The 288,358-nt window shown below is 38.4% G+C and overlaps 5 protein-coding genes and 1 pseudogene across 7 annotated transcripts; 4 read left to right on the top strand and 2 right to left on the bottom strand.

The window, feature by feature from the left end:
* Positions 1-23,402: 23,402 nt before the first annotated feature.
* Positions 23,403-163,127, bottom strand: LOC127445265 (protein ELFN1-like). Its single transcript, XM_051705191.1, has 3 exons — positions 162,892-163,127; positions 61,330-61,401; positions 23,403-29,252 (listed from the first exon to the last, which is right to left on the bottom strand). Exon 3 carries the CDS (start codon positions 28,891-28,893, stop codon positions 26,458-26,460), a length of 2,436 nt encoding a protein of 811 aa, XP_051561151.1. The 5' UTR covers positions 28,894-29,252; positions 61,330-61,401; positions 162,892-163,127; the 3' UTR covers positions 23,403-26,457.
* LOC127445266 (UDP-glucuronosyltransferase 2C1-like) lies at positions 86,022-99,199 on the top strand. Of its 2 annotated transcripts, none has more exons than XM_051705194.1 (2): positions 86,022-86,168; positions 96,863-99,199. In XM_051705194.1, exon 2 carries the CDS (start codon positions 96,868-96,870, stop codon positions 98,461-98,463), a length of 1,596 nt encoding a protein of 531 aa, XP_051561154.1. In that variant the 5' UTR covers positions 86,022-86,168; positions 96,863-96,867; the 3' UTR covers positions 98,464-99,199. The 2 variants fall into 2 exon arrangements, with proteins under 2 accessions (XP_051561154.1, XP_051561152.1); XM_051705192.1 differs by lacking the exon at positions 86,022-86,168 and adding an exon at positions 96,050-96,136.
* Positions 86,025-94,779, top strand: LOC127445267 (UDP-glucuronosyltransferase 2C1-like). Its single transcript, XM_051705195.1, has 2 exons — positions 86,025-86,168; positions 92,928-94,779. The coding sequence occupies exon 2, from the start codon at positions 92,933-92,935 to the stop codon at positions 94,526-94,528; it is 1,596 nt and encodes a 531-aa protein (XP_051561155.1). The 5' UTR covers positions 86,025-86,168; positions 92,928-92,932; the 3' UTR covers positions 94,529-94,779.
* A 22,110-nt stretch (positions 163,128-185,237) lies between the features above and the next one.
* LOC127445059 (uncharacterized) lies at positions 185,238-188,582 on the bottom strand. The gene is made up of 2 exons (XM_051704797.1): positions 188,470-188,582; positions 185,238-187,322 (listed from the first exon to the last, which is right to left on the bottom strand). Exon 2 carries the CDS (start codon positions 186,886-186,888, stop codon positions 185,962-185,964), a length of 927 nt encoding a protein of 308 aa, XP_051560757.1. The 5' UTR covers positions 186,889-187,322; positions 188,470-188,582; the 3' UTR covers positions 185,238-185,961.
* LOC127445057 (lysosomal alpha-glucosidase-like) lies at positions 187,732-207,250 on the top strand (annotated as a pseudogene).
* Positions 207,251-217,958: 10,708 nt separating this feature from the next.
* LOC127445058 (MICAL-like protein 2) lies at positions 217,959-242,767 on the top strand. Of its 2 annotated transcripts, XM_051704795.1 has the most exons (17): positions 217,959-218,244; positions 219,894-219,942; positions 222,746-222,887; positions 223,130-223,278; positions 223,738-223,868; positions 225,975-226,430; positions 226,549-226,842; positions 229,115-229,281; positions 232,158-232,209; positions 232,737-232,927; positions 234,054-234,121; positions 234,454-234,571; positions 236,882-236,984; positions 237,093-237,166; positions 238,271-238,385; positions 240,680-240,726; positions 242,112-242,767. In XM_051704795.1, exons 1-17 carry the CDS (start codon positions 218,102-218,104, stop codon positions 242,195-242,197), a joined length of 2,385 nt encoding a protein of 794 aa, XP_051560755.1. In that variant the 5' UTR covers positions 217,959-218,101; the 3' UTR covers positions 242,198-242,767. The 2 variants fall into 2 exon arrangements, with proteins under 2 accessions (XP_051560755.1, XP_051560756.1); XM_051704796.1 differs by lacking the exon at positions 219,894-219,942 and having other exon boundaries at positions 218,106-218,244.
* Positions 242,768-288,358: the final 45,591 nt, after the last annotated feature.

A 288,358-nucleotide genomic window follows, 5' to 3' on the forward strand; every position in this document is an offset into this window, starting at 1 on the left:
AACATAAAAGAAATATTAAACTTCCAGTCTATTGTACATAATTTATTTGGGATCTAACAGATTTCAAAGCAATCTCTGTATTCAAATGATTCAGTGATTCATGCACTCAGTTATAAGCGGCTTGCATTGTATTCAAACAACTCAAAACTTTCTGCATGTGAGCTGCCAGGCAGCTATTGTGTCTTTCAGCAGGGGTATTAGTTTAACAATAATCATAAAATGTTATGTCTTTTAAATATTTTGGCACCAGCGCCTATTGAGTATTTTAAAGGAGTATTTCAGTCGCTTGTCATTTTAGCTGGCAGCATTTATTACAAATTTTCCTTTTGGCTATTTTCTTTGTTTGAATGCCACAAAATACTTCAGTTCCTTATCCTACACTGAGTAAGTTTTAATCTAAGATGACTCAGACTACGTTTGGATGCATTTTCTCTCAAATCTGTCGTACCATTACGGCAGTGCAAAGTACCACTGTGCCAAAGCAATTAGCAGAGAATGTTACCCTCAAGTGAATCTTCATTCCGCTGCTGTGTGTATATATACACACTCCCTCATGCTGCATTCGATGTTTCAAGTAGCACACTGAGAACTATGGCATAAGAAGTGAACAGAGATGCTGGCAGAGTACACATTGCAGATGCAATGTTCCTGTTATAATCAAACTCAGTTTTTTGCTGGCAAAAGCAATTCAGGAAAACCCACACACACAAGCTGAGTCCGGTGTCTTCCTGTGCCTTTTGGCCTCTCACACTTTAAGTTCTTCTTTTAATATAATTTGTGTAGCAATCCAGTGTGTTGAGCAACTGTCCCCTTTCCTTCCTTGATACCCATTTTCCCTTTCATCACACATTTTTATATTTTATTCATTTTATCATTTATCTTCTCGAGTCGAATACAGTGGCCACTCATTGGTTATTTATGAACATTTTTATTCTTCATGAATGGTCGTTATATAATTCATAGCTTTGGGTGGTGAATGCTGGTATATATGCAAATAAAAGAGCAGTAACTGGATAAAGAATGAATACTTTATGAATAAGTTTTAAACCAAACAACAACACTTGCGGAAAGAAAACACTTGGACTTAAAGGTACACATATGTAACTTTTGGCTCTCTAGCAGCTGAAGCATAAAACTGCAAGTTACTGCAAGTTGCGGACAAACATTTGTGGGAGGGCGGGTCCGGGTCGTGATTCTACACACCCGACCCCTAATCAGGCTGATTAGCCCGAGAGGGATAAAGGCGTCAGAGAGAGAGTTACGGACAGCTGTCCGACACCTGTGTGTCTTTTTGGTTCAGTTTCTCATTAAATATTATTTATATTGTCAAGCCGGTTCTCGCCTCCTCCTTTCCAATGGTGTGTTACAACATTGTTTTGGTATTATGTGAGTTGGGCTTCAGCTCGGTACTTCTGCGAGGATGAATCTGATGGTTTGAGGAGAACCGGTGTAACCATGGTTAGAGCAAATGTCACAAACGACAACAAAACTCGCCCCCTCCTCCCGAAAAATTTAATAAATAAATATTTAATATAATATAAATATAATGGATATCCAAAAAATATGTTTTATGAGCAGGTATGTAGCATATCCCGCTGTTGTTTTGACTTATTGAAAACAATCGTTTAAAAAAAAAAATAACGTTACAAACGTTAGGCAATGATGACATTAGACATAACGATTACTAGTCATACAGTGCATCCGGAAAGTATTCACAGCGCTTCACTTTTTCCACATTTTTTTATGTTATAGCCTTATTCCAAAATGGATTAAATTCATTATTTTCCTCAAAATTCTACAAACAATACCCCATAATGACAACGTGAAAGAAGTTTGTTTGAAATCTTTGCAAATTTATTAAAAATAAAAACAAAAACAAATCACATGTACATAAGTATTCACAGCCTTTGCCATGACACTCAAAATTGAGCTCAGGTGCATCCTGTTTCCACTGATCATCCTTGAGATGTTTCTACAACTTGATTGGAGTCCACCTGTGGTAAATTCAGTTGATTGGACATGATTTGTAAAGGCACACACCTGTCTATATAAGGTCCCACAGTCAACAGTGCATGTCAGAGCACAAACCAAGCCATGAAGTCCAAGGAATTGTCTGTAGACCTCCGAGACAGGATTGTATCGAGGCACAGATCTGGGGAAGGGTACAGAAAAATTTGAAGTAGATGCAGCATTGAAGGTCTCAATGAGTACAGTGGCCTCCATCATCCGTAAATGGAAGAAGTTTGGAACCACCAGGACTCTTCCTAAAGCTGGCCGCCCGGCCAAACTGAGCGATCGGGGGAGAAGGGCCTTAGTCAGGGAGGTGACCAAGAACCCGATGGTCACTCTGACAGAGCTCCAGTGTTTCTCTGTGGAGAGAGGAGAACCTTCCAGAAGAACAACCATCTCTGCAGCACTCCACCAATCAGGCCTGTATGGTAGTGTGGCCAGATGGAAGCCACTCCTCAGTAACAGCCTGCCTGGAGTTTGCCAAAAGGCACCTGAAGGACTCTCAGACCATGAGAAATAAAATTCTCTGGTCTGATGAAACAAAGACTGAGCTCTTTGGGCTGAATGGCAGACGTCATGTCTGGAGGAAACAGGCACAGCTCATCACCTGGCCAATACCATCCCTACAGTGAAGCATGGTGGTGGCAGCATCATGCTGTGGGGATGTTTTTCAGCGGCAGGAACTTGGAGACTAGTCAGGATCGAGGGAAAGATGAATGCAGCAATGTACAGAGACATCCTTGATGAAAACCTGCTCCAGAGCGCTCTGGACCTCAGACTGGGGCGAAGGTTTATCTTCCAACAGGACAATGAGCACACAGCCAAGATAACAAAGGAGTGGCTATGGGACAACTCTGTGAATGTTCTTGAGTGGCCCAGCCAGAGCCCAGACTTGAACCTGATTGAACATCTCTGGAGAGATCTGAAAATGGCTCTGCACCGACGCTCCCCATCCAGCTTGAGAGGTCCTGCAAAGAAGAATGGGAGAAACTGCCCAAAAATAGGTGTGCCAAGCTTGTAGCATCATACTCAAAAAGACTTGAGGCTGTAATTGGTGCCAAAGGTGCTTCAATAAAGTATTGAGCAAAGGCTGTGAATACTTATGTACATGTGTAGAATTTTGAGGAAAATAATGAATTTAATCCATTTTGGAATAAGGCTGTAACACAACAGAATGTGGAAAAAGTGAAGTGCTGTGAATAATTTCCGGATGCACTGTTTCAGATCAAACGGTGGAAACTATTCTAACTTGGCTAGCAGGAAAATAGACCAAGGTAGTAACTGATTTAAAGATTGCCATTGTTACCAACATAAAGATTTTTTTTTTCTATTGACCTTCCTCGAAAATGAAATTGAAAGCACTGCAGTACCACAATCCATTATAAAATGCCCCATTAGAGTTGCTAACGCTATCTGACGAACAATCGTGCTAAGAGAGCTACTTGGCTAACTATCGGTCCAATAAAATATCTTGCCTGTCGAGCAAAAAAAAAACTCCATCTCTGGGTCGGTTTTACACCCTTTAAAATTTCTGAGTTGTCGCTACCTCCGAAAAGCCAAGCTGATGTTGTTTAGTGTTTTATTATTACGGGCTCTGTTGCTATCCCTTTTTGCTTACAGACTCTTTTCGGTTCGAGGTTTCTTTATTTTGAAAACAGGTGATTCCCTAGAGGGTTACCTTTTTGAATGATCCATGGTCAATGTTGCTCATTTGTTGTGGCTACAAGCTTTCAGCTTCAAACTACTACCACACCTATCACCGAATATTTACATGTGCAGTAGAGCTTGACCTTCTTTTCTTTATTTACGGACATGATGTAAACACGCACGGACAAATGACGGAAGTATGTAATTTCCTGCCAAATCCGTCCCGACAGCTCTAAAATATAAATCATTATTACAGGCTTACCTATGGAGATGGAATTGTTTCATATTAACATACAAATGGAAAGAGATTCACAAATAGAAAGTTGATTTACAAATAAATGTAAGGAGTTTCACAAAAATGAAATTAATTCACAAATAATAAGAATGAGAATTATAAATATATGTTAGGAGTTGTCCAGCATTCATTTGTGAATCGTGCGCATTTATTTGTGGATCGCTTCCTGTGCATTTGTTGATTGCTACACGCATTTGTCGATTTTGAAACAAATCTAGTGTCAAGATGTGCATACAAATCTACAAATAATTGGACTCCACCCATCGTCTACTCAAGCCAATCAGATAACAGCCACATTACTCTGACCAATCGTAGCACGTTCTATCTTCACCAATCACGCTTTGTTTTACTATCAGGGCAGGACCAGAGTCACAGTGCTCATGAGCATAGAATCAAGCACATACAGATAAGCTCCAAGACCACAAACTTTTAAAGAAAAGGACGTCATCAGAGGAATACTGTGATTTAAAGTTTGTATCATTTTCTCTCGGTTATAAACATGTTTAGTGTCTTGTTAAATGTCAACGCTGAAAATTGCCCATTTGTAGAGTGTCCTGATCATTAGCTTTATAGCTAACTTGGCTGACTGTATGAGTCTGCTATATTAATTTTAACCAAGTTTCCAACCCCATCTCATGAAAATTTGTGCATAATTTACGAGTTGGCTATTTCGTTTGGTCTCGCACGATGTTGTTCGCATAAACTCGTACGACTTCATCATGTGCAAATTCCCAGATGTGTAATGCGGAAGTAAGCACGAGTTCCGTGCATGAGGCGTTAAGGACATACTTATTAATATTATGCCCTTACCCAAACCCCTTATCTAAACTTAACCAATCAGTAGAGTGCGTAAACATGATAGGAAGCTGTTGTGTGTGACAGAAGCAAGTAATTGTCGCGTATTAGATGGAAACGATGTCCAGGGACGTCATTGGCTGTGTTGAAAGTCGAAGGGATTCAAACGAGTGCAGTCGCACATTATCACACGAATTAGCCTAATTTAGAAAAATCGTACAAATCCTGACGATTTCACCATGAGAGTGTGTTGAAGTTTCTTGACTGAAATGTGTCATCAAAACCAGTACTCTTAATGTTACATGGCAGATACAAACAGACACACTACTAGACACTACAAAAGATCAGTAGTACAGATAGTGCCTTTATAAAACATGAATCATATTAGTTGATCTTGGGAGCACGAACCATACATTTATACCCTATATTACACAGTGTACAAGATCTGCTATTGCATTAATTTGGTTTCACATTGTTAATGTATTAAACAACAAAAATCATTGAAGTAATATTTCAAAGGATTTATATTTTTAGCACCTAGTGTTATGGCAGACCAGTTCAATGTTATTCATAATAAATTATTATGTTAACCCTGTAAAACAATGCATGTTTAACTTATTTACTCAGGAAGTATATGGGCTGTGAGATACAGGAGGACAATAATAATAATAATAATAAAACATTTGTGAGGATACTGGAGAACTGGTGCTCTCTGCTCCACATCACAAAAAGATGGAAACATTTGTGGGGCTTTTGTGTTACTGGTGGTAAGACATCACAAAGCTCCATGGCCCAATCTTGTTTTTGCAACATGTTCTTTTCTATACAGTAATGGACTTGTTTTTAATGTGTAACTGTTATTTTTTCCAATCATTTATGCAGAATGCTCTTACCCTGACTAGGAGTATCCGTCCCAGACAACTGATACAACATCATGACGTGGCAATGAGGATGTTCATGTACAACAAACTTGAGCAAAATTCCAGCACTCCAGTTGTAATGTTCAATTCCAGTGTTTGTGTGTGTAAATGCATGTACTCAAATGTATTGTCTTTTGTATTTACATGCATGACAACCTGTAATTTGTAACCATATAAGCCTTTTAGCCAACAGACTTGCTTTAAAGTGTAAAAAACAAAAAACAGACACTCTTTAAAACCTGTTTACCTCGAAATGCCTTGATATAACTCAATAAAAGATTTGTCAACTAAATGACAAAAAAATATTTTGTCAAATGAGCTGGGTCATCATTTGTACTCATATTCATGTTGTTCCAAACCCAAATGACTGACTTTCTTCTGTGGGAGGAACTCAAAAGGAGATGTCAGGAACAACGATAGGGACTGACAGCCTCGCTTTCATTTCAGCCTCATTAGCAGCATCTACATTTTACAATGTATTCTCATATTCCACAGAAGAAACTAAATAGTACAGGTTTTAAAAAATACATGAGGGTGAGTAAATGACAGAATTTTCATTTTTAAGTCAACCCAAAGACAATGTTTCAGTTTATTTAAATTCTGTATTGCACTTTCATTTCAAGACAACATAACTTAAAAGAAATCAGACATAAAAGTAAACTAAAGAATTTATTATTACACATTTTAAAAGGTGTCCTGTTTTGGAGCAGGTGAGTGCTCAAAGTTGATGGGCAGTATGCAGGGGAAACATCTGTAAAAGATGGCAATAACTAATGAGTCAATTGTCACTGTCAGAACATGATGCTGTATTTTAGAAAATGGACTCCGTTATAGTACCTCCTAAAACATGCACACAAAAGTGCTAAAATGCTAAATTCTAATAAATATTACCTTACAACTGCTTTATTAAATTATTAACATAATGTGAAACCAAATTGCTATTGGCATAGCAGATCTTGTACACTGTGTAATATAGGGTATTAATTTATGGGTTGTGCTCTTAAAGGAATAGTTCACCCTAAATTGAAAATTTGCTGATAATTTACTCACCCTCAGGCCATCCAAGATGTATCTGAGTTTCTTTCTTCATCAAAACAGAATTTAAGATTTTTAGGATTTCATTTCAGGCCTCCTCCTTTAAACAATGCAAGTGAATGTACTCCATTGAGAGTGCTGTGACTCTGGTCCCACCCTGATAGTAAAACGAAGCGTGATTGGTTGAAGATAGAACATTCTACGATTGGTCAGAGTAATGTGGCTATTATCTGATTGGCTTGAGTAGACGATGGGTGGAGTCCACCTATTTGTAGATTTGTATGCACATCTTGACACTAGATTTGTTTCAAAATCGGCAAATGCATGTAGTGATCCGCAAATGCACAGCAGACGATCCACAAATAAACGCTGGACAGAGTTGTGTTTGTGTGATTTTTTTTATTTGTGAATTCACTTTATTTTTGTGAAACTCCTAACATATATTTATAAATCTCATTATTTTTATTTGTGAATTCATTTCATTTTTGTGAAACTCACATTTATTTGTGGATCTCATTCAATTTATTTGTGAACCAAATTTCTGTTTGTGAATCTCTTTCCGTATGTTAATATGAAACAATTCCATCTCTTTACTTACCATAGTGAATTGGGGTAATTCAAAAACTTGATTTGGAGGACAGATAGTTTGTTTAATGAAATTCTATTAACTTCTATCTAAAAAAAAAAAAAAAAAAAAAAAAAAAAAACTCACATAGTGTAGCTTTAAGGGACTCAAAGGACCGATAATCTTATTGTCTTTGACAAAAAAGCCAGTAGGTTTGTCAAAAGTCTCTTCAGTCCCCAAACAAAACCTTTGATCAAGGCAGACTGTAGCTCTGAAATCAATTTTAATCCACACTGTGTCAGGTTTTTCACTCTGAATGAAGATCAAGTGGGGATTTTTACCATTGTCATGATGTGGTAGATCATTCATTAATTTGTAATATGGATAACAATGCCTTTCTCAGAGATTTTTCTACACGGATTTTCAAGTCAAGTCATTTTTATTTGTTTAGTGCCTTTCACAAAACACATTGTTTCAAAGCAGCTTTACAAAAAATCATGCATTGACAGAAAATGAAACTAATATCTATAATATCTTAGAGTAATCATTATGTAGTTTGATAAAATATGCATGTTTAAAAATAAGTAATTAAATAATAATTGTATTTAGAAAGCCAGTGAGCAAGCCGAAGGCGATTTTGTAAAAAAAAAACAAAATTGCATTTAAACATAAAATTTTAACTCAAAGAAGAGACCCCTTTAGACTGGAAGTGCAATGACCCCAAAAAGTATTTTGACATTTAGGACATGCTATTAAACATTGTTTTTTATATAATTGCATTTGAATGAATGTACCTATAAAGTTTGCTTTATACAAAATAGTCTTTCATCAGAGTAATAAATTACCCATTGATATAATAAATGGGAACTAACTTCATACATGACCTTCAGACCAGTTGGTTAAAAGTAATTGCAAAAGTTGATAGATATTTTAGGTAAAGGTCTGATTATTAATTGGTTTGATATTTTAGATCTAATTCAATGTCATTTTTAAGTGTAGCTTAAGTGCCGGAATACTTTTTTGGGGGCCACTGTGTTTCAAATGGAAAGGTAACCAAAAGAAAATTAATTATGCTATCTTTTATTAACCCGCATGTTGTTCCACAACTGTATGGCTTTCCTCTGTAAAACACAAAAGAGTGCCTTTCATTGCACATAAATGGTGACTGAGGCTGTCAATCCCTAACATTCTGCCTAACATCTCCTTTGTGTTCCATAGAAGAAGCAAAGTCGTACAAGCTTGGAACAGCATGAGGTTGATTAAGTGATGACGGAATTTTCATTTTTGGTGCAATATCCCTTTAAGTAATATTTTTTCTTTGCTGGTAGCCAAGCTTTTTATACAAAAAATAAGGATAATATCCAATGCTGCAAGCAAAAGTAAAATGTATTGCATAAAGTGCTCCAGCCCCTGTTATAGCTGTACCATATACACTCACCAACCACTTTATAAGGTACACCTGTACACCTACATATTCATACGATTATCTAATCAGCCAATCATGTGGCAGCAGTGTAATGTATAAAAGCAAGCAAATATGGGTCAGGAGCATCAGTTAATGTTCACATAAATCATCAGAATGGGGAAAAATGTGATATTAGTGATTTAGACTGTGGGATAATTGTTGGTGCCAGACGGGCTGGTATGTGTATTTCTGTAACTGCTGAACCCCTGTAATTTTCACATGCAGTGGTCTCTAGGGTGTATAGAGAATGGTGTGAAAAACAAAAAACATCCAGTGAGCGGCAGTTCTGTGGGCGAAAATGGCTTGTTAATGACAGAGGTCAGAGGAGAATGGCCAGACTGGTCCAAGCTGACTGGAAGGTGACAGTAACCCAATTAACCACACGTTACAACAGTGCTATGCAGAAAAGCATTTCTAAACATACAACACGTTGAACATTAAGGTAGATGACCTACAGCAGCAGAAGACCCTTTGGGGTACCACTACTGTCAGCCAAGAACAGGAAAGTGAGGCTGTATTGGGCACAGGCTCACCAAAACTGGACGGTAGATGATTGGAAAAACATCGCCTGGTCTGACGAATCTCGATTTCTGCTGCAAGATGCAAATGGTAGGCTCACTGCAGCTTCAGCTTTCTGTTCTTGGCTGACAAAAGTGGAACCCGACGTGGTCTTCTACTTTTGTAGCCCATCCGCCTCAAGGTTCTACGTGTTGTGCATTCTGAGATGCTATTCTGCTCACTACAAAATCCCAGGAGATCAGCAGTTACAGAAATCCTCAAACCAGCCTGCCTGGCACCAATAATCATGCCATGGTAGAAATCACTGAGATCACATTTTTCCCCATTCTGATGGTTGATGTGAACATTAACTGAAGCTCCTGATCTGTATCTGCATGATTTTATGTATTGCACTGCTGCCACACAATTGGCTGATTAGATAATCACATGAATAAGTAGGTAAACAGGTGTTACTAATAAACTGGTAGGTGAGTGTATATTTCATGTTAATAATTATCCTTTTAGACCAAGAAGAAAGTCAGGAACTGTTCCCTAACATGTGCTCTCCCATGCCATCAAATATTGTCTACCTGTCAAAGCATCCTCGTGTTTTCTCATAGAGGTTTGGTGGTTGCACAGACGATGAGACAGGAGATATATCTCTCTATTGAGTGCCTTATCTGTGCCTAGTTCACCATGACATTTGAAACTGGAGAGAGTGTCACACTGGATCGTGGATCACTCTTTCATTGCCACCGAGATAATCACTGAAGGCAATCAAGGCAGGTCTTCCCAATAGACATAACCCCGTCACTCAAACTGAGTGTGATAAGTGGATGATTTCAGCAGGCTGTACACGTTTTGTGTATTTTTTTATCCTGGGAATTGTGCGAATGAGAATAGACCTTTAGTATAATAAAGATTAAAGTGATAGTTCACCCAAAATGAAAAATCTGTCATCATTTACTCACCCACATGTTGTTTTGTGTGAACTCAGTATTTCCCTTTGCATCTCACACATCTTTCTAGATGATTGTGTTTGAGTGCCTGTACAGTATTTGATTCCTCTTAGGCTTTCAGAAAATGTCCTACAACTATATTACTAAACTCATGATTATATTAACACCCATAAATCCTGCAACCTCTATTTTTCTCTCTTGATCTCTCCCAAATTAGTAACGTTAGATATCACTGAGCTGCAATCACATTAGCTCACATAAGCCCAGCTAGCCAATCACTATATTTCACAATATTCCGGAAGAGGTTTGAAGTGGTGTTAAAGGCACTCTAAGGGTACGTTTACACGACAACGATGTACTAAAAACGGAAACATTTTTCATTTGCGTTTTTGAAAAGTTTAGCGTACAGATGACAACGTTGTCAAAACGATCCCCGTTCACACGGATCCGCGAAAACGACTAAAAACATTGTATTATGCATGCCAGGCCAGTAGTTGGCAATGTCATTTTGTAAAGAAACACTACGTGCCTGCGCACATAAGCATTCTTCCTCAGAGCAGTGAATACAATCAATGAAGATGGCGAAAGCATCGAGCAATTTTGTCTGGACAGACGATGATGTTGCTTTATTACTACAAGTCTTGAGCAGCATAAACACAGTCCTGTAGTCCGCCATTGTAGTTTTGAATGTCTCGTGCATTGTTTTGAAGTACTCGCGCGCATGCCTATAGACTGAACACGTAATACGCATGCGCATGACGTCATCGTTTTCACAAATTTGCGTTTTTGTGTGTTTACACGGAGACGATAACGGCATTGTTTTCAAAAACTTGCACTTTGAAACCCGTTTTCAAAAGTTTGCGTTTTCAGGCCCCAAAATGCCATTGTCGCGTAAACGAACAGCCAAAACGCATAAAAAGTTTTCCGTTTTTAGTTGAAAACGTTGTCATGTAAATGGCCCCTAAAAAGATCACACAGCCCCAGAAGGAATAAATTTTCTTTACCCTCTTCCTTCCTGTCATTCTTTTTTGTCTGTTTACCAATTCCTTCAGTTTCACTGCTGCCGGGCTTTATTGCCTGAATGTACCGAATCACATTCTGTCTGTTCCAAAGATTTATAACCTATGATATAAAATAAGTATTTTTTGGAATCTGTGATTTATACAGTATGTTTTGTTATTGTACATACTTTAAAGGGATAAATTATGCTGTCATTGACTAATGTTGTTCTAAACCTTTATGATTTTCTTCAGTGGAACAACAACAACAACAAAATGTTAGGCAGAAAGTTAGCCTCAGTCACAACTAAGTCTCATTGTGAATGGTGACTGAGGCTAGCATTCTGCCTGACATCTTTTTTCATGTTCCACAGTCATAGTGAAGAAAGTCATATGGGTTTGAAACAACATGAGGGTGAGAAAATGGTAGAGGTCTGCACGGGCATGAAGTTGAAGTCTGGACCCATCCCGTACCCAAAACCATATGACTTGATCCGACCAGTACCATCAAGTCTTAAGCCCAAACCCCAAATCACACGCTCTCTTTATAATTTCTTCTGCAAGTACATTTCCTACTATAGGCTGTATTTTATTTAAGCATCGTTGGCAATATCCATAACAGTATACAGTAGTAACAGTAAACATACATTTTTCCAAGGCACAGCGGCCCCTCAGCACACCAGAGTAAAAGGGAAAAACATTGGCTTACCATTTATCAAGCAACAGTCACATGAAATCCTCTTTGTAGTCTGAACTAACTCAGAACTAAAGAGAGAACTAGAGTCCTGCGTGAGACACTGACAAAAGCCTCAAGACATGACAAAACGGTCAAAGATGTCCATCCAGTTCATTTTTACAAAAGAAAACAAACAAACAAACAATTGAAAAACAGTGCAGATGCACACAAAACACTTTTAGTGTGAACAGCCCCTAACTGACCTGAACCTGGGTTTCATTGGGCTTGGGTCAGATAGCAGACCTCTTATGACAGACTTTCATTTTTTTATTAATTATTTCTTTAAGATTATATACAATGTTAATTTTTTTACTTTTGAATATTATTTAAGTGAGTGTATGAATCTACACTGCCACAGTGTATGCTATGGCATACAGGCCCAGGCCGTGCCTGCCCCTACGGGAATACGAGCACACTCCACAAGGAGTCTGGCATCCTCGTGGGCACTGGCCCATGGCACCTCTCTAGCAGACATCTGCAGGGCAGTGGGCTGGGCGACACCCAATACCTTCACGAGATTTTACACTGATCTCCGTATACCCGTGGGCCGCCCCGCCATCGAGGGTAGTGAGAGCGGACGAGCTGGGAGGTCGGTTTTGGGCAGAAAAAGGTGCCCTCCATGACCTCGTCAGCTCGTCGTGCACTTCCGGGAAGAAAGGAACCGGGGGGGCGTGGTTGTGATTGGCGCCCCGAACCCAGGAACCAATCATCTAGCCGTGAGGGCTCAGGGGAGGGTGGAAGGTTCCACTCCAACCCGACACACGCAGCGGCACAGTCAAGCATGGCGGTCATCTCGCCATCAGCCTCAGACTGGGCAGGCCAACCTGAAGCTGGCAGCCTTATGCCCCGACTGCCGGCGGGTCCTCCCCGCCTTCCTCGACCTGGGAGGAGACAGGAGGGGAAAAAACAACAACAACACAAAATGGCGAGGGAAAGGCCATCACGGAGCGACAGAGAGAGAGAGAGAGGAGAGAGAGAAGAAAGAAACTCACCGGTTCTCTGATGCGCCGTCGCGTGGTCCCCGATCACTACTCCACCCTCTCAGGCGGACTGCAGCCGCTCCTCCCCAGGCGGACCGGAGTCAGACCTCCGACCCCCAGCGGACAGAACGCCCCTCTGCGTTCCCGGCGTCCCGTGGGGACTCTCCTCCACCCCTGGCAGCGGCCCTACCACTCCAGGCGGTCAGGGAGTCGCTTCCCTCCTCCCCCCCACGGACGGCGGTCTTCTCTCAACGGCGGAGTCCCGTCCCCACTCGCCCGGGTGGTCGGGTTACTCCGTCCCCCATCGGACGGCAGCGGCGCTCCCCCGGGTGGACGGCAGTGTCGAGGACCCTGCGATGGGAATCCCTCCTCCTTCCCGGGTTCCGGCACCAGTGTAAGGGGGTTTAGTGGAAAGGAGGAGGCGAGAACCGGCTTGACAACTTAAATAATAATTTAATAAACAATTTAAACAAAACACACAACCGAAAACACACAGTACAGCTGCCTGCAATTCTCTCTCTCTCGAACTGTCGTCCCCGGCCGCCTTTATCCCTCGCACGCCCCATCAGGCTGATTGGGGACCGGGTGTGTCTCATTCCAGCCCGGCCCCGCCCTCCTCGGCTCTACAGTCATATTCTCACAATGAGAACATGAACCATCCACGAACACTGCCTCAGTGTGATCGCTGCCCAGACATGTGAGGCAGCGCCAGTGGCCGTCGGAAATGGAGAGATAGTGACCGCATCCAGGGATCACACAAAGACGGAAAGGCATCTTTATAAAGACGCGTCTTTAAAAAGACGTTCAACGTCAATGTGTGTGCTCTAATAGAGAAAATATACTCTTTAGCAGGAATATACACTCTTTTAGCGCTGTCGAAGCGCCCAGGGGCGAAATCTGCACTTGTCGTGCAGAAGGACAGAAAGCCGCTGGAAATGCGCCAGATATCCAAGAGCATACTCAAGAGGTGAATGGAACAGCAGTAGTATTCAGCTCGCTGAAAGTACAACCGCTCAGCTCTGAAGAAAAAATCTGAATGAGTGGTTGCGAGCCAGCTCCTTTTATACCCATATGTCCGGGGGAGTGGCATGCAAATTCCACTCTCGCCAATTCTCATTGGCCTTTTCTCAAAGATCTGAGGTGTTCGGGGCTCTCAAGAGTGACCCCTAGTGTCACTACATCGACACAACGTCGAGTGAGTGACAGAAGGGGAACCAAATGTATTTAAGCATTACGGTATGAGAGCCTTCTAGTCCCAGTTAAAGGGCATTGTTAGGCATGAAACACAGCAGAGTATCTACATCCCCTTCAACCATGACTATATTCACAATACATCACAGCCTTGAGTGGCTTAATGCTTTTATAGCAGTTAGTAAATTATTTGAATTAGGGCTGTCAATTTAACATGTAAATTTAGTGTGATTAATTACACACCGAGCACTTTGTTAGGAACACCTGCACACCTACTGTACTTATTTGTGTGATTATCTAATCAGCAAATCATGTGTAAGCAGTGCAGTGCATAACATCATGCAGATATGGATCAGGAGCTTCAGGTAATATTCACATCAACCATCAGAATGGGGAAAAAATGTGATCTCAGTGATTTCAACCATGGCATGATTGTTGGTGCCATACAGGCTGGTTTTGAGGATTTCTGTAACTGCTGATCTCCTGGGATTTTCACGCACAGCAGTCTCTAGAGTTTATTCAGAATGGTGCCAAAATAAAAAATTAAAATAAAAAAAAAACACATCCAGTGAGCGGCATTTCTTTTTTCTTTGGACGGAAACGCCTTGTTGATGAGAGAGCTCAACGGATGATGGCCAGACTGGTTCAGAAAGGCTACGGTACGGTACTAGATAACCCCTCTGTACAATTGTAGTGATCAGAATAGCATCTCAGAATGCACAACACGTTGAACCTTGAGGCGGATGGGCTGACACAGCAGAAAACCACGCCGGGCACTTCATTAGGACCATAGAGTATACTGTATAAACCATAACATGTAAAAAAACAAAAAAACAAACGCAATTAATAATACTAACTGACCCATATGCAAATTTTGTAATTAAAGTAACTATTTTCCTACTATCTGAGCAATTCAAACTCATTGTACATGTAACTTTGTCTTTGTTCAAGCCGTGTCAGCAAGGGGCAGTTACTGTGACTTGATTTACTACTACCACTGAAGTTACTTCTACTAAAAGTAGTTAAACTACTTTTAACTGACACAACGTCCTATAAACATGCCATACATGATGCTGAAAACCAAAAGCACGCTCCAAAAGCATCTCCATCAAAGCAACTTGATGGATTGCTGTCAACTGTAGGCTTATGTGCAATAATATGGGAATAAAACAAACGATATATTGACTTCCAAAGCCACTTTTGTATTGTAATATTTTTATAATCATTTACATTTTTATTTATTAAGATTTATATATCTTTATTTGAGAGCCTTTCTCAGCAAATATTGATATGTGATTAATTGGCGAATTATTTGGCATGTCATGTAATTAATTCAATTTGAAAAATTATCAGTTGACAGCCCTAAAATCAATATTAAGCACACAAATGAATCTTCAGCTGCAGAAACTGGTGGTAATCAAGGCCAGAGATGTTCTGTTACATTTAAGATGATTAATATATTTTGAGATCAAACATTTTTGTATTTACATAAATTTAAATACAGGTTCCATTTCTAAAGTACAGTAACAGAAATATGTTTTACATTTTTAGCCAGTATTCAGTCGTACGGGGTATTTGAAGGGCTCTTATAATAAAATATGCATATCTATACTTATTTCATATTTATCATGTGTAAAATAAGCATAAAATTCTTATTGTATGATACATTCCCAGATTCATAATACAACAAAAAGTTCTCTGCATGTCTAGGGTTGTGAGTGCTTGTTTTACTTCAATGTTTGATATGACCTGGATGTTCATCCAACTAATATAAAGATTGCATTTCCAGTGTGTTTTCCTTAGAGAGGATTTGATCTTGGACATAAATGTACAAAGAAATACAAATTTGTTTGCAATATATTCCATATTACACTGTGAAGTACATGGTAGTGTTTCTCAAAACTTCTATTTTATTATGATTGTTGTCTCTCAGCTTTCTCTTGTTATCTTTGTGTTTTAAAATGATTGAATGTATGTAGGTCAGAGATGGTGGCTTGTATGTATATATTTATTTATTTGTGGAAATGTTTGATCTCTACATTTATGCTTGTTTTGGGAGGCATATTTAATGGGAGAGGGTTTTTTTTATTTTTTATTTTTTGAGAGGGCGTGCATAAGCTTTGATTGTGAGGGTAGTGTGTGTTTGTTTGCAAGCGAGCGTGTAACAAATGATTGGTGACTGTCCTATCGTGAGCTGTACTGTATGTCCTCTTTTAGGGATGGATCAGGGCTGCTGTTGCCATAGTGATAGTGGGTCATTTACCACTTTGAAGATGCATTGAGTGGCCAGTAGCCCCTTTGAAGCATAACAATTTTCGTCTGAATTATGTACTTTGGGAGTGTGTTGAGTGGCCAGTAGCCTCTTTGATGCATTACAATTTTCATCTGAATTATGGACTTTGGGAGTTTTAAAATGAAAGTTTTATGACTGTTTCATTCATCAGATAAAAATAAATCATTTGCATATAAGTTACCATAGCAACAGATGGATACTCTTAATGTGGAATCTAAGATGCACTTGAAGATCTAGCATCAATGCATTATTAAAGGCACATCTTGCATATCTCAAGTCAACTTTATACTATATATAGTTGAAAATCTCAATTGTATATAGAAGGGATGTATGATTAAAAAGAAATTTTTTGCCAAAGCCAATATCCGATTATTTAGAATTACATCTGCCAATACTAATAGGTGGTTCTACTTTTTTTTTATGCCCCCTTGTTTTAAATTACTATTGATTAATTACATAACTTCAAAAGAAATTTAAATAACTTTATTCTCTATATCTCTACATGTCTTCATGTTGCAGAGTAGCCGGTCTCAGTTATAAACCAAACACTGAAACAAAAAGCATATTATTTGCTCACATTGACATTCTTAAGGTACAAGGGCTATCATTGGGGTGGTACCCTCAAGGGGACCTTTTTTTACCTCTAGTTGAAATTTATAACTTGTTTTGGGTGCATAATTGTACCACAACGACCTGTTGTGTACCTTATAAAGGTACATTAATTTGTTTTATTCTTCGAACAAAAACAAGTACCTTTTTGTGATATGTAACTAAAATATTTATGTATACAAATAATTTATTAGTCATGCTTGCTATAACTGTTGCTTATAGTTGAATCATTGAAGCTGAAGTTGATTTGAATAAGCTCCTAGCCCTAAGTATTAACCTTTTGATGTGTAACTCTCCCTGACCCATACTTATGAACTTAAATGATACCTCAAGTAATGCAGCTTGAGTGTTGATGAGTGGTGTGCTATTACATTTTTAAGATACTGAATCTATGATTTTCACCAGGCAGACAGGAAAACGATAGTCCCTTATCTTCGGACTCAAATATCATGGAGACTGTAGGATCGGGGTAGCCCGGCAGAAGGAATTTAAGAATAAATAAAACAGAATTTCTAAAAGATGGCCTAGAGCACCAGAAATTCCTCAGAGCCATAAAACTAAGAGCTGACAAAATGGCTCCCTAAAGTCTGGCATGGCCCAGCTAAATGAGATGAACCACATCTGGCCAATAAAACAAACAAAAGAGATCTGTAAACCACAAAGACCTCTACTTGTCCATGTTATATATCAGATTGAGTGGATTTGCAATCGGATTACCCAAAGTATTTAAATAATACACCAGCACTTTCAGCAAAAGTCTGGAGATGTACTTGCATGTCGTTGGGTTTCCTTGTGTTGCTTGGTTCTCTGGCTCTTTGTAGAAAGTTTGGGTGGTTCCGTCGATGTTTTTGGACCTCTGTTAAGATCGGTGATAGTTTGTTGTCTGTTGCGTCGATGGATGAGGCGGCGTCATGTGTGTGTGTTGTAGCGCAGAGAAGAGAAGGGCTTCCTCGGAGCTTTACTCCGAGCCTTCCTGGACTTCTGCATTGCACAGAACTTGAGTGACAAGAGGCTACAAGCCACGAGGGCCAGAGTGCAGGGCTGAAGAGGAAGTGGAGCATGGAGAAGCCAAAAAAGAGAAAACAGAACTCAGAGGGGGTTGCTGCTAGCTTGCCTTTTAACCCATTCAGTTTGTTCACACCCCAAAAAGGCTCTAAGCCAATAAGAGGTGGCTTTTCAGAGTCACATGGTCAACTTGTCTGTCCTTTTCAAAGTTGATTTACAATCCTTTGTGTAAAGGATTCTTAAATATTCCCGCTCAAAATAGTACGTTTTAACTGTACATTTTATATCTTGGATACAACTGAATATGTCAAAAATTAATTAACATAAACATTCCTGAAGCCATTTTGGGAGCCATTTTGTCAGCTCTTAGAGGTATTTCCAGTGCTCTAGCCCATCTTGGTAAAATTCTGTTTTAATTCTTCTTAATTTCCTTCTTCCGGGCTACTCCGATCCTACAAGACTAAGGGGGTAGGGTCTTTTGATTTGGACCACTAAGCAACCACGAATGATATGCTAAAAAACTCAGTATACCCTAGAAACAGCATAGCAACACCCTAGCATTGTGGTTCTTTAAAATAAGTAAAAGTCTAGTTTATTTTTCCCTTAATTTTTTTGGACAAACTCAATGGAAACAGGTAAGTTGGTATTGGCACAAGTAGGCCAGATTCGAACCAGTGTTCTCACAAGTACAACTTTTCTATGTGCCACAAGCATATGCACTACCCACTGCTCTACAACTCCAGCAAGAAATCTATCTTTTGTTAATTGTCGTGACCAAACACGAAGGTTTAGTTTACAAACCCTTGTGAGATATTAGAAGCATGAAGTGTTTCACAAAACCTTCCAGCATTCACTTTATATGAATATGATCCTCTTGCTGAGGATTGCATTGTTGAATAATGCACTAGTATAGGCTTTTTGATGGAATAGAAATGGCTACAGCGGATTATTCCCCTCTGTGTGTCTTCTAATATGGCCTGCAATCTTTCATCTGCGTCGTACTGACCTTGAGGACCATTAGAGGCATGACGGACCCTATTTTCTACTCTATTTTCTACTCTAGCTCACCAAAGAGGGATAATAATGAAGTAATCAGACCATCTATTTATGTACAGAATTGGTCACACTTCAATTACATGGGGTGCATGGCCCATTTACTGTAATGTCACATTTGCCTTAGGTTTCCTGGTGTATCCTAGCCCTAGTGTTTTATGGTGATGTAGGAATCACATTAATTAAATTTTTATTTATTACTGTATGTTTTTGGATTAATGGTCAGTGGATTGATAAGGCATGCATGCTAGTGTAATAGTTTGTTCTGGTCCTAGGTAGTCTACCAGCCCTAAGTAGCTTGAAGCTTGACCATATAGTCCAGCTGATCAAACTAGTAAGCTCATGTCCATAAATGACCTGCTTGGACACTATGAAAACCAGCCACTATCAGAAGCTGGTCTTAACTGGATTTTCCAGCTAGGTTTGTTCACCTCAAAAGCTCTCAAAGTCTCAGACCTCCTCTTGTCCTTGAAACTGACCCTTGGAAGCTTTTTCCAGCTTTATATATTGTATCCCTCTCTTCTTTTCACTTCATACATTCACTACATACTTTGGATAAAGATCATGGCACTGATCATCCTCTAGAAAATTAAAACTGTGCTAATTAGCCTAACTGCCACTCTAGTTGCAGTGCGACGACTGTGTTTGTGTGCGCGTGTCTTAGAGAGAAAGATTGACTGTATTTACATCTGTAAATCTGTTATGGTAATTCAGAGAGACATGTTGCCCCCTCCTGCCAAGCTGACAAGAGTCCTTCTGCTAGACTTCAACATGAACTCCTCTCATATTCTGCCCTTTAGATAAACCATCATTAGCTTGAGACGATCAGCACAGAGCTGGAACTGTTGAAATGTTAAATTAAGTGCATTTCCTAGTAATAATTGATGTAAAACTATAGCAAATATTGTTTCATAGACATTTTGAATTAAGGAATGCATATTTTATAACCTCCTCTTGGAACAATTAGCAAAGCATATGTAATTCCAGGCAGATACTTAGAATTATGAGTTAATTCTTAGCCCAGTGGTTCACCTCACCTTACTCATCTCTGCAAGCACCAAAATTTTACTTAAACGATCCCTGAGAAGTTGTAAATGGTGCAGTTGTTAACACATCACTATTTAAAATGCCCACTGAATTCCCAGGCTAGTGTAAATGTTGTGGTTAAACTAGACTTTGTCTGATCCTTTTTTTAATACTTTCCATTATCTTCATATTAAAATTTTTGGCTTGGCTCCCTTCTTCTATGCAAGTCTATGAGACTTTGCTGCTTGTTTTATTGTCCGCTGAGCAAATATTGTTAAAAAAAAAGCACACCTCTCCTCAACACACAGCACGATTTGATATAATTGATGTCCGTAGCACAAACGGTGTGGGATGAGATTCGTGGCAAAATTTGTGTGACTTTTATATGCCTTTAAGTGGAGTCGGAAATATCAAAATTACAAGTTGAGAGCACATGAATGACCAAGCAAAGTCATATTTTCCAGTGTGAAACTCGAAATTCTGGATGATATACCCGAGTTGTGATGTTGAAAGGGCCATGTGTCCTCAAAAACAATGGGAACCAATTTCATATGACAGATCTCAGTCAACTAATGTAAAGCTAATGACTCGCCCTTCGTGGTTTGTTTTACACAAACTAATTAATAATGTGACTGCATTCATGAAAAAATCGTATAGGTCGTGTGAAAGTGATGCAGGTGTATTTACTGGTACAACTGAAATTTTTTTTCCGTCATTCATTGTTCATTTGTTTTACTTTGGCGTCTCTGATTAACACTGAATTTGTGTCTGTCTATAATGTTGGACATACTATATTTGTGACATCCATTTGAGACACATTTTGTCCTGATTTTGTTATATTTTTACCCTGAAAGGTTGAAACAATTTGTTGTCTGGTGAACAAACAAGAGACAAAATCTTTCTGTTGAGTACTGGCTAATGGTGAATGTGGACATTCACAGACTGCAATGAGGCAGTGATTAATGGTTTGATTCTTAGTGAACCCCATGATGTGAACTCCTGCTGGAGCCTGTAACAAGTGACATACAGTATATTTTGCTTTGAAGGAAAATGTAAAATATCTGCTTGCCAGTTGGCAGCAACTTCAAGTGTCTCAAAGTAACATGGTAAACGGATTAAAAACTCATCCTTTTGAAGAGCATGGATTATCTAAATGAGGCACCTGTGTGCATTCAATGCATGTGTAAAATGATCATGAACTCCTAAACACCTGATTTACATGACAGAACGCTATATGGCACTCTGCCCATCAAAGCCAATGCGCAGTAACTACACCAGCACTGAAACTGAGGAAAATGGCTTCAGTTTGAGAGGATCCTGCCAAATGTGCAAAATAAAATAGTCTCACTCTGTTTTCTATGAATCTAAGCATAGTTGAGCCAAACCTGTCTGTCACAGGACAAATCATAATCCAAAAGACATGATTTTGACAAAATGTGTAGCTACTCCATTTTGCCTTTACAGGGCTGCATAACTGACAGGCCTTTTCCAGCATCACATAGCTCTAGTGGTTGACCGACTGCACCTGTCAGTCTGAACTGGTTGTGTCAAGCCTGCACTGCCCTCTTTCATTAAAACCCATTTGCAGGAACCTTTGATGGAGTGACACTGTCATGTGTGAAAAGCTAGTGCACCTGATGCCCACTATTGTACTCCATCATAAGTCCACGAGTATCTGTTCTTTTACTTTCAATTTACAGGTAATGATGAAAGATTATCATGCTTTTCGAATTTCACTAATCGAGTTTCACGAATTTTTACATTTGTGCAACTGAATTTAAGTTTAGTTACTTAAAGTGCACTATATACTAATTTTTATGTATTTTAATTATTATTATAATTAACCTAAAATTGCATTGTCATTTGTATTTTTTTGTTTTTGTTTTTTTGTTGTTGCTAGCTGATATGACAATAGCCTTGGACGTTAATAATTTCATATGCTTTTTGGGATTTATTTATTTATTTAAACCAGAAGCCCTCAACCATGACATCATCTATTCAGTGTGGTTTCAAAATAATTTTGCATGCTCAAAACCTAGTGAGACCACAGCTATAAAGTGGTAGGTCATGTGATCTTAAAATGGCGACCACCATAAGAGGGGGGCACACTTATATCAAATTAAACTTGAATGATTTTTCAGCCTATATAGCTGAAGTCTTCATCTCTTGTGTGTAAATCCTTTTAAATATCTGTCAAAAGTATTTGTAATTTCTTAAGTTGTGAAACTAGAAAAAAAAAATTGCACCTTTGCAAATGAAGCTTCTAATTACCACATATTTAGACAGTATACAGTAAATCAATTCAGATTTTATACATCTGAAAGAACAAATCATGCATATATTCAGACACAAACCTCCATTAAATGCCGATAAAGACCTATTTTTAACAATATGTTGAGAGAGACAGTGACCTTTTGTCACTTGTTACTGGCCACAGCAGGAGTTCACATCATGGGGTTCACTAAGATTCAAACTGGAACTCACTGCCTCATTACAGTCTGTGAATGTCTACGTTCACCATTAGCCAGTACTTCTACTAAACCCAAGAGAACCAGCAGAAAGATTTTGTCTCTTGTTTGTTCGCTGAGACTGTATGGGAAGTGTAACAGTTTATTTCTGAAATATTTGTATTTGTTTCAATTGTTCAGAGTAATAAATAAATAAAAATAAAAACCAGGACAAAATGTTTCAAATGGATAAATATGTCTCAAATAGAGTATGTCCAACATCACAGACAGACACAAGTTCAGTGTTAATCTGAAACAAATTATATATTTAACCTACAGAAATATATTTGTTTAAAAAAAAAAAATCCTGTAATTCCAACTACATCAACTCACTAGCAAATAAACTAATTACTCAGAGATAGTTCACCCAAAAATGAAAATTGTGAGTAAAAATCATTTACTCACCCTCATGTTCTAACCCTTTATGACTGACTTTCTTCGTGGAACACAAAAGGATATTTTCAGCAAAATGGTATTCCATCAGAATTCACTTTCATCTTTTTCCATACAAAAGTGAATAGTGACTAAGGTTGACATTCTGCTTAATGTAACATCTCCTTTTTTGTTCCACAGAAGTTTTTATTGCATTTGTTTGGTTATTTTTCTTTTTCTGCCTTCATCATCTTGCCTGGTATACTGTAGGTCTCAGAAACCAGAATGGTCAATACCAGCCTGAACATCCAACTACATTTCAGCCTACTTCAGCATGTTTTTGATTTTCTCCCAAAGCCATAACCAAATGCTGTTGAACAATGCTTGAGGCACAATATGTTTTTGAGAAAAGAGTATTTATTTTTTAAGAAATAAAACCACTTTTATTGTGCTCTTTGACATTTCCACCAGACAGGAAAGCCCTTTGATATCCATTCTTTCTCTTTTACAAGCAGCCTGTGCACTACACGTAGCCGTTTTTAGGCGTCTTTACATTTACCAAGTCATTTTCAACTTTATTTCGGTGTCCATGGTAAATCAGGAGTGCTACAACTAGCAGTTTTTTTAAAATGACAATCAACTGAACAGACTTGCTGATGAGATACAGTGTATGAAAGTTTAACCTTAAAAACTAAAAATTTGTACATGGACTTGTTTTTCAATATTTTAGAATAATAATACTTTTAATCAGTTATCTTCATGTACAGGTTAATTAGGAAAATAATCTAGTCTAATCTCCTGGTTGTTTAAAGAAGACCTATTCCATTCATTTATAAAAACATTTGGATTAAATAATGATATTGTCTCTATTACCATGCATTAGTCCTTTCCTAGAGACCTTCATTAAGTAAATGCTCCCAGAAATGATCAAATTGTTGCAGTGGCTAAATATTTTAGGCTTAAAGATGACATGTGTAATTTCTACACTGGAAACAAAAGTTTTTTAAAAACACTCCCCTATCTGCAATTGGTCAGACAAACAGATAGCCTTGCCCCAAACTTTTGCCATTGGTTGAGCCAGTGTTGCTGTGTGGGCCTGGTTATGGAAGAAGGTATTTTTACATTGAAAAAATTACACAATTCACCTTTAATTCTAAAACAACAGAAACAAATTTTGTATTAGGGGTGAGATGATGATGAACAAAAATAAGCCCATGATCATGGCCAGGCTGCAGTACAGAAATATTAAAGTACATCAGTTTAACAATCAGCATGACAACAAAAACAGCATTTTCATAAATAAATCATTTGGATAAACAAAATAGCTAAATATAAACATATTACTTCTGTATATATGTTACGTAAATCATAACTTGACAGCATTCCAAACAATCCTTCCATGTTTTGGGCAAGTGAATATGATGATTAAAACCAAAACCAACCCAGTCTCATGTCATATTAGTAAGAGATGGCGAAATCAGATGAGTTGGCTTGTACAAAAATGTGCAACTTTTAGTCCAATAGAGAAAAAATAAACAGACCCCTAACGCAAACCTAAACTTAACTAACCCATTTGGCCAAACCCTAAACATGATTTTAATAGTAAAATTACTGTAAAATCAACATTGGGGTTTTGATCTTACGATTTTTCCTAAGTTTAACCCCTTACCTAAGCCTTACCATAACCTTACCATAAAGTGTAATCCCTTAGCCAAACCCTGACCCTAACCCTGATTTTAGTAAGAAGATACATTTTGTGGAGCAGGGACAAAAATATCAGGGTTTGGAATGAGACGATGGAAGTGTATTACAGGTTACTGACTTACATCAGTTATTTGTATTGCATAAATAAATATGGAATGAGTGACCAAATTTCTTAAAATAAAGTCTTGGATAGGAGGCTAGCTAAAATGTAATGCTTGTATTCTATTGATTTGAAATTCTGTTTGTTGATTTGTTGGTCTAAGGAAAGAAAAGTAATACTTTTCATATGAGCCAAGTTGTACAATATCTTACAATTTTCCCATCTCGTACAAATCATCACGATAAGTCATGAGACGATGTTTACCAAAACTGTACGCTCTTGGTCTTATATCTGTCAGGCATTTGACATGCACTTGGATTCACATACAGTTTAAATGTCATACCTTTTATTTCCCTGCATTTCAATACCACTCCATGAAGCAGGGTGTTGTTATAACTGGTTTCACAGTACAGGTCTGAAATGATACTGTTTCCTCCAAATTTAAAGGCCAAATCTAATGTTCTAATCAGCACAATCTTAATTGTCTATCAGCATTAATGGCGGTGAGGAAAGATTATGCTATTAGCACTGCCTAGATCAGCACTTCAGAGCTGGGTTAACGGCTGAAGAAGACAACTCTGTTAAATTTATGTAGAAAAAAAACTACAGGACTGATTCAGTGTGGTCTGGGGTTCACAGTGGTTTAGTAGTAGGCTTGTAATAGTAATAGCTTTGATAGACTGAGACAGTACATGGAGATATTTTTCAAAGTCTCGCAATCAAGAATGGTACTATGTTTTAGTTTAACTTAGCCCTAAGCTTGGAGGTTACTAAGGATGATGTTGGAGAAAAACAGATTTAACGCACAGTACATTCATTCTCCAGTATGCATGACCAGTACATGATGTTTTGACAGACAGACATTGTGGGCTCAGTTTTTTCAGTAGCACTGCTTGGAGATTGTTAATAAAATAAAATAATAAAAAGCCAAAAAACATTTCCACCTGGCAGTTGTGTGCATTTGTATGAAATCACACATTGCAGGTTTAAGTCACAAGGACTTGAAACATTCATACTGTAGTATTGTTGAACATGTAAACTTTACGAAAACGAGTGAAGAAAGCATTAACACAAGCTCCCACCCCCCCCAAAAAGTCATTGTTTTAAAATCCATTAGAAGTGTGCTTCTGTGGCAAATTGAGCAGTTGTCCTTTGAACAGTCACTAAAGAAGAAAAAAAAAGAATATTTTCAATGTAGCACAGTCCATATAAAAATCTAAGGTTGTGGAGAACAGTGTTCGGCAGACATTTTGATTTGTATGTTCTTTTCTCCAAGTACACAACAGTCAAAATACTGTCACAGGACACGGCCATGCGATAACCAAAGATTAATTGTAATAATTAGAATAATCAATCTTAACAGTAATACCACTAATCAATGATGATCATGAATGAGGATGATAATATAATAGTAGTTTATTGTTATTTCCAAGATTTAAAAATCAAAAGTTGAGTTGAGGTTAATACTGTTAAAAGTCATCTATTCTTACCACTTGGCACATACAATCACTGCGAGATCTACTGTATCTTGTATTTTGTTTTCATTCTCAAACAGAATGATTGAAAAGAGCTAATGAATTCAGCAAAACTTCTAAGCTATTTCTATAAAAGTGAGTGCTTAATCATTAATACTGGCTGGTTTGTTCCAGAGATTTGTGTAGTCTTCTTTAGTTGGATGAACTATACAACGGCAATCATGATTTCTGCTGAGCAGAGACTCCCTTCCAGTAATCCAGAATATCATGTAGGTCCTCATCTTTGGCAAACTGTACTTTCCTCCTTAATGCATGACCTGCCGCAATATACTCTTCCTCATCCCTGTGGCGTTTGCGGTGGAGTTTAAAACGTTCCCACAGGCTAAGAGATGGCCTGCAGGTGTACTCAGGGCTGGAATAGCCACTCAGGTTATGATACTGTGGTGAGAGCTGTGAATAAGACAGCTCACGTGGCCTTGAACGTGTTAGTGGCTCCAAAATGGATGACTTCCGGCTCCCTGACACCTCTATTGACTCCTCTATATGGTGGGGACCAGGGTAGGAGTGCCTGTGCTCGCTATACTGTCGGATCTGTTCCGCCTCTGCCCTAAGGATTGCAGCAGCTGGAGTGACTGTTATGATTCCTGACTCATCTAAAGATGTCTTCTCAATGTACTTAGATTCTGTTCTGTAGGCTCCTTCAGAACGAAAAGAGCGAGGACTGCGCAATGAACCGCTTGACGATGTGCTTGGACGCTTTGGTGGAACATCCATACTGTGGTGCCTCTGCAAGGGATGATGGTACCCTCCTTTGTACACTGGAGACAGGAAACCAGATTTTCCTGGTGGATGCTCTGATATTAGAACTAACTGTGGCTCTGCTGTAGACACGGCGCCAGATTTTGCAGCCTGGAATGATGTTGAATCAGATTTAAGGGCGTCAATGCAGTTGTTAATGATCTGATTAACTTTGTCCACTTCTTTCGCAATAGTGGATATCTCTGCAACAGATCCTTGGCTGGTTTCCAATGGAGAAACACCGCATTCTCTAACACTGTGGTCTGGTTGCTCCGATCTTACTTCCATGTAATTCCCTTTTGTTGTCTTTGGCGTGCCAGAGATCTCCTGCAGTTTATACTGGTCTGTGTCACTGGCAGTTGGCAAGTATGGCATCCTTTGTACTGTATCACCAGTGAACAGAATTTGTTTCTGTGACAACTGTGATATGGTCCCTTGTTCCAGTTCAGTGCCATATTTCATCTCGATCAAATTTCTTTTCATCTTTTCAAGCTTCTTGCTTTTTGGCTCATCCTGCTGTTTGTGCTTTCTCACACAATGAAATACGATGCCCAACACAATGAGCATTCCAAAGAGACTACCAAGGATGGTCATAATGTAGTGAGTAGCAGTTGAGTCATTTGTCACACGTTCTTGCAAAGTCCTTGGACCAGTGGAGATGGTCAGGCAGGTGTGGTTGAACCTCAAGGAGTTACGTATGGATGCCACACAGTATGTGTAGTTAGTGTGTGATTTGAGGTTTTGCAACTCGATCTCTTCTCTCCGGCTCTTCAAGTTTTGGATGTCCGTGAAGAAGCTGTTATTGTAAAGGACAAGGATGTACATCTTGCGAAATGGATTTGGAATCTGGACCATGATTACTGCACTTGTGTGGGTCACTTCTTTTAATTTCATGATTGGACGGGCATCTGGACCCAAAAATGTGGGGCTGATGCTTATGGTCTCCTCTGGAAATGTCCCTGAAGAGCAGTCATCCAATCCACAGGGGCTCAAATCTGGCAACATTGTGGGAGTGCTCCCATCTAAAGATCCATGAAGATACGGAGTCACATTGTCATCAGTGCAGACGGAGGAGAGTGCATGGAAAGCATTCCGAAATCTCGGCATCCTGGGGTTCTGGCTTAAAAGATTGTAGCCTGAAAAGCCAGCTGGTGTGTCGCACACCATCCGCTCACTTGTCCTGTTTGGGAATGTTGCAAGCCAGCGCAGGAATCCCAGTAGTTCACATGAGCAACTGAATGGGTTAGCATAGAGCTCGCACGTTGTCAACTTTGACAGACCACGAAATGTGGCACCATCAAGTTGCTGAATCCTGTTCATAGAGATGTCAATGTTTTCTATAGCAGGACACTCCCAGAATGCGTTGGCTGTTACAGTCTCAATAAGGTTAGCCTGAAGATAAAGGTATTGTAAACGCCCCAAACCTCTTAGCATTCCCTCAGTCAAGTTCCTTAGCTTGTTAAAGCCAATCTGTAACACTTGAAGATTGAACTGGGCAGAGAAAGCCCCGTCTTCTATGTAAGAGATGTCATTCTTAGTCAGATTCAGGTAAGTAAGATTGCCAAAGCGACTCAGGGAAGAAAAGTGGATGCTTCGAATCCTATTCTCATTGAGTCGCAGGTCAACAATTGTGCTGTTAATATGTAGTGGAATATTTTCATATGGTGGCTGGTTCTGGCTACAGATTGCCAACCACACAAATCCTTTTTCACCCTCAATAAGCCAACAATCACTTTGGACAACAGGCACCCTTGTCAATGTAAAAAATGCAAGAGTCATGGCCCAGCAATGTAAGGCACTAGTCACCAAACCATGTCCATTGGACACAGGTGAAATGGACATTTGTGCTTCAGTCATGGCTCCACCAGGTTATTAGATGGAGTAATAAGTAAATTCTACAAGAAAATGGGACAAGCCTTTGAATAATTGGATGTACTGTGGAAATTACATGGACAGTTGTTCAGTTCTTAAACTTATTGACTTGTATTAGAGATGTTGAGAGAACTTATTATTGTTTTCTTTTCAGTGTATGCTTGGTATCTTGTCACACTGGAGAGGAAGCTTCTGTTATGACCAGGTTGTGTGCAATAGATTTTCAGATTGCGTATCTGAGCGATCCCACACAAAGTCTTCCAGAGGGTAGGAAGTGCTTGTGTTTTCCGAGGACCACATTTCTCATCCGATACCAGCTCATGACCAGATTTTCATATTGCATCCTGGAGAAATAAGAAGAAAGAAAATCATTATTGATATTTGCAAGAACTAGGTCAGCGGGGTAAGATATGGAGAATGATCCAACAATTTTCCCACACCAATAGTTTTAGAGTACAAAATTACATAAATATGAATGTTTTGTAGTGCATGTAATGACATAAATCAGTTACCCAAGTTAAATACCAGTGTTTTACAATTATGTTAAAAATTAACACCTACTACTTCTGCTGTACCTCAATTTGCAACTATTAAGAGTGGGACCAAGAGCAGAATACTGTCAAGTTGCATTTTCAGAGCTATTTTTAAAGAGTCCGATTTTGTTTAGCTTACACCATGTAAGCTAAACTATTTTTTTTTTTGTGTAAAAAAAATAAATATGTTTTTTATGTATAGAATCATTATGGTTCCTCACCTACTGAGAGCTAAAGTTAGCATAGATCAATCGCACAGACACGCTCGCACACTCTGAGGCCAATTAACATCTAACAGCTTAGCTCTTCCTGATAACACACACGCACACACTATAGAGAAGAGTGTACTTTTGCATCTATCCACCTTATTAGCTTATGAGGCACTCTCCACAGCTAATGAAGGGAAACCCTTAAATAGGCTACTTTATCTTTTTAATTACAGCATGACCTAAATCGAACAAGTGTTGAAGAAAAAGAGTCACAAAGATTCCTGGTTATTTTAGATCTGGAATAAACATTGCCCTTGCCATTTGAAGGAATAATCCACCCAAAAATACAAAATTCTGTAATTTATTCACCCTGATGTTGTTTCAAACATATGTGACTTCCACACAGAAGGTGAATTTTTAGAGAATATCCTGGCCACTCTTTTCCATATAGTGAAAGTAAATGAGGACCAGGTTTGACAAGATTTAAAATTATAAAGCACCATAAAAGTGGACCATACAAACTCTGTGTTATACTCTGAATTTAAATCAGTACCATTTTAAATATAAGGTACTGTATGGCTTCAAAGGACTTGGAATATAATGTCAAATTCAGATGGACCGATTTTATGGTGCTTTTGTGGATTTTTTTTTTTATTTTTTTTTTATATTGAAGCGCTTTTATGGTGCTTTTGTGGAAATTCTTTTATCATTTTGGAGCTCGACAGCCTCAGTACTCATTCACTTTCATTATATGGAAAAGAGGAGTCAGAAAAATCCTCTAACTTTAATATTTTGTGTTTCATGGAAAAGGGCAAGTAATATGGGTTTGGTTCCCAACTCTGTTCCTGGAGACCCCCAAACACTGCACATTTTGTATATCTCCCATTTCTGACACACCCAATTCAGGTCTTGGAGTCTCCACTAACGAGCTGATGAGTTGAATCAGGTGTGTTTGATTAGGGAGATATCAAAATGTGTAGTGTTGGGGGGCCTCCAGGAACAGGGTTGGGAACCACTAGAGAATTTTGAAGTAGAACTATGAATAGTGAACTATTACTTTAAAAGAAATGGATGCAAAATGTAGTGCCCCTTGTTTTTATCAAAGGATTATATATATATATATATATATATATATATATATATATATATATATATATATATATATATATGCAGTGCTGTGCAAAAGTTCTAGGCACTTGTGAAAAATGTTGTATAGTGATGATTAAAAAATAATGCCATAAAAAGTTTTCATTTATCAATTAATGTCATACAAAGTCCAGTAAACATAAAAAAAAGCTACATCAATATTTGGTGTGACCACCTTTGCCTTCAAAACAGCATCGATTCTCCTAGGTCACCTGGACACAGTTTTCCTTGGTTGTTGGCAGACAGGATGTTCCAAGCTTCTTGGAGAATTCGCAACAGTTCTTCTATCTATTAAGGATGTCTCAACTGCTTCGGTCTCTTCATGTACTCCCAGACTGACTCCATGTTCAGTGGGGGGCTCTGTGGGGGCCAAGCTATCTGTTGCAGAGCTCCCTGTTCTTCTATTCTATTCTATTCTATTTGCAAAAGGAATGTTCAGGAGTTTAAAATGTATATTTCCTATTGACAGACTAAAACTGAAGATATACACGTATAACCATCTTAAGACAAAGGTTTTTGTGAAACATCTTACGTGCCTAAGACTTTTGCACAATACTGTATATATATTTCTATATAAATAGACAAACTGAAAGCCACATTCATTACCACACTGCTACACTTCCTCTGAATTATTCTGATGTCCCATTCATATTTGTTTGGAAACACTTGTCAGTAAGTATAATAATAATTAACACTAGTTAACTGCATGTAGTTGAGCCAACATGAACTAACAATTACCAATACTTTTACAGCATTATTAATCTTGGTTAATGTTCATTTCAATATATACTAATACATTTTTTACATTAAAAGTTGCATAAACCATATGCATATTGACACGTTCATTGTTGGTTCATGATACCTAATGCAATAACTAATGTTACCCATTTTCTTTAGAAGTTGTAAAAATCAGTTTTTATTGTTTTCTTTTTCTTTTCTTTTTTTTATTATTATAGCTCAGTTTTACATGTCTCCATATATAAATATACAATGCTGTTTTGTTTGGCGCATTCATTCACTGTGCTAAAACAAAATAGATTGCAATTCCGTTTGTTGCTGCTAGGGGCACAAAACCTCAACATTTAAAAATTACGATTATATCACTTGACACCTGAAGTAACTTACCATTACAATTTGTAGTTGTATCTGTACCAACAGTGGCATGATGTTTTTGACTAATAATTAATAAAACTGGATGGGCTGATTCACTACTCAAAACAATCTACCGCAACAGACTCTTGCTTCTGGTCGAGCGGTTGGCCATCTCTACCTGCTTACACCTTCCAAACTGGACAACTTGAAGTGAAGCCCCACTCCAGCTACCCTGTCTTTACCTCAACTGCCTGCCATAACTACACCTCAACATGAGCTCATGCAGTTGGGTCGCTCTTGTTTGTCGAGAGGAACGTCAAAGATGCATCCAACACAAACCGTGTCCGTACTGTGGCGAACCCAGCCATTTTCTCTCCTTTCCCTCACATTCCTCCCTACCCACTAATACTTTGAGTACTGACGAGTCTTATTTGAAAACCGAAATGTATTAGTTGAGGTAAAACTCCTTTCTAATCAGAATTCCATTTCTGTCAAAGCTCTTAATGACTCTGGGGCTGGAGTCAATTTTATTGACTCTGATCTCTGCAATCTGTTATCTCTGGATACTGCCCCTTGTGTGCCTTCTCTCTCTGTTACAGCGCTAGATGGTCGCCCTCTTCATGCTGACACAGAGCTTCACATCACTCAACCCGTCACTGTGCAAGTGGTGGCTCTTCATCATGAAACGCAACTACTCGTCACCAACACTCCTAAGAATCCTCAACTCTTAAGAACACATCAAAGATGATCACCTCCGTAAAAGCCGAGAAGTGAGTTTCATGTCTCCCACATCTTTTCTGGGTTACGTGATCAGCCCCGAGGGGGCCCACATGGACAGTCTCCGAGTTGATACGGTCAAGAACTGGCCTTGACCGGGTTCTACCAAGGAACTCCAGTGCTTCCTGGGCTTCGCAACTTCTATAGCGATTTAATTCACAACTTCAGCACCATAGTAGCCCCTCTTTCATCAAAGGAAGACCTAAGACTCTTCAGTGGACTTCTCCGGCCATAAGGGCCTTCCAGGATCTTTAAGATTCACCACCGCACCTGTACTCCATCCTGGTCCTTCCAAGCTTTTCATTGTGGAAGCCTCTATTGTAATCGGAGTGGGGTGTTTTTTTTCCCTCCCCCCCCAATGACACTAACGCAGCCAAGATGTATCCCTGTGCTTCTCTCGCAAACTGAACTCTGCAGAACAGAACTATGACATTGGGAATCATGAGCTTTTAGCCATGAAAGATGCGCTTGAGGAATTGCACCATTGGTTAGAGGGTTCTCAACACCCATTCACCATCACAATCTGGAATTTTTATGCTCCGCCAAACGACTCGACAACAAGCTTGTTGGGCGCTGTTCTTCACCAGATTTAACTTCTCTGTGACGTGTCGTCCTGGGTCTATGAACACGAATGCTGATGCCCCCTCTGATTTATTCTGAGTACCCTCTGACCATCTTGCCCGAATCAGTGATCTCTGCCCCTGTTTAGTGGGAGACCATGAAGGACATTGAGCAGGCCACTCTGACAGAACAACCCCCACCTGGTTGCCCTAGAGACAGTGTCTACATTCCTGCCAAGCTCCATCCTCAAGTCATGCAGTGGGTACATATTTCCTTGAGCTCTTCTCACCTAGGTGAGAACCGCACCGTACAATTGGTTCCGAAAAAATTCTGGTGGCCTTCCCGTCACAAGACGTTGCTCAGCATGTAAAGGGGTGTTCTATCTGTGCCCAAACTAATCTTCCAGCGGGAAGACTCCACCCCTTACCCATCCCACTACGTCCTTGGTCTCACACTGCCATAGACTTCCTTACCGATTTACCAGTATCTCAGGGGGACACCATCGTGGTGGTGAATGGGTTCTCCAAAGCCTGCCGTCTCATCCCTCTCAAACTACTTTCTGCTCTAGAGATGGTTGAGCCCATCTTCCATTTAAGTGTTTCGGCTCTATGGTTTACCAGACGACAGTCTCTGACCGAGGACCTCAATTTACCTTTCAGAAGTTTGCAGAACTCCCTCCAAAATCAGAATGTCAATGTCAGCTTGACTTCTGGTTATCATCCTCCATCGAATGGCCAGACTGAACGCATCAACCAAGAAGTAGGTCGCTATCTCCGCACCTTCTGTCTCTCTAACAGTATGATTGTCGATTTCTCCCTTGGGCAGAGTATGCCAGAAACTCTTCGCAGTCCCTCTACTGGTTTGATCCCTTTTCAGTGTATCCTAGGATACAAACCTCCGCTCTTTCCCTGGTCGGGAGAACCATCGGAGTTACCTGCAGTAGTTAACCACTGGATGCAGTGCAGCAACCAAGTCTGGGAGTCTGCCCATGTTCACTTGCAGAGAGCCGTCCGTCAGCAGACGACACGGGCTGTGCATCGTCGACCCCAACTTTCTGCCCAGGCCAATGTGTGCCTGTCCACCTGAGACCTCCTGCAGCTACCCTGCAAAAAAACACTCCAAGGTATGTGGGCCTGTTCAAAATCAAACAAGTTAACCCTGTATGTTTCAGACTTCAACTGCCTCACTACCGTCTCTCTCCTCAAACCGGTGACTGAGTCTTCCAGTGCCTCCACCTCCCCCGACCTCAATGGGGAGATCGCCTACTGAGTCAACCCTCCTTGATGTCAGGGCAGAGTTCTACAATATCTGGTAGACTGGGAGGGCTATGTTCCTCCAGTCCAATCTTTTGGAGGACATTCTGGACCCTTCTCATCTCGGAATTTCACTTAGCCCATCCTGACCGTCCAGGCCCTGGGGCAGACCCCTGGATGTTCTAAAGTGGGTCCTCAAAGGGCGAGTACTGTCTCATCCTCTGTCCACACAAGATCCCTGAGTATTAACCTCTACCTGGACTACACTTCCCAGACTCCCCTTCCCGCCATTTGACTCAAACCTGAATCTCATTCACTAATCAACTCCCAGTGTATTTAGTCACTGCTCTCTGTACTTCACTGCGAAGTCTTGCCAATTCGCCTGTTGTCTTGCATTTGAGTTTTTTATCTACTGCCTATGATTTATTGCCTGTCCCTTGGATTACCCCTTTGTTTACTGTCTTTGCTTTTGTTTACTTTGGACTGCTTAACTATTGATATTAAACTCTGCACATGGATCTTCATTCTGTGTCTCATGCATCAACAAACCATTAAAACATGGCTGTCTGTACATTTAATTAGTTGTCTGTACATTTAAAAAAAAAAAAAAAAAAAAAAGTTTTTAAATGTCATTTCTTCAGATGACAAAATAAAGTAGCCCCCCCCCCCCCCCCCCCCTCCCAATGCCATTCTTAGTGGATGTAAGAAGTCAGTTTCTCAAATTCAAGTGTCCTAGCAGAGTAACCAGAAGTGTTTCTTTTCTACAATAAGTGCCACTTGGTCTGATATTTTGTAATCAATGTTATTTTATATTGCTGAGAGTGCATGTGCCCAGACATTTTGTGGGGGCCATTGTAGTTGTGGAAAACAAACCACGACACTCAAGTCACAAAGAGACACTACATTTTACCCCGTATTTCGGACTATGACATTTGTGATTAGTTACAGGGTATAGTTTATTAAAACAGCAACGCCATAAATACATCACAATGGATATCTTCAACAGTGCTGCAGTCATGAGAAACAAGCCTTCAGCTACAAACTTTACTCATTCATCTGAACACACAACCTGCATGTCAAGCCATTCTGAAACATCAAAGAAAATGGTTTGCTGTGTTAGCTGCATGAACCCATTTGATACAGTGCTGCAGAGTAAGTGCTGTTCAAGACTGACTAGCTTTCTGTATTGTGTGTAAGCTGCTAGAAGGACTATGAAGTGTTTTGGGTGCTGGTTTCCCCCAAAAGGCTTTTTAACCAAGTTTACCTGCTAGGCTTGGTCAACCAGTTTCATCAGACAAGCCATGCTTGTTGACCAGTCATAACCAGCTAAGTTGTGCTGGTAGTCACCATGGCTTTGGTACACCAGCTTGAACAGCACCAAGTACTAACCATCATAAATCAGCCTGGATCAGGAAATTCATTTTCAGCAGAAGTGTTAGAAAGGAAAGGATCATGTTTTTGAATGTGTCTCAGAAGTTTTCTGCACCACTGTGTAGTTGCTCGTGGCTTAAAATAACACCCTGCTTTTTTATGATCAATAAGCTACTGTGTGACTCTATGACATAAGATTAAGCCACTAGCTCTGGGCAAACATAGATGCAGTTATCCCCATATTCTCTCTTTTGCTTAAGCCCTCTCATTTATTTGCGGAAATCCAAATATCTCAGGTTTCTGGGTGCAATGTGTGATATTAGATACATCAGTCTTCCAAAAGTAAACAGACTGTAAACATGTCAGGATGAATTAAAGTGACGTACAGTGATTAATGTAACTTGACAATTTATTTATGCACTAATACACTGCAGCATCAGTAGAGATATAGAATAGATTCGTAGAGCATATACAACTTCAATAGGCTTAATTTATATGTTGCATAAATAAGTGGGCACTGGGAATGCTTTTTATAATAAGTGGTACTTGCTAAGACAGGCATTCCTATTACTATTGCTCATACTTAATGGATTTGAACTAACAAACATTGGCGTGTAACTTGTCCCACACCTTTTGTGCTATGAACATGAATTACACAAATTGTCCATCTTGATCAGGAGGGGTGTTTTATTACTTTTCGAAGTGAATGATAAGCTGATGATAAGCAGCCACATATCAAAACCTTGGCAATCATTGTGGCAGTGATTATTTTTAGATTTTTACTGATTTTTTTCTTCTTTTTTTTTTTTCCTATGACTTTTAAAGCAGGAAAATAACTTTCACAGATAAAATAAAGTTTTTTTTTTGTTTTTTGTTTTTGCATTGACCAAATTTGACATTTATTACAGTTTAATTTTGTTTTCTAATGACTCTGTCAACACTTCAGTCGACCCAGTTGAGCACAATCCAAATGAAATTTCCATCCAATTGGAAAGGGTGGTGTAGACTTAAAATAATATGTTACATTAGCCATGTAAGAAGAATATTAGCCATGTAAACCTTTGAATCTGATTACTTTCTCAATTGAATTCAAAAATACTTTGCGCACATTTGCAGTGCAGTGAACAGTAGTGTTAGGAACTGCAAATGGATTGGAATTTACAAAATACTCTGCGCAGAAACATAATTTATACATAGCACTGGCAACATGCATTATTAAGGGTATTGGGGCTTGCACTACATTTTCTGCAAGGATTGTATTTTCTTATAACCGACTTTGGTGCCATTCTCATGGGGGCTTCTCTGCCTTTCTCTGCTTCTTTGGAACATAGTGACTTGCGCTCTTTGCATGCGCAGAAGTTTTGTTCGGGAAAATTTGTAATGCAAATTTAAATCAGTATTTGTATTAGATTGCAATTTTGAAAGTACATATAAACAGTACTGCAATCCGATTGAATTTATTCAGATTTATGAAAATGAGTGCATGTAAAAATACTCGCTGTCTACTAATTACAAACTTAATATTTTTCAGATAATATTTTAATAATTTCTTCTGCAATTATTACAAAGACAACATAAAAGCTAATAATTTAATTTTGAAAAAAACATTTATAATATATTTATAATGCTCTGCTTGTTATTTTCTCACACAGTATAAAATGGGTCTTTAACATACAGTATACTGTACATATAGCGTATATACTGTACATATAGCGTATATACTGTATATTTTTCAAGATTATATACGTTTAGAATAGCAAAAAAGATTATGTTGATACATTGCAGAAAGAAAAAAAAGACTCATACGTTTTATTTGTATTTTATTTATTTTTTTTTTATTTTTTTTTGGCAGGAATGCTGGGGGGTTGGTGAAAAATGTATGAAAAAAAGAAGAGGTTTATGTTAACATTTACTAAATTTGACATTATTACGGTTTCATTGTTTTATTACAGGGCCAATCCATCTAACTCTACTCATCTGATTAAATGAATATTCCAGGTTCAATACAAGTAATGTAGATTACCACAAAATATAATTTTGTCTCGTCCCTCATTTTATTGAAAAAAAAAAAAAAAAATAAGGTTAAATTACAGTGAGGCACTTACAATGGATTTAAAAGGGGCACAATTTTTGGAGGGTTTAAAGGCAGAAATGTGAAGCTTATAATTTAATGAAAGCACTTGCATTAACTCTTCTGTTAAAACTTTTTATTATTTGAGCTATAAATCATTGTTTACCAGGATTACAGTGTTTACACATTAAGTATTCAGGGCAACTAAATTTAATATAACTTTACACAGAAAAGGATAGTAAGCGATTTTATCACATTAAAATCATGTTAACATGCATATAGTTTACTTCTTGTAGCTATACTTATAAAACAGTCGTCTTGTTAAAGTATTTTAACAATAAAAAAATGGCCCACATTCACTTCCATTGTAAGTGCCTCACTGCAACCCAGACATTTGCTTGTAAAGAAAAGGAGGAACAGGTCAAAACTGATTTTTGTGGTAATCATCATTATGCCACAAATGCTGTCTACTTAGCGTAACTTGTATTGAACCTAGAATATTACTTTTAAGACATAACCTTGTTAAATGCTAATGTTTCACTGAATCTAGGAAAGCTTTTGAAAAAAAAGAAAGAAAATGGTATAGAGGCCTACTTGTCCACAGGGACTGTCGCCATGGTTACCCTGCTTCTAGTGACAGGCGGTGCTACCCATAGGGTTATCTGATTTACACCGTTATGATTAGACTGAAACTACAGATGGCACGGAACTTCCTACCTAGTCAACGCCACAGTCAGCACTGCAGACAGGAGACAAACACGAGGCAGTGGAGCGTGTAGACAGGATTGGGTGTCTTGCATGTAGCATGTATGAAGCATGTGGCAATAAGCTGTGGGAGTGAGGTGAAGAGGAACTGATTTATGGACTGATGTGACACTCTTAAAACCCTTTCACAACATTACTTGCATCAGGGCTTCAACACACCTATCAGCACAAGCGTCAAGTGCTGCTTTGACCTCCACAAGAAAAGCGTTGCAGATAACGTCACGGAAGGGCGATTTTATGAAGTTGCTAGGTAGCAAGTAAGCAAATCCAATAGTTTATTCTGTAAGGAGTGTAAGTGCCTCACTGCAACACAGATTTGTGCTTGTAAAGAAAAGGAGGAACAGGTCAAAACTGATTTTTGTGGTAATCATCATTATGCCACAAATGCTGTCTACTTAGCTTAACTTTTATTGAACCTAGAATATTACTTTTAAGAAAAAAAAAAGACAACCTAGTTAAACGCTAATGTTTCACTGAATCTAGGAAAGCTTTTTTAAAAAAGAAAAATGGTATAGAGGCCTACTTGTCCACAGGGACTGTCGCCATGGTTACCCTGCTTCTAGTGACCGGCAGTGCTACCCATAGGGTTATCTGATTTACACCGTTATGATTAGACTGAAACTACAGATGGCACGGAACTTCCTACATAGTCAACGCCACAGTCAGCACTGCAGACAGGAGACAAACACGAGGCAGTGGAGCATGTAGACAGGATTGGGTGTCTTGCATGTAGCATGTATGAAGCATGTGGCAATAAGCTGTGGGAGTGAGGTGAAGAGGAACTGATTTATGGACTGATGTGACACTCTTAAAACCCTTTCACAACATTACTCACATCAGGGCTTCAACACACCTATCAGCACAAGCATCAAGTGTTGCTTTGACCTCCACAAGAAAAGCGTTGCAGATAATGTCACGGAAGGGCGATTTTATGAAGTTGCTAGGTAGCAAGTAAGCAAATCCTGTAGTTTATTCTGTAAGGAGTGTACACTGTAAACAGTGGAAATAGCACTTAGAACAGCAAAAAGTCCAAGCGATTACATTGATACATTGCAGTAAAAAAAAAAATAAAGACTTAAAAATTATTATTATTTTTTTTTTAATAATCTGAAAAGTGTTTGGGGGAACACATTAGAAACTTTATCAGCGTTGCTCATGAATTCTACTTGGGTGACAGATTACATTCAACACTTGCATATTTAGTCAGTTAGCAGAAACTTCTGCTTTGTCTTAAAGTTGCAGTCTTACATGCCAGTTTAAAATGATTGTCTTTGCACCACCGCCAGGCAAAACAAAACTCTTAAAGGTGCACTAAGTAATTTTAGCCTCATTAAAAACAGACATTAATTGTAGTTTTGAAAAATATGGTTAAAATCAAACAGTCTCAGAATCACATTACTATACCCACATTTTTTAACTTTTCTCATTGTACTTATGTCACTCTCCTGGTGAAAACACTAAAGGTGCTACAAAAACAATTACTTCTATTTTTTCACCAACATATCATGAGTAAAATAACAGATTATCAGTTTTTAACCCTGTCTGTCACACAACGCTATCTTATGACATCTAAAACCTCGTTCACACTTGCAGCGACTTCTAGCAACAAAGCGACATGATCTCAATCATTTTAAATGAGAGCTGTTGACTTCCGGCGACACAAGTGACAGCGACCTCTGGTGACTAGATGTGGGTGTTTCCAGTGACTTTAGACAGTTGAGAAAAGTTGAACTTTATGTAAATAATGAGCGACTTACAGCAGTGACTACCAATAGGAGAGAAGACGTATCGGTGGAGCTTGCGTCATCCGTCTCCTGTGAGATGCTGGAGTCGAGTGCAGCGATTTCACTGTTCTGTATAATTTGTCTGTAACCATTTACATGAATATAATGAAAATTCTGTGAGTAAAAGAAACTGTCGGCAGTCTGAGGAAGACCAATTTAAGGATTACTCTAAGGTGTAAGGAAGTGACGTCTTTGTTCCTTGAAAATGTCCTCCTGGTTGTCATACTCATTCAAAACAACAGCAGGAGGCGCTTCATTCATAGTGACTTTAACACGATTCACGTTACTAACGTTAACATAAAATGTCATTATTAAAATGTAAGCCATGTTCGGTGGCTGGATGCTCACTGGATGTCTGGAACTCATGGAAATTGAAGTGTATAGATCTCTGAAAAAGCAACAACAAATAGACGCATGAACCGCATCAGTGAAGCAAGACGGCTGGATACGTGCAGTACTAAAAAGTGTAGTAAACATCTTATCTCTGGTAGGTGAACAAAATAACTGCCAATTAATTGTAAGTTTGAGAGGTAGAGCTCTAAATGTGACTAGAGTATAGATCACTACCATTTTAATGAATGAAGCTGCTCTAGTCATACACTATTACATTAAGTACTTAGCAGACGTTTTTATCCAAAACGACTTTCAAATTGAGCACACTAAAAATAAATCCTTATCTTGTCTGCAGGTCATGCAGACAGCTTCATTGAACAGCTTCATTATAATAGGAGCTATCCAATATTCCCAATCTCTCCACTGAGGAAATAATTGTGAGCATCTTAACTATGATACAATTTCATCACCTCTCTCGCATGGATGCTCAGTATCAACAACACGTCTGGATAAGTCATTTCAGGTAAACATTTGATGTTCTCTGAGTAAATATGTTAACTCCTTATTTAATCCTTATTTAAAGGATCCGGTAATGATACCGGAAGAACTCCAAGGTCAGTAGCACTCTAATTCCTTTGTGATGGTTTACATCCTTGAAATGGACTATACATTGATTGGTCATTCATCTTTTTAATGATATGATGCAATGAGCACTGCTGCCGTTTTTTATTAAAATACTCTCCACTGCAGAATGTTCCTTTTTAGGGACAAGAAAACTGATTCTATGTCAAATTAGAATGACGTTTTAGAAATTGTTGGCAGTCTGAGTGAGTTTGATTAGAAGATTTCGTACATTGATAGGACGTTAATCTGGTTATTGATTTAATGCGCTAAGCACTGCTGTAGTTTATATAACAACACCCTCCACAGCGGAAAGTTCATTTTTAGCAACAAGAAAACGAATTCCTTGTCAAATTAGAATGATATCTTATTTTTACCAGCAACATATCTTATCTGTGATCATATTTTCAAAAGATATGCAGACATGAAGTCCACCAATAATGTTAGAGCGACAGCAGTAGGAACGCCCACTAGCGACTTCACAGTATAAAGACTAGCGATTTCTAGCAATAAACTCATGTGAATAGGGCTTAAACACTTAACCGATAGTGCATGACTTCTTAGGCAATTAATTTGAATGTTTACATTACATAATCAACAACATTTACAAGCTTGTTCTGGCAAAAAGAAATTCCGTGGCTGCTCAACTGATAGCACGAGTCCCGCAGAGCACGCAAGTCTACTTTTTCGTGTCATGTGCTTTTTATGACACTATTGTTTAGCTTTAAGATTTAAGATATGTTTTGATGATATAAAACTCCATAGAGCATTAACCTTAAGAACATCATATGTTTAGAAGTGTATTTAACTCTCTTGTAGCAGTACACATTGGACATTTCACTTCATAACTGCAATGATACATTTAAGGAATATTATATAATTTTGCAAACATCTTGCCACAGTCACTTAAAATGAGATAAGGTTAAAAGCTGCGAATAAGATTCGGGCAGCTGTTATGGCTCAATTAGACAGTTATAGGGGGCCCCCTTGTGGCCCGAGAGGGAAGGGAGAATGTAACTGCAAGGAGAGAGTTGTGGCTAAGGCACGCACATCTACAAATCGGGAGCAAAAAAGAAAAAGGAAGAGGAGAAGAAACGCAGCCAGACCACTGCTAAGAAAATGAATGTTAGCCAGCTACCTGGCTAGATGGTATTTGTTCGTGGTCATCCTTTAAATTGCAACAATTAGTTAGCAATTGTTTTGCAGTTGTGTCCCATTGTATATAGTTATTTATTATTATTTATAGTCATTTAGAGTTAATTTGTATAGTTATTTATTGTTAATGCTTTGTTAATTTATTGTATTTTTGTTTTTTTGCACTTTGTGTAGTTAATATATTCAAATTTGTTAAAGGCTATATTGTGGTGTCTTTCTTGGATGGGTCTGGATAGTAGGCTTGCTATCAGGCTAAAATCATGTACACTCACATGAAATAAAGGCTCCAGTTATAAACATGAAGTGGGTCATCACACTACTGGCTTTATCTTGATAACCCTCCCTTTTCACATTTCAATGGCATCAGCAAGGAAAACTTTTGAATTGTTTTCACTTCTAGATGTTACAGCTCTTCATATGTGTGCAGTGGAGCACAGGTGTAACGCTGTAGCTTGGCGCCTCACTCCAAAGAGAGAGACCTTTAGACTTTGACATACCTGCTTAAAATGTCTCTGTATGAATCTAATACATCTTGTGCCATAGATTACAATTATGTAATTACTTGTGAGAATTTCCTTCATTATATGGGTGTGAATGTGTTTCCATATGCTTTCCTCTGCACACTGTGTGTGGGGTGTGTGTATGCACTCATACAAGGAGATTAGACAGCACATTGGCTCAGAGAAAGTGTCACGTCTTTTCACTGCCAACTTTGAGAAAGCTGCATAAATTTGCATGTCTTTCCAAAGTGTGCAGCTATTTTTGAACTTGGCAGCCAATGATATGGAGTTCATCCTGTAACAAGAGGAAGAAAAGAAAATATGTGACACAAAAATGGCAGACTGTGCAAGAGAAAAGTTATTCCCTGATGTGACCAGACCATAAAGTATTCCTTCTGTACAGAGAGCAAAAGCCTGGTACAGGAACATTAAAAATAAAGCAAGCCATAGACCTTAGTGAGGGTTGACGGCACAATTAATTTTATGCAAATCGATGCTGTGATGGATAACATCTGATTTTCACAGCTTGTGTTTTCTGGAATTTTGTTTTTGTCTTCTGAATGTTTACTGGAAAGATGCATGTTAAATATTTGGTCAGCTAAACGTCATTTCATTTTAAGCAACAGTAAAACTATAACCCATTGAAAAGACTGTACTTCTATCCCTCTCAGCCTCATTTCCACTATAATGAACTGCAAGAAACTAAAAGGTGATTGTGGAAAAACTTAAAAGAAATGGAAACCAGTTCCAACATCTAAAAATATTCACACACAGGAACATATATACATTTGGACCTAAACAAAATATACTTGGAAGGAGCCAAACACCATGTTTTCTAAACATTGTGCTTTTGCTTCTGAAATTAATTTTGATAGATCAAAACATGCAATTGTCCTTTTATTATTTTTAATTCTCTTCTCTTTGTCACATCCAAACTCCCTGATCAACCGCTATTTATTTGCAGCTAACATTAAAAATGACAATTAAGTATGCTTTAATGTGAATTAATGCACATGATTTATGATATTTACAGGCAAATACTGCTCCACACGTTATGTCAAATATTGTGTGAATGCTGTCTGCTCTGGTTTTACAGTATGTAGCATGTATAGCTCTGCAGATTATTGATGTCAGCCAGACTGGAACAAAACTTAACTTCAGTGTTGGCCTATCTGCGTGAGAGAGTGTGTGTTTAGTGTGTGTAAATTGGCCCTGGGAAATGTTGATGCTCACTAACATTCCTTCACACTCCAGACATCTGCTCAGTTACTGCAGAAGTATAAACAAACCCAATTTACATATCCTGAATGCAGGAATAAAATAATACTACAAATTATTACATTTCAAAAACATCATAATACAGGATACAACTATAGCACAGTAAGTGTAACGAAGTTGCTTGATGTGATAACTTTTCTCAAATTAATGTTAAAATGAAAGGTTATATTTGCACCTCTATTGGCACCAAACAGAATTGTAATCTGTTTGGTTGAGTGGCCCAACTGGGCCAGACACAACAACCAATGGCGCAAGTTTCGGGCAGGGCTATCTGTTTGATCGACCAGTGGAAGACGGATGGAATGTTTGAAACTTGTTTGAACATTTTTGCAGTTGAGCGCAACAGTGCCCGCCCATTTTTTCAGCCATCTTGGTTCTGGAAGTATTTTTCCCATTCATTTTTTCCATAGAGATTCTTTATAAAAATGTTCTAAGCCATAAACCAAACTTACCAGCTCTGAGGTGAATAGCAACATCATATAAGCAAAAGAGATGGAGGTACAAGACTGTGTACTTTGCCTTTAATCAAGGGACGAACTACAGTCCTATGAAAGGTTTTGAATCTAATCAAGTTAAAAACTAAATAATGTATTTAAAGCTATTAATTTTATGTACATAAACAATACATTTTAATTTTATTGCAAAATGTTCAGTTGAAAGAAGATGAAATAACGTGGACTGATGGGTTCAACAGAAGCTAGGGGGTTCTGGGTGGTTTCTAGGTGATTGCTTACTGGCCCAAGTCAGTTGTGGTAATACCATGAGTTTTGCACGCTTTTGTAATGGCATATCCATGGAATTCTTTGAAGTACCTTGGAATTACCATGGTGTAAAAGTGCCATGTTATAACCCCTTTAATACTTTTTGTAAATGGTATATACCTGCAGGTATAAAGTCTGCTCTGTAAAGTATAGATAAATTGACAAAGAGAGATCATGCGCATTTAAATTTACTTTCATGGTCAAGAAATCAATAAGCCACAAGGCTGTGCATGATGATTTTACCGAGTCTGAACTATCAGTTTTATAATGTGTGTCTATAAGGCTGAGTGGAGTGTTGTTAAAAACATTGTGTAAAGCGTGAAGTAAAGTTTTCTTGGTGCATGTTGATATTGCATGCTGATGCTGTTTAGATTCCCCATCGACTTGCTCTCAGCTGGACCTCACAGTGATGGCAGCTCCTCCCACCAGCCCTTAATTAAAGCAGAATACATTACTCCAAATGAATCAAAGCGCCAGTGTGTTTATATTCTGCAGGACATCCTATAATAGGCTTCTGAGCCAGTGCAAGAGTGTAGATTCAAAGTTTGCATGAGTTTGACTGTCTAAAAGGATGTTGTCACAAAGAACAATCATGACAGTGTAACTATTTCCAAAGATGGAAATGCTGCAGCAGAGGTAGATTTGTGTTTGCGTACAGGAGAGTTTTGAATGTTTTGGCAGCGTGTGTACATTATATTCATTGAAGGATATGAATGCTTTCTGTAATTCGGCTTTTGTGTAAACCTCAAATTTTATTACAAGCTAATGGTTTTTGTTACTGCATTTGCTCTCAGTTTGGTAACTCACTGAAAGCTCAGGATGGAATCTGCAGAAATTTTTTCAAATTTTCTGTGCTGATTTTGGAAATCTGTGGAATTCTATGGAATGGATTTAAACATGGTAAAAATGTGTTAAAATACTCTACACTCTGATTGGTAGTGGAAAGCATTATCTAATTATTTAGAAAGTATTTAATAATGTGTAGAATTGTGTAGAATTCTTGTGTAGAATTCTTGGTAAAAATGTGTTCAATTCTAATAATATACAGACTGATTACACAGGAAACTCAGCGACAGGAGTTTTAATGTTTTGTCTGCAGAAATTTGTTTATGCTTTGCAATTTTATGAACTGCCCACCTTTGCAACTTTTTTCTTTCACTAACTTTAAAACCGCGTGATTACAAAGAGCTGAACCTAGTGTGAACTAACTGATTTACTCAAATGCATCATATATATGTGAGATTAATTAGTTATATCCTTGATGTGAACATACTATTACTACTTACATCTGCACAGACAATGAAGCGAATGCACAGCGGAACTTGAACTAAGTTATGTGCTATACAGTATGTGTAACTTGCACTTTGAATGCGCTGTTTCCACAAAAATGCATTACACGTAATGCAATATCTTTAACTATGTAAAACATGGAAAATTAAACCATGAAGAAGTCTCTAAACTAAAAGTCTCTAAACTAAAACTAAAAGAATTTACAAAACAGTAACTTCTAAAACATAACTAATACATAGGCCACATTATGCTGACTCAATGAGTAGCATTATAATAATACTTACAGTATATGTTATAGTTTCAGGAGTTTTCACGTTGTATTTTCATATCTTTTATATATGTGATATATGCTTAATTTTTGCATCAGCTCCAGCAAGTTTACCTTCACTTGTGGTGCCTCCAGAAGCACGCTGCATCAGCAGCGTGAGAGATCTGTGTTGAGATCCTGTGTTGAAACCAGGAAGTATTCGCATCACATAATCGGAGGTTGCATTTTTTCCCTCAAACATTACATTTTTAATCCACTGATGGCTACGTTTAGGTTTGGGGTTTGGGTTGGGTTGGGTGGGACTGTTTATAAAATTTGCATTCCTCTTCACTGTACTGCCTGTACAGCTAAAAACAACTCGCATCACAACTCGCTTTTGGTGCCCCTCCATGGACATTTCACCCAGAAAATGGAACTCACACACGTCCATACGCCCAACAACACTTAACACTTTGGCCACTGGGGGCAGTGTTTCGAATTTTGGTAAGCACAGACCGAATTTAGCTTAAGAATAGTCAACCTACTGTTTCTGATTTCACTGTGAAATAAAAAAAAAATTTAAAAATCGAAACCAACACAGATTTCCTGTGTGATCATGTTAGAATATATATCACATCTCACATCTATTCTTTAAATCTTTCTCATGTATTTACGTATTTTTACACCACTTTTCTCAAGTTCCTGATTTCATCCTCTCTAAAATTAAATGTATATGGATTACTGTTGCTTATACTTAGGGTTAAGGATTTGAAAAAAACGATTAACCTTAAGTGTTAAAGTTTGATGCGTAACTTGTCCTGCACCGCTTGTGCAACAGAGATAAATACGTCAAAATATTTGGCTTATTGAGGAAAGATGGGCTATTACTTTTCATAAGCAATCAGACTTACGATTTTCACCTGGAGGACGATAAAATGGGTGAAACAGATCTGTAGACTTACATTGAAGGAAGGACCTGATCCATATCTAGGTACCAGAATATATTGAGACTTGGAGGTGGGCTTTTAGGACTTTTTAGGACCAGTAAGCAACCACTAAGAACAACCTAGAATTTGGACCTGAATCGTCTTGACAAGTGTTGTGTGGGAAAGTAAAACACATTTTCTTCAGAAAATGTAATGCTCTACTTCTTATTTTAACTGCAAGAACTATTCTCAGTAAGCATTTCTATAAAGATGGAGGGACATCAAAATTATTTAGCAGGAATGGTCCATTATCCTCAGCTGCCTAGTTAGTCCATTCATAAATATTGTGTGCACTGTATACTTTATGAAACCACTGTGAAATAGTGCTATTAGGAACAAGGACCAAACATGGATAAAAAAGGACACAACTTCAAGGTTTAAGAACTACTCTAACACCCTCTTTTCAAATGAAAACTTCCAACCTCTGTTTTTTTTTTTTTTTACTCAAATGCATTCATCTAAAGCACACGGGAGGACAAAATATTTCTTTATATACAAAAGAATATAAACTTACTTTTCAAATGCAAACTTCCATCCTCTGTTTTTTTTTTTTTTTTTTTACTCAAATGCATTCATCTAAAGCACACGGGAGGACAAAATATTTCTTTATATACATACACAATGCATATGCCCCCCCCCCCCACTCTTGATACCTGGTCATCATGCCATTCTCCATTTAGCATCAGCAGCCAGATGAAAATGTGGATAAGAGATAGAGACGGTAACTGAGAAGATGAAAGGATATGCAGAGGGGAATTAGAGAACAGATGATGTTTTTTTTTTTTATTATTATCAGTAATTCAGGGTGCCCTTACACTCTTAGTGCTCTTCATTTTATTTCTCTCCTGTGCTAAAATTTTACAGGTTAAAAGGTTTTTAAAAGTATGTAGTGTTAATAAAGCAACATCCAGAGAAAGCTGAAGGTGGCATTAAAGCAAATATGCTGTCTATGGCTGAATTTATGTTTATTCCTAATAAATTATGAATATTGCTTTTGATCCAGAATTTCAGTTGAGTTAAATTATTATTTATTTATTTTTTAAATGAAGAGTTCACAAAAAAATTAATTACCATGATTCACAAGGGCCTAAAATATATATTTTTAAATAATAATAATTAATAAATAATATAATTATTTAAATAAATTATTATTTATTTAATTATATTTTTCCAAATGTATTTAAATTCATTAGATAACAAAATATATAAGCAAGAAGCATTTGTTTTGAAGAAAGATAGTACAAGCACACTTCATAAAAATAAGTTGTTAGGTTTTAAATGATAAATACACTTTTATAAATTATGTAAGTATAGTGTTCAAATTATATGTACTTTACATAAATTGTTTTATAAATATAATTATTTATATTTAAATTATAAATATATATTATAATTTACGTAAATTATACTGTTTAAAATGAGTTTAAAGTATTTGGACACTTTCTGGTTGTTGTTGTGGTGTGTGAACTTATTGGAAATAATTTGTTTGCAGATGCCCCTTGGCTTGATATTTTGTTGTCTAATACAATGACATTCATACAAGTGTGACTTACAGTAAGTATCCAAATACTTTTTGGGGCCACTGAACATTACATCAAAATACCATGGTATTACCATCTGATACCATTATTGTACTGCCACAGTACTTTTTATTAGCGATATAATTTTCCCTGTGCACTTTATTTATTATTAACTCTCTTAACTTTATTATTAACATCTTAACACTCGCTTGAACTTGCTGGACAGTCTGAGAAGAGTAAATGCATTTTTAAGCCATTGAGAGGACATAATTACAGCAAATTCAACAGAAAAGACATTAGTTTAATAGATCAGTAGAGAATGCATTCCACTAAGCAGTGCTCAGTACTTCCATACAGCAGCACAGCAAGATCTTTCTCACTATCAATCAACAAGCAAGTCTGAATATTTAAAAAATCTCTGCAACAACAACAACTCATGTCTCAAAGGAATTGCAGATGTTGAGTGTGTGGCAAATACTAACCCTTTCGGCTGAGAATTAAAGTCAAGTACTGAGACTAAACCTCAAGTGCAGAGAATAATGCTACAGCATAAATACATAAACACTGAAATAGTTGCACACACAGAGCCCAATCCATTACAGTTTCAGAAACAAGGATAGATGGATGCCTATTAAGGCTGGAACTATAGTGCTGATGACATGAGAGCTAGTGAAGAAAGAAGGGTGTTAGTTATGTAAGTAGCAATGGTCAGAGGTGTGGCATGGTGGCTAAAATGCAGGTCCAGAAAGAGGAAGGTTGCTGGTTTGGACACCACAAGAAATAAGCCATGAGCTGTCACCATTGTGGTGTGCCTTTGAGGAAGGCACCTAACCCATTGGGTGGCCTGGAATTTGTTGATGGATGACAAGTAGGATCAGGCCAGGGATGGGTCATCACCTGTATTGTGGACCAGACAAAGTGTCTTGAATTTGATTCTAGCAGCCCTAATAGTTAGAGTAGATCATCATAATCAATCATATGATGTAGCATCACATAAATGACAGAGCACAGCCAATGGTCTGGACAAAGTTATTTCCATTACATATAACTATCTATCAGGCATTGAAGGTATTGGTGTCATTGAGCACGTATACATCTGACGATGCTTAAAAGCCAACGTTAAGGTCATGTAAACGTAGGGTGAACAGACGTCCACGTTTTTCGGGGACAGTCCCGGTTTTTGAAGGTCTATCCCCGACTGGAGCTGTCCCCGGAAATGTCCACGTTTTTACTGCGCATTCAAAACAGTCCGCAAAGTGCAAATACATGGCAAGAAAGCTGCTATTGAAGCCTACCGCAAACAAGGTTAATCGTGTGCTGTTTATTTTGACCAACAGAGGGGGCTGCTCGCTATAGCAGATTTAAGTCATTCATCTTCCTTTGATTACTTGTTCGCACCAGTTTTGCCATTAAGAACTGGACCAAGGAGCAAGCGCAATTGAAAAGAATCATCATCATCCTCATCATCATCGTTATCAGCTTCGAGGTGAGGCACATACTAGCTATGTTATAAATAAGTTATATTGGTATGTATTATATAAAATTAATGCATTTAAATTAAGAATACGACATTAATAACAATGAAATGTATAATAAAATATCTGCAAAGAACAACAATAAATGTAAGTCAGCACATTACAGCACAGATTACATTGCTCTTTGCTGGGAAAGAAGTGACTGAAAAGAAGCATCATAATGCATAAGAGTTGATCAAAATAAAAGGTGTAATTAAGAAAAACAGATCCATAGGATATACCATATGAGATAACTGGTAGAAACAGTTAGGTGAAATTGTGTATTAATAATTATTATTATTATTATTATTTTGTATTATACAATATTGAATATCTTTGTGTCATGACTAAAAAGTGAAGAAAAAAAAATCCCCAATATTATAAGGGCATCTAAGGGGGGCAATCAGCCCTTCAGAAATGAATTTCAGGCCCTGATATAATAGTGTAAGTGTTTCATATGATTTCAGTTGTAATACTGAGAGAAATGGTAGTCAAGTGAGCTCATTTCTTTTGAAATTCCGCTGCCAGTTTGCCAGCAAGCAAGTTGTTAGCCTACTGTCTTACTTTTAGGAAAGTGGCAGGTAAAACTGAAGGAAAAGAGGAAGGGAGAAGGAACTTTAGAAGAGAGTAAGAAGAGTGACGCAAAGAGTGTGACCAAGAGCAAGACTCCTGTGCTGTGGAGTCAGCTGCAACAGTTCCTATATTCAATCATTGTTTATATATGTTTGTTTAGTTCACTTTTATGCCAAATTGTCATCTACTGTATACAGTGTAGAAAAGAATGAACTCATATGTAACAAAAGACAATTAAAAATGATCAACTTTATCTCCGTATCAGAATTTCATTGAGACATTTTCAACAGAGTATGATATAATATAGTTCATGACATTACTACATTCACCATTGTCAAAATACACAACATCCGAATTGTCCCCCTTTTTTAATTAAAAGTTAAGTAACGTGAAATTTCAATGACATATTTACCACTGAACTAGAATTGTCCCCGTTTTTCATTTCAGAAATCTGGTCACCTTATGTAAACGCTTTAAACAGATGTCGTTTATCAGGGTATGTCATAACTGGTTTAAGCATAAATTGATTGGCACCCTTTGATTTCTGCCAATTACCCAGATTTTGTGTTACATATAAATACCTTTACCATCACTCTTATGGTACTTATTTCAAGTGATGTGTAAAAATTATTATTATTTTTTTTTTTTTTTTTAATAAGCTGATTTTTGGTAGTTATCACTCAGTGGCTAATTTGTGAATTATGAGGTCCTGGGACAAGGAGTGGTGACAGATTGGTGGGGTAGGGGCACATATGCCACATCAAGACACCTTGGGCATCAATGGAACCAAAAGTCATTGATTCTGGCATGTCTCATAACCAAACGTGACTAACTAAATTTGAATGTGTGATAACGTGAATGAAATGTAAGAGATTTTCAGTGAATTAGGACTTTTGGTCTATAAAAAGAATTTTGGTCTGTTCCTCACAAAAAAGCTATTGTAGGGCTTCAAAGGGACTTTGAATATAAAAAACAAGTTATATGGACTACTTATATGGTGCACTTTTTTTTCTTTTTTGAGCTTGGCAGCTACTGGTTTCTACATGGCTTTCATTATATAGTAAAGAGCACTATGAACATTATAAAAAATATCTTCTTTAGTGTTCCACGGAATTATATGGGTTTTGAATTTTTTTTAATGAATCCCTTTAAACCCTGGCTGGTGTACTGTATATAAATGTATTGGATGAAGTGGATGTATTTTTTTGAAGTGGATGAGTTTGTTGGGACTGAGCTTAAGGAAACCGTAAAACCTCATCTATCACAAACTGTTTTGTATTTCACATTGATGTGTATCTACTATTTATACTGATATGGGCAGCAATTATTTCCTTTGCACGGTTACATAACATCTAGTAACCCCAAGTAACCTGCAACCATTGTACAAGAGCTTTTGTATCCCATGGTGCTAACACTGTTCCCTCATGACCTCAATGTTTAACAAGAGCTTTTGATGGAGCGTGTTTACTTTTGAAGGGAAATAACTGACAGCCACACTGTACACCTCTCGACAGAGGTGAATAAATGCTTGCTAGGTTTCTATTAGCTGTGTTAAGGAGGGATTATGTTGCCTTGGGGGAGTCAAAGCTTTGTAAGCGAATTAATTCCAAACCTCTAAATCCTATCAGCTGCATATGGAGGTGTGGGAACACACAGAGCCATGGCTTAAAGACTGACAGACATAATTGTTTTATTTAATCTATTTGTCCTCTCTCTTTCAGCACAACACAAACACACCCAAACTCTTATAATCCACTTTAATAATATAAATAGTAAGGCTCTGAGGTCTCTAGAAACCTGATATGTATTTGTTATGCTACCTGTGTTTTTCGCTTCCCAGCTACCTTATAAAAAATACTGTGGTATCACCATGTTGCCGTGTTTTTTTTTTTTTTTTTGGACACTACCATGGTGGTAATACAATGGTATTCTCTAAAGAAACTTGGAGTACCATGTCCATTTGCATTAGGTTTACTGGCATGAAATACATTGACATGTCCTGCGGTGTGATATGCTATACTCTATTTAAAACTATTTTAAACAGAATTTTGCTAATTATTTTAAAAGTATTATGCATGGAGCATTTATATTAATTGTTAACACTTTATAATAAGATTCCATTCGTAAACATTATTTATTGTTCATTGTTAGTTCATGTTAGATCAGATTGCATTAACTTAAGTTAACACATAAAACTTTTGATTTTAAAAACGTAATAAGTATATGATAACATTCACATTAACCGGGGGCCTGGGTAGCTCAGCGAGTATTGATGCTGACCACCACCCCTGGAGTCATGAGTTCGAATCCAGGGCATGCTGATTGACTCCAGCAGGTCTCCTAAGCAACCAAATTGGCCAGGTTGAGTCATATGGGTTAACCTCCTCGTGGTCGCTATAATGTGTGGTTCTTGCTCTCGGTGGGGTGCGTGGTGAGTTGTGCGTGGATGCCGTGGAGAATAGCGTGAAGCCTCCACACGCGCTACGTCTCCGCGGTAACGCGCTCAACAAGCCACGTGATAAGATGCGCGGATTGACGGCCTCAGACGCGGAGGCAACTGAGATTTGTCCTCTGCCACCCAGATTGTGGCGAGTCACTACACCACCACGAGGACTTAGAGCACATTGGGAATTGGGCATTCCAAATTGGGAAGAAAAGAAAAAAATCATACATTCACATTAACCAAGCTTAATAAATGTTGTAAAATGATTGTTCATTGTTAGTTCGTGTTCATGTTAACTAATGTTTACATATGGAACCTAATTGTAAAGACTTACCTATTAATTTAAAGAATACTGTACATGGAATATTCATAATTTAAAAAAATGATTTGCCAGTCCAGGACCATTTAAAATGAAAAAGTCAAGGCAAAAAAAGTTATTAAAAATTGTGAAAAAGCTGAATTGGTGACCAGTTGTAGAATAAAGATACATATACCCCAAAAACCTTTACATAATTTTAATCTATAATCTTGATTTAAAAAAATAAAAGATTCCAGGGGAACAACATGTGTCAACTAACCATTAACATCTGATAGCATCACTGTACTGCCATGGTACTTTTTTGTAAGGGTATTATGTAACTCTACATTACCCCAAATATTAATTATATTTCCCTGAATCATTCAATTCCATATTACCAGCAACTTTTTTAACCTTACCATTAATTTATTTTCATAGTTTCCCAGTTTTTACTTTTTTATAAGAATAAACAACCTTCATAATCAATACTGAATATATTCTTGTAAACAACAACCCCCCCCCCCCAAAACAAAAAACATAAATATTTCTCTCTCTGTCCATTTTTCTTACCCAGCCACAAAATAGATCTGCTGCTCTGTCAGAAAAACAATAAATAAATAAATAATGTCAGACATTGCAGAAGGAGAAACAGGCTTGTTGGAGGAGAGAGGAATGGATAAAGATATGCATTAGAGGACAAGAGTGCAGGTGAAAGCCCATGAATCTCAATTTCGCTTTTTTCAGCTAGGACCAGGAAAGAGCAAGCCAGCAAGGTAATTTGAGATGGAGTGAAGCAACAATTACACCAGCTTGCCAGGACGATTGTGATTGGTCATCTCGCTCCTTGATCAAATAACACCAGCTTGGCAGGGTGATTATGTTTGGTCACCTCGCTCCTTGATCAATGTCTAGGGAATTTTTTGAGCCTGTCAGATCTGTTTACAGATATTTGCTTTACTTGAAAGGAGCAAGTGTGACTTCCAATCTAATCTACAATGTACGTGTCAACACTCTTTTTATATTACAGTTGAGAGCTTGATGATAACTTCACAAATTGTCAATAAATAAATAAATAAATAAATAGGATTGGTTAAAGATTTGTTTACCCAAAACTGAAAATTGACATCATTTACTCCCCCCCCCCAAAAGAACATGAGGAGACATTTTGAAGAATGTTAATACTGCTCTTTTGTTCTATACAATAATAACCAAACATTCTGCTTAACATCTCCTTTTGTGTAATACAGAAGATAGTCAGATAGGCTTGGAACATCATGAGGGTGAGTAGATGATGACATAATTTTCATTTTTGGCTGAACTATGCCTATTAAGTGATCTGATTAATTTAGGGGACTTTCCCAGTGTAGTACAGGTGTCTTACAGATTTTCAGCATAAAACATGTGTATGTTTAATTTCTGTTAAAGTAACAAGCAATTCATAATACAATAATTGTTTTCCTCTGTCTACTGACCATTTACAGAAAAAAACCTTTCCATTTCATTATTTGTTTTGTTTGATTTCCCTTGTCAAAAACATCCTGAATAATGTGTACAGGATTAAATGCAAATGGAAGTTATGTCATAATTTAGAATTAATCCAATAGGTAGGGTTGGGAGGGTTACTTCTTAAAAGTATTCCACTACAGATTACAGAATATATGCTGTAAAATGTAATTTGTAACGTTAGATTACTCAAGGTCAGTAACATATTCTAAATACTTTGGATTACTTCTTCAGCACTGGTAGATTTTTTCACTTGTTTTGACTATAAAAACTCTGCCAGTACAGTAAGACAAAATACACATGTTCAAAATACATTCTCTGAAAAACTGAAATATCTTATGCAGTGTTGTTTCTAAAACACGATAAATTAAATTCATCTTGTTTTAAGGATTTTTAGATATTTGTACAAGAAAACAATACAAAATGTTTTGCCCTAATATCAAAGGTTTTACTAGCAAAAAAGAAATTATAATCCAACGTGAATTTTCTTGACAAAAAAAACATGATCGCGCCTGGTAACGTACATGTAAAATGGCTAGAAATAGCATTTTAGCTTAGCGTAAAGCTGACAATTTACACAATGTTTATTTCTATTTCTTGTGCTCCAAACTTACTTCAAACGTACTTCTCTGACTGCTCGTATGAATGTAATACATCATAAGAAAGTGTTTCACCGCTGTTCAAATGCACTTTGGATTGCATCATTTATATGTATAAATGTTTTCCATCTGAAAGGACTAAATATTAAATGAAACAAATGACAATAAAATGCAAAGTAATCTCTTCAGCAATCAAAATACTTTTGGAATGTAACTGTATTCTAAATACTAATGATTGAAATTGTAACTGTAGTTTAATACAGTTACTTATATTTTGTATTTTAAATACGTATTCCCGTTACATGTATTTCATTACTCCCCAACCCTGCCTATAGGGTCCTAATAGGATAAAATAAGAATAAATCAGTAACAATATACAAAAGGTTCCATTTGTTAAGATTAGTTAACTACATTAGTTAAGATAAACTAACAATGAACAATACTTTTACAGCATTTGTTAATGCTGCTTAATTTTAATTTCAACATATACAAATACATTTTTTATTTATTTAAAGTTGTATAGGTTAACATTAGGGCTGACGATTCAACACGTTAATTTAGTGTGATTAATTCTATGAAAAAAAAACGTGTTCAAATTAATACATAAATTCTGTAATTAATGTTCCTACCATCGGAGCAATTCAAGCTTTATGTACCACCTTAATGCAGTAGGGGGCAGTCAGCGCTCCAGCTGTACAGCCAACACTTGTCCTCAAAGGAGCCAGCAGGCAGCAGGCAGCAGGACAGCCTTCCACAGATGACGTGCTCTCTGTGTTCAATAACAACTGGACCAAGCACAACAGAATGCAGGGATTTCAAGATGGGTAGCCACAATATTATGCAATGTATTTGAATTATATGAATTATGTATTAGGCCTAAATAATATATTTATAATTATTTTAATTATTCTACTTTTATTTGGGAGCCTTTCTCAGTAAATATTGGTATGCTATTAATTGTGATTAAGCGCCATATCACGTAATTAATTCAGTTAAAATAATTAATCGATTGACATCCCTAGTTAGCATTAGTTAATGCATTATGAACTAACAATGAACAATATTATTTTTTCAAATTAGCATTAAGGTTAATAAATGCTTTAAACATACTGTATATTGTTCATTGTTAGTTCATGATACCTAATGCATTAACTAATGTTAACAAATGGAACCTTATTGTAAAGGGTTACCAATAAATCCACACTAAGATGTTTTTGGTTGAAAAATTTTCAGTTTTCCTTTTCCTAACGTAATTGTTTTACAAAGTACGCAGCACTAGAGAGTGTTTTTGAAAGTCTCAGTTTTTGGTGAATGCTGTTCCAGTGTGAATAAGAGACATAAATGTCTCCCCACCTTTACAAACAAACAAACAAACAAACGAACAAACAGACAAGATAACAATCAATAACCAAAAGTGTACTAGACAGTAAATAAAAAGTACTAATAAGGAAGGGACCACTGTCCTTTCTTAACTTTGATATCATCACATTTTGTTAAAACACACTGGTGTGACTGTTGCTTAAAATGCAGTTTACGGATCCATATATTATGTTTAGTTGTTCGAGTGAATAAATCTGGGGTGGCAAATTCATTTATGTGAAGGCCTGGACTGGACAAAATCTCACATTATGCAGGATGAATTTTTTATTTGTTAAACCTGGTGTACTGATATCGAGTGTACGTACAACACATACTGTACTCTTTTGGAGCACATGAAGTCCTGAATAACGTTATGCTGATTAATTATCAATATCTGGGTCAAACAAAGGGACAAAATGGAATTTACTAATAAACTACTAATTATTATATAATTAACCAGAGAAAGATAGATTGCATGCCAACATATGTAATTTGTAGGGAATATTAATCAAACAACAATAATGCTTTTAGCTGGATAACTTTAATAGCTCCAATAAGACAAAAAAATAAATAAAAATAAAAATAAAAATCAGTAGGCTATTAATGTATCATTTCTAATAATCATCCAGTGGAGACAATCTTTGCCTGCGTATTTTTCTTATCCATGTTTTCGTTATTGCATAAGCGACTCCACAAACTTCAAAGTGTGAAATGTTATGTTTCGTCCGGTAGCAGTTGTGTCACTCACAGATCCAGGATCAGCTGAAAAGCACAAATTTGTGCATATTCATCTTATTGTAGAGACATGCTATAACGTGCAATACAACAAATTAAAGAGATTATCTGTAATGCAAAAGTTAAAAATAGAATAATATAAATATAATGGCAAAATAATTGATGGAGCAGATCATGCAAATTTATTTTTTTTTTTTTTACATTATTCAATTCATTCAACTCATTATTCATGAAATAATAAATAATATAACAGAACTAACTACATGCCTTTTATAGCACTGGTATGACAAGCTGGTAGTTGGTCTAAGCTGGTCTCCCAGCTTGGACCAGCTAATGACCAGCTTGGACCCGCTCATGACCAGCTATCATGTTCCAAAACACAGCTACCAGCTTGAGCTGGATTTTCCATTAGGGATACGCTACTGTTTACCCCACTCTATCCCCTCCCAAAATTAGAATGAAAAAGTAAATATGGGAAACATTATATTTCATTCAGTTTACACAGAGCCAAGGCTTTTTGACATACAATTTTTCGTAACACAATAAATGTGATGTCTTTTCGCCTCCCTTGTCTTTGATTTCCAAACTATTTTTATGTCTGGCTTGTCAGCAATAGCGAGAGTCTCATGCTGCATTCCATTCAAGTCAAATGTGGGATATTCCTACTTGAATTCTCTGATCTCCAACTGTAAAGGAATTCCATTGCCAGATGCTTGGAAAATGACGCGATGGGAGAAAGGTGACTCAGGTTGTTCCTGGCAGGGTACTCAGTCTTACAGGCTCCATTTGGTTAGGATTAGGGTGGGGGCGGGGTTAGGGTATCTACTGTCTGTCAGGAACAAACAGAGGCACTTTTGTACAGTGGGTGGAAAATTACGTTTAAACAACCAAATATGCAATTCTCGAGTTAGATTAACAGCGGTTTGACTGTCACCAGAGATGTCTCCTAGCAACCCAACTGATAAACAATGCTGCTATGCTAACATTTGTGCTACAGATGTATGATCATCAAAAGAGAGTTTAATTTACGTGTTTTGAACATCTTTCTCTGCAAATGTTTGTTAAACCAGCTTTAATATCTTATAATGTAGGAACATTGACTGAAAGATCTATATAATTTAATAAAACTGAATGTTTATCACTAACTTTGTACTGTATATATCTGGGTGCCGACATGTTTGTGTGACGTCACACACCTGCATCTTAGCAAAAAAACATTGCGGACACATTACAAATCCGTTAAGATGAACAATGGACAAAGCGGTACCCAAAGGAAGATCTTTCCATGGTTCGCGATCATGGACGGTGTCAATGAGTTGTCAACGGTTTCTTATCTTGCGAGCTAGCTAATGTTTACATACAATATAAACTTAATATTCTAAATAACTAGATAACATGCATATTTGGTTTGGCTTGTGAAATGGGCGGGGTGTGTGATGTTTGCACCAGGGCGGCGTATTAGGGTCAGGTTGGGCCGTAGCAGGGATTCCTGGGCCACCTGACTATATATTGCTCTGGGCCCCTTTTCTATTAAAATAATAATGTTTTGAATTTGTTGTAGGCCCCCCTGGACCTTTAGGCCCCTAGAATCATTACCACATTTCACCCCACTAGCTACGGCCCTTGGTTTTAGGGCAACGCTGTGGGACTTTTGGCCCGATAGTGGGAATGCAGAGTGATTTTGGTCTTGAGGCTCAAAGGTCAGAGGCTATTGTCCCCAGCTGACCAGTTTATGGCCCTGGCTCACACTATCCCGATAGTGGAAAAGTGGCTAATGAGGGCTTGTTGCAGTACCATATTTGACCACAGTTATCTATTGGAAAAGAGAGGGGTGCTGTGGAGTTCAGGGAGGCAGCAGATTCTCTGTCCCACAAGCACGCATATCTATATTATTATCTATATACTGTATATTAAAACACAATCTACAATCACATTTTTATCTTATGGCACAATGATGAATAAGACATTACAACTTTGTTTTTTGTTTTAGCATAATTTCCCATACAGCTGCTTTGAAACGACGTCTCTTGTGAAAAGTGCTATACAAATAAAAATGACTTGACTATATCAAACACGGTGTTTATAGAATAAAAAATGCACATTTGAACACATTTATGGGTAAACAAATTACATTATTGGCAAGTTGTAGAATGGATTTTTGTTTCCAGGTGGATGAATATTTAGGTGGGGCTAAACATTATTATTTCAACAGTTTATAATCTGTTTTCATACTATCCCTGACACTTTTTACAACTCTTTGTACTGTTTGCTTGATTTACTACAGCAGAATAGACTAATGCTAGGCAGCTTTTCAAATGGCATCTAAAACAATCTCCAGTGTTGTACAAATTAGTTGTAGAGGACAATCTATTACGGCAAAGTGTTTGAACAATCTTGTGTTGCAGAATGTGCCAGAATGTGTCAGAACATTCTGTACTGAATTAAAGAACAAAACATCATCCAGAGGTACAGAAGGTTATGATGAGTACGGTCGTGTGGCCCTACCCCTGACCTTGGAGTCAGCTGTCATTAAAGCCAAACTAAGAGAAATTACAGTTGACCCTTTTGCCTTGGCCCTTAATTGACCCTTCGCTGAGCTCTGCCTCATTGGTTACTGTTGCTCGCTCAGACAAGCTTTAGAACATCCCATAATGAATTGGAGATTTTCAGGAAAAACTGTTCATTAAATTGTAAAATTTGAACTGATATCATTTTTCTGTGAGCAGGAATAAAGTCAGATTTTGCAAAGCATTTTCCATCTGCCGTTTTTCTTGGTCAGTAACATTTTAAAGACGGCTTAGCAAAGTGTAAATTGCTCAACACTACTAATGTCTTGTGTTTGTATTTAAAAGCATTTGTCTGTATGTTCTTCATTTTGCAGATAACAAAAGCATATTTAACAAAATGTCCATGTGTTTGTGTATATTTGTTTCTGATGGAAGAAGAACAGATAGTAGATTATAAAAATATATTTCACTTTCCTAGAATATTGCTCATCTGCAACAAATGAGATTGCAACAGAATAACAAGCATCTCTTTTGCACCCCTTTTCCTTGTTCATTGTATTTTTCCATTGGCCATCATTTATCCAACATGTCCACCATCATTAGACCATAACTGGTTTGTATGTGTGTGAGTGCCTACCCGTGCAGCTGTAGATATCTGATTGGTGCTCCTGGCTTCTCAAGTGTCCAATTAGAGGTTCTTTCAAAAAATCTGTAAACACACAGATAAGAACTGACATAAGATAAGTTTGAAAGCAATTCATAGTAATGTTCATTCTATGAGACTAAGTTGTAGCCTTACAATAAAGCCTTTATAGTATAGCATATGTATTACAATATTACATTACATTATTAATGGTACTTGCTAAGGGAAAAATAGTGGACCCAACTTTGTCACACTACTGGTCCTGCACTGTTTGTGCTATGAATATGAAAGATACTATAAAATGTGTGGCTTATTGAGGAGTGTGCTATTACTTTTCTAAGCAATTTGACTTGTGATTTTTGCCTGGTGGATGTAGAAATGGACCAAAAAAAAAAAAAAGAAAAAAAAAATATTTACTTAAAGGAATATTCTGTTCAGATTCTCTAGTGGTCCAAGGCACTCAGAGTAGGGTTTACATTTTTAAAAAGCCTTTATTAAGTCATGGCTATTGGATTAAAATATACCACATATATACCACTTTGTAAGTTGCGGCTTACAAAGGCTTTGGACCACTAGAGCATTTGAACAGAATATCCCTTATACAAAGAGCACCAGTGAGAATTATTATACACACAAGTAGCACTCCTTGCATACCGTGTTTGACTGTTAAAGGAATATTATTTTTGTGGTAATCAACTTAATGCAACAAATGCTGTCGATTAAGCTTAATTTGTATTGAACCTGGAATATTCCTTTAAGCCCCATTCACACAGCCAGCGTGGACAATTTCTCATTAATTTTCAATGAGAGAAGAGCGACTTCGGTGTCACGAGCAACAGAGACAGCTGGCAACAAGATGTGGCGAGCAACATGACAAATTTGAGAAAAGTTCAAATTTATGCAAATGATGAGCGACGTTCGGGAGTGACTACCATTGAGCTTTCTGAGTGAATTTGATTCATATATTGATAGATCTTTCATCTCGTTCATGAAATTATGCATTGCTGCAGATAAAATAAAATGCTCTCCCTGCAGAATGTTTATTTTTGGAGGCAATTTCTTATCAAATTTGAACAATATCTTAGTTTTACTGGCAGTATCATCTGTAAGCAGCATTTCAAATGCTACTATGGCCAGACATGCAGTCAACCCAGGTGCAGACTGGCTGTCGGGAGCACCGGGCATTTTCCCAGTGGACCGCTGGGTAATTTGGCCCGGCCCGCTGCTGCGCAAGTACCGGTCTGTCCTACAGGTGTTATATGAGGCCACCCTAGGCTCCAACATGCCTCCGCAGACCCCATTACAGAGCGAATAATAAATAAACTCTGTAAAGTAAAGCCAATACAATGGCTTTTATTTTGAAATTACTTACACATTGGAACACAGATCTGTATGTACGTACTGACTTCTTACCTCATGTGGACCTCATTATTTGACATAGAAATCACAATAATGCTGACAACTAAAAACAACATATTAAATATGAGCTTTGAATAATCACAAAATGACAAATAACTGCAAGTTACAACAAATATAATAACTGCAGCATAAATAAAATAAGCAAACAGTAAATCTATGAGCAGTACATAGTCATTTGCATAATTTATTCATACTGCAAAGCATTACTGGGAGCAGAAGTGCGGCTTGCTGAATAATGCTCACACCTGATAAAAATGCAGAAAATAAGTCATGAACAATATTACTTTGTGGCTATTTGAGACTTTGAGGCTTACTTTGTTTAAAGGATAGCAGAAACAGCGCTTGTCAAAGCATAGGGCTTTTCACTTTCTCTCAAGAATAATCTGGGGAAGGAATTAAAACACTGCAGATATAAAGATGCAACAAACTCACACAGAGTGAAAATATGAGCAATTCATCTGCAAAATATCTGCAAAGATCTACACTTTAAGAGGTTTATTATTATTATTATTATTATTATTATTATTATTATTATTATTATTATTTACATATATCTATATTTGTTTAGATTTATATATATATATATATATATATATATATATATATATATATATATATATATATATATATATTATATATATTCTGGCCGACTTTGTTTTCATTAATAATAATTTTTCATAAATTAATAATTTTTAAATAAAAATGTACACATAGTTAAGTGAGTAATTGACATGAAATTTTAAGCATTGTCATCAGTGTCATCTTTTTTCATCTAACTATTTTAAACAACATTGATCTTGTATAGCTATATACACATATATTCATATATTATTATTATACTTGTTGTTTCTACAAACTCATATTAACTAAGACAATAGTTTATTTGCACTTCTAGAAAAAAATTGAAAAGTGATTAAGAACTTTAAAAATTTTGAAGAAATGCTGACTTGTCACATTACCTAAAATAAACACTTTCCCATTTACTTTGATGTACATTTTAACTTAACATCTGTATGTTGGGAAAAAACGTTTTCAGATATGTTATTTGTCTGAGCTATAAAGTGCTTATTTTCAGTGCTTTCTTTAAAAAAATATCCACTCATCACATTCACAGTGGTTTTATATGTTTTAAAGTTATGACAATGTTTGCAATGTAAGTCAATAGAAATGTTTATTTATTTATTTATTTCAACACAAAAATTTGAAATTGACCTGGAAAATGAAATCAATTCATTGCCGGGGTTTGGTGGGCCACTCTGGGCCAGAAAGTCCAGGGCCACTTTTTAGTCCCAGTCTGCCCCTGAGTCCACCAATAACATTAGAGCAACATCAGTAGGAATGCCCACTAGCGACATTATAATACAGAGACTACCAACACCAAGCGACAATGTCATTGGTGGAGTGAACAGGGCTTTAGATTAAAGGAGGAACCCAAGACATATCTACTGTAGGAACCACCAGAATATCAAATAGACTTGGGGGTGGGCTCTTTTGACTTGGGCCAGTAAGCAACCACCCAAAACACCCTATAGCAACACCTTAGAAACCACCAAGAGCACCTTAGCAACAGCATAGCAACATGCTAAAACACTCAGAACACCTTAGCAACCACCCTAGCATTGTGACGGTGAGTTTTGCATGGGCAAGCACCACTCACATTTTCATGAGAAAATGTAAAAATCTAGTAATCTGACAAATTGATATGCAGGTTTGTGTGAAGGTGCTGTATTACAACAATTAAGGTAATGTATTGCTATTCAGCACCAAACTGTCTCTCAATTTTTAAAGTGGTTGTCATTAAAATGTTTGGCCTTCTAAATGTCCACTCTGAGTTGTGAATTTGACGACTCTTCGTCTCCTGTGAACTTATGGGATAGAAAGGTGTCCAGTGGTTGCACACTTCAGAATCTCAGCCAAAGCAGTCACCCAGGTATTGTTTATCTGCCATTTCATCAGTACATCCTAATTATTTGGCATACTGCTTTTGGCATAGGCCAACTACAGTATACTGTAAAAGGGAAGTAGGCATATTCAAATACGGGACTTGTGTTTTTTTATTGTACTTCCTTGCAATGCACCATCCCCACTGAAATCAATGTCTCCGTAGTGTAAACTATACTGTCTAGGTGCCATAAGGCACATTGTATTGCCATTGTACACTGTAAAAACAAAAAACAAATCTTGTTTCAACTTTTTAAAAAAATAATGCTAAATAGTGTTAATAATGCTGCCTTAAAATTTAGAGTTGTTTTAAATTTAAAACAACAGAATCAGAATGAGCTTTATTGCCAAGTATACTTACACATAAAAGGAATTTGTCTTGGTGACAGAAGCTTCCAGTGTACAAACAATACAACAACAAGACAGAGATAATAATAATAAAAAAAATAATAAAAATGAAAAGTGAATAGAAAATAAAAGTATATATAGAAATACACAATAAGACAATATATATATATATATATATATATATATATATATATATATATATATATATATATTGTCTTATTGTGTATTTCTATATATACTTTTATTTTCTATTCACTTTTCATTTTTATTATTTTTTTATATTTTTATTATGTTTTTTGTTTTTCAAATTGTAATAGTAGATTTTCACATTATTAATGTCATGACTATACATTTTGATATATATATATATATATATATATATATATATATATATATATATATATATATATATATATCAAAATGTATAGTCATGACATTAATAATGTGAAAATCTACTATTACAATTTGAAAAACAAAAAACTACTTCAGAGTTATCATCAAAATAATACTCCACATGCAGCAATGACAGTTTTGCAGATCCTTTGCATTCTAGCTGTCAGTTTGTCCAGATACTCAGATGACATTTCACCCCACGCTTCTTGTAGCACTTGCCATAGGTGTGGCTTGTCGGGCACTTCTCACGCACCTTACAGTCTAGCTGATCCCACAAAAGCTCAATGGGGTAAAAATCCATAACACTCTTTTCCAAATATATGTTGTCCAATGTCTGTGTTTCTTTGCCTACTCTAACCTTTTCTTTTTGCTTTTTCAAAAGTGGCTTTTTTTGTTTTTTTGTTTTTGCAATTCTTCCCATAAGGCCTGCACCCCTGAGTCTTCTCTTTACTGTTGTACATGAAACTGGTGTTGAGCGGGTAGAATTTAATGAAGCTGTCAGCTGAGGATATGTAAGGTGTCTATTTCTCAAACTAGAGACTCTGATGTACTTATCCTCTTGTTTAGTTGTACAGCCTTCCACATCTCTTTCTGTCCTCGCCAGTTGTTCTTTGTCTTTGAAGACTGTAGTGTACACCTTTGTATGAAATGTAAGTTTTTTGGCAATTTCAAGCATTGTATAGCCTTCATTCCTCAAAACAATGATTGACTGACGAGTTTCTAGAGAAAGCTGTTTCTTTTTTGCCATTTTTGACCTAATGTTGACCAGACATGCCAGTCTATTGCATGCTGTAGCAACTCAAAAACAAACACAAAGACAATGTTAAGCTTCATTTAACGAACCAAATAGCTTTCAACTGTGTTTGATATAATGGCAAGTGATTTTCTGGTACCAAATTTGCAATTTAGCATGATTACTCAAGGATAAGGTGTTGGAGTGATGGCTGCTGGAAATGGGGCCTCTCTAGATTTGATCAAAAATTACTTTTTTCAAATAGTAATGGTGCTGTTTTTCACATCAGTAATGTCCTGACTATACTTTGTGATCAGTTGAATGCCACTTTGGTGAATTAAAATACCAATTTCCTTCCGAAACAGCAAAATCTGTATATTATTCCAAACTTTTGGCCGCCAGTGTATATATACATATGTACAAATACAAATCTGTTATATACAGATGCAAGGGAATGTATGGCAGAAGAGGCACTGGAACAATTTTTTCTTCGCTCATCTAAAAATGCTAAAATACACTAGAAGTCAGACAGTGCTCACCCTTTCAGTCATAGCGCTTGTTCAAAGAGGGAGCAGTGCTTTCATGAGGTAATGACAGAAAAACAGCATCTGGAGTTATTCACACTAAGTAATGACAAACCTAAATGTGACATGTATTATAATGGGCTTGTTTGACAATTTTACAGGTTTATTTAAATTCAGAGTTGTTAAAACATTTATAATTATCTTTAATCCTTGTTAATAAATGATACCCTTATGAAAACTTACCATGGATTTTGTACAAAGTTCTCTAAGTTATACAACTGAGCCAACAGGTGGCAGTATGGAACTCCATATAACTGATGCAGTGTATTCTAGCTGTGTTCGCGTTATATTGGACCAGATTGTACACGTTTGGGACAGAGTGGAGACTGTTCTTTGTTATTGTTATAATCTGGGCAGTATTGTGTGTATTAGTGACAAGAAACCACACACAGACACCCATACATTTGTACTTATACTTCTATCAACCGGATTAAAGTTTGTTCTTTGGACATTTGGTCTATTGCACCTCTTTTTAATGGAAGAGCATGGCTGGAAGGCAGAAGCCAGTGTAACGTACACGATATCAGTCACAAACGGTCCTTCGAGCCGGATCAACTGACTACGCCATGGCAACATCCAGAGACTATTATGATGGTCAGCCACCAATCAGTCCTCGGCCAGCCCACACCCGGAGGGCACCAGCCTATCTGGAGGGCTTCGTGTACAGCTATCCAACACATCAAAACATCCCTCCTGTGTTGATGGAATCTAATCAAGCAAGAACAGAGATCTTCCACCCTCTTCAGGTAATGCGTACAACTTCGACCCAGGCCATAACTGTCAGCAGAGACCATGAGTCAGGATGGCAACATCTAGAGACACAGTTTAAGAGACTGGTCGGTGAAATGAGAGACTTACAAGTAGAAATGGACAGTGTGAGACGTGTTTCATATGAAAAGAAACCTTCTCTGCATTATGAAAGTCCCTCTCCCTTACCTTTCAACCCTGATCATCACTTGGAAAGTGAACTGACTCATTCCCCCATTTCAGTCATACATCGCATAAACCCTGATGAGGTTATACAATGCAATGAGCCATCTGAGTTGATTTTGCCTGCTCCACAGTTAGCTCAGCCCTTAGAGGCTCAACTAAATCCAGGGACTTCCAGTTCTCTACCGTCAGTACCACTTGCTCATCCAGCATCTGTGCCAGGGCTTCAACCAGCTGTGCAACCCAAGCAAATTCCCCGGTTATGTTCAATGCCTCAGATGCCTTCACAAGTGAAGCTTCAACCACAGTTACCAACAACGCCGTCCTTCTTGTGGCCGCCGACAGCAACTCAAGCGCACCCCTTTCCAGCGCAGCAACCAACAATGGCGCCATTCTCTCCAAATCCACCAACAACCCAAACAACATACCACTCTCCCCCACAGCGATCATTCGCACAAGGTCATCCGCCTCATTTTTCTTATTTCGTGCCATAGTACGTACCAGCTCCAGCCCTTGGCTATTCACCTCTTATGCAAGCCTCTACATTGACTACCTACCCAAATCAGCCTGCAATGCCAAGTCTTATGGAGATGGCTATCACTGCTTCTTATGGCATACCGAAACCTAAGCTGTTACCTTTCTCTTCAGGAAAGGAGAGCAACTTCCTCCTAATCAAGAAAAGCCTAGACAGCATACTTGGACCTCAACCACATTTAACTGAGGATTATAAGTACCAAGTTCTCTTAGATCATTTGAAATTGTCCACTGCCTACCAGGTAGTGAAGTGGTTCATTAACAGCCCAATGCCATACACCCATTCAATGCAGGTTTTACAACCCAGGCAGCTGGTCCAAAGGAAATCCTTAAAACTTCCACAGTGAAACCAGGTGACACCCAAGCCTCTGAAGACTTCGCTGCTGCCATTAACACTTTAGTGGGTATGCTGAGCACACAGGATGTTCCTGCTAGTGCTGAACTTCAATGTGGTTCACACGTAGACACCTAACTCACTAAGTTACCTGTCACTTACCGAGACTCCTTTATTGAACACTGTCTGGCTGAAGGAATTCTCATGAGTGGAACTACTCAAACCTACACTCTCCCTGATTTCACTCGGTGGCTCGAGAAGAAATTTAAGGCTATACAGATCTCTCGCAGAGTTTCAGAGGCAGCTCACATGGAACTCACACGCCAAGAGTCAAGACAGCCAAGGCAGCAGAAGTTTCGGACTACCACCATTCTTCTTGGCAATAAGCATGAGACCAAGGATGAATTAAACCCCAGTATTGCTTCTCCTTGTGTTACCGTCTCTGCTACCTCCAAGAGAAGAGAATGATTCAAGCCATTCTGCCCTCACTGTAATAATCAAGATCACTATCTTAGTGCTTGTGCTGAGTTTGCCAAATTGAGTCTGACCGACAAGACTAACTGGATAAAAGAGAAAGAGAGGTGCTGGCGGTGCGGTCGTGGGCACAAGCCCGACAAGTGTACTCTAAAGAAACCCTGCTCCAGCTGCGGTGGACAACATCTAGATGTTCTACACAAAATTGCAACTACAAACACTCCCAGTGTTCTCACTCTCAGCATGTCCCCTCACACAGTCTACCTGGATAAAGGTAGCCATTCAGGGAGAGTCATGTTAAAAGTAGTCCCTATTCAGCTTCTCAATGGAAGGATAACCCTTAATACCTTCGCTGTATTAGACGACGGCTCAGAGCGGACAGTCATATTGGACACAGCCGTGAAACATCTCGGACTGAATGGTACTGATGAAACATTAACCCTGAGAACAATCAGACAGGATATTGTTCAACAACAGGGGATTGCTGTATCCCTGGAAGTGTTGACCATTACTAACCCAAGAGTTAAGTTCCAGATACTACATGCCTTCTCAGCTAGTAAATTGAACCTGGCTCGACAGTCATGTCCTGCGGATGTCCTGCAGCAGAAGTACCAGCATTTGAAGGGAATTCCATTAAAGACATTCAGCAACATGCAGCCTATGGTGCTCATCGGATCTGATCATACACATTTGATAACTCCCATCAGTCCTGTCCACCTAGGTCCTCCAGGAACTCCTGTAGCTACTCAAATTCTGCTAGGATGGACAATTCAAGGCCCCACAACCTTTCTGATTTACCCAGTAGTTGAAAGCTCCAGCCTGCATACAGCATTTCTTTCCCCTGCTAATGCCTTACATCAACACTTCAAAAAGCTTTGGCAGCTTGACACATTGCCATTCCAGAATGTCAGGGATATGACTCATTCCAAGCAAGACCAAGCTGCAATGGAAATGCTTGAAGAGAAAACAGCACGTGTTCTAGTGGATAGAGTGAGCCGTTATGCTACACCTCTTATCTGTCGAAAGAATGCTTTACGCCTCCAAGATTCCCTCACTGCTGTAATGGCTCTTCTCAGATCTACCGAATGCAAACTGAGCTGTAATCATGAACAAGCTGCTGTGTATAACACTGAAATAGACAAGCTGGAGAAAGCCGGTTATGCTATGAAGATCACATTAGACGAAGCTAACAAATCCCCTGAGTCCTGGTATATACCCCATCACATAGTATATCACAACGGCAAGGCCAGAGTGGTCTTTAATTGTTCTTACCGCTACTAGCAATCCTGTCTGAATGACAATCTACTACCTGGACCTACCCTAGGTTCATCCCTGCTTGGTGTACTCCTACGGTTTAGAGAGCATGCAGTAGCAATCAGTGGGGACATTAAAGCCATGTTCCATCAGGTGAGGCTTCTCCCTGAGGATCGACCACTACTTTGTTTCATTTTGAGGAACATGGAGAAGAAGTGCAGTCCAGACATATACGAATGGAGGGTATTGCCATTTGGAACTACGTGCAACCCATGCTGTGCAGTTTATGCCCTCCAGTTTATGTCAGAGACCATTTAGCAGGCCATGAGGATGTTATGGAATCTGTTCTACATGCTTTCTATGTAGATAATTGTCTCCAGTCCTTCCAGAACCCAACACAGGCCAAAGACTTCCTCAATAAGCTCAGGACCTTTTTTGCTGCAGGAGGTTTTGAAATACGACAATGGGCAAGTAATATCACAGATGTTATAGCTCACCTTCCAATTGAGGCAAGATCACAAAACTGTGAACTCTGGCTTATGGAAAACAAAGTAGACCCTCAGGAATCTACTCTTGGACTAAAGTGGCACTGCATCTCCGACACTATTAGTTACAAGCAACAAACTATATCAGATGTAATCCCCACCATGAGAAATGTGTATTGAACGCTCGCCAGCCAATACGATCCTCTTGGATTTATTATTCCATACACCACCTGAACTAAAGTCCTCATTCAGGCTCTCTGGAAGAGGGATAGAGGATGGGATAACCCTATTGACGATGAGCTCCTCTCTGTATGGCAAACATGGGAAAACAAACTGCCCAACCTACAGAACATATCCCTGCCGAGATGCTACTTCCCCTTATGTGTTGACTCTCACTCTGTTATAATCGATCTTCACATCTTCTGTGACGCTTCAGAGAAGGCCTATGGGTCAGTTGCCTATCTTAGAGCAGAGGACAAGCAGGGCGATGTCCACATATCCTTTGTTATGGCCAGGTCCCGGGTCGCACCGAAGAAACAGATCTCGATCCCCCGCCTAGAACTCTGTGCGGCACTAACTGGAGCCCAGTTAGCTCGAGTACTGAACACTGAACTCAGCTTCACTCTCAGACAAATGACAATGTGGTCTGACTCTACAATAGTACTGAGCTGGATAAAATCTGAGTCCTGCCATTATAAAGTGTTTGTGGGAACCCGAATAACAGAGATTCAAGATCTGGTCGAATCCGAGAAATGGAGGTATGTTGATTCTAGCAATAATCCTGCAGACGATATCACAAGAGGAAGAAAATTTTTGGAATTGTCTTCTCCCTGCCGCTGGAGGGATGGTCCCTCTTTCCTGTTTCAGCCTGCAGATCAATGGCCTGTATGCCCTCAACTACACTGTGAAGGAAGGGAAGAGTTGCGTAAAACCACCTTCTGTGGCACCATCACAGTCACTGGTAATCCAGCCCTTGATCTAACAAAATATGAGTCTTGGGATGAGCTCATAGATGCTGCACACCAGCACATTCATGAAGAGACTGCACTAACCATGTCTGCTGATGTACGCATACATACTGAAGTTGCACTCCTCCGCTGAGCACAAACAGAGAGCTTTCCAGAAGAACTCAAAGCACTTTAGATGCAGAAACCAGTACCCACCAGTAGCCACATGAAAACCCTCTCTCCAGTTTATGACCAATCCCTGGGTGTGATTCGCATTGGAGGCTGACTTCGCAAAGCTGAAATACTACAGGAGGATGAAATCCACCCAATAGTACTTGAATCCAATCACCCAGTGACAAAGTTACTGATCAAAGACTTTGACCATCGGCTTCTCCACATTGGCCCAGATAGAGTTTTCTCTGAACTGATGAGGACTTATTGGATCCTAAGGGGTAGACAAGCTGTAAAAAAACATCAAAGGAAGTGTACAGAGTGTATCAGATGGCGTCAGAAACCAGCTGTGCCTAAAATGGCTGATCTGCCCTCTGCACAGTTACATCTTTTTAAACCCCCCTTCTGGTCCACTGGAGTTGACTGCTTCGGGCCCTACCAAATAAAAATGGGAAGACGACATGAGAAATGTTGGGGCATTATATTCAAATGCTTAACGACAAGATGTGTGCACTTGGACCTTCTCTGTGGTATGGACACAAATTCCTTTTTGCTGGCACTCAGAAGATTTGTAGCTAGACAAGGCAAGCCTTACGAACTCCTCTGTGATCAAGGCACAAAATTTCGTGGAGGAGAAAGGGAATTACTGGAAGCCTTTGCTTCTCTGAAACCTGAGCTACAAAAACAGCTAGCCAAGCAGAACATTGATTTCAAATTTAACCCACCGCATGCTTCCTACTTCAGAGGAGCATGGGAGAGAGAAATCAAATCCATCAAGTTCTCCCTACAGGTAGTCTTAAAGGACCTGATACTTCCTGAAGAGGTACTGAGGACTGTAATGATTGAAGTTGAGGGCATTATGAACTCAAAACCTTTGGGATATGTGTCATCAGACATCTCTGATCCTGATCTAATCACACCCAACTTGCTGCTAATGGGGCGGCAGGATGCCTCCCTTCCACAAGCCGTGTATGGACCAAGTGATCTACTGGAATGTAAGCACTACCGACACAGCCGGGTAATAGCTGATCACTTCTGGAGCCAGTTCATTCGGAAGTACCTACCCAGTCTGCAACATCATCATAAATGGCAGAACTCTTCTACTAATCTCACAATGGGACAAGTGGTTATGGTTGCTGACCCTCAACTACTGTTAAAAGAATCATTGCAAGTGATGATGGTAATGTACGCACCACAGAGGTGAACATCAAAGACCGAACATATACTCGCCCTGTAGCTAAGCTGGTTGTGGTACCTGAATTGACTGATAATGATGACAGTTCTTAGAGACAAAGTAGAGCACTTTGCTTAATTACAAATATAACAAGTATATTTTTGGGGCGGCTGTACAAAGTTCTCTAAGTTATACAACTGAACCAGCAGGTGGCAGTATGGAACTGCATATAACTGATGCAGTGTATTCTATCTGGTTCATGTTATATTGGACCAGACTGTACGTGTTTGGGACAGAGTGGAGACTGTTCTTTGTTATTGTTATAATTTGGGCAGTATTGTGTGCATTAGTGACAAGAAACCACACACAGACACCCATACATTTGTACTTATACTTCTATCAACCGGATTTAAGTTTGTTCTTTGGACATTTGGACTATTGCACCTCTTTTTAATGGAAGAGCATGGCTGGAAGGCGGAAGCCAGTGTAACATACACAATATCAGTCACAGATTTACTGTAGTAATATTGTATTAACCATGACTAGTAACCACGATTGTAGTAACCATGTTTTTTTCTTCTTCTTTTTGGCAGTAACCAAGGTTTTGATACAATTAACCATGGTTTTACTACAGCATTTCTGTAGTATCCATATAGTAAATTGGTTTTAGTAATAGTAACCATATAATAATATCTATAGTTAATTTTGAGGTTTTATATGTGTAACGAATGAGGCTGGTATCCCTTCAACCGACCACCAGAGGGAGCCCTCTCCTGAATACTGACACTGTACCGTTTCTTCTATGGTGACTTCCTGTTTGCATCATATAAATAGCCATGCTTTTCCATTGTTACTTTGTGAAGTATTGTCAGTTTCACTGCCTTATCAAGTGTTATTCTCATTGCCTGTTTATTGCCTACTTGTTATGACCATTTGTTTTGCTCAGTTTGCTTGGTTGGACTGATTACCTGTGTAACGACTACTTTGCCTGCTTCAACGATTACGGCTCTGCCTTGTGTCTTGGATGTGTCTGCTGATTGTAATAAACTTCTTGCATATGGATTCTACCTTCGCCTCCATGTCGAGTCCATTACAATATGTGGCTTATACTAACTCATTTTTAAAGGGTAAACAAAGCAGCCTAATAATTCTGTTTAGGCCCATAAATATATATATATATATATATATATATATATATATATATATATATATATATATATATATATAAATTAAGTAATAATTAAGTTATTAATTTTATACAAAGAATTAAAAAAATTTCAGTTTAATAGAGGTATTGATACTGGTATCGATATCGGTGATATTGGCCTAAAAGTACTTGGTATCGGATCAAAAAAAAATAAGCGGTATCGCCAATCCCTATCATTTAAGTAAACCTGACTTTCTTAGTTCAATCAACTTAAATCTAATTTAATTCAAACTAAATATATAAGATTAATTAATGAGCATTTAAAATTGTTGATAATTACAGAAGTACTTAGGGCCATCCCCTCATCAGAGGTATAATTATATGACTTTTGGCTGATAATTACAAGGTAATGATCAAAGACCAATATCTGATCCCTTTGTTAAATTCAGACTTATGCTTGTGAAGGAGACACGAATGGGCCCCAACACTTTACACGCAAATCGCAATGATGGTGACAATCATCAAACACATCAATGAGTAAAATGATGGGCTATGAATTATTGCTAACTGACAAATAACTAAAATTGACAACAAACACAACAACCAACAGCATAAATAAAAGCAGCAAATAGTAAAAAAATTAAAGTAAAAGAGTAACACTGCAATTTGCACAAATTATTAATGCTGCATTGCATGCTGGGAATCTGAATACATGAGCATAATGTACATAGTTCTTTTGACATATTTTTGATTTCAACTGAATAGTTTTTCAAGATAACAATTTCAGCCAACAAAAACTTGGATAATTGAGTTATCTCAACAAGATCAATCCAGGGCAGTTATTCTTACTCTATATTTTACAGTGTATAAGAGCTTTTTAGCATACTGTGCAACACTTCCCTCACAATGCCCACATATTACAATATGATAATATTACATACACAAGGTGATACAAATTCAAATGTGGTAAAACAAACACCAATTTGGAGTCAGTTTCACCAAATCTAAACATTACTGAACCTTTGCAGGAGGTTCAGCCAGAAAAAGTGCCAAGAATCTTTTCACTCCATTTATCAAAATCTGGAAGCGTTCCATCCCAAATAATATTCCATTATCCTATTACATGCGGTTAAGAACTTGTATGGCAGCATTCCAAGGACTGAGACAATTCAAATCAAATAGCCCTGTTGCTTTAAAGCTTATGTGTGTAATTTCATTGTTTTTTTCTTTTTTTCTTTTCCTTGTATTAAACACTGGCTCAACTAATGGTGTGAGTTTGGAGCTGGATTATCTGTTTGTACAACCAATGGACGATGAGTTCTCTGGAATCTGTTTGAAAACTGTTATTATTTTTGTGATAATGCCACTGGTGGCGCACAAATTACACATTTAAAGTAATGCAGAAGTTCACCCAAAAATTATAATTCTCTCATTAGTTACTCATCCTTATGCCATCTCCATCTTGTATGACTTCCTTTCTTCTGCGGAACACACATGAAGATATTTCATTGGAGATATCTGACGCGCTCTGCTCATGTACACACTGCCCATATGTACAAGAAAGTGTAATCAAGCTACAAATCATGATCATGCCTAGGAGACTGCAGATGGAAAGATTTTTTTGTGAAAAGGGAGTTACTGTGGATCGCTTTAGAAGACACGGATTAAACCATACAAGTCGTATGAATTACCTTTAAGCTGCCTTTATGTCCTTTTTGGAGCTTAGAAGTGTTGGACCCCGTTGACTTGCTTTGTATGGTTATAATCATGTCATATCTCCATCAAAATATCATCGTTTGTGTTCCACAGAAGAAAGCCATAAGAGTTTGGGACGGCATAAAGGTTAGTAAATATTGAGAGAATTATCGATTTTTACGTGAACTATTTCTTTAAGCTTTAATTACTATTAAATACTGAATAAATGGGTAATGATTAACCCCACAGGTAATGTAACGTCATTCAAAAATAGTGGCACTTAATTTCTTATTTATTTTTGAAAAACTTAATTGCTTCCATTCACCAATATGTCTGCCCCTTATACAAAACACATTGTTCAAGAAATCTGCTTTTTATTAAGTCACACTGACCCAGGATTGAGAGCCCTCCGAGGAATATCCCCTGTGGTAAACTCTCTCTCTCTCTCTCTCTCTCTCTCTCTCTCTCTCTCTCTCTCTCTCTCTCTCTCTCTCTCTCTCTCCAATAGTCTTACACACAGTATCTGCACACACACAATAGGCATCATTATGAGGTATCACACATCTGTAATGGCAACTATATAGAGCATTTCATTAGCACTGTCTGCTTGACAGAGTCAGACAGCAATGTAGGTTGATGAGAATCTAGAGCTTCTTTCTTCCTTTTTTTTTTTTTTTTTTTTACAATATTTCTTCCTTCTTTCCATCAGTCTACATTATAAAATATGAATAGAGATTATTGAGGTGTCAGATTCAAATCAGTCAAAGATTTGGTATTATCATGAGTCTCTATCTCTTTCTCACTGTTCCCCTTTCTGTCTCTCTCTCTCTCTCTCTCTCTCTCTCTCTCTCTCTCTCTCTCTCTCTCTCTCACTCACTCTCTCTCTCTATTTGCCTCCCCATTCAGTGACTCTGTTCTTTTAGCCTTTTAACTAGAGTTAATTCAATGAACAGAGTGCTCATGGAGAGGTGTCTTCCTGTGCAATTAGCTTGACATAGTGTGGTACATTACCATCTTTGCTTTGACCTCATATAGCGTAGATAACCTTTTTTATTTATTTATTTATTTATTTATTGCCAGGTTAATGAGTTCACAGTGCCTTTCAGCAAATGATTTTCTAGAGTGCTAACAGAAAGGAAGTGTATGTAGTACTTTGCTGTAAAGATATGTGGACTGTTTAGAATGAGGACTGTTTCCCGCACGAAGGTCTACATTACCTGGAAAAAGGTATCTGTTAACATTGCCATTCATTTTGAAGGCAGTTGCTCAGCTGGTGTTTGCAGCCTCAGAAGTATGTGACCTGAATGCTGCCAACTTTGCTCACTCAGCCTGTTTTTTTTGTTGTTGTTGTTTGTTTGTTTGTTTGTTTGTTTTCCCTAGCCAATCACCTCAACCATAAATTCCATGTGACTAATCACTTTTGAGCCGCAGGAAAATGTCGTCATAACCAGGGGCGGTTCTAAGGTCAGTGGATATTTGGAGCTTAGCCCAGATTGGGTTGCTCCGATACCAAACTTTTGGCTTCGGTATGATACCAGCCCTGGTACTTCGGTATCGATACTAAATCGATACTACAATCAGATTTTTTATTAAATTACACAGAAAATAACTTGATTAAAAGAACTGCATAAAATCTCATAGATATAAATAATATGTTTTCCATTTTAATTCCATGTTAAATGTTCTAATTAAATGTTATGATCAAATGGTGTTTAATCAAATTGATACATACTGTACAGCTTTAATCAAATAAAAATATAATAATATATACAGTATAAATATATATATATATATATATATATATATATATATATATATATATATATATATATATATATTCTTTTGTTTTTTTAAACAAAAAAATAGCATTTTGTTAAAATAAAATGCTGTACAGCAGAGCTTGCTTCACAGTATTAATGAAAACATTCATGAAAAAAAAAAATCTGATTACCTGTGGTACAAGGCTGCTATGACTGAATCACAACATGCTGATAAAACACTTGCATTTGTGATATTGCTTACAGATAATAATAATAATAATAATAATAATAATAATAATAATAATAAAACAACCATTTAATATTATAGAATTGTTATTATGAGTATTATTGCTACTTATTAAATATACATTTTTTATACAGTAGTTATACTTTTCTGTCTTCAATTTCACGCATCTAGTTGAACAGAGCTTTCATTTAAGCGGAACTTTTATTTTGACAGACCTTTGAGTTCTTCCTGTTTTTGACAGGTTAGTCATATCAAGCGTTCCATTAATGCAGGGATAATTCAAGTTCATTTAAGTGTTAACAGCCATTTACACTCTAAATACACTGCATGAAAATTAAGCACCAGTAGTGTGTGTTGCATTTGTGTGAGTGTGTTCGCATGCGTGTGTGTGTGTGTGCATGTGTGTGAAGCAGATGACAGAGCAGAGCGGCACCTCTTGTTCATTCTGTAGCGTGCAGCACATGTGACTGTATAATATTTAACTAAATTACATCCTTCTGCTGTTTAATCACACATGGCCATATCCAGAGGTTTTTTTATTTTATTTTCAAATTGTCATTGATTTAATCTCAAAACTGTACATATCATTTTGCTAATACAGCATACTGTATTATGGTACCGAAATTAGTAACAAGATGATATCGTACCGGTTTAATTTGTTTGGTGTTGCGATACTTCGTTAGTACTGGTAAACTGCGCAACCCTAGCCCAGACCACTGTGGATGCATATGGGGCCATCCTTTCATGAAATATCGAAATATAATACACTTTCTAATAAATGTTTGAATGTTATATCTGTGAGATGTTTTTTTATTTAGTTAATCTTGAAATATTACTGAAACTAAAAGTAAAAGGTCCCACTGACTTTTGTCACAGCTTCAGATACGCTTGAATATCATAAATTGTGTGCTTTTAACACTAAAATGTGATTTAAAAAATACTACATTGTCCCTTTCAGCTTTCCGTAGTTCGATGCATATTGTGTACAATTGACAGTTTTATATAATTGATTTGTCAGGTGTTTTAAGTTAGTTTAGAAAATAGCAGGCTATAAATAGGCTAAAATAGATAATTATGAGAAAAAAAAATAGTTGCTACATTTGCCAATGTTTGCGAGGTTTTCTGCATTGTGTGTTAAAGAGTTTTGCAAAAAACACAAATATCCTGCTCGTGACAAAGTTTCCTCGAGCACATCTGTATATATTACTTTTTGTTTTCAGAGTTGTATATCTAAATCTAGGCTGTCGATTTAATGTGTTAATGTAGTGCGATTATGTAAAAAAATAACGAATGGAAAAAATGTGCGCAGTTAATCATGCCCCCTGACAAGTTCGTAAATTCCATAATAAAAGTACAGATTTTCCTACCACACAAGCAATTCAAGTTTGAAGTACATCTGTTTTTACAAGCCGTGGCAGTGCTTTTAACAAACCTCACAAGCAGTGCAGCCACAGAATGAGAAATGCTCACTTTAAGGAGGAAGCGCAACAGAATACAGTAATCTTGAGACAGTACTTTGAACTTGCCAACATGTCCTAAATATTTTGTTCCACATCGCCCATTATTTGCAGACAACAAATAGTTAAGTCCCAAACTCAAGCCATTGGTTGAGGTTGTAAGAGAGGTGTGCCCAAGTTTTCTGATTGACTATCTCATCTGGGCTGTGCGGTCAAATTCTTTTTTGCTGTTATCAGAGCCTGGATTTCTCAGGAACTTATTTTAGGGATATCTGTCAGGTAGTAGGGACATTTTATGTGTGGTATTAAAAAAAGGACAGCAGTAATACAATGCATTGGGGTTCACTGTCCACATACAGTACTGTGCAAATGTCACTTGTGAAAACTGTTGCAAAGTGTGGATGTCTTCAAAAATAATGCCATAAATAGTTTTCATATATCAATTAACTTCATACAAGGTGCAGTAAACATAAAACAAGCTAAATCAATATTTGGTGTGACCACCTTTGCCTTCAAAACAGCACCAATAATTATTAAAAACCTGGACACAGTTTTCTTGGTTGTTGGCAGACAGGATGTTCCAAGAATCTTGGAGAATTAGCCACAGTTCTTTTATCTATTTAGGCTTTCTTCATTTCTTCCATCTCTTCATGTAATCCCAGACTAATTTTATGTTCAGTGGGGGGCTATGTTGATGTCATGCCATCTGTTGCAGGGTTCCCTGTTCTTCTTTTTTGTTCTATTATATTTACAAAAGGAATGTTTGGGAGTCTAAAATGTTTATTTCCTATTGACACACTAAAGCTGAAGATATAAATAACCATCTTAAGACAAATGTTTTTGTGAAACATCTTATGTGCCTAACACTCTTGCACAGTACTGTATATGTGGGTCACATGTGAAAGGTACAGAGTCTGTGTATATTCCATACTGTATTCTTGCTCTTACTTTCTTACTCACAACCTCATAAGTATTCTCCCCCTGGCTATTCCATTGTAGTGACCCAGAAAAGCATAAATGGATCTGTACAGTCAGAAAACTTCAAATTCAGTTTCAAACACCTAGTAGAATACCGAGAGAACACAGTTAATTGGAAGAGCAAGTGGTATAATTGTGCCTATAATGTCTGTATGTGTGCTAGTGTTCTACAATTTCTTTCAAGGACCTCCTGGTTGCATCACTTGTTTCAAAAATCAATGGCTGAGTAACCAAATGTTTGTTTTTATGCACATATTTGTATTCTTGTCACAGCAGCATGAAGCAGGTACTCGGCACAGTGAACATAACCCTTTGGGTAGAGGGAGAGGAAATACTGTAGCAACAGACCCTGTCTCCCGGATTGTGATGATGCATTTTTGCCTTATTTAGCAGCATAATTCTAGTAAACCTTCTTTATATTTTAATTATTTTTTACATTATTTTTGTGTTATATTGTTATATAGTGTTTACTCTGCCATTAATTTAATAAAACCTAGTCAACACTGCTGTGATGGGGATTCAAATACAGCTGATGAGTGAGTGACATTAAATTTGGCATCTTTCTCTCATCTTACCATAGTAACCCATCTCTCTCTCTCTCTCTCTCTCTCTCTCTCTCTTATTTTTTATTTTTTTTATTTGTTATTTTTTTTGTTCTTCCCACAGTATTTTGGAAAGTCACATAAACGTAATAGTGAGTTGTTTCTTTGCTGTTGGAGCAAATAGGAACGCAAAAATAATGTTTGCTGTGGCCTTCCATTAACCGCTAAGTACGTTTACCCCATTATAGCTTTGCGCTCCAAACTGGAGCAACATGATCACACGGGAAGTCAGCAAGTTGTTTCCTAGAGTTCCATTACCCTAGGATCGACCACGTTGTGCCAACTCACTGACAAGCGGCATCTTCTATCAGACTTTTTTAAATTGGCTCCAGTGTATTTCACTTCTGTTGTGGCAAGACTGGAAGCATGTTGCGTGAGCAACATAGGAGACCTGGGTTTGGATACCATGTTGAAACCAGAATGTAATTGTGTTTGCATAATCAGTGACGAGTGTGATTCATAGTTTGCTTTTTTTCACTCTAACATTACATTTTTACTCCATTGATGGTTAGGTTTAGGTTTGGAGTTTGGGTTGGGTGGTACAGTTTATAAAGTATGCATTCCTTTTTACTGTATTTCAGCCTGTACTGCTGAAAACAACTCTCTTCACAACTTGCTTTTGGCGCCTCTCCATGGACATTACACCTGGAAAATGGAGCTCACAAGTTCCCATATGACAAACAACATTTACCGCGTTGGCCAGTGGTGGGCAGTGTTTAGAATTTCAATAAACAGACCAATTTTAGCTATAGAAAGTTCAACCTACTGTGTCCGACTTCACCGTGACATCAATCTGATGTTAGAAATTTTAGAGTTAAGTGCTGTGTTGTGCACAGAGATTCACTAATTTCAAGTATCCATACAGAAGCAGATTTAGAGCAGGTCAAAAGAAGGCTATCCAAGCCAATCTGGTTATTGGTAATAAAGTTTTAGAGTAATCTAATTTGAAATGGCATTGCATGTACAGTGGGGTCCAAAAGTCTGAGACTATTTTGAAAGCCTTTTCTATTTTTATTTATTTATTTATTTATGTTTTGTGAAACTGACCATTTTAACTAATTTGTACAACAGGACAGATTTCCTTGCTTCCACTAGACTCTACAGCACAAATGATGCTCTTTAGAACATACTGGGATGACATGGATCATTGGGTTTAGCACATATGTGTGTCCAAATTTTGTGTTATTAAAGCAAAAGGGGGGCATTTGGAATTACATACAAACAACAAAAATACATACTGTACATATAAATGATTTTCAAGTCAAGAAACCCAAGATATCTAACAATTACAAGATATCTTGGTTTTTCATTCTCAGATGTTGTAGGTATGTGCAATTTTTGCTTTCGACTTGCAAAACAGTATATATGAAAATTCATCTATATTAACATTTATGTGAAACCAGCCCCCTAATTCTGACTGGCACAAAAAACAGAACGATTCATGATGACAGTGTTCTGGTAAATAGCACATGCAGAAACATCTGATCTGTGGAATACACAAATGAAGCATCAACCAGCCACCCCCAACCAATTTTCCGCCGCTTGAAACCCTCCACACACCAGCAGAATCGTAATCAACAGAGGTTACTGCAGATCATGCCGTTTTAATTGATAGCTAGGGATGCCAGCTGAATTTCAAGCTTAGTAGGTGATAGTATCACATAACCAGAAATGAGTGATACCTCATTATTTCAAGATATTAGGAAGAGAAAGAACAGAAACGAGATTAACAGGAAATGCAAAAATAATAAAAGTACACAGAGGCTTCTCCCAAAGTGAATTACTTTAATAATTATGTAACATATTTCAGGCTTCAATATATTCACACAATTAGGCGTATTAAGGTGAGATGTGAGATTCCGTTTCTACCTATGCTGTGGGTGACTAACTTTGTGGCAGCTCTTGCTGAAACTATTAAGTATTTAAAAGCAAAGTCATATGTTTGAACTTTTACTTTGTCCTGTGAGGTGGAAATTCAATGTTAACTACTGCAGTTCAGCTAACTGTCACTCAAAGTCAAGATTTATTCAAGTTAAGTCAAGTAATTTTTATTTGTATAGCACTTTTCACAACACACATCGTTTCAAAGCCACTTTACAGAAAATTATGCTGTAACAGAAAATGCAGCTGCAATGTCTGTAATGTCTTAAAGTCTACATTCTATGATCTTGATTACTATGATTTAAAATGAACAATTAATGACCACCATCATCAGACTATAAGATGTTAAAATGGGGCGGTAGCTCAGAGATGGAATCAACAGGAGTCAATCACTGATGAGTTTAACTAATATTAAAAAATACATTTTAATAAGAGTACATTAAAGTTGAAGGGCTCTATTTTTGTAGGTGCGCTAAGCGCAGCACTTACCTTGCACTATGTCTTATCCAATGCTCGTGAGAGTGCTAATTAAGTGCAATTTTTGTGCCAGCACAAAGCGCAAGCGGGCATGGGGTAGTGTTCGTGCTTTCTGTGGGTGTATGCGCACAAACTGTGAGTGTATTGTATGTAAATGAAGTGGCGCAAAGTGCAATTTGTTATTTACCTGAGAAAAAAGCCATTGCACAAAGACGTTTTAAAAGCAGATCTGTTTTCAGCGCGGTCTAAAATCAGTTCCCACTTTTGCAGTTTGGAGATTCCACCAGCAGGTGGTAATAAAGTTCATGTCCAAACTCTGAAAATATAGTGGAACTTCAAATAATTTCCATGACAATCACTGTTGTAGCTATTTTACAAAATAAAAATGTATGAGATATGTGTTGATCTTTCTAGAGGTCATGGTTTATGTTTCAATAATTTTTATATTATTATGTTTATATTTACAATGTATTTATGATATGATTTGTATTAGTAATTTTCCATCTGTTGCCATAGAGTGATTTTTAAGTCACTGCAAAAGAGGCAGGTAAAATAAGTTGGAGAGGGTAAAATGTTTGGATTTGGGGATATCATTACATATGTTTTTTTGATCGCTGTGTTTTTTTAATACTTTCGTTTCGTTTGAAGTGTAATTTCAATTTAGAAATATATATATAAGTTAAAAAATATTAATACAAGTTTTTCGTGTTTCAATAAATTAATTTAGTTTTTAAAGGAAAATTGAAGGTTAAAAAAGGTTACCTCCATCCACACCCTAACCTGGAAGGTTGATACAATCACTGTTAATACTAGCCATGATATGTGTGTCACTTGATCAATATGATTAATAATAATTACACTGTCTTTAATTTAATGGAGCCTACATCCAAATCCTGAACCACATTTTACATGTGTATAAAAGGAGAGTGTCACTGTCATAGAAATATTCCTGACATTCAACAAGGACGCAGTTAATGCACAAAAGAACGTAAGACCATATTTCAGTTCTTCTAATTCATTGCATACAGCCCATTTACACCACCAACTTTTTTATGAATGTGCTGTCTTTGTTTATATCGCTGGTGCTTGATGTAATGGACTATATACTAGGACGCAGACAATGCAATAACTGGAGAAGATCCTCAGAATTAAATTGCACTTGACCCAGCCCATTTGTGCTTTGCATGCAAAATTTTGCCAAACCCACTTGTGCCTAGACTTAGCGCATGCTTACACGAAAATACCAAAAACTTCATGGCCACGCCCACTGACTATGCGCATATGATTTAAAGCATAGCGCTGCACTTAAAATAGGGCCCAAAATGTAAAGTTTGCACCACTAGCGTTGCAAAAGACTGTTTTCGATGAGGTTAAGACATTAAGACAATTAGGGATTGAATCAGAGGCCACTGAAGAATGATATATGAAGGAAGCATTTTAATATTTAGCACAGTCTAAAAAAATAAATACATTTAAAAAAAAAATTCATTTCACAGACTCTTAATGTTTTTCAAGTAATCAATGAGTAATAATAATCAAGGTATTGCTCTTGACAGTTTACCCTTTCAAGACATTAGTAAATCAGTGACATGCAGCGGGTTGACAAAATTTAGAAAACACAATGTGTCAAATGAGTTTAAATTGAAATAACAAAATCAAAATGACAAATACAGCGTAAACGTGAGTCACATTAGGATGATTGCCAATTAATAGTATGTCTGACAGTTAGGACATTGAAATACATGAGTTTTTAAAGTAACATACAGCAACCAATAAAACTACTGTGTTCCAAAGGACTCAAATTTCAATTTCAAAGAACAATTTCAAAAGCATCTGACACCAAAATTGCAAAAAATGCCATGTGTCATGAGGCACTGTCTATAAAAATAATGACAACAGCATAAGGCAAACTTGAATAAACTGGTTCAGCAAAGTGGTGTGGAGGTCACATGTAAAAGCTCACACTCACAGATAGACAGATACTTCATGTGATAGTTGGAGAATGGCTGAGAAAAAAAAACTTAAATATTCAGTAATGTAATACAGCCTCAAACTATTTCATTACTGAAATAGTTCAGTTTCTTTCACTGTGCATTCTCCAATCCTTTGTGTGTTACACTGTGGTGTGCTAAACCCTCTCTTTAATGTGTTTCTAGTTATTCACATGCTGTTCTTCAAACTGTTTCTTTAAAATTGTTCATTATTATTATTATTATTTTAATCATATAACAATAAAACTTGAAATTCTAAATGGTATATTTAAATACATTTGGTCTCTTTTCTAAGAAATGAAATGCTCAATACATTCATATATGAACTTGCAGTAATGTTAACATAACCAGCTGTACTGTATAATGGGGGCAAGCAAATTTGATGTTTGCTCCTCAGATAATGATGTTAGTCAGTTAATGTTTCATTCAGAGGCATGATCACTGATATGCATGAAAATAATACAATAAATAGGCTAGATAATACATACAGTACATACAAGCCTAAGTATAAAATTGCAAATAGTTAATGGTCAGTACTGCTGTTCAAAGTCAGACCCACCCATTTATATAACCATATCCTGTGTAGTTGTCATATTACAAAACAAATAGAAAAAGGGCTCTGCCCCAGGCATTTTCTCTCTCTCTCAAAAAAAAAAAAAAAAAAAAAAAAAAAAAAAAGGAAAAATAATGTATACCACTTTAAGAGATAATGGACACGCCATTGAAATCAGAAGCAACGGCGATACAAACGAATTGTTTTACTTGGTGATTAACGCAGTATAGTAACGCAGTAAGTGCAAATTTAATTTGGCGGGACGCAGCTGTGAAGAAGTCTTGTCAGAAGTTTACTTGTGGGATATTGGACGTCTTGCCTCTGGTGAGTTCTCTATCATTTCATACACACACACACACACACACACACACACACACGAATAGACGCTGTTTCTGTTCATATAGTATATAGATAAAGCGAATTGATGGTGGAGTTTTTATGCTGTTATACAGTGCATTTTTGTATACGAGAGAGGTGAACCAGTGAGATAATGTCGAGCTATAACACCACAGCAGCCTACCTATAGCAAAAACCCATTTCCCTTTTTTTTTTAGTAAATTACGCAACTAAAACTCAGTGATACAGTATACTATATAAACCGAGGAAACTGTGCGCAATATCCTATATAAGATTCTTAAGTCTGGTTGAAAAACCGCGCTGGTTTTTCAATTGTTATCGATGTAAACATGCACTTGACGGACGTATTTTGCGCAGGTTCGCCGAATGTTTTAGACGCGTTTCAAGTTACAAAGAACTTCAACTGTTAATTAAAAACGCGAGACGTCTTTCGGTTCCATTCATTACGCTGCATCTTTGTTTAGCACAAGGGCGAGTTCAGTGTGAACTGCCCCTTACAGTGTTCTTACAGTGTCGTTAATGACTGATATTTCTCAACAGTTCTTCATTATGCACGTTTCTGATGTGGACGTGACTCACCAAGTGCTATCAAGAGACGTCTGTCTTTACTCCGTCTTTAAATGTATTTAAACAGCCACAATAACGGGAGACAATGTATAATTTACCGGTTGTACTGATGCACAGATAAAAGCGCGCTGATTGTTAAGACAACGCTGTGCCATGTGGTTGCCAGATATTCAGTCCTTCAATCATTATACATGAATAAGATGTATTTTCATTCTTTAGTTCCTAACGTCAAACCTTTGTCATTCCCATTAAAAAGATGGCAATGGCGTGAATTAGGAAACGCTGACCTGAGCGTTTAGCCAACGCGTGGTTCCGTTGTACATACATTACGTGTTCCTCTTGCGTTGCTCTGGCGGTTACAAACCTCAGACCACAAGAGGGCAATATATTTTTTTAGACTTGACCACGAAACCGGTGCTGTGTACCAAACCACGAAAATGTTGCCTTCGGAGGCAGGGTGAAAATAAGGTGCATTTCAAATTGTTTGGAGACCAGTTTCCTTAAGCGTTCCATTCACTCAAAACAGCTGTCGAATAATCCATTAGCTGATTATGCAGCAAGTCAGCTGCCTGCCTACTTTTTCAGATGCAGCCCGGATGTGGTAGATGAGTTGATAGTTGAGGAGTGGGAAGAGACACGGAGAAAAAACTAATTTGTTTGAATGGACTGGGGACAAATTGTCGTACGTATTTTTCAGAAAATTTTCACCTCAAATTGCTGCCCGAGGCCGCCATGATAGTTGTTGATTGAAAGAAAAAACCCGCTCTAGCACCCCTTGCGGCAGTGCTAAGAATGCAGCGCGTACTTGCGTTGTGTTATGAATTGAGCGCTGACACATTTTACAATGCAACGACACGTGAAATCGAGCTAGCGTAGCGAGGTGCGTCTGCGTTCAAGAACTTGCGTAGAGTATGTTTGGGCCATTACCTGCCAGTTGGCCGCACTTTTTTATGAATTGTAACAATGCATGGTTGTTGAACGTCAGACAGTTTTTAAAGAGAGATAGTGAGACCTTCACTGTTTCTATTTATCTGATGTAAGCAAATCAAATTATAATAAGTCGTCTACTGAAGAAGATGTCAGTGATTTGGTTAGTTGTTCTGTCGTAAGCGACAGGAGTGAATCAGATACAAGCGGTCAGCGCAGTGATTGGGTAGATATTCTGTATCACGGTTCTAATAACTTTTACCTGAGAAAATTGCTATGCTTCGGAAGAATAAGTTTTGCTTAGAAGTCAAAACTTTTCCCTTCTTTTATTGTTCATAACCCCAGAATGTGGTGACACATACCTGGTGTTAAGAGTTAAGACGGCAAAATGCAAACATGATGCGTGAACATCACAAAATCACGACGGTTCTCTGCGTTTTTGTGAGAGGTGGCATTTCACTGATGATGGATCACAGAGAGACTGGCTTGTATTTGATACTGCAACTGACACAATGGCCTGCTCTGTATGCTGAAAATACGCAAAGAAGAAGAATCTAAAAAATGTGTTTGTTTTAAGGACAAAAAAATTAAACACGAAAGCGTTAATGAACACAAAAAGGGGCCTTATTTATAAAATGTACGTACGATCAGATTTGATCCTAAATTCCATGGATTTTATCCACGTCAAAAGTGTGGAACAAATCGGGATTTATAAAGGCAGAAACTGACGTGGAAATGTTCTTATGCGTATGTCAACTGACAAGGATGCGTGCTGACTTGATATTCTTATTTTTACTGATGCAAATCGGAATCAGTGACTAACTGAATTTATTAATAAATGAGTGAGCACATTTACATGTACAAGAATATTCCAAAATGACTCAGAATGTGGTCTTATAGATTATGCGTAATAGAAATGTTTTATTTTGGGCATCTGCTGTAACAGACTATTTATATAGACCTACGAGATAACAAGCAGGTGTAATATACGGTATGTAATATGTTCAGCACATTTTTGGAGCGAGGAGGAGGAGAGATATTTAAACATAGCTACATCAGTTCACAGATTTAAAAAGCACAGTAACATTTTATGATCATTTTACGAATGTCTTTATAAATGAGGCCCCTGGTGCCACAAATATTGTGTTCCACAGGCCATGTCTTTACCTGTGTTGTCAACCCCGGTTTTCTCTTGAAAGTAAAGCCAGAACAAGTTAAAAACATATAAATATGTTTAGTAGTAGTAGTAGTAATAGCAACTGCCTGTTTTTTTATTAAATAATGCAAATAGAGTTTCATGGCTGGTAAAAAATATTGATGGCCGGTACATTTTCTTAGGTCACTGGCCATTGGCAAGTGTGGCAAAAAGTTAGTTTTGGACCCTGGCTATAACTATAGTGTGGTGTGATTGTGAGGGGGTGGTAACCGCTGAATACAGCGAAAAGTCACGTGAGTGGAGACATTGGCTCCGATTAGCGCTGATTAGTTAAATACGCTGTCTGTCAATCAATGCGATAGTGCCCGCCTCTCATGCTTTCGTCCTCACAGCATGTCTCTGCAGATCGCTATGAATGGTACAGATACGTGCCATCACGAAACCTGTGTTGTTTATGTAAGGAATAATTGACTCCAGCCCGTTGAATTATTGAAAACGAATGCACATCCAAGGTGGTAATCTTTATTTTAATAAATAGTGTTAATATCAACTTACAAAAATAAGTATTTCATGCTTATTTACAGTGTAAGTTAAAAGGTATTTCATCTGCCTTCCTGTACAGAAATCTGATAAATGGCAATTAACATATATAATATTCATTTTGTTGGGCATACACACCAATCAGCCACATCATTAAAACCACCTGCCTAATATTGTGTAGGTCCCCCTCGTTCTGCCAAAACAGCAGCAATCCACGTCTCAGAATAGCATTCTGAGATGATATTCTTCTCACTACAATTGTACAGAGCGGTTATCTGAGTTACCGTAACTTTGTCAGTTCGAACAAGTCTGGCCATTCTCTGTTGGCCCCTCTCAACAACAAGGCGTTTCCAACTGCAGAACTGCCCCTCACCATTCAGAGTAAATTCTAGAGACTGTTGTGTGTGAAAATCCCAGGAGATCAGCAGTTACAGAAGTACTCAAACCAGCCCATCTGGCACCAACAATAATGCCACGGTCCAAATCACTGAGATAAAAAAAAAATTCCCCATTCTGATGGTTGATGAGAACATTAACTGAAGCTCCTGACCCGTATCTGCATGATTTTATGCACTGCTGCCACATGATTGGCTGATTAGATAATCGGATAGATGATTGTTGGCACCAGATGGGCTGGTTTAAGTATTTCTGTAACTGCTGATCTCCTGGGATTTTCATACACAACAGTCTCTAGAATTTACTCAGAATGGCGCTAAAAACAAAACAAAAAATCTCCAATGAGGGGCAGTTCTGTGGACGGAAATACCTTGTTGATGAGAGAGGTTAGCAGAGAATGGCCAGACTGGTTCGAACTGACAAAGTCTACGGTAACTCATAACCGCTCTGTACAATTGTGGTGAGAAGAATAGCATCTCAGAATGCTAAGTAATTTATATTGGACTTGTAAAAATAAATAAATAACAAAAACGAATGCTGAGATGGCACTGTGCCTGCTCATTTCAAAAGTCCACCACACACCACTGTTCTGCATGGAATTGCATGTAGTTTGTTCTAATTGGGGCGTGTTGTAAGGCAGTGTTACAATGTGCCCCGTCAGCGCAACTGGGATTTAAACCTGGCTAGTCACTTATGCTGGCTTGCTAAGAATTAAAAACTATGCAAGATGCTAGCTAACAGATTGGAGTTTAAATGATACCAAGTTTGCCTTGTTTTAAATATACACTAAAAACAGAAGTGAAAATTAACTTTCATGTGAAATTTTAGATTTGCTACTGTAAAATGAACTTTTGCAATATCTTACAAACTTTTGGGAATTTTGCTGCAATTTTTTTCTCTAAAAAGTGTTGATATGGCAACAAGTAATCAAAAAAGTTTCGTCTTACCAGTGTGTGTGGACACTTTTAAACCATGTTTAACAACTAGCCCACGTGAGTTGGTGCCCCGCTCTCCACTATTGGTGCTTTTCAAAAGCGGGAAAGTGCAGATGTTAGTTATCAATGGGAAAAAAGGGTACTTAAATCTAATATATTATGTATTACCTATAGTGGTGCTCCGAAAGCAGTTAAACTATCAAACTACTATTAAACAGTAAACTTATAACAAAAATAAATAACCAACTCTAAAATAAATGTGATAAGATGGGTTCTTGCACATATCGTGACCAGTGGTCTTGACGTCTTGATGCAAGAACCAGTGAGGTCTGATTTTACTGATGTGTCCTCATATTTGATTTGTGCTCTGTTTATGATTTGATTTAGGATGAATAACATCTGTTCAAATAATGGTCTTTATATCATACAAATTGATTGTATACTTTGATATGATGCACAAGTTGCATACACTACATATATGACACTTTTAAGTGCTTTTGTAAGCTTTAAAGTGAGTCACCACTGATATTGTGTTGAAATCTGCCAAAAGAGCATCCTTTCAAATATATTCTTTTATGTTCCATGGCAGAAAGAAATGTATAGGTTTGGAACAGAATAAGGGTGAGTAAACAATAAAATAATTTTCATTTAGGGTTGAACTATCCCTTTTACTGAAATGAACCATATGCACACCTGCTTCCAGCCAGATCAGAAAAGCAACTTACAAATGAGGAATATGAGAAGTGCTACACAAAGTTCCAAAATGGCTTAAATAGGGATGAACTAGGGCAGAGCTGCACTGTAGGTGAACCAAAAATAAAATGAAAGAGTTTAGTAGCACAGTCTTTTAAACTGTTTAAGAATAAGTTTTGAGTAAAGTGCTTGTGAAAAGTTGAGTATTTGTGTTTTTTTTTTTTTTGCAGATAGAAGGTCTCAGCTGCTTGGGTTTAACAAGGTTTAAAATGTTGTTGTTGTTTTTTTCAAATGTTTTATTTTATTGATTGTATTGCAGTGAGACCAGAAACATACTAAACGCAAAGTAAACAAGTGCAGACCTGAGTGCAAGGCCAATGCATTGCCAATACGCAGTTAAACATACTAATGTGCATTCTTGTGTTACTGTGGCAGTAACAAACCTCTGCATCTAAGGGGGCGAGCTTGCGTCTGCCTTTGCAGTCACGTACTTGCATAGAGTATGTTACAGACTTAAGAGTAAAACACTTAACACCAAAGTAAACCTACTTACTTAATTTTGCAAGCTGAGTGACTTGGATCTATGCAGTCCTGCTATATTCACTGTCACCATCAGGATATTTATTTGCTCTCAGAATAGAGAATCTATTGCACAATTCACTGAACTCATGAACAATAAAGTTGATTTATATTATGCTACTGCATCTCAATCATATACTTGCTGCTTGGGAATCACTTTGACATCATTGTGAAAGCACATGACAATTCTGCATTGTTTTAATTATTCTATATATTTAGTAGAAATACTTTTATTGGACAGTGCTGGGGTGAAGACACAACATGTTGATAGAGTTCTAAGATTGTACCATAGCTGTAATAGTGAAATGTAGCATATTAACTAGACCTCTGCAGATAAATGCTCCATGCCCCTTTATATACTGTTAAATGAACCTTGACTCAGATTCTATAGTATAAGTGTCTCTTCATGCACATTGAAGCTGAAGGAGGGAGTGCTGTTCTCGTTCTTCTTAAACTCACCATACACTCAACAAAGGCTGACCTTGTAATGATTTTGCAATCTACATCATTGGTAAAAATATGTTTTTCGGTAAGAACATTGTATAGATAATCAAATATACCAGACACATATGATTGTCAGCTATCTTTTCTTGCTGGTTTAAATGCAGTGAATTAACAGTACTGAAATGTGGGAAATTTTGCTGCTGTTTACTAGAATGAGACATTGGGTCTAGTCACAAATCTTGAACTTTGTCTTTTACCCTATTCATTGATTACTGGCAATGATTTCACTCATCCTAAATTGAGACAATCCTTTCATTTAACGTTATGATAAAAAATAAAAATGGTAGTAGATAAAATAATTTACTGTGGTACTAAATTGTAGCAATTGCCTAAAATGGTCTTGTGGTCAGTGATGTAGATGATTAACATTCGCAAACAATTTTACACAGTTTCTCAGTACATCAATCTTGCTCCCTTGCTTTATCACAGATGCCATGAACGGACAAATTTTTCAAGCATGTGGCCAAATCTTGATAGCTCTTCTGATGACAACTGTTCCAGCTGTTCAGAGTGGGAAGGTTCTTGTCTTTCCTGTGGATGGCAGCCACTGGGTCCACATGAACATCTTGATTGAGGCACTTCATGCCAAAGGTCACAATATTACAGTCATCCGGATGGTGGACAGTTGGTACATTAAAGAATTTTCACCTCACTACACATCAATCACTCTGAAGTCTCCAGGGGGGTTTGATGAAGAATTCTTTGAGACTTTTGCATCCAGACTTATGCAAATTCAGAGGGATGGTTCCACTTGGGCTCGTCTGAAACTCGAGATAGAAATGTGGGAAAGTACTTCTGAGATGACTAAAACAGAAAGTAAAATGATAAGCAGTATGATGGAAGACCAGCAGCTAATGCAGTTCCTCAAAGAGGCCAAATATAATTTGATCCTCACAGATCCACTCTTTTTTGGAGGTATTATTTTGGGGCACTATCTGAAACTGCCCATTGTCTACAATGTCCGTTGGACAATGTATAGTGAAGCTCATTTTGCGATAGCTCCTTCACCACTTTCTTATGTTCCTTTTCCAATGGTAGAGTTGTCAGACCGCATGAGTTTCTTTGAAAGAGTGAAAAATGTTGTGATGTACACTGTAGCTGAAGCAATGGGTGCTTTTCTGTTCGCACCATATTATAATGCACTTTGCGAACGGTTCATTGGCCCAGGAGTATCATTCCTCACCTTAGTTCAGCGTGCTGATCTGTGGCTCCATAGAGTTGACTTTATTTTTGAATTTCCACGTCCCACTATGCCAAACATTGTCTACATGGGAGGTTTCCAGTGCAAGCCATCAAAGCCTCTTTCACAAGATCTTGAGGACTTTGTGCAGAGCTCTGGTGACCATGGTGTCATCGTCATGTCTCTGGGCACTCTCATTGGTCAGCTTCCTGATGATGTGGCTGAGGCAATTGCTGAAGCTTTTGCAGAACTTCCACAGAAGGTCATCTGGAGGTACAAAGGAAAGAGACCATCTGCACTAGGGAACAACACCTTAATGATGGACTGGATACCTCAGAATGATCTTCTGGGTCATCCTAAGACCAGAGCTTTTGTGGCACATGGCGGAACAAATGGAGTTCAAGAAGCCATCTACCATGGGGTACCAATCGTTGGATTTGGGTTGATCTTTGATCAGCCAGATAATCTTGCAAAGATGAGAGTAAAGGGAGTAGCAAAGACTGTAGACTTTGCCACAGTGGATAAGGACTCCTTCCTTAATACTGTTAAAGAGGTCCTTTATGAGCCCTCTTATCGAGAGAACATGCAGAGACTTTCAAGGCTTCACAAGGACATTCCAGTGAAGCCTCTGGACAATGCCATCTTCTGGATTGAGTTTGTTATGAGGCACAAAGGTGCAGCTCACCTTCGAACAGAGTCGTACAAAATGCCCTGGTACTCTTATCACTCTGTTGACGTCATACTGTTCCTGCTTTCTGCTGTATCACTCATAGTCCTGACCACATATGCAGTTATTAGATATTTGTGCTGCAGAATGTGTGTGAGAAAAACAAAAAACAAGCTAGAATGATTTTTTAAATTGAATACATGCAATATTTGTTTTTATTTCAATCCATTTCAATCTGTGGTGCATTGTGGAGCATTTTTGGTTTACAGTAAGCATAGGATTATACTGTCTTTTCTGTTTCATGCTCAGGGAGGGAATTAATTTAATTTACATATGAAATTTTTCATATATGTTTGCCTGTTAACTGAAATGAAATAGACTATATTTATAAACTAGTTTCTAATAAATAGTCAAGTCGGTCACATTATGTGTTCATATGGTAATCAATAAAATGTGATTCTTTTTCTTCAGATTATCATTTTTTTATTCCTTATACTCTTAGAAAAAGTTATTTAAGGGTACAAATAATGTATTGTCAATTAGATATGTGTTGCTACCTTAGAGGGTACAACTTTTATATCACTGCTCCATATCTCTGTGATGAGGAGGAGGGCGGGGCCAGGCCGTGACTATGCACGCCCAGCCCCCAGTCGGGCTAATCAGCCGAGAAGAGGGATAAAGGCAGCCGGGTGCGGCAGTACGGGAGAGACAGAGCCACACGCAGCCCGGCCACGCCCTCCTCCTCATCACAATCTCTTTTACAGCAAGTCAGTTTTTGCAATTTTGTACTGTATGAGGCTGAGCTCATATGAAGTGAACAGACACAATGAGTTATGGTTCTGATCATTCAGCTTATTTAACTCTGACTTAAAGGTGCTGTAAGCAATGACGTTCTGGAACTTCCAGCAGACTTAGACACTGAATTAGACATGCCCCCGCTTTCAAAAACCCTGCCCTTAATAGACTTGTGCACTTGCACACACGCTTTGATGTCAGCAAGACTGAAGTATTACACTGCCCTTGTACAGGTACCAGCACCACAGCATTAGTTGTCAAAAGTAATGGTAGCAAAATAGCGTTCTTAAACTAACAAACTGACACTCTCAGCTTCCTGTTGCCCATATATGGGCTTCCCTGCAAAAGGATTGATAGGCATAAAAAAATCCTGAAGACTTTTGACTGGCTAAACAAAGAATCTGACCACAGCTTGCATAATTCTTTTTTTTTTTTTTTTTTTACTGTTTACAGAGAATAGTGGTGTCTAGACAGATGCAATATTTCATGCCACATATTTCAGTGATATCTGACAGGTGGATATTTCTGCATGTCATATTAAAAAATAATCACTAACAGCACCTTTTACAACATGTTCTATTGAAGAAGACTCAGTGTAACTTTTTTGTTTTTCCTTGACAAATTATGAACTGATGTGATCACTCACACATTATAGACTGCATGCTCTACCAAGCTTCTGGTTGAAATGTTTTCACCAATTTTAGATTATTACATTTTTAGTAAAAATACTTTTATGTAATAATTCTGGGCCCAACATCTAAACAGTTATGAGGATTCTAATTTTGTACCATATCAATAATGTTGAACGGTAACTCATTAACTAGATCTTTGAAAGTAAATGCACCTTGACCTTTAAAGATTGTTGAATGAACCTTCACTCACATTTTATTATATAAATTTGACAAAGGAGTTTAAGCTGTGCTTATCCAGTAGTTCTTTAGGCTATACTCAACAGAAGTTGACTCGGTAACGATTTTGCATGCCACATATTCATGGGTAAGAATATTTTTTAAGGTTAGAACTGAGACTATGTCTGAAATTTCATTAACTCTTAATAAAATATAGTTTGTCTAGTAAAATTATCACTCAGTGAAAGAAAATAATTTTAAGTATCTTTAGACTTGTGATTACTGAATTACTTCAGGGTGCATTATAATACATTTATAGTGCTGTTATATTGGCATATCAAAAGAATTTCACGGCATCTAAAAATGAAATGTAAAGATTTAAAATTAATTATGATTTTCTGGAAAATAATTTGCACATCAAAGCATAACTGAATTAAGCAGAAGCCATTATGTGTCTTGTCATATCTTGGAGGACTGTGCTTTATTTTAAAACTAAGTTAAAAATCCTCCAGATTCTTCATAGCATTTTCTTTATTCTTCCTTTCTGTAACAGGTGAAACTTCAAATATTTGCCCTGATTTCCTATGTCACTGTACTCTACACACCAATTTTGTGGCTGAGTTTTGTGAAGCAGTAACAGAATTTCCATTAGCTCCAACAAATTCTAAACGAGATGTGTCAGATGGTAAAATTTTAGACGCAGTGTAATAAGCAATTGCATATGCAATTTAGAGTTCACCAATATTGACAGTTCTTACATTAAAAGCTCTGAAAAATAAATTGTAGGAAATGAAATATTTCTTAGCTCATCTCTTCTCTGTGTTACATCTTAAATGTGATTTTAAAATGTTCTTGTTCTCTTGCTTTGCAACAGGTACTATGAGCCAACAGAGTTTTCAGGTGTGTGGTCCAGTTTTATTAGCCCTCCTGGTGTTGGTGATCCCAGTTGTCCAGAATGGAAAGGTTCTTGTGTTTCCTATGGATGGCAGCCATTGGGTCCACATGAAAACCTTGATTGAGGTACTTCATGCCAAAGGTCACAATATTACAGTCATGAGGATGACAGACAGCTGGTACATCAAAGAATTCTCACCTCACTACACATCAATCACTCTGAAGTCTGCAGGAGGATTTGGTGAAGAATTCCTCGAGATGTTCACATCCAGACTTATGGAAATTCAGAGGGGCAGTTCCACCTGGGCGCATATTAATCTGGAGATAGAGATGTGGAAAAGTATTTATGAGATGATTAAAACAGAAAGTGAGTTGATAATCAGCATGTTGGAGGATCAGCAGCTAACGCAGTCCTTAAAAGAGGCCAAATATGATTTGGTTCTTACAGACCCTGCCATGTTTGGAGGTATCATATTGGGTCATTATCTGAAACTGCCCATGGTCTTCAATGCGCGTTGGACATTGTATAGTGAAGCTCATTTTATGATAGCTCCTTCACCACTTTCGTATGTTCCTTTTCCATTCCTGGAGTTTCCCGACCGCATGAGCTTCTTTGAAAGAATGAAGAACGTAGTGATGTACATAATAGCTGAAGCACAGAGTGCTCTCCTTTTTGCTCCAACATATAATGCACTTTGCGAACGGTTCATTGGCCCAGGAGTATCATTCCTCACCTTAGTTCAGCGTGCTGATCTGTGGCTCCATAGAGTTGACTTTATTTTTGAATTTCCACGTCCCACTATGCCAAACATTGTCTACATGGGAGGTTTCCAGTGCAAGCCATCAAAGCCTCTTTCACAAGATCTTGAGGACTTTGTGCAGAGCTCTGGTGACCATGGTGTCATCGTCATGTCTCTGGGCACTCTCATTGGTCAGCTTCCTGATGATGTGGCTGAGGCAATTGCTGAAGCTTTTGCAGAACTTCCACAGAAGGTCATCTGGAGGTACAAAGGAAAGAGACCATCTGCACTAGGGAACAACACCTTAATGATGGACTGGATACCTCAGAATGATCTTCTGGGTCATCCTAAGACCAGAGCTTTTGTGGCACATGGTGGAACGAATGGAGTTCAAGAAGCCATCTACCATGGGGTACCAATCGTTGGATTTGGGCTGATTTTTGATCAGCCAGACAATCTTTCGAAAATGAGAGTAAAGGGAGCAGCAAAGACTGTAGACTTTGCCACAATGGATAAGGATTCCTTCCTTAAAACTGTTAAAGAGGTCCTTTATGAGCCCTCTTATCGAGAGAACATGCAGAGACTCTCAAGGCTTCATAAGGATGTTCCAGTAAAGCCTCTGGACAATGCCATCTTCTGGATTGAGTTTGTTATGAGGCACAAAGGTGCCGCTCACCTTCGCACAGAGTCGTACAAAATGCCCTGGTACTCTTATCACACTGTTGACGTGATACTGTTCCTGATTTCTTCTGTATCACTTATAGTCCTGACCACATATGCAGTCATCAGATATTTGTGCTGCAGGAAATGTATGAGAAAAACAAAAAAGAAGCTACAATGATTCTTTTTATTGAATTGATACAGTAGTGCATTTATTTCTTTTTATTGTTATTATTATTATTATTATTATTATTATTATTATTATTATTATTATTTTGCATGTGGGATTAAAATGGACGGTCTTTTTACTTAAGCATTTCAAGTTTTGTATAGGACTATTCTGTCATATTTGTCTGCAGTTCAGGCATAATTAATTAATTATTGCAGATTAACATTATTATTTTATTATTATTTGGCAAATAATGTATTTCTAAATAATATTCTAGACATTTTAAATTATTTTGTCAGTATTAACCATACTGGTCTGTTAGAACAACATGTTTACCCATTTTATGTTAACACATTATATTATATTATTTGGTTACGTATTGATTACCCTCAAATGTATATCTATAGCTGTGTCCCTGCATAACTGCACTATACAATATGCACTTGCAGTATCCACCATGCACTCAGTGTATGCATTTTCAAAGTGTAGTACTGTCTTAAATTAAATACTATTGCTTTTTGTTTGTTTTTTTACAACACGGAAGCATTTGCTGTATTTCAGCTAACAGAAGTGATGTTTCAAACGAAAGCGATGCATTGCTGCAAGCTTTAGCGTGTTAGCCAAACTCTGTTCAACACTTGTATCTCAAATAATGTATACATATTCACACAGCATGGGTTAATAGTAAAGCATTCAGCTCATTTGTAAGGTGTTTTATTCAAATAAAATTCACTAGTTTCCTCATTCACCATGCATAACAATTGTTTTTACAGGCCAGCATCATTGCCCCATAACTACGCTACGTAGGGCAAACCATGACACATCCAACATTCCACACTTCCGTTTTCTCGGTTGAAGAAGTACATCATCTGGGTAATCGTAGTACACTTTTTGTTGCATTTTCAGTGTAAACATACTGTACTACTTGCACTACTTACACGATAAAATGGCGTAGAATAGTGCAGAAGTGTGTGATTTGGGATTTACCTTATACAGTATCTTAATATACTCCAATTATAATATATTGTACCTAACAACAAAAGACTGTTTGGGGAAAATAGAGTGAGCCAAGGTTTGCAGTACTGTCTTTACCAATATTTTGACAACCTGCTCAGAATACTACATTGTGATTTTTGCTGTAGTAATCTGACCCACTAGGTCAACCTGTGATTATGTGTATTGCTCAAGAGCAAAATGGTGATAGATCTTGGTACCTTTCCAGTTTATGATTCACACCTGCCAGGGGAGAAAACCTTGACCTTTGTGTTAACAGCCCAGATGAGAAGCAAAAAAAAAACAAAAAAAAAAGGGATTAATCTTAGATCTCCTTAAGGAAAATGCTGGAAACATTACTTTAAGTCTGTAATTTGTCATATGGGTGAAATGCAGTACATACAATACTTACGAAAAGTTGACAAGTCTTGAGTTGTGACATGCGGTACTCCATCTAAAACTATTTCAAACAGCCATTTTTAAATAATTATTTAATTATTTTATACTTTTATGCATGCAACTTTTATGATCTATATTAAGAGGCTACATTGAAAAAAAAAAATAGTTTGCTAATGCTAGACAAAGGTAGATGGATTGGATACCACTTGCTTTCTGTATTTAATAAACAGGTTTACTGATGCACTAAAGAACACAGTTTTCTAGACTGCCTTACTCATCACACCAACCACTGAGCTGAACCTGCATTTCTGCTGCAAAATATAGCTCTGGAAAAAATTAAGAAACCACTCTAAATGTTCAGTTTCTCTAGACATACTATTTATAGGAACTGTATTTGTTTGAGTAAAATGAAAATTTTAGTTTTATTCTATAAACTACTGACAACATTTCTCTCAAATTCCAAATATAAATATTGTCATTTAGAGCATTTATTTGCTTTTCAGACCTCAATAATGCAAAGAAAACAAGTTCATATTCATTTATAAACAACACAATACTAATGTTTTTTTTACTGGGAAAGAGTTCAGAAATCAATATATGGTGGAATAACACTGATTTTCAGTCACAGCTTTCATGTGTCTTTGCACGCTTTCCACCAGTCTTTCACATTGCTGTTGGGTGACTTTATGCCACTCCTGGCTCAAAAATTCAAGCAGGAATTCAACAGACACTGGAATGGAATGGCTGCCATAAATGTAGAGATGCTTATTAAAGAAACATTTGGAGTGGTCTTTTAATTTTTTCCAGAGCTGTATCTGTGCCTCTCTCTCTCTCTCTCTCTCACACACACACACACACACACACGCACGCTTTTTCTTTTGCACACAAATGCACACATTCTGGAACACACATTATCTGTATGCGTGTTTGAATATGTCCTGGCTTCATGCTTTACAAAACACCCAGCAGAACTTTGTGCTGCTTTTATACTTCTATATGCTGCCTAGCTGCTAAAAATACAGCTGTAATTGAAAGCTTTTATCTGAGCAGAAATCGAAAGCATTTCTTCTGGGGTTTTTAGATGTCATCATACAATTTATATTGTATAAGGTTTTGAATAATATTCATCTATACTGTATATAATCCAGCAGGTGTGTTCACAAGCATATTTGTGTGTCATTTTTAATTTTGTATTATATTATTTAGTTTGGCATCATCCCCATTATCCTTCACCTAGACAACATGCGAAAACATTAGCAGTCTTGGTAGTATATTTTTAGACATTATAACGGTGATGTTCACACATTTTTATTATGCTTTCTGATGTGTGTGTATATATATATATATATATATATATATATATATATATATATATATATATATATATATAGAGAGAGAGAGATAGATAGATAGATAGATAGATATATATATATATATATATATATATATATATATATATATATATATATAGGGCTCTCCTGACATACCCTACAGTCTTTTTTGCATGCTTCATAATAGACTTATACTGTATACAGTATGTGTTAAAGGTCGATCGATAGCGGATTTTGCAGATACCGATAACTAAGGTGTTTTAAAAGGCTGATGACCAGTTAAACGAATGATAGTTTTTAAAATTGATTTATAGAATGTAAAACAAAAAATTTGTTGTCTCTTTTTACTATAATGGGCACAGACATAGAGACTACAAGATTCCCAAATGAATAAAATCCCTGATGCAATTAATTGTTCAACCAAAATCCCAATGATAAGAAAAATTGGTGCATAACGCAGGACTTTTAACTATAAACAAGCCCCAAAACACACCTTGGAAATTAAAAAAATGACAAAGACTTGGTTCTGTTACAATGCTATGTATTTAAGTATTTATTATCACCATAGATTTTTGCTGATAACTGATAGTTCCAAAAAGGGACTAAAATTTAGAGGACAAAGTACGGTACAGTACGAAGTTTTCCTCAAAGTTCGTGCTAGCAGGCCATTTCTGACCACAGCAACAAACTAAAAAACACCTTTGTTTTGGCCAGATTGAGTTCAAAATGACCTCACACCAATTTATTCTTTAATTTAGTTAAATATATGGGTTCCTTAAAGGGATAGTTCACCCAAAAATGAAAATTCTCTCATCAATTACCCTCATGCCATCTCAGATGTGTGAGTTTCTTTCTTCTGTTAAACACAAACAAAGATTTTTAGAAGAATGTCTCAGCTCTGTAGAGCAAGTGAATGGTGACCAAAACTCTGAAGCTCCAAAAAGCACATAAAGGCAGCATAAAAGTAAAGTAATCCAAGACTCCAGTGGTAAATCCATATCTTCAGAAGCAATACAATAGGGTGCGAAACGATCAATACTTAAGTCTTTTCAGAATGATAAAATGTGAAAGTTGAGATTCATAGTAAAAAAATTACTTCAATATTGATCTGTTTCTCACCTTATCATATCGCTTCTGAAGATATGGATAACCACTGGAGTCTTATGGATTACTTTAATGCTGCCTTTATGTGATTTTTTTAGCTTCGAAAGTCTGGTCACCATTCATTTGCATTGTAAGAACCAACAGAGCTGAGATCTTCTAAAAATCTTCATTTATTTTCAGCAGAAGAAAGGAAGTCATACACATCTGGGATGACAAGAGGATAAGTAAATGATGAGAGAATTTTCATTTTTGGGTGAACTACCCCTTTAACATGGCTTCTTGGACATGGTACCATGGTAAATGGTATTCTTTGTAGTACCTTGGGGTTCCATTGTAACGTAATGTTCATAGCAGCGGTTTAAAACAAGAAAAGGACATTTATTGGGAGAAATAATCTGCTGGTTATTTTAAAGCACATTTCATTATGTGCAACATTCAGCATGGAATTTTCATGTTAATTTGCCCCTAAAAACTGAACCACTTCACAGCCCAATAAAGCAAGATAACGAAAACCTTTTCATCATTTATCCAGGTTACGACAGCCGGAGGGTAGCAGCTCCTTTAGTGTGTATATGTGTGTTGTGCGGCTATCTCAATGTCCTTCAAAGGGTGCTTAATAGGACAAACTAACCTCTCTCTTGCCCTCTCTCTTTCCTTGATGGGCACAACTTTCACCCCATTACTCATTCTAAAAAATAGGATGTTAGATATGTGAAAACTGGGCTAAAATATCTGGGCATATTAGTATGTGTGTGTTTGTGTGCACGCACATCTATTTTCATAAACAAGGCTGCTGCACTGTGTGAAATGCTGCCCCTTATAGGACGACATGCATATGTTTGCATTTCAGTCTCAGAGCTGTTTTTGTATATGCTTGCATGCTTTTTAAAGTGCGTTGTTTTTCCTAAATAATAATGTTGGCCAGAATATGGATACACAGAATAATATAGCTCTGTAATAATATAGATTTGAATTATGGGGACACTAGAAATGTCCTCATAAACCACATTTATAGCATAACACCCTTGTAACTACCAGTTTGTAACCTAAAAAAATGTCCTCGTAAACCACTTAAACCTGCCCTCACACACACTCATACATGTGCATTGTTTGTCATGCTTTTCTGACAAACTTAAACACATTCAGAAAGGGACCATTGACCACAGGAGTAAACATTCAAAATGGGACGAAAATACAAGCTTGAATTTAATAAAATTGTATATTTGAAGGTACATTAACAGCACTGTGGCAGCAGGGGTGTGGTCTAGCATCCGTCCAGAGAGAGAGAAAGCGGTAAGGGCGCTTGCACCTGAGCTAGATTATGTGTAACACCTGTCTCTAATTCCAATGAGCATGGGGAGAGAGGCATATAAGCAGCCACGCCACCAGCAGAGAGGGAGAGAGAGTCTGGCACAAGGAAGGCCATGGTGCTCCTGAAGCCGGTACATTTAATCTGTTATGTTTGTGAAGCTGATGTGTTTGTTACTAGTGCCTGTGAAGCTGAAGAATTTGTGAAGTTGTAAAGCATTGAAGTGGCCGATTACAAGTCCTACCTGAGCCTGAAAAAAACTGCTTCCCTGTGTTCTCCTTCCCTTCTGTTTGTGAGCTGTTACAAGCACCCATTCAGATTACTAATGCAATACTCTACAATAGATTTATTATAATTGTTATGACCAATATGTCTAGGGGTTTTAGTTCAAAAGACAAGCAAATATGTTTTTCTGTTTTATAGTGTCTTTTTTTAATTTTCAAAGAGAGCAAGATGCAAAGTAATCAACAAAACTGTCAAATATCTTTTCAATACCAACTAAACTAACCATTAGAAGCAATAATTACAATTCTTAAAGGGGTACTTCACACCAAAATGAATAACACCAATGTCACGAGCCCCTATATTTTAAATGAATGTGAATGTAAATGAGATTTGAATGCTATTAGGGTGATTCTCATTAAACCTTTCAAGAATATGCCCTGGTTCTATTTTACTCCAAAATTAAAAGAAACAGATAAGAAATAATGGTAACACTTTACAATAAGGTTCCATTAGTAAACATTAATTACCAACATTAGTTAACATGAACTAACAATGAAGAATACTTTTACAGCAATTATTATGTTAATTTCACCATAATAATTTTTTTTTAAATGAAAAGTATAGTTAATGCACAATGAACTAACATGAACTCACACTGAACAATTGTGTTTTTATTAACTAACATTAATAAATATTAATAAATGCTGTAAAAAATACACTCACCGAGTACTTTATTAGGAACACCTGTACACCTACTTATTCATGCCATTATCTAATCAACCAATCATGTGTCAGCAGTTCAGTGCATAAAATCATTCAGATACGGGTTAGGAACTACAGTTAATGTTCACATCAACCATCAGAATGGGGAAAAAAGTGATCTCAGTGATTTCGACCATAGCATGATTTTTGATGCCAGAAGGGCTGGTTTGAGTATTTCTGTAACTGTTGATCTCCTGGGATTTTCACGCACGACAGTCTCTACAGTTTACTCAGAATGGCGCCAAAAACAAAAAACATCCAGTGAGGGGCAGTTCTGCGGATGGAAATGCCTTGTTGATGAGAGAGCTCTACAGAGAATGGCCAGATTGTTTCGAGCTTAAAGAAAGGCTATGGTAACTCAGATAACCCCTCTGAACAATAGCAGAATAGCATCTCAGAATGCACAACATGTCAAACTTTAATGTGGATGGGCTACAACAGCAGAAGACCATGTCGGGTTCCACTTCTGTCAGCCAAGGACAGAAATTAAATGAATAAAAATGTAATGCATTACACTACTTTTGTACTAAAAGATAATTATATTAAAGTAACTAAATACATTGTATTCAGATTAAACCCAACACTGGTCATAATGCAAAAAAAATTTTTTTTTAAATAACAAAAACTCTTAATAGCCCTAAATTTAGGGTTCAGTTTCCTTAAACAAAATGTTTATTAAAAAGTTATATATACAGTATATATTAAGTGAGGGCAAGAAACATACATTTCGGTCAATTCCTCAATTATGTTAGGTCTTCAGCTGACTTGGAATATAGTGCACAATATTTCTGGACAAATTGTTTGTTACTGTATGTTTTGTTTGTTTGTTTGTTTGTTTGTTGTTTTTTTGTCTTTTTAGAGCTTGACATTACAAATCACCATCCACTTTAAGTGCAAAGAAAAGAGCAGCTTTGACATTGACTGCAAAACCTCTCCTTTTGTGTTCCATAGAAGAGAGAATACGGCTCATTATTCCTTTATCTCCCTGACTACATCAACCACGAAAAAATATTTATTTTCTGAAAAACATATACAGTAGAAGAACTTTTCCCTTTTCTGGCATGAGAACTATTTACAGTACATAAATGCAAATAATTGTTGGTCAGGAAAACATCATGGTTACTTTCGTAACCTCCATTCCCTGATGGAGGGAACGAGATGTTGTGTCGATGTAGTGACACTAGGGGTCACTCTTGGGAGCTGCAAACACCTCTGATCTTTTGAAAAAAGGCCAATGGGAATTGGTGAGTGGAATTTGCATGCCATTCCCCTGGACATACGGGTATAAAAGGAGCTGGTATGCAATCACTCATTCAGGTTTTGTGCTGAGGAGCCGAGACCAGGTCCCGGCCAGTTCAGCGGGTAGTTCAGCATTGTGGCAAGAGGGACACAATGTCTCGTTCCCTCCATCAGGGAATGGAGGTTACGAAAGTAACCATGACATTCCCTATCTGTCACTCACTCGACGTTGTGTCGATGTAGTGACACTAGGGGTCCCTATACAAAACGCCACTACTACCTGAACTGTGTTATGTGGACTGGTGGTGCGAGACAGGCAGACTGCTGTGTGCCTCATAGCCAATGCACCAGGCCATCACATAACCTCCCCCAACGCTCTTATGAGCGCCGAACGGTCCTTCAGGAACAAGTCGAATGCCCAACAAATAGGGACAGGTTAGCCCAGCCGAGGCCTCTTTTCCTCTTTTTTTCCCCAAAAAGAGTGGAATTTGTTAACCGACAAGGTGCCATAATTGTCCACGTAGGGGGGTGTCCCTCCCAAGGGGAAGACACTGCAGAGACCACACCCTGCCCAAAACAACAACAAAAAAAGGGGGGGGGGGGTATTTTCAGTGGAAATACATCACAGAGTCTTGTCGGAAGTATGTCATGTGGAGAGGTCCCATGGTAGGTCCTACCCAAAGGTGGAGGAGTTTCTACAAAGCATGGCGACCGGGGCTGAGGGGCCTCTTCCCAAGGAAAACGCAGTTTACCGACAGGGAAACGATTTTGCGGAAGATATCACATGGGGTTGCCTTCGGGGAACCAGCACATGTGGAACACCTACCTCAGTACAGGGGCTCATTAGCACACGTACTGGGCTGGCAGCAAGTTACTCTGCAAACTCAACTGTCACAGGGCTAAGGAGGAAAGTCATCCAGGGATCACAGTCTGTGAACATGACTGGGAGTCAAGAGCATATGTCTTCACCTCAAAGGAGGGGAAAGGCAATATGCGTAAGCGGTACACCTGGCCAGCTGTCCCGGAACTTACCTGCTCATGCCTGCCAATACACGGGACGAGACCAGCTCAACCCGGAGATTGTAGAACCTCACAAAGGTGTTGGGTGCTGCCCAGCCCGCTGCTCTGCAGATGTCTGCCAAAGAGGCGCCACTGGCCAGGGCCCAGGAGGCCGCTACACTCCTGGTAGAGTGGACTCATAACCCCACAGGGGGTGGCACATCCTGAGCCTGATATGCCATCGCGATGGTGTCAATGACCCAGTGGGCGATCCTCTGTTTGGAGACAGCGCTTCCTCTCTACTGTCCTCCAGAGTAGACAAAGAGCTGCTCGGAGCTTCTAAAGCTCTGCGTGTGATCCAAATAGATACGTAAAGCTCGCACCGGACACAGCAACGCCAAGGCTGGGTCTGCCTCCTCCTGGGGCAGTGCTTGCAGGTTCACCACCTGATCCCTAAAAGGGATCGTGGGAACCTTGGGCACATAGCCCGGTCAGGGTCTCAGGATCACGTGAGAGTAACCCAGACTGAACTCCACGCACGATTCTCTGACAGAGAACGCCTGCAGGTCCCCTACCCTCTTGATGGAAGTGAGCGCAGTCAGGAGGGCAGTCTTCAAAGAGAGTACCTTAAGATCAGCTGACTCCAAGGGCTCAAAGGGAGTTCTCCATAGACCCCGAAGGACTACAGAGAGGTCCCACGAGGGGACGAGGCATGGTCTGGAGGGATTCAACCTCCTAGCGCCTCTCAGGAACCTGATGATCAAGTCATGCTTCCCCAAGTACTTATCTCCTACTGCATCGTGATGAGCCGAAATAGCAGCTACATACACCTTCGAGGTGGAGGGGGACATCCGCCCCTCCAGGCTCTGACTGCACATCTTCTGGGGTCTTCGCGTCGGGAAGTACACCACTTAGCGAACAGACGCCACTTCAAGGCATACAGGCACCTCATAGAGGGAGCCCTAGCCTGAGTGATCGTGTCTACCACCGCGGGTGGTAGGCCACTTAGGTCTCATGCGTCCCATCCAAGGGCCAGATGTGGAGATTCCAGAGGTCTGGTCGCGGGTACCAGATGGTGCCCCATCTCTGAGAAAGAAGGTCCTTCCTCAGGGGAATTCGCCGGGGCATGTGAGATCCGAGAACCATGTCTGGGTGGGCCAGTATGGTGCTACTAGTGCGACCTGCTCCTCGTCCTCCCTGACCTTGCACAGGGTCTGTGCAAGTAGGCGCACTGGGGGAAATGCATACTTGCATAGTCCAGGGGGCCAGCTGTGTGCCAGCACATCTATACCGAGGGGTGCCTTGGTCAGGGCGTACCAAAGCCGGCAGTGGGAGGATTCCCGGGAAGCAAACAGGTCTACCTGTGCTTGACCGAATCGACTCCAAATCAGCTGGACCACCTGGGGGTGGAGTCTCCACTCTCCTCTGAGCATAACCTGTCGTGACAGTGCGTCCACCACGGTGTTGAGGTCACCTGGGATGTGAGTGCCTTTCAGCGAGGCACTGCTGACTCCAGAGGAAGAGACGGCGGGCGAGTTGTGACGTGCAATGGGAGCATAGACCGCCTTGATGGTTGATGTATGCTACCGTCGCTGTGTTGTCCGTCCGGACCAACACGTGCTTGGCCTGGATCAACAGCTGGAACCTCCGCAGGGCGAGCAGTACTGCCAACAATTCTAGGCAGTTGATGTGCCAACGCAGCTACGGGCCAGCCCAGGAGCCGGCGGCTGTGTGCCCATTGCATACTGCGCCCCAGCCTGTCTTGGAGGCATCTGTTTTAACCACAACGCGCCTGGAGACCTGCTCTAGGGGAACCCCTGCCCGTAGAAATGCAAGATCGGTCCAAGGACTGAAGAGGCGGCGACAGATCAGCATGATGGCCACGTGATGTGTCCCGCAGTGCCATGCCCATCTCGGGACTCGAGTCTGAAGCCAGTGCTGAAGCGGTCTCATATGCATCAACCCGAGCGGTTTGGCCACCACTGAGGATGCCATATGCACCAGGAGCCTATGAAAAAGATTCATTGGAACCACTGTTCTCTGTCTGAATGCCTTCAGACAGTTCAGCACCGACTGTGCACGCTCGTTCGTGAGGCGCGCCATCATCAAGACTGAGTCCAACTCCAAACCGAGAAAATAGATGCTCTGAACTGGGGAGAGCTTGCTCTTTTCCCAGTTGACCCGAAGCCCCAGTCGGCTGAGGTGCCGGAGCACAAGGTCCCTGTGTGCGCACAGCAACTCTTGAGAGTGAGCTAGGATTAGCCAGTTGTCGAGATAGTTGAGGATGCGGACACCCACTTCCCTTAGCGGGGCAAGTGCTGCCTCTGTGAACTTCGTGAAGATGCGAGGGGACAAGGACAGGCCGAAGGGGAGGACCTCGTACTGGTATGCCTGGCCTTCGAAAACAAACCGCAGGAAGGGTCTGTGTCAAGGTAAGACCGAGATATGGAAGTACGTGTCCTTTGGGTCTACCGGCGCGAACCAATCTTGATGCTGGACGCTTGCTAGAATGCCTTTTTTCATCAGCATCTTGAACGGGAGTCTGTGCAAAGCCCGGTTCAGTACTCGCAGGTCCAGGATTGGTCACAACCCACCGCCTTTCTTCGGTACGAAGAAGTGAGGGCTGTAGAACCCTTTCTTCATCTCGGCTGGAGGGACAGGCTCTATTGTGCCCTTGCACAGAAGGGTCGCGATCTCCACACGCAAGGTAGCGGCCTTCTCGCCCTTGACTGAGGTGAAGCGGATGCTGCTGAACCTGGGTGGGCACCTGGCAAACTGAATCACGCAGCCGAGTCAGACAGTCCGGGTCAGCCATCGCGACAGGTTGGAAAGCGCAAGCTACGCACCCAAACTCTGGGTGAGGGGGACCAAGAGAATGATCACGTCGGACGTACCGGCAGATGGGGCCTCACGGCAGGGTGGAGCTCAAGGTGCCACGTTGAGGGGACCCAAGCCGTGCTGAGTCCAGGGACATCGAAGCACTTACCTTGCTCCTGCCGCCCACCATAAGATTGGCCGAGGAGGGGGGAGGAGGAATCTTGTCCCCTTAGTCCACCGGAACCAATCCCGTGTGGGCGTGTTTGTGCCACAGCTGGGTGCACAGGGGCGGGGGGTCTGCCGCTGGAGCGCCATACCTGCAAAAATGGGATGGTGGACGGTGGTCGTGACGACAGCTGTGCACACCGGACATGTGACCCAGGAAATGAGAAAACCACTCTTTTGTCAAACTTTTGGGTACTGCAGCCTCTTGGGCATGCAGCAAAAAATGAAACAAAGGATTCTCCTCCCGGCCCTCCACCTGGGGTTAGAGTGGTCTGTTCACCAGCTCCAGAGAAACTCAGGGGTCAGGGCTGTCTCAGGGGCGCTTCGAAGCCTTTCTCCGGTTCTTAGAAGCCGGCCAGCAGACGGGTGGCGTCTGCTTCCTGCATTGGGCTCCACTCCGGGGCCGGGACACGGGGGTGGGCTGCGGTGGAGCCGGTGTTGTTGCTTCAGGAGGACGCCCTTGGCGAGGAGCAGACAGGGTGCGGGGTCTTGAGCCACACCGGGGCAGGATGAGTTGTATGGCCTCTGTCTGCTTATTCACCATCGAGAACTGCTGGGAAAAGTCCTCGAGGGTGTTGCCGAACAGGCCAACCTGGGAGATGGGGGCGTCAAGGAACCGTGCCTTGTCAGCCTCTCACATCTCAACCAAGTTGAGCCAAAGGTGGCGCTCCTGGACTACCAAGGTGGACAGAACTACCCTCGTGCAGCTCTTTTAGCATCTCGGCTTGGTGTACTTGCAGGAGAGCCATGGTGTGCAGGGTGGAGGAAGCTTGTCCAGCGGCACCGTAGGCCCTAGTCATCAGGGACGATGTAAACCTACAGGCCCTGGACGGGAGCTTCGGGTGCCTTATCCACCTGGGGGATCACCGAATACCCCCTGGCCGCTCCACCATCGAGGGTAGTGAGAACGGGGGAGCTGAAAGACCTGGACTGGGCAGTAAAAGGTGCCTCCCACGATCTTGTCAGCTCCTTATGCACTTCCGGAAAGAAAAGAACCAGAGTGGGGTGTGGTCGTGGGTGGCGCCCTGAGCCCAGGAACCAATCGTTGAGCCACGAGGGTTCAGGGGAGAGTGGAGGGTTCCACTCTAGCCTGATGCTCGCGGTCGCCCAGGAAAGCATGTCCGTCATTTCCGCGTCAGCCTGAGACTGGGCGACCATTCCTGAAGGAGGAAGCCCAGCCGAAGCCTCTGCATCCATTTTCTTATGAAAGCAAGCCGCAATCGCAACATTGCCATGGTCATGTTCTCGCAATGAGGACATGACCCATCCATGAACGATGTCTCCACGTGGGCAGCGCCCAGACACGTAAGACAGCGATTGTGGCCGTCAGAAGCGGAGAGATAACGACCACAATCAGGAATAACACACAAATGGAAAGTCATCTTTAAAAAGATGTTCCGTGTGTGCCTCTCTTTTTGTGAATGAAAATATACTCTTTTAGAATATACTCTCTTTTTTCGCTCTGCCGAAGCGTCCAGGGGCATTGTCTGCACACCAAAGGCACAGAGGGGGAGAAGCCGCTGAAACATGCCATAAATCCAGCAGTTTTACGAGGTGAATTGAAGGAATTGTATTCAGTGCACTGAATGCAACCGCTCGGCTCCGAAGAGAAAATCTGAATGAGTGGTTGCATACCAGCTCCTTTTATACCCGTATGTCCGGGGGAGTGGCATGCACTCGCCAATTCCCATTGGCCTTTTTTCAAAAGATCAGAGGTGTTTGGGGCTCCCAAGAGTGACCCCTAGTGTCACTACATCGACACAACGTCGAGTGAGTAACAGATAGGGAACAGCTGCTCACATTATACTGTATATTTATCTTTATGAGTTGAAACAGAGGATGAATGAGTGTGTGTGTGTGCGTGTGTAAGACAGAGAGAGTGTAAGACAGCTCTCACAGTGTCGAGGAGTTAGACATCAGCTGTCTCTTGATCTTGTCGTTTGTTCATGGATTTGATGGCTTGTTGGCACACACACTCACACACACATAGATATTACTCATTTTCCTGGCCCCGCCATTAAAGGAACAATTCACTCAAAAATGAAAGTTCTCTCATCATTTACTCACCCTCATGCCATCCCAGATATGTATGAATGCACATTGGAGAGTGACCAGAAGTAAACAATTATAGTGAAAAGGACAAAAAATGTATCTGTTTCTCACCCAAGACATTAATTTAACCACTGGAGTCGAATAATTACTTTTACTATGACAGTCTGTGCTTTTTGGAGCTTTAAAGTGCTGATCATCATCCATTTGCATTGTATGGACCTACAGAGCTGAGATATTCTTCTAAAATATCTGCTGAAGAAAAAAGTCATACACATCGGGGATGGCATGAGGGTGAATAAATGATGAGATCATTTTTCTTTTTGGGTGAACTATTCCTTTAAATTCAGCACATTTGCATATAAACTAATTATTTGTAAAAGCTTTATTAATAAGCAAACTAATTTCTTAATCTAATTCATTTGCCACACACACATTGAGGCAGACAGGTATCTTCCTGTATCAAATGAAATAATTAACATACAAGAACACAACCACACATAGATTTGTTCATCAAGCTGAATAGAGGACCACCAAGATCAAGGTGTCTTGACCATCATTCCCATAATCTCTCTCTCTCTCTCTCTCTCTCTCTCTCTCTCTCTCTCTCTCTCTCTCTCTCTCTCTCTCTCTCTCTCTCTCTCTCTGTCTTGTTATCTTTCCTTTATTATACATCCTTCTGTCCTCTTACATATGCATGGAGAGTTTTGGACACTTTCTCTTACTGCCCCCTCTCACTACCACCATCATGTCTACCTTTCTATGACTGTTCATCGTAGTTTACTGCCATACTACAGTACTTACTATTTCTGCAGTATACAATATGAGGCTCAACTACCCATTTATACAATATCAACACCGGTGCACCCTTGAACGTTTCGCCATCCAACCAAGGAGGGGAGAGGGTCACATTTTAATGGCCAACCATGTGGGGTCCCACTTGAATGTTTCGGCATCCAACCGGCTCCCTTGGGGTTGATCTGGAGCCACCTTTGTGTGGTGCCTCTATGCATTGCATATATTGCATATTATTTTGTCATTCAGCACATAAACAAAACCACTGTGAAAAATGTTTAAGAAAGTAACTTAAAAGTAATTAGTAATGATAATTTTTTTGATGAGGTTATCAGTGAGCATGTTTACATGCACAGCAATACACTGATAACTACCAAAAAAAATCTTATACAAAAAATCTGGCAAAGCAAGGAAAACGAAATCATCAAGCTACTCTTTGCTCCTGATGTTAAAATGAAAGCAGACATATGCAAATCACTTGTGCACATTGATAAGTTGGTAAGAATGCTGGAAAAGGTGTTTAAATGCAGAGCTAAACTGTGGTAATGCGCAAAAACCCAACTCGATCAGTTTTTGCTAAAATCTTTTATAACCTTTCCCCGATAAAGGAAAACCTTTTAAGCCATTTACATGACCACACATCAGGGGCGTAACTAGAGGGAGGACAGGGTGGACAGTTGCTCTAGGGCCCGGGGTGACAGGGAGCCAACAACAGTCGACCAAAAGAAAACATAAACTGCGGGCCCGAGGGGTGATGAAAAATGACCACAGACCCCCAAGGAGGGGGCCCAACAGTTTCTTTGCACTGGAGCCCACAAGATCCAAGTTACTCCACTGCCACACATTACTGGTTTATCAAGCATATTCAGGTTTAAAAACATGCATGTAAACGTGCTCACTAAAGTAATATATAATTTCAGAAAAAAAAATCATTTCAGAGAATTAGTAATTTGAAGTGGATTACTTTTTTTGAGTAACCTACCCAAAACTGGTTGCAAATGTACACAAAATTGTAAATGCAAAGTAACCATTTTTATTTCCGATGATAACAGGACACCACTTGCTGAATTAAACATGCATTATAAGAAGGTCATATGAAAATAATGCAGTACAAACTGTTTAAAATGTTTATCCTTGGAATACTGTATCCCACAATGCAATGCTTCTGACTTAACCTTCCATTTCTGTTTTAATGCCTCTTTCATTAATGGATTGCAATTTTGTGTCTCATACTTCAAAATATTAGGCAATGTACAGTGCATCCCGCTCAGTATGCAATAAACAGTATGCTAGAATTCCATTTCACTCTCTCTCTCTCTCTCTCTCTCTCTCTCTCTCTCTCTCTCTCTCTCTCTCTTCACACTCTCATACTATCCGTGACTACACCGTGCTGCATGTGTCTGTGTACAGCGGGATAGAATAATCCTTAAACTAGTTTTTTATATGTCCTGAAGAAAACATAAGTCGTGCTTTCCCAGGCAAAACTCTTCCACCCTTAAGCCGAAAATGACCAAGGGGGACCAACACATGCTTTGCACTGGGGCCCATGAGATCTAATTTACACCACTGGCCAATAGGGTGCTCTTGGGTTGATTGCTTACTGGTCTAAATTCAAAGAGCCCTTCCCCAAGTCTCCATGACATTCTGAGGACATTATGATATGGCTGCAGGACCAGAATACCTTAGAGACTTGGGGGTGGGCTTTTTTGATGTGGCCATAAGCAACCACCTAGCAACGGCCCAAAACAACCTAGCAACCTCACAATAACGAGCTAAGCCTCTCAGAATAATTCAGCAACCACCTATGTAATATCCAAAAAACAGTATGTCAAATAAGAAGGATGTTTGAATATGCAGTATTCATGAGTATGTGAACAATACCCGGATGAGCCAGATAAAGAAAATCAGACAAAAAGACAAAGGTAAAAGACTGTGCACTTAACATCATTCATTAGTGAATTCCATAAGTGCAATTCTATTAAGCATTGCGATTTATGTTTTCGAATTAAAAACTATGGAGATTTTTAAAACTATTAATTTTAAGTTGATTTAATAAGTACAGAAATTTTTTTATTTTCAATATAAACAAATACTGTATATACTTTAAGTAGGTATGGGGATGTGGGCAGTCCCTGCAGAGCTCTTTTGGTGCACTTTGGTGTTTGTCTTGACCAACATTTGGGCAATTTTACCACATAGAAAATACTTTTCATTTGTCTCATTATTCATGTGTAAATTGTTGTCCTACCTGCAGTGCATAAATGGCGTTTTCAGGTGGCACCTGTTACTTTCCTCATTGGTTTTCAAGATGCACCAATCACAGTCTTTTATTGAATATGGCTAATATTTTTATTGAAACTAAATAAGACTATATATTTAATATGATGAGGCAGAGAAATAATAAATGAAACTTGCTATATGAGGAAATAATGTATTTTGCATATATTACCAGACTAACTTGCATTTTCTTAATACCAACATTTTGAATATTATCCTGTTTGCAATATGTCCCCACCAACTTTTAAACCAAACCTATGCCCTTGGTTATTGCACACTAATGTATTAGGGAACGTAAAATTCAAACACATTGACAATTTCTTTACACACACACGCACTGATTTTGGCTTTTAATTAGGTCATAAAGGAATGAGATATGTAATTAAGCAGCATTATTCTATGACCTTTAGCCAGTTCTGTGTCTGCCAGTAAGAGCACTGTCTTCAGCACAGAGACAACAGATGGAAAACAAGTGTGTATGTGTGTGTGTGTGTGTGTGTGTGTGTGTGTTTGTTTGTGTGTGGTTCACCTGAGGAGCCAAAAAACAAATTATGTGTGTGTGAAACAGAGGAATTGAGGAAGCGGTAAATAGACAGGTGTTCAGTTAGAAAGAGGGCATGTCAGACGCTGTGTACAAACCCCAGGTTTTGTAAAAGATGTGTGTGTTTGTGTGTTAATGTGATATTCCAATCCCCAATATTATACAATCGTGACCTGTGTAGTCTAATTCCCACACGAATGACTCTCATGAAATGGTCCTTTTTGAATCTACAGCACAAAAAATACAGCTTGACCCATGTAGTCAGATTCCTGAACGAATGACTCTTTGAGCCTGTTCTTTTGAATCTACAGGGTAAAACATACAGCGCGACCAGTGTAGTACGATTCCCAAATTAATTATTATTTTAATATGTTCCTTGAAGTTCACTTAAAATATTAGTAAAGCTTTTTGCACAAAAAAACAGTCATATATTTGTAAAACTTGATCTTTTTCCACCTGCTTCTCCTTTAATACTTGACAGTAAATGCCCACTGTTATGATTGGTTCTTTGCTCTTGATTGACCTGCTCTCTCCTTGCCATCTGATGCTGCCGAGAGTCGGATTTTCCAATTTCCTACCAGGAAAAGGGCAATGGAATGTCACTTGTGTTGAAATTCCAACTTGGAAACTTGTGCAAAAATGTTCAACTCCAATTTAGCTGAGATGCAGGTGCATGACGTCACATAAACATGTCTGCACCCGGGGAGATATACAAAGTAAGTGATAACATTCACTTTTATTAGCAATATTGATAAATTAATCAAAGTTCCTATATTACATTAAAGCTTGTTTAACAAATGCCTGCAAAAACAGGTGTATAAAACATGATAAATTACTCTCTCTGTTGATAATTGTACACCTGTAGCATAAGGTGTTCAGTTCTGTGGTAAATATGTCATTGAAATTTCACGTTACTTATCTATTAATTAAAAAAAGGGGGACAATTCGGGTGTTGTGTATTTTGACAATGGTGAATGTAGTAATGTCAGGAACTATAGTATATCAAACTCTGTAGAATATGTCTCAATGAAATTCTGATACGGAGATAAAGTTGATCATTTTTAATTGTCTTCTGTTACATATGAGTCATTCTTTTCTACACTGTATACAGTAGATGACATTGTGGCATAAAACTGAACTAAACAAACATATATAAACAATGATTGAATATAGGAACTGTTGCAGCTGACTCCACAGCACAGAAGTCCTGCCCTGGTCACACTCTTTGCATCACTCTTCTTACTCTCTTCTAAAGTTCCTTCTCATCTCCTCTTTTCCTTCACCTTTACCTGCCACTTTCCTAAAAGTAAGATGGTAGGCTACCAACTTGCTTGCTGGCAAACTGGCAGAGGAATTTCAAAAGAAATGAGCTCACTTGACCACCATTTCTCTCAGTATTACAACTGAAATCATATGAAACACTTACACTATTATATCAGGGCCTGAAATTCATTTCTGAAGGGCTGATTGCCCCCCTTAAATGCCCTTATATTGTTGGGGATTTATTTCCACTTTTTAGTCATGACACAAAGATATTCAATATTGTATAATAAAAATAATAATCATTAATATTATTATTATTACACAATTTCACCTAACTGTTTCTATCAGTTATCTCATATGGTATATCCTATGGACCTGTTTTTCTTAAATACAGATCAGCTCCTATGCATTATGATGCTTCTTTTCAGTCACTTCTTTCCCAGCAAAGCGCAATGTAATCTGTGCTGTAATGTGCTGACTTACATTTATTGTTGTTCTTTGCAGATACTTTATTATACATTTCATGTTATTAGTGTCATATTCTTAATTTAAATGCATTAATTTTATATAATACATACCAATATAACTTATTTATAACATAGCTAGTATGTGCCTCACCTCTAAGCTGATAACGATGATGATGAGGATGATGATTCTTTTCAATTGCGCTTGCTCCCTGGTTTTTAATGGCAAAACTGGCTCAAACAAGTAATCAGTAAAGGAAGATGAATGACTTAAAGCTGCTATAGCGAGCAGCCCCCTCTGTTGGTCAAAATAAACAGCATACAATTAACCTTGTTGCCGGTAGGCTTCATTAGCGGCTTTCTTGCCATGTATTTGCACTTTGCAGACTGTTTTGAATGCGCAGTAAAAACAGGGACATTTCCGGGGACAGCTCCAGTCCTTCAAAAACCGGGACTGTCCCCGAAAAACGGGAACGTCTGGTCACCCTACTGTAGCACAAATGCTAGCGTTGCAGCATTGTTTATCAGTTGGATTGCCAGGAGACGTTTCTGATGACAGTCAAACACCTGCTAAGCTTAACAGGAGCCTTGCACTTTTGTTTTCTTACACGTCATCTTCTGAGTATCTGGCAATGGAATGTCTTTATGGTCGGAGATCGGAGATGTCAAGTTTGAATATCCCGCATTCGACTTGAATGGAACACAGCATCATTTCTCACCACTATTGGGCAGGGCTACGGAGGTGATAAAGTAAAGTAGGCATTTTTGAGCTGTTGTGGAGGTGGTAAGATGCAAATGTCTACCACAGTGTGACATCACAATGCGGAGAAAGTAATGAAGGAGTCGTTTTGGCAGCTTGATTTCAACAAATGCTATTTTTGCAGTAAGGAGGAAGTTTTGAGTTCTGAAACTTACAGTATATTTTTATAGTACAATGGCCTCTTATATGTTAAAAGATTATGGAAAATTTGATTCCTCATGTCATGACCCCTTTAAGATAAATTAAACATATACATAATGCATTTTTTGTAATCCTGGTATTTTATACAAACAATTAATTTAAAAAAAAATATGCTAACTAAAAAGTCTATGTAAGCACAATATGCAAAACTCTGTTCTGTTAAAATATGAAATGATCTCAACATTTGGTAACAGGATGCTGAGGGCAGTGTATGGAATTGTAGCGAAAGAATAATGAAAGAAACTGTTAAGGAATTGGAATCGATAGAGGAACCAGAACCAGAATTGTTAATTGTTAAATTCCTTACGATTCCCACCCCTAATTAGAGGTTTGTTCCAATCCCTAACCTTAAGTCTAAAAATTAATAATAGTGGCGCTTGACTTAGCAAACCCCACTAATAATGATCTCTAAACAGGCGGGAACTGGCTGAGCAGTCAACGTAAACTTTTAATGGTATAAAGAAACTGAAACAAAATGCACACGCACAGCAGCCACGTGTCTCTCTCACTCTCTCTCGAACTGGCGCCTCCGTCTCATCTTTATCCCCCTCCCGGCTGATTAGGACAATTCAGTGCCAGTCCCCAATAATCAAAACAAGCAAGTACAACCCCCCCATTATTTAAACCATGATCAACGGAAAGATGCAAATGCTTCACGCAACAAGGCTGAATTTTCACCAAATATTATCTTTTTACTCAGCAGAAGTCAGCAGAAAAACATTCAACTCACTGTTGCTCACAGTGTTCAAAGTGTGATCAGTCTGAAAGATCATGCAGTCTATACCCATATTATTCCCAGACTGGCTGTAATGTTCAAAAACATACAATTTATTTCAAAGTATGTCAATAGCCCTATTCGGACGGGACTCAGAGCCTTTTCTTTTATTTCTTTTAAACTCACACACATACACACACAGGTAGGTGTCACAGAAAATAAGGTCTGAAGTGTAGGTCTGACATCTTGAATATGCCTCCAGCTACAGTTTCATTATATGAGAAATTTTTCTATCTTTCTCTATTTCTCTCTCTGTCTCTCTCTTTTCTTTTCTCCCAATTTCTTTTTGAAATTTAGCAGGAAAAAGATTATTCGCACCCCAACCCAGTAATATGAAATAAATTTGACTTTTTCTAGCTTTTTCTCTACATTTTCCACTCCCTGGTTATAACCTATCCTCTTCACTGAAAGAGGACACTTTGCAGGAATGAGGTTCATCATGGTGAGTTCTCCATCTCTAGAGTATTGGGGCCCAGGGCAGGCAGAAAAAGTGAGAGAGAGCTCATACTGATAGAATTCACATGCTTCTTGTGTTATGAAAAACAGCAAAACTTCCACTCACTCACATTACCATAATGATTTGATTCAAGATTAAAATACTGTAAGAATATGTAAATACGGTGCTAATGGCAGTAATAAGGCCTAAGGCTTGAATTAATATGCTCACATGCTCAAATTTGAGCACAAGCACACACAACACATATGCACGCACGCGCGCACACACACACGCACACACACTGAGTAGGGTGTGAATTAAAGTGCTTGAGTAAGCTTATACAGTATGTAAACTTTTCTAAATTCAAATATAAAGGTGTGTGTGTGTGTGTGTGTGTGTGTGTGTGTGTGTCCAGGTATTCCCTACGTTGTGGGGAACAAATGTCCCCATATGGATAGTAAAACATGACATTTTTGACATTGTAGGGACAATCAGTCGGTCCCCATGAGGAAAACAGCTTATAAATCATACTAAATGATGTTTTTTGAAAATGTAAAAATGCAGAAAGTTTTCTGTGAGGGTTAGGTTTAGGGGTAGGGTTAGGGGATAGAATATAAAGTTTGTACAGTATAAAAACCATTATGTCTATGGAGAGTCCTCATAAAACATGAAAACCCAACATGTGTGTGTGTGTGTGTGTGTGTGTGTGTGTGTGTGTGTGTGTGTGTTGCGCGCATGCATATGTGTTGTGTGTGCTTGTGCTCAAATTTGTGGCAGCCAATCATGTGGCAGCAGTGCAGTGCATAAAATCATGTAGATATGGGTCAGTAGCTTAAGTTAGTGTAATGTTCACGTTAACCATCAGAATGGTTTTGACAATGGCATGATTGTTGGTGCCAGACTGGCTGGTTTGACACAAAGTCGAGTGAGTGACAGAAGGGGAACATCTCGGTTACTGTCGTAACCCCCGTTCCCTGATGGAGGGGACAAGACGTTGTGTCAATGTAGTTACACTAGGGGTCGCTCTTGAGAGCCCCGAAGACCTCAGGTCTTTGAGAAAAGGCCAATGAGAATTGGCGAGTGGAATTTGCATGCCACTCCCCCGGATATAAAAGGAGCTGGCTCGCAACCACTCATTCAGGTTTTGTGCTGAGGAGCTGAGACAGGGTCCCGGCCATTTCAGCGGGTAGTTCAACATTGTGGCAGGGGGGACACAACATCTCGTTCCCTCCATCAGAGAACGGAGGTTACGACAGTAACCGAGACGTTCCCCTTCTGTCACTCACTCGACGTTGTGTCGATGTAGTGACATTAGGGATCTCTATACGAAATGCCACAACTAGCTGAACCGTGTTACATGGACTGCCGGTCCAGGTGCAAGCAAGCTGCTGCATGCGTAGTAGCAGGTGCACCGGTCTGCACGTAGCCTCCCCCAATGCCCCAAAAAACGTTTTATAGTTCCCCACATCCCTGTGGGGGGTAAGAGACGTATCTAGTATGGAAGCAGGCTGCACCAGCCGCGGCCTTTTCTCTCTATATTTTCTCTCCACAGAGTATTCAGTTATTCGGCCGAGGCCATTTTAATGCTCAATATATGCGCTGGGGAAGGTGTTCTTTTCCTATCCTATTCTTTCAGGGGAGAAAGACCCAGCGGAGACCACATCCTGCCCGTAGGGGAGGTAACATGTGGCAAGCACGTCATGTGGGCTCAGAGCCACACATGGAAGAGGTGTGGTGGTAGGTCCTGCCTGAAAAGGGAGGAGCTCTACAAACACAGCGACCGGGACAGAGAGGGCTCTGTTGAAGGGAGATGCAGGTATTGCGTGTCGCCCAGCCCGTTGCCCTGCAGATGTCTGCTAGAGAGGTGCCATGGGTCAGTGCCCACGAGGATGCCAGACTCCTTGTGGAATGTGCTCATATTCCCAAAGGGATAGTGATGGTATCCATGATCCAGTGGGCAAGCCTCTGTTTGGAGACAGCGTTCCCTTTCCGCTGTCTGCCAAAGCAGACAAAGAGCTGCTCAGAGAGTCTAAAGCTCTGCATGTGATCCAAGTAGATGCGCAAAGTACGCACCAGACACAGCAACGACAGGGCTGGGTCTGCCTCCTCCTGAGGCAGCGCTTGCAGGTTCACCACCTGATCTCTGAAGGGGGTTGTGTGAACCTTGGGCATATAGCCCAGCCGGGGTCTCATGATTACGTGAGAGTCACTCGGACCAGACTCCAGGCAGGTATTGCTGACAGAGAATGCTTGCAGGTCCCCAGCCCTCTTGATGGAGGTGAGCACAATCAGGAGGGCCATCTTCAAGGAGAGGGCTTTCAACTCGACTGACTCTAGCTGCTCAAAGGGGGCTCTGCGAAGGCCCAGGAGGACCACGGAGAGATCCCATGAGGGGAACAGGCGTGGCCTAGGAGGATTCAGCCTCCAGGTGCCTCTCAGGAACCTAATGATCAGGTCATGCTTCCCTAAGGACTTACCGTACACTGTATCATGGTGTGCCGCTATGGCAGCCACATACACCTTCAAGGTGGAGGGGGACAGCTGTTCCTCCAGCCTGTCCTGCAGAAAGGAAAGCACTGACCCGACTGCGCATCTCTGAGGGTCTTCAGCTCGGGAAGAACACCAATTCGTGAACCGACGGTTTTCAGGGTATAAAGCTGCCTCGTGGAGGGAGCACTGGCCTGAGTGATCGTGTCTACCACTGCTGGTTGTAGGCCACTTAGTTGTCTTCTGCTTCCTGTCCAAGGGCCAGACGTGCAGGTTCCAGAGGTCTGAGCGCAGGTGCCAGATAGTGCCCCACCTCTGAGAAAGAAGGTCCTTCCTCAGGGGAATTCACCTGGGAGGGGCTGTCACGAGGAGCGTGAGGTCTGAGAACCAAGTCTGGGTGGGCCAATACGGGGCCACGAGGGTGACCTGCTCCTCGTCCTCCCTGACCTTGCACAGGGTCTGTGCAAGTAGGATCAATGGGGGAACAAATACTTGCGCAGCCCCCGGGGCCAGCTGTGTGCCAGCATGTCTGGGCCGAGGGGGGCCCCCATCGGAGAATACCAGAGTGGGCAGTAGGAGGTTTCTCGGGAGGCAAATAGGTCTACTTTTGCTTTGCCGAACTGACTCCAAATTAGCTGGACCACCTGGGGTGGAGTCTCCATGTGTGCTGTGGCGCCATGCCCATCTCGGGACTCAAGTCTGAAGCCAGTGCTGAAACGGTCTCATATGCATCAACCCTAGTGGAGTGACCGGCGCCGAGGATGCCATATGACTCAGGAGCCTCTGAAAGTGTTTCAGTGGAACCACTGTTCTCTGCCTGAATGACTTCATGCCGGCCCGTGAGGCGGGGGGCGTCAGCTTCCTGCGGGGGGCTCTACGCTGGGGCCGAGAACTGGGCTCGGGCTGAGACGGAGCTGCCTGGGCTTTCACCGCCGCAGGGGGAGGCCCTCGATGAGCAGATGGGATACGGGATCTTGAGCCGTGCCTGGGCAAGATGTGTTGTATAGCCTCCGTCTGCTTCCTCACCGCCGAGAACTGCTGGGCGAAGTCCTCAGTGGTGTCGCCGAATAGGCCGATCTGGGAGATGGGGGTGTTGAGAAAGCGAACCTTGTCCGCATCCCTCATCTCAACCAGATTCAGCCACAGGTGGTGTTCCTGGACCACGAGGGTGGACATCGCCTGCCCGAATGCTCGCGCCGTGAGCTTCATTGCCCAGAGGGCGAGGTTGGTCGCCAAGCACATCTCCTGCATCACATCGGGATCAAGACTACCCACATGCAGTTCCTTTAGTGCCTTGGCCTGGTGTACTTGCAGGAGGGCCATGGCATGCAGGGCAGAGGCGGCCTGACAAGCGGCGCTGTAGGCTTTGGCTGTCAGAGACGACGTCGTCCTACAGGCCTTGGAAGGGAGTGCCACCAGGTGGCTGCACTTTGCGGACACAGGTGCACCGCAACCGCCTTATCCACCTGAGAGACCTCCGTATACCCGTGGGCCGCCCCGCCATCGAGGGTAGTGAGAGCGGACGAGCTGGGAGGTTGGTTTCGGGCAGAAAAAGGTGCCCTCCATGACCTCGTCAGCTTGTCGTGCACTTCCGGGAATAAAGGGACCGGGGGGGGGGGGGGGGCATGGCTGTGAGCGCCGCCCCGAACCCAGGAACCAATCATCTAGCCGCGAAGGCTCAGGGGAGGGTGGAAGGTTCCACTCCAACCCGACACACACAGCAGCCCAGGCAAGCATGGAGGTCATCTCGCCGTCAATGCGTGTGCTCTGATAGAGAAAATATACTATTTAGCAGGAATATACACACTTTTAGCGCTGTCAAAGGGCCCAGGGGCGAAATCTGCACTCGTCGTGCAGAAGGAGAGAAAGCCGCTGGAAATGTGCTGTATATCCAACAGCACACGCTTTCTAAGAGGTGAATGGAACAGCAGTAGTATTCAGCTCTCTGATAGTACAACTGCTCGGCTCCGAAGAAAAAATATGAATGAGTGGTTGCAAGCCAGCTCCTTTTATGCCCGTATGTGGTAATGCAAATTCCACTTGCCAATTCTCATTGGCCTTTTCTCAAAGATCTGAAGTGTTCTCTCAAGAGCAACCCCTAGTGTCACTAAATTGACACAACGTCGAGTGAGTGACAGAAGGGGAACTGAGGCTGCAATGGGTACAGGCTCACCAAAACTGGACGGTAGACGATTGGAAAAACATTGCCTGGTCTGACGAATCTTGATTTCTGCTGCAACATGCAGATGGTAGGGTCAGAATTTGGAGTAAACAATATGAATCCATGGATGCATCCTGCCTTGTGTCAATGGTTCAAGCTGGAGGTGGTGGTTTAATGGTGTGGGGAATGTTTTCTTGGCACACATTAGGCACCTTAATACCAGTTGAGCATCGTTTAAATGCCACAGCCTACCTGAGTATTGTTGCTGACCATGTGCATCCTTTATGACCACAGCCTACCCATTTTCTAATGGCTACTTCCAGCAGGATGACACGTCATGCAACAAAGCACACCTCATCTCAAATGGTTCCAGGAACATGACAATAAATTTAGTGTACTCCAATAGCCTCCACAGTCACCAGATCTCAATCCAATAGAGCACCTTTGGGATGTGGTGGAATGGGACATTTGCAGCATGAATGTGCAGCCGACAGATGTCCAACAACTTCGTGATGCGGTCATGTCAGCATGGAGCAGAATCTCTAAGTATTGTTTCAAGCACCTTGTTGAATCTATGCCACACAGAATTCAGGCCGTTCTGGTGGCAAACAGGGGTCCTACCCAGTATTAGAGAGGTGTACCTAATAAAGTGGTCGGTGAGTGTACATACTGTATATGCTATATGTACAATTCAGTAGTGGGGTAAGATGGCCCCATTTCATAATTTTTAATTTTATGCTGTGATAACAAAATTAGCAAATGTTACTATTTACTACTACCCTTGATAATATATTGGATGATGCATCATAATCCTGTACATGCTAGAAGTTTATCTATATATGCTACAATTTAATTTAATTTGTTCTTCAGGGGGCATCTTACCCCATCTTATATATATATAATGTATATAATATCTCAATTTAGCGTGTAATGCACAAAAGTAAAAACGAAAAGTATCAATAATTTTATCATAATATAATTATTATGTTTTTACTCCTAGCTGTTGCTGAGATATAATCATCTAAATGCTGACTAATGTATTAATTTAAATAATTTTCTTTTCACTTTAGTGCATAAAACTAAAAATCTCAAAGCTGCATGGAGCTGCATGGTGACATATCTTTGCAAATGTCAAAAGTGAAATAAAGTATTTAATGAAATACTTAATTTTACCTGTGGCATTTGTGATTGTATATACAGTACATACTGTATATATTAAATTTCAAATGTCAAAAGTGAAATAAAGGATTTAATTTAATTGTACTAAAAAAAATATATATCGTGCTAAATAAAAAAATATATATTTTTGCTGTATGTTTTTTATTTGAATTTTCTTTACCTGTCTGTTTTCTTAATTTTCCTGAGAATTAGATTTTTTTTCCCACCCATTATATGATTTTGCAGGGGAAATGTTCTTAATTGTCATTAAAATAATCTTCCAATTCAAAAATTCTTAATGTCCTAAAAAGTGGCTTCATTTTCTTAAGCAATATACTGCATATATATTTTTCTTTTGATTTTGCGGTGAGACCAGAATCCATAGCTTTATAGTATATCACTCAAACACACACACACACACACACACACACACACACACACACACAAACTTGCCTGTGTGAACCACAGAGGGGGGTAGAGTAGCCAAAAACTGTACTCAAGTAAAAGTACAATTACTTAAAAAAATTATTACTTAAGTAGAAGTAAAAGTACTATCATAAATAATTACTTGAGTAAGTATCCAGTTAAAAGAGTACTTAAGTAGTGGGTAACTCGTTACTTTCACAAATGACATAATAGACATTATCTACCCAATATTCCATTACATAATACACATTTAACATGTATTACAGAATTATTATTATTATTATTAATGGAAATTCTGTCATCATTCACCATCATGTTGTTCCAAACCCATATGACTTTCTTTCTTCCATGCAACACTAAGTAGATATTAGACAGAATGTTTGCCTGAGTCACTATTTACTTTCAGTGAATGTGGTTTTTTCTCCATATTTTGAAAGTGAATGGTGACTGAGACTGTCAGTCCCTAACACTCCATCTAACATATGTTGTGTTCCACAGAATACAGAAGGTCACATGGGTTTGGAACAACATAATGGTAGGGAAATTATGACATAATATTAAATTTTGGCTGAGCTATAACTTTAAAGGGATAGTTCACCTAAAAATGAAAATTATCTCATAATTTACTCACCCTCATGCCATCACAGATGTGTATGACTTCCTTTCTTCTGCAGAACACAAATTAAGATTTTTAGAAGAATATTTCAGCTCTGTAGGTCAGTACAATGCAAGTGAATGGGTGCCAACATTTTGATGCTCCAAAAAGCACATAAAGGCAGCATAAAAATTAATCCAAAAAGACTCCAGTAGTTAAATATATATCTTCAGAAGTGATATGATTAAAAAAAAATATTTTTTTGCTGGACATGTGAATCACCAAAAACACAAGAAGAATGTGAAAGTGATCTGTTTCTCTGTTTCTCATCCACACATTCTCATATTATATCGCTTCTGAATAAATTGCTTTAACCACTGGAGTCTTATGGATTACTTTTATGCTGACATATTTGATTTGTTTTTAGCTTTACAATGTTGGCACCCATTCATTTGCATTTTATGGACCTACAGAGCTGAAATATTCCTCTAAAAAAATCTTCATTTGTGTTCAGCAGATGAAAGAAAGTCATACACATCTGGGATGGCATGAGGGTGAGTAAATGAGATAATTTTCATTTTTGGGTGAACTATCACTTTTAGGACTCTTGTCAGATCTGGATGAATTTGTAAATAAATAGAGAAGTTTGGAAAACTTTCTAGTAATTATTACAGTGAAAACGGGACATTATATATAATGCTGAAATATAAACCAAAGCAAGATCATGTTTTATTAATGCCTACTTTCGCTATTCAATAGCATTTAAAGTACTGCATGGATTATTATTTCAGTGTAGTTACATTTTTCAGTGTCGAAAGAATTTAGATCATTAGTTCTGTACAGCAGTACAGCCACTCTCTAAATACAGAGTACACAGCCTGGGTAGAGCACCAACCCCGGGCGCGGAACACTCGCTGTGTCTGAAACCGCCCCTATCCACTACATAGTGCACTATTTTGGGTGTCTGCCATTTTGTAGGAGTGTCTGAATTCTGAGTGAGCCACTTGTTTCCTACTTTTGTCCACTCATTCTTACCCAAAATGCACTCTAATTTCGAAAGTACATTTGATGTACACTCGACGACGTTTAATTGCCCATAATCCACCACCGGGAAGACGTACAAGCTGGTAGTTTACTGCTTCATTTTATTTCATGCTTAATGTATTAAATTACTTTTTGACAAATCATTACTTGATTAAAATAACAACATATAGAGAGGCAAAACATACAGATACATTTTAAAATGTACTCTTTTTATATTTATACAGAATTTTGCTACTAAGATGAAGAATCCTTTATTTACTAAATAATTCACTGAGGTGATATTATTTTAACGCAGGAGACTGCACACATTGGAAATGATAATTCTGTGGATTATTTAAATATTTGGTTATAACATGTAGGTTATGATAACTTTGGTTGGATGAGAAACACTACCCAGCTTTATACAATAATGTACATTTGATAAAATGTGTTTACTATTTATATTAACATACATTAAACTGACAAACAGAATGAAGATTTAATGTATTAATATATTATTAAATAAGAATAACAAGTAAGGCCCAAGTATTTTAAAGGTCATATGTGATGATGTTTCTGTGACAGCCCCAGAGGTCCTATAGTGAATGAGTGAATGAGTGAATGAGTGAGCGATTTCGGACACAGCCACTTTCTTCGCCATACGATCGCCTCGTGCCCGCACATCTCTCACGCGCGTGCCCCACGCACCTCGCTGTGCACGCACAGAAATGCTGTCTGTTTGTGCTCCAGTTGTCAATCACGCGAACAGCAGAGAAAAAGGCATTTACACTTAACTTGGATGTTTACATAGATTTATACAGTTAATCAAAAATAGCTGCGATAGCTACGCGGAGTAAATGTGTAAATACTGCTCATGACATGCGGGACAAAGCGCACTGATATATTGCTGCAGATTTAAAAATGTACACTTAAAAACTGATGTCATAAGAGCCCAGTTACACAATCACCCTGAATATGACCATCACATTACACAGAAAAATCCACATTAGCATTAGAGCCAAAACTTACATCAGCATGCTGTCATAAGTTGGAGCTTCAATTTTAATCTTGAAATATCAGCTTGTCTTGGTGTTAAATGAAGGCATTACATGACAAAACTATTCTTTTTTCACTGTGCGGAGTGAAGAAAGTGTTTCACTTTGAAGAGTTTGATGCTGCAGCATTGATGACTTGAGTGACACTCTGTGACAGCGCACGCAGCTGTGTGAACTTCCGCTCTCGTAAAAGTCCCATTCAGTAATCTCTCAATAAATTACACATTAATTAAAATAAACCCAGTAACGTAACGGCAGGAACACCGCCCATTGTAAAGAAGTAAATGTAAAAACAATTCTTAGAAATTTACTTGAGTGAGAGTAAAAAGTACCCACATTTAAACCTACTCTAAAAGTGTATTTTCCCCCAAAAAGTTACTCAAGTAAATGTAACGGAGTAAATGTAGCATGTTACTACCCACCTCTGGTGAACCAGACTCTGTATTACTGTATCACTCTCTCAAGATGAAACAAAGGAATTTGAATGTGTCTCAGAAGCCATACAAAAGGAGTGGATGCGAGAAAAGAGGATTGGAGAAACAGAGACAGTGAGACGAAAGATCTCCCATTAAATAAAGGCTTTGGCGCTCTGGTTATCTCCAGTGCTTTGATTGTTCTGGTTTAATGGCTAAAGATCAACACTTAATTTAAAACAGAATGAAATGAGCCCCAACGTTATCTGAAAAACAACTACACCAATAGCTTGTGTTCATCTGATTTATGGCCTTTCATCGCTTTTCACTCACTTTCATAAGCTTTCATATTTCATAAAGCTTCTAGTCGGGTGAATTATTTCAACCATGAGTGCGGTTAGAACTATGAGTTTTCACAGGGTCATAAGAGGAACAGATAAGAAACAGAATAAGTGTGTGTGTGTTTGTAAGACAGAAAAACAGACTCATCTTAACAATATACAACAGCTTCATAAGACACTGTTTGTATCTGCACAGTGCACACATAATAAAATAAACATGAAACATGAAAATTTATCATTATTGCATCAAACGTGTTTACAGTGAGAAATGCATTTTTGCTGTGTTAATTTTGCAGCAGCTAAGAGGTTTACCAATTATTGTTGAGTGTTTAAATGTAAGGGTTCACCTCAAAATTAAAATTCTCATTGTATGGGGAACAGATGAAAGTCAATTGGGACTAAATCTTATTTTCATTTTTTCCAGTTTTTTTATTTTTATTATTAGTTAAAAAGGATCCTCTCCCCAAGAAATGAGATGAAAGTGTTTAAGGCTCACTTATCTTCCCTAAGAATCAGATTAAGACAGTGAAGTCATGGCCTCAAAGACAAATCTCCCTTCGAGATCACAAACTTCACTACTTCAAACAGAGCTGTGAAGCTAGTGGCACTACAGAGACTGTTGCCTATACCTGTGTGTGTGTGTGTGTGTGTGTGTGTGTGTGTGTGTTAGCTATATTTATTTGCATGGTTCTCATATTTAAACTAAAATTTGATTATGCACAATACTTTTTCATCAAAAAAATAATAATCTTCTGTTCTCGTTATGTGAGACATGTTCACGTAAGAACCTGCATTGATTTAAACATTTTAAAAATGCAAGTTCTCATGTGAATACTCAAGCCATGCACTGCATGTGAACAAGGTTCTCTCAGATAGTGCTTAAGAGTGTGTAATGGACATAAATATTTTTTATTAAAATGATTTAAATTTTAGGCTATTTCTTATAAAAACCAACCATTCGCCATCAAAAGAGTTGTAATATGACAAATTGCATTGACTACTTTTATGATACGTTTGGATCCTTTTTAAGCTTTACGGTCTATTAACACCAAGCTTGTTTCATTTTGAACGATATTTGTATAGGAACAATGCATTCCTATCATGCTATTCACACTGGGTCTCACAAATCGTCCACCGACAATCAGGTTTTTATTTGTTTGTTTGTTTTTTATGGAGAGCAGAGATTTTTTTTCTTTGGACTGCGATGAAAATTAGATAAGAGCTTTTTGACATGTTTCCAGAGTCGCTGCTGCTGCACAATGCAGCGTGTTGGTGGTGCTTATCAACTGGCAAACACAGGTGCTAAACTCTTTTACTTGTGTCATGCACAAAAACTCTGAATTCAATGCAAATATGCAGTAAATAAATAATAATAGTAAACACTTTCTTTTTTTAGAATATTAAGTAATGTGTTGATATCTCACATTATATTATATCCCTGGTGTTTTGTCTTACTGTACATTATTTAATATGTACAGTATATCACTGTGCCTGTTATATTATCCTGGCATTAAAATAGCTGTGAGGTTTAGCAATTAGTTTAGACAGAGCTTGTGGTAAAATATCATATAAAATACAGTACATGCAATATTTTACTACAAATGTAGACAAACCAATTGCAGAAACTCACTGGTATATTTGTTGCAAGGATAATGTGACACATAAAGTATTCCTGTAACGGTGCTCTTTTTACAAATATGCAATAATTAAATAAAGAAAAAAATTTTGAGCCCGTGTTTTCCTTTAAAATAATTATTTTATGTTATGTATCATATTTTCTACCTGTTTTTCCTTAATGTACATTATTCCAAGTGTATTTATATCACTGCACCTTGTGTTATATTATCCAGGCATTAAAAAAAAAGAAGTTCGGTTCGGGAGTGTGTTGGAATATTCTCAAAGCAAAATACTTGTGCAAATATGAAGCAAACATTTATTTATGCAGCAGCACTCTTTACTTATTCTTTTGTATAAAAACCACAGATTCTGTATTCCTTAAAATGCTTTAAAAACATGGAAAGAACATAATGAAAAGGTTATGCCAAATTAGTTCAATAAATGACTTAAAATAAAGCCTTTAGCGTTAAAAATATTAATTTTATGCATTGACAGCTGAATGAGGTCAGAAAAGGAAAATAAAATAAACATGTTTGTAGAAAAGCAACACCGCCGACTATTGTACAGGGAAACATTTTTTTTCATTTTATTAGTTTCAGTCTTGGTGTGAGACCTTTCGTCAGTAGATTGTTTAACAAATTCATCATGAATTTGCTGTGAATAAAACTGCCATTGTATTGCACAAACAGCCCACAATATATTTATATTTCCTCCTTTTGTGTTTTGCATAAGAAAGAAAGCCAGATAGGTTTGAAACGACATGAGGGTGAGTAAATTATGGAGTGAACTCTTCTTTTAAAAATGATTATATTGATATCAAATGACCTCAAAAACTGAAGCAATAGGACAACTACGTACATGACAATCCTGAACTGTGAGATTCAAACATGTCACAGAAGAAAAGAGTGTTTGGACACGTACTCATCCAGTGATTAGAGTAAATATAAATGCTGACAAAACATTTTGACAGCAGAGGTCCTCACTATCATTCTCTCCAGTGCAAATATGTAAATCACATTTTCATACGGGGGAGGTATTCATAAAAATGCCCTGTATGCAAAATGTTGATGCATTATAGGATGAACACACACAAACAAACAAACATTTTTCACTCTTCTAAGAGTGTAACACTTTTGCTTGGAAAAAAAATAATTATGGAAAAAATATATATATATTCTTTCAAATTTTAGTATATTCTCATTAGCATGATTGCATTTTACTAAACTCAATTTGTAAATTTTCTGAAGAAAATATGAGTGGTGCTTGTCCGTGCAAAAGTCCCTGCCACAATGCAAGGGTGTTGTGAGTGATTGTCAGGGGGTTGCTAGGCAGTTGCTAGGGTGTTCTCGGTGGTTGCTTACTGGCTATATAATTAACTGGTTCCTACAGTAGATATGGTCCCTCTTTCAATGTCATTTTATGTGTATTTCCTGCCTGTTTTATAAAAAAAAAGGCAAAAATCAGAAGTCTGATCCTTTAGAAAAGTAATAGCACACATCTCCTCAAAAAGCCACATGATTTGAGGCATCACTCATGTCCGTAGCGCATACCTATGTTTGATACTTACCTGGTAAGTAAACTTGGTTTGGCCAAATACATAATCCTTACTTTGAGCAATAGTTATAAACAAGAACCACTATTAACAACATTAATCTGCATCATTAATATATACAATGCATGCCTGCATTGCAATACCAAGCTCATTCACGTTTACATTCCAAGCACATTAAGGACTATGGAACGTCAATATTCTGTGCCCATAGACAATTCTGGATAATATGGAAATGACAGTACAAATTTAACTGTTCCCATTAAAAATTAAAAGAGTTTGGGCTTACACTCAGATTGGCCTGTCTCTCTGTGTAAAAATGACTTTGAGGTTGCACAGTAAGACATCATTAGTATTGCACACACTCCTGCACTTCTGTAATGGCCTGATGCTGCTGACACTATCTGCTTCAAACACACAATCTGATTGGAGAATACCACCTACACTCTATACAGTACTCCACACCTTGGCAGGTGGGAAAATCAATTAATACTGTTATGGCAGTGCAATAAAAGAGTCTGAGTGATGTCAGATGATGGCCTTTGATCATTTACAACTTGCATTTAATCTTTAACTGGAATTCAATCTTAAAGGGGTCATGACATGAGGAATCAAATTTTTCTTGATCTTTTAACATATAAGAGGTCATTGTACTGTAAAAACATACCGTATGTTTCAGAACTCCTCCACATTTGTGATGTCACACAGTAGTAGACATTTGCATCTGATCGCCTCCACAACAACACATCAACACCTATTTTGCATGGACGGCGTTCCACTTCATTTTAAACACCCACTCGCTAACTTCTCTAAGCACTTGTCTTCCCCTCGGCAGAATCCCCGGTGCCATTTTGGATGTCCGTTCCACTTCGTTAAGTGGGAGAAGGAAGTTTCTACTGTCATACCCTCAACCCCTTGATTTTGACAGAGGGATCAAGCCTACACAGATTTACGCTTCAGGCAGCTCCCTTTCCCACAATTCAACTCGATTGTGATGTAACAGCAGATCGTGCTTCACCTACCCCCACCACACACAACTCTAGTGAATGATATAACGGAAAGCTGTTTATAGCTGTAAGTGAAGTTTGTTCAAATAAGCAGTTTAGAAGAGTTATATTGAAATGTAACCACATAATACTTAGTTAACCTAGCTACCTTAAACTGACACAGTCATAGCCTTTGTGTTCCTTTCAATGTTACCATTTTAGTTTGTGTAAAACTTGATTAATCCTTTTTAACAATTCATTTTTATAAAAAGTTAATTTATACATGACAAACTGTATAAATAAGCCCCTGAAGTCACAACTAAACTTTACTTTAATTTGTGATTGCATCAATATCTGAAGACATTGTCTTCTCAGTTGCAAAACTCGCCAACTATTTCCAAAAAATGACATTAGCCCTATTGCAAGAGCGACAATGAGCTCCAATTGATCAAGGGCTTAGACCGTTCCATTTCAACCTATCGCACAGGTTCTGCCAGTAGTCGGCACTCGTGCAATGCAAGCAATGATGTATATCCAAGTCCGTGAAATGGAGGGAAGTTAGCGAAAGGAGAATGTAATATTAGAAGTGGAATGCAGCCCTTATTACTTCCATATCCCAGCTAAGTAGTGGTGAGCAATGAAGCGCCACCCCATCAGACATTATTGCATAAATTAAAACATGTTCCCCTTACACAAATTACACTTTTACCACACTGACAGTTAGATTTACACCCTGTCTACTCCAGGTGTGATCTTTTACAGCTCAGAATACTTGAGTTATATTTTTTTTAAGTATCAACTTTATCTCAGATGTTTCTACTTAAATTAATTTGGAAGAAAACAGTAGAATACAGTACAGTAAGCGTATAAAGCTGTAAAATTAATGTGGATAGCAGAGGTCAAATAATTTGGTCCTGGAATTTTTTTTTACATACATGTAATTGTAAATCTCTGACATTTGACTGCAGACTTAGATATTTTGACATCTGAGAAGAGTCTTTTGAAACTAGAGGAGTGTGACATGTTGTAACGATGCTGGCAATGATGACAACAAGGACATGAAGATAAAGAACCCAAGTGCAGTTTATTTACAAACATAATTAACCAATAACCCTAACTACAAACACAAATCATAAACATGACTATGGCTTGACATAAATGTGGCTTGACTTAAACATCTACAATCACATTCAATATTTGACAAATGACAATGGTGAACACGAGGGCTTAAATACAAGACATGGGAGAACATAAACCAATGAACTAACTGAACTCATAACAAGCTAACAAGACAATTAACCAATAAACCAATGAAAAGACAAGACACATGAACATGGAGGGAAAACATGAAATCACATGACAAGGGAACAGGAACTAAATTTTTCAAAATAAAAGACATGAATCAACAAAATACACATGACACATGTGGCGGGGAGATTGCAAGGGTCTTTTTTCTCAGATGAAATACAGGAGACTTAAGCTACAGACTAACTTTGCTTTATGTAATTGTTAGAAGAAATATATTAAATTAAAGGAGAAATATAACACATATTAAAGAGATCTCATTTATAACTTTCCTTCCCACGGGCAAGTGACACATAGTGAGAGGTTTGCACAGTTTTCCATTTCTGAGACACACATTTGTTATAAACTATTATAAAAAAAAAAAATTTAAAAAAAGAATTGTAGAATTTTAGCAACTGGACCAAAAAAAGTTCCTCAAGGCAAGACCTTCAACCAACATTTCACAGAACTTAAAAGACTGTGCTTCTTACATTCACACATACCAGCACATATACATCTGTACACACAAATGTAATCAGCACAATCTCCCAGGAGTATCTCTCTCTCTCTCTCTCTCTCTCTCTCTCTCTCTCTCTCTCTCTCTCTCTCTCTCTCTATCTATCTTTTTCTCACTCACCATCACAGACACACATGCTTACCCAAATGCTTGCACGCTCTCTGAAGTTTTCTGATGCAGTTTGTTTCCATGGCAACAGGAGCTCATGTTTCCCCAAGGTTGACTAGTTGGAGTTTTTATCGCTTTAATTATGAATGGAGGGGTTTGATAATCAGAGACAGATACTGACAGATGCAGAAAAACAGATTTAATTATCAATGGTACTTTTTATGCAAAATATGTTCATTTAAAAAAGAATTTACCACTAACACAAAGATGTGTATCACTGATTAAGACTTCGCTCCTGTCTTGAAGAGGTTTGTTATTGAGTCAATGTTTTCTTTTTCTCTTCTTTCTTTATTTTTCTTTCTATCATCTATTGTTATAGAAGTTAAAAAAGTACTTGTGCATACAACTAGAGTGATTAAAATCAGCATGAAATAAAAATGAATGCTATTTACTTTCTTACTACACGTTCCTGGTCTTATTAAAAGGGTCATGAAATGCTCTTTTTTATATAGTCTTATTATCTTCCCTGAGGTGCACAGATAATGTTAGTAAAGTTTTTTTTTTTTTTTTTTTTTTTCAAAACAGTCATAAATTAGTAATATATGATCATTTCCCACTCTGTCTCTGGCCCTCTGTCTGAAACGCTCAGTTTTTGCCTCATCTCCTCCTTTAAACTTCAACATTCACTGTTCTGATTGGCTAACATCGTTCAGCTCCTCAAATTCAGCCATATTTGAAACTCAGTCAGAAGAGAATGAACAACCGCAGAATATTATAAATCTAAATTTCAGGGTTCACACATAACGCACATCCAACACATTGCATCCAAATATTATGAATCTCAAGCACAGCTCTTAACACTCACACCCTGTCTACACCAGACACGAGAACCCATTATAATCAATGATGCTGTCTACCATGGAAGTGTCCATTGCAGTGCATCATGCCAACAGTAAACAGGTGTCCCATAACGTTTTGCGCTGGTGCTACTACTGCCAACAACACAAATAAACGGTTTAGAAAGTTTGTGTCGACGTGCCCTGTGTAAACAGCCTCAAACCGTTGCATCGCATCAACGGATGCGCCCGGTGCAGACAGGGGGTCAGCACCTTAAACTATCAAACAGTCATGACATTTGAAATATTAATGAATGGAACTGTTTACTTACGTATTTGATTGGGTTCAGTAGTGTATTTAACTGCCCCATATCCTTCAATGACAATTCCTTGGCAAAGCCTGAATCGTTTTTTGACGACTGGTTCACAAGCAATCCAAGCTGATATCAGTCGACAAAACATGCAGTCCTGGTGAAATACGCAAAAGATACATCCACATGACGCACATACATAGTCCAAAGCACAGTGAAGATGCACACATCCATTTTCCAGTATCATCCTGTACTGTGGTGCACATCCCCAGAAATGCATAAAAACGGTCAAAGACGACCATTTAGTGCGTTTACATACACCAACAATTAAAAATAGTGCAGATGGGCTAAAGAATAGTTTGTTGAGCAGTTTATGCACAAAACAACAAGAGGCAGCAGTTGATGAAACCACGTCTTCTCTTCAGAGTTGAAACTTATGACAACAGTCAAAGACATCTGTGTTGTGCATGCTTATATACAAAAATAAGAAATAATGTTCAGGAATAGTGAGGCCACAGTAGGCCTCTGCTCTGCTCTCTCAATCTCTCTTTACAAACTGAGCTCCACTGGGCGGAGCCAAGGGTGCGATGATTTTAAGTAGGCATTGATGTTGTTGCTGTAGAGGCGGTCATGAATTAATGAGTACCCCTAGTGACATAGGGAAGTCGCAGAAGTAGAGAATGGGGCGTTTTGGCAGCTTGGTTTCAAGAAATGCTTGTATTGCATTGGGGATTAAGTTTTTAATTCTGAAATTTACATTTTTTATGTTTTTACAGTAAAAAGACCTCTTATATGTAGGGAAGGAAAATTTGATTCCTCATGACATGACCCCTTCAAGTATGACTGTTCAGTGCATGTTATTCCAAAGGAAAAAGATCCTTGTCATTGTAATCTTTCATCACAATGTAACAACTTCTCTTCTGAAACAATGTTCCTTTTGTCACCAAGTTGCCTTATTTTTCAACCCATCCCCTCCAACCATCTGGGACCATTTTTTAACAACAAATAAGCCATTCGTAGGCTGATTTGACTAAGTGTAAACACTGTTGTACTTTAGGAACATTTATCTGTCCATATAGTGTCCTGACCAGCCCAACTCTTCAACAACGGGCTCAACCAATGGTGAGAGTTTGGGCCATGACTATCGTTTTACAGACCAATGGCAGACAGAGGGTTTGCCTATAAAATCTGTTTGAAAACAGTCATTCTTACTATTCCATTTGGTGATTCTAGTGGCACAGAAATTACACACTAATTTAGTCGATACGACATGAAGCACATTTTTAGGTTACGTGATCATTTTTTATAGTGTACTACTTAACTACCAATTGAAGTCGTACATAAACAACATACACAAGCAGATTGATTTTCAACAGTGAAGCAGCCCTTACCTTGCTTCTCTCACTCCCTTATTCATTTACAAATCATGTACTTTGAAAGAACTCAAAGAAAGACTTTGTCCCTACTTATTCATTTCTCTGTGTGCACATTATTCTGACTGCCTTTAGACCTTTATGCATTATTAAAATACAGCGGTATTAGTATATAAATGTGTGTACGCAAAAGACAAAGATTTTAATCGGGAACTGGTTAAAAATACATTATTATTTAAATTGTAATCCGTTAAGTAATATTTTAGATTATACTTTTTAGGTAATATAATATGATTACTTTAAGATTACTTTTGAATTAACCATTTCAAACCTTTAAGAAAATCTAATCATTAATTTTAAATGTATTAATTTCTAATTAACACTCCTTTCATTAAACATTATAAAACATAAAACCAAATGGAAACTTGTTTTTTATCAGGTGCTGAGTAAAAGAGGTGCTTATAGGGTCATAAAAATGCATGTTACTCAAGATAAAAGACAATGAAAACATGCTTGTATTCTTAATCCAGTTTTGAAGTCAATAATAAGAGAATATCTCTAGATATGATGAAGAGATGTACAATTTGTACCTCTTTGTAATTATTCATGAGAAAGTGTGTTTGTCTGCAACATGTTTTCAATGCAACTTATTTTCAGTGCACTGTGTAAATAACAAACATTTTGACATTTATCTGTGCATTAATTTAGAAACAAAATGTAAAACTTTTAAAATATTGGGATCTATTTTCATGGACGCGCTAAACGGAGCGCTATGCGCAACCACCATCTTATCTCATTTTCGTGAGAGCGCTAATTCTTAGCGCAATTTCCGTGCCAGCACAAGTGTGTGTGGGTGGGAATGTATGTGCTAACTGTGGGTGTATGCGTGCAAACTGTGGGAGTATTAAATGTTAATCAAGTGGTGCAAAGTGTAATTTGCTATTTTTTCTGAGAAGTACAGTTTCAGCACCACGTCTGTTTTCAGCACAAATTCTAAACTCAGTTCCTGCATTTGCAGTTTGGAGATTCCACCAGCAGGATGTAATAAAGTTCATGTCCAAACTCTGCAGAACATGGTAGACATAGTAGAACATAATGGAACATCAAATAATGTCCCTGGCATCACTGTGTAGCTGTTTTATGAAACAACAACAATGTATGAGATTTGTGTTAAACTTTCTAGAGGTCATGGTTATTATTATTATTGTTATTATTATTATCATCATCATCATCATCATCATCATCATCATTATGATGTTTATATTTACAACTGTGGAGAGGATAAAATGTTAGGGTTTGGGGAGGTTGTTATATATGATTTTTTGACGACTTCATTATTTTCAATATATTTTCGTTTTATTTTAAGTGTAATGTGAATTTAGAAATATTTTTGGTTTCAATATTTTTTATGTTTCAATGAATTAATTTCATTTTTAAAGCAAAATCGACCAGTAGAAGTGAAGTGCGTGCAAAAAATAAAAAAAATAAATAAAACATTCCACAGCCTAACCTGGAAGGCCGATACAATCACTGTTAATACTCGCCATGATTTGTGTGTCACTTGATCAATATGATTAATAATAATTACATTCTCTTAAATTTAGCAGAGCCTACATCCAAATCCTAACAAGAATCCCATTTTCAATGGTTATAAAATTCCTCTAATTCATTGCATGCAGTCCATTTACACTTCCAACTCTTATGAATGTGCTGTCTTTGTTTATATCACTGGTGATTGACAGGGAATGGACTATGTATTAGGATGCAGATAGTGCAACCAGAGAAGAACCTCAGAATTTAATTTAACTTCACCCAGCCCATTAGCGATTTGCGCGCGCAATTTCACCAAACCTCCCGAGACTTAGCACATGCTATACGAAAATACCAAAACTTCATGGTCATGCCCATTGACTTGCCCATATTTCTAGGTGAACAATCAATGAGCAAATTTGTGACATTGGCCACGTATGTTTATCTTTTCAATTGAACTTTCACTCAAATGGTTATGCTGTTTATAAAATTTGAAAAAAAAAAATAAAATAAAATATTGGACCCCACTGTATATTTGTTGAAACATAGACATACGCACAAAAACAAACACCTTCTTGCAAGGTTTGAAAGAGCAAACTATGGCTATGGTAAGCGAACACTCTCTATTACAATAATGATCAGTTATATGCCTATCAGGAAACATTTACATTAAAAGTAAATACAATGTATGTCTGCATTGTAACACTTCATTGTAAGCACTTCAGTATCATGAGGTTTAGAGTTTTACTGTGCAAAATCAGATACAGTAATATATCACAAATTTATGGCCTTGTCTAATCCTTGTCTTCAGAGTTTTCCCAGACACCTCTTTAAAAAGCAAACTCTCTCTTAGTCACAAGCTCACTCCCTTTCTCCGTGGCCATATCTACGGCTACATAAAGCCTGCACTTATCTTAATTACATTTACCTGCTTTAACGGTAAACGAGATACTTGCTTTCACTCTGTCTGATGTTTTATTTTTATACTTAACCTGACTATCTCGCTATAAATGCTTTTTCATAGTAATGTTTTTTTTTCTGTGCTCAGATGTTATCAAAGTGAAGAGGAGGTTCTGTATCCTCTTGTGGAAATGATAGTGTTCATCAAGAGGCACTTGTTGAAAAAATATAACTAAATCGAGTCAATTCAAAATTCATTGGAAAGAATCTTGTCTTTCAAAAATTGGAGAAGTTGAAGGTGTCTTGCCAAAATTGCAAATTTTACATTAACACTCTGTTCTCTGTGATATATTTTATATCAAAGTATTAAAACCTCAAACTCAAAATTTCTTTATGTAAGATAATATTCCTAACTAAAACAAAAAGCTGACATTTGCTCTTTGCATAAATATTAAATCCCAAATGATCAATAGCCCAAAGCGTATTTGGACATTTAAACCACACTTAAAACTCCATGAAATTAATTGCATCAAATAACAAAGCATCTAAGCATGTGGCATTTGCAAACAAATTATTCTGTTCCTTTTCTAGCTTAAATTTTTGCAATTACTTTCAACCAACTGGTCATAAGACCATTTTAGTGATAACTTCTTTTTGTGAAATATTTTGCTCATAAAGTGCATGTGCTTTTTTTACAATAAATGCCACTTGGTTTGATATTTTGTTATGAATGGCATTCATACATTAAGTATGGCTAAAGTGTCCAAATACTTTTGAGGACACGGTTTTCATATTTTGTGGTAGCAGCTTTCACAGCAAAAAGTCTTCTGGAATTGGTATTGTTGTCTGTAATAAGGAACGTTTACCTTTCATGTTTTATGAGTCTCAGTTAGCAGGGGGCAGTAAGTGAAACTCTAGCAGAACAGGCAACACACAGCTATACAGACAACAAACCACACTCGGACAGATTGACGAATTCAATTGCAAAATGGATTTTAGGCCAATGATAGGCTTATGTTCAGTGATGCTGAAATGACCAATACATTGCCTTCTAAAGCCACTTTTTGTATTGCCTAACCAATACTTCACTCATCTGCCATAATAACGGAATGTATTCTAATTATCTGAATCATTATACCTATACAGTATTTATTTAAATATCATTATTTGAATTATTTAAGCATAATTATTTGTAATTATTGATTTAATTACTATTTATTGAATTTTTTTATTAATGAATCAGTATATCATGTAACTAATTAAATAAAAAAAAATTATAGATTGACATCCATACTTATAGAATAATAAGTATACAATAGTATTTAGGGGCACAGTCAGAGTTCAGATTCATACAACTGGTAATGTATCACAACAGAGCATGCATTAAAAAATACTATAGAATTCGTAAACAAAAGATTCTTGATACATTACAAAGGACACCTTCTCTGATGAACCTTTTTCAAATTATGATTTTTTTAAATTAACCTTACAGGCTCATTCACCTTTTTGCCTATGTATTTTCAATCGCGTTCCTCTCCTAATTCATCTACAAATGAATAGCAAAAAACAAAACGTTTATCCAATCAGAATTTATTTCTTGATGATTACAAGCGAAGCGTGATGGCTGTTTCACAAATCGCATGCACGAAGCCGCGCTCGTTAGCCGAAGCAGTGCGTGAGTCTGAGCTCCACCCCGTTAGGCCTTCAGAATTTTTACAGAATCTCTCAACAGTGCAAGTGAATAGGCATCTTAAGTAAGATTGTCAGATTCATCAGCCAATCAGATTGATTTATTTGTTCTTGGTGGGTGTGGTTTTTAGGATATGTCCCAGTCGAGGCCTTCTAGAAGGCCTTGAGTGATGTGATCACGCTTTAAGTGAAGTACGTACTGTAATTTGAAAGCGAAGAGTGCGAGATCTACCGCCACTGAGAAAGAGATCCTTATGGATTTAAAAACCCGAGATGTAAACAGGAAAGGAGGACTGATTTTCACTTCAAGCAAATTGGTAAGTGCTTTTTGCATTGTTTTAGCAACATCAGGAGTTTTCTAAGTGTAAATTAAACTGGCTGGAGCATTCAGTGTTGGTTCAAGTTTTGAAAAGTAAACGTAAAATGCAGTAACATCTCATAAATATTAATTGCAGTTATAAAAATTGTGATGAACATGTACATCAGCCACCACCGAAGACCATTTGTGACCCAGGACAAGCCTGATATATTCAATATATACTGTATATCCAAATAAATTAACTGCAAGTCTGCATGAACAAAACATGTTCCATTAAATCATCACCTATTACCTATAGGATATTAATGTTCAGGATGAATCCTGCTGTCATGGCCTGAATAAGACATTGGAGGGAAATGAGCCTCAAGAGACCACTCTCTCTGAGCATGATGAGTCATTCCCACATGTATTTTTTAATTAGTCAGTGCCAGAGGCTGAGACACACCTCTCTTACTTCCCACTGAAACATACAAAAAGAAAAAGGAAAAGAAAAAAGTAATTGAACTTATTAAGGTTACTGAAGGTTCATTTTAATAAGGTAAATTAAATCTCCCATCAAAAAGGTATTCATAAGATTTTAATTAGGGGGTTCATATCATGTATTTTTTAATTATTATTTACTTTTTTCTCTGTGCCAAAAACAGCTATATTTTATCTTTTCATTATCATTTTGCACTCTCTTTCCGGCCATAAAAATTGTACGTACATTTATTTGCTGCTGAACCTTCAAGAAACCCTTTACATGTAAAATGTCTAACAGCACTGAGTGCTGTGTTCCGGCTGCGAGTTTGCTGGTGTGTCAAATACAGTTTTTAACTGCCCCATCCTTCAATGACAGCCTCTTAGCAAAGCCTGCATTATATTGTGACAGGATTACCTACAATCTACGCTAAAATGTGCTGCTCACACTGTTAAGATCAGACTGAAATGATTAGTGACTTTATCATACATAAACTTCATCTGTCTTTTCTAACACTTGGATCTTTCAGACGGATATGCAGAGTTGCAGTTGCTACATGCAAACTTTTCCACGTATCATTAGTAGTTCTTCAGGTGTTTAGGAATAATGGCATTTTTCTACTTTCTAATTATTATCTTAATACTCATTAATACAAAGTTCTATTATTCATGACATAAATAAAAATTCTTTTTTTCTTACTGAAATTTGAACTATTGCCCCCAGTGGCCGAAACTGGCAGTGTTATTGAACGTATGGGCACTCGTGAGCACCAGATTTTGGGTGAAGTGTCCACAGAGTGGCTCCAAAAGCTAGTTGTACTTTTAGTTGTAAATCAGTTAATACAATCAACAGGAATGCATATTTTATTAACTCAACCCTTAACCTGAACCCAAACCCTAAACCTAACATTCAGTGTAGTAAAAATGCAATTTTAGAGCGAAAGTACAACCTCTGAATCACGCTCGTCGTTGTTTATGTGAATGCAACTACTTCCTGGTTTCCATGGGACCAGAACCTGTGTCTCAGAGGTTGCCCGCACAATGCATTCTTAGTAGCACATGAGTGAGAGGTAATTTGGCAAAATGGGGTCAAGGGTACATGAACATTCGGAGGCAACATGTCAATTTCCAGTATGATCATGTTGCAGTGGAGAGTGGACATTTTCTGTTTAGTGAATTTGAGAAACTAATGAGTAAAATAAGCATTCATTTAAATTAATAATAATAATAATAATAATTATATATATATATATATACACACACATATATACATATATATACAGTACTGTGCAAAAGTGTTAGACACATAAGATGTTTCACAAAAACATTTGTCTTAAGATGGTTATTTATATCTGCTACAATAGTGTGTGGTAACACTTTATTTTGATGGTCCCAAGTAGATATTTAACTGACTATAAGTAGATCTTTGTTAATGACCTTTTAATGAACTGATGTTCTCAACAATAATGTAAGTAGGTCATTAATAAAGATCTATATACAGGCTACTGAAAGTCTACTGAATGTTTGTTGAAACACTGTTTACTAGCTATAAGAAGTCAGCTGATAAATGTAAGTAGGTCATTAATAAAGATCTATATACAGGCTACTGAAAGTCTACTGAATGTTTGTTGAAACACTGTTTACTAGCTATAGCAAGCCAGTTGATAAGTCATTTATAGTCAGTTAAATATCTATTTGGGACCATCAAAATAAAGTGTTACCAACAGGGAGCCCTGCAACAGATGGCATGGCCCTCACAGAGCCCCCCACTGAACATCAAGTCAGTCTGGGATTACATGAAGAGACAGAAGTAATTGAGACAGCCTAAATAAATAAAAGAACTGTGGTGAATTCTCCAAGAAGCTTGGAACATCCTGTCTGCCAACAACCAAGAAAAACTGTGTCCAGGTGTAAGTAGGAGAATAGGTGCTGTTTTGAAGTGTTCACACCAAATATTGATTTAGCTCTTTTTCTGTTTACTGGACGTTGTATGACGTTAATTGATTAATGAAAACTATTTATGTCATTATTTTTTTAAGAAATCCTCACTTTGAACATTTTTCACAAGTGCTAAAACTTTTGCACATATACACTATATTGCCAAAAGTATTCGCTCACCCATCCAAATAATTGAATTCAGGTGTTCCAATCACTTCCATGGCCACAGGTGTATAAAATGAAGCACCTAGGCATGCAGACTGCTTCTACAAACATTTGTGAAAGAATGGGCCGCTCTCAGGAGCTCAGTGAATTCCAGCGTGGTACCGTGATAGGATGCCACCTGTGCAACAAGTCCAGTCGTGAAATTTTCTCGCTACTAAATATTCCACAGTCAACTGTCAGTGGTATTATAACAAAGTGGAAGTGATTGGGAATGACAGCAACTCAGCCACAAAGTGGTAGGCCACGTAAAATGACAGAGCGGGGTCAGCAGATGCTGAGGCGCATAGTGCGCAGAGGTCGCCAACTTTCTGCAGAGTCAATCGCTACAGACCTCCAAAGTTCATGTGGCCTTCAGATTAGCTCAAGAACAGTGCGTAGAGAGCTTCATGGAATGGGTTTCCATGGCTGAGCAGCTGCAACCAAGCCATACATCACCAAGTGCAATGCAAAGCGTCGGATGCAGTGGTATAAAGCACGCCGCCACTGGACTCTAGAGCAGTGGAGACGCGTTCTCTGGAGTGACGAATCACGCTTCTCCATCTGGCAATCTGATGGACAAGTCTGGGTTTGGCGGTTGCCAGGAGAACGGTACTTGTCTGACTGCATTGTGCCAACTGTGAAGTTTGGTGGAGGGGGTATTATGGTGTGGGGTTGTTTTTCAGGAGCTGGGCTTGGCCCCTTAGTTCCAGTGAAAGGAACTCTGAATGCTTCAGCATACCAAGAGATTTTGGACAATTCCATGCTCCCAACTTTGTGGGAACAGTTTGGGGATGGCCCCTTCCTGTTCCAACATGACTGCGCACCAGTGCACAAAGCAAGGTCCATAAAGACATGGATGAGCGAGTTTGGTGTGGAAGAACTTGACTGGCCTGCACAGAGTCCTGACCTCAACCCGATAGAGCACCTTTGGGATGAATTAGAGTGAAGACTGTGAGCCAGACCTTCTCGTCCAACATCAGTGTCTGACCTCACAAATGCGCTTCTGGAAGAATGGTCAAAAATTCCCATAAACACACTCCTAAACCTTGTGGAAAGCCTTCCCAGAAGAGTTGAAGCTGTTATAGCTGCAAAGGGTGGGCCGACGTCATATTAAACCCTATGGATTAAGAATGGGATGTCACTTAAGTTCATATGCGTCTATAGGCAGATGAGCGAATACTTTTGGCAATATAGTGTATGTATATATATACACTGTTTATCGGCATTGGATTTGCCATCATCCATCCTGATCTCTAGATATTGGTATCAGCCATTAAAAACCCCATATTAGTCGACCACTAATCAATTCATGGCAAAACACAAAGACAAAACAAGAAGAAAAGACGATAAATAAAAATCCATTACAAAAAGGAACAGAGGTCACAAACTTCACAAGGTTGATGCTGCTCTCCCATACCAATGCGCAAATTGCTATTAGACACAATCTTAGTTTGTGTGCTTTTTGTGTGATATAATCTCAGCATTTAGCCCCATCTTTACTTTACTAAATTGAAGTGTTCTAGGGATACAAAAAGCTCTTATGGTAGAGCACAAAAGGGGGAAGTTTGCTGAGTGATTCAGTCTTAGTGAGTTATGGGCGGGGTTATCTCTTTGTTGACCAATGGCAGATGGGTAGAGTTTAGAAGGAAACCTGACTGAAAACAATAATTATTTTTGCAGTTCTGTTTGGTGACATTGATGGCACAGAAATTACACACTGAATCCTAAAACTCGAAATGCAATGCAAACAAGTGTGCTGATGAGCTCTTTTAAAAAATAGCTTCTCAGAGTGAGTTAGAGGAGCTGTAAAAGTCAGAAAACTCAGAGAAGATTAACTTCTCTCGAGATGTCAATGCATTCTGGTGTATCCAATTTTCTGAGCTGGTCCACACAACTGGCTTGAAGGAAAAAACTTTTATACATCCCATAATCTTTTTTAAACTGGCAGTAAAGCTGCTGTGTGTACCTGACAACTTTATTAATTTTGGTCAAATTAAGGAGAGTATATTTCTCTGGCTGTAAGGTTTGTACATTTTCACTTGCATTTACAACTAGAATTTAAAACAAGATAGAAAATAACATGTTAAAACTGGATTTTTTTACATGTAGAAAATGTGAGTGGTGCTTGCCTGTGCAAAAGTCACCTTACAAGGATGCCTCCTTCAATGTAAATCTATGGGATTTTTTCACCTGTTTCAGTCCAATTGCTTAGTAAAGTAATAGCCCACCTCTCTTCAACAAGCCGTACAATAGTGTGCAACTGTCTACTTCCGGAAGTAAAAATCCCATCCATTTTTTTCTGTTGGGGAACTGATTTTTAGCAATAAATATAAGCCTTTAAAGACAGATCAATCTTGAGCTCTGAGGTTGTTAACTAATGGAATATATGCTTTTGCTATAGCTTACAGTTTGCGTAATTTCAATTTAAAAAAAAAATTGAAATTGTGTATAGAAATAGCAGAATTTTTAGGAATTGCAGAATACCTGGCAAAGAACTACACTACCCATGATCCTGAGGGGGAGAATCCACCAATCAGAGAAATGTGGCAAACAGACCGTAGCAAAAGAGATCAGCAGCGACCGCCCACCTCTATGATGCACTGCAAATGATGCAGTTGAGTTGGTCTCCCTCTTAAACTACTTATAAATTTGCATATATCTGAATATTTTGTGATGTAATTAAAATATATTGATTCTATACTTAAAACCAACTATTTTAAATCAATAGTTTTATATTTTTCCATCATTTTTCATTCATTTACATCTTTTACAATGCTTTATAGGATTATAGATCATTCCCTCATGAAAGACGTTAAGTACACATTCTTAAACGTTTGTCATTTTCAAATAATTTTTTGTTTCAAATCAAAGTTTGTAATGTTGTGATTGACTTTGTTGCTTGTTGGTTTGGTTCATGGCTTAGAACACTTTTAAAAAGGACAAACATTAATGTCTGTGGCACAAACAGTGCGGCTTGTGTTGTGCACTAAATTTTATATTAATACTACTTAAGTATGAGCATTTTTTTTTCAACCTTAGCTAGCAAAACTAATTACATTTAACATGCACTTTCTTACAAAAGCAACTTAAACCATAAAGTCACATTAGTAACAATTACCAGGGAAGCAGCTAAAATAAACATGGCATGCTAAACTAGGCCTCAGACCCTAACAAATGCTGCAATTGCAAACACTATTTTCTAATAACATTAGACTGAAAGGGAGGCCAGCCATTGGCAACCGTTTAAGCCAGTGACAGGGTCTTGAATTGAATTTATGAGAAAATATCCAGAGGTTAAAAATAAGTTGCACTGCAGCATTGTGGATGCACTCAAGGGGATGTATGGAAACTGTTCGTAGGCAGCAAAGAAGTTCTATGCTTTAGGTTATTAAAAACCCAAAAGGGTATAATTGATCTCCATTAATGACAGGATTAAGAATAAAAGGCATTCATCTTATGCAGATTTGCCTCACTGCATTTCTGCACAATGTGCTAAGTGCACTAGCTCTAATTGGCCAAGACTGGAGCCGAAAGAGCGTCAATTAGACAGCTCAGTCGCGGATCTCCTAGGTTAAAGAACTGGTGTGGAACAAAAAAGAGGCTTTAGAAGTACGCAAGTAAGAACAAAGAGAGGAAACAGCAAAAGAACCCGAAAGCTGGCCCTGACACATACAAACACTTTCATCATTAAAGAAGAATTTAGAAAAAAGGCTTTTCTTGACATCAGAGCTGAGCGCATCTGGATTCCAACCAGCCTCCATAAAACCTTGGGGGTCTGACTGACAGGTTTGTCTGATTAATGGATGACGTCTTGACTCTTCATCTTCTTTGTTTGTTATCCGCTATGACTTTCAAAAGACCCTGACAGAGAGCAATAGAAACATCATTGTTGGAGTGTGAATTAGGACATCAAGGTGAAGGGAGTGAATGGACTGCATCCCACATTGTAACAACCTTGAGTATTCACAAAATATACTCCATAATCTTCCTGGTGATATAAGTAGGCTAACATTGTGAATATCACAATGATTTTAATAGATTTTTTCTTGGGCCATTACATTTCCTAAAGACCATGTCATTTAAGTCCGACACTATACCATAGCCTCAACATGGTGGCCTTTTGTATGCAGTGGTTCATATTTATAGTTTGCGTCAAAGCTGGCCCATCCTACAGGTGATGTAGGCAGCCCCCTAGGTAGTGATATTTGGTTTGTGAATGAATCCGTCTTTTTGAACAAATCTTTTAAGTGAACGAATCGTTCTCGTTAACCTTGATACACTGACTCATATTTCTGACGTCTTTCTCTTTCAAAGCCAAAGAGCTGTAGTTTGAAGTGCAAGACTGCTTTGGTAGCTTTTCATACCTGTAAAGACTGAATTTAGTGTGAGCAAAAAGCATTTGAGTGCAGGCTGTGAAGGAGCATATCATTGGTTCGACCCGCTGAAGGAATACACCCCTTCACAGAGTTTGAACAAGATGAGAGGTGTCGCTCATGAATGAACTGAATATACTGGTAAACTCGTTCGTGAACTAAATGAATGACTCAGTCATCTCGAATGTAACTGATGATTTGCTGACTGACTGAACAAGAGGAGGCATGTAATTTGTTCAATTCGGTATGTGAGTCAATCCTGTTCAACAAGGAGAGAAAAGGTTGAAATGCACTAAAAGGGATAGTTCACCCATAAATTTAAATTCTCTCAAGATTTCCTCACTCTCTTGGCATCCCAGATGTGAATGACATTCTTTCTTCTGTAGAACACAAATGAAGATTTTTAGAAGAATATCTCAGCTCTGTAGGTACTCACAATGCAAGTGTATGGGTGTCAAATATGTGAAACCCCACAATCCACATAAAGGGAGCATAAAAGTAATCTATTTGACTCCAGTGGTTAAATCAATAACTTTAGAAGCGATTTGATAAGTGTGGGTGAGAAACAGATCAATATCATAAGTCATTTTATATAATAAATTATCCTCCCTGCCCAGTAGAGTGCAATATGCATGAAGAATGTAAATCACCAAAAAGAGAAGAAGGAGAATGTGAAAATGAAGAGAAGATTGACTGAGCAGGGAGGAGAATTTATAGTAAAAAAGGACTTAAATATTGATCTGTTTCTCACTCACACCTATCATATCACTTCTGAAGATATAGATTTAACCACCAGAGTCATCTGGAGTACTTTTATATTGCCTTTATGTGGATGTTGGAGCTTCAAATTGTTGGCACCCGTACACTTGCATTGTGAGTACCTACAGAGCTGAGATATTCTTTTTCTACACTATTTCTAAAAATCTTCATTTGTGTTCAACAGAAGAAAGAAAGTCATACATATTTGGGATGGCATGAGGGTGAGTAAATGATGAGAGAACTGTAATTTTTGAGTGAACTATTCCTTTAAGACAAATTTATAGGTAAGCAAAAAACATATTCCCCAAAGTATGAATGTGTAAAAATGACTGAAGACATACAGCTAAAATGACACGAATTACGAATGGAAATGCCGTGCTTTGATGCACAGTGTAAGATAGTTAGGCTTTTCTTAAACTTTTTCACTGTCAAATTCTATTTCTTATTCTTAATTTGTCCTGATTTTAAAGACTGACAATAGCGCAAGCCAATGCCTATTGAGAACGGGCTGTGAAGGACAGATCATTGGTTCTGCCCACTGAACAAAGACACCCCTTCACTGAACTAGTCAGTCAAGTCGTTCGTGAACAAACTGAATGTACTGGTAAACTTGTTTGTGACTAATTGAATGAATCAGTCATCTTCATGATCTTCATGAATGAGAGGAGGAGCTGCATGTCGCTCATTCAGTTCATCAATCTTGTTCAACAAGAAAAGAGGCCGGATTCATTATGAATAAAAGTGATTGATGACCACACATTGCAATGACACACGGACGTTATTGAAACTCATAATTATTTTTTAGGCTAGTATTGTGTATTCTTTTTTTGTATTGCTAGATAAAAAAACAAGTTGTGCTCAGCAGTTCAGAATATGATAGACATGTCTTATTGTCATTTGTGAGGAACACCTATGATGCTTAAACACTGCAGTGCTGAAGTCTCTCAGTAGAATTGTAGACATACAAATTTTAATGAAGGATATTTTATGAATGACTGCTTTCGGTTCAATGCAATTACTTAAAAGATGGTCACTTGGCACCATCTATAGGCGCAAAGGCGTAACTTGAAGAAATTATCGGTGAACGAATCTTTTTGGTGAATGGAATCAAAAGAATCGAGTCACTGAAATTAAACAAAATCAACATCACTACGCCTAGGGGCCTGACCAGTGCTGCCAATTTGGGGAATTTGTCACCAAATTTAGCAACATATATATTTGGTGATTTTTTTGCGATTTTGGACGATTAATTATTAAACACACATGCAAAGTCATACTAGGAGTTCAGATCAAACAAAACATGCATTGACCACCAAGCATGTCACAAGTGCAAAACCCTTTTTCCATCAGACGCAGGTGCATATAGACTCATTTGCATCACCTTGAAATTTGTCTGTTGCTGAAAGTGAATGTTACATTGCTGAACATGGACCAATCAATTTACCATCTGGATTTATGTAAAGCCAGTTTTAAAGAGGCTGCTGAGGTCAAATTACACAGGACCAAATGCACTGCACTGTTTTATGCCCCATTTGATATGTTTTTTTTTTTATTTTATTATTATATACACACATGTAGGTCTATATATAGTTTTCTTATGTTTAGACTTTTAAGGTTGCGTTTGGAGATTTTCAGAGAAAAGGGTTTGGCAAATATATTCATACTGCAATGCATTACTGGGAAGCACAGCTTCTTATCACAGTGTTATTAGACACAGATTGCACACCTTGCTGAACAATGCTTCTGACACAAATGTAAAAAAAAGACACGAAAATACTATTTGCACCTTTGAGGCTTACTCTGATCAACAGATAGCAGAAACAGCGCTTGTCAGAGCATAAATGGCTTGTCACTGTCACAGTGTCGTCATGATCATCATCCGTCGTCATCGTCCTTATGTTTGCAGAGACTCTTAAGTTGACATTCTCAGTGGACTCTTATTTTGATATTGATCTTTGCTTTTGTCATGTCTGGTTTCCTGGTTCCCTTCCTCATTGTTTTCAGCTATGTCTAGTTTGGCCTATTAATCCTTGTGCATTTATACTCTCATGTTTCTCTTGTTCCTCCTTGGTTCTTGTTTGTATGGTTGTGAGTTTACAAGTTAAGTTATTTCTCCAGCCTACTGCTGTTACATTTGGTTTCCTTTATCTCAAGTGTTTTATTTTTCATCTTTATTTCTTCTTCATCTTCTGGGTAGCATAAATAAATAATTCTGCATTTGGATCCACACTCTCTCATCTCGTTCTTCCCATCAGCGTGACAGAATAACCAACCCCAAAAAATGGATCCAGCAGTACAACTCAAGCAACTCACCCAAGGGTCTTCTTCTGTGGAGGATTACTGCCTTAAATTCTGGAGCTTGACCTTTCAAGTGAGCTGGGAAGAGAGAATCCTCAGGACCATGTTCTGGTTAGGATTGAATGAACCGGTGAGGTAGATGGTCTCTTTGGACTGCGACGATCTGCCCCTTGGCGAATTCATTGCTAACATCGTAATGGCTGGACTTCTGTATTCTACTCCAGCGGCCAACCCTCTTGCAGTGCCAACGCCCGTGCCTGCCATGGCCAACGAGCCAATGCCCGTGCCTGCCACGGCCAAGAAGCCAACACAGAGCCAGAGCCAGCGTTGAAAGCCTCATCCGTCCCAGAGCCAGCGTTGCAAGCCTTGTACATCCCAGAGCCAGCATTGCAAGCCTCGCCCATCCCGAGCCAGCTTTCATGCCCGCTCCAGCCCTAGAGGAATTTTCGGGGGGGGGGGCACTATGGCTCCAGTGGTCTCTGAGCTCCCTTCAGCAGAGACCACTTTCTCCCCAGCCTCGGTGATCCTAAAGACATCCTTCGAGCCTCCCATGGCTCCACCCTTCGAGCCTCCCATGGCTCTGCCTTCCGAGTCTCCCACAGCTGTGCTCACGGCCATCTGGAAGCGGAAGAGGAGAAGAAGGGCTCCTACTTCCCAGTCACTGCCAGTGTTCATGGCCATTGAGGCCATTCCCCTATCACTGCCTGTGTCCATGACCATGGAGGCCGTTTCCCAGGCACTGGCAGCGACTGGGAAATGCCTCCGTGACTGGGAGTGCTGGCAGTGCCTGGGAAACGGCCTCCATTGTCATGGACACAGGCAGTGATAGGGGAATGGCCTCTGTGGCGCTCCTGACCACGGTGACTCCGCCCTCAGAGTCTTCAAAGGTGACTATAACCTCAGAGTCTTCAAAGGTTACTCCGCCCTCAGAATCTTCAAAGGTGACTCCGCCCTCAGAGTCTTCCACGGTGACTCCGCCCTTAGAGTCTTCCACGGCTCCGCCAGATACTCCTCCTCCAGCGGTTCCGTCCACTCCCCCAGAGACGACTCCTCCAGTGGTTCTGTCCGGTCTCCCAGAGACTCCTCCCCCAGCGGTTCCGTCCACTCCCCCAGAGACTCCTCCAGGGACTCCTCCCACTCTATTTGAGACTCAAATCCCTCCTCTTCATGCGGCTCCGCCCGCTCCTCCTCCTGAGTCTCAAATCCCTGATCCTCCAATAGCTCCACCCGTTCCGCCTCCAGATCCTCCTCCTGGAATTCAATTCCCTGCTCCTCCTGCGGCTGCTGTTTTATTTTTCATCTTTATTTCTTCATCTTCTGAGTAGCATAAATAATTCTGCATTTGGATCCACACTCTCTCTTGTCTCGTCCTTCCCATCAGCGTGACAGTCACGTTTTGTCAATAATAATCTGGGGAAGAAATTCAGACACTGCAGACATACAGATGCAAAAAACTCACACAGAGTGAAAATACGAGCAATTAATCTGCAAAACAACCAAACTATCCTATCTGCAAAATCTGCTCTCTAAGAGGTGTGTATTTATATTTTACATACATTTACATTTCTTTATTTTTATATAATTTTCGAGGTGTTGTGTTTATAGGCCCTATTTAAATTATGTAATTTTTTCTACATTATTTTATTATATATTATTTACTTTATGTTTTCCCCACATTGCTATAGCTAACTGATTTTCACTGATTTTTTTTACTTTTAATCACTTTTGCACTCATAACAAAACAAAAATCGATTTTGTTGCACTAAATAAACTTTTAAACATAGTTAGTTATATGGGTAGTTGACATGAAATTTCAAACATTATCAGAAATGTCTGCGGTGTGACTTTCTTCATCTTAAACTTTTAAAAAGCACTTTCTTATTTTATATACTGTAATAGGTAACACTTTACAATACGGTTATATTTGTTTACATTCACTTCTTTGTTTAACATTAACCAAGATTAATAAATGCTGTAAAATTATTTTATTTATTGTTAGTTCATGATACCTAATGCATTTACTAATGTTAACAAATAGAACCTTATTATAAAGTGGTACCCTGTAATTATAATACTTGAGACTCTAGTTTATTTTACCTTCTAGAATTTTCTTTTTGGAAGGCGATTAAAATGGTGAAAAACTTGAAATAGTGAAGAAATGCTGACATGTCACAGCACCTAAACAACACACTTTCCCTTATAAATTCATGTACATTTTAATCAAACATCTTCACATTGGAGAATAAAAGTTCTTGGACATGTAATTTGACATCTACAGAGCTATAGAGAGCTTATTTTTTTAGTGCTTTCTCTTTTTTTTTAATTCTACCCATCACATTTGCAATGGTTCTATGGATGTATTAAAGTTATGACAATATTCACACTGCTTTTTCATTATTTCAAACAAACAAGGACTTTTCAAACTCTGCTGCCTTGTGTTTCACAGAATCCTGGCTGAGTGAAGCCATTCCAGACAGCGCGTTAAATCTGCCAGGCTTTCAGCTGTTCAGAGCGGATCGCATTGCGGAGTTAACAGGGAAAACGAGAGGCGGTGGAACATGCTTTTACATCAATGAAAGTTGGTGTACAGATGTAACAACGTTAAAGAAGATGTGCTGTCCTAATTTGGAAGCGCTCTTTATCAACTGTAAGCCTTTCTATTCGCCACGGTAGTTTTCCTCGTTTATTCTGGTGAGTGTTTATATTCCTCCACATGCATGCGTGAATGCAGCACTGCAACAGCTGGCTGATCAGATCACAGACACAGAGCAACAATACCCAGACTCACTTATTATAATTCTGGGAGATTTTAATAAAGCTAACCTCAACCATGAACTGCCGAAATACAGACAGCACATTACATGCCCCACCAGAGACAGAAATACATTGGATCATTGCTACCCAACAATAAAGGATGCATATCGCTCTGTCCCTAGAGCTGCTTTGGGACTCTCTGATAACTGTCTGGCTCATCTTCTTCCAACCTACAGGCAGAAACTAAAATCTGCTAAACCTATAGTAAAGACTGTAAAGACTGGACCAATGAAGCAGAGCTGGAACTACAAGCCTGCTTTGACTGCACTGATTGGAGTGTATTTGAGGCTGCAGACACTAATCTGGACGAGCTCACAGATACTGTGACATCATAGATCAGTTTCTGTGAGGATATGTGAATTCCTACTAGGACTTATTTAACATACAACAATGACAAACCATGGTTTACAGCAAAACTCAGGCAGCTTCATCAGGCCAAAGAGGATGCTTACAGAAGTGGGGATAAAATCTTGTACAATAAGGCCAGGAACACACTGAATATGGAAATCAGAGTGGCTAAAAGAACAGGTTTTCAGCTAACGATCCTGCATCAGTGTAGAGAGGCCTAAAAGACTTTACTAAATTCAAGACACCATCCCCCAACACTGTAGGGAACCAACAACTGGCTGACGACTTGAATGTGTTTTACTGTTGATTTGAAAGGTCCAGTCTCACACCCCACACCTGCTCTGACCTTCACTTCACACAAACATCAACACCTCCTGCAACCCCCTCCTGCTACTCAACCTGCACTTAAGATCTGTGAAGAGGAGGTGTGCCGTGTCTTCTGGAAAAAAACAAAACAAGGAAAGCACAGGGCCCAGACAGTGTTTCACCACTTGTCTAAAATCCTGTGCTGACCAACTGGCCCCCATCTTCACACAGGTCTTCAATAGATCACTGGAGCAGTGTGAAGTGCCATGCTGCTTCAAATGCTCCACCATCATCCCTGTCCCAAAGAAACCCAAAATCACAGGACTTAATGACTACAGACCCGTCGCTCTGATGTCTGTGGTCATGAAGTCATTTGAGAGACTGGTGTTGGCCCACCTGAAGGACATCACTGGACCCTTTCTAGATCCCTTTCAATTTGCTTATCGAGCAAACAGGTCTGTGGATGCTGCAGTCAACATGGGATTGCATCATATCCTGCAACATCTGGACAGACCAGGGACATATGCAAGGATCCTTTTTGTGGACTTTGGCTTTCAGCACCATCATCCCAGCTACTATCCGGACTAAATAACACCAACTCTCTGTTCTCACATCTATCTGTCAGTGGATCACCAGCTTTCTAACAGAGAGGCAGCAGCTAGTGAGACAGGGGAAATTCACTTCCGGCACATGTACGATCAGCACTGGTGCTCCCAGAGATGTGTGCTCTCCCCACTACTCTTCTCCCTGTATACCAATAACTGCACTGCCAAGGACCCCTCTGTCAAGCTTCTGAAGTTTGCAGACAACACTACTTTCAGAAGGGAGGTTGAACGGCTGGCTCACTGGTGCAGTCAAAACAATCTGGAGCTGAACATGCTCAGAACAGTGGAGATGATAGTGGACTTTAGGAGGAACATCCCAACATTGACCCCGCTCACCATTCTAAACAGCACTGTGGCAGCAGTGGAGTCATTCAGGTTCCTTGGCACTACCATCTCACAGGACCTGAAGTGGGAGACCCACATTGACTCCACTGTGAAAAAGGCCCAGCAGAGGTTGTACTTCCTTCGCCAGCTGAGGAAGTTCAACCTGCCACAGGCACTGCTGATACAGTTCTACTCAGCAGTCATTGAGTCTGTCCTCTGCACTTCAGTAACTGTCTGGTTTGGTTCAGCTATGAAATCAGACATCAGATGAATATACAGTTCATAACAATGAAAAGAGATGCCATGTTTATTAAAAATTAACATAAGCAGCATATACAGTGAAAACAATGTAGAAAAAAAAGTGCAGACTCTGTGCTGTGGTGCACTAAATGAGCTTTTAAATTATTGTAGCATTAAAAACGAGTTCATCAAAGGATGTGAACATGAAAAGATTTAGGTGCATGCGGAGAGAAAATAATTCAGGCATATACTCAATGCTTTCTCTTAAGTTGCTTTGTATTTGGGCATACTTTGAAACTCCATGCTGAGAAGAAAAAATTATCAAATGAATAACAACTCACTTGACCAACACAAAATGGGTCTCATTTTAAAGCTTATAAACTGGACTTTACAAGGCATTAAAGGGGTCATTCAAAATTCCCTTGATTTTTTGACATATAAGAGGTCATTGTACTATAAAAACATCCTGTAAGTTTCAGAAATCAAAACTTTCTTGTTAGTCTAAAAACAGCTTATATTGAAGCCAATCTGCCAAATCGACAGGATGTGGAATGTGCCATTTTATTACGTAATAGTGTGGCTAAACACTGCCTCCGCAGAAGAAGATCAACGCCTGCTTCTACATCACTGCCTGTTTAGCCCCGCCCACCGATTCACATATATAGTAGGTTAATAACGAGAGAGGCAAATGCAGGTCTACGCAGAAACCAAATGATAAAAATGGCTCTGAAGACAACAAGATGCTGTGCATTGCCAAGTTGTGGAAAAACACAGTCTTTGCATTGCCTTCCTTCTGATCCCAACATTAGGAAAGAGTGGATGAACTTTATTTTTAATGAAGTTCCAGACCACGTCAGTAAGAACTTGGTCCTTTGTTCACTTCATTTTACCGCGGATTCGTTTACAAACAAGGCACAATTCGATGCAGGATTTTCAGAAAGACTGAAACTAAAAGATGATGCTGTGCTGACTATATTGGATCCGACAGTAATGTTGCACCACACAAGTGTGAGTAACTGTTTTTATTACGTGGTCACTATTGCTTTGTCTGTTATTACAGATCATTTGATGTGTACTGAGTATTTATGTGTTTTTAACCTAAATCACAGCAGCGTCCATCTATGAAGGATGTAGGATTTTTAAATATGCAAAACTGTTAGCCAATCATATCGGTGGGCGTTTACTTCCGAGTCTACAATCCGCCACCCCTATTCAAACGGTGTGTTATGATGAGGGGGGTCAAAACAGGACAGAAAATAGCCTATTACTTCTAAATTATGCTGTTTTTTGATGTAAAAATCTTGATAACATTATAAGTGGACCTCAGAGAACAGTACAACATAAAAAAAAGGCAGTTCATGACCCCTTTAAGGCAAAATGACAACCTCTTAACAGGTCCTTTTTAATTTGCTGAAAAATTAGAAGTGTTCCGTTTTCAACTTATGCAATATGATTATTTCCTATATATCATACACATCAAACATAAGGTCAGTTCATCACACAGATTGGAAAGAGTATAATGCAATGGTAACACTTTACAATAGGGTTCCATTTGTTAACATTAGTTAACAACATTAGTTAACATGAACTAACAATGAACTATACTTAAGTATTTATTAATCTTAGTTAATGTTAATTTAAATATATACTAATACATTTTTAAAATCAAAAGTTGTATTTGTTAACATTAGTTAATACACTAACATGAACTAATAATGAACAATTGTATTTTTATTAACTAACATTAACAAAGATAAATAAATGCTGTAATAAAATATTGTTAACACCTAATGCATTAACTAATGTTAGCGAATAGAACCTTATTGTGAAGTGTTACCTATACAACATGCATATTGTTTCACTTGCAGACCAAATATATATTGAGTAAAAGCTGTGAAAGTACAGAGTTTATAAGTTGTAAACAGATGGGGTTTTTTGTCGAATTTTTAGATGTAACTTCATGATAATACTCAACATAAAAATAATATAAAATCAGCAGATATTTCCTCATAGTTCCCAAATACAGGTTTAGAATAACATGAGCGTGAGTGAATGATGATGGAACTTTTATTTTGGGGTGAACGAACCCTTTAAAAGCACCATTATGAAACAGCATCTTTCTCCACTGACGTCCATTCAAAAGTAGTTGTGTATTCAGACTTTTTTTCTTTTCTTCGTGCATATAAATCACAAAAAATCATGTTACAGTAGATGTTTTATCAGTGACCGATTTTTGGAGGGCTTTTTTTTTAACTGAGTATTTACAATTGAATTTTTATTGTTGAAATTTTGTGCGAAATGTTTTTAGTTTAAATATTCACAGCTTAACTGAACAACCATATGAAACTGCATCCCCAAAAATGCAAGAACTGTTAATAAAATGTTTATTTTTCAGATTTTTTTTTTTTTCAAAGACATTTGTCATTAAAATACTTCCATTGTTTTTACATTAAATGCTTTCAATAACTTGGCAGCAATTGTTGTTTGGTTTAAATGATGGTCAAAAGGCTTAATACCAAGATATAATATTTTTTGCTATATCACCCAGCCCTAGTTGCTGATACATCTCAGCGATTGTATTTTATCTGCTGTCGTTGGCCCTTTAATACTTTTCTCTTCTCATTTCATCTCTTTGCTTCCTTTCCATGCTCCTGTTTGATAAAGCCATTGAATAAAAAAAAAACTGATTTTATTTTCCCTTTTTAAAGCAACATAATTTCTCTTTAACAAACAGTACTTCACAAGCCATGTCACTGTTAAATCATAACACTGGTTCTTTTTCACTTCAAGCCAATTTGCATGCATAAAAATGTGTAAACTATTCATAACTATGTAATTTGGTCAAAAGGTGAGCACGGTATTAATCCACTTCCCCCAGTTACCTCCTCGGCCTGCACATGTGTGTGTGAGTGTGGCAGAACCCTGTTGTGTTGATTTGTTGAACAATAATCCAAGGAAATGTCAGGAGATATTGACCCAGAACATGCAGAGACATAGGGGTCATAATGTCACGGATAAACAATGAATAGACCACAGCTTTTCATATCCTTGCAGTGCAATAGGTCAATGTTCAGTTGACTTGAGACTGACGAGTGAGGTTTGATTTCTGTTATCAGTATTTATGATAAGTGAGGGCTGCGCTGACACTGAGCAATAACTCCTTGATTATATAGCGTGTCTGTCATCACAATCTAAAAGTGACTCTAACAAGCTCGGCAGCAAGCTGGGGAATACACTTTTTTATGAGCTCGGAGCCTTGCGAGATGCAAGGTGCCGTTTGATGTGCGGAGCCGGTAATGAGCGCACGTCCAGTGTCAAACACTACAACGTCGATCAAAGTCAACGCAACCATGGCAACTGTACATCTCGGATAGCATGCCACCTTGTCTTTTTAGAGGCTCTCATCATATTTAAAGAGGATGAGCATTTAATGATGCTAATGGTGGCACTGTTAAGACTGGATACTTGCTTGTAATGGCAGAGTGATATGATAGTTCGTGTTATCCCAAAAAACACAGACTAGACCGGCAGTTATGTAATTAATTCATAATTTTTGGATAATGTCATGCCTAATTGGTAACATACTGTAACTATAATGTCACAGGCCTTTAATTACATTCCCATTTCCAACCGTTCTTCAAATTAAAAGTAACAATGCACAACCCTGTCTTTGCATTCTCCAAATGCAATGGTTCTCAGCAGGGTGAAAACAATGTTTAATGCAAATAATAAAATGCAACTAACCATAAAATTACACATAGTTAGCACAGTAAAATAAATAGCCTTATCAACAAAAGCAAGGAGGAAACACTTCACATTTCTTTGTTTACGTCAAAGGTTGTTTGTGTTTCTCCCCTACTGTAATTTTGCTCAAATTATTCAGCCACATAGGGTGATTCTCAAGAAAATGTACTGGACCTATTATTTTTATCTATTCATTTTTTCAAAATCAAAAGAAACAAATAAGAAATTAACATTTATTTTACATATAGAAAATGAAGCCCTAACATTGTGACATTTTTTTCATGACAGTTATGCATATTTACCCCCCAATTCTCATTACTGCAACGCAAAAAAATATTGTAATTGTGACATTCTCATAACCGAAAATTTACTTAATTATATTATTTAAATGGTAAAGTATTTATACATAATAGTAGTACACTCTTGGTACTAAAATCAATGTAAAATAACATATTTTTTATTGTAATACAGAAAAGAAAATACTGTGGTAAGTTAATGACATCATTGAAAACTTTGGAATTCTAAAAGGTAATTGTAAAAGTAAAATATTTGGACACAATACAGTAATGAAAATGTGGGGGTAAAATGTGCTAAAATGTCCAAACAAATTACTGTTAATGCAATGTGGGTTTTTTTCAATTAGTGCAATTCTGCATGCTTTTTGTTTCTCAAAGACATTTGTCATTAAAATACTTCTTTTTTACTGTAGTACAGAAACAAAAATACTGTGTCACGGTAATGACAGTCATCATTGAAATTTTTTTTAAAACATTTGGACGCATTACAGCCACAATGCAAAAGAAAGAAAGAAAAAAAAAAAACTCAATGGTTCCTGAATGTAGGCTTCAGTATCATTATGCAAAATATAATGTCATATTTTCTTTGTATTTGAAGTTAAAACATAGGACATTCCACAGGTTTTGTGAGAATAACCCTCGTAGAAGCTAGCCACATTAGACATATGCCAGCATGGACAGGTTACAAGACATGCTCTGCCATTCCTGGTAATATTAAAAAAAAAAAAAATTTAAAGTTTGCTTTTAAGGACATTTTACTCACTTTTGAACAATAAACTATTTTGGTGCTGTAATGGGTCACAGCCAATTTAAATGTGGGTCCTGTAAAAATCACTGTCCTAAAGTGTTCTGATTACCAGAAAATAAAAGTCTCAAACTTGTCTACATACATACCCCAAAAAAGGCTTGACTGCATTGCAGTTTTCAGATTGTAAAGATAGATTACTTACCTTTATTCAAGGAAATAAAAAAATCCATGTTTGCAGCATTTTCAAGATTTTGGCAAGTAGAGTTTTATTTTTAATTTTTATGTGTTGCCATTACAAGTTATGATGAGTTGGTGGAGTCACATACAATTGCTGGTATTATAATAGTAAGCAAAGCTGAGCGCTGTCCAGCGTTCTGAAACGCTCTGCTGCGGGAACTGATTTCACCCGTTAGAAAGAACTTATTACTGCTCCATTGCCTTTCTTAGGAAGCGTTCACACAGAACGCGTTCTTGCCTTCCGTTTGCGCTATTTTGTAATCGTAATTACACAGACGTATTTGGTCGTTGCGTCGCGTCGAGTTGATTTTTTTTTTAAGCGTTTCGAAGTATTGAGCGTCGCGTTTGTCAATTTAAATACAGTTTAACTTTTTAAACAAGCGTTCCGTTCCGTTGCGATCTCGTTGTTATTGAACGCCAGCAGTACGCGTCCTGTGTGAAAGCTGCTTTACTGAACAATTAACTCAATTATTCCAATGCTTGTCAGTAAAAAGAGCAGCAAGTGAACAAAAGATTCGCATCCATTCTCAGCGATAACTTTGGAATATGATTCGTTGGTCAGCGAATCTCTCTAATATTGTTGAGCTTTATAAGGATAACATCCCACGTTTAAAGTCAGAACATGAACAAGTTGAAAATTGTGTGAGCCAATCAAACAGATCGAAATGAAATGATAGGCTTCAGAGATTTAAGTTGTATCTGTGTATCTTACATTGCAATCGTCGAGAACTTAAAATTGAGTGCGTATCTTGCGCTGTATCGATAGACTCGGTGGTCTCACTTGGTTCGAAAGCAGTCGCAAAGGAGTAGCCGAACTCTGAATACAAATTTCCTCCTGCCCTTCGGTAAGGCGGCCTTGGTACAGGTAGGAACCCAAAAAATGTTTCCCCAAAGAGAAGAGAGAAATCAGTCTCACACGAGCTACCTATATGACTGGTGCCCAGAACCCAGATTTGGAGGCTAATCGATGAGTGAATATCAATACAAAAGACGTTCATAACTGCGCTATTGACTCATAGAGTTGACTAGAGACTAGATGGATTGTTTATCGACTCTCATTTAATGGCACTCGAAGGCTCTAATGAGAATGTGCGTTTAGCCTTACCCTTTAAGATGACAAGTCTCCCGTCAGGGTCTCGGGGTTTTGTGAAGAGACTCTCATTCACTTCAGATGTAAAGAACAGCAAAATCCAGCACTGCGGACGCGTCCGGGCAGCAAACAGCAAATGTCCGCAGTTGGAACAAGCCACTGCGGAAGCTACAAATCTCCTGGTCCGGAGGAGCACACTGTGATTTACTTGAGATTAAAGCGTGATGGAGAGTTCGTATTTCTTCCGTCGTCGTCCCGTGTTTATCCCACTCTGAGCAGTAGTGTCTATACTTCTCACCGCCAAGCGGTTGGAGTGAGCAACCAGTCAGATGCTGTCAGACGCGCGCGCACGCACGCACGCACACACGCACACACGCACGCACGCACGCACACACACACGCACACACATGTTAGTGCAGCTATCATTATGAGGACTCTCCATAGACATAATGATTTTTATACTGTACAAATTATAGATTCTATCCCCTAACCCTACCCCTAAACCTAACCCTCACAAAAAACTTTCTGCATTTTTAAATTTTCAATAAAACATCGTTTAGTATGATTTTTAAGCGATTTTAATTATGGGGACACTAGAAATGTCCTCATAAACCACATTCATAGCATAATACCCTTGTAATTACCAGTTTGTAACCTAAAAAAAAAGTCCTCATAAACCACTTAAACCTGCCCACACACACACACACACATTAATAATATTAATTGTACAAGTAAGCAGGCAACCTGTTTTAAAGGACTATTCTGGGCAGGGTCATAGCACCAAATGTTGGACCCCAGGCACAGAACGATTTTAGGTCCACCTAAACATTTTGGGTTTGTGGTGGAGGTTATACAGTTTATACATTTCTTGTTGGCAAAGTCACCAAGATCTGTGAAATAGTGGAGAACCATGTCATTCAGACTATCCTGAGACATTACTGCTCTCAGGTAGTTTTAGCAACTTGCTAACTGACATTAACACAGGGTCCGAGATGAACTTTTAATATTAATAAATTAATAAAAAATATTTATAATTTACTATAAAATATTTATAAAAACAAATCCTTACTAGCCATGAAACTGAATTGCAATATAATTCTTGCATATCAGTGAAGTGTAACTACACCTCATAAAAAAACATAAAATAAAAAAAAATACATCATTATGATTTTGTTCTAGGTTCAATACAAGTTAAGCTCAATCGACAGCATTTGTGACAATATTAATATACAACGAAAATTAATTTCGCTTCATCCCTCGTTTTCTACAACAACAAAAAATAAAAAAGCACAAATTTAGGTCACAGTGAGGCACTTACAATGGAGGTGAATGGGGCCAGTCTGTAAATGTCAAAAATACTTACCATTTCAAAAGTATAGCCACAAGACATAAACAATATGCATGTTAACATGACTTTAGAGTGATACAATTTTTAACTTACTTTTTCTGTGCAAAGTTATATTCAATTTTACAACTTTGTTGCAATGTGTTACATCCTGAGACGTATTATTATTATTATTACTGTTATTTCTTTGTTTTCATGTTGCCTCTGTGGACGAATCGTGTTTTTGTTACTTGTTGTTTCTCTTTGTTTCCATGGTTTCTGCTGTGCTACTGCTCTGCTCAGTCAGGTGCTGATTGTGTTCACCTGCTGCTAATTTGCTGGCTGATAATCTCACTTACACCGATTGGCTCTTGCAGGGAGAAGACCAGCATAAAAGCCAGCCTATGCCTCACAGACGGAGAGAGATGAAAGAGATACTCTGAGAACTTGTCTCCCCCAGAGGGATTCCTTTTCTCCTGCCCCATATATTTATTTGTAGTCCTATTGTTATTGTTGGAAATTCAGTGTACTGTTGAATCTATTTTTGTAAGAGAATCTTTCTGTTGTAAAAGTTATAAGTGATTGAGGAAACCAGTAAGGAGGAGGGTGCCATTTTTGTTTGGGAAATCCTTTATCTCCTGTTTATTTGGGTTAGCCAGGGAGACAAGGAAGTTTTACTGTTATTTAATTCTTTGTTTTGTGTTACAGGAAAGTTACAGGTCTAAAAGTTAGACTAGAATCTTTTTGTTTATTATTTTGGCCTTGCTCCCTCCTGAAGCCATTTGTGTTTCCATTCCGTGTGTGTGTGTCACACACAGATCATAACAACTGGGGGCTCATTCGGGATTTGAACACGGGACCTCTCACAAAGAACATGTTGAAGAGGTTTGTTGTGTGCATTGAGAAGTCCACTCCCTCACCTGTTTCTTTGCCTGTTATACCTGTTGCTGTCTCTTCTGCTGGTGATTATGTTGGAAGAGGACAGGTTAATTGGAGAAAAAAAAGCCCAAGCTGCTGCTTAGTGGTTAAACTCCGCAATACTGCGTTATTCTCATTTGTTGAAAAAAAAAATGATCCAGTTGATACACGCACATCCCTCAATTTCTTCTGATGTGCCTGGCAGAACGACTGTGTTGAGCCATGACATTGACATAGGTAATTCTTCCTTAGTCAAGCAACATCCCTATAGAGTAAACCCTAGAAAACTTGACATGATGAGAACAGAGGTGGAGTACATGCTACAACATGGTCTGGCTATACAAGGCAAGAGTCCATGGCATTGTCTGCTGGTGCCTAAAGCTGATAGTTCATATCACTTCTGTACAGACTATCATAAGGTCAACTCCATAATGAAACCAGACTCCTTTCCTCTGCCCCAAATGGAGGATTGTGTCGATAGAGTGGGCTCTGCTAACTATGTCACTAAGCTTGATCTACTCAAGGGATATTGGCAAGTGCCCCTTACTCCATGCACATCTGAGATCTCCATGTTTGTCACCCTAGAGCATTTCCTGCAATATATGGTGCTGCCGTTCAGCATGCGAAATGCACCTGCACTACGCCATCACCAACAGAGTGGTGGTGGCGTAGTGGACTAAAGCACTGAACTGGTAAGTAAAAGGTTGTTGGTTCAATTCCCACAGCCACCACCATTGTGTCCTTGAGCAAGGCACTTAACTCCAGGTTGCTCCAGGGGGATTGTCCCTGTAATAAGGGCACTGTAAGTTGCTTTGGATAAAAGCATCTGCCAAATGTAAAACGTAAACATTCCAGTGCCTCATGCAGATAGTTTTAGCAGAAGTGCCGAATTGTGACGCATACTTAGCTAATGTGATCATCTACTCAGATACCTGGGAAGACCATGTAACGACCCTTAAGCTAGTGTTTAGTCACTTGGCTAGTGCCTCTCTTACCCTAAATCTTGCCAAGTGTGAAGTGGGTAAGGCTGTTGTGACTTATCTGGGAAAACAAGTTGGTCATGGTTATGTTAAGCCTGTTGGCGTTAAGGTGTCTGCCATACTTGAGTTCCCCACACCACGTAACAAACGTGAGCTACAATGGTTCATTTATTTATTTATTTATTTATTTTCTCCCAATTTGGAATGCCCAATTCCCACTACTTATTAGGTCCTCGTGGTGGCGCGGTTACTCACCTCAATCAGGGTGGTGGAGGACAAGTCTCAGTTGCCTCCGCTTCTGAGACAGTCAATCCACGCATCTTATCATGTGGCTCGCTGTGCATGACACCGTGGAGACTCACAGCATGTTGAGGCTCATGCTACTCTCAGCGATCCATGCACAACTTACCATGTGCCCCCTTGAGAGTGAGAACCCCTAATCATGACCACGAGGAGGTTACCCCATGTGACTCTACACTCCCTAGCAACCGGGCCAATTTGGTTGCTTAGGAGACCTGGCTGGAGGAGCTACAACGGTTCTTGGGGATGAGTGGGTATTACCGGGGATTCTGTCAGAACTTTTAGACAGTAGTGTCACACCTTACTGACCTTCTCAGTACAACCAAGATTTTTAAGTGGAAAACCGAGTGTGAACATGCATTCAATGCTGCGAAAGATCTTCTGTGCCATGCTCCTGTTTTGTTTGTTCCTAATTTTGACCTACCTTTTAAGTTGCAGGTAGATGCCAGTGCCACTGACTCAGTTCTGCTGCAAGAAGATTCTTGTGGTATTGACCACCCACTCTCCTACTTCTCAAAGAAGTTTTCAAAATGCCAACAACGCTACAGCACGATCAAGAAAGAGACCCTCGCCCTGCTTTTAGCCCTTCAACACTTTGAGGTCTATTTGGGAAATAGTCCTGTCCCTATTGTTGTTTACACTGACCATAACCCCTTAATTTTTCTCTCCTGCATGTCTAACTCCAACCAACGTTTGATGTGCTGGACCCTTATTGTCCAGAATTACAACCTCGACCTTCAACACATACATGGTGCAGACAACATAGTGGCAGATGCACTCTCTAGGGCTGTGGATATGGAGAGTTAAGTTGGTTTATGTCAGTGCTTAATGTTGGTGATTATACTACTTGTGAAGTGCTTTAAGAAGTCTGTTTTACAATCCGTGGGTTGTAAAATTAATTGTGCGGGTGTTACGTCCTGAGACGTATTGTTCTCTCTCCACTTTTGTTACCTCTGCCCTTAACCCCTAGACTGAAAAGGGAGCAGATCATAGCACATAACAACGTAATGCTGTAAACCATAAAAAGTCCATAAAAATGACAACTTAAACAACTTTACAGCTCAAATAATACACAAATAGAAGATTTAATATAAGTACTTTCATAAAACTGAAAGTTTCACATTTCTGTCTTTTAACCTTCCAAAAATTGGCCCCATTCACTTTCACTGTAAGTGCCTCTCAGTAACCTCGATTTTTTTAAGTTTTATTTATTTAAAAAAAAAAATTAAATTGAAAACAAGGGGCGAGTCAACATTTATATTTCTCTCTCCCCTTTTCTCCCCAATTTCCAATGTGCTCTAAGTCCTCATGGTGGCGTAGTGACTTGCCTCAATCCGGGTGGCGGAGGATGAATCTCAGTTCCCTTCATGTGTGAGACCATCAATCGGCGCATCTTATCCACGCACAACTCACCACGAATCCCACCGAGAGCAAGAACCACACATTATAGTGACCACGAGGAGGTTACCCCATGTACTCTACCCTCCCTAGCAACCAGGACAATTTGGTTGCTTAGGAGACCTGGCTGGAGTCACTCAGCATGCCCTGGATTCGAACTCACGACTCCAGGGATGGGAGTCAATATTATATTTTGTGGTAATCAACATTATACCACAAATGATTTTGATTGCACTTAACCTGGAATTATCGTATTAATCCTGGAATTTTCCTTTAATAACTGCATGTATTCCTTCAGACATTTTCAAAGTCAACATAAAATCAAAACTCACCCTGTTCACTTTCTTAATAAATGTTCCTTGTCTTATTGTGAATGATTTATCGGTCCACATTATTCCAAAGAGGGAAAATCAGTTTGTCTGGGTAATCTTTCATCACATTTTCTCCGCTTTACAAATTACTTTCCTTTTCGACTGACGTCACCAAACCCTCTCTCTCTTTTTTTTTTTTTTTTTCACCCCTTCTCTCCAACCACCTTATAAATAGAGACAACATTTCACAAACTAATCCTTGGTTAATAAAATCAAGTCCCACCCTACATTTTGTTCTTGTTAAATATCCTGTTTCACTGTCAAATCTGTCATATTTTTGTGGAAGTATAATGGGTTGTAAATGTTCTAATGCTGAATGTTTGCTTTAGATTCTGAAACTAAATGCATGAAGGTTTCTGGGACTGTACAAAGCACATGCGTATTTAATGAGGCAAGTATTTTTCAGTTTATAATTGCTTGTATGTTGCTAAATAACTTGCTGTTACATTTTTACACTGCATTTTTGCACAGCAATTTCAGGTTAGCACTACAAGGCTAAAAAGCTGTGCTAAGCTCCTTTCAAAATTACAAGTATGAAACATTGCCAGGGTTAAAAGTGACCTCAACCAGATCTTAAAAAAGATGTTAACCAACGGGTAAATGTGCACTCAGTAATTCTGTGTTTATGTCATCTTGGACATACACTGACACATAGGGGCATGGATGCAGTATCATTCAAACACATCAATTTTCAGTTACCACTGCCATTTAAGAAATTAAGTACTTACAGTCACCCATGATTGATTTAATCTATGAGTGAAAGTGTCCAATAACAGGGTGTAACACATTCAATGGAAAGGAGGAGGCGAGAACCGGCTTGATGATATAAATAATATTTTAATAATAAACTGAACCAAAAATCACAGAATAACGACCCGGCCCCACCCTCCGCCCTGCCACACAGGGCAATTACTGAGATTAAGCGGGTAGTATTCAGCTGGTCATGTGATCCTAACATGGCAGCCTCAATTAGGGGACCCTCTGCAACTTTTATAAGCTTACTGATTTGACTGGAGTCTTCATCTCACGTGAGTGGTCATGATTTTATATATTTGTTTCAAAATTACTATTAATTTCTGTAGGAGTAAAAAAAAAAATTATGAGGAAAAAAAAATACTAAGTGACCCTTTAGCAGTTTGAAAACCCAAATGGTGTCTTTGACAGTGACATTGTGCACATAGAACATCTGAAAACGGTGAGTTGTGCCCGCAGTAACTACACTCCTCACCAATCAACACTCTCGTCAACACCTTTAAAGCAACAGCAGGGATCGAATTATCAGTGTGCCTGGTGAGAAGTGTTGCAGTACAGGGTGGTTTAATTTAGAGCAAGGGCAAGTGATATGGAGATCACCAACTTAGAATAAATAAACATTTTCTGCATTACCTGGCATACCACTGTACTCCACCTCAAGCCTTCTGAAATTTTAACGAACCAATCAAATATAGCTTCTAGGAATTATATAGGGCCCTCGTGACACAATCTACAAAATGTTTTAGATTCTATTTTTATATACATTTTGTTCGCAAGGCCATCAATTTTCAAAATGTACTGTATTTGTGATGGTAGATCAAGTTGAGTGCAGACAGAGCAACCAGACATCACTATCAAATAATTGCTTTGAAAGGTCACAAGGGTGAGGGACTTTTCAAATGTGGCGGTTGGCCATTCCTCATAAAGAAATGTTTTACTTTTGGCTAATTTTCAAACATCTTCTCGAGTTATAAACTCACAATTGCTTGCCTATTTTTAAACGAACAAATTAATACATCGAAATGAGTTATGATTCCCTGTAGAATCTCATTCAAATTGAAACACTAAGTCCTCAAATGTGTTCAGTTAAGATTTGTGAAGCTGATACTTTCAGCTGCCAGTGAATCCAAGTCATAAATATCTGCTTTTAAAGAGCAACTGAATGCAAACTGGGGAAATTTGAGAAATGTTTAACTAAAACCACTACCCAATTCCCTCATCCAAACACACAGCCCAACCACAAGAGGTTTGCAGTGCTCCAAATATATCACAGCATTTCCCAATACAACCCCCTCTTCATGACAACAATAGGCATGTTCAAGAACCTGGGGACTTCTGAAACTTGCTGTCCTCTGAATGAAGACTATAGACTCAGAGGAGACATGCTGTCACCAGTGTAATATATTGCTTAGGTGTAGATTTAGGTAGGGATGGTAGGGACATGTCCCAACAAACATTTAGAAAATCGTCCTGACCAACATTTTAGCAATTTTACCACATAGAAAATACTTTAATTTTATACTGTTTTCATTGTAATTTTAATGACTATTAAAGTTTATTAGTCTCATTATTTATGTGTAAATGTCCTACCTGCTGTGCATAAATGGCGTTTTCAGGTGGCACCTGTTACTTTCCTCATTGCTTTTCAGGATGCACCAATCAAAGTCTTTTATTGAATATAGCTAACATTTTTATTGAAACTAAATAAGGCTATATATTTAATATGGTGGAGCAGAGAAATAAGAAATGAGACTTGTTATATGAGGAAATAATTTTATTTTGCCTATATTACCAGACTGAATTTCTCGTATGATCTTAATACCAACATTTTTAATATTATCTTCCTTGCAATATGTCCCTACCAACTTTTAAACCAAACCTATTCCCTTGATATTTAGGCATTTGATCCAGAATATTCTTTTAATAAAATAGTCTTTTCCGGAGCAAATTCCAAACACTTTCCTGGAACAGAGACCAAACCAAAGCTCTTTAGAGGAAAGTGAACTAGATTCAACAAGATCATATAGGAACTCGACATGTTGTTAACAAATGTTCAGATACACTGATATCAACCCCATTCTGCAGAGTTACTGACAAGCGGCATCTGTGGACATTTCCCCCGGAAATTGGAGCTAACATATGCTCATACATTCAACAACACTTCCAGCTTCAGCCGCTAGGGGCAGTGGTTTGAATTTTGGTAAACACAAGCTAATTTCAGCGGAAGAACTTCGACATACTAACCTAGTTTCCATCCACTTTTCGCACTGTTTTGTTATTGACAAAGTGAAAATGCTTAAAAAATGTTTTTGCGAAATTTGCCGTCTTCTGCCTGTTTCCATTCAAATGGGCTTTTATCAATGAAAATGGTGTGCGTGATGACTTCATGCTTAAAAAAACAAATAAAATTTTGGTTTATCACAAAAGAAATCTGTCCATAAGCCGTTTCCATACAGAAATGTGTGTATATTGCTATTTGTGTACCTTTGGCCTCCCAGATGTCCCTAATTTTTTGGTAAAATGGGGAGAGTATTGAGACAATTCATTGAAATTAGCCAGCTTACTGTCATTTAATTTCACAAATAAATGCAATCAGAAGATGAGGAATTGCAATCAAAAGGGAGCAGTTGCCCTTCTGATAGGATTGTAATATTGGTCCTGATGTTGCGCCTATCGCAGGTTGCCACAGGTTCCAACCCTAAAGCGAATCATCATGGCCCTGTTCAAGCTGGTAACCTGCACCAAGAAGTGTGGGAAACTTTCAGTCTTAGTATAAGGACCATCCATCGATGTGTATATGCTGTGCGCACAGCTATTAAAAAAAAAATGGATGCGGTATAATATCAGGGTTTACATTTAGGGTGGCCAGACGTCCCATTTTTCCCGAGACAGTCCCGTATTCAAGCACTTTTTCTAGTGTCCCGATTTATTCTGAAAAAATCGTGTTTTGTCCCGTATTTCCCCTCTTCTAAAATTTCTCTATAGCCTATGTGGCTTTCTCATTCACATGAGTATTCTAAGGTAGCCAATGATACGGCTTGTAAAACCAACATAATCACACAATGTAATTTGAAGTACATGATTGGATTAAAATATCCAATCACAATCCCCTATCAATAGACGTCCAGTTAGTGAACTGATTTAAGAGTCAGTTTGAAAGAGCACACATTTGCGGCTGGAAAAATGTCAAGGAAGTGTGCATGTACATTTAATGAGAATCTTCAAAAAGAGTTACAATTTCTAAAAATGGAGTCACAGACAGAGCCTAGTAAAGTGAGGTGTGAGATTTGTGGAGCTCGCATTTCCATTACCCATGGAGGCCGCACAGACATCGCGCAGCATGTTCATACAAAAAAGCATGTGGATGCTGCTAAAAGGAAGTGTGCCACACCAAGTGTTAGCGATTTTTTTGTGCAAAGTTCTGAATCTGACAAATTGCACACAAGTGAAGGACTTTTTGCTTATCATTCTGTTGTGTACGGCCATAGTTTTGCACATTCATGACCTGAAGGAATCATTCATACCCTCAAAGCAGTTGGATGCCCTGGTTGAAGCTTGTGACATACGAGCAGATAATTTCTTTTGTGCAGTGAGAAACTTTTATTCAGCATCGTTGGATTACCTCCAAAATTGCAGCAGCTCATTTTGGAGAACACAGAAAAACTTGAGCGGACCCTACTGAGAGACATCCCAGAGTGGAAAGACATTTAGAGCAGCCTCAAACACTTCTACTCCAGAATCCCCACTCTCAGTTTGATTGACGAAACCACACTCTTTGATGTGTGGGCTTGCATGAAAAACCTTGTCACTCATCGATTCATTGAGTGGAACATGAACAAGACGGCCGTGTCTGAGAGATGGACAGCTGTTTTTCATGAGCTGGAGAGCAAGACCATCAACTTTGGAGTCTTCAATCCAAGGTTGTGGAGTTTGTTTTATGCCTGCCTGAGACATCTGCATCTGTGGAGTGTGTGTTCTCGTTAATGAACGCAGCATGGACACCAGATAAATCTGGACTCAGTTTAACAGTCATGAAGGCAATGCTTTTCGTACATCTTAATTTTGCACTGGAATGCTCTGCATTTTATGATAAACTCTTGAAAGACAAGAGCACACTGAGAAAAACTGCTGCCAGCGAAAAGAACAAGGTGACAACAGTTACAGATGTGGATGCACCCTCTACTTCGCATTGATCTGCGCCTAGGATACGTCAATTTCATTTTTGCTGGGAGGGGGCTGTCCCGTTTTCCATAAGCAGGAATCTGGTCACCCTATTTACATATATGATGCATTCATGATATTCAATAGGTTATTTTGAACAATCATCTAATCTAAAGCATTGCCATCACAACTGCATTATGTCCCGCATATTTATCCAGCAACTTTAATGACCAAATGAACTTGATTGTCATCTAAAATGAATTTTAGTATCATAATGCAATTTACATTTTCTGAAGAAGCTCAGCAAATGTGATCCGAGTTAAAAAGGGTTCGATTTAAAATATTTTAAAGTTTTAAAATATTCTAAAGCTAGTTTTCTGAAGGTGAACACGGCACTGGACAGATAGTTTATAGTCTTGAAAAAAGTGTAGAACATTCTGAGAATGTCATTCATTTAATGCTTTATTAATTTGGTAATTTAGGCTATTTAATTTAATACAGGGAAGTTTGCCAGCTTTTTTTCAAAAGTAAGCTAAACAATAATTTTATAGAATTGGGCTATGTTAGTGTTCCAAAAAAGCACACTGATGATTTTCTCCTAGTATTGTGTAATTATTTTTAATTTAAAACATCTTTGTGCATAGAAATGATATGTTTTTTGTATTGTGGGCTAATTCCATGACTGATGTCTATTATTTATAGTGTGGATAGTATAGTATGGTGTGGAAAAGCAACTTTAATAATTAAACGGATGGCTACAGCGATTAAATTAATTGCAAAGAGTGGCCATTAATTTGTTCTCCATGCACTTGTCGATGACGTGCATGATACGAGATATTTGTGTTGGCACTCCTGGAAGTGTCATGAAGCAGATGTGTTTGCAGCATCGGATCTGTGCAGGTATGCCATTAAGACCAATCCATAACAGTGCGAGTAATGCTTCACGTACAATAAATTGGCTTTCAAGGATGTATACTTTGTCGTCATGATTAACACATGCTAACGATTGGGGTAAATCATTGGTATACATTTTTATGCAGTTGCCAGCATGTTCTGGGTCGTTGCTAGGGCATTGCTTGGGTGTTCTTGGTGTTTTTTTACGGACCAAGGCGAATCGTAAATCCAATCACTTAAAAAAGTAATCCAAACAGTGTGCAGCCTGGGCAAGCACAACTAATTATTAATCCTTCACCTTCCTAATCATTTTGAAAACCACTGTTATGGTCAACAGATGCAGCACATCTTTGGGTAGTCACTTCCACCATTACCATACCTGTCCCAAAATGCAGCCAAGCATACAACAGTACACAGGACAAAAGCCTGTTTGCCCTCAGGTTTGGACTCAGAGGGTCATGATGTGTTTATGGTTACATGTATGGATATTGAGACTATAAAATCGATTTATGTGTAGGACAAGTGAATGGACAGGCAGGAAGTGAGAGGAGAAAGAAGAGGAATTAGAGAGTCATGCTCTCTGTTTCCTGTTTGAATGCAGCTCATTGGTCTTTTCTGAGCTTGGCATTGAGCCTAGGCACCCTGGGACACACTCACGTCTTTACCTGAACACTCTTTTAAAAGATCTGCTTACTACTTATTCACACACTTGGCACCATTCTGAGAGAACAAGAACAGAGAGAAAGAGAAATTGGGAATGAGAGGAGAAGAGAGTTTGATTTACTTTCCCTGTTCAGTATGCTTCCTTGATCAGCAAAGAGCTTCCTCGACCTTGGTAGGTTTTAGACATGTGTACAAATTTTTTTACAAAGACATTTTACAAAGATATCAGAAGTAAATATAGCAGAAAGATTAAGTACTTTCTACATTTAATAAGTTAAAGTATGAAATTGAAAATGTTAAGTAAATTCTACATTTGTAATCAATTCAAACATAAATAATAAATTGTCAAGCTTATAAGTAAATTGTATTTATAATTGTTTGTTATCTTTAAAATGTGTCATCATATTTAATCCTAAAGTAGAAAACTTTGTCATATTTCTGCACTATTTTGAGTACATTTTACTTAACTTTTCGTAACAGGTGTTCCCAGCATGTTCCCAGCTTGAATAATTAATGAGCTTGCATGTTTTATGCATACGTTTATTTACACCGATTTTATTGTTGATTTTGTTGTTGCGTTTGGTAACTTGTTTTGTAATGTCTGAAGATCATTTTCTACTCAAAGTTACCCTTTCATGATCAAAAAATAAATAAAAATAAAAATCTGATGATTGTTACTCTCATCGTGTTTTGTGCACCAAGTGTTGAGGTCTGCAAGTGCAGCTATGTAACTCTCTTCAATTGCCTGTAGGTGATGCTGTCTAATAGACTGCATATGCATTAAGCTTCCCTGTGGAAGGCTTCTGTATGTCATGTGAGATATGATATAAACATATCTTTAAGCAAAGTTAAAAATTTGAATTGTTCTAATACAATGGTCAATTAAATTTATGTATGTTTATGTAAGTACCGTGTACGTCAGACTTGTAAGTAAAAGTTACTGTATTAACTTAAGTTCACTGTACTGAGATGGTGGAAGGAGATGGAGGAAGTGAAGAAAAATTGAAACATTCAAAAAATATATATTTTTAGATTTACATATTTCAATTTCATAACAAAATTCCATCAAACTGAATTGAGTAATCTTATACAAAATAATAATAATAATAATAATAATAATAATAATATATATATATATATATATATATATATATATATATATATATATATATATATATATATATTCAGTTTTTATTAAAACAATTTTTAAAATACACAATTTATTTTGAAGGAATTTTGCTATGATATTTAAATACATAATCTTTAAAATAAGCTAAAAAAAATGTAGTATAGATTGACAAAAAAGAGATATTGCCCAATTAACCAACAGACGGACAGAGGACAACTATATCCATCTTTTAGGCTGTTAACTATATAGTCGGAAGAGTCATTGGTTCTCCCTATGGCCAATCCATTTCTGGGTGACAGATGTCAATGGGATTGAGATATTGTTGCAGGAGTTGTCGATTATTTTTATGATGCTTTTTAGGGCTTTAGAGTTATGAAATTGCACAGAAATAGGTGTAGAAGTTTTATGGTGATATAGAATGAATTTAACAGACAAAGAATTTGAAATGGCGATTTCAGATGGTTATTAGACTTTGTCTTTTGTTCTCTACTATTGTAGATTTTTCTGTGTAATGGTAAAATGCAACATTTATTATGCATCGATTTACAATAAGCTCTCTTTTGCTCTGGGCTGCAATTCTAAGCTTTTCGAGCGGTCCTCATTCTCTTTCTATAGCTCTCATATTGGTGCTCAGCACACACGCAAACACTGAAAACTCTATGCTGACTGCTAAACAAGGGCAGAAAACAAAAACATCTCCAAAAGAACACAAAAAAATATATATTTTGCCAGTTGCTGTGTCTGTTATTCAGAGTCCTATTGAAGTTTTTCTAAATCCATTTTCATATGCTAGGCTATATTTTCAAGGAACTTCAAAGAATACTATTGTACTATCACAGTACATGTAACCTAATGTCAAAACATTGTAATGTCATGGTACATTTTGTGTTTTAATACTCTTGTTGTAGGTGGAAATGGCTTTATCTGGTTTTTTTTATTTTTTATGAGTCATTCACATGCTGCACATACAACTGTTGTTTTTTGCTGGCATATGATCATTTGCAGGGTTGATTTCAGTTTTTTGAAGGTAAATATTCCACTTCATCCAGTGCTATTTTTGTTCTTTATGTTCTAATCTAAAGTATCCTGTTACTGTTTTACTGAGTGAGAAACTAATCAGTGCATGAGTCAGCTGTCCAAATGATTCAAACTGAATCTCGAATCTATTCAGACTGAATCATGAACCGATTCAGACTGAATCACGAACAGAAAGAGTAGTAGTACCAGTAGCACGAAGCACCCACACAGACCTCCCCCAGTCAACAACTTTGGGGGCGTGTTGAAGTGGGTTTCGCCCAGGGCGCCATACAAGCTAGAACGCTACTGGCTTACCCTATGCAGTGTCACTGGTAGTGCTGGAGCCTATCCCAGCTGTCTCAGGCCGAAGGCAGGAAAACACCCTGGACAGGTGGCCAGTCCATCACAAAGCAAACACACACAGACATAACCATTTACACTCTCGCTCACTCCTACAGGCAATTTAGAGTCTCCAATTCACTTCACCTGCATATCTTTGGACTGTGGGGGAAACCAGAGCACCAGGAGGAAACCCACATGAGAACATACAAACTCTGCAAAGAAAGGACCAGGTTAAGCCAGGACTCAAACTGATGACCTTCTTGCTGTGAGGTGACAGTGCTACCAACTGAGCCACCCATAATACTAAATAATGCCTTAAATGAAAATATAAAAATGCAAATTTTTCTGTGAGGGTCTGGTTTAGGGGTACAGTAAGGGATAGAAAATATCATTAGCTCAGGAAAAAATGCGAAAAGTCAATGGAAAGTCCCCACCATGATATAAAAACAAAAGTGTGAGTGTGCATGAGCGCCTGTGTGTTGGTGCTGATTATTTGCCTGGTGTCTGGTCTCTTCTCTGATCGTGGGCCATATGGCTATGGTACAAAGCTTTCACTGCATTTCAAAGGGCATTTATGCAGGACACCGGCTGGTCAGTCCATAAACCATAAACACATGCATATTCAAATTTTATTTTTTTAATTTTTTCTCTCACATGTGTTTCCTTTCATAGTCACTGGTGGGCTGGCATCTTCATATTCCAAAAGTGACTCCACATTTAAATCTCTACCTCTGTCTGAGTTCTCACAACAAAGGCTAATAATCTACTTTACAAAGCATGACTCTGCAATGCAAGCAAGTCTGAGTGTGAGTAGTTGACAAATAACATGGACATGATTTTTTTCACCATTCTAAACACATTTTTGTAATTTACTTACAGTAAATAGTATTGTGGAGTGACAAAATAAAATTTTAAATCATAAATGCTCCATTTATCTCTCAATTTTCTCATATTTAGTATGTGTTTTCTTGTTGTTTTCAAATTATTTCTCGCAACTGTGACAAATGTTTAATTTTATTCCTGGGTAGGGAATGAATAAATGTGACTTGAAGTTATTTCAACTTCTCTTCGCACCAACACACACACACACACCCACACCCACACACACATACATGTTGGTGCAGCTATCCTTATTAGGACTCTCCATAGACATAATGATTTTTATACTGTATGAACTATAGATTCTATCCCATAAACCTAACCCTCACAAAAAACTTTCTGCATTTTTTAATTTTCAAAAAAACATTGTTTAGTATGTTTTTTAAGAGATTTGAATTATGGGGACACTATGTCCTCATAAACCACATTTATAGCATAATACCCTTGTAATTACCAGTTTGTAACCAAAAAAAACATTTCCTTATAAACCACCCAAACCTGTCCACACACACACACACACACACACACACACACTCTCTCTCTCTGTACAATCTGACCTACATCAGAGTCTATTGGCATAGTGGATTTTCAGTGACACCTACCTAATTTAAAAAAAGCAACCTCAATAATACGCCCCAAACTTTCAACTTCATTACACTTTTCAGAGAGTTAAGGGGTGTTTTACCATTTGTCTTTAACATATACTGTCTCTCACTCTTCTACACAACCATGCTCACAGTTCAAATCTCTTGTAGAGTGGATCTTGCTGCATGAGTAAATTTTCTGGTCTTGCGGTGGATAGCAGTTTTCCAGCTCAGTGCCCAATGCTGTGAATGCCCGTGTCTCAGCACTGTACTACTACTGCAGCCACCATCATTCCAAGGTCAAAATGATTATTCCCGCTGGGAAGCAGCTGTTCCATCCGAGACCAACTGTGTGTGTGTGTTTGTATAACATTAAGAGAAGAGTGAAACAATGAGAGAAGCAGAAAAGAGGGATGACTGGATGCTGAGTGGCTCTTAAATATTGTCATTTGTCATGCTTGAACAAACCCCTAACCCTAAATATTAACCTTTGCTGCTTGACTAGTGCAACACTGTTTGTGAGTGAAACAGAGATGAATGAGACTTCAAATCATGCAGCAGGAGAAATGTGCCAGAACACCCTAACAAACACTTTGCAGTGCCATAGTAACCACCCAGAACACCCTAACAACCAACTAGCAATTCCCTAGCAGCCACCCAGCCCCCTAATAATCACTTTTAACACCCTTTAGAAGCCACTTAATGCCCTAACAATGACCCAGAACACCACAGCAACTAATTTATAGCAGCATAGTAATCACTTAAAACACCCTAGCAACCACTTTGCAGTGCCCTAGTAACCAACCAGAACACCCTAGTAACTACCTACACATAGCTATGCCCTAGCAACTTCCCAGAACACCATAGTAACCGCTTTACAATGCCCTTGTAATAACTCAGAACAATCTAACAACCACCTAGCTATGCCCTAGCGACCTCACAGAACACCATAGTGACCACTTTGCAATGCCCTTGTAATAACTCAGAACACACAAACAACCACCTAGCAATGCCCTAGTAACCACACAGAACACAATAGTAACCACTTTGCAGTGCCTTAGTAACCACACAGAATCCAATCACGTAGCAATGCCTTAGCAAACAATCAGAACACCCTACCAACCACACTGCAGAGACCCAAAAACCACCTAGAACACCCTAACAACAACCTAGCAATGCCCTAACCCAGAATACCATAACAACCTTTTTACAGCACCATAGTAATCAATTAAAACACCATAATAACCACTTTGCAGCTCCTTAGTAACCACCCAGAACACCCAATTGCAACCACCTAGCAATGCCCTATAGCAACCACCCACTAGTAATCTCCCAGAACACCCCATAACACCCTTTAGGAGCCAATTAGCAATGCTCTAACAATGACCCAGAACACCATAGCAACCATTTTACAGCACCCTAGTAATCACCTAAAACTCCCTAGCAACCACTTTGCAGAGCCCTAGTAACCACCCAAAACACCCTAGCAACCACCTAGCTATGCCCTTGCGACTTCACAGAACACCATAGTAACCACTTTACAATACCCTTGTAATAACTCTGAACACCCTAAAAACCACCCTAGCAATGCCCTTGTAACCAAACAGAACACCATCGTAACCACTTTACAATGCCCTTGTAATAACTCAGAACACTCTAACAACCACCTAGCAATGCCCTAGTAACCACACAGAACACCATATTACCCACTTTGCAGTGCCTTAGTAACCACACAGAATCCAACCATGTAGCAATACCCTAGCAAACACTCAGAACACCCTGCCAACCACCTTGCAGTGCCCTAGAAACCACCTATAACACCCTAACAACCACCTAACAATGCCCTAGCTACCACCCAGAATACCATAACAACCATTTTACAGCGCCATAGTAATCAACTAAAACACCATAGTAACCACGGATTTGAGTCAGATTGGGACATTCTAAAACGCTTAACGTGAAAAACACTTGACGTGGCATAATGTACTAAAATAGTGATATTTGAAGACCAAATTCACTTGCGGCATACTCATGTCGGTCGCCGTCCCGCAGCACTGCGGCGTCATGTTCTTTTGAGTATTATGCTTCGGTATCCCTCTCTTGGAATGTTATGTCGTGTAGTGCGGCGTGATGGGACTCTGTTTCCCATATGCGTCAGCATGACGCAATATCGAGTGAACTGAATCGTAAGGTAAAGTCTCGGTTACATATGTAACCTCGGTTCCCTGAGATGAAGGGAACGAGACATTGCATAAGCTGGCTGCACTACAGACTCAGAGTTTTTTTTAGGTACGAGCGATGCACTCTTTGTCCCTCAGTCAGAAAATTGTGAAGAATGGTGTTTCTGCGCACACTTATACACCGGACAGCTTCGCGCCTAAAAGGGCGGGGCTTAAACACCATAGCCAATCTTAGAATTGGTGTTATTGTAGAAGGGTTTCAACTAGGTCATCGAAAAAAGGAATTTCCCATATGTGTCAGCATGACGCATTGTCTCGTTCCCTTCATCTCAGGGAACCGAGGTTACATATGTAACCGAGACGATTTCATTCTCCGAAGTCACTGTGTTTATCAGCTTGCATGTAGGCCTATATCTTTGCGCACTGCATTCCGATTCTGGGCTCATCTGCTTGCCTGTGTATAGTATGCATCATCAATAACATGCATACTGATTTTGGTCTTCAAATATCACTGTTTTAGTACATTAAGCCATGTTAAGCGTTTTCTTTATAACAGTTTTCAATGGGAGGAAATCACTTAACTTGCAACTTTGCGCGTTGCGTTGAGATTGTGGGCTCATCTGCTTGTCTGTATATAGTATGCATCATCAATAAGGTGCACACTGAATTTGGCCTTCAAATATCACTGTTTTAGTACATCAAGCCATATTAAGTATTTTCATTATTACAGTTTTCTATGGGAGGAAATCGCTTGACATGCAACTTAGCGTGCTACATTCAAATTCTGGGCTAATCTGCTTGCCTGTATATAGAATGCAACATTAATAATGTGAATACTGAATTTGTTCTTCAAATATCACTGTTTTAGTACATTAAGCCATGTTAAGTGCTTTCTTTATAACGGTTTTCTATGGGAGGAAATTGCTTAACGTGCAATGTTGCGGATCCTTGCAACCACATAGCAATATCCTAAAACCATTCAGAACACCCTAGCAACCACCTTGCATTGCCCTAGAAACCACACAGAGCACCATAACAATCACCAAGCAATGCCCTAGCAACCACCCAGCCCCTAGTAATCACCCAGAACACCCCATAGCAACCACTTAGCAATGCCGTACCAACCACCCAGAACACCATAGCAACCACTTTGCAATGCCCTATTATCCACCTAGAACACCCTAGCAACCACCCTAGCAACCACTTTGTAATGCCCTAGTAAACACACAGAACACCCAAACTACCACCTAGCAATGCCCTAGCAACCAGCAAGAACACCCTAGCAAACATCTAGCAATGTCCTAGCAACAACCCAAAATACCATAGCAACCATTTTCCAACACTCTAGTAACCACCCAGAACATCTAACAACCACCTACAGTCGCAATACCCTAGCAACCAGCCAGCCCCCTAGTAATCACCCAGAACACCCTATAGCAACCACCCAGAACACCAAAGCAACCATTTTGCAGCACCCAAGTAACCCCACAGCAACTTTTACAGCATCCTAGTAATCACCCAGAACATCCTTGCAACCACATAGCAATGTCCTAGCAACACTATATCATTGTGGACACAAGTTTTGGTAAGCACCACTCGCATTTTCTTCAGAAAATGTAACAGTTTAGTTATATTGCACCATACGAGCACACATAAGTAAAATAAATCTTAAAACCACACACTGAGCTAAAATTAAGGCAAACTCATTGATACTACTGAGTGTTGTGTCCATGACACAAATACAAACATTGAATTTTAATTTAGAAAGAAAGAAAGAAGAGACTTCCTAATAGATTGTATCTGGAAAAGAGAAATCTGCTTTTTAAATTTCCTGTTTATTTTTGAAAAGCTTATTATAAGATAACGGCTTACTTTAGGCTTGACCTAATTAGGAATCTGTGTTGTAGATACTGAATTTTGTGGGTGAAACTTAATTATAGAAATCATAAAAAGTGGGGTGTAAAACACTTTATTGTGAGATACATGTAAATGTAATTTTGACTAGAGGGTTTGAGGTTTAAGGGAAAACTCATGCAAAGCATATGGGTGAAATCTGTGAATAATTTGTTACACCAGCAATAAATGGGGACTCATAACACAGAGATTATCATCTAGCATTAGAGGTAATGCGTGGGCAAACAAGCTGATATTCCTACCATTAGGAGGCTTGCACTGAAAATCGTACTTTGATTCTTTAATTTCTCTTGTGGAATCATTTGTAGCGTCGGTGAACATGAAAGAAGATTATAGTGTCAAATTGTCTAATAGCAGCACGCATCTGAGAGCAAATCTCTTAACATCAATAATTGAAACAACAAAAGTGATCTATCATTTGTGTGACACGTGGATTCAGCTGAGTATTATAATTTTGACATTTCACTTTTTTTGTTCTACCTTAACAATTCAAAATAGCCTGTGGCATATACTGAAGTACAGTCACAGCTCTGTTAGATCTAGTGTGAAAAGAATACATTTCATTGTGGTTTCCACAATGCAAGGCTATATTTTTCCATTATCAAGACATTATTGCAGAGCTTATATGGTTTTGCAATCTTATAGTTCAACAAAAAGGCTGACCAGCCCTTCTGTTAAATCAAACAGGACTCAATCAACAAAGATCAAAGACAGAGCCCTTTTCACACATTTCTCATTTTGACCCAATAATTTGGAAAAGAAAACTTTTTAGAAAAGGAGAAGAGACACATAAAATAAACACATAAAATGTTTTATAGTTATATATTCTAGTCTATTCTTATCTCTCTCTCTCTCTCTCTCTCTCTCGATATATATACTGTATATAGTATATAATATACACCGATCAGCCACAACATTAAAACCATCTGCCTAATATTGTGTAGGTCCCCCTCGTACCGCCAGAACAGCCCCAACCCGCATCTCAGAATAGCGAGATGATAATGAGAATGAGATGATATTCTTCTCACCGCAATTGTACAGAGTTTATATGTACAAAATCTGAGTTACCGTAGACTTTGTCAGAGTTCGAATCAGTCTGACCATTCTCTGTTGACCTTTCTCATCAACAAGGTGTTTCTGTCCACAGAACTTCTACTCACTGGATGTTTTTTTGTTTGTTTGTTTTTGGCACCATTCTGAGTACATTCTAGAGACTGTTGTGTGTGAAAATCCCAGGAGATCAGCAGTAACAGAAATACTCAAACCAGCCCATCTGGCACCAACCAATCATCCATGCAATTATCTAATCAGCCAATCGTGTGGCAGCAGTGCAGTGCATAAAATCATGCAGATATGGGTCAGGAGCTTCAGTTAATGTTCACATCAACCATCAGAATGGGGAAAAAAAATGTGATATCAGTGATTTTGACCGTGGAATGATTGATGGTGCCAGATGGGCTGGTTTGAGTAATTTTGTAACTGCTGATCTCCTGGGATTTTCACGCACAACAGTCTGTAGAATACTTTGAATGGTGCCAAAAGCAAAAAAACATCCAGTGAGACAGTGGACAGAAACGCATAGTCAATGAGAGAGGTCAACAGAGAATGGCCAGACTGGTTTGAACTGATAAAGTCTATGGTAACTCAGATAAACTCTCTGTACAGTTGTGGTGAGAAGAATATCATCTCAGAATGCTATTCTGAGATGCGGGTTGGCGCTGTTTTGGCGGCACGAGGGGGACCTACACAATATTAGGCAGGTGATTTTAATGTTGTGGCTGATCGGTGTAAACTGATGACATGAACACTTATTAGACTGAACTGCCATCTGCTGGACAAATGTAAAAGACGTAACAATAAGAATAATGTGATTCATAAGATTATTTATTGCATTACTGACATATAATTTTCTCTCTCAAATTTTGTTCCAATTTTTGCTGCCCTTGTGTATGAATAATTACATTTGAATGTATTTTTCATATTATGTGCATAGAAAAACTCCTGTCTCCTGGTCGGTAAATGGCAGTAGTGTTCTCACAGACGCGTGAGTGTAACAGATGAAGGACACTAGAGATGTGTCGTTTTTTTTTTAACCAGTTCTTTAAGATGATTCATTCAAACCGATTCTCAAAATGATTTAAACCATTCGACTGAGGAGAACCTTGGGGGGAAAACTGAAAGGCTGGTCACATGTTGAAACGATCTCTATAACTTATTCGAAAACTTGGTGGTAAAAAGCCGTAAGTATTTACTGAATGATATTTGTTCCCGAATTAGCAAATAAGGGGGGTACTTTGAAGTTGACGACTCAGTGAATAGTTTTTTTTAACGGTTTATTCAAACCAACTGTCCAAACGAACCGATTCTCTAAAATGAGTCGGGTTTTCATCTCTAGGACGCTAACAACAACACTATCTTTATAAGACATGAATCACTCGTGAAAGTATCACACCTGAGTACAAACCGAGGATCTTCACTCGTTTAATAGAGTCTCTCAAATATTAAAACATTTGAAAATCCTTAGGAATATACCAACTACATAAGAAGGTAAATGCCGATTAGTTTGAGTGTACTGAATCTAAATATGCAGGTTTGCTCTTCTCTGTGTGCTGCTGATTGATGTGATATCAGAGACTTGTTCATGTGTATCGTTTATTTACAACATCTCGGCCTATCGATATGCAAACGATAATTTGTATGCATCTCTTTCAGTTTGACATATGACTACACGTATATACATTTAATTTAATCTAGCTTTACTTGTTTTGCTTATTATGTTTATTAGCCTCTTTCGGAACATATTTAACTTGTAGTTTATTCGTACCATGGTACTAAATGATTATCACATTCAAATACCATGTTATTTTCATGGTACTTCAAAGAGTACCATGATACTACAGTGGTACATGAAACTACCAACATGATCCAGAATAACCATGGTATTTCTAAGGTACATGTCCAAAACACATGGTCAAATCAAGTGGCTTTTTTTTTTTTTTTTTTTTTTTTTGTCATTTCAACCATATACAGATATTACAGTACACAGTGAAATGAAACAACGTTCCTCCAGGACCATGGTGCTACATAAAAACAACATGAAACAAACACAGAACTACATGAGACTACACAGAACTAAAAGACCTACACATTTCTACATAAAGTGCATGTGCAAACGTGTGCAAACAGTACAAGACGGTGCAATAATTGCTGAAACAGGACAATAGGCACAGTAAGAGACAGTGCAGCGCCGACCAGTACACAGTTCTAGTGTGAAAGTGTCAGATGAAACAGGTAGTGCTAAAAGATATTACAATATAATAGAAAATGCTGTGAATGTAAACATTCAATAAGTAAATTAAGTACAATATTTTATGAATACAGTAGCAGCAAAAAAAAAAAAAAAACTTGGGTAGATAATACAGAAATGTGCAAAATTGCAAAGGGAGTCGGATGGTGTTCAGTTGAGTGTGTGTGTGTGTGTGTGTGTGTGTGTTGTCAGTCCAGTCTCTGAGTGTTGAGTCTGATGGCTTGGGGAAGAAACTGTTACACAGTCTGGCCGTGAGGGCCCGAATGCTTCGGTAACTTTTGCCAGACGGCAGGAGGGTGAAGAGTTTGTGTGAGGGGTGCGTGGGGTCATCCACAATGCTGGTAGCTTTGCGGATGCAGCGTGTGGTGTAAATGTCTATGATGGAGGGAATGGAGACCCCGATGATCTTCTCAGCTGTCCTCACTATCCTCTGCAGGGTCTTGCAATCCAAAACGGTGCAATTTCCAAACCAGGCAGTGATGCAGCTGCTCAGGATGCTCTCGATAGTCCCTCTGTAGAATGTGGTGAGGATGGGGGGTGGAAGATGAGCTTTTCTCAGCCTTCGCAGAAAGTAGAGACGCTGCTGGGCTTTCTTGGTTATGGAGCTGGTGTTGAGGGACCAGGTGAGGTTCTCCACCAGGTGAACACCAAGGAATTTGGTGCTCTTGACAATCTCCACAGAGGAGCCGTCGATGTTCAGCGGAGAGTGGTCTCTCCGTGCTCTCCTGAAGTCAACAACCATCTCTTTTGTTTTGTCCACATTCAGTGACAGGTTGGTTATGCACCAGTCCGTTAGCTGCTGCACCTCCTCTCTGTATGCTGACTCGTCGTTCTTGCTGATGAGACCCACCACGGTCATGTAATCGGTGAACTTGATGATGTGATTCGAGCTGTGCATTGCTGCACAGTTGTGAGTCAGCAGAGTGAACAGTAGTGGACTGAGCACACAGCCCTGGGGGACCCCAGTGCTCAGTGTGGTGGTGGAGATGCTGCTCCCAATCCGGACTGACTGAGGTCTCCCAGTCACGATGTCCTGGATTCATATGCAGAGGGAGGTGTTCAGGCCCAGCAGGTTCAGCTTTCCAGTCAGGTGCTGAGGAATGATTGTGTTGAATGCTGAACTGAAGTCTATGAACAACATTCAAACGTATATTTCCTTATTGTCCAGGTGGGTGAGGGCCAGATGGAGGGTGGTGGCGATGGCGTCATCTGTTGTGCAGTTGGACGATACGTGAACTGCAGGGGGACCAGTGAGGGGGGCAGCTGGGTCTTGATGTGCCTCATGATGAGCCTTATGACGACATGGTAGTACCTGTAGTGGTATAATTGCAGCTGCAGAAAAAAATACAGTCAGCTCTCATGTAAGGTCATTATGAACAATCTGTCCAATATTTATAGGTCATTGTTCGTCTGGCTGTGTAGTATTCAGGGACAGTAGTGAGTTTTTAAAGGAATAGTTCACCCAAAAATGAAAATTCTCTCTTTGTTTACTCAGCCTTGTGCCATCCCAGATGTGTATGACTTTTTCTTCTGCAGAACATAAATGAAGATTTTTAGAAGAATATCTCAGCTCTGTAGGTTGACAAAAATCAAGTGTGTGGCCAGAACTTGGACTCTCCAAAAAGCAAATAAAGGCAGCATAAAAGTAATCCATGCGACTCGAGTGGTTTAATCCATGTTTTTTAAAGCGATACATTCAATTTTGGGTGAGAACAGACCACAATGTAATTCTTTTTTCAATATAAATCTTGAGCAGCAGTCTCCTTGGCCATCATGACTTTAAGCTTGATTACACCTCCTTGCGCCATCTAGCGTTCTGTGCATGCGTCAAGCATTAGGAAGTGTAATTGTGGAAGTGGAAGCTTGAAATCATGATCGTGCCTAGAGACTGCAATGGCAAGATGTACAGTGAAAATGCAGTTACATTTTGGTGTGTTCTCACCCAAAACCAATTGAATCACTTCAGAAGACATGGATTAACCACTGGAGTTTAATGGATTATTTAATGCTGTCTGTATGTGCTTTTTTGAGCTTCAGTGCTCTGGCCACAATTCACTTGCATTGCTACAGAGCTGAGATATTCTTTCAGAAATCTTTGTTTGTGTTCTGCAGAAGAAAAAAAGTAATACACATCTGGGATGGCATGAAGGTGAGTAAATGATTCATTTTTGGTTGAACTATTCCTTTAAGTGTTTCTCTTTCCTATATCACAAAAAAGTAATAAAGCAACCAAAAATTAGGTTGAAAAAATGTTTAAGTTCATTTAGCTTTTTTATTTGGCATATTTAAGATTTCAATTCTTAGAATTTATAAATTATCATCAATGAATATTGTCTGTGAAAATTAAATCTGGTATTGTATTGGCCGACTCATGAGATTGCTTTCCTTAGAAATCATATAATAATGAGTAATAACTTCTCTTTTTTTTATATCCTATTTACCCACAGACATTCAAAATGGTGTCGTACAAGCTACTCACCCCAGAAGAAGTTCATTTCTCAGGAGCTGCGTTATTGGATCCCCCTCTTGATGAGTCAACGGTCACTGAGATGAAGGAATTAGACCCAGAACTGCCCCAGCTTGCCCCAGAGCCCTCGCTGTTCCATCACTGCTGCCCTGCTGATGCTCGGAGGACTTATTCTTTTGATGTTCTGGGTCTGGCTGCTGGGAACTATATTCAGGTTACATAGTCCTCCATCCACAGAACCTCACAGACCTCCACTGCCTGCTGCATATCCAAGCCCAGACAAAGTTCAGGGTAATGGGACATGGCTGCAGCCGGAGTTCTGCTCCAAAGTTCTGGAAGCTTGGAGGTTTGACTGTTATCCAGAAAGAAATGTGGTGGTTACAGAGGAGATGTGTCATGCTCGAAACTGCTGCTTCATAGTGCGGCCAGAGGGTAAGAAACCCGGACGGAATGGAGTGCCATGGTGTTTCTACACACCTGACTATCCGTCCTATGAGTTGGTGTCCATTAGTGACACAGAGATGGGGAAGGTGGGAAAACTGCTTCGGAACAAAAAGACGTACTACCCTAAAGACATTGACATTTTGCAACTTGAAGTACTCCATGAGGAAGACAACAGACTGCGTGTGAGGGTGAGAGCATTTTGTTTTTTCATATTAGCTAGACTACTTTTATTTATAGTTTCATAATGCTCCTTTGTCTTGTACAGATAACTGACCCGACTCAGAAAAGGTACGAGGTGCCCATTGATGTTCCTGTGATTCAGAAAAGAGCAGCAAACCCCTCTTACACTGTAGACTTCATCAAAGAACCATTCGGGCTGATTGTCAAGAGAATGCAGACAGGGACTGTACTGTAAGCACTGTTTACTGTTGACTAACATGATAACATTTAGACAAGGTTTACACTGTTTCCATCCAAGTTGCAAATTTAATTTATGTGAAAAATCTGAACATCACAAAAACAATTTGCGAATAAAGCAGCGTTCCCATGTGTTTACAAGAACAACTTTGTCACCTCTTTGGAAATTGGTGCAAAATAGTAATGATAATGGAGGCTGAAGCCACTGTGGTTCTTTTATTAAATGCAATAAATTACTTGCAGTTTAGAGTACACAGACAAACCACTGATAAACTTAATGTTTGCTAGCGTTCACTGGTAGATGCCTTATGTCTGGGAGTGAAAGCATGTAAGAGAGTTCTGGGAGGAAATAGAAGCCAATAATTTTATGACTGGCTTTGGCTCTGGCATTTCAGAATAGAGGTAGACGCTATATCCGTTTTACCGATTAATCTGTGCTGATAGTTGCTTTTTGGAACTATCGGTTATCTGCAAAAATCTATGCTTTTAGCTGACAATAGTTTGAACAATTTCAGTTTGAATAATTTCAATATACAGTATCTAGTGAATATATAGGCTGTAACAAACTTAATTTGGTTCAAACATAATATAGAGCATAGGCACAAGCCAAGTCTTCATAATTTCAAAATAAGTGTCCCCTATACTTGTTGGGTTTGTTTATAGTTAAAAAGTCCCATGTTTTGCACTAAATCTTAATTTTTTTCTGGTTTTTATTATGATTTTGGTTGAGCAATAAACTGCATTGGGGACTTTTTTTTTTTTTTTTGAACTCTTGTAATCTCTATGTCTGTGCCCGTTATAGTAAGAGCATTTTTTTAACATTTAACTGATTAATCGGTTATCGGCCTTTCCCACCACCTTAGTTATCGGCATCTGCAAAATCCACTATCGGTCAACCTCTATTTCAGAATAACCAGAGCAACATTTGAGATGTGATGCTATTGTTGCTATGCGTTGATGTGAGCCAATTATATATTCGCATGGCTTGTTGAGGCAAAGTCACTTGACTTTTTTTTTAATGCGCATCTATATTCATACAGTATATAAATCCTTTAGAAATATATACTGTGGAAAATGTATTTGCATAGTAGTTTTTGCACATTTTGGAAAAAAATTTAACATCTTGGTCTTTCCATTTAGCAGTTTTTTTTTTGTGATATCTCAAAATTTGCATAAAAATATGTTGATGGCAACCCAGCCATGTATATACTGTCTGATTCATTTATATTAAAATAAACAGTTTTCCTTATCATTAGAAGTGATAAGTAACCTGTCCAGAAATGTGATACCTGTGTTACTAACATGCATGTTCATGTGCTGTAAGGCTGAACACCTCCGTAGCTCCTCTCTTTTATGCGGATCAGTTCCTGCAGGAACTTAATTACCATCAAGTTTTATATATGGTTTGGGTGAACATCGCTCCAACTTTCTGCATGATGTCCATTGGAATACGCTGACCATGTGGTCTCGAGACGTTCCACCAATGGTAACAATCCAAAATTGTTTTCTTTTTTGACTTTAGATTCCATCAGTGCTGTTTGAGAACTAATATCATGGTATAATGACAAACTGAAAACAACAATTTTGGCACATTAACAGTACAGCAAACATCACTTGAGATCATAACTGATGTCATGATGTGTAATTTTATGTTAAAATTCATTCTCGCATCCCAGCTTAATATAACAACAAGTCTTACTTGTCTTGTCCACTTGTCTTTATCTTGTAGGAGATGACCAACCTCTATGGTGTCCATCCCTTTTATCTCTCTATGGAATCTGGTGGAACGGCACATGGGTTTTTCATGCTCAACAGCAATGCAATGGGTAGGTTCATCAAACTCACGCACACATAAGTGTATTGCTCCTAAATGACATGCATTCTCACCAGCTTTTCATTGAAAATGAAATCCATTTCAAACCATTGTAATTTACAAGCAATTAATCAAAAACCTGATTGAAAAAACTAAACTGATCATATCAGCACCACCTCATATCCTTAAACATAAACTCAAGCTTCTCTATTTTCATCAATGTAAACATCATTCCTTTACCTACACAGGCTAATGATAAAGACAGGCTGGTTGACTTGTACTTTGAACCGATCACCCTGAGTGTGAAAGTGATTTATGTTAATTTGTAAACATTTATGACTGATACTTTAGCTGAACAACCATACAAAACCAAACTTTATACAAAAGTGATTTCCTCTGAAAAGTTTCAAAGTTCTGAAAGGTTTCCAATGTTTGCCTTATGAGTCCATGCTGTAACTACTGTGCAAAGATGTTCTTTCTGTTTGAAAGCAGCCCTTTTCAATGTAACAGCCTTTGGTTTTTAAGAGTAACCTTTACCAACCAAGTGCATTTGCGGTCAAAAGAGGATAAACGGCATATTAACAGTGTGTAAATAATCTTTCATGTAGACATGGCTCTGCAGCCCGCCCCCGCCCTCACCTGGCGTATGATTGGTGGAATCCTAGACTTCTACGTTTTCCTGGGACTGGATCCCAGCTCTGTGATTGGTCAGTACCTGGAGGTCGTAGGTCAGCACATATGTTTTGGAATTTAAAAATAGTGATGTTTGAAAAGTGCCAAGTAACGAAATTCAAGCCAGGAATTCACCAAGTAATCACTTTCTCTTTTGCATCTCTCTTCTTCCCTCTGTTTTTCACATTAGGTAAACCTGCAATGCCCATCTACTGGGCTTTGGGCTACCAGCTCTGCCGATGGGGCTACAAGTCAAGCAACAAAACATGGGATGTTTTGAGAGAAATGAGGAATTATGGGATACCTCAGGTACTACAGTTTTCAGCTAATTGTCATGCAATATTAGATTTGGTGTGGGTAGTTATTGTTTAGATTGTGTTCGTTGACATAGTAACCCATACTAAAAAACAGATCAGTTGAAGTACAGTGCAGATTTAATGTCACTATTTGTTAATGTTCCACAGCATTTTAATGAACCAAAAACAGATTTTTTTTTAACATTATTTAAGGTGAAATCACGACTGTAAATAAAATATGCATGGCCAACATGCAAAACTAGGAGGTTTTCACAAATTGCACTTATGCCATACTTTATGTCATGTCCTTTTAATCATTCAGGATGTGCAGTGGAATGATATCGACTACATGGATCATGCTTTAGACTTCACTTATGAGCCTGTGAACTTTTCCACTACCGGACCTTGTGAAAGACCTTCACAGACATGATCATCACTACGTCATGATCCTAGTACATATTTTTATTTACAGAATAACATGTCTATTTTAATCTTTTGCTTGAGGAGCATATTTTATAGAGTTCAAAAAGAGTTGCTGTCTTGTTTGAAATTCTAGTAGAGCTTATGAGAGAATTGTAAAGCAGACTGATCATACTGTGAATTCGGCGACAGTAGCTCGAAAGTTCTACTGCTGAAATCAGTTTGTACTTTATGCTCATCGAATTTCAAATCACTGCCCCCGTTGGCAGAAGCTGGAAGTGTTGTTAACATTTGGGCAGGTGTGAGCTCCAGTTTCCAGGTGAAATGTCCACAGAGTTTATTTTTAGTTGTAAATAAAGCAATACATTCCACAGAAATGCATGTTTTATTAGCCCTAACCCCTTACCCAACCCTAAACCTAACCGTCAGTGGAGTAAAAATGTAACCTGAATCTCGCTCGCGCTAGAGGGAAAGGAGGGCACAGTTGAAATGATCCAAACAGGTCAGAAGGGGGTTACCGCTTGTCAGTAATTCAGCAGAATTGAGTTGATTTCACGGTACATAAATTTTCAGAAGCAACATGTCGATTTCCCAGGTGATCATGCTTTTTTTTAAAGACCCCATGAAATGGAGGCTTGATCTTAGGCAGTTTTCTGTTCTGTATTATCACATTTCCTTCTGAAGTTTGAGCAGGACATATCAAAGGGCTTTTTTAAATAGGTGATAGCCTTTAGTTACATTACAGCCTAGCAAAACTATGATTTGCTACTTGCTATTGGTATTTAGCCTATAGCTTGGTATTTCTAATTTAGGGGAAGGAACATTCTCCTACTGTTATATTAGACAAAATTTGTGTAGTAAAAGAGGAGTTCTCAATATTTTTGGTTCACTTTTCTGGAAGAGAGAAACAGTACATTTGAAATGTGTACTGTATATCTACTTATAGGAGTAGACTTGCATATACAGTAGATGACATCAAAGCTAACAGACATGGACTCAAAGCCACAAAACACAATTTTGATTTTTATTGGGGTGTTTAAAATGTTTCTTGACAGTGTTGGCATTTGAAATGTTAATAGATGTCATTAACTCCAATTTAGGTTGCAGAAAGTTCATCTAATGAATGAAATGAGATTGGATTCATTAAAAATGCCTCTCCTGCAAAACATGAGGAACACTATGTGACACACTTCCTCATTTTGTCACCGTCTCTTTTGCGGTGCTTAAGAATCACATTGACAGTCACGATGAGGCTGATTTGGCAACTGAATGTTTCACCAAACTGCCGTTGACATGAAACCTCACTAAACCATTTGGACACGTCAGTGTGGATTTAATTGAAGTGTGTTTGATTTGTTCAGCAGTTATTTTAGAAATACATTTGTGTGTATTTGTATTCCTCATCAGGATCCTGGTATTAGTAACTCTCAGCCATCTGGCTCCTATTGGCCATTTGATGATGGGTTAAAGAGGGGCATTTTCATCAGTGACTCAAATGGAGACATCCTCATTGGAAAGGTATATAGCAGACACCAAAAAAATAGTAAGACACATCACAACGGTCAAATATGTCTAACACACTATGTAATGTTCAGTCACGACAAATCTCAGAAAAATTAAGCATGTTAATGTAGGTATGATATATTGATAGGATATTGTTTTAGAGGACTAGATCTGCTACGCTGCTGTAGAGAAAGAACAGAGACTTGCTACCACTAGAAAATACACAGACATACTGAGTTAAGCATGTGGACATGCTGCTGCTGCACAGTTAGACAAAACGCAAGGCATGCTGCATCGAGCATGTATGACATGCTGCTGCACATTACATACAACCCCCATGAAGCCGATCTAGACCTGTGGAGGTGGGTTTCAAAGAAAAAACTCTTGTAGTGTGCTTTAGTGAAATTGGCTTGTCTGCAAAACTGAGCAATTCAAATGTTAGACAAAGAGAGAGACACAAGTTGATTGGTTAACCGATTACATGTCAAAGGACCAATCAGCTTACACCATGCAAGCCGATTGGCTTAACTTGTCACATGAGAGTAAGCTAACTGGCAGATAACAAGTTCAAAGAACCTATCAGCTTGCACCTCAGAATGGATGGTCAGTTGCATGGCTGTATTTTGGTCATTTTACATAGAAAATTCCCAAAAAAATGCAAAAAACATGTCTTGTGTGAACAGCCCCTTAATACGTCATGTTATTGTTAATTTATTTATAAAGCATGATTAAAAACAGCAGACTGTTGATCAATGTGCTGTACAATAATCAAATATAAAACAAGGTATAAAGTAAAGAAAAAGAAACGAAACACAAACAAAATTAAGTCATGTTTGTATATCAGATTTGAGAGCCACAAAAAATAAAATAATAATAATAATAATTTGAGTGCTTAGCCTGTAAAACATAAAAATAAATATCTTCTTATCAATTAAATAAATCCAAAATGTAAAAATTATGAACTAATACAATTGTCACATGTGACAATGTGTCTCTTAGGTCTGGCCAGGACTCACAGCCTTTCCAGATTTCTCCAATCCAGACACACACGAGTGGTGGTACCAGAATCTGCAGAGGTTCCATGATAAAGTGCCGTTTGATGGCGTGTGGATTGTAAGTGCATTTCTGTCATTTATACAGTGAAACATTTATTATTTGCAAATTTGCTTACAAAAGGAACTCTTTCCCTTCATTCTTTCTCAAGGATATGAATGAGCCATCTAATTTCTTTGATGGATCATTGAATGGTTGTCCAGAGAATGCAATGGAAAATCCTCCCTACACCCCAGGTATCAGTGTGTTTGTTGGGCAAGTCTACATTATGTAAAGTCTTTTCCATTTAATAAAGAAAGATAATCTACATTTCACTTAAAAATTAAATGTTTTGACAAGTGATATACTGGCTAGGCTGATTAATCAGTTGGTTTTTGGATTTTTAGATTGACATGTGATTAACATTATTGTTATATATTATTTTGAGGACATTTTGAGGATCTTTGTGTAAAATAAATGTGCATTTCAGCAATTTTGAGTAATTTGAAAAGTTAAATCACTTAAAATGCTCTCTGTATGTCAAGCACTAGTTTTGACTATTTGAGAGTCTGTGCCTCCCCTTGATTTCTGCTTGTTTAGACCTATTAACTTATCCATTTAAATAGCTTTAGATTTAGGTCAGTGAAGTTCCATTTTAGAAAAACTTAAAGGTTGAAGTCAACTTTTTTTAAATTTATTTTTATTTTTTTTTTTTTTGGATTTTCCCCTTTTTTCACCCAATTTGGAATGCCCAATTCCCAGCGCGCTTTTTAAGTCCTCGTGGTCGTGTAGTGATTCGCCTCAATCCGGGTGGCAGTTGCCTCCGCGTCTGAGACCATCAACCCACGCATCTTATCACGTGGCTTGTTGAGCGCGTTACCACGGAGACATAGCGCGTGTGGAGGCTTCACGCCATCCACTGCAGCATCCGCGCTCAACTCATCACGCGCCCTACCGAGAACGAACCACATTATAGCGACCACGCGGAGGTTACCCCATGTGACTCTACCCTCCTTAGCAACCAGGCCAATTCGGTTGCTTAGGAGACCTGGCTGGAGTCACTCAGCACACCCTGGGATTCGAACTAGCAAACTCCAGGGGTGGTAGCCAGCGTCTTTTACCACTGAGCTACCCAGGCCCCCGGTTGAAGTCAACATTTTTTAAAACATAGGAAGGAATATGAGATGAGCCTATTGTAAATACTGTGAGATGGTATTGTCTGTTGCAGGTATTCTGGGTGGAACGTTAAAGGCCAAATCTATGTGCATCTGCACAACAGAAAATCTCCTCTCACTACAATATACACAGTCTGTATGGACTCATGGAGGCCAAAGCCACTGAAAGGTACAGGTGCACAATTACACATATGTAAATGCATATACTGTAAGTGGCATTATTAATAAACAATTTCATAAGGAGTATTAACACTGACTTATTCAACTGTATGTCTGTCTCAGTGCTTTGAGGAAAATCACAGGCAAGCGTCCCTTCGTCATTTCCCACTCTACGTTTCCCAGTCAGGGAAGGTACTCTGGCCACTGGCTCAGAGATAACAGGAGCCAATGGAAAGATCTGGGCACGTCTATACCAGGTATCGAAACATGCTCTGCTGTGGCCAAAAAACACAGGTTCTTTTCCTGGCACATGCGCATTCTGCACATTCAGAGAATACTCTGTTTAAAAAAAAAAATCAGGCCGCATGTGTTCAGTGCTCAAACTATCTTGCGGAATTTGTGTCACACATCCAGTATGCAGACGCCATGCGTTCGTGTTTAACCAAAGTATACTTTGGGCTTAAAGGCCCGGGTAGTTTTTCGGCATTCCGTATCAGATCGCACCCGGTCAAACATGACGCCTTTCAAAGTGTACTCCTTTGACCGCAAGCGAATATGTACACATTTGACGCGAACGCATACTCTTTACGAATGCATACTCTTTTTGTACAGTAAACGACAGTGTGCGCTCTCTCCCAGCTTGTCAGTCCTCCCAGCAATGAATTATGGGCAGTATACTGTTGGAGTGCATCAGAGTGCATTGTAGGTAAGAATTAGGGAACAAGATGTAGGGAATGAATTCGTAAACCACTACAAAATGGTCGACACCCAAAATAGTGCACTAAAAGTGGGTAGGGGGCGATTTCGGACACACTGAGGACTGGGCAGACTGTGCTGATGATGAAATTTGTATCATGCGTACTGTGCGCAGAGCAGTCAGCAACGCAAACAAGAAAAGTATACTTTGGCCCTAAGCGTTCGTGTCAGAACCGAAGTATACTTTGGGCTTAATGCAGCATAAAACTGAATGGAAACTCAGAAGTGTCTGTTTTGGAACACTTTACAAAGGCAGCAACTCCATTAATGTGCGCTACACAAAAACACTCTTCTTAAAGGGGTAGTTCACCCAAAAATGAAAATTCTCTCATTATTTATTCACTGTCATGATATCCCAGGTGTGTATGACTTTCTTTCTTCACCAGAACACATTTGAAGAAAAATAGAAAAATATCTTAGCTCAGTAGGTCCTTAAAATGCAAGTGGATAGTGATTTCTCTTTTGAAGCTCCAAAAATTACAGACAGTCAGCATAAACGTCATCGATACAACTCCAGCAGTTAAATTAATGTCTTTAAAGCGATATGATTTATTTTGGTGTGAAAAATATCAATATTTAAGTACTTTTTAACTCTAAATCATCGTTTTTGGTAAGATTCAGGAGAGGGTGGAGATTACACAGTCTCTCATGTGACGTGTACGCGTTGCCATGGTACAGATGTAATCTCACGTTCTCAACTCGGTTAAGACATCCAGAATGGGCACACAAATGCACCATTGTGAGTAAAGAAATAAATAAATACAGATCTAAATAAAAACAGACCAAGCTACTGTACAGCGTTCCTTCTCACTTGTAAACAGTGCTGCTCTTCCGGCTGTGACGCACTTGCCTCAGTTCTTGCATTTCAGATGCCAATGTGATTACGTCACACACGCGTACCACTGCTGACCGGAAGCATGATTTAGAGCAGGGGTTGGCAACAAATGGCACGCGTGCCAATGCTGGAGGGGTAATCACTGGCACGCCAGCAACAGCAGGAGAGGAGTAGACTATTTTATTTATATAAATTCCGCTCCTGCATTCCAAGCTACATCTTGATGTAATCCTTCCTCATGATCTTGCAGCGTGTTTTCATGAGCTGAATGGTAGGCTAAACAAAAAGTTGAAATGTGATGAGACTGCAGTATACCCAACAGAGAGCCGGCAGCGCTTCACTTTCGGTTAATCGCGTGAGGAAAAAATCGGAGTCCGTTCAAAATATAAATTAAACCTGGAAATAAAGTTTTAGGATTTTGCAGGTGCGATTTCACCGAATTTGATCGGCTTGTGATGCACAAATGGCTTGCATGCACAGCGCGAGTCTCGTCACGTTTTAATACTTTTTAGCCTCCCATTCATCTGATGGAAACTCGCAGCGTGATCACGAGGAAGGATTACATCAAGACATTTTCATACATTTTTGCAAAAAAATTTCACTCAAACTTATGGTGATAATATAATTTGTAATGAAAAATAAACAATTAAACTAGGAAAAATGCAAAATATTTGTGGACTCATACTTAGGAAAACCACATCCATGTGGTTGTTTTTTGTTTTGTTTTTTTTGCCATTGACCAGGAATAAAAATGGCACTCCAAAAGTACTTAAATATTTATTTTTTTCCCCACCAAAAGCAATCGAGTCGCTTTGGAAGACATTAATTTAGCAACTGGTGTCATATGAATGACGTTAATGCTGACTGTCTGTGATCTTTGGAGCTTCAAAAGATACATTTTTCTTCAAATGTGTTCTGGTGAAAAAGAAAGTCATACACACCTGGGATATCATGAGGGTGACCTTTCCTTTTAAGAACAGAACAAGAAACACGACACAAATATTGGGTGAAATCAATGTTTTTTATTTATTAGAACTATTTTATTGATACTTTTCACTATTGGATGATATAAGTACATTTATAATCAATATTTGTTTTAATTACGACTTACGAATCCGTCTGTTTCAGAACAGAGCCAACATTTAGCAAAGATACAAGAGTATTGCTGCATTCCATTCAAAGTCAGATGTGGATTATTCCTACTTGAAATCTCAGATCTCCAACCAAAAAGGCATTCCATTTCCAGATGCTCGGAAGACGTGTAAGGAAACAAAACTGCAGCACTCCCGTTAGTTTAGCAGGACTGCTTAGGGTTTGACTGTCACCAGAAATGTCTCGTGGCAACCCAATTGATAAACAATGTTGCAACGCTAGCATTTGTGCTACAGGTGTACAGTTATCAAGAGAGTGTATAATTTACCATGTTTCATTCACCTGTCTCTGCAAACATTTGTTAAAGAAGCTTTAATATCATGTAATGTAGGAACTTTGATTCATTGATTAATACTATTTAATGGAAGTGAATGTTTATCACTAATTTCATAGTAGAAAGTTGGAAATTCCGACTTTCCAAATTGAATGGAATGCAGTATATTTGTTAAAGCAGCAACATTTACATAAATTGCTGTGAAATAAAAATAGAATTTCCATAGTTTCCTAACTGTCCCATAATTTTTTATTTATTACAGTTTATTAAAGTATAACTTTTTCAAACTGTCAAAATGCCTTTCAGGTATGCTGACCTTCAACATCCTGGGCATTCCTCTAATTGGGGCAGACATCTGTGGTTTTGGGGGCAGCACCACAGAAGAACTGTGTGTCCGCTGGACTCAGCTAGGAGCTTTCTACCGCTTTACTAGAAATCACAACTCCATAGATGAACAGGTGCTCCTTCCATCCACCCAAACACTTTTATGACTGTTTTTCTTAAGTTTTTACTTATCGCTTTAGATCTACCGCAAAATCTGCACTTGCAGATGGTCAAAAAATGTTCTTTAGCAGATGCGTGCTGCCGTAGGGGGTCTCTGTTGGATTTGTAGAACGTTTTATCTTGTTTTTCTTCCTCTGCAATCTTTTATGTCTATTTGTCTCAAGGCATTTTTTGTCTTCATCTGATTAGTAGCCCATCTGTCTGTTGCTTCGCCAGTACAATATTGTGTTTTTATAATGTTTTTCTTTGGCGCTCAAAAGACCCAATGCCCTTATGGATTTACAGTTTTTTAATTTCACAACAACAGGATCAGGAACCAACTGTTTTCAGTCCTGCAGCACGTACAGCGATGAAAGAAGCCATCCTCCTCCGTTATGCTCTTTTTTTCCTCATCTCTACACACTCTTCCATCATGCACACATCAGTGGAAACACGGTCGCAACACCTCTGCTCTTTCAGTAAGACAAACACACATGACATAATCTGATTGTACATGCATAAAATATAGATACAGGAATGTGATATGCATAGTTTTTAACGTATTTACTTACACTTGCTGTTTAAATCAGATAACAAAATCACACACACAAATGTTCTATGGTAACCATAGTCTCCACCAGAATACTGTAGCTACCAAGTTCTTGTTTCTACTGTATAATAATAATAATAAAAATATATGGACCATGTAAGAAGCTTTCAGTATCTTTTTCTGCAATTTTGTTTTTCTTTTTTTTTTTTTTTTTTTGATGACTGTTGTTGCAAATACCAAGTTTCCAGTTTTATTGTTGTAAACATAAGAAGTATGATGGTATTTTGGTGAAAACTATTGTTAGCATGGTAGATTTTGTACTCATTATCTCCATTATTTGAATTTGTGAACCGCTATAATTAAAATCTGTGCTGTATTTCAGGTTCCCTACTGATGAGAAGACATATGGCATAGATCAACAGTTCCTATGGGGAAAGAGTTTGCTGGTCTCACCAGTTTTAGAGTCAGGCGTGGAATATGTTGTGGGCTATTTTCCTAAAGGTCTCTGGTACAATTTCTACACGGTAGGTCAAGTCTGTAAACAAAAACTCAGTTGAAACCTTTGGTGCTTTAACTTTTTATTCAGTATTCAGAAACTGGCCTTATTTGACTGCAATGTTTATATTTGTTTGTGTATTTGTGACACACAGGGTGACTCATTGGTCAGCCATGGGGAAGAGTTCAAACTTCACGCTGCACTGGACAATATCAACCTGCATCTTAGAGAGGGTTCCATCATCCCTACACAGGTTAATGCTTGTTCATCAGTAAAATAATGGAGGAAAAACCTTCTTAAAAGCTAATTGTTTTTTATTATTTAAATCCAGATTGGGCTTTTAGCAAAATTAAATTCATTTGGAGTCTTTGTATGGTATTACATTAAAAATGTCATCAAAGTTGAACAAAAATCACCCATGCATTAAAGACTGCTGCGAGAAAGTGACAAAAACCATTGTTATTTTTAGGGTTGGCGATTTAACCAATTAATTAAGTTCAATTAATTATAAAAATAATGTAATTTAAAAAATGCATTTAATCATGACCCCTGGCTTATGTATATTCTGTAATAAATCATTTGCCTGCCTTCCGAGCTTTTCGATTCTTGAACTACAATCAAAATGTGTTTTTCAAAGTTGAACTACTTGAATCTTGACTTGGCTTGGCGTGGGACTATCTGTTTGACCAACAATGGCAGATTGGGGGAGTGTTCTGTAAATCTGGCTGTTTGAAAATAATCAATATTTTTGTCGTGAAAAGCAGATGGTGGGAGACATTATGCTGAGACCTGTACCAAGCATTTTATCAATGTAGCAAAGCAGGGGAACATTTAGAATGAAGGATAAGCACACAAAAAACACAGTTAGATGTGTGTTAGATTGCTTGTAACATGATTGCAGCAGCCATTTGAACACCTGCCTTGCACTGCGCACCAGAGGGGGACCTACACAATATTAGGCAAGTGGTTTTAATGTTGTGGCTGATCAGTGTATATGTGTGTGTATGTGTGTGTGTGTGTATATATATATATATATATATATATACACACACACACACACACCGATCAGCCACAACATTAAAACCACTTGCCTAATATTGTGTAGGTCCCCTTGTGCCACCAAAACAGCGCCAACCCGCATCTCAGAATAGCATTTTGAGATGCTATTCTTCTCACCACAATTGTACAGAGCGGTTATCTGAGTTACCGTAGACTTTGTCAGTTCGAACCAGTCTGGCCATTCTCTGTTGACCTCTCTCATCAACGAGGCGTTTCCATCAACAGAACTTACGCTCACTGGATGTTTATTTTGTTTTTGGCACCATTCAGAGTAAATTCTAGAGACTGTTGTGTGTGAAAATCCCAGGAGATCAGCAGTTATGGAAAGACTCAAACCAGCCCGTCTGGCACCAACAATCATCCATGCGATTATCTAATCGGCCAATCATGTGGCAGCAGTGCATAAAATCAGTCAGGAGCTTCAGTTAATGTTCACATCAACCACCAGAATGGGGAAAAAATGTGATCTCAGTGATTTGGACCGTGGCATGATTGTTGATGCTGTTCTGAGATACAGGTTGTTGCTGTTTTGGCGGCACGAGGCGGACCTACACAATATTAGGCAGGTGGTTTTAATGTTGTGGCTGATCGGTGTATATGCATATACATATATGCATATTTAGAGCATAAATTCAGGTAAATTAGACAACTTTTTGTCTGCATGAATGGCTAATAGTGGTTCAAGCTATCTGAATTACAAATCTTTAATGTTTTACAAATTAAAATGTAATTATTTTAATCGTTAACAGACATAATTATAATGCAAATATTGTATTTAGGTGACATTAACTTTTTTTTGCAACATTTGCATATGCTCATATGTATGCTGTCCAATCAATGCCATCTGTACATCTTTATATATTATCATGTTTATTTGAATTGTTTTCTTTATATGTGTGTTTCAGAGACCTAACACTACTCTGTGGGTGAGCAGTGGTCAACCCCTTCGTCTGATTGTGTCTCTAAATGAGGAGGGGCTGGCTGAGGGGGATCTGTATTGGGATGATGGAGAGACCCTTGACTCCTATGAGACTGATCAATATGCATTCATCTATTTCAAAGTAGAACAGGTACAGAGGGCATCACCATTGACATATGCTTTAGCACATCATCATGCTTTAGTTTCAGTAAGCATTTATTTATTTACCTGTTTTACAAGCTGCTTTCTCACGTTTAATAGAATCACACCTTATATTATTTTTCCCTTCAAATGTTCAATTTAAGCCTGAGGGTAATTGCACTCAGAAATGTTTTATTAAACACATCTGTTCGCTCTTAGCTATTTCTGTAAACAAATCTGCTGTGATAATTTGCAAAGTGCACATTAGTAAATACCATGCCTGATATTAGGTTTAATTTGTAGAAGGAATAATAAGCTCCTTTACTAATGTTCCACAGAACACAATGAAGTCAGAAGTGCTGCATAATCATGTAGAGGCCACTGACATCACTGTGGAAACTGTTTTCTTTTATGGAGTGAAGGCGGAGCCAAAAAATTTAACAGTGAATTCCCAAGAGGCAGCATTCACTTACCAAAACAATCAGGTAAATTATATTAAGAGCATGTTTCAAATGGACAGCACAGCAGTCTTCAAGTCTATATGAACTACTTGTTTTGTACACTACAGTACCATTTTTGTTCCTTTAACTTCAAAGGCCCACAAGTTTAAACCTCTAACCCCAAGGACTAAGCCTAAGTGTGTAACTCTTCTTGCACCGTTAGTGCAACAGACATGAAACCTTAACAACCACATAGAAACATGTTATATCCACTAAAAACACCTTAACAACCACATAGAAACATGTTATAAACACTCAAAACACCTTAGCAACCACAAAGAAATATGTTATAACCATTCAAAACACCTTAGCAACCACATATAAACATGATATAACTAAAAACATTAGCAACTGCATAGAAACGTATTATAACCACTCAAAACACCTTAGCAACCGCATAGAAACATGTTATAACCACTCAAAACACCTTAACCACATAGAAACGTATTATAACCACTCAAAACACCTTAGCAACCGCATAGAAACATGTTATAACCACTCAAAACACCTTAGCAACCACATAGGAGTGTTATAACCACTCAAAACACCTTAGCAACCGCATAGAAACATGTTATAACCACTCAAAACTTAGCAACTACATAGGAGTGTTATAACCACTCAAAACACCTTAGCAACCACATAGAAACATGTTATAACCACTCAAAACTTTAGCAACTGCATAGAAACGTTATAACTACTCAATATACCTTAGTAACCGCATAGAAACATGTTATAACCATCAAAACACCTTAGCAACCACATAGAAATATGTTAAAACCACTCAAAACACGTTAACAACTAAATAGAAACATGTTATAACCACTCAAAACACCTTAGCAACCACATATAAATGTTATATCCACTCAAAACTTTAGCAACTGCATAGAAGTGTTATAACCACTCAAAACATTAATAACTGCATAGAAACATGTTATAACCACTCAAAACACCTTAGCAACCACATAGAAACATGTTATAACCACTCAAAACTTTAGCAACTGCATAGAAGTGTTATAACCACTCAGAACATTAATAACTGCATAGAAACATGTTATAACCACTCAAAACACCTTAGCAACCACATAGAAATATGTTATAACCACTCAAAACACCTTAGCAACCACATAGAAACATGTTATAACCACTAAAAACTTTAGCAACTGCATAGAAACGTTATAACCACTCAAAACTTTAGCAACTGCATAGAAATGTTATAACTACTCAATATACCTTAGCAACCGCATAGAAACACGTTATAACCACTAAAAGCACCTTAACCACCACATAGAAACATGTTCTAACCACTCAAAACACCTTAGCAACCACATAGAAATATGTTAAAACCACTCAAAACACCTTAACAACCACATAGAAACCTGTTATAACCACTAAAAACATTAGCAACTGCATAGAAACTTTATAACCACTCAATACGCCTTAGCAACCACATAGAAACATGTTAAAACCACTCAAACACCTTAACAACCACATAGCTACACCCTGACAACCACCCACAAATCTCTAATATTGAGGCTGCGACTTTTGCACGGGTAACCACCACTCACATTTTCTTCAGAAAATGCACAGTTCTGTTTCATTCTCTGTTTCTGTCTTCAGGTGCTGACAGTAACAGGTCTGGGTTTAAACCTCAGTCAAAATTTCACTATCAGCTGGATGTAAATTTGTAAATGATCAATGCCGATTCAAAACGGCAGGCTGCTTCAGAAATCATGAACAAGTTGCACCTCAACGCAACATCTCAACTTACTTTATCCCAGTACAAAGACAGTGTTGGGTCTGGTTCTGGTCTCAAGAATATTGCAGAACATCCCTTTGTTAAATATACAGTATCTTCTGTGCACTTTAAGTGTACTATGTTTTATTGACCCAGCCGTGGTCAGTTGCACTCAGAACTCAGAGGAAGCAAGAATGGAGGAAAGTGTATTTTGATTAAATCAGTTTGTTTGATCAGTTGGATGAATAGATATTTTTACCTCTACTCTGATATTACTGCCTGCTTGTTGCTCATTGTTTTTAAAGCAGAAAGTTTCTTTTTCTGTCAGTTTTTAAAGTTTTAGTGGTGAATTGTAAAGCTCCTAATCTTAAACAAATTTGGTTTGCACGTAAATCTAGATACTGTACATTCAGGCTTAATTTGAAAATTTTACAAGGTGTTTTTTTTTATTTATTTATTTTTTATGCACTGGATCATCAATATACATTATCCACCAATGCATTTACAGATTGACTGTCCTGCAAGTTTAAAAGTGATCTTGCTGAGCTAAGATTTCAGATTATTCCATGTTGATTAATCACTTTTGAATCACATTTTTATGTTTATATTTTGTTTACAAGCATAATTGCACTATTCAGGACATACAGATGGTAGAGTATGCAGCAGAAATACATGTTTGAGCTTTAGTTTGTAACCATTTAATAATTTCCTGTGCTGACAGGCTTACAATGAATGTTATCCAGTACCTTCAGCCAATCAGAATCATTTTTTGTTCTTTTAAATTATTTGAAGTTTGTTTTAATGCTCAAAGGGACTCGTTGTAAAAGTTTCATACTGCTGACATAATGCAGAACTATGAAAATATTGTGGATATTCAAATGACACTATATACTTCATCAAGGCTTAAAGAGGCATAAATATGCAGCATTTTGTCTTTTTTTTTTTTTTTTCATGTGCTATCGAAATTACTGCTCATAGCATAATGTGCCTTATATTTCATCAAAGCTGTGATTCAACATTCAGTGGCTTTACTGTGAATGTATAAAAGTCCTCTGTCCAAAATCACTGGGCTGCTTTAAAACTTTTATCAGAATGTAATGATTAACTGGAATTTAAAGGCAATGACATGTCTAAGGTAAAATGCATAGACCTGTTCCCTTTAAAGGTATTTCTATGAGTGTGTTAGCCTGTTTTAAGGGATAGTTCACCTAAAAAGAAAATTATCTTATCATTTACTCACACTCATGCCATTCCAGATGTGTATGACTTTTCTCTGTAGAACACAAACGAAGATTTTTAGAAGAGTATTTCAGCTTTGTAGGTAATTTCAATGCGAGTTTATGGTGGCCAGACCTTTTGAAGCACCAAAAAGGAGATAAAGGCAGCATAAAAGTAATCCATACGACTCCAGTGGTTTAATCCGTGGCTTCTGAAGTGATCCAGTTGGTTTTGGGTGAGAATAGACCCAAGTGTTACTCCATTTCACTGTACACCTTTCCATTGCAATCTATAGGCACGATCATGATGTCTAGCTCAATTACAGTTCCTAGTGCATGATGCATGTGCAGAGCGCTAGATGGCGCAGAAGAGAGTGTAAAGAGTTACATTTTGGTCTGTTCTCACACAAATCAGTTTGGATTGCTTCAGAAGACATTGATTAATGCACCGGAGACTTATGGATTACTGTTGTGCTGCCTTTATGTGCTTTTTGGAGCTTCAAAGGTCTGGCCACCATTAAGTTGCATTGTGAGGACCTACAGAGCTGAAATATTATTCTTGAAATCTTTGTGTTCTGCAGAAGAAAGTCATACACATCTGGAATGGCATGAGGGTGAGTGAATGATTTAAATTTTCAGATTTGGGTGAACTATCCCTTTAAGTCTTTCATTTTCTTTAAATGGCCCTGAATAAACTGGTGTACAGAGTTTCAGGGGACATACAGGCTAATGTGCAATAAACTTTTGAAGCTTTCAATTTGTCTTGGTTCTTTGTATTCCCTTACCTTTTTAATTTATTTCATAAACCATATTTACTTTCTCAATCCATGCCCTTGGTTTTATTGTGCACTATTTGTCAGTATGAAAAAGCCCACTTTTCATGCCTGATCTCATGAAAATTACGTGATCGTGGCAACATTTTTTCAAAATGATATTACATGAATCGTTACACATATCGATGCAGTTCCGAGGTGAAATGTCCACAGTGTTGCTAAAAGCGAGTTACATTTTCTCCCAAACATATGAGATTTTTAAAGGTTAATGCTCCAAGATTTAAATCACCAATACCTACCTCCCTACCCTAAGCCTTTAAGCTAAAACTAGCTAATAGTGTCATAAAAAAACAAATGTTACATGAAAAACACAATTGTTAAAACAACCACTACAGTTTTTGGCGCATCTATGACACTTTTGGCTTACTTGTGGACTTGGCGCTGAAGTACTCTGATCCTGTGCATCGCAAGGGCAATGCTCTATCAGTTAAGCTACAGTGCAATTTGAGCGTTTTCGATCATTACTGCCTGCCGCACCTCCGCAGTTGCCTTCAGTTGTCCAGCTACAGGGTCATCAGCTGGGAACCACCTATCACGGATGTTTCGGCCCATTAATCCCAGAACATCTCCTGGTGGTGGGGCAGCGGTCAGGGACGCCTCTCTGCCACCCACCGCAGCTGGACACCAGATCCTCTAAATTGCCTCTCGTTCTTACTCTCCCATCAAGACATTCCTCCTTTCCTGTCAAGACACCATACAACCAGGGTTCAGTACATGCCTTGAGCAGACCTACCCGACGTCCAAGGCCTCTTCTCTGTTAGAAAAAACTCAAGCTATCAAACTCTGCCTACCACCTTTCCAGTGCCTTTCCTTAAACCAATCCTCCAACAGATTAAGTAGGAGAGTGACATGAGAGGCGAGTCGCGAGGCTGCGTCAGCCACCCTTCCAAAGCCTAGCTTGGCCTCGTTTTGCTCCCCCACTCAATACCTCTCCAGAAACCCCTGGATAAGGACCGAGTAGGTCAGTGGAAATAGTTCCTCCCCACCCTTTTACTTTCCTACTTGCTACCTCACCACATATAGCAATTGTTCCCTATTCCTACTTTCTCACTTCTGCACACCCCACTTTTCATCCTTCCTTCTTAACCATATCCAGAAGCTCTCTTTTTCTGTTTCCTCTGCCATTTCCTTCAGAGACTTCTTCAATACTGATCCAAAGATACCAATGCTTTTAAACAGGTGCTGAACTGATGTTCCAATAAACCCACGACACCTGACCTCCACAGGGTCTCCATCCATTTTCCCTGCACTCAGCAGCCAGATCAGCATATTTCAGCTTCTTCCTCTCATAGGCTGTCTCCAGTCCCTCTATCCATGAGTAAGTTCAATCATTATGACTTTCCTAGCTTATGCCAACCATAATACTATGTCCGGCCTCAAGGCGGTGATGGCTATCTCAGAAGGAAATTTTAGATGCTGGCCAAGGTCGACCATTATTGACCAATCACTTCCATGTGCCAGTATATACCTTTCCTCCCTCTGTGCCATCCCTTGTGCGGCACCTCCCTTTTCAACAAACTCAGTGTACTTCCTCTGAGGAACATGATGGACTTTGTTGGCCTTTATTCTACACTCCTCAATGATCTCTGCCAGCTTTCGCAGAACCTGATCATGCCGCCACCTGCCGCCATTTTGCTCCCAGCCAACATGTGCTGCAGATTTGCTCTTGGGGCATTGCAGAGGGGACAGTGCTCCTCTTTATCATAGCACAGAGACAAATTTCCAGGGCTTGAAAGAGTGTCAGAGGTGGATCTTATTAGAAAACTTAGCCTGGCCTGGAGTATCTTCCACAGGTCAGCCCATCCTAAACTCTGTTTTTTCTTCCCATACTGTCCAGCACCCTTGCTGCTGCTGGCTGACTGCTCGAATCATTTACCCTTCCTCCTCCATCTTAGTTACTTCTGTCAATACCATCGCTTTCTTCTGTATTTTAGAGGCTGTTGATCACGGTTTGGGAGCCATCCCCCATCCAAGGCCTGCTCTTCCTGATTGGGTTCTTCCAATGATCTCTTGTTGCTTCAGTCTTGAAACCACCCTGTTTACAATCTCCTCTGCCTTTCAGGAGTGGCCTGTTCGGACCTAGGCTTAACAAGCCCTCACTGACTTGTCTGTTGTTTTCCTTAGTTCTAAGAACATCCTGGTCTTCTCCTGCTTGTAACCCATGGTGATGGAATTTATTGGCAGTTTCTTCCAAACAATGCTACATCTGAAAGACAACGTGGCAATCCCAGTCACTTCCTGATGTAACTGTTGGACTTGGTGTCCATCCTTGCCGCTGCAGTGATCTCACACATCTTTAGCGGCCACATCAAGCAATAATACAATGTAAATTGTTAACACCAGACCTTGTATTTACCTGGGAGATGACAACTGTCTATCTTATCCAAGCCCTCTTTCAGCTGCTTCAGAACCAATCCCGCCATGTGTTTATCTGACAGATCTGCTGTGTATTCTCTCCCTAAACTTTGAATTACAGTATTTAATGCGAACGTCAAAATGTATTGCCTTACATTTCATGTGCTAGAGTAAAAGTGTTTTAATGCCATACGATAGCATTGTGTGAGGAACAGGGTGAAAAGGAAGTGTTTATGTATCTGCCCTACTCATTTGTGTGAAAGGTAATAAAAGTCTCTGTTTTTGTTGAGCCTCTCAACATGATCACACGGGAGGTTGGCATGTTGTTTCCGATACTTCCAGTACCCTAGGATCGGCCACATTATGCTGGCTCACTGACAAGCACCACTTATCAGACATGTTTGCTCCAACATTTTTACCTACCCTTGTGGTGCAACCAGAAGTTGAAACCGGGACATAATTTTGTATGCATAATGAGTGACGAGTGCGATTCGGAGGTTACATTTTTCCCTCTAACATTATGTATCTTTGGGGTCAAAAATAACCCCTTTTGAACTTTGCTTCTTTAAAAAACATGGTTTCCTTCATCTCAGTGGCATGAAATTTGGTGACTTTTCCTACATTTGCTATCCATACACACAAAAACTCTCACTCATTGTGTTCGGGGTCAAATTTGACCCGACAGGAAATTAATTGGTGAGATGATAAAACTAATCAAATCAATAATTCAGCCACAATGCAGAACACACACAGAAATGAAGGGGTGAGACCCTAACACATCCAGAAAGGATAACACACACATAAATGAAAGGGTGAGGCAGTAATACTTAGCACACACCAAGCATGCACACACGCACATCAAAAGGCTGAGTTTGAGAGAGTTGAGTTTTTTCCACTGTGAGAAAGTTTACGCTTAGTGGAGGGAGCAAAATGTTTATTCTAAGTCTTATGTTTGTAAACAAAATTAATTATCACTGTTCATTTCTGTTTATTGCTGTTGGTTTCATTGAAATTATTTATTAATTTATTCTATTGATTTACTGAATTGGGATGTTTAAAATAAGTTATAGGTAACAAAAATCTTATTCTAAGTCTTCTATTTGTAACAAAATGGTTTGTAATCATAATGTGGCATCATTGCAAAAACTGACTTCAAAACACCTCATACCAAAAATATGCTAAACGTCAATTAAAATAGTGAATTTTTAATGTCTTTGATAATGTCATAATATATATCCAAATGCAGAACTTGTGATAAGATCTAAAAAATAAATCTGTTTGCTGCAACCAGGCAAATGAGTGGACCTTTGCAGCAATCTACTGGTTATAGTTGTAATTTCAGGTCATTTAAATAAAAAAATATATATTCCCCAGCAGATCTGCCCCTAATGCATGACCCCTTTTTCATATTTCCTCCCTGAATTAAATTGAGAAATGTATATCTTCACTGTGTAACATAATGTAACATATTTCAACATTATTTCATATGAAAATTAATGGTGTAGTTTAGTAACTTAGAGGTAAATAAGGTAAAAAAAATAAAAATACCACACCCCCAACGTTCTTACTCTACTGGCCTCGCTCTCCACAGACGTCGCTTGGCCACACCCACATCACCACAATCTAATGGTTGATTTTGAGGCAATTTGATAAAATATTTAAGAATATTATTTTTTTTAAATATTGCAAATTTCTGTAGCTAATGAATATCCTGGAAATTATCACATTTATTTTGAAACAAAATACTTGTTTGTCATTTTCAATTTTAAGGTGACTATATTAAAATAAAATTAATAACTGTCCAATAAGTGAAAGGATATTATTTGGGGTAAAATAAAAAAATATTTTTTTTAAATGATTAAAGGCAGAATATATGAGCCATTTCTGTATTTTTAAAGAAAAACATTTTTTATGATGTAGGATTTCTTCATACTTCACAGGTAGATGTCATCTTTTAAAAATTAGCCCTAAACCTTTCAGTTAAGACTGTTCTGAAAAGGTTTGTCATTTTTCTAAAGAACTTGAGGTTATTCTTCCTTTCAGTCATGAGTAATGTTTTATTCAAGCCTTTATTTCGCAGGCTATTGCATCACTATCAACACTGCAGATTTATTCTAAAAAATGGCTTCACTGCATTTGTTTCTAATTAACAAGTCCTTTATCATAGACCTTGTTTAGTCCTGCCAGTGTCAAGCTGGTATGAACTTCCAAACCACAGTACAAGCTCTGAGGAAATAAAAAATGAACATTCTTGCCCCCAGAACTTTAAAAATCGGATTATTTCTGTCTCATAGCGAGAGCTGTATTGCTGGTATGGCCAGGTTATTGGTACATGATCCTAACGGCATTTGGAGGCATTCTCTTGTCTGTCTTCTAGGAAAATGTTTATTTCAGCTCACTGAAATGAGCTGGAAACTGTTGGAAAAGATCTATTGCTATTACACTAAATGCATCATTCTAGCGTTATAATGTTATTGAAAATAATTTAATAGATTCAGAGACAAAAAAAATAAAATAAAAAAATGAAATATTTAAGAGTGCTTAAATACTACACATCCAAAATGTTCCATTTGAAACACCTTTTGAAGTTTTCATCAACATTACATTTTGTCCCTTTTTTTACTATAAATTCTCCTCCCTGCCCAGTAGGTGGGGATATGCATGAAGACTGCACATCGCCAAAAACAAAAGAAGAAGAATGTGAAAGTAAACATGAATGTGGAGATTTATAGTAAAAAGGGACTTAAATATTGTTCTGTTTCTAACCCACACCCATCATATCGCCTCTGAAGACATGGATTAAACCACTGGAGTAGTATGGATTATTTTTATGCTGCATTTATGTGCTTTTTGGAGATTCAAAGTTTTGGACCTACAAAGCTGAGATATTTGTTTAAAAATCTTAGTTTGTGTTCTGAAAAAAAAGAGAGTCATATACATCTGGGATTGCATGAGGGTGAGTAAATGATGAGAAAATTTTCATTTTTGGGTGAACTATCCCTTTACAAGGTTTTGTTTAAACCTTCAACATGTCTGATACTGTTGTTTGAAGCAAAAAGTGGTGTTTTTTTATATATTTATTTTTATCTATGAACACATTTAAAACAAATATTTGTTGTTGTTTTTAAGGAAGTTTTGCTGTAACTCTGACACTGAGAGTCAACAAATGCAACATCCTCTGGGAGTGAATCTGCAGCTTTCATCTCAAACTGACACCAGGCCTGTTTGAAGATCAAAGACAGACTTTTGCTACCACATCCAAAATTATATGACTGAAAGGATCTGAAAAGCCATGTTTCTGTATAGGCCGATGCAAGCAGAAATAAAGACAGAAAGACACTAAATAAAAATAGAGAGGCAAAGGTTAACAAAGATGGAAACAGAAGGTGGCAGATTTGTATTTCTTGATTGTTCAATTATTGTGCTGTTAGAAATTATTAAACATTAAGAACATCCTGCATGTAGAAACTTTCACTTTCAAAAGGCCCATTTATGAATACACACGTGCTTCCTCTGCCAAGAAATCTCATCTATTAATCAAACACCTATATCATAATTACCTTCCAAAGACATCAAATTAAGGCAATTGTTATAATTACTGCAGACAGTTTAATATTTTTAGAGTATGTTTCTGACAAGTTAATTAATAAGAGATATCCTCAAAATTCCAGTTGTAATATTCTGCTCTGAGAAAACATTACTAATTCAGTAGAGAACTATTCTAAGTCAAGCAAAGAGTATTACGCTGAAGACTGATGAGAAATTATATGTTTATGAGTAAAGCTAGTGAAAAAAATTTGCCAGTGGAACAAGAAAAAAAAAACTTTTACAGTATTAAAAATAGAAAGCAAGTTTAAAGGTGCAATACATAATATATTTACTGTACTAAAGCATAAAATTATCATAATATGTTATCAGAGATTTAGGAAACATGCTAAGTTGAAATACTGGCTTCTCTGAAAACAATGCTACTAAACCCCCTCTATTTCAGATTTAGGCACTAATTCGGATGAATTCAAAACGCTGTAGACAGTCGGTCAGAACTGTGTGATGACACTTATTTGAAGAGAATCACCAAGCAGTTTCTAAGTTCTTTCAATGAGTTTACTGAATATCACTTTGTTGGGCATACATGTGTGGTTCTGAAACAAATTAACACATTAAATAAACTTAGTAACACATTCTTATTTCACAACATAAATACCCAATTGAATATATAACAATACCTTTTATGTCTACATTGACTACCAGAACAAAGGTATTAATAAAGCAGTTAAATGACACTGTTATGTAGTTATTCTTCATATGCCCACAAGGTGGAGCCACTAAACCATGAATAGCTGAACACCAGTAGATGTGAACATTATGCAACTAACTGACCATTACTAAATTACACAATCTTCAACACAACACCTTGGATTGCATGTAATCAATAATAAATAATAGTGTGCAATACAAATTCAAAGGTACGGCGAAGCACAGTCTCCAGACACGCAAACATTCTAGACTGAATATTAATGAAGGTAGAATGTCGCTAGTTTAATACTATGATGCTGCAGATCAAACACCTGATCTTAATCAAGAACAGAAAGTCCACTTGCACTTACTTTACATGCACGCACACCATATCCCAAGGGTAAACTCAAAAGTACTGCCAAAAGAACAGTTATTAAACTAACTAAACTAGAGAGAAGTTAGCAAACTGTTCACTCTCACTTGTTACTTGCATCTGCTCAACGCTCATATGTTCTGTTTTCGCTTCAGGCACGTGAGGCTGCAGTAACAACAAGCAATCTGATTGGTCAGAATTATCCATCACATCTGAGAATACCTGGGCCTTTAGAACAGCTACAGCTAGTGTATATTCTACTTTGAAATGTCCGTTCCGGCCCGGAATTTCTGTTTGTGTTTTGGCCTGTAGTATTTCGACACCCCGGGTTGCCAGATTTGAAACAAGTTAGCGGGCAAACACAACGCGCTGCAGCCATGGAAACCAGCAATACATCTAGCTAACATTGACAGAGTTATACAAAATCCATATGAGCTGGTTTATAATTTGCAAACAATAAAAATACTGCAAACGTATACATTAGCTGATCAACTTACAGTGTAAGGATCATCTCTTGCCATTGTCAGTTTGTTCGTTCATGTTGCGTGTCCTCCACCTGGCAACCCGCGTGAGCTTCGAGTCTGGGTAAGAGGGGGCGGTGGAGACAACTCTCTCCAATATTTTGAATTTGGACTGCAGTACCCATTTTAAACGCCTGATGTCAATGTTACATATTGCTCCATTAAATGTCTTTCAGTTTTGTTTCACTTGTATCTAGTTTTTAAAGATGTTTAGATGTTTTTTACAAAGGTGCTTCACTGAAAACCCTAATAAGTTGACTGTACTCAATTGATTGAGTATACTTGTTCCCTCAATTGAATTATGTAATGGTGTCTCCAAGACTTTAGTTCAATTAACTTGGTGTTCATATATAATTAACTTAACTATTTAAGGTAAACAAATGCAAGTAGACTTAAGTCAGATTTGCTATTTAAGTGCTGTTTCAACATAAACAACCTCTCTCTCTATATTTTTTTATTTATAAATATTAAATGCCTGCGTTTGTTCCCTTTGACCAGGGAAACATAATGAAATAATTAAAGCAGAAGGTAGTCTGGGTGTTCCCCATAGCCTCAATTTAGTATAGTACTCAATAGTTCGAGTTATCCTTAAAAGCTTGGGTGTAAGGATTTTTAAGAAAAACAATTTCTAGGAACTTAGCTGTTTGAGTTATGAGCCCAAAACTTAACATTTCAAGTAATGTTTAATAAAGACAATTAAGGACAACATTAGGGTTAACACAGTGTAATTATTAAAGGAATGTTCCATCCACTTATATGGAAGTGAATGGGGCTAATTCATTAACACTAAAATGCATACTGTTTCAAAAGATGTTATACATGCTAACATGATTTTAATGTGCTAAAATAATTTAAAGAGTTTAAGTTGCATCTTCATGGCAACGAATTTGTAATATTGCATATAACTTTAAGCAAGTGATTTTATCACGCTAAAATCATGTTAACTTGTATCAAGCGTTTATGGACTGGCCCCATTGCACTTCCATGGTTAGTAAATGCACTTTTTGCTTCCTTTTTTTAATAAACGAGGAACAAGTCGAAAATATATTTTTTTTTTTTTTTTTTTTTTTTTTTTTGTAATCAACATTATGCCACATATGCTGTCGATTGAGCTTAACTTGTACTGAACCAGTAGCATTCCTTTAGGATTAGCAATACAATAATCGCAAAATAGTTAAACAGGAAGTTAACTGGAAATATTCACGTTGTTCGTCAATCGAATGATGTTTATTTTGGCTGTAAAAAAAATTAAAAGCTTTTCCTTTCTGCTTTAGCGTAAATGTGCAGAACAATAACACAATACCACATACTCCCCCTCTCTTTCTCAGTGTTATGAGGGCACGGCCGAGCAGCCAGGGGTTTAGAAATAACAGCTTCCAGATGTTTCACAAGCTTGCTGTTACATTGCAGTTTTTACTTTCAGCTGCCAAAGAAGTGACACTATACCATGAATTGTTGTCTTTGAGTTTCCGTCTGTCACCGTGTTTAGGTAACCCACTTGGCATAGGCTACTATGGCTATGGTTTTTCATTCATCGTTTTCTTGCAGTTTTGATATCCTGAAAAAAGTGTTGTTGAATGGTAAACCTACAAAAAAGTAATTAAAGGTATAAATCGTCCAAAAAAATTTTTTTTTTTAAATAAAAAAATCTGTCATTATTTTCATTTTTAGGTGAACTATTCCTTTAAGGTCTGATCTATTGCTGACATCTAGTGGTTTATAAAGTAATGACACCCAACACTCGCAGCATTCAATAAATCCAAACTATTTCCATTAAGTTATTCTGTGATTATCTCTACAATTCATGTCAACTAAAAACAGAGAATAAATAAATATATGCACATTTTATAATTAAATATAAACAATATAGAAAGCAAGTAAAGTTGATTTGAAAATACTATAGAGCACAATATGAAAAGAGGTCAATAATATATAAAGTGCGTGCCTTACTTTGCTGTTTCCTGCAATGTGAGTAGGTGACTAAACGAGATTAGACAAGCCCAACAACACCTACAGAGCTCTGCCAACACAGACACACCCATCAAGTCATGACGAACAATAAACTGCAGCAATGGACTTATTACATTACATGGGAGAAATACCCTGACAGCTGCAGAAATATACAAGTATACCTTTTGAGTATACACACTCAGTTTCCATTGCAGTCTATTGATGTCTATTGAGTCAGACAGTTATTGCATTATATAGCAAAAAAAAAAAAAAAAAAAAAAAAAATATATATATATATATATATATATATATATATATATATATATATATATATATATATATATATATATATATATATATATATATTAAAGATAGACAGCACAAGCACACTTTTCAAGCAAAACATTTATCAAAAAGTTTAGTAAAGTTTGTTACTAGACTAATGGTTACTCTTCTACTGTATCTGTGTGAAATTGAGGGGAATTCACTTACACTCAAAAATTAGTTTAGCTTATTTTTAAGATTCACGCATTTCAATTTCACAACAAAATACCATCAAATTGAATTGTGTAATATTTAGCTAAATTAAATTAATAAATCTTAAAATATTTTGGTTTATTTAATTAAAGATTACTCAATTAATTTGATGGAATTTTGTTATAAAAATTCAAATGTGTAATTCAGCGTCCTCTAAAATTGATCTTGAGACTAGTTGGTTAAAAATAATTACAAAAATGGCTACAAAAGTATAGTTAGTTCCAAAAAAAGTTACAGCATCATATATTTGCAGATGCCACTTTGTTTGATATTTTGTAATCAAATGCAATGGAATTTATACAGTTTTGAGTAGTTCCTATGTGTCCAAATGGGCCTACTTTTGGGGGGCAACTGTATGCACACGTTGCAGTATAGTTTGCATGAACAAATTATTAGGTATGACATTCACTAAATAAACTAAAGTACCAACCACTAAATAAAAAGTACCAAAGCAAAACTAGTACCAAGGTATGCCTAGAAGTACCTTGGAGAATCATGCACATTTTTTATTATTATTATTATTATTTTCTTTTCTTTTTTTTTTTTATAGGGGAAGTCTTTGTAAAATGCTTACCTTTGACTCCACCCATGAAGACGTCATTATACTTCTTCGAACTTTCAGGGGTTTCTCAACTTCAGCTGATGACGGTGAGATCACTTGGTGTGGGAGAGTGAAAACCAAAAGCGCTGGTGACACATTCAGCGTTCAGACTGGAAGGAGAGAAGCGCGCACAGATTCATTGTTGGAATTTGAAGTGATACTATTAGCTGTGTAAGTCCCATTCGCAGCGATGGCAGCTGTGAAGGCTCTTCAACAGTGGTGCAAAATCCAGTGTGAAGGATACCGGGATGTGTCGATCACAAACATGACCACATCGTTTCGGGACGGTTTGGCGTTCTGCGCTCTAATTCACAAAAACAGACCAGACTTGATGTAAGTAGCAACCCCCATTCACCCAATGCGGGTTTTGTATTGTATTGCGCTGGATAAAGCACAGCTTCTGAACGATTTGGAATTTTACAAAGTAGTACAAGAGTTTTAATGCCTAAAAATGCCGAATAGTTTGTTTGAGACTTTATAACTCTAGACGAGAACTTAACTTTAATCATTTAGGACGTGAGCGGACCTTTTAAGCTTCGGATGACAACATTGGAGTTTCTACAACTTGAACTTGATGAAAACTGTTGATCCTTTGGAATTTGGGAGTTTCAAGAAAATACTCCAGCTTCGAGTATATTCACAGTTTATACAGCGTAACATACTTATCAAGAAATCAAGACTTCAATAAAGGTGGACGAGAACATTAGAGGGAGTTTCTTCAATCTGGGGCACGTTTAGCCCTGTGCACTGTCAAACTCTCGTTAAAACATGTTTCAGACTCTCACCAGTTTATTACATTTGTCTACCAACAATGTCCAACAGTTAATGCTGTTGTTTGTTTGTTTGTTTTTTGTTTGTTTTTTGCCCGCCCCCCTCCCCTCCCCTCCCCTCCCCCCCCCCCATACGTCACGCAAATTCCCACCTCAGTGTCACTTCGACCATATCTTTAATTCTGTATTGTGTTTTAAAAAATTACGTGGCGGAAATGACGGTGATGGAAATAATATTTTTTTTTATGTTTTTTTATTTTTATTTATTTTTTTACATTTATTTTTTATATATATAAAATGGCCGACTCATTTGCTAAGTCTAATTTCATATCTAACATTTTATCAATCCTAAATACACACGATTAAATATATTCACACTTTTTGCATTTCTTGACGCCCAATAAATAAATATTCTTCTCACAGGTGATATTTACCTTGATTTGACACTAACTTTGTACTTTATTTTAGTGTAGGCTACTTCAAGTACACAAACTTTAAAAAAAGTAAATGGTTGGGGGAAAAATTGAAATAAATAAATTTGCATTATAAAATGCCTTCTGCCAAAACACATGGTTACCACAATATTACTGTAGTAAATCCATGGTTAATTTTACCAGGATCAGACCTTTATCTCAACTTCCCAACCTTCACCGTGACCAAATCGCTGCAAGGAAATCAACTTTTATATTCATTTTTTTAATATATTAAAAGTAGTAGTGGAGACAGGAAACAGGATGGGAAAAGTAGGCCAAAAGGGGAATCGAACGCAGATCATCTACACCAGACAAACACATGCACACCGTTGTTGCACCCCACACCATTGCAGTGACACTAGGGGTGCAGTTTGTCTTTAAAACCTGTGTTTTCACACGACTATAGGAGTGCAAAGAGCTGTGCTGTGTGGCAGGTGCTATTTCTACCTAGTGCAAATAGTCACTCCGTTAATAAAAATCAACCCTTGGGACATGAATTTGCCAGAAATTAAAGAAACACCTTTATATCTCGTTACATTGCTGCAATATCTTGCATTTGTTTGATATACCTATTGACGTGCATGGCGGTAGTCTACAGTTATGATTGTGTTTGTTTTCTTAGTTTCAGATTTTACAGCGCACTTATTGTTAATATTTGTTTTGGGAAATCCTTGTTGCACGTTGATCAGTGTTATGTTCACTAATGCACGCCTGTCTCTAAATGTTTGCTCTCTTGCAGAGACTTTGACTCTTTGAGCAAGGACAATATTTATGAAAACAATCAACTGGTAAGACTTTGGAGTTGTTTTTCATAATTATTTATTTATTAACATTTATCACATTTTATTGATCCTTAACTCTCAAACCCTCTTCTTATCAATATTGGGTTCTTGAGTTGTGTAGTAGTGTATTGGTTTCTGGGTTCTTTAAAGCACCAATATATCAGTCGATTTCTATAGAACTAGAAAAAAAAAAAAAACATCTCTGTTTAACTTAAGTTCTTATTTGGCATCAGCCTGTGAAACCCTTTATGGTTTTGATTGCAACCCTTATTTTTATTTTTAAGAGTTTAGAGCAGCTCAGCAACTGAATTCCTCCCAGATTTCCTGTGAAATGCCTTAATTCCAAGCAGATCACAACCCTGTCATTTTAACTGCGATAAAGTTCCATTGAACCCTCATAGTGCTATGTGACCTCTGTGTGGTTGGCCAAGGCTGCGATCTGACCGATTGGCTGAAGAATGCATTTTTGAGGCCTATTCTTTTAGTTTGAGCTGTTCTTTGCAGCAGCTGAATCACATGTTGTGCTGTTTTAGACCATTATAAATCATTTACTGCACACTCTGACGTTTCATGTTTCCACGGAAAAGGAATGCTGTCCAAATAGGGCGTTGTTGTGTAAGAGAGAATAATAAAGGAGGATAATGAGAAGAATTGTAGAAGAAGCAAAGAAATGCAAATAGGGGGATTTTGAAAGAGAGTGCCATCTTTGTACACATCCAGAGAGAGTGAAAGCGAAGAGCCAGAGAAAGAGAAATCGTTATGAGAAGGAAAGATAAGGGAATGCATGATTTAAGGGGTGGAGATTATCTTCCTGTCTAAGGTATGAAAGGGAAAGCAAGCACATCCTAACATCTGCAATTAACAGTAACTTTGGCATGTAACTACTGGTAATGATACTTTACTGATTCCCGGATTTTATATAGAAATTTGTGTTCTTAGAATTGCATTAGCCTACCTGTTTTCAAACAAAACAAATGTTTGCAGAGAAACAAATGTATGTTTTATTGATGGATTTTATCTCCTCTCTCCTCGGTCATGTCTGCTCTTGTTTATTTTTGATCTAAGTTATCCCCCCCTCCCCCTCCTAAGTCTTCTCTGTAAAAGAAATACAGGCCAAGTTCACATTTTTGTGTTGGCATAATGGCATGTTAGATGCCTTTTGCATAGAAAATCACCACAAATGACAAAGTTTTGCCCAACTGTTCTACATCATTGTAATGTTTGAAACTATACAAAAGTCATGCATTAAAAGTTGATTAATCACATAATATGACACTCTGAATTGAGTAATACTGACCAAAATAAAGAAGGGGGCATCTTCATATATACAGTATATAGTTTTCATATATATGACTTTGTGAAAAATATGCAAGATTGTAGGTTTTATTTTATATTTCAATTTTGATCATTTTAATCACATTTTTGCTTTTTGGAAAAGTAAAAATGTCACATTCTATCAATTTATTTGATGTAATGAAATTGAATTTTTAATAACTATACAAGCTGTCGTCACGGTTTAAAATTTCATACTCATTTTTAACAAAATATTCACAAGGTTGGAACCTAATAATGACAACAGAATTACAGATATAACAAACATTTTATAATTATAAATATAATAATTTAAGTGCTACCACATCAAAACTACTATGCAAAAAAACAAAAACCTTTTTCCAAACCCTTGCATAAATGCGGCACAAACCTGTTTGTTAAATTCTTTAAGATTTAGTGTTTTCTGATGTTTAAATATTTCATAATGTATGATTGTCCCTTTAAATATTTATATTTACTCATTTATTACATTAACTACATTGAAACATTCTTGTTACATGGTTGTTTATATGCACTTGTACGATTTACATTGTTTACATTGATATGTCAAGCAAGCGCTAAATTGGTACTGACTGTTTAAGAGAACCGGCAGCTCTGCGAGCAAATGTTTCCGATTGGATGAGACAAATTAAGTTATTTAGAAGAGTACTTCAGCTCTTTAGGTCCATACAATGGAAGTGAATGGTGACCAAAACTTTGAAGCTCCAAAGAGCACTTAATGACAGCATAAAAGTAATCCAGTAAGACTCCAGTTCAGTCTTCTGAAGCGATCCAATAGATTTTGGGGTGAGAACAGACCAAAATATATCTAATTTGTCATATATAATATCCTTTTTCGCTGTACATCTTGCCATTGACGTCTCTAAGCATGATCATGATTTCAAGCTTGATTACAGTTCATTTAACTCAAAGCACTAGATGGCCCTAGGTAGTGTAATCAAGCTTGAAATCATGATCGCCAAGGATCACCATTCACTTACATTGTATGGACCTACAGAGCTGAGATATTCTCCTAAAAATCTTTGTTTGTGTTCTGCAAAAGATAAAAAGTCATACACATCTGGGATGGCCTGAGGTTGAGTAACTGATGAAGGAATTTTGGGTGAAATATCCCTTAAAAAGTACAGATAGTGTCATTAGCATGTCTCAAATGTTGTCAGCATGTCTCAAATGTTGTCTGAATTGTGGCCTTAAATTTCCTCAAGTAAGTTAAGTTACATATTATTGTCTACTTCCTTGTCTATTCTGAGTTAATATTTATCGCCTGCATTTATTACTTGAGTGCTTTCCCTTTGCAGCCTGCAGATATCAAACAAAGCTTAACCTTTTCAAGGCTTTTTGCAAGTCTGGCTTCCAGTATGGTTTTCAATAGAAAACCATCAAGTTATATTGTTCCACACACTGAAATGCACTTTTTACAGAGAGCTCAATCTCCCTCGTATGATTCTTACCTCTCATATTTTTATTTCCTTGTCAGGCTTTCCAGGTAGCAGAGAGGGAGTTGGGTATCCCTGCCCTGCTGGATGCAGAAGACATGGTGGCTTTAAAAGTGCCTGATCGTCTTAGTATTCTCACCTATGTCTCCCAGTACTACAATTATTTCCATGGACGCTCTCCTAGTAAGACACATGCACATGAATATCAGCACTGTGGCTGCTCCCTGCCACAATTCGTTGCATAGCTGTTACCCAGGCAAATTTACAATGTTGTGATTGTTTTCAAACTTCAGAAGCCAACAGTGGCCAGAATGGAATAGTAGCCTACTTATTATTTTATTTTTTTAATAGTGTGTGCACCAGTATGAATAATACAGTGATAAAGGTTTCAAACAGTAATAGTTTCACTGTGTGTGGATGTGCAGTTGGAGGTATGGCAGGGGTGAAGAGGCCAGCTGAAGAATCTAATGAAGAACCATCTGGAAAAAAGAACCAACCTGTCACAGCTAAAGCTTTTGCCTCACCTAAACCAGCAACAGAGAATAAGATGCCTAAACCAGCAAGTGACGTTAAGGTACACAATATAACTCATCAAAAATTAATCTGATCCTGCCAGTTCTTTTAGGAACACAGAACTGTTGGACAGGTCTGTAATTTGGGCGTAGTGTGTTTAATGGAAGTGCATGGGCAATTTAACACTGCCTTTAGGGAGTACAAGACAAACCTTGCCTCAGGCTACATAATTCTGAGATTACTTATTGATCTCAATTAATGCAGGCTTTACTATTAGTATTTGAACAAATCCCTAATCCAAAGAAAAAAATGTGGGTGTGCAAATTGTCCTGCACCATGCACATGTTCTTCCGATAATGTACTAATCTTGTTTATTTTAATGCTTTGTAATGAAATATTCCGGTGTAATTTTGTGCTTAATAATTACCTTTTGTCGAGAGTGTGTTTGCACAGTGCTTCACAACTGATAGCATTGATTTTTCCAGCAGTGGCAATTTTTTTTTCTTTTTGTCATTTCCAGAGAGACGTTCTGGTTGAGCGTGCTAATAAAACAGTAACTCTAAGCAGCAACTGCAATGTGTGCAACCAACATGTTCACCTTGTGCAGCGCCACCTAGTCGATGGCAAGTTGTACCACAGGAACTGTTTTAGGTGAGACACATCAATCAATGCACACTGTTCTCAATGTCTTTGACTTTTTTATTCACTTGTTATTTTTAGCTCTCAAGGTAAAGATAGCTCATTCAAGTCAATGCATCCATCTCACATGAGTACTAAGTCATAATCATGGGTGCGTTGTGGTGATGATGAAGTAAGGCTTTATAAAAAGCTGCCTTTTTGTTTAATTTATTTGCTAAATGGCAAACAAAAGTTTTATGTGCAACTATCTCCTATGATACAACCCCATTTCCTAAAAAGTTGGGACAGCATGAATAATGCTAATAAAAACAAAAAGGAGTGATTTGGAAAGTATATTCACCCTTTTCTGTATAGAAATTTCCACAACTACACATTATATGATGTTTCATTTATTTATTTATTTTTTAAATGTACCGTAATTTCAAATCATTTGTTTGCAACACGCTGCAAAAAAGTTGAGACAGGGTCAGTTTAAGACTAATTACAATTTGACAAGTTGAAATAAGGTGATGTGAAACAGGATATGTTAAATGGGTGGGGCAGCCATGTCATAGTACTATATACTGTATAAGGAGCCTCCAAAAACAGCCAAGTCCTTCAAGAACAAGGATCATTAGAGACTTGTCAATTTGCCAACTGATGCTTCAGCAAATAAACCAGCACTTTGAGAACAATGTTCCCCAAAGACAAATTGGAAGGATTTTGTGCATTTCACCTTCTACAGTGAACAATATAGTTAAACGATTCAAGGAATCTGGTCAAATCCCGGTGCGTAAAGGGCAAGAAAAAAACCACTTCTGAATGCACGTGATCTCTGATCCCTCAGATGTCACTGCCTTAAAAAAATGTCATTCATCTGTAATGATATCATGAACATGGGCTTGGGATAACTTTAGTAAACCTTTGTTAGTCGACACCATTCTTCGCTGCATCCACAGATGCAAGTTAAGACTTTACTATGCAAAGAAGAAGCCCTACATCAACACTGTTCAGAAGTGCTGCTGACTTCTCTGGGCTTGGTCTCATCTTAGATGGAAAGTAGATCAGTGGAACTGTGTTTTTTGGTCCAAAGAGTCCACATTTCAATTTTCTTTTGAAAAACACAGCCGTCATGTTATCCGGCTACTAACAGTGTCCAACAGTGTATGTACATGCTTCATAGGATATTTATGTCTTTTTTTTATTTTTATTAAGTTTTTAATGTTTCTGAAATAATCAGGCATTTGTATTGCAAAGGATAATTTTGTAGCTAACACTAGTACACTAACTTTTGAGAAAAAAAAAATCTATTAAGGGCAAATGTAGTTGGTGTGATGGAAATGTTGGCAGAACTGTGGGACAGTTAAACGTTTTGAAAAATTGATAGAAATCTATTTCACACATTAAATACTGAAACCGGTTATGTTCATTTTACTCTGTTTATATTATCATAATTTTAAACGTAGTAATTTGCATTTTTATAATGGATTCTCATTATAATATGAAAATATTGATAGTCTGGGTCAGGGACAAGGCTAAAACAGTAAAATGTATACATAAAAGGCATTTGAAAAGTACCATCAATAAATGATAATGGCCTGGTTAAAAGCTTCCAATTCAATTTTAATGAGACCTTCATACATATATCAAAAAGAAAAAAGTTAAAATCTGTTCCCTGGGAAATTGAACAAACAACAAAATACACAATAGTTTAATTTTTTGAATTAGTGTTGGTCAGATATACAAAATATACATATGTACATAAAAATCTAATGTTCATTATTTTATTATATAAAAATGTTTTATTTTAATCCACCCATTTTTAGAATAATAATTTGCTCTTATTTTAGCATACTTTATGAACATTATTAAATAATGGTATTTGCTTAATATAACATCACATCTCTCTGACTCACTGTGTTAATAACAGTGATTATAGCCCAGTTTGTGAGTCACTGCCTTAGATATTCTATATATCAAAGAAAATACACAACCAAAACTAAGAATTGTTACTTTGTTAGACAAAACACTGATTAAAATTTTTTCAAAAGAAAACAAACTCTTTTAGTATCTTCGACCTATTTTTATGATTGTGTGTTTTTGCTGTTAATGGTCCATTTCCACATCCCTTTTCAACAGATGCAAAGAGTGTTCCACTATTCTCCTCTCTGGCACTTACAAGGCTGGAAAAGAACTAGGGACTTTTATCTGCAAGACTCATACAAGCATTGAGAAGCCTCTGACCACCCAGACCACACACATTACAGTACCACCACAAAAAACTCAGTCCTCCAATATCAGCAAGAGCACAAACTCCATGTTGAATAACCAGAATGCATCAAGTGGAGGTACTGGAAAGGCGGGTTCAACAGCTTATGCATCTAAACATAGCTGGCTCACCAGTAATAGAGACAGAACACCCACCCGTGACCCTGCTGCCACACCATCACCAGCAGTTCAGCTCACACCAGCACCAAAAATAACTCCAACACCAGTGACTACAACCATAAAATCTCCACCTAACCTCAGAACGCCCACTGAGACACCTAAACACACAAGCAACAGTGTACAGAATAACCAAGAAGCCAGAAAAAGGTGAACGTCTATGAATTCAGTATTTTGATTTTCTGTTGTTTGAAATTATTGAAGTTTAAAGGGGCAGTTCACACTGGAAGGGTTTTCAGGAAGGGTTTTTTCTCTTTTCCTTGGACAGATTCTTTGAGTCAAGCAATAATTCCAGCAGTAGTGTTCCTGTCAATAAAAGCACCTCAACATACACATCTACTATATCAGTGACTCCAGGAGGTCTTAAAACTTCTACATCAGAGCGCACAACACCAGGCACCACTGCAGGAACTGGAGCAAGCAAAGGTAAAGTCCTGCTGCGGGTGGGAGACTGGGCAAAAGTGCACGAGAAAGAAAAAGAGAAGGAGAATGAAAAGGAGAAAGCCAAGGCTGTGATTGGCAAGATGGTGACGTCTCCAGCTGGGCTCAAAGCAAGTGGCAGGTGAGCTATGTTTGGAGCACTATTACAGTATATAGGGCTGAATATTTACATTTGAATATTGATATTGAAATTGGATAAATAATGAATATTTAATTTATAAAATTGTATTTATTTTTTTTTTTTTTTTAAAGTGTCTTTAGACTGTTTTCGTGATCCTTCCATGAATGAGAGCATTTAAACAAATGTTTTGATAGCAAATGTTAAGATAAATGTTAAAAATTAAACTTCAGTAGCAAAAATAGTGAAAGGTCAGTTTGATTAATTTCTGTGGATCTATGAGTGTCATTTCAATAAATTAATTAAAAACTGATTCAGCAATTCATAATCTCCCAAAGGTTCATAAGTCTCCTTGTTGCATACAGTATATATATTTAAATGTTTTAGTAAAAAGTAAGGCTGTCAATTTAACGCGTTAATTCAGTGTGATTAATTATATAAAAATTTCAAATGAAAAATGTACGCAATTAAACATTCCCCCTTGACAGTACGTAAATTCATTAATTAGGAATTTTACTACCAACAAAGCAATTCAAGCTTTAAATACTGCCTTCATGTTTTTTCAAGTCACAGTCAGCAGGGGGCAGTGAGCACAAAATGAGTAAAGGAGCCACACACAGCCAGACGCGTTCTTGCGTTAAAAAAAGACAGCTGGATAGAGCACAACTGCGAATGCAGGGGTCCTGAGATGCATTTTTCAAAGTTTCAAATGGCATTTAACTCATCACAGCTTCCTAAAAATGCAGCATTAATGCACAAGATGCTGAAAACCATTGAAAATTGACGCAACCACAGTGAGACAACAACACGTCCTGTGAGAACAGCTCTTAAGTCTGCCTTGGACAAAATGTTAAGCGATTGGCAAACCTAGTAAAAATGTTTGTACGTGAATATTGCTGTTTAGTACTATGTATTGGTGCAAAAAAATGCTTACAGTAATTATTCTAATGTTCTTTTAGAGAAAAGCATGCCTTAATTATTTAATGCTTTTATTTATTCATCCATTTGTTCATTTTAATTTATTTATTTTTACTGTGAAATTTTCCCTTCAATACAATTGGCGACCAAGCAACACTGTAGCACTAAGCGGGTCAAATTGACCAGGGCTGCGTTTCCCAAAAGCACCGTAAGCTTAAGTTGATCGTAGAGACCATTGGCGCCAGCAATGCTTTTGGGAAATGCAGCCTTGGTTGTTAGATCACAGTTTAACAGTTATAATTTGCACTTTTTCCCCTCAACAATTGTTTTAAAGAATATTCAAGGTTCAATACAAGTTAAGCTCAATCGACAGCATTTGTGGCATAATATTGATTACCACAAAAATAAAATTTGACATCACTTTTCTTAAGAAAAAAAAGGCAAATATCTGGGTTTCAGTGAGGTACTTACAATGGAAGTGAATGGGAGCCAATTTTGTTTATTGCAAAATACTCACTGTTTCAAAAGTATAGCCACAAGACATAAACAATATGTGTGTAAACTTGATTTTAGTGTGATAAAAGCACTTACTAACCTTTTCTGTGTAAAGTTATAGCCAATTTTACAACTTTGTTGCCATGACGACGTAACGTCAACAAACCCTAAAATGGCTGTAAAAATGACAATTTAAACAACTTTACAGCTCAAATAATACACAAGTTTTAACTGAAGAATTATACAATTATTAGTGTCACATTTCTGCCTTTTTAAACCCTCCAAAAATTGGCCCCATTCACTTGCATTGTAAGTGCTTCACTGTAACCTCGACTTTTGCTTTTTTTTTTGTTTGTTTTTTTAAGAAAAGGAGGGACGAGTCAAATTACATTTTTGTGGTATTCAACATTATGCCACAAATGCAAAGCTTAACTTGTACTGAACCTGGAATATTCCTTTAAGTAAAATGTTCAAATTTTGTAAAGTAAAAAATTACCCTTTTAAACCTTTTCAGAGCAAACACATAAATATCGAGAAATATATCAAAATATTATCCAAATACTGAAAAGTATCTCTATACTTTTTAGCAATATCATCCAGCTCTACAATTACATAGTTTATTTTATCACTTGTTTTCATAGGGTGTGAAAATAATAAGATCATGATAAATGGAGTGGAATTATAGCCTTTATGTACACAGACCCACTGAGTCTTGTTTGATTTCCTCACATATTGTATGTTGAAGTGTTTGTTGACATGTGTTTCTGTACAAAGACCTTTTGTTTCTTATCTCAAGTCATGTAAGCTTTTCTACATGGACATCCGTCATTAACGCTGTGCCCTCTCACTTTCATTTCCATAGTAATGCTTCCTCTGCTGAATCGTGTGTTAAAGGCCCCCTTGGTAGGGTGCGTCTGAAACCACTGGATGTCAGCATGGAACCTACTGCACCCGCTTCAGGAACACCATCCTGGATCAAAGACAAAAGCTCATCTAAGCCTGCAAACTCTCTGACTGCCAATAGCAAGGGTGAGGAAAATCAAACTCACTGTGTGTATCCACTGTCATTCCCCATTTAGATCTCATTTACAATGTTTGTTCTTATTAAGTGTTTGCAGATGTCATTCTTTTTCACTTTATTTCTCTGTCTTTGATAAATTGACAGAATTTTAAATTTAGACACCATTTAATCTAGGGCTGTTCCAATACAATCACATACATTACATCCATTCCAATGGAATCAATTTCATATTATATCATTATATTGTAATTATTTTTCTCACACTGTAAAGGGATGGGGACGTGCAGTGTTGCTCTTCAATTATCATGGTGACATGCCCTACTTGGGCACTTTTCATGTGTAAATCACATAAAGCAAAGTGTAATAATTAAGCAATATCACTCAAATGCTGACATAAGGAACAACAGCACTCTTGCTCATGTGATATTACTTTTATATAACAGTTTAACAAGTAAATAATATAAAATAACTTGCGTTTCAGACAAAAAAAACAAAAAAACATGGCCAGATAAAGGTGCAATATGTAAATTATTGCATGTAATATTCACCTTTTTTTTTTGCCAACGTGTGAACGGCTTGTAATGCAACTTAAAAAATGAGCCCTTCCCGGACTTCCTAGGTTGCCTATTAAAGCCTGTAGACTGATTTTCATGCGAAGGGAGCGGGTCGCTTTTGCCTGGAAAATCCAAAGGATGTGACTTTTATGCGTGCTCCCGAGAGCCTTGCCTCAGTGCTTCTGCTATTCTACAGCAACAACAAACTGCAACACTAGGTAACGTTATCTTAGAGATGGAATCCAGCAAACGTCCGGCTCCCAGCACAACACCGACTCCTACACAAACTCCGAGTAAGCCAAAAAAAAAAAAAAAAAAAAAAACCTTTCCCGTCTGGCTAAGCGGGAACGTGATCGTGGTCGAGCGAAAACTAGAGTGAACATCAGCATGGTATTTGATTCCTGGAGGGACATACGTTCGGTTTTGGGGATCAAAACTGACCCTGAATTGGCATTCTTCTTATTGGACACGTAAGCTTACATAACTCCAAAGCATGTGAAATATAGTGCCTTAAGGATGGATGTGTAATTTTAGCTAACTTCATCTTGCCTGCTAACGCTGACGAATTGCAAGCTACCTTGCTTCGTAACTTTCAAATAATTTCAACGATCTTCTCTTTATGCTAAAAGTCAGGTATGCTTATTCACAGTAACTGACATAATGTTAATCTGTAATTATTCAGCAAGGTAAACTACAATAATACATTAAATGAATACTAGACAATGTTCAAGATAATGCAAAAAGCTCCATTCATTAATGTAACGTAACTTGGTTATACAGAAAATATATACAATCTATTATTATAAAACAATAGTGCATCGATATATCAAAATGACAGTTGTGATGGAATCACATCAATATGAATTGTCAACGTATTTATAATGTACAGTCTATTTTGTAAACAGCTACTGTCATCATCCACCAAATTTAGCTAACAGCTATTAATAAAGCTGGCTAGCTAGCTAACACCGACATAGGCTATCAGATAAATGCAGTCAATGTATCATGCAAAGAAAAGTGACTACTTCAAACTACAGTCTCGCATAGTCAGACCTATATCCACACTTTGTTTTAGCCCTGTTCCAGCACTGGAGAGTGAAATATAATATGCAGTCTCAAAGTTTGTAGTAAAAAAAATCATAACTGTGTAATTTTAATTATGCTACCACATCTGTCACCATGAAGCCGGTGAATCACGTTCAGTTTCTTTGTTTTGTTCCCTATGGAGTGCGCGCAATCACGAGCTACAGGCTGCAGTTCACTTAATGGCCACAGGTGTCATTAATAACAAGGGTTTCTGAATCTTACATACTGCATCTTTAAGTCGTCATTTTTGTTTGTACAATGCTTTCCACAACACACATTATTCCAAAGCAGCTTCACAGAAAATCATGCTTCAACAGAAAATGAAACCGTAATACCTATAAAGTCTTAGTCATCATCGTGTAGTTTGATTAAAATATGATTGTAAATTGTGTATAAAAATTAGTAAATAATAATTGTATTTAGAACCCCAGTGAGCAAGCCAATGACGACTGTGGCAAGGAACACAAAACTCCATAAGATGTTGGTTAATGGAGAAAAATAACATTGGGAGAAACCAGGCTCACTGTGGGGGCCAGTTCCCCTCTGGCTAAACAGCATGAATAATTGCCAATATTAGTTTTTTGTGTGTAGTGCCATTGTTTAAACAAAGATTTTGTTTGATAGATTTAGTTTGTGCATTTTTTCATTTCTTTACCGCCAACGAAAATGGTCCAAAAGAAACCAAAGGAAGCATCAAGCACAACTCGCTCCCTGTATTACTCTCAGTACTCTGGTTTTGAACTAGTAGTGTTTCGTTCTTAAAAACAAACAAGTGTTTTTAAATGAATCTGAAGGTGTGAACACATCATTCTTGTTCACTTCCATTGTTTCAATGGTGAACGACTCAAATCAGTTGAATCAGTGATTGAATGACTCACTCAAAACATACTGTTAAAGTTGCTCATTTGTCACCACCTACTGGAGGAAATATGCAGTCTCCAGGAAAGGTTGCTTAATGAATCAATGCCATCACTCTTGGAAGGCTGCTCATCCAATCAGACTATATGACCAGAACTAACTGTATAGCTGTTTTTAAAACTTATTTCAGATTTTTCTTAAAATCATCTGCGTAATGTTCATTTCTGAAGTTGTGACGAAATAACCTGTAAGTTTATAAGCTGATTAGATGTCATTTAAATTATAGGTTGATAATGTTTTTCAAACCTGTAACCTTAAAACTAATTCTAACCAAAATAAGGACATTGCTGTTTAGATATTGTTCAAATAATTTGATCTAATTACAGAAAATGATACCACGCCATCTGACTGGAGGTCCATGCTCAAGCCTGTTTCAAAGTAAGTTTTGTTGCTGCTCAGGACTTCTCTTTTGTTAAATACTGCATGTCTTTCTTGATTTTTCCTTCCTAATTAAATGACCAGATATTTTTTTTTCTTTTTTTTGATGAAGCATTGTGCAAGTTTTTCTCAGTGATATCATTTTATAATTATTTGTCTCTGTATGATTTTCCTAACTAATCATCCTTTTCCTTACTGATTAACCGGTTCATTCTCCAGACGCTCTGTTCCTCCCACTCCTTCACGCTCTATTGTGATTGGTTGTTTTGATGAGTGTGCAACCCTGCTGCGGCGACTAAGGCCAGCGGTGGGTCGCATCTAAAAGTCCCCAAAAGCAATAGAACTCAGTGCACAAGCACTCTCCCCATAAAGATCTTTTACATGTAACTACCTCTCTTACCTCCTGCCCCACCCTCCTAAACGTTCACCCCATCAGAGGTGAGAGAAGCGATGCTAAACATTTAGTGGCACAAAACTCTACAGAAAATCTTAGCATCTTTTGCTTGTTTGCTCTCTGTCTGTATTAGAACTGTCAATTCCATCGAAAGCACCGGTACTCCCACCAAACGGCCAGAAGCAGCTTCCTCTCCACGGACATCAAGTCTTGGGATCTCCCAGGCATCTGTTCCTGCCCCATCTACCACCAACTATTCCACTTGTATCATCCACCCCAAAACACCCTCACCTGGCCCGCTAAAAAATGGGCCTAGACCTAGTGGTAAGGCATTTGATGGACTATATGTATTTGTATTAATACAAATTAAGTCTCATGTAAATATTTTTTATTCAGCCAACCACAACAAATTCTTATTTACACGTAGGGTCAGGCAAAGTGTCTTATTGTTTGTTTGTAATTTTAATGTCTGGTCTGAATTCAGAGAAAACACAGTCAATATGCCCTATAAAATGCCTCATAACCTTACACCTGCCTTTGTAAAAAGTACTGTGGTGGTACCATGGTGCAGTCATGGTAGAAGATGGTGCTGCCATGGTACTTTAATAAATATCATGATGCTGCACAGAACAAATTGCTGTTAAAAAAATAGCTCAGACTCTAAGATCTGATTGGATGAGCCATGATCAAATTCATTGTGATTTATCACAGGTAACACCATGATAAAAAGACTGTATGATGGCTTATTGCTTTATTGGAAAATAAGAATAAATGTAAATGATAAATTTAGTGGTGGTTATGCTCAGAAAGATAATAAAACAATAAAATAATTCATTTAGTGAGGGTTATGCTAATAACAATAAAATCTAAGAAATGAAATAATACATTTAGTGAGGGTTATGTTTATAACAAGTTAGAAAATCTAAAGTAAAATAATACATTTAATGAGAGTTATGCTTATAACATAATTTAAAAACCTAATAAATGAAATAAAAAAAACATTAATGAGGGTTATGTTTAAGTATATCAATTAAGAATATATTTATATACAGTGTGTGTGTGTGTGTGTGTGTGTGTGTGTGTGTGTGTGTTTGTTTGTGTATATATATATATATATATATACACACACACACACACACACACACACATTTATGGAGGGTTATGCATAAAACAACTTAGATAAATTTACTTATATTTTTTTTTTTAAATAATAAAGACATTGATAATGTAAATCAAGACAAAAATAAAATACATATTAAGATTTGTAAGAATTTTTGCAGTGTGTATTTTCATATTCATATATCCAAAAAACACGGGACCATGGGTGCCAGGTGCCACCAAACCTGCATCAAAACTGTTTGAAAAAGGAGTACTACAGTACATTTTTGTTTTTGCTTTGTTTGACAATTTATCTTACTACCTCTCTTTTTTCTCTCTATCTTTCTTCCAGACCCCATCAGTAGCAGCAGTATATCTCCTGTGTGCCCCTCAGGGACTGAAACTCACAAATTGCACAAGGTGTGTGTCAAAACAATAATTACATGTGTTATCTGGTCTTGTGCTTTTCTGTCTGCTTTTATGTGTGTAAGCGCTGAGGGATTACTTTGTCAAAGGGACCATTTAAACTGTTTTGGAGGATCAAAAGGACCTTTGGGGAGCGGTTATCTTTGAATAGACAGTAGAATCAAAATAGAGTGTCTTTATTGGAAATCAACTCTTTTAGAATAATCTCTTTAACTTCCACATATGCATTGTACAGACCCTCAATGGTTTATTTATTCCATTCAGAGTCTTTTTTTTTTTTTTTTCAGTTCACATTTGACATTCTTGGATGTCTTTGTTTGCTTTAGCCGGATTACATTCCTAAAGAAGAGATTATGAAGGAACTAAAGGAAATTGAGATGAATCTGAATGAGCTGGAGAAGAGAGGAGTAGAGCTGGAAAAACAGCTTAGACAGTGTGATGAGGGTTTGTATACACACATACTGTGCACACATATCTAAATACAGCCGACCTTTCACAATTAATCAAACTTTTGACAACTGAATCAAACATGACCTGCAGTGAACTTTTTCATCAAATCCACTTCCCAGAAAAGTCATTCCTATTTTTACCAATGGTCTTTTGTATTTTAGTGTATTTTACAGTTAGTGATAGTAGTATTACAAGTAGAAGTTGTTCATGGAAATTGATATAATGTGAAAATAACTTGGAGATGGTAGGCTAATTTATGTAAAAAAAAAAAAAAAGTTATCTGTCATCATTTACCTACCCTCTTGTCACACAAACCCTGTAATCATATAATAATTGAAAGGGAAAATTCTTTCATTATTTACTCACCCTCATGATATCCCAGGTGTGTATCACTTTCTTTCTTCACCAGAACACATTTGAAGAAAAATTGAAAAATATCTCAGCTTAGTAGGTCCTTAAAATGCAAGTGGATGGTGATTTCACTTTTGAAGCTCCAAAAATCACAGACAGTCAGCATAAACGTCATCCATACGACTCCAGCTGTTAAATGAATGTATTCTACGATCACTTTTGGTGTGAAAAAAGATCAATATTTAAGTACTTTTTAATTATAATCCAACGTGAGGGTAAGCTTCATGAGAGGGTGGAGATCACAAGGTCTCTCGTGTGACGTATTCGCGTTGCCATGGATACAGAGGTAATCTCACATTCTCCACTCGGTTGAGACATCCAGGATGAGCACACAATTGCACCATTGAGTAAAGAAACAGATACATACAGATCTGAACCAAAATCAACTAAGCTTCTGTACAGCGTCCCTCCTCACTTGTAAACAGAGCTGCTTTTCCAGCTGACGCGCTTGCCTCAGTTCTCGCGTGTTTCACATGACAACGCGATTACGTCACACGTGCATACCGCTGCTGACCATAAAGATGACGTAGAGATAAAAAAAAAGTACTTAAATATTTATCTTTTCCGCACGAAATGCAATCGTGTCACTTTAGAAGACATTAATTTAACAGCTGGAGTCGGTATGGATGATGTTTATGCTGACTGTCTGTTCTTTTTGGCGCTTCAAAAGTCGAATCACCATCCACTTGCATTTTAAGGACCTACTGAGCTGAGATATTTTTTTTATTTTTCTTCAAATGTGTTCTGGTGAAGAAAGAAAGTCATACACACCTGGGATATCATGAGGGTGAGTAAATGATGAGAGAATTTTCATTTTTGGGTGAACTAACCCTTTAACTATAATGATTACTTTTACTCTACTGTGGAACACAAAAGGAGATATTGTTAAGTGTTCATAGTGACCGGCAGCTTTCAAGCTCCAAAAATGACAAAATGATGATGCCTTTAACATTAAAGGAATAATTTACCCGCCATCATGACAGATGTGTTTGACTTTCTGTCTTCTACTGAACACAAAAGAAGATTTTTAGAAGAATATGTCAGCTGTGTAGGTCCATACAATGCAAGTCAACAGGGTCCAGAACTTTGAAGCTCAAACAAGCACATAAAGGCTGCATAAAGTAATCCATATGACTCCAGTGGTTAAATCTATGTCTTCAGAAGCGATATAATAGGTGTGAGTGAGAAACAGATCAAAATTTAAGTCCTTTTTCATTATAAATTCTGCTCCCTGCCTAGTATGTGGCGATATGCACAAATAATGCAAATTGCCAAAAACAAGGTGAAAGTGGAGATTTATAGTAATAAAGGACTTAAATATTGATCTATTTCTCACCTACACTTATCATATCGAAGACATGGATTTAACCACTGGAGTCTTATGGATTACTTTTATGCTGCCTTTATGTGTTTTTATGAGCTTCAATGTTCTGGTCACCATTCGCTTGCATTGTATGGGCCTCCAGAGCTGAGATATTTTTCTAAAAACCTTTGTTTGTGTTTTCAGAAGAAATTAAGTCATACACATCTGGGATGGCAAGAGGGTGAGTAAATGATGAGAGACATTTCATTTTTGGAACTATTCCTTTAACAAAAATAGTTTGTATTATTTAATATGTTTTAAAAAGCCTAAATAAGTACCTAAATAAAACTGCAGATTATTCATCATCATTCCAGTACACTAAGACATGGCACATATCACTGAAACAGAAAAGAGTATCTGAGTACTAACAGACTTCAGCTCAGTGAGTATTATTGAAAAGAATAGATGTCCTTCTCTAATGCTCCAGTAGGTGGAGACAAATATTACAGCAGATTCTCTGTTGTGAGTTGAATTACTAGCCTAAACAAATTAAATGAAGTTGAAGACTCTTGTTCTTCTCTTTTCTTCAGAAGGACAAGAGGACACATTAATGAATGACTTAATGGTGGACTGGTTTAACCTTATCAGAAACAAACAGGTCTCCATGAGGCGTGAATCTGAGCTTGTGTACATGTAAGGATGAGTAACCATTTCTTGAATCACTGGAAATGCAAACAGAGAATATCCCATATTTCTGAATGCTTTGTGTGCTTCTGAATAACAGTGTTTGTGTTGTGATAGTGCCAGAACGCAGGATCTAGAGGAAGAGCAGCCCAGTGTTGAGGCAGAGCTAAGGAGACTGCTTGAGAAACCAGGTTGGTGGGACACAAAAATTGTAGAGCCACTCTCAGTTAACCTGCACCCATACAGTCTACACTGTCAAGTTCTTTATTTCCAACTAGAGATGTGTCCCAAATAACGCACCATACACGATGCACTCAGCCTTGTAGTGTATGAATTTTAAGTGTAGTATCATCACAAATGAAACACTTAACAGTTTTTTACTACATAGAAACATTTGCCGTTTAACTGTTGACGGAAATGAAGTTTCAAACACATGCAATGTGTTGCCACTAGCTTTAGAGTGTTATCCAGCCTCAGTTCAACACATGTATCTCAAACAACGTACATGTTCACACAGTGTGGGGTGACAGTAAAGCATTTGTAAAGTGCTGCCTTCACTGAAGTTTTGCTAGTTGCTACATTCTCCATTATTTACAATTGTTTTGTCGGACCAGCAATGCTGACAGGTAACTCCACCCTTCTGCTACATAAAGCAAACTGGGAGCACTGAGTGCATGAGGTGTTTCACAATATTCCACACTCCGTTTTGACGTTTGAAGACTTGCATCATCCGAGTACTCATAGGACACTTCTTTTTGTTGCATTTTCAGTGTTAACATACTACTTGCACTACTTGCTTTACAGAATTACATAGAATAGTGCAGAAGTGTGCGGTTTGGGACGCACTTTAGATCTCAAGATGCTCTGTATTGACTGAAGGGATTGCCTGGAAAATTAGCCAGGCCGATAAATCAAATAATATTTGGCCATTTAATTTTCTATTTAATTAGTTTAATTTAAATAAGTATTAAATGCTATAATTAGATTGTATTAGCCCATGATCATAGTGTATATATCTGTATTATAATGGCAATCAACCACCATGCTTTCTATTTAGCAATATCGGCCATTAAAAAATCCATATCGATTGACCACTAATAGACTATTGCTGTAAACACTTCCTAACAGCTAACCAGTAAATGTCAAAACATTACTGTCTTTTATTCATTGTTGTTGCCAGATCACTTGATTTCAAACCTGTCTTCTCATCTGTAAGGTTGGCAAATGCAGTTTACCCCAATTGAAGTTAAAACATCTTTATCCAATCAGTAATTTATTTATTTTTAATTCTGCAGAGCATCTGAAGACCTTTTGGGATCGTAAACGAGAGGAAGAGCTGATGGCCAAACTGGTGGATATTGTGAACGATCGAAATGCTATAGTAGAGGGGCTAGATGAAGACAGACTGAGGTCTGCATACCTAAACACCAACCTAGTCACACAGAATGAACGTTATTATAACTACATTTTTGCAAACTTACTTTAACGTACTGCGTTCTAAATTTCGTCACTGTTTTCTGTTGCAATTAACTGTGCGTTTCATTCACTTTCACACAAATCATGAATACAACGGCTGATTGTGACTTTATAAACACTTATTTTTCACACTATTACTCACACACTGCTATGTTATATCAAAACACTTTTACTTGAACGTTTCATTTTAAAAACAATACATTTTAATGCTTGTATAACAGACCCACCACCATGTACACCCTTATTCCTATGTAATTAGCTTGTTGTAGCTCACCTCATAGAGTGTTGGACTTTGAACTCGGAATACCGCGGTTCGAGCCCAGCCAAGCACACAAGTTGACACGTGAGACAAAAGTGTCATAGAAGTGACAATAAATAAATGACATGGTTGCTTCAGAAGATGTGCTTTTCATGTCACATTCACTTTTAGGACACCATCGGTTAGGGTTAGGTGTTGGTTATGGGTAAAGATGTGTGTTTTGTTTACCTCTCATTTTACGACACTATTGGTTAAGTTTAGGTTAAACCTCTAGGTTAGGGAGGTACGTTTTACTCATCTAAACCTCTATCTATCATTCACCTCTAAAATCTCGTCTGATTACAAGACCATTTCTCTAGCTTTTGGTGCCCCCCGCTGGACATTTCACTGGGAAACTGCAATAAAACATGTAATTGTAAAAATTGTAAGCACAATTTCATTTTGCAAAAATGTTGCCATAGTAGCATAATTTTCATGAGATCAGGCTGTAAAACCCACACACAACATATTGCTTTAGAGAACATATGAATACAGAAATTGTAGATGTATTCTTTTAAGAGAGTGTACAGGGTCAGTATGTTTGATGTTTAAATTTAAGTTTAAATTTACATTTCCTAGTCATAATGTTTTATTCATTGAGGACCATATACAATACTACTAGATTAGAATTTGAGCTTACATTGTCATTATTCGTTATGATGGTCTGGTTTTCTGTCAATTATTTGATGATAATGTACTATCATTTGTCATCTTGAAGAGAACATGACTCCATTTAAAGGGATAGTTCACCAAAAAATGAAAATCCTCTCATCATTTACTCACCCTCATGCCATCCCAGATGTATATGAGTTTCTCTCTTCTGCTGAACACGAACAAAGATTTTTAGAAGAATATCTCAGCTCTCTAGGTCCTCACAATGCAAGTGAATGGGTACCAACATTTTTAAGCTCCAAAAAGCACATAAAGGCAGCATAAAAGTAATCTATAAGACTCCTGTGGTTAAATCTATGTCTTCAGAAGTGATATAATTGGTGTGAGTGAGAATCAGTTTAATATTTAATGTCGTTTTTTTTTTTTTTTTTTTTACCATAAATTCTCCTCCCTGCCCAGTAGGTGGCGATATTCACAAAGAATGCAAATCACCAAAAACAAAAGAAGAAAAAAAGTAAAAGTGGAGATTGACAGTAAAAAAGGACTTAAATATTGATCTGTTTCTCACCCACACATGTCATATTGCTTCTGAAGACATGGATTTAACCACTGGAGCCTTATGGATTACTTTTATGCTCCCTTTATGTGCTTTTGGTGCTTAAATATTTTGGTTCCATTCACTTGCATTGTGAGGACCTACAGAGCTGAAATATTCTTCTAAAAATCCTTGTTTGTGTTCTGCAAAAGAAAGAAACTCATACAAATCTGGGATGGCATGAGGGTGAGTAAATGATGAGAGAATGAACATTTTTGGGTGAACTATCCCTTTAACTTGTCAGATGTGACAGGTAAAACAATATCAGAATACAGAACATGAAACACCATTTGCATCGCATTTATGTTCTGTAATTTGACAATTTTTCAAATAAAACAGAACATTTAGTGAAAAGGGGGAGTCAGGACTTTATCCATCAATATGTGCTTGAACTTTGTATGTTATTGGACAATATTATGGGTAATATTATTTTTCGGCACCCATATGGTCTTGCTTTACATCAACAAATAAAAGCAAAGTTGTTTCAGAGGCCGCTAAAGTTAACATTTTAATGGAAGATTATGACAGTATAATACCAGACATTTATTAAGCTATAAATAGTGTGAATTTTGATTTAATGTTGGATATGTGACATTTAATTTCAACAAGAAAGTGGCTCAAGTCATTTATAATCTCATTCTGTACACACACAAACAGCTGTTTTTAATTTTATTCTCATTATTTTACTATTTCATTGTGCTGTTTTTACACTTATGTTCATAGGGAGGAAGAGGAGGATGAGCAGCTGAATAAGATGATACAGAGTCTTGGTAAGCATCATCTCAATTTATGTTCATGTAGATTTAAATCCTGAAAATAAGAAAAATCATGTTTGCATAGTTCTTCCCATAAGCCTTTCAAAATTGGTGAGAAAATTGTGCAAAATAAATAAATAAATCAATAAATAAAAAAAAAAATAAGGATATTTAGGGAGCAAAAGTATAAAAATCTTCCTCCAGTAAGGAATTTTACATAAGTTTCCCCTGAATTTTTCGATAAAGCGGTTTCTCAAACTAATTAAGTTTTCCTCGCTAGAAACTGATTAGTGTGCACCAGCTGCTCCTGGTTTAAATAGGCAGAAATTTGCAGCCAACTCTATTTATTACAGTTCATTCTACTGAATGAATGAAAGTGAACATTCCTTTCTGTTTGCAAATAATATGAGGTTGGCACTAGCGAGACAATTGTTTATTGTCACCGTTTGTTCAGTGAAAGCCATACAGCTGCACAGATGATTATGTGTGAGGTTTATTGTTATTTTCCACTCAATATAATGATAAAAATCTATAATTAGTGTATACTGTAGTTAACACTGTTTGGAAAGCTGATTGTGCAAGTGATGTTGTTTGAGGGCAGCAATGTAGTTGTTGTTTAAAGGCAGTATCTATATGTAAAGACCAGAAAATTTTCTAATATAAAGATGCATTAATTGCACAATATTGTTTGAACTTTTAACCAAGCAGGTGAGAGAAAAGCTTTTAAGTTTAGATCACTGATGTTTAAACAAAAGTTTCTTTTGTGGAATCAATGACACCTGCGCAACCCTCCGCCCACCACTCAAGCTACTTTGAATCTTAGGAGTAATTGGTCCATGCATGTTTATGTAGTCCATGTTTTAAAAGGCCAATATGTGAGTAACAGGAAAAGTTATGCGACCCGTTTTGATTTCATGACCGTTAATGGACACCACCGGTACCTAGCCATGGCTAATGATCTGCCTGCTATTTCAGTGCTAAAGTAAGTAATAATAAAATGTATAATTCACCAACCCAATTAGGCCAACGCAGAAATGTGGGCAAAAGTCATAACCGTTTGCAATTCATGTCATAAAAATAGTCTGAGTGTTTTGGAAGCTGTTATGGAAATTCCAAATGAGACTGTGGTCAACATAAGGACGGCATTTAAAGTGAATGACCTCTTGTTTTCTCTTGAAATTACTTTATGCACCCTTCATTTAAAAGGATAGTTCACCCAAAAATGAAAATTATCTCATTTACTTGAGCACGTTGTTCCAAACTCATATGACTTTCTTTCCTCAATGGAACACTAAGGGAGATGTTAGGCAGAGTCTCAGTCACCACTTTCATTACAGAATTTTAATTTTTTAGTAAACTAATTCTTTCATTATGGCTTCTGCTCTGCATTTTGCTAACAGATATGAAGAAAGACAAAATCAAGAAAAAATCATCCATATCCAAATGGTTTAGCAGGAAGAGCAAACTGACACCTTTGGAGGACTGATCCTCACGGAGGGGTGTGTGTGTGTGTGTGTGTCTCGGACACTGATAGTTTTCTACTTATTGTCATTAGCAGTTCAGCATACGTTCATCCATAAAATCTGATTTGCATTAACACAGTCCTTAAAATTTTTTATTTTGGAGACTTGTGTCTCCATTATGTTTTCACACTCCTTTCTCATGTACTTTTTTTTTCACATTTATCATCTGTCTCTGCATCCATCTTTGTGGGTGTGATTTGTGCATTTGTTAGCAAAAGTGTTGCACTAGAATACTTCAGATTATTTTGATTCTATCTCGCATTAGTGTTGAATCAGGGAATTGGATGCAATGTTGAGAGAAGAAAGTCTTAAATCATCTTGATTCATATTGGATCAAAACTGAAAATGGACAGGTTAAGGTCCAACTTTTTAAACTATATTCATTGACACTTGACAATTTTTTTTTTTTTTTTTTTTTTTTTATATAAATATATTTTAATTGAGAATACAGTATATCATTCCTTTTGGTCCTCTTTTTGCTGGATTCTTACTCTCTATCACTATTTTAGTGCATGTAAAGGTCTATAGTCAAACTCAAACTTATACTAACTCAACTGCAGGGGGCAGACAGTGGCTGCTTTTTGCAATGGCAAACTCCGTATCTAGTATTCTAGTATTAGTAACAGCCTGATTCAACAGGGTCTTTTTAAAGAAATTGGTCAGGATTCTCTCTTGATTATTGGAATCCATCATTACAAATCTGCCACTAGGATGTTTTTTTAACCACTGTTTTTTTCCTGTATTGACTATGGGCTAAATTTGTTGGAAGCAAAATTGTTGGCAGATGATCTGCTGAAATTAGAGCACTTTTTTTCTTTCTTTTTCAAATGTTCCAGCTCTCTTTTTTTCCACTGTATTTGATCAAAGATGCGTTTTAAAATTCTGTACCATACTAATAGTACTGAAACAGTTCCTTAACAGTTTTTAATTTAAGCCTATAAGTCTTGTTTTCTACCCAATAATAAACATGTAAATTACATGCATTAATTCATACAATGTACAATAAATTTTCATATGCAAAATAAATGCCTTTCTTTTGTCCATATTTTCCTAAGTTGACAGTACTTTTCCATTGTTTTAGTGGCCTCCTTCCATTCATTGTACAACAAGTCACAGTTGTCCACACACATTTATTTCCCCAGGATTGCTGTTTAGATACTCACCAAACACTATGGTTATAAAAAAGTGCCCCAGCATGGTCTTCTAATGTTGTAGCCCATCCGACTCTAGATTTGACATGTTGTGCATTCTGAGATGTTATTCTGCATACTACAATTGTACAGAGGGGTTATCTGTGTTACTGAAGCCTTTCTGTCAGCTCGAACCAGTCAGTCCATTGACCTCTCATCAACAAGGCATTTCCGTCCACAGAAATGCCGCTCATTGGATGTTTTTTGCTTTTGGCACCATTCTGAGTAAACTGTAGAGACTATTGTGTGTGAAAATCCCAGGAGATCAGCAGTTACAGAAATACTCAAACCTTCCCATCTGGCACCAACAATCATGCCACGGTCGTAATCACTGAGATCACATTTTTCCCCCATTCTGATTTTGGTAAAATAACATATTAGAACTTTATAGTATTAAAAATGCTTTGTGTCCCCTGTACAAGTTTCCCACACCATTTGACCAATGAATTTCCATGATTTGTCCATACATTTATCAGTCCTTCATGGTTCATGGAATAAGGATTTTAAAAATTATTTTATAGAGATTACACTTGAGGAGTCAGTTCTAGTCAATGAAATATTTTAGAGCTGAGCATAACTAAAAATAAGTAGAAATTATTTAGAGAAAAATAAAAAGACATTTCCATAAATTTATCAGCTATGGAAATCACAATTTGAAAATTCCCTGATATTTTTCCATGACTGTAGTAGGAACTCTACTTTTGACAAATCATTCACTTAAACAACTGATAGTAGATGCTCTTGTCCTGTGTTTAATATGAAATAATGTTGGAACTTATTTTAAGGATTTTCTTGTTAGCTAGCGGTGGACAGACTGTGTATCTGTGAACAGACATGCATGACCAAGACTGTTAAAGTAGGTTTTATTAAAATAGGCTTGCATTTTTGCATCTTGCTTCATGTTCTGGGTTTCTAATGTACACAAATTTATTCCAGTGCTATCCGTACTTGGCTTTTTCATCATATGAAGAAATATGCAGACACAGATTATACAGTGTGTGAGATCACAAGAACAGGAATGCTAACATATGCTAATGTATGTGTTGGCTCTCTGTCAGTGCTGATAGAAAGTGGATTAGTAGTGTTCCTCTACATCTGATCCACTGCTAGTGCCCACAACAGAGGACACCCCATTGAGCTTTACATGTCACACTGCGTTTGATATGCATTTATGCTAAGAGGGTTTGTGTGTTGCTGTTTGAATTGAGTGATAAATGCAGGTTTGCGCAAGTTCTGAATTAATGCATGTTTAGCCCTATTTATTTCACTGACCCCCCCCAACCCCACCCAAACGTGTATAATGGTTCATCTGAACGTGTGCATGTGATTTCTTTTGCTAGTGTATATCCAGATACTAAGATTTAATGCAGTAGTTTTCAAGTGATTTTGCTTCAGAACCCTGATTTTAAGTTGCATAAAAATGTCTTTTTAACAATGCATGGTTATATGGTTAGTTGTATTGAATTATTTGCATTCAGCAATTTTCTCCATCAGTTGAGGACAACTGATTTAATGAAGGTTAAGAAGTTTTCAGAAATTTTAACCAAAATAAATCCTGTTTTGGCTCTTATTTTATAAATTTGTCAACATTTTTTGAAATTTTTCACATATTTTGGAGATTGTGTTTGTGAAAGAGACAGACATAATAGAGAATTTGTACTCTTCAGGTGTACATGTGTCAAATTCAGTATGAATATGCATGCAATTGTTTCTTTTCAGTACAGTAGGTCTACTGTGCTGAATAGGATAATTCATCATCATAAAAGGCCCAGGTTAAATGAATTTCAGGGCACATACACATCTAAGGTGGAATATAAGCCCTTCACTGTGAGTGTAGAGATTACTCTATAACATTTTCCAACACTGGAGGCGCTTCAAAAACTCACTTTCACACAATTCACGAGTACAATAGCTGATTATGACTTTATAAAAACGTATTTTTCACTCTAATACTCACCCCTTGCTATGTTATGATATCAAATCAAAATGAAATCAAATCACTTTATTGTCACTCAACCATATACACAAGTGCAACCACAGTGGGTGAAAGTCTTGGGTGCAGTTCCAAGCAACACAGCAGTCATGACAGTGATGAGACGTATACCAATTTACAATAAACATCAGATTTACACAACACAAGTTATGAAACTAATATACACATAATTACAACACAATATACAAATAATAATATACAATGTACAGTATGCAATACACACAATATGGAATACGCAGTGTATAATAAAAATAATATATATAAATCTGCAGTAAGTTTGTATAGTGGTTGTATTGACATTCAGGCTGTTGGTTGATAGTCAGTTGCCAGTGTGTTGTTAAGAGAAATATAATTTATGACAGTCCATTGTGAGATTAATAAAGTGCAGTGCTGATATATGTTGATCGTGAGTGATCAAGTGTTCAAAAGTCTGATTGCTTGGGGGAAGAAGCTGTCATGAAGTTGGCTGGTGCGGGTCCTGATGCTGCGATACCGCCTGCCTGATGGTAGCAGTGAGAGCAGCACATGGCTCAGGTGGCTGGAGCCTCTGATGATCCTCCAAGCTTTTTTCACACACCGCCTGGTATAGATGTCCTGGAGGGAGGGAAACTCACCTCCGATGATGTGTCTGGCAGTTCGCACCACCCTTCGCAGGGCTTTGTGGTTGAGGGCGGTGCTGTTGCCGTACCAGGCAGTGATGCAGCCAGTCAGGATGCTCTCTACAGTGCTGGTGTAGAACCGTGTGAGGATGCGGTGGTTCATTCCAAACTTCCTCAGCCGTCTCAGGAAGAAGAGGCAATGGTGAGCCTTCTTCACAACGGTCTCAGTGTGTACGGACCATGTGAGTTCCTCAGTAATGTGGACACCGAGGAACTTGAAGCTACTGACTCTCTCCACTGGTGCTCCATTGATGGTGATGGGACTGTGTTCTCTGTCTTTTCTGATGAAGTCCACCACAAGCTCCTTGGTTTTATTGACGTTGAGGGAGAGGTTGTGCTCCTGGCACCAGCGATTCAGAGTGTGCACTCTCCTCTCTATAAGTTTCATCCTTGTCAGTGATCAGATCTACCACCGTCATATCATCAGCGAACTTGATGATGGCATTGGAGCTATGTGTTGCCACACAGTCATGTGTGTACAGGGAATACAGGAGTGGGCTGAGAACACAGCCCTGCGGGGCTCCAGTGTTGAGGGTCAGTGGTGAGGAGATGTTAAAGCCCATTCTGACCACCTGGCGTCTGCCTGACAGAAAGTCCAGGATCCAGCTGCACAGCGAGCTGTTCAAGCCCAGAGCCTGGAGTTTCACATCAAGCTTGGAGGGCACTATGGTGTTGAATGATATTAAAACACTTTTACTTTAACACATGATTTGAAAAACAATAAAATTTAACACTTGTATTACAAACCCACCTACATATACACACTTATTTCTATATTATTAGCCTGTTTGTTAGCTCACCTGATAGAGTGTTGGACTTTGAACTCGACAAGTGCGGTTGCTTCACTAAACATGTTTTTTTTTTCCACCCCTTCATTTCGAATTTGCATGTTATAACACACTGTTAGGGTTAGGAGTTGGTTAAGGGTAAGGATGTCTATTTTGTTAAACTCTCATTTTTCTTTTCGGACACTATTGGTTAGGTTTAGGGTAAAGTTTAAGGCTAGGGAGGTACGTTTTACTTATTAAAACCACAAATCTCATATTTACCTTAAAAACGTCATCTGATTACAACCTCATTTTGCTTGGTTTTGGCGGCCCCTACTGGACATTTCACTTCGAAACTGCAGCCAAACTTGGACAGAAGCACGTAATTTCACTTTTGTAAAAACATTACAATGCTCACATAAATTTCATGAGACCAGGCTGGAAATGCATCAAAAGGTGTGCAGTTACTTCTTTTTTAAAACATTTTTATGTCTTAATATGACCAGCCAAACAACAATAAAGGCTTTTTAACTTTTGTACTAGAAGTGCCTTGGAATTATTTTCTTTCTAATTTTCAAATATATCAGTATATCACTAATTCTAATATCTAGTTCTTTCTTTGATCTAAACCAGTATGACTGTGAATTTATGGTGCTGATTTTGGTGTATAATATCTCTTAAAGAAGCTGTGTTTGTCCAGGTGTGTATGTAAAAATAGTTCTGTTTTATCTTTGTATCAGACAAGCTGTCATAGTTGCTATCACTGAAACTATTAACTATTAAGCATTTCCAGCATTTTCAAGCAAAGAATCATTAACAGGAAATAAACAAATCTTTGTTGCTTTGTGTAATCAGATTATGCCTCCTATTTCTTTCTTTACCTTGATTGAATGTTTCTCTTTATGGAATGTTTATTACTCTCTGTGATGTTGTTCTAAGGTATGTTTGCACGCACACTCTCCATTTGAACTATTTTTTTTGGTTTTAATTTAGCTCACAAGGATAAATTTAATAGTTTCTGACTTGGTAGTCAATGCTGGTTAGGGTTTGAAAAAACAAAACAAATGAACCTTGCAATCATTGTTGATTTCATTATTGCCCTTTTTGTTGCTTATCGGACAAACTTAACACATGGACATTGTAATCTGTTGCGGAGAAACTATTGAGGTGGTATCATGCTAACGTGCAATTACAAGGCTTTTGAACAAAGCATAACAGCAAATGGCTTTGTATTTTGTTTGGTTTGTGTAGGTTTACACAAAAAAGAGGTTTTCCAACTGATGTCTTCATGGCCCACTTGTGCCTGATTTGCAATATAAAGATAAGATATGAGTGTTCCATAGATGAGGTGATAATCCTCATAATTGTATGAAGGCGGGCAGGTCGGAGGAAGGGGTATGAATCAGAGAGCGGAATTAATAACTTATTCAAATTTATTCTCCATATACAACCCCAATTCCAAAAGAGTTAGGACAGTATGACAAATGCTAATAAAAACAAAAATGAGTAATCTGTAAATTATATTCACCCTTTGCTATATGAAAGCACTACAACTACACATTATATGATGTTTAACCTTTTTTTTTTTTTTTTTAATGTACAGTAATTTCAAATCAGATGATTGAAACACGCTCCAAAAAAGTTGGGACAATCGAGTGTTTACCACTATGAAACATCACCATTTCTTCTAATAACACTTATTAAGCATTTGGGCACTGAAGACACAATTTTGTTAAGTTTAGAAAGTGACATTTTCCCCCATTCATCCATTATGCAGGTCTTCAGCTGCACAATTGTACAGAATCAGAATCAGAATGAGCTTTATTCCCAAGTATGCTTACACATACAAGGAATCTGTCTTGGTGACAGGAGCTTCCAGTGTACAACAATACATACATACATACAAAAACAATACAAAAACAGCAGCAAGACATAGATAATAATAAAAAATAAAAAAGAATTATACACATACATACAGACACACATACATACATACATACATACACACATACACATGGGTAGTGCAAATCTAATACAAATCTGTTATGTACAGTGCAAATGTTTTTTTTTTTGTTTTTTTTTTCAGAGGAATGAAATGGCAGAGGAGGTTGGATGTGTTGGATAAATATAAGAAAGACTAAACTGTGTATTGCACATAGTTATTGCTCAATGGGGCAATTTAACTGTTCATGAGATGGATAGCCTGAGGGAAAAAAACTGTTCCTGTGCCTGACGGTTCTGGTGCTCAGTGCTCTAAAGCGTCGGCCAGAAGGTTCAAAAAGGTAGTGGGCAGGATGAGTGGGGTCCAGAGTGATTTTTCCAGCCTTTTTTCTCAATCTGGAAGTGTATAGTTCTTGAAGGGGGGGCAGGGGGCAACCAATAATCCTCTCAGCAGTCTGAACTGTCCTTTGTAGTCTTCTGATATCTGATTTCGTAGCTGAACCAAACCAGACAGTTACTGAAGTGCAGAGGACAGACTCAATGACTGCTGAGTAGAACTGTATCAGCAGCTCCTGTGGCAGGTTGAATTTCCTCAACTGGCAAAGGAAGTACAACCTCTGCTGGGCCTTTTTCACAGTGGAGTCAATGTGTGTCTCCCACTTCAGGTCCTGTGAGATGGTAGTGCCCAGGAACCTGAATAACTCCACTGCTGCCACAGTGCTGTTTAGAATGGTGAGGGGGGTCAGTGTTGGGGTGTTCCTCCTAAAGTCCACAATCATCTCCACCATTTTGAGCGTGTTCAGCTCAAGGTTGTTTTGACTGCACCAGACAGCCAGCTGTTCAACCTCCCTTCTGTATGCAGACTCATCATTATCTCGGATGAGGCCGATGACAGTGGTGTCATCTGCAAACTTCAGGAGCTTGACAGAGGGGTCCTTGGCAATGCATTCATTGGTGTAGAGGGAGAAGAGTAGTGGTGAGAGCACACATCCCTGGGGGGCACCAGTGCTGATTGTACAGGTGCTGGAAGTGAGTTTCCCCTGTCTCACTAGCTGTTGCCTGTCTGTCAGAAAGCTGGTAATCCACTGACAGATAGACAAGAGTACAGAGAGTTGGTGTAATTTATTCTGGAGTATAGCTGGGATGATGGTGTTGAAAGCTGAACTGAAGTCCACAAAAAGGATTCTTGCATATGTCCCTGGTCTATCCAGATGTTGCAGGATATGATGCAATCCCATGTTGACTGCATCATCCACAGACCTGTTTGCTCGATAAGCAAATTGAAGGGGATCTAGAAAGGGTCCAGTGATGTTCTTCAGGTGGGCCAACACCAGTCTCTCAAATGATTTCATGACCACAGACATCAGGGCGACAGGTCTGTAGTCATTAAGTCCTGTGATTTTTGGTTTCTTTGGGACAGGAATAGTGATTGAGCATTTGAAGCAGCATGGGACTTCACACTGCTCCAGTGATCTATTGAAGATCTGTGTGAAGATGGGGGCCAGCTGGTTAGCACAGGATCTAAGACATGCAGGTGAAACGCCATCTGGGCCCTGTGCTTTCCTTATCCTATGTAGTCGAAAGACGTGGCTCACATCATCTTCACAGATCTTAAGTGCAAGTTGAGTAGCAGGAGGGGGGAGGAGGGGGGTTGCAGGAGGTGTTGGTGTTTGTGTGAAGTGAAGGTCAGAGTGGGTGTGGGGTGTGAGATTGGGCCTTTCAAATCTACAGTAGAACACATTCAGGTCGTCAGCCAGTTGTTGGTCCACCACAGGGTTGGGGGCAGGAGTCCTGTAATTCGTAAGTTGTTTCATGCCACTCCACACTGATGCAGGGTTGTTAGCTGAAAACTTGTTTTTCAGCTTCTCAGAGTATCTTTTTTTAGCCACTCTGATTCCTTTATTCAGTGTGTTCCTGGCCTGATTGTACAAGACTTTATCCCCAACTCTGTAAGCATCCTCTTTGGCCTGACGAAGCTGCCTGAGTTCCGCTGTAAACCATGGTTTGTCGTTGTTAAATGTTAAATAAGTCCTAGTAGGAATGCACATATCCTCACAAAAACTGATATATGATGTAACAGTATCTGTGAGCTCGTCCAGATTGGTGTCTGCAGCCTCAAAAACACTCCAATCAGTGCAGTCAAAGCAGGCTTGTAGTTCCAGCTCTGCTTCATTGGTCCATCTCTTTACAGTCCTCAATACAGGTTTAGCAGATTTTAATTTCTGTCTGTAGGTTGGAAGAAGATGAACCAGACAGTGATCAGATAGTCCCAAAGCTGCTCTAGGGACAGAGCGATATGCATCCTTTATTGTTGTGTAGCAGTGATCCAATATATTTCTGTCTCTGGTTGGGCATGTGATGTGCTGTTTGTATTTGGGCAGTTCACGTGTGAGGTTTGCTTTGTTAAAATCCCCAAGAATAATAATAACTGAGTCCGGGTATTGTTGTCCCATGTCTGTGATTTGATCAGCCAGCTGTTGCAGCGCTGTGTTCAAACACGCGTTTGGTGCAATATACACACTCACCAGAATAAACGAGGAAAACTCCCGCGGCGAGTAGAAAGGCTTACAGTTAATAAAGAGCGCTTCCAAATTAGGACAGCACATCCTCTTTAACGTTGTTACATCTGTACACCAACTTTCATTGATGTAAAAGCATGTTCCACCGCCTCTCCTTTTCCCCGTTAACTCCACAATGCGATCCGCTCTGAACAGCTGAAAGCCCGGCAGATGTAACATGCTGTCCGGAATGGATTCACTCAGCCAGGTTTCTGTGTAGCACAAGGCAGCAGAGTTTGAAAAGTCCTTGCTTGTGCGGGTGAGGAGATGTAGTTCGTCCGTTTTGTTAGGGAGAGAGCAGAGATTTGCTAGATGAATGCTTGGCAGCATTGTTCGAAAGCCGCGCCGACGGAGCCTGACCAGCGCGCCTGCTCGTCTCCCTCGCCTGCGTCTCATAGCACGTTTAAACAACACAGCCGCTCCTCTGACTAGAATGTCAAACAAAACGTCTGAATATTCAAAATCCGGGAAAATATTGAATGGTGTATGCTGTCGAATGTTCAGCAGTTCGTCTCTGGTAAAACTGACTGAAAAAAGATTACTAAACACAGGACAAACAAACAAAAATAACAAAACAATAGAAGCGCTCCACACCGAGACGGCCATCCGTGGTGCCATCATGATGTTGATCCGGGGATACGGAGTCTTCATTGACGGATGGTGTGCTTCATAATGCACCACACTTTCTCAATTGGAGACAGGTCAGGACTGCAGGCCAGTCTAGCACCCACACTCTCTGCTTACACAGCCATGCACTTGATATCCAGGCAGTATGTTATTTGGTGTTGTCCTGCTGGAAAATGCAGGGACATCCCTGGAAAAGACATGCTAGATGGCAGTATATGTTGCTCCAAAATTTGTACATATCTGTCTGCATTCATGGTGTTCTCACAGATGTGCGAGTTACCCATGCCATGGGCACTGACACACCCCTTGCCCATACAGACACTGGCTTTTGGACCTGACGTTGATAACAGCTTGGATGGTCCTTTTCCTCTTCGGCCCGGAGAACTCAACAACTGTGTTTTTAAAAAACTATTTGAAATGTGAACTCGTTGGACCAAAAAACACGGTTCCACTATTCTGCTTTCCATCTAAGATGAGACCGAGCCCAGAGAAGTCGGCAGCGCTTCTGTACAGTGTTGATGTAGAACTTCTGCTTTGCATAGTAAAGTCTTAACTTGCATCTGTGCTTGCATCTGTGTATGCAGTGGCAAGTATTTTTGACTAACAAAGGTTTACTAAAGTAATCCCAAGCCCATGTTCATGATATCCATTAGAGATGAATGATGTCATTTAAGACCATGACGTCTGAGTGATAGGAGATCACGCGCATTCAGAAGTGGTTTTTGTCTTTCCCTTTACGCACTGAGATTTGACCAGATTCCTTGAACCTTTTAACTATATTGTGCACTGGTTTGCCCAAAATCCTTCCAATTTGTCTTTGGGGAACATTGTTCTCAAAGTGCTGGATTATTTTCTGAAGCATCTATTGGCAAATTTACAAGTCTTGAACGATCCTTGCTCTTGAAGGACTAGGCTGTTTTTGGAGGATCCTTATATACTATGACACGACAGCCTCACCTGTTTAACATCTCCTGTTTCACATCACCTTGTTATTTCAACTCATCAAATTGTTATTAGTCTTAAATTGCCCCTGTCTCAAATTCTTTGGAGCGTGTTGCAATCATCTGATTTGAAATTACTGTACATTTTCAAAAAACTATGAAATTCACAAGGTAAAACTACATTGAATGTGTAGTTGTAGTGCTTTCAATATAGCAAAGGGTGAATATAATTTACAAATCACTCCTTTTTGTTTTAATTAGCATTTTTCATACCGTCCCAACTTTTTTGGAATTGGGTTGTACATCAGCACCTGTTCATCTACTAACTGTTCACATTATTTATATTGTACAGAGTATTCACTGCAAATGATTCAACTTCATAAAAGTAGAACCTTACAGATGGTGCTGTGGGGGCACTCAGGTTGGGAAACACTGTCTTAGGACATCAAAACACTTGTACTATAGCACATGCCTTGTAAGGCGATACATTTTAATGTTTGCAATACATAACTAACTACATTTACAGGCTAATTCAAACGCAGTCAAGTTGCGCAGTTGCTCAAGTGATAAAGCATTGCACTTTCAATGCGAAGGACTGGGGTAAGACTCCAGTAGAGCATGTGAGTGGACACATTTTACAAGATTTAAGGTAGGAAGGTAGGCTCTGTTGATTTAAAACATGATAGAACATTAACCTTAAAAACCTCATCTGTTTGGGAGAATATTTTACTCACTTTTAGCACCACTCAGTGGACATTTTACCTCGGAACAGCTGCAATACGTGTTATGAACCACGTAATGTCATTTTGCAAATATGTCACTAAAGTCACATAATTTTCCTGATATCAGGCTACAGTTTGAGGTATCATTAACGGATTACAAAATTGTAATACTTTGTTCAAGTCCCTAACCTATGAGCAATACCTTTTGCAAGACTTGCCGTAAATCCACACTGATTATAATCAAATAAAGCTTGATTACTCCAAATGTGCAGCGTCACTCGCTCTAACAGTAAAGAATGTATATAATTGTGTTGATTAGAGCTATTTTCTTGAGAGATGTATAATTTTGAGTGCATATCATTCTCATTCACAGTTCCAGTGATCTCTTCAAGCTCTCCAAAGCAGTTGACATCAATGTAGGATATGAGAGTGAGTCGAGTTAAATTATCTCACCTCTTTTTTTTTTTCTTGCATTTTTTTTGCCCTCTGATACTCACTTTCCACTCTTATTAGCCTTGTGTGTGTATTTTGTTGTGTAATTCAGAGCGGTTCTGCTTTTTCACTTTAAAAAGGTTGTGAATCACTTCCATTGACGTGAATTTCAGAGTGCATGAACAATTTGTCATTTGTCTCTCTAACACATTTAGACTGTCCAAAGCGATAACTCAAAATCATGGTGAAGGAGGACCACTTGCCAAACCTAACATGGCTCTAGCACAATTACCGCTTAAAAGACGTGTGTGTTTGTGCGCAAACTGACGTCAGTAGCAAGTGGATTTTCGCCCTTGGTATTTTTGTTTTGTGTGATTGAATGTTGTGGCTCATGTGCAGTTTCATCCAGAACTCTGCAGTCTTTCTGTCTGAAGGCAGATGACTGTGACCCGAATGAGAATCCAGGTCTGATTTTGGCCTTGTCAGTCATCACAGCCATCATTCTTTGCTGACGTTTATTACTTTCTGACTAATCATGTCCCAAGAAAACACGTTGGCGTCACCACACCAACAAGGCCAGTCCCAAAATGTGACAAGTTATTCAAGAGTTATTCCATCCTGTATTATTCCAGTTTATGATGTATTGTCCTATAAGTCAGTTAAATATTGAGAATAAATGAGAATACGTAAGGGTTTTTTTCCAGTAACTATATTTATTTAGCAAAAGGAGAACGATTGTCCCGCTGCAGGGAGTTTTCACAAATTCACAGTAAAGTGTGCTTCAAAGCAAATGTAAAAGTTGAAATATTATTCACATTGTTTTTTTTATATAATTTATTTTAACTTCTACATAAGCATCACACCTGCGGCCTAGTAGTTATTTCGAGCATACACAAAGTCTGTTTTAATTTTTTAGTCTCCAGTGTTTTCAGTTGCATCAGCGTATATTCTTATTAGATTTGTAAAACATTTCCAAAAAAGCATGTGGCTTCATAAGGCTGATAATTTAGAGAGTCGTGATGACTTTATTTTGTGTGCCACACCCAAAAGTGGGTGTATGACATGAAACTATTAACCGAGGTTAGTTACATAGAGATATTTATTACATAAACTACTTTGAAGTTGTTATGACAGCAAACAATTGCAAAAAGTTGAGCCTGAACACATTTATACAACAACTAACATTTAAAATGGTTGTTTTGTTTCTTCATCTGGATCACTCATATTGGTAGTTTCTTATGGAGACTAGACCCAGAAAACAGTCCAGTAACAATGAAAGTGCTTTCACACTTGGTTCGATTGCTTGGACCGAACCCGAGTTCATTTCCTCCCCCCTCCCCCTGCCCCCGCTGGTCTCTATTCACATCATACTTTTTGGGTCCGAATAACAGTCCAATTACGTCATCAACGTGAGTACAATCGGCAGCTGTTTACCATTGTAAACAGGCAACAACTCAAGAAGACATCAGCTTCGCTGTGTTATTAAAGTATTCATCTCTTTGGGTTTACCACAAAACTTTACATGCACAAAATGACAATTATTTGTCTGCCACGGTTGCATTGAATGTGCAGTGATATGAAGAATATTAGTGTTTGTCTGCCGTGAGCCCACGGATGCATTGCAAGAGATGTAAATAATGTGAGCTGCTCTCTGAAGGTGATTTATTTAGATACAAGATGGTATGAGAAATTCATTAAACCGTAATAATTTAATTGTTTATTTCCACGATTTGGTACGATTGCATCATATTAGCAGTGAACCGCACTGGAGTTCACATGAACCGTACCCCAGACCACCTTTTCAAGCATACTCTGTGCGTTTCGCGGGTGCGCACCCGAGTTCGGAAAACAGCGTTTACACCACCCAAACAAACAGAACTTTGACGATATTCGAACTCGGGTGCGCACCAGAAGTGCTAGTGTGAAAGCACCCTTAGAATCGTCAGGGTGCCGCCCAGTAGTTAGTGACGATACTTGATGAACCACTTAAATGTGCACTCAGTAAGTTTTTCCTCATTATAAAAAGCTTTACCCAAGACTCCAGTCATATCAGTAATTTTATGAAAGGTTTTATTCAACATGGAGAGGGTCCTCATGGGGGCTACCATGTTAGGATCCAATGACCAGTAGAATACTACTCACATAACCCATAACAATAACTCAGTAACTGCCCTTTTATTGGAAACTTTCACTTGTAGATTAAATGAATCATGGCTAACTGTGAATAATGAATTTCTACAATGGCATCAGTAACTGAAAATTATTGTGTTGGAATGATGCAGCATCCAGTCCCCTAGGTGTCAGTGTAAGATGGCATAATTAAAACTTTACTGAGTTCACCTTTAAACCATTTGGATTCATTCCATTTTAATGATCAGAAAGCGTGTTTATGTACCCGTCACTGTGTGTGGAACTTGCATCAAGCCCTACAGATGTCTAGTTTCAAACAATGGGTGAGAAGTTCACTGAAGTATTTCATGTTGCTTCTTAAAAGTATATTTTGCAAAAGATTATGTGGTTATAATTTTGCAGTGCAATTTCGCTATACTTTCAGTTCAGAGCACTATGCGCAGCAAAAATATGCTTAGCAGCGAAACTCTCGTCTCACTGAGACGCATTTCGCTGTGGTGCTCATATGGGGACTGCAAGTTTGAATCCAACTTGCAACATTTCCCAGTCACATTCCCCCTCCTCTCTTTGTGTCTCTCTTTCCTGTTTATGTGTGTAAAAAAACATTGATATCTATCTTGTTAATTAGTGTTCCCTTCACGTTATTAATCTGTGATGAAGAACAGGGTGTGGCCGGGCCATGAGAATGCATGGCTGGTGCTGAGTCAACTAATCAGCGGGGGAGAGAGAGATAAAGGGGAGCCAAAGACACCAGTTCGGGAGAGAGAGAGAGACGCGGCCACGCTGTGTGTGTGTTTATGTTTGTTTTATGTTGTTTTCAGTTCAGTTACATCATTAAAGTTATGTTGACTGTTCTGCCGGTTCCCGTCTCCTCCTTACCATCCTGAACCCGTTACATTGGTGCCGAAAGCCAGGAAGGAGGAGGGATGCCCTGTCATGGTGTCCGCTGCCGTCTGCCAGGGGACGGAGTCGCCGCTGCCGTCTGCCAGGAAGGGGAGGAGCCGTTATGTCCGCCAGGGGTCAGAGGACTCGCTGCTATCTGCCTGGGTAGGAGCAGCTGTCGTCCGTCAGAGGACGGAGGAGTGGCTGAGGACCAGGCGACGGCATGTCTGGGGACTAGCGAGCAAGTTTTTCTCTCTCTCTCTCTCTCTCTCTCTCTCATTCTCTCTCTGTGTCTCTCCTGCTCACCCTTTCCCTCTCCCATCTCTGTCCCCTCGTCTCTCCCCAGGTTCCCAGGAGGCGATGTGGACCATCAGTTGGCAGAACAGCCGGAAGGGCAGCATTTCCCCTCCAGAGATGGGGGGGGGGAGTAGGCCAGTCCAGATGGCGCCCCGGCCTGAATCGGATTGGGGAGGAGTGTGACGAGGAGGAGGGCGTGGCCAGGCCGTGAGGGTGCACGGCCGGTGCTGAGTCAACTAATCAGTGGGAGAGAGAGATAAAGGGGAGCCAGAGATGCCAGTTCGGGAGAGAGAGAGAGACACACACGGCCGCGCTGTGTGTGTGTGTGCGTTTATGTTTGTTTTATGTTGTTTTCAGTTCAGTTACATCATTAAAGATATGTTGACTGTTCTACAGGTTCCCACCTCCTCCTCGCCCATTTTAAACCCATTACATAATCATACTATCAAAATTACACCAAATTCACTCTGAAGAATGAGCTTCACACAAGAAATATACAGTATATTTGCCTTAAAATTAGGGCTATCAATCGATTAAACATTTTAATCAAATTAATTACATGATGATTAATTAATCACAATTAATCACATGCATCAAAAGGCCCCCACATCAAAATTATTCAATGTTGATCAAATAATTATAAATAATTATAAAAAATGTTATATAAATATATATATATAATATTATTATTAAAAATTTGGATTATTAATTATTAAAATATATTACATTATTATGGCAGACGAGTAGAGTATTGATTAGGCAATACAAAACGTGGCTTCATCCAGCTGTGTCTGAATGCAAGAACTTGTCCTCAACTTTTGCTGTTAGTGTGGTTTGGTGCATGTACAGCTGCTGTTGAGCTTACTGCTCCCTGCTGACTGAGACTCATATGTAAAAACACAAAGGTTGTAATTTAAGGTCGAATTGCTCTGATGATAGGAAAATTCCTTTACAGTCTGGGGACATGATTAATTGCATAATTTTTTAGCACATTATATATATATATATATATATATATATATATAATTTTGTATTAATGTGTTAAATTCACAGAGGTACTTAAGCTATATTGTACAGTCTGACAAGAACATTAATGTTGCACCATCTGTCTCGGCTTTTGTGCAAGATTTCATCGGCATGATATTGTTCAATTTGACAACCAACAATCATAAAGGACAGAAAAACATTGTGCAGTGTCCACCTGGCTTAACTCATATTTTGTTTCATATCAGGGGTGTAATGTACCAAACTTTTCTGAGGGGGCGCCAGTTGGAGTCCTGGTTCATTTGGTACTCTATGCGAAGTAAGTCATAAAGAAGTGTAAAATATGGTTGTGTAGTAGCAGTTTCATTTAGCATGGAACCCGAACTCAAATCCCAACCTAACATATAAGCTGTAATTTTTTCACAAACAAAAACAGCAGCTTTAAAGTTTTCAATTTCTTTTGTGTTCCACGCGGAAAACACATCAGATTTCCGTACTTACATGAAGGTGATCTGATGACAACAGAATATTCAGTTTAAAGCAAATGATCTGCGGAAAGTGCACCACAATTGCTTGATTTCTGCCACCACATTTTAAACAAATCTCTTTTTTTCCTACTGTACTCATGGATTTTACTGGTCAAAGATGGCATTTTTACGGAAGTTGCATTCAAAATTTACTTGCCTCAAAGATGTGAATTTCATTATCTCACAAATCAAAATCATTCAGTTTGAATAGGCATGAAAAAAAAAATCTTTCTACAGATGTATACATACCTGTCCACCCTTTCATTTCTTTCCTGTCTGCTATCTATCCTCTTCATTACACCCCTTTCTACTTCTCTCATTTCTTCCCTACTCTCTCTTTATTTTCTCCTCTCATTATACCTCCTCTCCTCTTTCTTCTCTTGTGTTCCGTCTTCTCGATTCTTTGCTAACCTGATTTCAGACCATGTAGTCTGCACAGATAAAGACAGATCCTGCTCCGTTTAGTGGATTAGATAGTTAATCACAGTATATTACAACATCTCTGTTGGCTTCCCATTGAAAATGAGACACCTCTCTCAGCCAAAGCACATTAGATGGCCTAATCAGATCTTCCCTCCCTCTATTACAAATTGAATGATATAATATTCCTCAGTTTTCAATATTAAAAAAGCCCCCGACCTTTTAGTTTTGCCTTTCCAACGGGCGTGTAGAACTTCATCACGCTCCTATGATAGAATTACCTGATATCTGAGCTTCCCGTTCCAGCATGTCTTCATGCCATGTAAGCTTCCTCTAAGGCTGGCTGATTGAATTTGAGGCAGGCTACACCAACCACTTAAGGATTTCTGCACACTCCTGATTGATTATGCCCTAATCGTATCATCTTGCCTGGAGTCGTTTGATAGGCTCGCTCTCCATACGTCTTGCACTTACTCTCTCTCTCTTTGCAAGTAATTTTTTTAAGCCTTCAAGTCGCATTTCAGACCTATTTTTCATGGTGGGTGCGAATGAGCCAGATAGCAATGAATGGCTTGTATCCTCTCATATAGAGGAACGAGGCATACTCCCCCTCCATTATGAGATACAACACTATAGTTGAAAAGTGAAGCCTAATTTATACAATGGAAGAGGCCAAAATTTTTTGTCCTGTACAAACTAAAGCACCCTAGGCATGGCATCGTTTTAAAATTAGTTTGCACGTCCAAGCCACACGATTAGCTTTAACCAATCATCAATACTCTTCGGAAAGCCCAGTTCTCCTAGTTCAAGAATTTCAGGGATGTGTGTAAATTTGAGAAATATCACCAAACAAACACCTTAGCAGAACAAAAATGTCAGTGCATTTCATCATAATTTTTAGGTGAACTAAAAGACACCTGTTCGTCCAGTAAGTATAAATTAGCCTTTAGGCTAACTCATAACTAAAAGTTAAGAATAGCCTATAAATGTATGATCAGAGATTAAATCATTAGATACTGCATATCTTTGCAATGCACTACACCATCTCTTGTACTTTTGATCCAGCAATAAAATGGCCCAGTTTTTTCACAACACCTAGATTGTCATGTTGATTAGTGCAAAGGATGTTTCACACAATGGTGAAGCTGATTTTCATAGTTAATTGTCTGCTCTTATGTTGAGCTCAATGTGCAGACATTTTTCATTATTTGGTGAATGGGTCAAAAACTGACTTAGTGTGCGTTCTAAGGCAAGAATCATGATTATTATTGCTCATAGGGTGAGGGATTTGGGAAAACCCTTAACAGTTAAGTATCAAACTATGGCACTTTACTCGTCCTGCACCATTTGTGCACCTGACATGAAGAATAACTGAAATGATATGGCTTTTTGAGGAGAGGTGTGCTACCTTCTAAGCACAGACATGGTTACTCTCTGAATAAGGCGACAGGAAGTCAAAAGTTCTGCTGCTGAAATCACTCGAAATTCCAAAATTTCTGAAATTAAAACCATGGCCTCCAGTGGCAGAAGCTGGAAGTGTTGTTAAATTTATGGGCATGTGTGAGATTCAGTTTCCGGGTGAATTGTCCACAGAGTGGCGCTAGAAGCAAGTTTTATTTTTTTAATCATTATGATGTAATACAGTCAACAGCAATGCATATTTTGCATAACTCTGCCCTCTTACCCAAACCCCAAACCTAACAAGCAGTGGAGTAAAAATTTAATTTTAGAACGAAAATACAACCTCCAAATCATTGTTTATGTGAACGGATTTCCATGGGACCAAAACCCTTGTCTCGAATGTTGCTTGAACAACAGTGTCAGTAGTGACAGAGTGAAATGTGATCACACTTGCATGAAAACGTTTTTTGCAAATTAATGCAAAAAATGTCTAAAGAGGATGGCCCTTGTCAGTAATTCAGCAGAATAGGGTCGATTCCAGTGTACATGAAAATTTGGAAGTAACATGTCGATTTTTTCAGTGTGATCATATTGTCTAGAGGTCATACTTAAGATTTCCATCTTTTGGACAAGAAAACGGGTGAGAAAATCCCATCAATTTACAATGAAAGAAGGACCTGAGCCATATCTAGGGACCAGCATATCAAAGAGACTTGGGGTGGGCCAGTAAGTAACCACCCAGCAACCACCGAGAACACCCTTGCAACCAAATAGTAAAGCCCTGGCAACAACCCAGAATTTTGCACAGGCACTCACATTTTCTTAAGAAATTGTAAAAATCTTTAAATATTCATTAAAGATATTTAGAGGCAATTACCTTCATATAAGCTTTGAGAGCATGTGTGTGTGTATGTGGTTTATGTTTGTTATGCAGTCATCAGTGACTGGTGTATGTGAGTGTAAATTGGTGTGCATTTTGCATGTACCTGCATGTGCATGCATGCGTGTGTTTCATGGGGTTGAGACAGAGCATCTCTCTTCTCCTCGGCCCGGACGTTAATTAGTACACAGATAATCCTAAACCCACTCAGCATGAGAACAGACTGATTTGGAACCTGCCATCACTAGCACACTAATACACACAGGTACACTTCATAAGCACACATGGACTGGTAAACATACAGGACAGGTGCTGCCCTATCTCCATCTGACCATTTCAAATCTTTGGAACTCCCATTTTAATGCTATATTATATTCAATTTTTGTATGCCTCTGTCTTTCTCTGTTGTCAGGTACTAGCTTTAAGTCAGCACGTAACAGCATTCGCAACACATTTTACATCTGTAATGTGATGTATTTCTGAGTAAAACAGGATATTCAACCAGAAAAAAATGTTGGGCAGGACTTGAGTTTATCCATTTGGAAATTGATGGGATCGTAAAAAGTGGGCGTGCATTGCATTGTTATTTGCCATTATTGCCGTTATCTTTATGTTAACGTTAACTGACATTTAATTATAAAATCGACTATTGGTTAACAAAATTTCTGGCCTAGTTGATGCCAGATGAAATTCTTTCAGAGGTAGAGCAAGTAATTACATTCTTAAGAAAGATTCAACCTGGTCTAATATTAAAAACATTATTATACTGTAACATTTTCACAAAATCACTTTTACGTGCCTCGTTCAACGTATCGCTGCAGTTTTCTGGTGAAATAAACACTAGAGGTGCTATAACAGCAATGAGTTTTATTCACTTTCACACAAATCAACGAGCAAAACAGTGAATTATCAGTTCATACACACGTATTTTTTACTCTGTTCCCCATACAATACTATCTTATTACACTTTTATTATAACGCATGATTTTAAAGACAATATATTTTAACGCTTGCATTACATAATCAACTACATTTACAAGCTTACTCAAGCATGACTAACTTGTGCGTGGTGCAACTAAGAGACCTGCAAAGCATGCAAAGTGACACGTAAGCCACAAAATGACATGGCTGCTTCAGCTATTGCATTTTCATCTCGCATTTGCTTTTATGACACTATCGGTTAGGTTTAAGTCAGTGATGTCTGTTTGTTTTTCACCTCACATTTGCTTTTATCGGTTAGGTTTAAATAAAGTACTTAAGGTAAGGACATCGGTTTTAATAGATCAAATAAAAATGTTTTAAAAATCATCGCACATTTGCTTTTTATGACACTAAGTTAATGACACACAAATGTCTAAGTCAGGGAGGTAGATTTTATTCTAAAAAATTAAAAACCCCACCTTTATGAGAAAAAATAAACTCACTTTTTTTTAGCACCCCTCTGTGGACATTTCACATTGAAAGTGCAGCGATATGTGTAATGAACCATGTAATATCAGGCTGGACAAATTACAAAGAGATTTTGTTTTCTTTAAAGTAATGTGCACTGATGAACTGTGAGCAATAAGACCAGGAAGGTGTATTAAGAAAATAATAGGGTCAATTTTGATTCTAATAATATGTGGCAGAGTGGCTAGTGAGAGGAGAGAGGTCAGAATAGAATAAGAAAACAGAGTGGTGAATTATAGGAATTTCAAACTCACTAGCCAAGTTACACACAGTGATTTGCATGCATAATATATGAAGAAGACATATTTCATCCCACCGTTTGGACAGTGATTATTATAACAGATATATTTAACTTCTTCAGCTTGTCAAGAATGGGGAAAAAACAGGAGCCTCTTAAATGGGTCTTTTAGTCCACTCTCACTGCTAGAAATTTAATAAACAATGATTATAACTCTGTTCCAAAACCTTGTGAGCTACCTACCCTGACAGCATTTTAAGGCATTATACTGTAGGCATGCTCCAAAGTATGCTACTTTACAAGATGTCATGTTTTGGCTGATTTTTCAGGCAGCACTGCATGTATCCTTCTTGGCTAAGGCAGTCCTGCTTTGCATTGCAACAATCTCAGTAAAAGCATTCTTCCAAGATGGTGGAGTTAAAAGAAATGTTGATTATAAATGTATTTCATTCAGTACTGAAAATTATTAATAATAAATAGTTCAATCTTAATAAAAATTGACCTATTTTTATGCTATGTATTTTTATGCCTATTGGAGTTCATTGCATGTCATTAGCTTAGCCATTTTTACTAAGCCGAGTCTCTCATGTGCTTCACATGACAAACGCTATACAGTATGTGTGCCATGCTTAGTTGCCGACTATGTATTGCATGCATACTGAAAATGTGCATACTATGCACAGTATACATAATGCATACTACTTTCTTTCCACATATGCTGCGTTCCATTAAAAGTTGGATGTGGGATATTCCTACTTGATATCTCCGATCTCCAACCAAAATTCCACTGCCAGATGCTCAGAAGATGACGTATAAGAAAAAAAAACTGCAACGGTGTTCAACAGTCTCCAGAAACATCTCCTACTGTAGCAACCCATATGATACAAAATGCTGCAACATCATGTAATGTAGAAACTTTGAGTCATTAATTGCTAATATTTTTATAAATGTGAATGTTTATTACTAACTTTGTACATCTCCCAGGGTGCCGACATGTTTGTCTGTTATGCACCTGCATCTCGTTGAAATCGGAGTTGAAGATTTTCGTACGAGTTTCCAAGTTGGATGTCCGACTTCATGTGGCATTCCATTGCACTATTCCTAGTAGAAATTCCAACTTTCCAGGTTGAATGGAATGCAGCATTAGCATGTTATATGTCATTCTGTGCATGGGTGTTTTTTTAACTTGGGCACATTTAGCACTGTGAATGTCTAGAAAGTAAAGTCTCATTAAAACATTTTTAACTCTCACATTATTTTTTGTCTTCAGCCATATCACCCTGTAGCTATAGACTGGTTATCCACTGAAGCTAAGCAGGGTTGAGCCTGGTTAGTACCTGGATGGTAGACCTCCTGGGGAAATCTGAGTTTGCTGATGAAAGAGGCATTAGTGAGGCCAGCAGGGGGTGCTCACCCTGTGGTCTGTGTGGGTCCTAACACCCCAGTGTAGTGATAGGGACATTATACTGAAAAAGGGTGCCGTCTTTTGGATGAGGCGTTAAACTGAGGTCCTGACTTTCTGTGGTCATTAAAAATCCAATGTACTTCTCATTGAAAACATGGAAGTATGCGAACAATGAGAGGCAGCTGAGCAGAGGCTGTATTGTGTTTGGATGAGATGCCTGATTGGATGAATCCTGTGATCTTCCTGCTAGAACTATGCTTATGTTTACATTTCCATAACAACCTCAAATTCTGTATTGTGTTTAATAAAATTCATTGGTGGAAATAATGGTGTTGGAATTGAAATTTTTAACAGTATAAAAAGGCAGATGCTATTTGCACCCTGGTGCAAATAATGTATTTTTTTTTTCTTTTTCTTTTTTTTTTACACCCCAGTGCAAATAGTGGTGGATATTATTTGCACCCCAACCCTAGTGCAAATAATGGTAGATACTAATAACACCCTGGTGCACACAGTGTCAGATACTGTTTGCACGCATATTTAAATACTAACATACAGTATATGGGCATCACTGCAGTGTGTTTATTGTGTTTATTTAGAGTCCCACAGACACACTACATTAACCCCTACCACTAAACCTGACACTAAACTTACCTTAGAAAAAAATAACCTTGGATTTACCACAGTAACCATAGTTTTACCCTCCACAAACATGTAACCTTCACTCTCCAACGAATACTGATCACCTGCACCTGTCTCCAATCACCGTGTCAATCAGCTCTTCTATATAACACTCCACTCTCCCTTCAGTCTTCATCTGGTATCAAAGCAGTATACAGACTCACTTCCCTTCTACTTACCTGACTCTTCAGATGCCATTCCAGCATGCTCCCTCGACGATTCCTCTCCAGCGCTATTCCGAAGTTTGTTCCAAGTCTCCTTTCCTGCGTCTCCTTCCCTTGGTGTTATCCTCCAACCCAAGTAATAATTCTACCTGCAAATACAATAACCTCTATCAAGTACTGTTGTCTGTTCCTGAACCAGTCTGCTCATTCACCACTCACCTGCCATTTGCTGTCTGTGTTTGTGTTTGTGTTTGTTCAAATAAATACCTGCTTTTGGGTTCACCTCCATCTTTGAGTCTGGGTTATTGTAATATTACCATGGTATTTTGTTGTAAATTTACAGTAACCACAATATTAACCATGGTTACTATATTACCACCATATCACTGTAGTAACTCCATGGTTAATTGCATTAAATCTATGGTTTCTACCAAAAAAAAAAAAAAAACATGGTTTCTTCAATATTAGTAAAACAGTGAACTACACACAAACGATGAGTGAGATTGACAGACCCCGCTTCCAGATCAAACCCTTCTCTTCACTCCTCTACATTCACCATGACCAAATCACTGTGATGAAATCAACATTTATATACATTTGTATCTATTATTTTAACCATTACCAGCCATGAGCATTCAAATTTGGGAACAATTATTCCCATGGTTCCTGTCTCAATATCTTCACCGTCCAATCACCAATTTTATTTCTGATACTCATGACAATATAAGCTAAAAGCACATATGATTGGTTAAGGGGTTACTGGGCATGAATAATAAATGTATTGTCATCCATGTCATCCTCCATTTGCCTGAGCGGAGCCAGAGAGGATACACTGGGAGATTACCTCAAGTGTTGGACTTACTACTTCTAATTGAAAACTGAGGCGATCTTTCGAGGTAAGACAAGTTATTTAACATGTGTTGTCAATATTGTCTATTGAAAGTCAAAAAGTTTTAGTTACGAAACATTTATTTGTAGGAGAAATGCTAGTTATTTCTGGAAAAAATTACATGACCATCAGCGTTCATCGGACAGGCAGCTAGCTTATATTTTTAAGCAACTTTCTGTGAAACTTGCTTAATAAACATTAGCTAGCAATACTATGTACATTTTTAGCTAAATATCAATAACTGTTTTGGCCAATTTTGTCACTAGTGAAAAATCCGCCTGAAGTAATGTGAGGCAGAGAGCAGACGCTGTTCAGACCTGCCTGGAAACTGGCCTGCTAGTTAGATAAGTTATCTAGCTTGTTGATTTTCTACATTACCCACAAAATTATGTATATTTCATACACTCTAAGTTACCCTCTAGCTTGTAATTAAAGTGGTTGAAAATGCAGTTGTCTGATGAAGTATGGTGGCTGGACAAAATTTTTAAAAAATGCTGTGTGAAATCTTATTGATAAAGGATGATTGGCCTTAAATAATCATACATATATTTATATCATTTGAAAGCCCTAGTTCTTCTCTTCAATATGGTATATACAGTTCAGGTGTGTGATGTTATATGAATATTAATGTAATATGAATATGGATATGAATATCATATTCTGGCACAGAATGGAATTTTCAGAATTTTGGGCTCAGGCTTTAAAGGGTTACGTAGTATTAAAGGAAATATGTGAGACAGGAATAATCTGTCTACTGTCTACTCTAATATATAGAGTGGAAACAGGAAATCGGATGGGAAAAAGAGTGGGACAAAAGGGGGACACAAACCGAGGTCACTGGGACAATACACATATTCACACCATCTTTAAACCCCACGTCACTGCACCGACACCTGTTGTCTAGTTTGTCATATATTCCTGTGGTTTCACCAGACTATTGGGGTGCAAATAGCTGCACTGTGTGGCAGATGCTATTTACACCGGGGTGCAAATAGACACTCCGAAAAAGAAAAGGGCTGACTCCGTTGTCTTTATAAGCTAATTTCAAGCTAACATTTTATGTAAATAATATTTTCACACATTTTGCATAATGTGTTATTGTTGACTTGGTTAACAACTACTGTACACTAACTTAAAAAAAAAAAAGAAAAACTTAATATGAGGGAAATTGTTTGGTGTGGTAGACATGACGCCTGTTGGACAATCATAATTTTTGAAAAATGGATAGAAATAATTTTCTTGCAAAAAAATTAAAATAATATGTATATAATCATTTGTATTTTAAAATTTAAAGTCTGGGTCTGCTAAAACAGTCAAATCTATACATAAAAGGCATTTGAAAAGTACCAAAAATAAATGATAAAGGCATGGTAAAAAGTTTTGGACTTCCAGAATTAAGCATGGCATGAGTGGGTGTGTGCATGTGTGGCTCCCAACTTTTTCTTAAAATTGATCATTTATTTTGACATCCATTTAATTTAATTGATGATCTGGCATCCTGAACAACTTGGGGTTATTGCTGATCGACAAAATGGCAAACATAATGCAACTGCAAAATAAAACCAGGGAAAAAGACGGTGAGGCCTCTAGCAAAAAGCTTGGAGACATGGTGCCTCTTTCTGATGCCTCACCTGCATTGCCTAAGGACCTCGAGAGACTCTGCTCAGTGCTTCTTTCCGATATGACACAGGTAGTACACTCTCTGTTAAAACTGAACTTAGGGGATTTACCTCTGCAGCTCATTTTTATAGCTGTTACACACTGTTAAGTTTCTGGTATTGGTCTTTCTTATGTATAGTCCATGGCCACATGTGGTTTCAGATGAGCCCTACATGCCTTTAAACATAGCTAATATTGGTATTGATGTTGGTGGTCATCCTGTGAGGTTTTTATCATGTAATGTTAGTGGGCTGAACAGTCCTGTAAAAAGAGCTCAAGTTTTTTCCTATCTTAAAGAATTAAAACCAGATATATAGTTTTTGCAAGAAACACATTTAAGACTGGAGGATCATAATAGAGTTCATAAAACATGAGTCAATCAAGTTTTTCATTCTAAATTTAATTGCAGATTTAGAGGTGTGACAATATTAGTCAACAAAAGAATACAATTTGCACCATCTAATATAATCAGTGACCCTAATCGCCGTTTTTTTTTTATAGTATCTGGATTACTTTTTCAATTACCTGTTACTTATGTTAAATTACCTGTAACGTTTATGCTCCTAATTATGACGATGTCCAATTTGCAAATAACCTCCTAAAGTTGATACCTAATCTTAATACACATAATTTGATACTCTCTGGTGATTTAAATTGTGCCATTGATCCACTGCTTGACAGGTCTAGCACTAGTAGTAGTACGTCTTACATGGCGAAGGCCTTCTCTATATTTATGCAACAGAATGATTATGTGGACCCTTGGAGATTTTTAAACCCATCAGTTAGGCAGTTCTCTTTTTATTCTCATGTTCACCATTCCTTTTCCAGGTTAGATTATTTCTTTAAAGACAGTTTTATATTTCTATGGTTAGGAAAATCGAGTACACGGCTATAGATATTTCTGATCATGCAGCAGTGACGCTAGACTTGTTTTTCCCTTTAAACATTAAGGAACACCAACAGTGGAGAATTAAACCACTCTTGCTTTCTAGCTATAAATTCTGCAGTGTTATGTCAATTAATACAGATACTTTCTTAGAGTCTAATAAATTGGTTTACTTTGGGAGACTTTAAAGGTTTCAGTAGTTTCCAATTAATGTAATCCTGCTTAAAGGATAGTATAAAACATTTGTGACTTGCTGTCCTGGGTGAAGGGCTCGAGGCTCGAGGCTTGACCTGAGCACGAATACCCCCCCGGACTTAGATTAGTTATTGATAAATAGATAGGAGGAGAAAGGGGAGGTGGAGGGATGCCAGAAGACTCAACGCCATGTAGAGGTAAATGGCTGTTTATATACACTTACTCTAGCAATGTGATTGGTCGGATTAAATTACCTTGCTCCTCCCGAACCTTGTTTATAAAACTCCATTTATATAAGGGGTCAAATAATATTGTATACATCATATGCCAATAAAGATTGTAAGAAGGAAATGCGAACACTATCACAATCCATATCTGGACAAAGTATTTTGAAGCACTACAACTGAATTATATAAAAAAGTGTTGATTTACAGGCCAAATTCAATCTTTTGATTGAACTCATCAACTCATGCAGAATAATTAATATTCAGGACTTGTGGTGTTTATTATGAATATGGAGATAAATTGAGCCATCTGATGGCTCACCAGTTAAAATGTCAAGCTGCATCACGACTTATTTATCAGATAAAGGATTCCAACCAAATATTAATAAGCAACCCAAAAGAAATCAACAATATTTTTACAGCCTACTTTTCCTCTCTATATACTTCAGAATTCCCTTTGGACACTACTATTATGGAGCACTTCTTGAATAATTTGAATATTCCAACTTTGTAACCAGCTGAGGTAGAGGAGTGTAAAATGTTTGTGGCTCATTGTCCTGGGCAATGGGCTTGAAGCTCGAGGCTTGACCTGAGCATATATACCCCCCAAAAGATACCAGAAAAAAGGACAGAGCTGCTGTTTACAGAGCCTTGTATTTGAGACGAGACAGTATTTTATGGTACCTCTTGTACCCCCCCCAAAAAAAGAGTGTGAATTGATTAAATGAATTTGAGGGAGGGGGAGGCGCTTGCTGAGCCCTGTAAGAGGTGGGCATAGGTGCGAAAGTATAATAGAATGAGGCAGCCTCGCATTAGGGTCCGCTCGGGAGATAGGAAACTGGGAGGTGTAGAATAGGTAGAGACAGAGAATGAAAATAGGCAGAAGCACTGAAGAGACAGTGGCGGTTGCGGCTGCATGGAAATAAGCTCTGGAGGGCTCGTTATGCCCAAATGTGGGGGCCACCCCCGCGTTAGGGCAGGGTCGCCCCGGACGGAGATGTGAATCCTAGCCGCCCGAACTGACCTTACGTCTCTCTCCAGGCTTGGTGAGTTCAACGGATGGGCCCGTGCAGCGAACGGTCGAACCCCGAGGGAAGGGGCACTGTGGCCACTTGAGCAGGCAAGCCCAACCTGTGATCGAACGGGGGCTCTCACTGCATTCGATTGGGACAGTCCTCCGAGCTTCGAATGGGAGAGCCCATGATACAAATAAACATGAATAGCTCATTCAGCGTTCGGAACGGGAGAACCCTCGCTGCGGTTTGAATGGGAGAGCCATTGATGGATTGCCCTGGAGGAGTCTGACCCGTGCGAACGAAGGTGTGAATCCTGGCCGCTAGGACAGATCTCAACTTCAAAGCTTTCCTGATATGAAGACGGTTGGTGCGGATGTTGCCGAGATATGCGTTGGATGACCAGTGGCCCAGTAGTCGTATGAGGTGTTCAGGCAGGCCTTTGTGGACTGCTGTGGTTGTGGTGCTGATGCGAAAGTAATGGCTTGAGTATAGTTTATCTGAGATGCCGGAATTGAGCAGGACGGATTTTGGGTATTTTTGGAACCAGAATCGGGATACTGCTTGATTTTGTCATCAACAAAGAGGGGATCTAGAGGGTTTTTGTTTGGGATCCACTGTAATGTAGATAGTAGGCTAGCGATTGGAAGGGCTGGATGGAAGTAGGAAGATTGAAAATTAAAACTGGGTGCCCTCTTTTGGTTTGGTCTGTTTGCTTTGTTTGAAGAAGTATCTGATTGTGTCACTGTCTAGGATGTGGAGGTCCAAAATGGTGGGATGAATTCTTGGATCGAATTTTGTTGTGGTAGAGAGTTCAGAGCTACAGAGGAAGCCAAAGAAGACAAGGATAAACATGGTGTCTAGTGTTTTTGGGGTGTTTAGAGAAATGTAGCCCTGACAGAGTGCAATGAGTTAGTAGATTGATAGTAAGTAGTTGTCTGGTATCGATTCTGGTGTGAAATTTTGGGTCTCTGGGACCTATGGGCACGCTGCCAGGGCGCGTCCCATGAGCAATTTATTCCATTCATTTCTATAAGTGTGTCATGGACACCCCTCAGAAAGCTCCAAATGACTCCAATTTGAGATCTACAGCTTCTCAGGGCCCGTTAGACAGTGTGCAAAGTTTGAAGTCTGAATGAGTTCATTAAGTGCTTAATTGGCTGACTTGTTAATGAAAAGTGACAGTTATTTTTCTATGATATTTATTTTTATTTGTTTAAAGTACTTCCCAAACTCTGAGGGACACAGCTTTTTATATGTTGTTTCTAACATCCTGCGATGAAGCATTAGAAGCCCCCATGTCTTAGCATCAAATTTAAGGCTGTCCACAAAACCCCTATAGAATTGCACTGGTTTAATGCACTGGTTTAATGGGCAAATGGGATGTCTGGAAAAGGGGGTTCTGAAGGCCACAGGACCTTGAAATTTGAGATCCTTGACCGTTAGTGGCCCCTGAATCGGTGTCTCTAGAACCTTGCTTAGTGTAGATCCCAACCCTAACCCTAGTTGTCTCTAATCTAATTCAAGAGGCTCTGTCAAGCAATGAGTGCAAGAGGCCTGTATGAGGGAATCTCGCATAAACTCTAAAAAAAGAATTTTCCTTTTTTCTAGAGCCTCATGCTCTCAATATGTCTACCACCGGGCTACCACCGTGTGAAATTTGGGGGCTGTGGGACCTTTCTAGAAAAGTTCCACTTGCAATTTATTCCATTTACTTTTGGTAAGTGGTTGGTGGACGGTGCTCAGAAAGGACCAAATTCCCCGAAAATGACATATGCATCTTGTTAGGGTTCTCTTAGGCTGTGTCCAGAGTTTCATGATCATTTGACCTTTTTTTATGCTTAATTGGCCCAATTAGGGATATGGTCCACAGACCCTTTATGAAAATTGCTGGTTTAATGGGCGAGTGGGATGTCTGGAAAAGTGGGGTCAAAAGGGCACAGGAACTTAAAACTCCAGATCCTACAGCCTCAGGGGCCCCCGAATCGAAATTTTGGGGACCTTCCAGAGTGTAGATCCCAACCCTAACCCTATCCCTATCTGACTCTGAACATTCAAGAAGCTCTGTCTGGCATGAGTTGAAGAGGCCTGTGTGAGAGATTCCTGCATAAATGCCCAATCAATCTTTGTCCTTATTCTAGAGACTCATCCTATATAGCTTCTCAGGAGGCACTTAGACAGTGTGCAAAGTTTAAAGTCGGAATGAATTCGTTAAGTGCTTAATTAGCTGACTTGTGCACCTAAAATTACAGTTATTTTTCCAGAATATTTTTCTGGATTTTTTGTTAAGTATTTCCCAATTGGTGAGAGACACGGATTTTTAATATGTTGTTTATGATGGCCCAAAGATGAAGTATTCGAAGCCCCCAGGTCTTAGCATCAAATTTGAGGTTATTTTCACCAGGTCACACAGGAAGTGCCCACGTGTAGTATATTTCAAGGCTGCCAAATAGGTGGTCTCTGGACAGTAATGTTTTTGCTAATTATATGTTTTTCAAAGTTGTAAGTTACATAAATGCATTTATAGGAGTGCCCTGAGTGACATACATTATGTTTGATTGATAATATTACATGCAAAAGCCATAGACATGATTGTCCACAGACCACCTATTTGCTGCACTACAAATAAATTGCACGTGGGCACTTCCTGTGTTTTTGCTTAGTCATGTAGGAAGTGCCCACGTATTAGAGTGTCCTGAGTGTCATACATGATGTTTTATTGATAATATGTCATATAAATGCTAATAAAGTCATATAAATAAAAGGTGTCCAAAAGGAAGGTCCCATCTGCAGCTTATTTAATGGGTGCCAAATACATAGTTCATGGACAATCATTTTAATGCAATTTATATATTATTATGAGTTGTTAGTTGCATAAGTGGGTTCCATTGAGTATGTTGAGTGCTTTACAGGGTGTTTGATTAATAATATTACATGCAAATAGCTAGAAAAGCCATAAGCATGATTGTCCACATACCACCTATTTGCTGCACTTCAAATAAATTGCACGTGGGCACTTCCTTTCTTTTTGCAAAGTCATGCAGGAAGTGCCCATGTACAATTTATTTTAATGGTGGCAAATACATGGTTCATGGACAATCATTTTTATTCAAATTATACATTATTATGAGTAGTAAGTGGGCCATCCCAGTTACAATCTATCTAATGGGCTAAAATAGGTGTTTGGTGGACATAATTTTTATAACTCCAGGATAACATTTATGACTCAAAATCACATTTATATGGCACTATGATGCCCCCTGAACAACATACACCCTTAAAGAACCCTCAGAACTGCAAGAAAAATGGTCAGTTTTTGACCGCTTCTAGCGCGACCACCGTGGGGCGCAACCGCTCGAGGACACCTCTGGTCGTCTCTGGGGGACACACCTGTGCGCTGCGTGTTGGCAAAAATCATCTAGGGGGTGTCACACAGTGACCACGAACTAGCATCCACGGAGCTACCGAATAAGCACTCCAAAGACCTCTTGGCCTTACTGGTTACCTACTGTAAGGAAGGGATATCAGGTGGATGGCCAGGGCACCATGGGATGTCTAGCAGATGGACAAGAGACCATGGAGAAGTTGGCGGACTATCAGGAGGCAAGGGAGTTACCTGCGGACGATCAGGAGGCCAGGGGGGGTGACCACAGAGCAGGGACAGGGTCAGGAGGCCTGGGAGGCGGCCACAGGGGCAAGGTCAGGAGGCCTGGGAGGCAGCCACAGGGCAGGGACAGGGTCAGGGGTGGAGCCACAGTTGTTTCAAGGAGTAGAGTCTCAGGAGGTGGAGCTGAAGTTGGAGCGGGCAGAGATGCTGGAGCAGGGACTTGAGTTCCAGGAGGAGAATCCGGATGTGGAGCAGGCATTTAATCTAAAGCAAAAAGGAAGTCAATTGTAACATATCTTGTAATTCATATTGTATTTTTCTTTCAATAAAAATACTTGTCTAAAAAAGTTTTGAATTCAGTTTTAATGAGACCCTCATGTAACAAAAAAAGAAAATTGAAATCTGTTTGTTTTAATGAAAATCAAACCCTGGGACATTAAATGGCCCAAAGCTGAAAAAAAAAAAACATGCACATACTCAAAGGCTCTTCATCAATTATATCATATGGAATCATAATTCCAAAGATCAAATGAGGAGAGTTACGAATGCCTGTTTAAACTGTGAGCATAGCAAAATATCCCCTATATTGTTTATAGTCAGATGGTTGAGTCAATGGGGTTATTTATTTTTGTCCTTTGAAAAACCAACAGAACCAACCCTCTACACCAAAATAACAGCACTCAGTATCAGTGCACACATGGTAAGCCTCATCTTCATCACCGCCACAGATCTAATGACAAAAACAATTACTCACCCAGCTGCTATTCACAAGCAAATTATGTCACAAACACTCACATGCCCAGTCTGTGACACACATTTGCTATCACTCATGATGTACACACACACACACACACACACACACACACACACACACACACACACACACACACACACACAAATCATAGTGCCATTCTAGCCTTAATGAAGTCCTTTGAGTTTAATTAAGTAGTTAAATTATCAGCAGTAATGTTAGCATTAATTATGCCAAATTACAGCACCGGAGAGGCGGAGGGTGAGAGAATGCGAGGGAGGAAAATGCCAATTCAGCTCAGCTCACCTGCAGGGTGAACAAGAGATGGATGGAGGAAGGGGAGGGACGAGTGTGTGAATGAGAGGAAATGTTTGCATACTAACGCAGAGTTAAATACAGCGACAGATAAGATCTCTGTCATCTGGAGTATGTTAAACTTAAGAGATATCAAAAGATGTATCCTCTTTTCTCAAATATATTAAAAGATGTGTCTTTCATTTTAGCTTCAGTATACATTTACAAAAAAGTACCATGTTATTATTGGGGGGGTTGGTATGGCACCATTGGTAATACCATGGCTTCCTACACAATACCATGATACCATGGCATGAACCTTGAAGTGCCTTGGGGTTCCATAATGTAAATACCATTGTATGAATATGGTATTGTTGTACTAAGGGATATATCAAAATACGATGGGATTACCATCTAATACCATCAGTGTGCCATGGTACCAACAACATACCTTGTGTGTAATATATTGCCACATTTTTAGACATGATGCCATGAAAATACCAGGGTTTTTGGATAAGTACCTTGGGTCATCATGTAAATAAATACCATAGTATATGGTAATACTGTACCATGGTATATGTCAAACCATGGTATGACCATCTAAAACCATCAATCTACCACTGAACCAACACAGTACCTTGTGTAATATTTTGCCACATTTTAGACATGATACCATGGTATTCTGTGAAGTACCTTGATATCATGTATATACCTTGGTATATGGTAATACAGTACTATGATATATTTCAAAGTACAATGTTTTTTGTTTGTTTTTTTTTGGACATGGTAGTACCATGGTATACTTTGACATACCTTGGAGTTTAAGGAAATACCATGGAACATGAATATGATAATCATTCAGTATCATGGTAAATCACTTATAAAAAAAAGTACCTTCATTATTAAAAAATATATAATGTTAATGCCATGGTAAATTTCCGAAAAATCATGGTACTAAAATAGTATTTTTTTCATTTAGTCCTGTGTACACATAATGATGAAACTAAACATTAAACAACAGGTTTATGTAAATATAATAAATTATTCTCAACAGGGCCATAGCTAGTGGGGTGAAAGGTGGTAACGATTCTAGGGGCCCAAAGGAACCGGGGGGCCCCACAGCAAATTCAAAACTCTATTATTTTAATCGGGCCCAGAGCAATATATAGTCAGGGGGCCCAGAATTCCCTGCTTCGGCCCTGATTCTCAACACAGGCCTTGTGTGAACAGGCTGTGTCTGTGTGCATGTGTGTGTGTGTGCGTGCATGCATGCATGCGTGCATGTGTGCCTGCCTGCCTGCCCGCCCTGTCTGTGAATGTCACAGTTCTTTATCTCATAGATTTTCCCTCTGTGGACAGCTTCAAATGTTGTTATTAAATTATGAATATTAATAAAACTCAGACATGAAAAAGGTAATAATTCTGCTGGTGCACAGAAATAATGAACCTAATTTTGATAAATGGGGTGATAGCACAGCAGCCGAATATGGAGGCAAATTTATCTTAATTAATATCACAGACCTGAACACTGTACTAGGTAAATGGGACCGCTGGGGCCGGGAGCAGTTGATGGTACACACACACACACACACACACACACACACACACACACAGAGAGAGAGAGACACACACACACTAACTTCTAAGCTAAAAGAAACATCACACTGTGTAGAGTTTTCTGAATGATTGTGTTAGTTCTTTTGTCTAACAGTGCAAATGCAATGCAAGTGTTTGAATATAATGTCAATATGTTTGTATGTTAACCATGTTAAATGGTATCAAAGAAGTAGGTTCACACTTCTCTCACTGTTTAAGGCATTTGCCTCAAGCAGCCTCAATTTTACACTTAAAAGAGGAAATAGTGCAACAACAAAAAAATGGAAATGAAATGGATTTGCCCTGTGGTCAACTTTACGAAGAACAACAAAGGGAAAGAAAAAAAGATAAATAAGGCTAAAGTAAAATGGCTAAAAAGTAGCCATTTATTAGAAAGTGGGACAAATGTAGTCAGAATTAATTAATCAGACACTTTTAATTGATTCGTTTGGAGTCCTGGTGCGCTGTTTGATTATGCACAAGTGTTTAATTACGAATATAGATGAGATGATGCTGTTTAATTAGTCTGGCCGGCGAATGAGCTTTCACACTCTTCAGAGTAATTAGCATTTTGAGTGTGCATGTGCACATGCGTGTATGCATGTGCGCCGCTGTGGTTCACATGCATTTCAGTCAGTATTTTTCAATATGCTTGCTGTGACTGATGTCTCTTTCTTTAATACATTTCCAAAAAAGCAGAGTTGGGGTAGTACATTACTAATAAAGCACATTACATAATCTTTTTTGAAAGTAACAAGTATCGTCTTTTTGAATTTACACCACAATATCTTAGTTGCTTTTTTTTTTAATAACATGTATTACTTTTCAGTTTATTTACAAACAAACATAATTTAAATATCTTTTCGCTGCTCAGAAGTGTTTAACCAACAGCTGGTTGTTTAAGTCAGTCCTCACAATCCGCCAGAACAGTTCTGAGTGTGGGTGCCCCCAGGTATCTGTTGGCTGGTGGCGTATAGCAGGTGGGCAGGCTCCCTCAAAATATTGTGCATGATGTAGTGGACAGAAATTTTCTTTAGTTGAATTTTTAGAAAATGCACTTAAAAATGCAGAACATTTGGATGGAAACCCAGCTAATGATGCTTCTAACTATGCAAGCTCGATTTCGTGCATCATTGCATTCCAAAATGTGTCAGAATGCACTTCATATCTCAGCGCAACTATGTGTTGCATACTCAACATTGCCTCAAGGGAAGGTATAGCAGACATTAGTGTGAACTGTCCACATCTTTGGTGAGTTTTCTTTTTCAAGTCAGCTACTGTCATGGCGGAGCAACAGTTTGAAGAGAGTATCAATAAGAAAGTGAGTTAAAGTTAATATTTTTATAGCAACTTATCTCAATAAAAACACATCTGGTTTTATGGCACAAATTTTTGAAGATAACACTATCGCCACCTTAGATTACAGTATTTAGATTTGTTACTGCCACAGGTATGCATAAATGCACTTTAGTATGTTCAGCTGGGGAGAGCGTTGGCAATGTGTTGGCCAGGCTCAGGTCTGTTTTCACATATTTGTGTAAAGTATGTTTCAGGCCTTAGTGTGCAAGTAGATGTTACTCTACTTCAGGTTGTTTCAACAATTTTTCCTTTGCAACAAAATACATAGTATATTTACATTGTATGGTCCAGTGTTCAAAGAATACCATTTTATCATCCAGCCTGATCTCATGAAAGTATGTGACTGTGGCGACATTTTGGCAAAATTATATTACATAGTTTATTAAGCCACGTTCACACCATCAGCAGCATCGAGAAACAAAGTGACATGATCTAGTTCAGTTTCAATGAGAGCAGAGCAACTTCCGGCAACACAAGCTGCAGTGACCATTAAAAAACATGTTTGCTCCATACATTAATAGACTGTTAATTTTATTCATGATGCATTGAGCACTGCTGCAGGTTATATAAAAACACTAGCAAATATTCATTTTTAAAAGCAATAGACTGATTCCTTGTGAAATTAGAATGATATCTTAGATTTACTGGCAGTTTAATCTGTAATAAGAATTTCCAAATCTACTATGGCCAGATGTGCAGTCCACCAACATTAAAGTGACAGCGGTAGGAATGCCAACCAGCAACACCAAGCGACAATGTTATTTGCGGTGTGAACGGGGCTTTACACATATTGGGACAGTTCTGAGGTAAAATGTCCACTGTGGGGTGCTAAAAGCAAGGTAGATATTCTCCCTAACAGATGAGGGTTTTAAGGTTAATGCTCTATCAAGTTTTAAATTCACAAAACATACCATCTTACCCTTAACCTACACAATAGTGTTATAAAAAGCAAATGTGCAATGAAAAATGCATTTTGGGGTGCTTGTATGACACTTTCGGCTCATATGTCGACTTGCGTGTCGACAAAAAAACATGGCATTACCACTGTACCCTGTAAAAAAAAAAAAAGAGTTACATCATGGTAATTTTTTGTGTCATGTAATGCTGTAAGCCATTCATATCAGTAAGTCATCCTGTCGGAGCCTCCAAATTTTCCTGAATAACTTTACTCAGAAGCCGAACTGGGTCCTTTGAGATGTTTTTCACCATGTCTATTTGAAAGAGTTTAGCACTTTATTTTGCTGTCTGTCACAGGCTGTGGTGGAATCGGGGCCCCGCCGTGAGGGGCCTGTAAACCAATAATCTGAAGTGCTTTCTATTCCATGCCTTTCAATGCAGTGAAAATGTGTGAAACATACCATTGAAACAACCTTTATGAGTGAGGCATGCTCAAAACATATCCTGAGTGAAGCTTGTTTGTATGCTGTAATCTGGTGTGTCTAGCTGTCTTGTGATCCTACAAGATGTGAGTGTGTCACTGAATCCCAAATGCATGTCTTGCTGATCGATTATGCTGTGTGAGTGGCTGTGTGAGTGAGTGTGTGTGTGAACATGCTGTATTTCCATGAATCTCAAAGCAAAGAAAAAAATGACTTTTCTTGATTTGACACAACACATTTTCTGTGTGTCTGCAAGCGGATCACACTCGGACATCCTCGATTTGATAAGGACACCACACTTCTGAGCTTGTGGGTTTTTGTGCAAATGCGTGGGTATTTTTATTTTTAGATGTTGAACAGAAACATTCAACAGCAACTATATCCATATACTGTAGGAGAATTTCAGGTCCTGGAAGGTGTTTGCATATCTCAAAATGTTTCCGGAGTCTTCGGAATGCTGTATTAGTGGCTTTCTGAAAAAGATTACAGTCTGGGCTGGGGGGATTACAAAAGAGTGATTGAGGAAGAAAAGAATTGGATAAAAAGCTGTCATCAGACTGATTTAATTTAAGTCCCATTTTAAAGAGATTGAGAAACAATGCTCCCAGTATAGCAATTGTATGCTAATGATGAGCTGCTTGGCTGAGGTGCTGGTTTTGCATCTGTTTCTGTGTGTGCTTGTGCAAGACACTCTTGTTGAACATGAAACATCTTGATGAATAACCTCAGTGTTGTGATAACCTCATTATAGCAGTTTAATACTGTAACACTTGGGACATTTGCCCTAGCGGCCACTAGAGGATGCTAGGTAAAGTTTAATACTCTTAGTTGAAGTTCTGTGTATTCCTTGTCTGTCTTGTTATATCCTGTTTCCCTCATGTTCATGTGTCTTGTTCTCATTGGTTTACTGTCTTGTTAACTTGTTATCAGTTCTGTTTTGTTATTGGTTCCTGTTTAGTAGTCTTGTTATCTTGTTATTAGTTAAGTCTTGTCATTGGTTGTCTTTGTCATGTGTTTCCCTTGTCTGTGTATATATTGCCCTCATGTTCTCTCTGTCTTTGTCAGTTGTTAAACCTGTATGGATGTTTGGTTTGTTCTTCTGTTATGTTTTGAGTTACATGTGTTTAGTTTTCTGAGTTGTATGAATAAAAGCCACACTTAGATCCTCCTTCACACACCTTGTTCCTACAGATGTTACAGAACAACTGACCTCTACTAGGGATCTAGTGGCTTTTCATCTGTTTGATCTCAAACAGGGAGAGGGGACCATCGAGCAGTATACCGAGCAGTTCTGCAGTCTCAACCCAGGTTCTCAACTGGGGAGATACTGAATTCAAGGACTGTTATCGGTTTGGACTCAACAAGCCAGTGAAGTGCTGTCTGCCAGGAGGCAGATGTGATCTTTAGTTAATTTAATACATTGACTATGCGTTGAGGTTCACATTCTCCCCTTACACTGGGGTATGGCAGTAATTCCATGCTGCTGACATGGTCAACTAGCCAGTGCCCACGCCTGCCACGGTCAACGAGCCAGCACTCATGCCTGCCACAGTCAATGAGCCAGCGCCCAAGCCTGCCACGGTCAATGAGCCAGTTCCTGAAGCCTCATCCATCCCAGAGATAGTGCCTTTAGCCACGACCGTCCCAGAGCCAGCACCCAAAGCCTCGACCGTCCCAGAGCCAGCACCCGAAGTCTCGACTATCTCAGAGCCAGCATCCTCGGCCATGGAGGCCATTTCCACAGCAGTGCTCATGGCTGTCTGGAAGAGGAGGAGAAGGGCTCCTACTTCCCAGTTGCTGCCTGCAATCACGGGCACGGAGGTCATTCCCCAGTCGCTGCCTGCAATCACGGTCACGGAGGTCGTTCCCCAGTCGCTGCCTGCAATCACGACCATGGAGGTTGTTCCCCTATCATTGCCTGCGCTCACAACCATAGAGGTCATTCTCTTGTAACTGCCTGCACTCAGGGCCACGGAGGCCATTCCCCTGATGCTGCTAGAAATCCCAGCCATGGAGGTTGTTTCCCAGTCACTGCTAGTGCTAATGACCACGGTGACCCATCCAGTTCCCCGAGGCTGTCAAAGAGCCCTTCCAGTTCCCTGTGCCCGTCCAGTTTCCTGAGTCTTCCATGGCTTTGCCCCTCGAGTCTTCCATGGCTCTGCCACTTGAATCCTCAGCTTCCCTGGCCTCTGAGCTTTCCAAGTCCCCTAGTGCCTTGACCTCAGAGTCCCCTAGTGCTTTGCTCTCCACGTCCCCTGCTGCTCTGAACTTTGAGCTCTCTGAATCCCCAGCAGCTCTGACCTCTGAGCCTTCCACAGCTCCACCCTCCGAGCCTCTTGCGGCTCTGCCTGCTCCACCTTTGGCACTGCCCCCTGAGTCTCAATTCCCTGCTCTGCCCGCTCTGCCCCTTGAGACTCAAATTCCTGATCCTCCAGCGGCTCTGCCCGCTCCACCTCTGGCTCCATCTGCTGAGCCTCTAACCCTGGTAGCTCTTCCCTCGGAGTCCCTACGTTCAGCGGCTCTGCCTCCTGCGGCTCCACCTCCTGCCCCACTGCCAGTTCCATCCTGGTCTCCTGCCCCTCTGCCAGTTCCCTTCCTGGAGCTGCCTCCCAAACCATCGGACCCTGATCCCTTCCTGGAGCCACCTCCCAAACCTCCGGACCCCGCTCCCTTCCTGGAACCCCTACCCTGGCCTCCTTGGTCTCCTGACCATCCGCCTAATCTGCCCTGGCCTGCTTTGTCTCCTGGTTCACTTTGGTCTTCAGACTCTCCATTTTTTTTCCACCTTGGCCGCCTGGTTCGTTTTGCCCTCTCGTTTCACCTGTGCTTTCTTGGACTGCCAGTTCCAAGATGTCCTGCTCCTCCCATGAACTTTTTTTTTTTTTTTTTTGGTGTTATGTTTAGGAGCTTCAGGAGTCACCCCTTAAATGGGGGGGCTTTGTAGCACTTGGGACATTTTCCCCAGCGGCCACTAAAGGTTGCTAAGTTAAGTTTAAGACTCTTAGTTTGTATTGTCCCAATACTAGTGTACTGTGCTTTTACAATCTCAAAAGTATGTAGGTTACTTTCCTCAAAACTAGGACTGGCAAACTAGCAACTGAGATTTCACGAATTCATTGAAACCTTCTTTGCTCTCTCTCTCTCTCTCCCCCTCCCTGTGTAATTAAGCTTTTAATTGCAAAGTGTCTCTTGATTAGCTTTGGGGGATGGATACTGTTTCCCTCATGTTCATGTGTCTTGTTTTCATTGGTTTATTGTCTTGTTAACTTGTTATCAGTTCTGTTTTGTTATTGGTTCCTCTTTAGTAGTCTTATCTTGTTATTAGTCTTGTCATTGGTTGTCTTTGTCATGTGTTTCCCTTGTCTGTGTATATATTGCCCTCGTGTTCTCTCTGTCTTTGTCAGTTATTAAACCTGAATGGATGTTTGGTTTGTTCTTCTGTTATGTTTGAGTTACAAGTGTTTAGTTTTCTGAGTTGTATGAATAAAAGCCATCACTTAGATCCTCCTTCTCATGCCTTGTTCCTACAGATGTTACAGAACAACTGACCTCTACTATAGATCTAGCAGCTTTTTGTCTGTTTGATCTCAAACAGGGAGAGGGGACCATTGAGCAATGTACCGAGCAGTTCTGCGGTCTCGCCCAGGTGAATAAAAGCCAGCGCTACAGATGTTACAAATACATCCACTGAAAGCATTCTAGTTTTAAAAGTGTCCAATTTAGGGTGACTAATATCGCTCTTGATGCAAAGGAAAAAAGTGTAATTGTTTGGAAATCCTTGATTTGGCTCATAAATTGAGGGCTGCATCATTTGCTATTCTTTCTTTCATATCTTAAATGGTTCTTTTGTAGGATCCACAAGGGAATGTATCTTCAGAAGATTATTATGATTTGTTTCCTTCCCAGCCAAAGTACAGGATGAAGTTATTAACAAGCAATAAGAGACAAACTCTTGGCCAGGGAAAACCGTAAACCTGCTTTTGTACATATTAAATTTACAGGGATTTTCTATATGAATATTGCAAGATGAGTGTGTGTTAAATTTGTCAATTTTCTTCACATTGTTCTTCCAAACATTCCTAATTTTGAAGCATCTACTCAACTTTTGGTATTTAAACCATATTTTCATGCTTCAACTTAACATATTTTCATTCTTCAGCTTAACTACTAGCCTTTTCACACCGTTGCAGTGTTTGTGTTGAATCAAAGTTTGTATTTCAAATTGTCTTGCACTGGTAGCTAGCAAGGATGAAGTACCATAAGTCAATCAAACAAAATCAATCAAAAAAGTCCAACAACTCATGAAAAATGGCAGCAGAATATCTTTGGCAGCAGAGTAAGTGTGCCTACACACTAGAGTTAATGCTGTGTCAGAGAACACTGCTAATGCATTGATTTCAAAAGGCATGGTGTGTCGGAAGGACGGAGAGGGAAAACACAAGATTTTCCGATAGTGAGGCTCCGTCATGCATCCAAAAGTTTAAAACATTTCAACTTTTGCTGCAACGCACTCTGGTGTAGGCATCCATTGACCAATGGGAATCTCGGAGAGGCGGGACTAGTTGTGCAGTGAAATTGGAAAAACATGGCAGACAAACTCAAACATGTTGTGTATTAATTCCCTGTCCTACCATTATCTTTCTCTTTCTGGCTAAAAAGATAGTAATTGTGGAGAGAGAGCCTGGAGAAGAGTTTCAGTGTTTACTATTACATTGTCAAAAATATATTTTAAATAGCCATCGCTATCTAGCCTCTTCCCTCTGTAGTACACACAAAGAGACTTTATGCACTCCCATGCATCAAACGCTCCATCTGAGCTTTCCCTAGTGTGTATGCCCCTTAATGCATTTGCTATTTTAGAATATCATTGTTAACCACAAAAACTGTGGCATGTTTCCACAGTTGGCAAGACCCAATATTACTGAATTACTGACAAGCGCCATCCCTTTGCACCCTGTTTTTGCATAAAATCAACTATGGTCAACTTTTCATCTAGCGCTAATGAGAGCACATTGCATGAGCAACCTTAGAGACATGGTTTATGGTCCAATGGGAACCAGGAAGTAATTGTGTTCACATAAACAATGGTGAGGGTGATTCAGAAGTTGCGTTTTTGCTATACAATTACATTTTTACTCCACTGATGGTTTAGGGTTGGGGTTTAGGTTATGTGGTAGAGTAAAATAAAATACATTATGCATTCCTGTTGACTGTACTACATAATTTTCAACTAAAAATACAACTCGCTTTTGGCACCAATCTGTGGACGTTTCATGTTCAACAACCCTTTCAGCTTCGATCACTGGGGGCAGTCTTTTGAATATAAGTAAGCACAGACCGATTTCAGCTACAGAACTTTCAACCTACTGTCGCCAACTCCACAGTACGATCAACAAGATGTGTGTAGATGTGCAGTTTGGTAAATGGGTTGTACCACTATTTTTGCTTGGAGCTAATCGTTCAGCTGACGAGATATTGAAAAGTCCATAGATGGTGTTACCAAACCACTATGCTCTGCATCTATTGTTCTTTTTCGCATGCCAGCTTCTTGTTTTCAAACATATTCAGCACCACTTTACAAAAACCTTTATTAAGTTATTATCAAACTTTGTACAGTACAATGCTTAAATTAATATTTTAGGTTAAATACAATTTAAGCTCTATCATCAGCATCTGTAGCATGCTGTTGTTTGCTGCAGGAAATAATTTTGAATGGAAACGCATACAGTAATACTGTCACGAATGCCGGTGAAGATTCCTCAATTGGCCACCGCAGGTCTCCCTCGCCTGAGTATTAACATTGGACTACATTTCCCAGTACCCGTATACCTGGACTGATTACTGCATACCTGTTCCACATCACTCAGACTATTTAAGCCCTGGGTATTTGTTCACTCGTTGCGAAGTCTTGTTTGCCCTGGCTACATTTCTGAGCATTATTATTTCCTGTGTTGTTCTACCCGTGTATGACTCTGCCTTGGATTACCTCTTTACGTATGTTTGCTGCCTGCCTACCATTGTATTTGCCTGGACTATTTCTATTGATGTTTGCTGCCTGCCCCGATCCTCTACCTGTTTCACCACATTACTGCTCTGCCTCTGATATTGTTGAATAACCAGGGCAATCAACCCATGCTTGTCTGTACTCTGAACTTGCTGTATTAAATAAACTGCACATGGATCCCACTCAACCTGAGTCATTGTTACAGAAGACTTCGCCAACTGCTAATCCACGTTTAGCCTTTCCAGGTAAATTTGACGGTGCCCCAACCAAATGTAAGGGCTTTCTCATGCAATGCTCTATGTTCCTGGCTCAACAATCTTTGTTATACCTGACTGATGATAGTAAGATCTCTCTTGTCTGTTCACTACTCACAGGAAAGGCGCTGGAGTGGGCAACAGCTGTATGGGTCAATCGAGGGTTAAACCGTACCACTTTCGATGATTTTATTCAGTGACTAAGAGAGGTTTTTGAACATTCTGAGGGAGGAAGGAGTGCTGGGGAACAACTGCTTGCGCTTCGTCAGGGAAGTAATACCGCAGCTGAATTCGCTCTGGCTTTTCGCACTCTCGCTGCACAAACTGTGTGGGTGGAAGACACATTAAAACTGTTGTTTCGTTAAGGATTAAACACAGATGTGCAATCAGAGCTGGCCTGCCGTGATGAAGGCAGAACCCTGGACCAATTAATTGAACTCGCTATTCGTATTGACCATCTCATTCACTTTAGGAGTCCTAACTGATTTACCAGCACTCTCAATCAAATGAATCAACCCAGTGATGACGCTGAACCCATGCAAGTTGGTCGAACTCATCTCTCCACAGAGGAGCGTGAACGGCGCATCAATAATCATCTCTGTCTATATTGTGGCCAAGTGGGACATTTGAGAGCTGACTGCCCGACATGACCCTCTCAAACATACAGTTGCAGGGTGAGTTTGTTGATTTCCTCCATCCAAACTACTGCTTGTTTTGAAGTGCCAGTAAAATTAACATTTCTATCTGATGGCATCACCACCAAAGTCTTGGTAGATTCGGGGGCAGTGGGCAACTTTATTGACGAAGATCTAGCCCAACAGCATAAGATACCACTAATTCCTTGCAACTCTCCTTTGGCAGTGGCAGCGCTAGATGGGCATCCCCTGGGGACTGGCCAGGTACTGTACACCACTACTGATCTCATTCTGCAAGTTGGAGTTTTACACACTGAAACTACTCGCCTCTTCATCATCCACTCTCCTCACAACCCATTCATTCTCGGTTTACCCTGGCTGCAGGACCATAACCCACAAATTTCATGGCGTGAGAAGCAGATCATGCGATGGGACCCCAGCTGCTCGTCCAAATGTCTAAAACCTATAACCCCTGTACCCGTGAGAACCACTAAGGTGACCAATGAGTCCAACATAACACCACATGTACCTTCTGAGTATGCTGATCTGATTGAAGCCTTTAGTAAAACCAAAGCATCGCAACTACCGCCGCATCGATCTAGTGACTGCGCCATTGATCTTTACCTGATACTTCACCACCTAGAGGCAGAATCTTTCCCTTGTCAGAAACTGAGGCTAAAGCAATGAAAGCGTACATTGAAGAAGAACTGGCCAAGGGTTTCATCCGTCCATCCACTTCACTGGCAGCAGCAGGCTTCTTTGTGGGTAAGAAGGAAGGGGGCCTTCGTCCTTGTATTGAGTATCATGGTTTAAATGACATAATGGTCAAATTCAGATATCCATTACCCCTGGTCCCCGCAGCTTTGGAACAACTGAGATCTGCTAAGTTTTACACCAAGCTCGCTTACAACCTCATTCGCATTCGAGAGGGGGATGAATTGAAAACCGCCTTTTCCACCAGCAGCGGGCACTACGAATATCTCGTTATGCCATTCGGCCTGTCCAATAGTCCATCTGTGTTCCAATCCTTCATAAATGACGTATTCAGAGACATGTTAAATCAGTGCTTAATTGTATATATTGATGATATCTTGATTTATTCAGACACCCTGGAGGAACACATCAAGCAGGTCCAGGCAGTCATGAAGCATCTCATAAAACACCAACTGTATGCCAAAGCTGAGAAATGTGAATTCCACCAAGCTTTAGTCTCCTTCCTCGGTTATATCATCAGCCCAGAAGGGGTGTCTATGGACGAGGAAAAGGTACGGTTGGAACTAAACTGGCCTCAACCCACTACAGTAAAGGAACTCCAATGATTCTTAGGATTTGCTAACTTTTACAGAAGATTTATCAGAAATTTCAGTACTGTCGCCGCTCCACTCACTGTCATGGTAAAAGGAGGAAACACCAAGCTTCGCTGGTCTACTGACGCCATTCAAGCCTTCAATGAATTGAAGAATTGCTTCACCTCTGCTCCAATTCTGCATCATCCTGATCCCAACGCACCTTTCGAGGTAGAAGTAGATGCATCAAACACCGGTGTTGGCGCTATCCTCTCTCAACGCCAAGGTAATCCTCCTAAACTTTTCCCATGTGCTTACTACTCTCGTAAACTTTCCTCTGCTGAACAGAATTATGATGTGGGCAATCGTGAACTGTTAGCTATGAAAGCAGCATTTGAAGAATGGCGACACTGGTTGGAGGGTGCCAGACATCCATTTCTGGTACTAACGGATCATCGCAACTTGGAATACTTGTGCTTAGCCAAAAGACTAAACCCCAGACAGGCCAGATGGGCACTGTTTTTTACTCGATTTAACTTTTCAATCACTTATCTTCCAGGATCAAAGAACATCAAGGCTGACTCGCTATCCCATCAATATGACTCCATTCCTCAGAATCCCTCTCCAGAACCCATAATTTCATCCACGTTGATTCTAGCTCAGGTCCAGTGGGACATCATGTCTGAAATCTCCCGGGCCCACGCACAAGATCCGCCTCCTCCAGAATGCCTGCCCAACCGAACGTCTGTGCCACCAAATCTACAAGAAAAGGTAATCCACTGGGTGCACTCCTCCACAAGCTCTG

The sequence above is a fragment of the Myxocyprinus asiaticus genome, chromosome 8 (assembly GCF_019703515.2).
Source record: "Myxocyprinus asiaticus isolate MX2 ecotype Aquarium Trade chromosome 8, UBuf_Myxa_2, whole genome shotgun sequence".
NCBI classification, from domain to species: domain Eukaryota; kingdom Metazoa; phylum Chordata; class Actinopteri; order Cypriniformes; family Catostomidae; genus Myxocyprinus; species Myxocyprinus asiaticus.

Bases quoted from the DNA above. Each gene is read 5' to 3' on its own strand.
- LOC127445058 (XM_051704795.1), top strand. From the start codon at position 218,102: ATGGCAGCTGTGAAGGCTCTTCAACAGTGGTGCAAAATCCAGTGTGAA. The intron at 222,888-223,129 runs GTAAGACACATG...GTGGATGTGCAG, and splicing joins TTTCCATGGACGCTCTCCTA to TTGGAGGTATGGCAGGGGTG. The intron at 238,386-240,679 runs GTCTGCATACCT...TTATGTTCATAG, and splicing joins CTAGATGAAGACAGACTGAG to GGAGGAAGAGGAGGATGAGC.
- LOC127445265 (XM_051705191.1), bottom strand. From the start codon at position 28,893: ATGACTGAAGCACAAATGTCCATTTCACCTGTGTCCAATGGACATGGT.
- LOC127445267 (XM_051705195.1), top strand. From the start codon at position 92,933: ATGAACGGACAAATTTTTCAAGCATGTGGCCAAATCTTGATAGCTCTT.
- LOC127445059 (XM_051704797.1), bottom strand. From the start codon at position 186,888: ATGCACAGCTCGAATCACATCATCAAGTTCACCGATTACATGACCGTG.